The 288,358-nt window shown below is 40.4% G+C and overlaps 4 protein-coding genes across 9 annotated transcripts in view; 2 read left to right on the top strand and 2 right to left on the bottom strand.

The window, feature by feature from the left end:
• SENP2 (SUMO specific peptidase 2) overlaps positions 1–29,186 on the bottom strand; it is a 40,976-nt gene extending 11,790 nt beyond the window's left edge. Inside the window, exons 1-13 of one of the 5 annotated variants that reach the window (XM_047788323.1) lie at positions 28,875–29,186; positions 25,847–25,902; positions 20,604–20,737; positions 19,887–19,953; positions 17,288–17,378; positions 14,867–15,035; positions 12,600–12,703; positions 11,508–11,602; positions 10,910–10,961; positions 10,184–10,259; positions 7,480–7,656; positions 5,278–5,409; positions 1,854–2,057 (exon numbers count right to left, since the gene is read on the bottom strand). In XM_047788323.1, the coding sequence (XP_047644279.1) occupies positions 1,854–2,057; positions 5,278–5,409; positions 7,480–7,656; positions 10,184–10,259; positions 10,910–10,961; positions 11,508–11,602; positions 12,600–12,703; positions 14,867–15,035; positions 17,288–17,378; positions 19,887–19,953; positions 20,604–20,737; positions 25,847–25,902; positions 28,875–28,975 (1,458 nt within the window). In that variant the 5' untranslated portion in view covers positions 28,976–29,186. The remainder of the gene's footprint in view (positions 1–1,853; positions 2,058–5,277; positions 5,410–7,479; positions 7,657–10,183; positions 10,260–10,909; positions 10,962–11,507; positions 11,603–12,599; positions 12,704–14,866; positions 15,036–17,287; positions 17,379–19,886; positions 19,954–20,603; positions 20,738–25,846; positions 25,903–28,874) is intronic. The other 4 variants (XM_047788301.1, XM_047788306.1, XM_047788316.1 and 1 more) reach the window with 4 other exon arrangements.
• A 10,360-nt stretch (positions 29,187–39,546) lies between these two features.
• LIPH (lipase H) lies at positions 39,547–86,948 on the top strand. 2 transcript variants are annotated; one of them, XM_047788283.1, is made up of 10 exons: positions 39,547–39,706; positions 54,327–54,694; positions 56,639–56,747; positions 62,777–62,878; positions 64,166–64,255; positions 67,326–67,493; positions 69,550–69,645; positions 70,058–70,169; positions 84,202–84,375; positions 86,233–86,948. In XM_047788283.1, the coding sequence occupies exons 1-10, from the start codon at positions 39,658–39,660 to the stop codon at positions 86,318–86,320; spliced, it is 1,356 nt and encodes a 451-aa protein (XP_047644239.1). In that variant the 5' UTR covers positions 39,547–39,657; the 3' UTR covers positions 86,321–86,948. The 2 variants fall into 2 exon arrangements, with proteins under 2 accessions (XP_047644239.1, XP_047644246.1); XM_047788290.1 differs by lacking the exon at positions 86,233–86,948 and having other exon boundaries at positions 69,550–69,652; positions 84,202–84,288.
• Positions 86,949–94,644: 7,696 nt separating this feature from the next.
• On the top strand, positions 94,645–103,408 carry TMEM41A (transmembrane protein 41A). The gene is made up of 5 exons (XM_047788276.1): positions 94,645–94,857; positions 96,439–96,592; positions 98,667–98,828; positions 99,373–99,511; positions 101,587–103,408. The coding sequence occupies exons 1-5, from the start codon at positions 94,739–94,741 to the stop codon at positions 101,805–101,807; spliced, it is 795 nt and encodes a 264-aa protein (XP_047644232.1). The 5' UTR covers positions 94,645–94,738; the 3' UTR covers positions 101,808–103,408.
• Positions 103,409–107,108: 3,700 nt separating this feature from the next.
• Positions 107,109–279,736, bottom strand: MAP3K13 (mitogen-activated protein kinase kinase kinase 13). Its single transcript, XM_047788263.1, has 15 exons — positions 279,676–279,736; positions 276,959–277,085; positions 155,150–155,709; positions 143,321–143,504; positions 137,544–137,735; positions 135,872–136,030; positions 132,860–133,018; positions 131,956–132,064; positions 123,873–123,982; positions 122,785–122,901; positions 121,960–122,097; positions 116,688–117,477; positions 113,230–113,300; positions 110,382–110,679; positions 107,109–109,550 (listed from the first exon to the last, which is right to left on the bottom strand). The coding sequence occupies exons 3-15, from the start codon at positions 155,622–155,624 to the stop codon at positions 109,449–109,451; spliced, it is 2,904 nt and encodes a 967-aa protein (XP_047644219.1). The 5' UTR covers positions 155,625–155,709; positions 276,959–277,085; positions 279,676–279,736; the 3' UTR covers positions 107,109–109,448.
• Positions 279,737–288,358: the final 8,622 nt, after the last annotated feature.

Genomic DNA, 288,358 nt, shown 5'->3' with positions numbered 1-288,358 from the left:
ATATTTTTCTATTCCTGGAGAAAGCCCTAAAACCTTATTTCTCAAAACATTAGGGTCCTATCAGAGTGATTTTTTTTTTTTTTTTTTGCTTTTTAGGGCCGAACTTGCGGCATATGGAAATTCCCAGTCTGTGGGTCAAATCGGAGCTGTAGCCTCTGGCCTACGCCACAGCCACAGCAACTCAGGATCCGAGCCATGTCTGCAACCTACACCACAGCTCATGGCAACGCTAGATCCTTAACCCACTGAGTAAGGCCAGGGATCAAACCTACATCCTCATGGATTCTAGCCAGGTTCGTTAACCGCTGAGCCATGAAGGGACCTCCCTGCATTTTTTCTTTATACCTTTATTTTACTACAATGAACCTATTACCATCTTGTAAACAAAAGCAATAAAATAAATAATCTACATGTACTAAAGCTCTTTTCTATTAAAAATGAAAGGTCCAGAGTTCCTTGGTGGTTCAGTGGGTTATGGATCCAGCGTTCTTACTGCCATGGCTCTGGTTACTGGTGTGATGCGGGTTTGCTCCCTGGCCTGGGAACTTCCTCGTGCCACAGGGGAGGCCAAAAAATAAAAGGAAAGAAAGAAACTACACAGACTATCTTGTAGGTTTCTAACTTGTTCAAATCAAAAACTAAAAAGGGACTCTGCAGAGCATGCCTTTAACAGAATATTAGCAGACTCTCACTGGACAGACAGGGGTAGCCTTAATAGCCTTTATTACATACACTTGGTTTTACTGCACTTCAGATACTGTGTTTTTTACAAATTGAAGATTTGTGGCAACCCTGCATTGAGCAAGTCTAAAAATGGCACTGACCATTTTTATAATAACAGTACTTCCTCGTTTCCTGTCTCTGTGTCATATTTTAATTCTTTACAGTATTTCAAACTTTTTCATCACTACTATATTTGTTATGATGATCTGTGATGAGCAATCTTTGATGTACTATTGCTAAATGATTACAGCTCACTGAAGGCTCAGGTGATAGTTAGCTTAAAAAATATTTAACAACAGGAGTTCCCGTCGTGGCGCAGCGGAAATGAATCCGACTAGGAACCATGAGGCTGCAGGTTCGATCCCTGGCCCCGCTCAGTGGGTTAAGGATCCAGCATTGCCATGAGCTGTGGTGTAGGTCGCAGATGAGGCTCAGATCCCACGTTGCTGTGGCTCTGGCATAGGCTGGTGACTACAGCTCCGATTAGACCCCTAGCCTGGGAACCTCCATATGCCACAGGAGCAGCCCTAAAAAGACAAAAAAAAAAACCCAGCCACAAGTATTTAGCAACAGAGTTTTGTTTTGTTTTCTGGCTGTGGCATGCAGAGAGGCTTGATATGGGATCTCGGTTCCCAGACCAGGGGCTGAACCCAGGCCACAGGGGTGAAAGCACCAAGTCCTAACTACTAGACTACCAGGGAGCTCCCACAGCAACAAAGTACTTTTTTTTTTGTCTTTTTGGGGCCACGACAGGAACTCTCAACAAAGGTTTTTTTGGTTTTTTTGCTTTTTAGGGCTGCACCCGAGGCATATGGAGGTTCCTAGGCTAGGGGTCCAATCGGAGCTACAGCTGCCGGCCTTTGCCACAGCCACAGCGATGTAGGATCCAAGCCACATCAGCATTGCCAGGAGCTATGGTGTAGGTCACAGAGACGGCTCGGATCCAGCCTTGCTGTGGCTGTGGCATATGCCAACAGCTATTGCTACGATTCAACCCCTAGACTGGGAACTTCCATGTGCTGCGGGTGCGGCCCTAAAAAAAATAAAACAAAATTAAATAAAAAATAAATTAAAAAAAAAAAAGAAAATAGTCATTATCTAAACTCCAACAATTAACCCTCTCAACTTACCACCAGGCTCCAATGTACCTTTCGATGAATAGGCACCAGAATAAGTTCCTGTTCAAAGAGATTGACCCCTTTGGTCCATCTTTTCACTGCTTGGTAACCCCCAGACTTTAATTTCGGATAGAAGAAAGTACTGAATGCATAAAGTGCTGGATACCCTTGTTTTTTATTTCTTTCCATCAGAAGATTCATGTAAAAATTAATGACCTGTAATATCGAGAGAGCAGATGATGGAACATGGCAAGTGTATTATAAAAACTAGATTTCTACCTAATTGAATTAGGATGAATTAGAACTGGGGGAAGGGAAGGTACTAAAGAATGGGATAAAAGGGCTATTGATACAAGATAGAAAATAAAAAATGATCAATGCAGAATGGGAGGGATTAAAAAGCAATGAGATTGTACTTTTGAGGCATATATATGAGTAAGTGAGCCAAAAGAAAGAACTCATAGAGAACATCTGCAATAATGCAAACGTGTACGTAACTATAACACACACAAAATATGGAGAAATATTAACTGGAAGTGAATTTTACTATATATAAATTATACCTCATTTGAAAAATTAACTGAAAAGAAATACAGCAAAAAATTAATATTTTGTTTATTTTTAAGTTGTGGTACTTTGGAACAATAATATCATTCCTTCACTCTTATACATTCTGAATTTTCTATAATAGACCTCATTATATTTATAATGTGAAACGAAGCATTCTAGCTTTACAAGAATGTGTTTCTATGTCAGCAGTCATAGAGTAGGGAGGAAGGAAGGCAAAGGGGAGAAAATTCAGAGGCTGAGTAGTTGGATAAAGGACCAGCTGGAGGAGTTACCATTGCGGCTCAGTGGAAACAAACCTGATTAGTATCCATGAAGATGCGGGTTCGATCCCTGGCCCTGTTCAGTGGGTTAAGGATCCGGCATTGCCATGAGCTGCAGTGTAGATCGCAGACGCCGCTCAGATCTGGCACTGCTGATTTGACGCCTAGCCTGAGAAACGTCCATATGCCAAAGATGTGGCCCTAAAGAGCAAAAAAAAGACCAACTGGAAAACTGGCAAGAACCAAGAGCTAGCTTTATTATTATTATTTTTTAATTTGGCTTTTTAGGGCCACACCCACAGTATATGGAGGTTCCCAAGTGAGGGGTCAAATCAGAGCTATTGCTGCCAGCCACAGCAATGCAAGATCTGAGCCATGTCTGTCAGCAATGCCAGATCCTTAACCCACTGAGCGAGGCCAGGGATAGAACCCGAAACCTCGTGGTTCCTAGTCGGATTCGTTTCCACTGTGCCACGAGGCAGGAACTCCCCAAGAGCTTGCTTTAGCTAAACATGTAAGGATACAAGATGACAATCAGGCCAATTTTAGTTATCATTCAAATAAATAAAATAACAGCATTATAAAAAGAAAATAACAGTGTTCCTTTATTATTAAGAAAAGATGGCTCCAGGGGGGTGGGATTAAGATGGCAGAATAGAAGGACTGGAGCTCAACTTCTCTCCTAAAAACAACAAAATTCACAACTAAAGACTGAATATTCTTCACCCAAATGGACTGGAAACCTTAAAAAAGATACCCTACTCCAGAAGAAAAAGAGGAGGCCACATCAAGAGGCAGGAGGGGTGATTTTGTGATATAAACAACCCCATACCTCCTGGGTGGGAAGCTCCACAGACTGGAAAGTAACTGGTTCACAGAGACTTACCTACAGGAGTGAGAGTTCTGAGCTCCACATCAAACCCTCACGTGTGGGAATGTGGCACCGGGAGAAAGAGCCCCAAAGCATCTGGCATTGAAGGCCAGTGGGGCTTGTGCGCAGGAGCTCCACAGGACTGGGGGAAACGGAGACCCCATTCTTAAAAGGAGCACACAGAATTTCACGTGCACTGAGTCCCAGGGCAAAGCAAAGTCTCCAAGGGAATCTGGGTCAAACCTGACCGCAGTTCTTGGAGGACATCCTGGGAAAACAGGGGTGAACATGGCTTGTTGTGAGGAAAGGACATTGAAGGCAAAGCTCTCGGGAATATTCAGCAGCAGTGCCTTTCTCTGGAGGTGGCCATTTTGGGAAAATCTGGCCCCAGCTGTCTGTCAGCTGCTGAGAAGCCCCAGGGCAAACAACAACCCAGGTGGGATCACAGCCCCGCCCCTCAATAAACAGGCTACCTAAAGACCCCTCAGGCACACAGCTGCCTCTAATCCCACCCAGAGACTAAGCCCCACCCACCAGAGGGATTAGAATCGGCTCCTCCTACCAGGGGGCAGGCATCAGCCCCTCCCATCAGGAAGCCTACAGCAAGCCCCCCATACCGACTTCAGCCACAGGGGGGCAGACATCATAAGTAAGAGAGGTTAAAACTCTATTACCTGTAAGAAGGTCACCACACCAAAAACCTATAAAAATGAAAAGACAGTGGACTATAACTCAGATGAGGGAGAAAGGAAAAACCCCAGAAAAACAGCTAAGTGAGGAGGAGATTCTTAGCCTCCAGGAAAAAGATTTTAGACTGTTGATGCTGAAGATGATGCAAGACATTGGAAATAAACTGGAGGCAAAGATGGATAACTTAGAGGAAACACTGACCAAAGAGATACAAGATATAAAACTTAAACAAGAAGAGATGCAAAATACAATAACTGAAATAAAAAATTCACTAGAAGCAGCTAACAGCAGAATACAGGAGGCAGAAGAACGAATAAGCAAGGTGGAGGGCAGATTAGTGGAAATTACAGATGCAGAACAGAAAAGAGAAAAAAGATTGAAAACAATGAAGAGAGTCTCAGAGAACTCTGGGACAACGTTAAATGCACCAGCATCTGTATTATAGGGGTGCCAGGAGAAGAGAGAGAGAAGGAGACAAAAAAAATTCCAAGAGATAATACCTGAAAACTTCCCTAACATGGGGAAGGAATCATTCACTCAAATCCAGGAAGCACAATGAGTACCATATAAAATAAACCCAAGGAGGAACACCCCAAGACACACACTAATCAAACTAACCAAAATTAAAGACAGAGAAAATCTTGAAAGCAGCCAGGGAAAAGAAACAAATAACATACAAGGGAACCCCGATAAGGTTATCAGCAGATTTTTCAACAGAAACTCTGCAGGCCAGAAGAAAAGATGGCTCCAATAATAATTCATCTAAAATAAAGTATCACTTGCTTATTTCCTTCCATTTATCAGTTACACCCATAGTTTATAAAAACATCACTTAAGACTAGTAAGTGAAGTAGTGGATGAAACAAAGCACTGATGCAAAAGGCAGCAATCAGAATTAATCATCTTTTGAAGGGCTAAGACATCTTTGTTTTAGATAAACGAAAGCTGCTTTATCAACCCCTTATTGTATAGAAACCACTTTGGTTACAGACAGAAAACAGTTAAGCATAATTATAGTCAAAGGAGGGAAAAAAAGAAAACTTACTTCATCATTGAGCCAGTGATAGTTCTTCAAGGTCTGGATATCTCCTCGAGTGATTCGCAATTTGAAAGCACTACTTAGAATCTCATCCTGTGGGCCGTGACCTAGAGCATTACTGATTTCTTTTTCCATGTCCTGTATTAGAAAGTCCAGAGGTTGCTACTTTAATATAGAACAACTATCAGATACTAAAAGTCTGAGATTGAGAAAAGCTTTTCATCTTTGTAATACCTGACCTTTAAGTAAAATATACTATCAAAGACCTACTAAATTGAAGTATGAAAAGATCTCAATTTAAGACTACAAAGTAGTCTTACTAATGGTTACTAAAAATGCTAGTTCAGGATTTCCCGTCTTGGCTCAGTGGTAACAAACCCGACTAGTATCCATGAGGATGTGGGCTTGATCCCCGGCCTCGATCATGGGTTGAGGATCCGGCACTGCCATGAGCTGTGGTGTAGGCTGCAGCTGCAGCTCAGATCCCATGTTGCTGTGGCTGTGGCCAGCAGCTGCAGCTCCAATTCAACCCCTAGCCTGGGAACTTCCATATGCCACACCTGTGGCCCTAAAAAGCAATAATAATAATAAATAAAAATAAATAATTTAGCATCTAGTTCAATTATTAGCTTCTGGAAACAATAACTTAGTAATAACATTTACATTTAAGATATAATCTCAATTATCCCACTACCATTTATTAAGTACTAAGAGCCAAACATGGTACCAGATGCTTGAAGCACATCATTGATCCCTGCTTGTGGAGAAAGTATTATCACCCTTTTAATAGAAGAGGTAAATCTCAAAGAATTTTGGCTACATGCTCAAAGTCATCTAATGATTAAAAGGCAGAGCTAAGATTTGAACCCAGGCGAGTCTAACTCCCTAGCCTTTGCTCCTTTCATACTTTCCTTATCTACCCCTTGGACTTTTATTTTTAAGACATCAAAGTAATAAAATCAGGACATCAAAGAGATCATACTATCCATTTTGGACCTGAAGAGAATAAGCAGATAGCCAGAAACTAGAAAATTAGGCAGCAGTCTAGCAACTGAGTCCTTATTGAATACCTTCACTATTCTAAAGGATTATGCAGATAAATGCATATTTAAGCAACAAGCCTGAAACCATAAACTAAATAGGAATTATTTTTATCCAATGGAGTTCCCATCATGGCTCAGCAGATACAGGTCAGAGTAGTATCCACGAGGATGCAGGTTCGATCTCTGGCCTTGCTCAGAGGGTTAAGGATCTGGCATTACCATGAACTGTAGTGTAGACCACAGACACAGCTCAGATCTGGCATTGCTATGGCTGTGGCATAGACCATCGGCTACAGCTCCGATTTGACTCCTAGCCTGGGAACCTCCATATGCTGCAGGTGTGGCCCTAAAAAGACACACACACAAAAATTTCAATTCTGCTTCCCCCAACTAGGCACAATTTTGCAATTTTATGAATTTCTCTCTCCACCTGCATGCCCAATATACAGCAACAGATAGTCACTGAATGGGACTCACTACCACCCACCAAGACAACAAATGGAGAAGGAGCCAAGATGTGGCTCACTTTTAAAAATGAGAATTTTTAACTACCTTCACCTCCTTGTTTTCTCTAAGTTTTTACTTATAGAAATGTTTCAAATGCAATAATCAACAAAAGGAGCATTTTCATGAATCATAATCACTTAACAAAATACTGCAATGAATTCATTCCTAATGTCAAATCCATACTATGTAACCCAAGTATTTTAAGGTTAGAATCTACAAAGAACCCATTATATTCCAAGACATGTGACATATTACATCTACTCACATTTACTGAACATTAATCTAATTCCTTAGGCCACCTTCACAGTTCACTAATGATCACTGTAGCCAGGGACTGACTAGCCCCTAGGCCTGACTGCCTGCACATATACATCCCCTAGCCCAGAGAAACCCCTTAAAACATAACATTCTTAAAGTCTTGAATAACTGAAGTTATTTAAAAACATGCCTCTTATAGCACTGGGAACTATATCTAGTCACTTATGATGGAGCATGATGGAGGATAATGTGAGAAAAAGAATGTTATATATGTACGTGTGACTGGGTCACTTTGCTGTACAGTAGAAAATTGACAGAACACTGTAAACCAACTAAAATGGAAGAAATAAAATCATTAAAAAAAAATGCCTCTTATTCCAATCAACAGAAGAAATAATACCTCTGTAAGTTCAAGAAGATCTTCTGTCCTCTTATCCCTCTCTTTGCCTGAGCAATTTTTTTCTTTTGTCTCAAGTATTGACATTTTCCTCCTGAGTAAGCCATTGCTCCCACTGCCTAGGCGGAGTCGGGCTGATACTTCTTCAGACAGGTCAGGTTCCAGCTGGTGTCCCCTCCTCTGATCAAAAAAGTCCCCATATTCTACTGACATGTTTGGTACTTGCACATATAAACATACGTAACACATGAAATACAAAACAGTGCCATTATCTTGAAAAGAAAAGTAGTAAATCCTCAAATGAGGAGATTAAGCATAGCTACCTGTCCCTGTAAAAGGGAACAAAAAATGTTTAAGACCTAAGGCTCCCAACAGGACACCTCAATTATGAACCATGAAAGAGAACACTCACCAGCTTCCCTGTAGGTAGCAAGAAGAGTATTTTCAGTTCTCTTATCTCAATTAAAAATAATATAGGAGTTCCCACTGTGGCTCAGCATATTAAGAACCCAACACAGTGTCTGTGAGGATGCAGGTTCGATCCCTGGCCTTGCTCAATGGGTTAAGGATCCAGTATTGCTATACGCTGTGGCATAGGCTGGCAGCTGCAGCTCTGATTTGGCCCCTAGCCTGGGAACTTCCATATGCCACAGGTTTGGCCTTAAAAAAATAAAAATATAATAAAATGTTTTTAAAAAGAAAAATATAGTTAAAAGACATTTTGTAAAGTTTTTAAAAAGCAATAATCCCATCACTCCAAGTAAACCACTGCTGGAGTTCCCCTGTGGAGCAGCAGCTTAAGAATCCAGCACTGTCACTGCAGCAGCTCAGGTTGCTATTATGATGAGGGTTCAATCCCTGACTCGGGAAGCCGAAGGCACAGCCAAAAACAAAAGTAAACAATAAAATAAATAAATAAACTACTGCTATTCCATTCTTATACTAAGTAATCTTATCTATTTCATCCTTTTTAAAAAGTAATTATATACTACAGGAAAATACACAAAACATTAATGTACCACTTAATTTTTGTAAAATTAACACCTGTGTAACCACCACTCAGGTCAATAAAAAGAATTTTGCCAGCATCCCATAAACTCATTGATAAGAACCTTTCCTTATCCTGAACCTATGTAAATAACCCTTACTAGTAAGGACTTTAAGTCATCTGGTAGGCAAACATTTAAAATCAAGAAACTTATTTAGAAATAGAGCATTGGACTAGAATCACACTCTCAACACACATAGCCAGTACTCTTCACTCTAGCTAACTGCCAGGTACTGCTCCTAGGAAACCAGAAGCTGCTGGCCCTTTCCCATGGTCCCAGATAGCCATGCCTTTAGGTTCAGCAAACATGGAAGCAGGATGTAGGCTTTAGCCAGGTAACAAATACACCCTGAAGTCCTCTCTCAGGCTTAGCTCCACTCTTCTTTCAGTTTTTATTCCACAGATGATAAACAGTAATTATACACAAAAAGCTTCTCTCTGATCACTGGAAATGGGTAACATTAGAAAAGGGAACATGGAGTTCCCGTCGTGGCGCAGTGGTTAACGAATCCAACTAGGAACCATGAGGTTGCGGGTTCGATCCCTGGCCTTGCTCAGTGGGTTAAGGATCCGGCGTTGCCGTGAGCTGTGGTGTAGGTTGCAGACTTGGCTCGGATCCCGCGTTGCTATGGCTCTGGCATAGGCCGGTGGCTACAGCTCCAATTCGACCCCTAGCCTGGGAACCTCCATATGCCGCGGGAGCAGCCCAAGAAATAGCAACAACAACAACAACAAACAAAAGACAAAAAAAAAAAAAGGAAAGAAAAGGGAACATTCTAAGAGTTATGACTTAGACTTTAGACTAATTCTTGGGAAGAGATCAAATGGAAAAAGAGAAATCTGATCAAACTGATACTTAATACAAAGCAGTTCCCTAAACTTTGGTATTTCTATTATCTAAAGTGTGAAATAATCTAAAACTTCAAGTTTGCATTTAGTTTAGGAATAGCCTTCTTTTGAACATGGAGTGTTTAGTAAAACACTTTGCCATTATTATTAAAAATGTTGGTATTGCTATGGAGATCACTGGAACACTTCTCATACTAATACTTATATAGAAAATGTAAAATCCCAGTAAGAAGATAAGTAATATTTTCAAGTAAATACGAAGTCTTGACTCTGAAAAGAAAGTCCCGCACAAATATTTTCCCTAAAGACGTATGGTTTTAAAAAAATTCTCCAGGGAGTTTCCGTCTGTGACTCAGCAGAAACGAATCTGACTGGCATCCATGAGGACACAGTTTCGGTCCCTGGCTTCGCTCAGTGGGTTAAGGATCCGGCCTTGCTATGGCTGTGGCATAGGCTCTCATTCAACCCCTAGCCTGGGAACCTCCATATGCCTCGGGTGTGGTCCTAAAAAGACCAAAAAAAAAAAAAAAATCTCCAAAAGAAGCCAAGCAAAACAGATAAAGGTTGGGATAGAGGCAAGCTGGTCTCTCTTTCAAGGGTGGCTATCACGCAGAGTTAAAAATCCAGCAACTCAGAAAAAGCCAAAGGTATACACCTTCCATGCCTGTTGCTTTTTCAAAGGAAACAACGGAAATAGAAATCAAGAGTAACACATATTATCTTTCTTATTTTTCACAGGCACCAAAATGTTAACGTTAAGTCAGGTGAGAGAGTAAAAAGACATAAACTTTAACCAGGGTTTCTACTTACACTTTCATTGTCTAATCTGATTCCAACTGTCTTCTCTGTATCAGAAATTTTCCCCTTTGAACACCTGAGGAAAAAACTGTGAGATTACAGACTGAATGATTTTAATCTAGTACATGTTAAACTAATTTTTAGAAATAAGATTTAATAATTGTAAACAAATACTGCCTTGAGTTTGCATAATCTTCTAAACCAAAGTTTAGCAAAATTTTTCTAAAAAGGATCAGATAATAACTATCTTAGGTTTTGCAGGTCTTACAGTTTTTGTCACATCTTCTCAATTATCATTGTAGTTTAAAAAGAGCCCTAAGTATTATATAAATGAATGAGCTTGACTATGCCCAATAAAACTTTACTTTTTACAGGTAGGTGGGCCAGAGTTGACCCATTGACCACAGTTTACCAAACTCTGCAATTAATAAACCAGTATCCAAAATCCTACAGCATGTAGAAATCCCTTCACTGTCCATATGCTAGAGATGCCCACCACATCTACACTTAGTTAAGCAGCACCTGTGCCTCCCAACTCATAATGCCCAGGAGAGAAGGGCAGCACCCCAAGCTAGGGTAGGCGTCTGACACAACAGCTACCTACGTACCCACATAAGCTGACCAGCCACCAGAGATGAGGAGGGTTCACAATTCCTTAGACATGGTAAGTCATAAATGTAGTTTACAAAGTAAAAAAATAATGTCAAAAGAAAGCTTAGAATAAACTGAACCATGTACCTCTTTTCGCTTCTCACTGAACACAGAGGTCCTCTTGTTTCAACGACTCTATCTGTGAGGATGTTTTAAAAAAAAAAGTTTCCTTTATTAATCAATCATAAGCCAGAATTTCAATCTGCAGTTTCCAAAGTATCAAGATATTGATTTACACTGAAATGCTAAAACAGGTTCCAAAGACATTAGCCTTCTTATAAATTAATTGCTTAAAAAAGCATAAATCTCTTTCTCCTTCCAATAATATCTTTAATGTAAACTAATTCCGTTCATTTGAAAAGCTATCCTTTAGGATCATTTAGTGAACAAGTAGAGAAACACAAGGAAATTAATATAATACAATAGAAAATTAATTTTAGGCCCACAAAATATGTGCTACAATGTAACACCTAGGAATAATAATCAAGAGGTACTTTACAAATCGGCTTTATCTTAAAATAGCTTTTTTACTAAACTGCTGGTACTAGATAAGCCCCGGTCAATGCCCTGGGGTCTGATTTTTGTCTTTTAGTTTGGTACACCATCTTTTTGTGGTATTTTTCAATTCTATATGCACTTGAACTAAGGTCAATATATTAAGATAGGGCTAAATCTGGGAACTCACATTGTTTTGGAACAAATTGAGTTGTTCTGACTCCATGACTTTGCTCTTCCCCCCAGCTTTTGGTCTTTAATGTGTCCATCTGACTTCTTTGAGAACTTAGAAACACAAAAAGTGAAGATCAAATACAAAAGGAAAAACTACATAAGTATTCATTATCTCTGTCTGGCAAGCTTCTCCAAACAGGAGTAACTGATAACCCTGAAACATCAAATTACGAAAAAGGATATAACATAGCATCATCTGGGACTAGGATAAAGAGTCTAATCCTGATTCTAATATTCCAACCAAGTTAACTAATCTCCAGTTTCTCCATTATAAAATTGATCTCAATCCCCAGCGCCACCTTGAGTAAAACAAATTTCAGTGTGATAAAACCCAAGTTAAAAGATGAAAAAAAAAGGAGTTCCCGTCGTGGCGCAGTGGTTAACGAATCCAACTAAGAACCATGAGGTTGCAGGTTCGGTCCCTGCCCTTGCTCAGTGGATTAACGATCCGATGTTGCCGTGAGCTGTGTGTAGGTTGCAGACGCAGCTCGGATCCCGCATTGCTGTGGCTCTGGCGTAGGCCAGTGGCTACAGCTCCGATTCGACCCCTAGCCTGGGAACCTCCATATGCCGCGGGAGCGGCCCAAAGAAATAGCAAAAAGACAAAAAAAAAAAGATGAAAAAAAATTTTGTCTCTTTTTAGGGCTGTACCCATGGCACATCGAAGTCCTCAGGCTAGGGGTCAAATTGGAGCTGTAGCTGCTGGCCCAAGCCACAGCCACAGCAATTCCGGATCCGGGCAACGCTGGATCCTTAACCCACTGATCAAGGCCAGGGATCGAACCCACACCCTTGCCCTCATGGATATTAGTTGGTTCATTACCACTGAGCCACAAAGGGAACTTCTTAAAAAATTTTAAATGACATACTGGAATGGATCCCAAAACAACATATTGAAACCAAGAACATAAGAAGCAAAACAATTTGAGGAGCCTGCTGACATCATACAACAAATAGTTCATGAAGCATACTGCTGCTTCCAACAGTGGCTGGTCAAAATAAGGAAAAAGATGTCCGGCAAGGCATTTATCCTGTTAGCTCAACTTACCCATGATGAGTTGAAGTTACAGGAGGAACGGAGTTTCCATGACCACCTTCTTTAAGGCATTCCAATAACCTTCGGTATTTCTCTCTTTCCTCTTTTTGAACACCCTAAATAAAACAAAGCATTCAGATAACTACTAGCATATCAAATCTATACTTAAATCATAAACAAAGACTAAGAGATCAAAAGCAGCCCACAGATTTTTTTAAATGAACTAGTTTATTTACAACGTTATGCCAATTTCTGCTGTACAGCAAAGTGACTTGGTCATACGTGTATATGTATATATATACACATATATAGTTTTTTTTTTTCTTTTTATGGCCACACCCACAGCAGATGCATGTTTCAGGGCCAAGGGTCAAATAGAGCTGCAGCTGCAGGCCTATGCCACAGCCATGGTAACAATGGATTCAAGCAGCAGCTTGCAACACCGGATCCTTAACCCACTGAGCAAGGCCAGGATCAAACCTATATCCTCAAGGACACTAGGTCATGTTCTTTACCTACTGAGCCACAACAGGAACTTCCTACATTTTTTTCCAATCATCTACCCAGAGATTGGATATAATTCTCTATGCTATAGAGTACGACTTTATTGTTATAGATGTTTTATTCGCCAGCACAGTGCTTAGTTGTTTTGTTTTTTTAAAAAAATTTCAATGATCTTTTAATTTCTTCACACTGAAAAAAAAAAAAATCCAAAACACTCTAGCCTCACTGAAACACTCTTTCAACAATCTGGAGCTATGTTAGGCTATACCCTTTGGTCAGCTACTCACTCCAGCCCATTTTACTAATTTATATTACCTGCTAGATTTTGCCAGCAACTGAGTTTTTGACAGTAGACTGAGTTAACCACAAAAAAACTCTGCAGAATTAATCCACTTGCATATTCAGAACATTCAGCCTTCAAAATGGAACTGGTCTCAGAAAGTCACCAATGACCCTCTTTGGCCAAATCCAACAGACAATTTTGTCATCTGACATCTCTCTCCAGCATCTCACCCTGCTGATCTCGCCTTGCCTTCCTGGATAATACACTCTAATTTCTTATCTTCTCAGTCTCAGTGCGGATCATTTCTTCTGCCTGCTCTCGGATGTTAGATGGTTCTGCCCATTATCTCTTCTCACACTACATTCTCTCCCTGAGGAATCTTTTTAGCTCCCTTAATTTATCTACAACCAATATGCAGAAGATCCAGAAATGTGTCCCTAACTCTGCCTTCCTTTCAGAACTCCCACCACCTGTATCCAAGAGTCTATAGGACAGGTCTTCTTGAATGTTTCACAGGCACTTTATACAATGTCTAAAACTGAAGTCATCATCTTCCCCCTAAACATAGAGGGTGTCCTGTTCAGTGGCACATATATATCCAAAACTGAAACCGGGAACTCGGGCTCTTCCCTCTAACTTTATATCATATTTAACCAATAAATATGTCCTTAATAATATTACCTTCTAATATTTCTCGAATACAGCCTGTATCTCCCATATATATCTGCTCAGTCCCATCTCCAATTTCTCATCTAGGAGGTACTGAAGCCTACTTTAATATGTCTCCTTAAAATCCCCTGTAGGACTGTGGTCCATTCTTTCCTCTGGCTATGGTTTGCTGATTACAATGTATAAGCTCTTAGAGAACAGAGACCATATTTTATTCAATTTACAATTGCTGAAAACTGGCACAGCGTCTGGGACCCAAATAAATATTTCTTCGATGAACTAAACTAAATGGCTGGGGAAAGCCATATACCAAATTGCAATAGGTAATGGTCTGAGGAAATGTCAGAGACAGGAATAGTTCTAAATTCTCCTAGAATAAGTGAAGATTTCAAAAGGGAAATGAAGATTGTTGATGAAGACATCATGCTTAGAGCCCTGAAAAGGGAAGGAAAAAGCAGACATGTATACCATCTACTTCTCCTACTTAGTCACAGTTATTACAGCTTATAAAAGAAACAAGTTAGAGTAATTCAGGCACCCGAAAAGAATCTATAATCGTATCTTTTCCTAACATGATTCCTTTTTCTTCCTTATAGTGAAAATAATTCTATCTGAAAACTGATGAAATTACAAATCTATTCTAGAAAGATACATTACAAGCAACGCAGTCAAATAGGAGCCAGATAGAGAAGAGAGATTGGGAAATTTACAGTCCCTGTGCACCCTCTTATACCTTTTGAATTCTGTACCACAGTATACATATTTTCCCACCCCACAAATTCCTAAAATCACTTTTAAAAGAGATCAAGCTAAAAGCGCTTACCTCCTCCACAGTACAATGGGGACGCCTCAGACCCTTGCCACCCTCTTCAGAAATCATCTCTGTTACAACCTGTTCCTGAGGTTTCCAAGTTAAGGAACTCTCTGGATGGCCTTTGCTATGGCGACGGCCACCTGGTCTTCTGTTATAGCCTTCTGAGCTCAAAGTAAAACTGAGAGACAGGAAAAAAAAAAAGAAGTTATTCCCAAACTGCTTAAATTACCAGAATTTAAGCTCCAGACCATTCTGCAATTGAGCTGTCTCAGGTTAAGCTTGCTCCAGGCAAGTCATACAACCACCACTCACAAAAATTAGATCTCTAGAGCAGAGGGCACCCAGAATTCTGCTATGGGATGTCTACTTCCAGTCACAGGGCTGCCACATGAAAGCCTCTGCCTTCTTCCTCATGCCAAATGTTCCAACTGCAGCTCTGGATTTAGCTCCTTATTAGACCACATACCCTCTTCTCGTACTGCACTCTTCCTTTAGTCATTTGGTACCACTGGAATTATTGCTGTGACTGTTTAGTATCTGCACGCCACACTAAACTTTAAACTCCATGAGATTTCATCTTTTCACCACTATATCCTGCTACATGATCTAAGCCAAAAGGCACTCAATCAATATCTGCTAAATAACAAATTATGAATACTCAATTAATAAATGCTAAAGAATCAGAAGCCATGAAGCCTACCTAGTCATTGTTGCTGTGTGACAGAGCCTGGCCTTCCTGTCATTACCAATAAAGGAACAAACTGACATCATACCTCTCCTGGTGTGAAGTTTAAGAAAGGACACAATATCACGTATATAGTATATTTTTACCAAAAAATTTGCATAATCTAAGACAAATGAGTAAATGTCAGATGAAATTAAAGGACATCCTACAAAAGCAATGCTCTGTACTCTTTAAAAATGTCTGTTATTAAAGACAAGGAAGGGCTGAGGAGGTGTTCTGTATTAGAGATCAAAGAGACATGAAACTTAAATGTAACACAAGATCCTGCAACGACTTGTGAACCAGAAAAAAAATCTCTATAATAGAGAAATTTAAATAAGATTATGTAGTAGCACTGCACCAATATTAAATTTTCTGATTTTTGGTAATCTGTGTTTATATAAGTGAATGTCCTCATTCTTAAGAAACTCATACTCGGAGCTCCCACTGTGGCTCAGCAGTTAACAAACCTGACTAGTATCCATGAGAACTCAGGTTCAATCCCTGGCCTCACTCAGTGGGTTAAGGATCCCGTGTTGCTGTGAGCTACAGTGTAGGTGGAAGATGGGGCTCAAATCTGGCATTGCTGTGGCTGTGGTATAGGCCAGTGGCTACAGCTCCTATTTGATCTCTAGCCTGGGAACTTCCATATGCTGCAGGTGTGGCCCTAAAAAGACAAAAAAATAAACAAAATAAAATAATAGCTTTAGAGAGAAGAAAAGATATTGCATCCTTGTAATAAAAACTTGATGTTTGAAGAAAACATCATGGGAATAGGGAGTGAGAGGAGGATGCTTACAACTTAAAAACTATGAAGCCAAAAAAACAAACACATAAAAGACAACTATGTAAATATATGTACATTCATACAACTATATATATATACAGTGTATTACACACACACACACATACACACACACAGGCAGTAAAAGTTTTTTTTTTAAAAAAAGGCAAGGACAGGAGTTCCCATCGTGGCGCAGCAGAAATGAATCCGACTAGGAACCATGAGGTTGAGGGTTCAATCCCTGGCCTCGCTCAGTGGGTTAAGGATCTGGTGTTGCCATGAGCTGTGATGTAGGTCACAGACGCAGCTCGAATCCCGTGTTGCTATGGCTGTGGTATAGGCTGGCAGCTGTAGCTCCAATTTGACCCCTAGCCTGGGAACCTCCACATGCCACGGGTGCGGCCCTAAAAAGCAAAAAAATTAAAAATAAATAAAATAAAATAAAATTTAAAAAGGCAAGGACGACAATAAAAGAAGAGAATAATACAAGAAAATTAAATTAGCTCAATCCATAAGGTCCAATATCCAAGCAATAGAAATTCTAGAAAGTGAGGACACAGAGAGAAGAAAATTATTAATAAAATAGTAAGAATAGTTCACTGTATGAAAATTTGTCAGGTTATAAACAATTTCTTCATTGTTCTATATGCATATTATATTTCAAAAAAGTTTAGAAGTGAGCAATAATTCTTTTTTAAAAGGTTTTCAAAATCAGATGCTAAAGGCATATAATATGGTAGAAAAATAACACACACTAGAATATAAGTCTTTCACCAGCTGTATGATAATCGGCAATTTACTAACCTCAGAATACTTACTTAACAAGACTACATGATAGAATAAAAGTGAGAATACCTAGCAAAAGTGAGCATTTAAAAATTACTAAGTTTCCATTTACAGAAAGGCAGAATTTAACACTCACCCAAAAGAAGGCAGGACTCTACGTGGCTGATCTCGAGTTACTGTCACTCTGATCTTTGGATAGTCACTTATTCCATTAGGAGATTTATTACCTATTTTTAAAATGCATTTGTAATTGTAAAAGAAAACAAAAAACACAAAAAAAACTGTGAACAGTCTGCATTAGAAAAGAAAATCTGGGAGTTCCCATCGTGGCTCAGTGGTTAACGAATCCGATAGGAACCATGAGGTTGCGGGTTCGATCCCTGGCCTTGCTCAGTGGGTTCAGGATCCGGCATTGCCGTGAGCTGTGGTGTAGGTCGCAGACTTGGCTCGGATCTGGCGTTGCTGTGGCTCTGGTGTAGGCCAGCGGCTACAGCTCCAATTAGACCCCTAGCCTGGGAACCTCCATATGCTGCGAGTGTGGCCCTAAAAAGACAAAAAAAAAAAAAAAAAGAAAAGAAAAGAAAAGAAAAGAAAATCTGTAAGCAGTCTACACTAAACTAAATTCTTATTTTTTCAAATTATCTTACTATCCAGCACAAATTTTGTAAAAGTTAAAGGAAAAGCAATAGTTCTTAGTCTGTCTTTGCTCTCAGGTAGGTAGCAACAATTTATAGGAAAGCTTTACTAGTTTTGCTTGCTAGAGCCAACAAGAGGCATGAAGAATTCAATTATTATAAACTCTTTGTAATCAAATCAAACTGAGCAAATTTTTCAAATTGTTTCTTCTTTCCAAGAAAACAGAGGTATTTTTAAGTGAAAATCTGCCATATGTTTCACTGGAAGCTTCCAATACCTATGAGATGGTTACTATACTTCAAAAAAGGGTAACAAAATTTTCAACAGCCATGTTTTCTGCTGGAGCTGCTATGGGCTGGGCAGGTGGAGGTGGGACTCCAAAATGCAAAGAGGTCTAAAGCTGAAAGTTTTTTCTTAAGGCAATAGCAGCAAAACCTAAACTAACCTGAATTCATTTGTCTGTAAAACATTGTTATTATTATTATTATTATTATTATTGGTCTATTTTTTGTCTCTTTAGGGCAACACCCACAGCATATGGAGGTTCCCAGGCTAGGGGGTCAAGTCGGAGCTGTAGCCACTGGCCTACACCAGAGCCACAGCAACGCCAGATCCAAGCCAAGTCTGCGACCTACACCACAGCTCACGGCAATGCCAGATCCTTAACCCACTGAGCAAGGCCAGGGATCGAACCCGCAACCTCATGGTTCCTAGTCGGATTCGTTAACCACTGAGCCACAACGGGAACTCCATGTTTGTAAAATATGACTTGAACCAATCTTCAATCCTGTTGGGGTTTTTAAGATAATATTCAATAAACAATAAAAACATTGGAATTCCTGGAGTTCCCTTTGTAGCTCAGCAGAAACGAATCTGACTAGCATCCATGGACCCAGGTCCCATCCCTAGCCTCACTCAGTGGGTTAAGGATGTGGCTCTACTGTGAACTATGGCGTAGGTCACAGACATGGCTCAGATCCCACTTTGCTATGGCTGTGGTATAGGCCGGCAGCTGTAGCTCTGTCTGATTCAACCCCTAGCCTGGGAACTTCCATATGCCATGGGTGTGGCCTAAAAAAAAAAAAAAAAAAAAAGGAATTCCCAAACATATCTCCAAGAGTTTGAGATTAGAGATTATGGACTTCATATAAGAAATCTGCCCTAGGGATACCTAGGCTCCACTGACTAGGCTACACACCCACAGAAACACAGTGCTGATACTTTAGGCACAAAGATAAATTTATCATCCCCTCTAAATGTCAATCTTCTGAACCCATAACTTCTCTAAAGGCTCTTTTCCCCCCTTTCTCTCAAACTTTACAAGCCTACCTGTGTGACAGAGATCACAATCATGTTCAGGTCTCTGGATTCTTCCTATTTTTCCCCACCAGAACATTTTGTACAGTTTAAACAATAATTACAACTCAACTTTGGGGTCTAAGGATGATATGAAGGTTCCTAAACCACAAAACCATGAGAACTGGGATCCTAAGGTTGCTTCACAATCAGATGATGTCCTTCAAAAGCAGGGTTTTATTATATTTGTTATTTTACGTTGTTTTATTTTGTTTTGTTATTTTGTTATTAACAGTTTTATTATTCCACTATTGTTTTGATGTTATTAAAGCTTTAATACTTTGCTATTCCTGATAACTTAGCATAGCGTCTGGCACAGAGTAAGCTCACAGGTGTTTTGTTTTTGTTTTTGACCATGCCCAAGGAATATGAAATTCCTGGGCCAGGGACTGAACCTGTACCACAGCAGTGACCCAAGCCCCTGCAGTGACAATGCCAGATCCTTAACCCACTGCACCACAAGAGAACTCCTGGGTTTGTTTGTTTGTTTGTTTGTTTTCTTTTTAATGAATAAACCCTGATCTAAGTCACATTAAATAAAGACACAGATAAAACAAATAGGAAACATAACAGTAAATTCAAAAACAATTCTAAAGGAAAGCTATTTGCTTTTTAGAGTGGTAGAGAGGATATATCCGTTTTCTCATCCAGAGCCAAATCAGTGTTTTCCTTTCCTATTCCCAAACTCTGAGAAAAGAGGCAGAAGGAGGTAAAGGAAGCAGAAACATTTTTGACCACCTCACCCAGTTTCAGCATGTTGTTCCAGGATCCAGAAGCTGTCAGTTCACAAGATGAAGAGTTCGAAAATACCTTAAAATCAAAGAGAATCACCTCTGTAGTAACTCTTAGAATTTAAATGTTTTAATGAAAAAAAAAATCGCCCTACCAGTAATTATTTAGTTACCTCATAGAATAAATTTTATCAACAAGACCAAAGATTTAACTTGCGAAGACTCACAAAATGATGTAAAAAGCAACAATTCCAGATTCTTTACACATACTTAAATAAGAAAAGAAGTACAGTTGACTCTTGAATAACAGGGATCTGAACTACATGGATCCACTTAAATGTGGATTTTTTTCAGTAGTATATACTACAGTACTATGTGACTACTGGTTGGTTGAATCCACAGCTGCAGAACCTCAGATACAGCAGAACTGTGGATCCAGAAGGCCAACTATCTAAATTTTCAACTGTGTGGAGGGCTGGTGCCAGTAACTCAAGCACTGTTCAAGGTTCAACTGTATTAGCAACTGGGCACTTTATAAATATCTTTGAAATGTGTAATTGCCTAACCTTTAGTTTTTTGGTCTTTACATCAAGGCTAATAAAGACATGAACATTTCTGGAAAGAAGCTATTTTACACATTAATTCCTAAAAAGAGAATATTACTAAAATTTCACTTTAATGATTAAGTACAAAGACCAGTAGCCCCAGTGATGCCCTACCCCTACTGACCTCTCCTGAAGGGGCCACATTCCGTGTGCCATTACAAGCAGAGGTTACCATGGGTTTTGTGGTCAGCTGGAATGGGAATCCAAATAAGCTGGCAGCATTGTAGAGACTGGTTTTCACTTGGTGAATAAAGCAATCTAGGAAGTATAATATAGATTACATATATACGTAGAGTAATTAAACTTTTAGCAAAAAAAAAAAAAAAAGATTATATCTTAGGGCTTCTCTCAATTTCTTTTTTTCTTTTCTTTTTAGGGCTGAGGGTATGGAAGTTCCCAGGCCAGGAGTCGAAATGTAACTGCAGCTGCCAGCCAATGCCACAGCCATAGCCACAGCAATGCCAGATCGGAGTCACATCTGTGACCTACACCATAGCTTGCAGCAATGCTGGATCTTTAACCCACCGAGGGAGGCCAGGAATGGAACCCACATCCTCATGGATACTAGTTGGGTTCTTAACCAGCTGAGCCACAACAGGAACTCCCTCTCAATTTTTATTAGCAGTCCTACATTTAATCATTGAGAGAAAAAAAATCTGTAAAAATAATTTTTCCTCCTATTTGAATAACTGCAATTCCAGCATTGTAATTTTTGGTTTGTTTATTTTATTTTTTTCTTTTTTAGTAGTATATCTGCCAGGATGTAAAAGCATGAAACCATCAGTTTAGCAGATCACACACTGATTCACAAAAAGAGTCCTGAAATGACAGCTGCCAGAGAAATGAGTTCCCCAATTACGTAAAACAAATCTTTACTAGAGAGAAAAGGACATAACTTAGACAACCTGGTACAGCAGAATTCTACAGGAAGTACTACCATTTACTCACTGGTTGTCCTTGCTTCCCGGGCAGGTAACAGTATAACTGTCCCTGACTAAGTGCCTATTATATCTCAGCTACATCCAGGATGGAAATGAGTGAAGTGCAAAATACCAGTTCCTAAACATCTATACTGAAACAAGGCTACCCATCTACTAAAGAAGATATGTTAGAAGATCCTCAGACTCATTTGTCCCTGCCACCAAAAAATAAACATTATAAAATAAGAAAGTAAATAAATTAGGGAGAGCAGAGGTGAGTGCTTTCTCCACTTCCTCCTTTTATCACACCACCACTTTCTCACTTCCTACACTGCTGATTTGTTTTCTACAATTTCCTTTCTATTTCCTAATTAAAGGTATTCTAAAGCACTCTAGCTTGAGAAAAAGGAACCATCGTCTTAGCCATATTCTGCTTTAGAGAATAGTCTGAAAGTGAAATGCTGGCTTTTAAACATCAAGCACTCTAGCACATATATTTTCCAGAAAGACAGAGGAGTAACTTAAACAACAAGAAAGATTTGCTAGCTGGGTAAAGCAGAATCCAATTTTAAGTGTTTTGTCACTAGAGAATAGTTAAAAGTACCAAAATTTGCAAATGACTTGTTTCTCATTCTGAGAGAATTCTAGGTTGTCCCTCTAAGAACGATGAGGGAGAGTTTCTGTTGTGGTGCAGCGGAAAAGAATCCGACTAGTGGAGTTCCCGTCGTGGCTCAGAGGAAATGAATCCAACTAGGAACCATGAGGTTGCGGGTTTGAATCCCTGGCCTCGCTCAATGGGTTAAGGATACGGCACTGCAGTGAGCTTTGGTGTAGGTCGAAGACTCGGCTCAGATCTGGCGTTGCTGGCTCTGGCGTAGGCCGGTGGCTACAGCTCCGATTAGATGGCATGGGTGCAGCCAACAAAAGACGATAGATAGATAGATAGATAGATAGGTAGATAGATAGATAGATAGATAGAGGAATCTGACTAGTATCCATGAGGAGACAGGTTCAATACTCTTAACAACATAAACAGTGGGTATAAAAAGTATTGGAATATTGATTTTCCCACAAGTTTTGTCAAAATCTGAGTATGCTCCAAAGTTATGTGAAAAGATCTCACTGACTCAAAAAAAAAAGGAAGGCCCACCTCATCTATAAAATGAGGATAAGATCACCTTATTTTGCTGAGACTAAATCTCTTAAAATCCTTTTATCTGTAAGATCATGAGTCTGAAATTCTAAGCTCCTCCTTCTTCTTGCACTTCCTTTTTTTCCTCTCAAAAGCAACAAACATACTCAAATCCTCTGTTACAATACTCAGTAACCACTAGTAGTTACCAAATTTAAATGTACGTGAGATTAAATTCAGTTTCTCAGTTGCTCAGGTGCATGTATTTCAGGTGCTCAATACCCATGTCTAAGAGTTTCTATTGACCAGCACCGCTAGAAACTTTTACAAATTCTGCCAGTAAGTATTACCTCTGCCACCACTGCTTCCCCTTTATCTTAGGTTCCCTTTTACACCCTCCATTTAGAAAATCTTCAAACTATTGCATTTGGAGTGGATAAGCAATGAGATCCTGCTGTATAGCACAGGGAACTGTATCTAGTCACTTAATGATGGAACATGATGGAGAATAATGTGAGAAAAAGAATGAATGTGTATATATGTGTCTTTGTGACTGGGTCACTTCGCTACACAATTAAAATTGACAGAACACTGTATACCAACTGTAATGGAAAAAAATTAAAATCATTAAAAAAAAGAAAATCTTTTTTTTTTTCTGTCTTTTTGCCATTTCTAGGGCCGCTTCTGCGGCATATGGAGGTTTCCAGGCTAGGGGTCAAATCGGAGCCATAGCCGCCGGCCTATGCCAGAGCCACAGCAACATGGGATCCGAGTCGTATCTGCAACCTACACTACAGCTCACGGCAATGCCGGATCCTTAACCCACTGAACAAGGCCAGGGATCGAACCCGAAACCTCACTGTTCCTAGTTGGATTCGTTAACCACTGAGCCACAACAGGAACTCCAATAAAAGAAAATATTAACATATTTCATGGACATCATAGAGGGAGATATCTTTAACATGGAAGTCCGTAAAACAGATTACTACAGCATTATTTCAGGAACTTTCTCTAATACCACCATTTTTTAATTTTTTTAATCACATATTTATTTATATTTTTGTATAAAATTGACTCTTTTTTGCTAAACAAATGTATCTGAATGGTAAATGTATAGTGCTACTACTTTAACACAAGTCAGCATCACCTGCCTTATGAAGAAACAGACACACAAAAATATTAAGTTCCAGCTGAGCCTGTTAAAAAAGGCAAAACTGGCAAGTACTAGATAAGTATTTCTTTTTTTTTTTTTTGGTCTTTTTGTCTTTTTTAGGGCCACACCTGCAGTATATGGAGGTTCCCAGGCGAGGGGTTCAATCGGAGCTGTAGCCGCCGGCCTACGCCACAGCAACGCCAGATCCTTAACCCACTGAGCAAGGCCAGGGATCGAACCCACAACCTCACAGTTCCTAGTCGGTTTCATTAACCACTGAGCCACAACGGGAATTCCCAAATGTTTCTTAATGCTATGAATGTCGTATCTCCTAAAATCATTTCCTGAACTGGTATCTATCCTGTGCTTTGGAATATAATGTCCTAATAAATTTGGTATATATTTCTGACATTCAAAGTCTTCTGTATTTTGAACTCTCTCTTTTGTCAACTTTTCCCCTAAGTTTTATTCACTATTTCCTGAACTGCAAAACTTTTTACTGTCCCCTCTGCCTATTGTCCTTCCTATTGCTCTATCAATACCCTATCCATCCTTGGACTCACCTCACATATTAGCTCCTTCATCAAATATTTACTGAAACTCTTAGAGCTGAAAATTGGACAGTATTACGTTATTACTTTTCTTATTTCATTTATCATGTAATCATTGACATTAGCATAATTTATGTACTGTCTTAAACCCCCCACTAAATAATCATATACTCCTGCAGTTGCAATGTCCTTAAAAATAAAGAACCTGTTGTATTCATTTCTGTATTTCCTGTAGAACCTAACACATTGTTTAACAGTAAGATAGGCTCAATAAGCACTCCTGAATTTACATTAAATCTTAACACAGACATATCCACTCTTTACTACATCTGGAGATAGATTCAAATTCATATTCATTTTTGAGAAGAAGGAAAACATTATTATAGTATTTAATAGTGCCTTTTCCCTTTAATCTAGTTTTATTCTCTTCTACCAGTGATGTCTAGCCCTTCAGATACAGAGAAGTAAACAATTTGAGGTAACTCATTATACTGGATCACTTAGCTATCTGAACTAGATGACTCCAGTTTGAAATAGTTTTTACAATGTTTTCTCTTCAAATAAAAAGCACCTTTTGGGAGTTCTGATGGCCTAGTGGGTTAAGGCTCCTGTGTTTTCACTGCCGACGCTCTGGTCACTACTATGTGGCACAGGTTCGATCCCTGACCCAGGAACATCCACGTACTGCCGGTGTGGCAAAAATTTTTTTAAATGCTTAAAAAGAGAGAGAGAGAACCTGAAATAAATACTCCAACTCTCATTTTAAAAGTAAAAAATTAAGAAATAGGAGTTCCTGTCGTGGTGCAGCGGGAACAAATCCCCGGCTAGGAACCATGAAGTTTCGGGTTCGATCCCTGGCCTTGCTCAGTAGGTTAAGGATCCGGTGTTGCCATGAGCTGTGGTGTAGGTTGCAGACGTGGCTCGGATCCTGAGTTGCTGTGGCTCCGGCGTAAGCCGGCAGCAACAGCTCTGATTAGATTCCTAGCCGGGGAACCTTCATATGCCACAGGTGTGGCCCTAAAAAGACAAAAAGACAAAAATAATAATAATATTAATTTTAAAAATAAATAAAAAGCACCTTTTCTTTATAGGAAGATTAGGAATTTTGAAATGCAATTTCAACATACAGGCTTATTTATCTAGTAAGATATTTAAGTCTCTGGTAACACTGTTTACCTCTAAAAAAGAACAATGGAAAAGGGACAGGAAAAAGACTTACTTTTCACTGTATATACTTTTTATCTTTTGAATTTTGTCCATACATATATTTTTCCTATTGAAAAAGCTATTTTTTTAAATTAATATTTAATACCTAGGAGTTCCCGTCGTGGCGCAGTGGTTAACGAATCCGACTAGGAACCATGAGGTTGCGGGTTTGGTCCCTGGCCTTGCTCAGTGGGTTAATGATCCGGCGTTGCCGTGAGCTGTGGTGTAGGTTGCAGACGCGGCTCGGATCCCGCGTTGCTGTGGCTCTGGCGTAGGCCGGTGGCTACAGCTCCGATTCAACCCCTAGCCTGGGAACCTCCATATGCTGCGGGAGCGGCCCAAGAAATAGCAACAACAACAACAACAAAAAAAAAAGACAAAAAGACCAAAAAAAATATTTAATACCTAATCTTGGTCTTTTGGCTGGTACTTCATCAGTGTCCACTGTAGAAAAGAGACTGCTGAAAAAAGAGAAGAGAGACATTAATATATATGCATATATGTTCATATACATACATTTCTATTTCTATAAGTAAGCTTACTATTCAAACACACCCTCTTCCATTCACTCTGTCATAAAATGAGATCTAACTGATGTTTATGCTATAGTAGGTCTTCAGCTTTTGAGGATGTGGAGATCTAAAATTCCCTATTATATAATCATGTGTAGTCTGGCTAGACTACAAACATGAAACTGGCCAGAAATCTTTACTAGCAAACGAATATAGGTAAAAGCTTAGGACCAGTCATTCCCTTTCTCTCCAAAAATGATTTAAGAACAAATAATTTCCTTCTGAAAGACGACAGCTTCCCCAGAAGAAAATCATTTTTTACTTCAGATAGAAGTAGACAATTTAGGAGTTCCCGTCGTGGCGCAGTGGTTAACGAATCCGACCAGGAACCATGAGGTTGCGGGTTCGGTCCCTGCCCTTGCTCAGTGGGTTAACGATCCGGCGTTGCCGTGGGCTGTGGTGTAGGTTGCAGACGCGGCTCGGATCCCTCATTGCTGTGGCTCTGGCGTAGGCCAGTGGCTACAGCTCTGATTCAACCCCTAGCCTGGGAACCTCCATATGCCGCGGGAGTGGTCCAAGAAATAGCAAAAAGACAAAAAAAAAAAAAGAAGTAGACAATTTAAGAATTGTCTACTTAAAAGACAGTTCTGGTGTTCCCATCGTGGCTCAGTGATTAACGAATCCAACTGGGAACCATGAGGTTGTGGGTTCAATCCCTGGCCTTGCTCAGTGGGTTAAGGATCCAGCGTTGCTGTGAGCTGTGGTGTAGGCTGGCAGCTACAGCTCCTGATTAGACCCCTAGCCTGGGAACCTCCATATGCTGTGAGTGCAGCCCTAGAAAAGACAAAAGAAAAAGACAGTTCTTAGCCAGAAAAGGGTGTTATATTTAACTGCGTTTTTATCATGGAAACTATATTACAGTGATAAAGAATTTGGAAATTCAGAAAAGTTTTGGACCTATATCTCAAGAATTTGTAAATTCAGAAAAGTTTTTGGACCTATATCTCAAGGTTAAAGCTTCAAAGTTAACCATCTTTCTTTTCATTTCTTTTTTTTTTTTTTTTTTTTGCTTTTTAGGGCTGCACTTACGGCATACAGAACTTCCCAGACTAGGGGTCCAATTGGAGCTATAGCTGCCGGCCTACGCCACAGTTCATGGCAATGCCAGATCCTTAACCCACTGAGCGAGGCCAGGGATCGAACCTGCAACCTCATGGTTCCTAGTTGGATTCATTTCTGCTGAGCCATGACAGCAACTGCTATAATCATCTTTCTAAAGATGATTAGGAATGATCCTATTTACAAAAGAAAAAACAGAATAAATCTCAGGAGAATACCATTTGGTTCATAACTTTCAACATCCCACCAAGACTTTTTGGCTTCATTTGGACTGAAAAATGGCTTACAATGAAGAGTTTATATCAATTAAGGATGTATAATAAAGAACAGGATTTTGATCTACAAGCCAGTTTCCCTGACCATCAGAGATTTGCATTAAAAATAAAGGACGAGGGAGAGGGAATTAACATTCCCTTATTCAATAAATATATACCAAGTGCCTGTCATGCTCCAGCCTCTGCACAAGGCCCTTGGAGTAGAATAAACAAATACTACCCTTATATGCATTAAGCATCATTTTAGGCACAACTTGTATTCAAATGATCCTTCTATTAACTCCACAGAAAATTACAAAAAACACAATGAAATCTTGCCCTCTCTAGAACATAGGATGGAATTTAGCCCAAAGCCAATTTCATCAATGAGCAGCATTCTTAGATTCATGTATTAACTAATCATCTTTGTCTCAAGCTCCTAGAAACCAACCTTCAATGTTGAGGCTTAATAAAAAATTAAGCTGGAGTTCCCGCCGTGGCGCAGTGGTTAACGAATCCGACCAGGAACCATGAGGTTGCGGGTTCGGTCCCTGCCCTTGCTCAGTGGGTTAACGATCCGGCGTTGCCGTGAGCTGTGGTGTAGGTTGCAGACGCGGCTCGGATCCCGCGTTGCTGTGGCTCTGGCGTAGGCCGGTGGCTACAGCTCCGATTCAACCCCTAGCCTGGGAATCTCCATATGCCGCGGGAGCGGCCCAAGAAATAGCAATGACAACAACAACAACAAAAAAGACCAAAAAAAAAATTAAATTAATACCTGACCACTAAAAGTTGGGTGTGGGTATGTACAGACTTAGTATGGTATTTTATTCTCTCGATTAATTCTTAGGGAAGGGGGTGGACAAAATGAAATGGGACAAACCAACAGGTAAATGCAAAGAACATCTTTTAGTTTCTCCAAAATTTTAACAGAATTTTAGAGTACAGACTAGTGATCTTTTTAAAGTAATCAGATATCTATTTTTTTTCTCATACACTAATTCTAAAGCACAGAATCACTCTCTCCCCTCCCGACAACACACACACACACACAGTTTGACAGCTGTTTTAGAACAAGACAGCTGCTGTCTCTTGTTGCTAAGAGAACAGTACGTGTAGTCAAAAGGGCTTTGGGCAAGCTATGATTCTCACCTCCCTTAACTGCGCTTATTGCGCACAGATGACACCTGGGGGTGTGCTTTGCAAACAGTGAGCCACAACAAAGACAGTTTTCCTTCAATTTTCAGTATTCAACCTAAGAGCAGCAAAATATGACAAAGCTCTATTTGTTAACAACAACCAGCTTGGGCTCTGATGAGACAGATCCTAACCATCAACTACTGGCGCCTTCCATCATCAGGAGCCGCATCCACACAGCGGGGAGGAGCGACTACGTCACCAGGACGCCCGCGATCCGCACCTCGACCGCCTCCGCCCAGCTACCTGTGTCTGCCGAGCGGGGCCTGCCTGGTTGGGTCAGCGCTAGGCTAGCCGAACCCGGGGTGGGGGAGGGGGAGCGCCAGGCCGGCGTTCGGCCCCCTCTCCTCTCACCTGTTCGAGCGCCGCCTCTTCAGGAGAGCCCGGGAAGAGGGCACCGGCCGGTCACAAAAACGGAAAATGGTGCCGAGAATCCTAACCAGCCATTTGTACATACCAGGCCCAAGCAGCAGCGGCGGCCGACACACCCCGAGACGCAAACCCCAGAGCTGTCGCCGCCGCTGCCGCCTTCGCCGCCTCGGCCACCACCGCCAAGGCTCAGTCGCCGAGTTGTGACGCGGTCTAGGGCCCACAGATACAACGTCCCTAGAGCTACAGGAGGCCCCCGCTAGCCACCGCTCCTGACGTCACCTCCTCCCGCCGGACCGGAAAGCATCCTCATTCTCAGTTTGCGCACGCGCAACCTAGGTCCCCACCTCCTGAGCCTAGCAACCAGAATGCCTGCGGGACGGTTCCAGTCCAATCGCTGACGAGATCGCAAGGGATGTGGGCGGGGTTTTCTCTTCGGCGGAGCCAATCCTGAGACTGCCCGAGGGACAAGCCCACCGGCCGCACAAGAGCGCTCTCTACCCTGGAGTGAGCGCTCCGGGGGCTTGCAATACTGCAGGTGATCATTAAATGTTTGTTGAATGCACAAAATAAAGGTTAGTCAGGCTAGTTAACAAACGTTCACCCTGCTAGGATCCCTTTACTTTGCACATACTTTATGCCTGGTATTTTTACACGCAGTCAACTTCATTTCTCTCAGCAACCTCAGGAGATGCAGAACCTTGTGCCCACTTTTATTAATCAGTAAGGAAATCGAGGGATAGAGCGATTAAGTAATTGCCTACGGTCACAAAACTAGCTAGTAACACGGCTGGAATTTGAACCAGGGTCTGTGTACCAACACCAGTCTCTTGCCCTTGAGATCAGTCTACACCTCAAGACAATTGGTTGTAAGTAAACTGCACTTAAGTTAAATTTTTAAAAAGATGATTGGGAGTTCTCTTGTGGTACAGAGGGTTAAGAACCAGGTGTCATCATTGCAATTGCTAGAGTCCCTGCAGTGGCACAGGTTGGATCCCTTGCTAGAGAACTTCCGTAAGTCCTGGGCATGGCCAAAAACAAAAAAGGAAAAAAAAAAGGCTGTTGTGATAAAGGTGGGTACAGAGTGCAGTAGGAGCCAGAGAAAGGAAAACTGGCTGGGAAAAGGACGGGAAGGGCAGAACTCAAAAAAGTCTTCACAGACACTTAAGAATGGAAGGCTCCCTGTGGCCTACTAGTAGTACCTACTAGTACCCCCTGAGCTGCCAAGAAGTCCTGTTAACTACTCTCCCTCTCTTGTCTAGAGGTTCCCAGTAATGATCAACAATAGAAAAATAACCACCCTTCTTATTACTGGAAAATCCAGTCCCCTACCTAACACTCCTGGGAATATGCAAAGGTTTTCTTGCCCACGAATCCATCCCTGGAAATACTTGATCTTTAATCGGTGATTCAGTTAAGGTTGGACTTCCAGACTTGCTTGAACTTCAACAGAGACACTCCCTAGTACAGCCTCATCCTTGTTCAATAAATATTTTTCTGCAGCAAGCCACCTCCTAGAGCCACAGAACCACCAGCTACCCACCTGTGGCTACCCACCACTCTGGCCTGGGTTGGGGATAGGAGCAGTTCCTGGAGGGTAGAAGCAAATCCTAAATGTGGGCATGGGCTCCTCCCTCAATTCCCTGAAATATAGCTAATACCAGGCCATTACAGATAGTCTGGGAATAACAGAATTACAAAGCTGAGAAAGTTTAGAAGTGGCTATTACAAATACAGCATCTAGGGAGTTCCCATCATGGCTCATCAGAAACAAATGTGACTAGTATCCATGAGGACACAAGTTCAATCCCTGGCCCCGCTCAGTGGGTTAAGGATCCGGCGTTGCCATGAATTGTGGTGTAGGTCACAGACACAGTTCGGATCTGGTGTTGCTGTGGCTGTGACCTAGGCCGGCAGCTACAGCCCCGACTGGACCCCTTGCCTAAGAACCTCCACAAGCCGTGAGTACGGCCTTAAAGAGACAAAAAAAAAAAAAGAAGAAGATGATGAAGAAGGCTACCAGCAGGGCAGTTCAGCTGTGTCCCAAAAGTCCCATCTACTATAAAAGCTGGTCTTTGCTTTGGTCAAACCAAGAACATTCAAGTATCAGGAAGGAATTCTCCAAAACAAAGGAGTGGCCTTCATTCGAAACATAAACCAGAACACCCCCAGGTTGCTTTAGAATAGCAGCTTCTCCCAGGTCCTGGCCACTAAGATTTAAGAAACATTGGCATCATGTCACAGAGAAGTCTAGTACAACATCACAACGCATTTTTTTTTCTGCCTCATTGGAGCAAGTACCCAATACTGGAATGTCGGTCACCCGCCAAGACAAGTCGGAGTGCTTTGGAATTACAGACCTCAGTCCATATCTCTGGACCTCATCAACAAACAATAACTATGCCAGCCCTTCCATGAGCACAACCCCCCACCGCCACCACTTTGTGTCCTCTTAGTGTCTCTAGTCACCCTCTGAAGTGGAGAAAGAAAGGGGATTCAGCCTTACAGTCGCTTCCGCTTGGGTCTTGTCTGCCAGTTGGTGCCTTCGATGTCCTGTCGTCCACAGTAGAGGTAAGGACCACTGTCCATCCACTGACCAAGGAGTGGGATTATCCTTACCCCCAAATCCACCACTGCTGCAGCCATTCCCAGACCCAGGAACTCTTCACCCGAGGCCCAGAGGAGAACTCCAAAATCACATGGAGTTACAAGGATGTTGAGGTTTCTGCTCTTGGTTTGAATAACTTGCACCCGTGCTCCGGCAGAGGAGCACAACCTCATGGCTTAAGTTTTTGTAGGGTATTTCACCCGATTGCCCTAGTTTTCTAAAAAGATTCCCTTCCTCCTGTGGAGATCCTCTCCTTCAGGCCTTATCAGTGCCCCTCCCCCACCTTTCTCAAAACCTACCTCCTCTCCACAGAACAATGAAAACCCAGCCCTCCAATCCATTCTTTAGTCTTGCAGATTTTCCCTTTGCCTGCATTCTTGGAGTGCTGAAAGATTTCCTCTCAGCTTTGTTTTTGCTGACCCCTGTTGGAAGGGAGATCTGCGCCATTTGATGGGAGGGGGTAGGGGCCCATAGAGGAGATGTTGGCTTGGGCCTAATGTACCTAAAATCTAACATAGCTCACCACTTTGAAGATTAATTCCCTTCCAGGCACCAACTCCTCTGGTACTCAAGAAAAACATGTCCTTTTGGTCTTCTGGTCTTTTTTTTTTTTTTTTTTTTGGGTCTTTTGTCTTTTTATGGCCGCACCCTCAGCACATGGAGGTTCCCAGACTAGGGGTCGAATCAGAGCTACAGCTGCCAGCCTTCGCCCCAGCCACAGCAACGCAGGATCTGAACCAAGTCTTCAACCTACACCACAGCTCTTGGCAATGCCTGATCCTTAACCCACTGAGCAAGGCCAGGGATCGAACCTGCAACCTAATGGTTCCTAGTCGGATTCGTTTCTGCTGCACCACAAGGGGAACTCTTGGTCTTATTCAAACTGTCTGATAATAACTTTGGCTTTATTATGCCAAAAGCAGGTAGAGCTGTCTTGTCCTAGATTTCATTACATTTGCTCACATCAACTGCAAATGGCTTGGCCTGCCTAATGTGGAGAAATAACAGCACCAGGCCTTCCCTAAGTCTATTTCTGAGTCTGTAAAACAGAGTTCATCAAACCTGCCTCTCAGATCTGTGGGCACAATAAACAAGTTTATGTATGTGAAGGGATTACTTCAAGGCCCAGCATAGCTAAGTGTTCAGTGTTTCTCTTCCCTCCACTTCCTTCTTATATCTAAAAAGTCATTTAACTTGCCACTTCTGCATCCTACATTTACCACAAATCTGTCCCTTCCCCTTTCTAAGGCTGCTCACCTTGAGCTCTAACCCTCCCCCTTCACTGAGGGAACTAAGCTGCACAGGAAGGGTGATCCAAGTCTTAACAGAAAACTGCTAGAAAAGAAAAAAACGGAGAGCACCAAAACTAGTTAGAACCCACCAGGCCCCAAGATGGCAGAAAACCTGACCTCCAGGAGACCTTGAATCTCATTATATGCTCATTGTAATACATTTGCATGCTAAATAGCATACCCACCCAAGCCCTGACAGTTGTCAGTTGCCATGGCAACAGCTAGACGACCCCATACAAGGACTGAAAATGGGTGTTGTCCCAGTTCCCAGCATACCACACCCCCATTCTCAGATAAGTCCTGAATAATCTTCCCTCTTTTTACTCAATTCTCTCCTGTTACCTAGACCCTCCTATACACAAGGTGTCGCAGGCTGAGGCAGCTTGAGAAGTTAATGTGCAAACTAAATTCCTACTTCTCCATTCTCCGGCCATCAAATAATGCTTGTACCGTTTCAGTCTCAGCATCTGTTTTGTTTTTGGCTGTCAAATCCGAAAAGAAAAAGAACCCTCCCAGTTAAGGCAGGGGGCTTTGGCAGGGTTAGGGCCCAAGTGCGGGTCCTTATAACCAATTCAGTAACACAAACCCATCAAAATTACTGTTGTTCAGGAGCTCCCTGGTGGCTCAGTTTCCATTCCTAGAGCCAGAACTTCTACATGCTACCAGTATCAGAAAAAAAGGAAAAAAACATTACTGTGGCTCAGGGCTTGATCATTTCTCACACCATTGCAACAGCTGCCTCCTCTTCTACCCTGTCCCCCTTCTATTTTTAGGATCTCTCTTTCTGTCTTTTTTGGTTGTTCTGTTGTTGTTAAGGAAGATAAATTTATATTATTGTTCTTATTTATTAAGGAAAGTAAATGTAGAAGTTATTACATTTCTAGTTTTCTGTTACTGAGCCACTAAAAATGGTTGGGTTGACTTTCACCAAATTTGGAAGGTTTATTTACAGTAAGTCTGACTTAAAGTATATGTGGCAACCCTAAAATTCTCTTTGGATTGCCCTAGGGAGAACCTCAAAAAGAGATACAGGTACCTCTATGTGCAGTTGAGGTGCAGCCAGAAGAGAAGGAAGCTGCCTGGTAGGAAACACCTTCCTCATCTAGAGAGCATGAGCCCCTCAAATCGTTCACGATGATTCCAAATGGAGGCCCAAGTCAAAAGTTACACGGAGAGACTTTCCAAATTACAGGGGTAGATTTTTCCATAGAGTTTTGCTTCTCACAAAGACAACTCTGCATGCTCCAAGGAATAATTGTCTAAAGGTACAGAATTCCTATGACCAATGCTTGGGAAGCCATCTAAATAAAAATAAAAACAAACCTGACTCTAATAGTAGATTTTATTAATTAATTAATTAATTTATTTATTTATTTATGCTTTTTTAGGGCCGCACCAGCAGTATACGGAAGTCCCAGGCTAGGGGTCAAATAGGAGCTACAGCTGTTGGGCTAGGCCATAGCCACACAGCCACAGCAGCTTGCTCCGGATCTGAGCTGCCAGCCGAGTCTGCAACCTACACAACAGCTCACGGCAATTCCAGATCCTTAACCCACTGAGTGAGGCCAGGGATTAAACTACATCCTCATGGATACTAGTCAGATTTGTTTCCACTGTGCCACAATGGGAACTCCCTAATAGATTTTAAAACAACAGTTTAAGTTCCAAATAGATCTAAAAAGCATGGTACCAGGGAACTTTAAATATTGAACTTTTCTCTGACATTTTTTATTGATTCCTTCTTTTCTAATGACCTTTTAGTAAATGAAAAGCGTTTTGCCTGTGTTTTGCCAATATGTGTCCTTGCTAGAGCAGTCAGTCTCTCCCTGAAATGTTCTGAACAGCACTCCAAAAACAAGCAGTTACTGAAAGCACTGGACTTGATCTGATTTTGTTTGATACATTGTAAGGAAATCATGGTTCCTAAAACAAAGTAGCTCTATTCCATGAAAAATACTTCCTAGGACAGAAAAGTACTAGGTAGACATTTTCCTCCTTGTTTTGTAATGAACTACTAAAAAAATTATTCACATACTGTTTTTAAGTTGACATAAATATATTATTACATATTTGTTATTGCATTTATTATATATTATCATATCTATAACATATTATTTATTGCATATATGTATTATTATATAGTAGTAATATATTAACATATAAGTAATGAACAAGAAAAAAGCTAAGTTCCCACTTCCTTGAAGATGAAATCCAATATCTTAAGCATGACAAATTTTTCACAACCTGTCTTCAAATTATCATTCCCTGTTCATACACACCACAGTCTCAATCCGCACTTTTTTGTTTGTTTGTTTGTTTTGTCTTTTTGCCATTTCTTGGGTCGCCGCGCCATATGGAGGTTCCCAGGCTAGGGGTCGAATCAGAGCTGTAGCTGCCTGCCACAGCCACAGCCACAGCAACTCAGGATCCTTAACCCACTGAGAGAGGCCAGGGATCAAACACGTGTCCTCATGGATACTAGTTGGGTTTGCTAACCGCTGAGCCACGACAGGAACTCCCAAAAGACACTTCCTGAGTGGAACTTTTCCAATGGCTCCTTCTGGGATTTCTAGCATCTTACTGCTTTCTTCTCAGTTCTATGGACTGTGTGCCCATATCTCTATATTATATTGTATTGTAGTAGTAGGTATAGGTATAGTAGTAGTAGTAAGCATGGTAGGAGTAATAGCAATAGTAAAGTATCTGTCTCCTTGAGGGAAAGAGCCATCTCCTATTTTTTCATTATTATTATTACATTATTTTAAGCTCCGGAAATGTTCAATAAATGAAGTAATGAAGAAATGAAACATGGATTTGGGAAAAGTTACCTTGACCTCCTTATAGAATATGATTCAAGGAAGCAGACTTATCTTTCCAAGCTTGAACCTCAAGTGAGAGATGTCAGGGTCACTGATGTGGATGAAAGGACAAAAGTACACTACAGTGAGTCATATACCAGCATGGAGGCCTCAACCAGGGTGGGAGGGGACAGAGGTCAACTTTCCTGATTGCCGAAGCCAATGAGCGTTATAAAACCACCTCCCCTCTGTTCTATGACACTTCCATACCTGTTTTTCCTGTCCATGCATTTGTAAGCTTGCCTGCCTCTTTCTACTCTGTTCTCTGTAGCAAGTGATTTCCAGATTAAAAAAAAAAAAAGAGTCAATACGCAATACCAAAGTGGAAAGGAGGAAAATTGTGAGTTGCAAAAATAGTACAGGGATGTCCCTTATACACTGACTTGGTTTCCTACAATTGTAACATCTTATATAACGAGAACACACAATCAAACCCAGAAAATTGATTTTGATAAAATCATAGACCTTGCTTAGAATATATATACACTGTTATATGCTCTGGTGGGTGTGTGTGTGTGGTTTTAAGCAAACTTATCCCCCACATAGATTCGTACCATCACCACCACAATCAAGAGAAGGAAGTAATCCACCTCAAAGACTCCTTGTGCCACCTCTGTATTACTCATTCTCTGTTCCGCCCTTCCTCACTTATCTTTCCAAACTTGAACCTCAAGTGAGAGGTGTCAGGGTGATCATCCCCAGCCTTTGGAATGTTTTATATTTGTTTATATTTGATATTTTTCACTAATCCAAAAGAGTGGGGATAAGTTCTCCCACTGATTCTTGTGCTGTGTTGAATGCTGGAAGGAGGAAGGAGCACACAGAGCCAAGAAGTTAGGGGACTTTCTGTGCCCCCAGCAGCAAAATCATTCACAGTAATACAAAGAGGCCTCCCAACGGAAATGATTCTTACTCCTATAATTGGCTAGTTTCCAGGAAAATGTACATTGGCTCTGCCTAGATAAACACTTGGCATGGTACTAAAACTGACAGAAGTTCAACAATTTTTTATCAGACAAGTACACTGGTTCAACAAGGACAATGCATTCTTAACACATTCTAAGAGAATGTGAAACAATTCTCCTTTTGTTCCAGAGGGCAGTTGTTTTCAAATTAGTAAAGCTTATTGCAAATGGAAAAATAAAAAAGCTAGTAGGTCACCTGTTTGGTTTTCCTATTTATGTATCCTAATTATTTCTCCAAGCAGGAGACAAAAGGCAAAAACTGACTTCGGTGCTGGCTAAAATTATTTACCTGAAACATCACTGCTAAAAGGTGCTCTTCATTCCTGCACTCCCACATGCTTCTCCACCTGATCCTCTTCTCACTTCTGTGCAGCCTACCTTCTGAGGGGAGGGAAAGGCACAGGTTTTTTTTTTTTTTTTTTTGGTCTTTTTGCTATTTCTTGGGCCGCTCCCGCAGCATATGGAGGTTCCCAGGCTAGGGGTTGAATCGGAGCTGTAGCCACCGGCCTACGCCAGAGCCACAGCAACGAGGGATCTGAGCCGCGTCTGCAACCTACACCCCAGCTCACGGCAACGCCGGATCATTAACCCACTGAGCAAGGGCAGGGACCGAACCCGCAACCTCATGGTTCCCAGTCGGATTCGTTAACCAATGCGCCACGACGGGAACTCCAGGCACAGGTTTTGTGACCAGTTAGGTACTAATGATAGCCGCGAATGCACTTACCTTGGTAGTAAGTGCAGTGTCAAGAACATTATTTACAATACCTCATTTAAACCATATAACAACCTGGTGAGATGTGCAGTTTTATTATCTTCGATTGGTTGATTGAGGAGTTCCCATCACGGCTCAGCGGAAACGAATCCGACTAGCATCCATGAGGATGCAGGTTCAATCTCTGGCCCTGTTCAGTGGGTCGGGGATCCGGCATTGCGGTGAGCTGTGGTATAGGTTGCAGACACAGCTTGCTGTGGTGTGACGTAAGCGGGCAGCTGCAGCTCCGATTCGACCCCTAGCCTGGGAACTTCCAGATGCTGCAGGTGCGGCCCTAAAAAGAAAAAAAAAAAAAAAATAGATTGATTGTCTTTTTAGGGCCGCACCTGCAGCATTTGGAAATTCCCTGCCTAGGGGTCGAATCGGAGCTTCAACTGCCAGCCTACACCACAGCCACAGCAATTCAGGATCTGAGCCTGGTCTGTGACCTACACCATAGCTCTCAGCAATGCTGGATCCTTAAACTACTGAGCAAGGCCCACATTCTCATGGATACTAGTCGGGTTTGTTACTACTGAGCCATGATGGGAACTCCCTCTTATCTTCAATTTACAATTAAGAAAACTAAGAGTTAGGTGAGTTAAATGTTTTGCTTAAGTCCACAATACTAGTAGGTGGAAAACATGGGATTTGAACCCTGGTCAGTGGCCCACTGCTAGGGGAATCGTGGCATTCATTAGGTCTAAGGTGTGACGGTGCATATGGAAGTTTCTTGGCTAGGGATCCAACTGTTGGATTCTTAACCTGCTGAGCCACACAGGAACTCCTTTACATAATACTCTTAAAAGCTCCCCCTGCAATTCTTATGTACAGATTCCTTGAACAGAATTGCTAGAATATACTTCCTGAAAGGAATCCCCTGCAATTTAAATGGGGTGCAGGGACAGAGAACTGATAAACCTACATAAGAAATGCTGTCACTTCATAAACATGTAATTCAGATCAGCAATGCTAAATGACTGGTGGTTTTTGCCTCCTGAGGCTTTGGATGAAAATGGCTTTTTTGTTTGTTTGTTTGTTTGTTTAGCTTTTTAGGGCAGCACCTGCCACATATGAAAGTTCCCAGGCTAGGGGTCAAATTGGAGCTACAACTCACTGCCTCCTACACCACAGCTCACAGCAACGCCAGATACTTAACCCACTGAGCAAGGCCCAGGGATCAAACCCTCGTCCTCATGGATACAACTCTGGTTCATTACTGCTGAGCCACAACCAGAATTCCTGAAAATGTGTTCTTAAGTTTTTTCTGTTTTTATTTATCAGTCTATTTTTCAGCTCATCAGACCCCCACCACAAGCCTAAGTAAGTGTTGCAACACTTCCACCAGAGGGAGAATTAAATCACCTTATAGCTATGAAGCTATGAAATCTAGTTACTTCCAACTTTTAGGTAGGGCCAGGGATCAAACTTGCGCTAGATGCCGTAGTTGCAGCTTTAGACCATTAACCTGCTGCACCACAAGAGAACTTCCTGGTGTAGTCCTTTCTTTAAAACTTTTTCATCTACTTTTCCTTTAAAAAGGGGAAGAAGAAGGAAGAGGGGGAAGAAGAACTAAGAGAAAGATGAGAACTCTGGATGGGAAAAAATATACAGTAACATGTTTAAAGTTTCCTTTAATCTAAAGCATATTTTTTCAAATCTAGAAATATAGGTACATGGCTTGAGAAATTGTTCTTTTTTTTTTTTTTTTTTTTGGCCACACCAGCAGCATGTGGTTTGTACCACTATAGTAACCAGAGCCACAGCAGTGACAGCTCGGGAACTTTAACCTGCTGAGCCACAAGGGAACTCAAATAAAATGTTCTTAATAAAATCTAAAGACTTCCCTATGAAGAATGAGTGTGTGAATAAACATAACAAGTAGTTTTGTATACAGAGGCCAACAGAAGACCAACTGGATTTGTTTCATTCACAAGAACAAGAGAGGAAACTATCTCAGATCACACTTGATTTCAACACACCAAGCCAAACGACTAATAAACCGCCCACAAAGAATGAAACTATTTTGAACATGTCATTCTGCAAATACGTATTATGATATTAAGATATGCATAAAATTGTGTAAGCAGGAATGTACCTGACCTTTTATTGAAAAGAGGAGGAGTCACAGATCCTGAAAGGCTTGGGACTGGCCTGCAGTCCCTTGGGAACTTCCTGTTGTCACCACACCTCTGCATTAGTTATCTGAGCTCTCTGAGTGGAAAGTCTAAGGCTCTGGGAAGGAACTCATTCTCCTTGTGAATGTGACACACTCTGTCTCCAGTTCCCATATGCTGAAATTATTCTTCCTCATCAGTTTGACGTGCTTGGTGAGATCAGGTAGGTCACTTATTGAATGGTTTTCTTAATTATTTATTAATTAATTTTGTATTGCTGTCATTTTATCATCCCAGATCCTTCACTGGACTTTTTAAGTTTCACAAGGTCGTTTTTCAGGAAAGAAGATGAGGATTCAATGAACTTTCTAATTCTGAAAAAAAAATTATTTTCTTCAGTAGTAAAAGAAACGATTATTCCTTTGAATTAGCCTGTTTTTCAGATGTACAAAAATTAAATACACTGAAAAATCTAGAATAGTGTTATTTTCTTTCATAGTTAAAATCGTCTGTGCCTTTCCACTTCTATGAAATAAGATCATTTATTTTCTGGAATTTTAAATTTTATTTTACTATAATACCTAATACAGAAAGGGTAGGTTTTTATAGCTTTCATGCATCAAGGGTTTATTTAAATTATTCTTAATAAAAAAACATGCTTTTATATGTGTAAACTTTTTGAAATGGTGCCTGGCATATTGATAACTTAAAATTATTTATCATAATGAAGAAATAAAAATTAAAACAGTAATGTACATAGCAATGTAACAAAAATAAAGTGCTTTTTTTTAAAAAAAAGCTCAGCACTTCTCAGCTTTTTAGGAATCCAGGACTTTTCATATATTTTATGGTAATGAAGACAGAAGATTGGTACAATTTTTCTGAAGGAAAATATGTTATATATTAGGACCCATGAAAAATGTTCATGCCCTTTGAACTAGTAAAAACTATTACTGGGAATTTATTCTAAGGAAATATAAAAGAAAAAAGAAAGAACCTTGTATACAAAGATGATTCTAACTATGTTTATTTATAGTAACATATAAATTGAAACTAGATACAGCAGAACTGTTCTTACAGGCAGGAATGGATAAAGTACAGTGTATCAACTTTTAAAAATCGTAGCCTTTAAAATAATTCTGAAGCTACCTAGAAATGTTCAAACATTTATAAAATAATGCAAAGTCAAAAAAGTTGAAACTCAAATTTGTAGGTAAACTAAGACTACAACTATGCTAAAATCATGTATGTATGCCTGTAAATACAGTTTGGAAGAGAAAAGGAAAAATTAAAATAGTTGTATTAGGATTTCATGTTTATAAATAATTTTATCTTAATGTGTGCTTTTGAAATTGATTTAGTAATAAGTTAAAATTAAACTAGTGATAGTATTTTTAAGTCAATACTTTAAAGTTTATTATCACTTAAAATATTTTTATTTTTATTTTTTTTAATTATTTTTTTTTTTGTCTTTTGTTGTTGTTGTTGTTATTGTTGTTGTTGTTGCTATTTCTTGGGCCGCTCCCGCGGCACATGGAGGTTCCCAGGCTAGGGGTTGAATCGGAGCTGTAGCCGCCGGCCTACGCCAGAGCCACAGCAACGCGGGATCTGAGCCGCGTCTGCAACCTACACCACAGCTCACGGCAACGCCGGATCGTTAACCCACTGAGCGAGGGCAGGGACCGAACCCGCAACCTCATGGTTCCTAGTCGGATTAGTTAACCACTGTGCCACGACGGGAACTCCACTTAAAATATTTTTAAATGAAATAAATTTAGAGCTAGCTTAAGGGGTGTGATAAGCCTTAACACAAAAACCTGATGATAATTTGTGAGTACTGTCTTCCAGTCTCCCATTATACATACCTCGGTTTACAAAGCTGGAACTTAATTTTTTTTGTGACCTGCCTTTTTACTTAATGTTATCTCATCAGTAAAATCTTGTTTTAAATCAGACTCACTGCTGCATGATAGAATCTAAGCAGATAGGAATACACCACAAAATGTCCATAGCTAAAGGGAAAAAAAAAAAAGTAATTATAGCTGTAAGCTAGATTCAGACTTCTCAGTATCTGCAAAACCATGAACTTAGAACTTTCATGAGGGAGGGCACTGAATAATATGCAGACCTTATCAGCCACAAATACATTGATTTTTGTTTTCTCCTTCCTTGGCTTGCAGTCCAAAAATTAGCAAGTGATTGAGATACGATTCTGAAATCCCAAGAATACAAGGCATTCACTTTCGGCGATTTTTACTTTGTTGTTTTAAACTTTGGGAAATTATGATAGGAATGTTTGCCATACTCTTACCAGTGTGGAAGGGAATGGCTAGCAGACTCTAGTATATGCACTGGAATCATTTGAGGAATTTGTTAAAAATGCAAACTCTATCACCAGAGACCCAGACTCAGTGGGTCTGGGGTGAGGTCCTGGAATATGCATTTTAAACAAACTCTCAAGGTGTTTCAGTTTGCAAGTGGTTTCAAGGAACACAAGCTGATAAATATTGCTCTAAATTAAGGCTGCTTTGTCATAAGCCTTTTTAAAAGGTACTCTGCTATCCATATATATTTTTTTAAGTTCAACTTAAATTCACTTACTTATTTTTATCTTTCATCTTTTTAGGGCCACACCTGAGGCATATGGAGGTTCCCAGGCTAGGGGTCTAATCAGACCTACAGCGGTCAGCCCATGCCAGAGCTATAGCCACACCAGATCCGAGCCTGCAAACTACACCACAGCTCATGGCAACGCCGGATCCTTAACCACTGAGAGAGGCCAGGGTTCGAACCTGAGTCCTCATGGATCTTAGTCAGGTTCATTTACCACTGAGCCACGACGGCAACTTCATATTTTGACTTACGGCAACTTGTGTAAAATAGGTAGGTATTTTCCTGGAGAAAATAGCTTAGTGCCTAAACCAGAGGGTTATTTCCTCGAATATTGGCAATCTTCTTTGTATTGATGTATAAGTCTGTGTGTGTGAATGTGTGTGGGCGTGGGGGAGGGGGTGTGAGAAAGAGAGAGAGTGAGAGGGAAAGACTCATCCATCTTTTTCCAACAGAGAGGAGGCAAATGTGAATGGGGGGTGGTGGCATATGAATGTACATTATGAATTTATGCCCGTGATTAGGGATGAGTGAGGAAATCTGGCATCTCATTTATTTTGTCAGTTATATCCTAAAGAAATATAAGCTGGTGGCTAAAAACAGAGGGCATTTTGCCCATATGTTTCTTGCCTATCTCTGCCCCAAGTAAAAGAGAAACAAAGATATTCCAGCAGTTTTGGCCCTGGCCAACTGTGAACCTATCACCATCTGGCTCAGGATAGAATTTTTTTTTAGGGCTGCACCTGCAGCCTATGGAAGTTCCCAGCCTAGGGGTTGAATCAGAGCTGTAACTGCCGGCCTACACCACAGCAACTTGGGATCCAAGCCACATCTGTGACCTACACCACAGCTCATGGCAATTCGGGATCCTTAACCCACTGAGCAAGGCCAGGGATTGAACCTCCATCCTCGTGGATGCTAGACAGGTTCTTAACCCCCTGAGCCACAACAGGAACTCCAGGATGGATTTAAAAATGCCAAATGCAGTGTGGTCCTTGGCCTAAAAAATATATAAATTGAGTTACTTTTCAGATTTAAAAAAAAAATCAATAGAATGTTATTGTAGTAACGTGTCAGCTCCCCCTTCTACTTCTCTCTTCAAAGTAGTCTAACTCATTTTCTACTTTCTGTAAGTCAATGTATCTGGGCTAAAGAGATTTTTCTTTCTGAGGCTTTTGGAAGTTCCTTCAGAACAGTATTTTCAGGCAGACCTAAGAGTGTGCTCAAGTGTGGGTTACTGAAAAGCTCCTGGCTTTACCAATTGACATGTGGCGAGCTGTGTGTCCTGGATGCTGACTGGCATTCACTGCCCAGTAGGCAAAATACTCCACAACGTAACCTTAATCTAGGTCTGAGGCTCAGTAAATGTTTTCAAGCAGCATCGAGTCAATATACCTGTCTACGGCCCTCTGTTCTAAAGAAGTTATTCATACACATTTGTGTCATGTTTGGAGGTGGGGACAAGGACAGCTTGAACACGCCTTAGAACCCAAAATATGACATATAAGAAGTGCGAGTCAGAGTCTGCCTGCTTTACTTCCTGACTAGATACGCTGTGTCAAGGTTAAATTATGTGGAATTTCTCTGCCGTCACTGCCATCACTGGGGTTTGGAGATTAGTGGACTAAACCATGGGTCTAAGAGAAACTGATATTTTAATTTTGATAACCTGACTTGGCCATAGTGAGAGGTTTAATAGGAACCTACCTTTGCTACCTCAGAGGATCTCAGAACTTTCTCTCCTCTTGCCCACACTCACAATTCCCACCTCTGTGGGTTTTTTCTGTCTGCGATTCCATCTTCTCTCTTCACAGACCCCTCTTTGGATGTGAATGAGTCTCCTTGCTGCAGAAGTTTTCCCCCAATCAAAGAGGTGGGAGCTGAAATCAGTTCCTCCCAAAGCAGGCAGAAGCTGAATAGCCAGAACTGACTATGACCCCAAGACAGCTTCATTCAGCTGAGGGCAGTGTGTCTCTCAAATGCAGAGCCAAAGAATCCCATGCAAGTTTCACCAGAAAGAAAGCGGAGTTGTCAGTGATCTGTCTGAGGGAATCCAGCTGAGACTGCTGTAGGTGTCTCCCTGTTTTCTTGGTTGTAGCCTAAAGAAATAGGGCTGGTGGATAAAAAGCAAGAGATATTCCAACCCAGAAGGCATTTTGTCTAACCAACCCAATTTTCTCGGTAAAGATAAAACAAAATAACAGTTTTATTTAGTCCCTAAGCCTAGGAATAAGAGTAATTTATTCTGCACAGAGACAGCTATAATCCCCCATCACTGCCAACAGACTGACCTATGTGGGGGCTCTTTTTAGCCTGCAGTGCTAGAGAATGGAGGACTATAAACTTGTTTGCAAGAAGAAAGCAAGCAAATTGGAAAAGTGAGAGCCTGATTTGATTTTGACAAAGAAAGGGAAACATCTGCCCACTCACCTCCAAAAGCCTTTTCATTGTTTTTTTTCCACTCTTTCCATGAAAGTATGAAATTATAGAAGCCTTTTTTCTTTTTTGGCTGTATCCACAGTGTATGGAAGTTCCCGGGCTAGAGGCTGAATTGGAACTATGGCTGCCAGCCTACACCACAGCCACATCAATGCCACAGCTCATGGCAACACTGAATCCTTAACCCACTGAGAGAGGGCAGGGATCAAACCCATGTCCTCATGGATACTAGTCGGGTTCATAACTTGCTGAGCCACAATGGGAACCCCATCAGGAGGCATTTTTTAAGTAGAGTTTATTGAGATATAATTCACATACCATATAATTCACTCATTTAAATTGTACAATTCAATGTGTTTTTTTATTATATTCACAGATACATGCAACTGTCATCAATTTTAAAACACTTTCATAACCTCAAAAAGAAACTCAGTACCTTTAGCTATTGCACCCCATCTCTCCCATCCCTCAGCCCTAAGCAATGACTAATCTACTCTCTGTCTCTATTTCCCTACTCTGGACATTTCATATGAATAGAACCATATGCTATGTGGTCTTCTGTGATTGGCATCTTTCACTTATTGTAGTGTTTTCAAGATTCATCCTTATTGTAGCATGTGTTTTGTTTGTTTAGTTTGTTAGCTAAGAGGCATTTAGCCAAAAAATCACCTATCTGATCAACATTCTAATTACAAGAGTAAGTATGGTTATTTTCAGGTCTTTTAATAAAAATTAAAAGAAATTTAAATTTCTTGATATATTAATTTTTTTTTATTTTTGGGTTGTCTTTGGTTAGTAAGAAAGTCCTGGAAATTTGTTTTCTTAAGTAGATGCATTTTGTTTTTTCAAATAAGCTAGCCTGCAGATCTTAGAATTTCATTTCCAAAAGGAATGCTAGAGGCCACTAAATGGCTAAGGAATGAGGAACCATCCTCTCATTCTTTTTTTCAGCCACACCCATGGCATATGGAAATTCCTGGGCCAGGGATCAAACCGAGGTGCACCTTCGGCCTACCCCACAGCTGTGGCAATGCCAGATCCTTAAACACCTGCACTGGGCTGGGAATCCAACTGGTGCCTCCACAGAGAGGAGATGGATCATTAATCCACTGGGCCACATTGGGAACTCCTCATCCCCTCATTTTAATATAAGGAAACTGATGACCCATTACCTTGTTAATGACAAAGCCAGAAACAAACCCAGTAATCTGGTCAAGGAGAAGCACTGTCACCTGTATACTGGCTGATAAAGCTTCCCTTTTCCAAAATCCTTGGTTGGACTAAGGAAATTAAAATGATGGAAGGAAGGAATTTATTAAGCACTTGTTTTATATCAAATCCCATACCAAGGGATTTGCTTATTTTATTTAGTCTTCATAACAACCTCATGTGATCAATACTATTAACCTAACTTTTCATCAACATCATCAACAATTACTAATTTTTTCTTTTGTCTTTTTAGGGCCACACCCGCAGCATATGGAGGTTCCCAGGCTAGGGGCTGAATTGGAGCTGTAACTGCCGGCCTATGCCACAGCCACAGCAACACAGGATCTGAGTGTGTCTGCGATCTACACCACAGCTTATGGCAACGCCGGATCCTTAATCCACTGAGTGAGGCCGGGGATCAAACCCTCAGCCTCATGAATACTTGTTGGGTTTGTTACCATTGAACCATGATGGAAACTTCTGTAATATTTTCTTTTTAAAATGTTATTAATTCTGAGGGGAAAAGAGTTAATAACCTGAGGAAATTTTAAACAAAGAACACTGGAAATGGAATGCATGACCCATTGTTTTTTGTACATGGTTTTTCAGGCTTTGTCACCTGCAGATATATTTTTACATAGTTTCAGTCATAATGCTTGTGCCATTTCATATTTCATTCATTTTATAAACATTAAATCATATGCTTTTTTTTTTGCCATACTCATGGCATGCAGAAGTTCCTGGGCTAGGGATCAAGCCCATCACACAGTTGTGACCTGAGCCACAGCAGTGACAATGCCAGATACTTAATCCACTGCGCCACAAGGGAACTCCTACATCATACACTCTTTATAGTATTTATACAGATCATTCTGCATGGCTGAATAATATGTTAACAGGTTTATATTCATTTACTCAGGAAATATTTATTGAAGGAAATCCTGAGCCAGGCCTGGTTCTTGACATTGGGAATATAAGAATGGATAAACAAATAGATCAGTTACCTTGGAGCTTCTATGCTAGTGGGGGAAGTTATTTCAGAATAAGGAAAGAAAGCTTCAGGTTTGTGGTAGGAAGAAAGCAAGTAAGGGGAAAAGTTCTCTGGGGTGGAATTCAACACAAGAAGGAAGTAAAATACTACCTCTAAATTGTGGGGGAAAGCATACGGTTTAAAGCCAGAGCATCATTTAGGTCAAGGAATTCATTTACAGATATGAATGAACTTAGGAACTATATATTAGCCACTAACATTCCCACCCCCCTTTTAACTGAAAAATAGACTCGATTTTAATGGTAACTGACCAAATTGCATCCAAGAATGTCCCTGAACAATCAAACAAAGAAACATTGGAGTTCCGTAGTGGTGCAATGGGTTAAGGATCTGGTGTTGCCTTTGCTATGGCTCGGGTTGCTCTTGTGGTGTGGGTTTGATCCCTGGCCCAGGAACTTCCGCATGCCACAGGGCATGACCAAAAATAAAGCAAATAAAAAACAAAATAAAATGCCTTCTTGAGTTTAGAAATACCAGCCAGCACATGAGGACTATGTTTGAGGGGTTTTAAACAGTGAAATCACCAAGAAAAGGTACAAGAAGCAAAAAATATGGTGGTGAAATAGGCTGTGGAAAGGACATTTGTTATGAGAAGGAAGGCAGAGTGTTGCTGTGTCTGACCTCAGCTGAGAGTAGCTTTGGGGCAACTCAGATATTTTGTCAACTCTGCATGTGCCTATGAATGACTGCAAAGACCCCTCAAATATTGATATTGGTGGCTTACTAATACATTTAAGTTCTTCAGTAGAGTTTATTATTGTGCTTTATCTCTCACAAACATGCTGTCTTTTTCTTTTATATGCATTCAATGTTATGTATTTTTTTTAAATTTACTAAAAATAAGAAAGAAACAGTTTCTGCCCTCAAGGGCTCTCAGTCTGCTGCTGAGGTCTGAGTGGCAATCACACTCCTCTTCCCTCTGGGTTTCAACCAATTGAGAAGTTGACCCAAAGCTAAAAGAATCAGCTTTATGGTTGGCATAGTTGGATTTGAGAAAAGTAGAGGCCAAATTGTTTTCTCCTCCTGATGGAAACCAGAGGTCTCCTGCTGACCTCTCCCAAGTGGCACGATTTGCCTGCCACTGGGAGGAGATAGGAGAGAAACCAGTGAAGGGAAAGGCAGAGAGGGGGCCCTCATTCCTACAGAGTGGATGTCCCCTGGATGAGGCATCCCTAAACTACCAGGACACGAAACAGGAGATAACAGATGCTTGACGCTGGGGGTTACAAATAAATTGTAACAAGTAGGTGAATTCACAAATATGAAATCTACAAATAATGAGGGTTGACTGTATTTTGACAATGGGGACACAAAGCATGTGTGTGTTATAAAGAAGGGGTCAAGAAGGGTATGAGAGGTGACACAAGTGCTATAACTTTCTCATCTTTCTTGGTAGGGAATGAGGAGCCAGAACAGATAACAGTAAATAGAACAGAAAGTCTCTGTGATCAATGCACGAGTACATAGGGGCTTAAATATTTATTTTTAAATTAAAAAAGGAATCACTAGATGAACTAAAAAACATAAAAATCAGGAGGGTGGCGTTCCCTGGTGGCTCAGCAGGTTAAGGATCTAGCACTGTTGGGTGGGTTAGATCTCTGGGCAGGGCACTTCGCATGCCACAGGTATGGCTGAAAAAATTAGGAGGTAGACACTGGGTCAGAGGGGAGAGTGTGTGTTAAGGCCTTCATCGTTTATCAGAGTCAATAAGTGCTGTCTTGAGTTAGTAAAGCAAGGACTGGAGCAGAAAAAGGAAAGACAACCAGTCTGACAAAGGTCAGCAGCAGGACACATGGCAGAAGTAAAAATTATGCTCCATGACAGTCTGGAATACAGTTTTCAGATGCCCCAAACTCCTTTTGTCAGGAGTTCACATTGGAGGATATTTAAATCAGAAAAAATATACCTAAATCTGGAGCAATGTTTACATGTACTCTACTTCTAACCTACAGTTTACACATGGATAACCCATGAAATAGAGAATGAAATATTTCAAATAAAGTTTTAAAGGGCAACTTCAGAAAAAAGGAAGCAGGCTACAAACTTCCCAGGATAAGAAAGAATGTATAAATGGGGGGGAAAAGATAAAGGAAAGAAAAGAAGAGACAGGGTAATCCACATAGCAAAAGCAATGGCCTTTCCCAGAACACAATGCCATTATAAAAATTTTAAACAAAGATATTTAAAAATACTAGAAGTCACAGTGGTTCTATCAAATGAAAATAAAAATCTGTTTATTCTGTCCGTCTTGCTTTTCAGTAACTGTCAATTTGAAGGGCTTTTAGTAAGGACTGAGCAAGTCAAAAAGATTGCTTGAACTAGCCCATAGGCATTAAAATGGGCAGTTTCTGTGGAAAAACACCTCTGACCCCAAACTTCAGGAGTCCTTCCAAGGATTCAGATGTGTGGTTGATGGCACATTGACCTAATAGTGTTCATGTGGCTCATAATGAACAAATAGAGTTACTAAACCTTCTTCTTTGGAAAGGGGTCTCTATCCTCCCCAGGATGACCTCATTCATTATCAATCTCCACCACCCAACTCTGGGGGCAAGTAGGTGACAAGTGAAAGATGATATAATTTCCCAGGCTGCCTGGTGAGTCAGTCACACAACCAGGAACAAAACCCAGCTCTACTGATGGCTAAGACCCAGAGGCTCAGCCCTACCCCATGACTCCTCCTGTTTAATAAAATGACTAATCAAACACTCCACAAGCACCAGATAAGTTTTAGACTGTGTTTTCCTGGAGCAAGCAATCTATAGGAAGAGAAAAATGAAAGGGGTCAAAGGGGTCAACAGATAGAGAAAATGTTTACATGGATGAGTAAGTCCTGGGCATCTAAGGCACAGCATGGTGACTCTATCGTTAATGACACTGTGTTGTATATTTGAAATTTGCTAAGAGAGTAGATCTTAAATGTTCTCATCTCAGACACATAGACACAACACACAAAGTAACTGTGAGGTGATGAATATGTTAGCTAACCTTACTGTGGTAATCATTTCTTAACATATACTTTTGGGGGGGGGCTCTTCTTAGGGTTGCACCTGCGGCATAGGGAAGTTCGCAGGCTAGGGGTTGAATGGGAGCTACTACAGCAGCCGGCCTACACCACAGCCAGAGCAACGCCCAGGTCCAAGCCCCATGTGCAACCCACACCACAGCTCATGGCAATGCTGGATCCTTAACCCACTGAGTGGGGCCAGGGATTGAACCCGCATCCTCATGGATACTAGTTGGATACCAGTCAGATTCATACCCGTTGAGCCACAGATGGGAACTCCATATGAGTACTAGTTGGGTTTGTTATTGCTGAGCCACGACAGGAACTCCAATATATACATATATTAAGTCATTGCATTGTAGACCTTAAACTCACACAATGTTATTTGTCAATTATATCTCAGTAAAGCTAAGGAAAATAAGCAAAAATAGAAAGACAGGATTTACATTGTAAGCATTATGTAACAGAGTAAAAGAAGTAATGTTAAGTAATTAGGGCTCAATGTTTTTTTTTGTAGACAGTGTAGAGTAAAAGGAGGAATGTAAGTTTAGGGCTCAATTTTTTTTTCTTTTTTGCCCCACCCACACCCCCCACTTGCCCCAGCATATGGGGTTCCCAGGGCAGGGATCAGACTGAGCTGCAGTTGCAACTTACCCCACAGCTGTGGCAACACTGGCTCCTTTAACCCATTGTGCTGGCCAGGGATTGAACCTGTGTCCTGGTGCTGCTACTGCCAATCCCATCTCACCACAGTAGTAACTCGTAGGGCTCAATTTTTAACCATGTTGTTTCTAGGGTGAGGGATTTCAAAGCCTCCTTAATTTTTTTTTTCTTTTTTTGGTCTTTTTGCCATTTCTTGGGCCGCTCCTGGGGCATACGGAGGTTCCCAGGCTAGGGGTCTAATTGGAGCTGTAGCCGCTGGCCTACGTCACAGCCACAGCAACATGGGATCTGAGCCGCCTCTGCAACCTACACCACAGCTCTCGGCAATGCTGGATCCTTAACCCGCTGAGCGAGGCCAGGGATCGAGCCTGCAACCTCACGGTTCCTAGTCGGATTCGTTAACCACTGAGCCATGATGGGAACTCCAAAGTCTTCTTAATTTTTAACCTTCTATTTGAGCTTTTGCTCATTCTGTTTTGGAAGTTCACTCATTCCTGAGTGCTAGACACTTTGTAAGAAATTTCAAATGGAAACATACATGCATGGGCCCAGGTGATTAAGGAAAGTCAGAGACCCCAGGGGCTACTGTGAGGTTGAGAATAGGGGAGCTGCAATTCTTGGGTGTGCACTGCAGATTCATGAAGAATAGGGGCCCAGGGCAAACGGTTCCTAAATTCTTATCGCAAGAAGTTAGAACAGATGTTTCCTAAGGCACTCTTGTCTTCTTTTTGGCCAGCTGCAAGTCAACTGTCTTCCCTTCTGTTTCCTCTCTGGAAGAATGGTCATAGGGTCCTCCCCCCTCTGCTGAATATCCTAAAGGGCCATCTCCAGCTTGGAGCCCTGGGTTGTCTGTTGCTCCTGTTCACCTCCTTCTTGGCTGTTCTTTCTCAATCTTGTGGGATGTGGGAGAGTGGGTCACAACACAGTTTTAAACAATTACTATAATTTTTAAAACCAGTCTTCTCAATCACCATATTGTTGTGTCTGGATACCAGTGTTGACCAGAGGTTCTCTTATTTGATCATGGTTCTCAATCAAGGCCTTATACGGTGTTGCAAAAGTAACACTGTCTCAAGACCCAAGGACTCCAAAGCCCTCCTTCCTTCCCACTGCCTCTTTCATCTTGTAATTGAACCCCCGTTATTTCCAACTCCCTGATCCCTTTAGAGCATAGTCTCAAGCATGCCTATCTAGTTTTGTTTTCTGATGTCAGAACTCATGATCTCCCTCCTGCTTTGTAAATCACTGATATGGTCCTGTCTCCTTCCTTTTATGTAAGGTTTTTTATGTGGAAATATTTTTTAACTTGCAGAAAAGCTACAAGAATAAACACACACACACACACACACACACACACACACACCACCAATGACCCTTTATACAGATTTACTTACTGCTACACATTTTTTTTTTTTTTTTTTGGTCTTTTTAGGGCCACACCCATGGAATATGGAGGTTCCCAGGCTAGGGGTTGAATTGGAGCTGTAACTGCCGGCCTACGCCACAGCCACAGCAAATCGGGATCTGAGCCGCATCTGTGACCTACCCCACAGGTCATGACAATGCTGGATCCTTAACCCACTGAGCGAGGCCAGGGATTGAACCTGCGTCCTCATGGATACCAGTCAGATTTGTTTCCACTGAGCCACGAAGGGAACTCCAGCTACACATTTTGTACACGTGCTTTATCGTTTACTATCTATCCATCCCCCCCTTTTTTTCCTGAACATTTGAGAATAAATTGGCCATTTACTTATAAATACTTCAGTTGTAATTCCTAAGAATTAAGATTTTCACCCTTATATAACCACAATAGTTATCAACTTCAATTAATTTATCTAACTTAGTATCCATATCCCAATTTTGTCAACTGACCCAATAATTTATTTTATAGCATTTTTCTTCCATTATAGTATCCAGTCTAAGACCAGAGGTTGCATGTATTTACCCTGCCTCTTTAGTTTCCTCTAATTTAGAACATTTCCACAGTCTTTCTTTTCATTTATGACATTGACTTTTTTAAAGAATATAGGTCCTTTTTTGGAATTCCCTTGGGATGCATCAGATTAAGAATCCAGTGTTGTCACTGCAGCAGCTCAGGTTGCTGCTGTGGCATAGTTTTGATCTCTGGCCTGGGAACTTCCACAGGCTGCAGATGGGTGTGGCAAAAAAAAAAAAAAAAAAAAGAATATAGGTCCTTTTAAAATATATATATATACATATTCCTCCTTTTATGTTTGTCTGATTCTCCCTCATGGTTAGGGTCTGGCTATCCATCCCCTACTGGAATACTGCACAGGCAATGCTGTGCATTCTCAGTGCATTACAGCTGATACCCATCTGCTCCTCATTGATGATGTTAAGTCTGATAACATAGCCAAGGTGTAGTTCACCTTATGGTTGCTTTTTCTTCCCTAATCTCTAATAAGCAATCTGTACAAGACACTTTATTTATTCATTTTTATTTTTTGTAAGGGCCAACACCCATGGCATAAAGAGGTTCCTGGACTAGAGGTTGAACTAGAGCTACAGCTGCCGGCCTAGGCCACAGCCACAGCAACACTAGATCCAAGTCATGTCTGTGACCTACACTGCAACACGTGGCAACACCGGATCCTTTAACCTACTGAGAGAGGCCAGGGATCAAACCTGCATCCTCATAGATACTAGTCAGATTCTTAACCCACTGAGCCATAATGGGAACTCCTGTGCACGACATTTTAAATCCATACAAATATTATGCTCCTCCTCAAAATCCACATCCCACCTCAACCTTAGTGTAGCATCCACTGCTGATTCTTGCCTAACAGTCTTATTATGATCATTGTCAAATGATGACTTCAACTCCAGCGTACACTCCACATTTATCAGTGTGCATTCAGCATTACATTGTAAGAATTCTTCTTCCTTCTCCATTTATGTATTGTTTGTTTGTTTATGCATTTGTTATAGACTCATGGATTACTAATGTTTTTCAAAGGCCTATCATTCATTACTGTCCTTAATTATTTTGTCCTCAAATTATTCCAGATCTGGCCACTGGAAGTCCCTTCAAGCTGCTTCTTGTGTCCCTATGATGTGTTTTGAAACACTCTCTTATTTTCTGCCATAACTAGATACCCCAGGCTCATCTAATCTGTTCTCATATTCCTAGCCTTTCTTCAAAGGCCATTCGTAGAGCCTACTCAGCAGCACAAAGGCTTAAAGGTGGTGCTTGAGGAAAGAAGGAGAGGGTCCGAGAAAGGCCACCATGGTTACGAGTTTCAGATGCTTTTGAAAGGCATAAGGCAGGGCACATCATGTTCTCTATTGCCATCCTAGGGGGCACTGCCGATTCAGTTATTGAACCCTCTACCATGTGCTGGGCACTGTGAGGGATACACAAGATTTTAAGACACCATTGCAAGGAGATTGTGGTCTAGCGGGATAGACACACATGTACAGAAATACCCAGTGTGAAGGACTCAGTGTGAAGCTGATGCTCTACACAAGGAGAAATCCATCCCTGAAAACATTTTCATTATGCTGCCAATGAGGCACATTGAGGGGTTTGGGGAGTTCTGGCTTGAAGGACAGACGGCACTTATGGCTGGGAGAGTCAGAGGAGGCTTCGTTGAGGTGAATTTCATTAGACCTTAAAAGAGGGTAGGATTTGGAGAAATGGTTTTATTGGCAAAAAAAAAAGAAGTCACTGCTTATGAACTCTGAATCAGGGGTGACTTTGTCTCTTCATTCAACTAGATCTTGCCTCTTGCTAAGTGCTCTTGCACAAAGAAAGAACTCCAATGCATGTAGGAAGGCACAATTGCTTGATGCCCAACTAAGGACAGAACAGTCACTATGCCATTTAATTTTGATTTTCAGACACAGATGAAACATGTCCTTCATTCACCAAACTGAGTTTTCACAGTGCAGTGGTTGGTACAGGACTCAGTGTGAAGCTGATGCTCTACACAAGGAGAAACCCAACCTGTGCACAAGCCATCAATTCCACAGCTTTGGGGAACTTGAACATGACCCAGAAAACCACCTTCATTGTCCATGGATTCAGGCCAACAGGTTCTCCTCCAATTTGGATGGAGGACTTAGTGGCTGGTTTGCTCTCCGTAGAAGACATGAATGTGGTCGTTGTTGACTGGAATCGAGGAGCTACAACTGTAATGTACAACCATGCCTCCAGTAAGACCAGAAAAGTAGCAGTAGTCTTGAAGGAATTTATCGACCAAATGCTGGTAAGGGAGAAATTTTTTAGGTGATTCAGGGCTAAAGTGAAACTGGCTCATTATCTGGATTTTTTTTTTCTTTTTCTTTTTAGGCCTGCACCTGCAACATGTAGAAGTTCCCAGGCTAGGGGAGGAATTGGAGCTGCAGCTGCCGGCCCACGCCACAGCCACAGCAACACCAGATCTGAGCTGCATCTGCGACCTGCACCGCAGCTTGCAGCAATGCCGGATCCTTAACCCACTGAGTGAGGCCAGGGATCAAATCCACATCGTCAGGGACACAATGTTGGGTCTTAAACTGCTAACCCATAACAGGGACTCCGTTATCTGGATATTTAATGCCAAGAGATATCTACAGTGACAGGAGGACTATTTGGCAAAGTTTTGCAAATCAGAATAAGCCCCAGGGAAGGTGAAGGCAAGGCCCATAGGTATGGTTGTCCAGATTGTGCACTGCACAGGGCACCCATCTGAGAGAGCACTATTGTCATTGTACACACTGTAGATTCACATATCTATTATAACAATTCCCTAGTGAATGACAGCAAAGTGTTCTGAGGAAGGGATCTCTTTTTCTAATGCACATAAAAGTATCAAATCGGTAGGAGAGGTTCTGTCTTGGGGTTTCTTGGCTTCGATGCCTAAAGTTTTATCAACTTCTATAGCTCTTCCTTTTCTTAGAAATGCCAAAAGTTTAGTGACCAGATTATCTAAAACTAAAACTGAAAACATGGTCTGATGAATGATTTATTTGTATGATTTATGTTTTCAGAAGACTTATAAAGATTAAATAAATCTTAAATTTAGTGATCTATCTCACGAATTGTCCTTTTCATGAAAAAAAGAAGTGACTTGACATCAGGACTATTTCAGAGAGTCACACCTGGTAGCCACAGTGGCCAGGAGTGACATAAATTTTACATGAGTTCCCAGCCTAAGCCCTAGCTCTTGGAGAAGTAAATATTAAAATGACTCATGGGAGTTCCCATCATGGCTCAATGGAAACGGATCTGACTAGTACCCATGAGGATGTAGGTTCGATCCCTGGCCTCACTTAGTGGGTTGAGGATGTTGCTGTGAGCTGTGGTGCAGGTGGCAAATGGGGCTTGGATCTGGCATTGCTGTGACTGTGGCATAGGCTACAGCTCCAATTTGACCCCTGGCCTGGGAACCTCCATATGCCACAGGTGCGGCAGTACAAAAAAAAAAAAAGGCAAAATGACTCATGACTGGCTGTCCCAGCAGACCATGGTCAGTGTGCCCTGCCCCTTTCTTTCCTTCTTTCCTGCTCTCTCCATGGTGATTTCATTAACTGAGCCAACATGAAGATAAAGGAGTTCCTCAAAATATTTTGTTGCCCTTCTCAGTTGGGAAAGTTTTGAAGATATCTCAGCTCGGTTTCCAGGAGAAGCATGAATAGAAACACCATGGCATAAAGTTTAAGGCACAGGCTTGGAGCTGGACAGACTGGTTTGAATTCTGCCTGCCCCCTCCCCAACTGCCTGACCTTGGACAGATGACCTCAACCCTGGGCTAAGTTTCCTCATCTGTATAAACAAAAAAATAGCATTTAGGAGGTCCCATTATGGCAATGTGGGTTAAGAACCCAACTGCAGTGGCTCGTTTTGGTGTGGAGTCATGGGTTCCATCCACTGCCCTGTGCAGTAGGTTAAAGGATCCACCATTGCTACAGCTGCAGTGTAGGTCGCAGCTGTGGCTCAGATTCAGTCTTTGGCCTGGGAACTTCCATATGTCATGGGTGTGGACATTAAAAAAAAAAAAAAAAAAAAAAAAGAACAGCATTTAGTTTGTGGGGGTGTTGTGACATTTCAAAGAGATAATAGATATAAGGTGCTTAGAAATGTTCCCCCAAAGTTAACAGGAAATTTTTCCAGATGTTGTCAACTCCTTGGCCCCTCACAATTTATAACAATGGATCTCTTGAAATTCCAGGCAGGAGGAGCTTCTCTTGATGACATTTACATGATTGGAGTAAGTCTAGGGGCCCACATAGCTGGGTTTGTTGGAAAGATGTATGACGGCCAGCTGGGGAGAATTACAGGTAAGGCTTCCTGTGAATGGGTACCGGGTAACTGGCCTGGGCAGGGTGTTTCCTGTGGAAGCTTGATGCAGACAATCCAAGGCTTTGGGTTCAAAGCCAGCTCTTACAATTACCTCACCTCTCTGAGAAAATGTCCTCTTGCGCAAAAGCAAGACCACAGTAACACTGACCTTAGCAATATTAAATTTATTATTTACTAAAATACGCACAAAGCACTTTGTAAATTGTATATGTCACACAAAAGGCTGGTGGTGACTTGACGTCTTTTATGGCTGGAAACACAGCTATGTCCCTTGGGGATCTACCCTGTGTTCCCCAAGCAGAGAGCCTTCTTCCTTTCATTTAATCTGGTACAGTTTCAGCGATATATCTAACATGTCCCCAGGCATAGCTGGAGCCTCCTGATAGGAAAATGAAATGAGAATTTTGATGCCCAAGGCTTAGACTCTGAATATCAGCTTTCAGGCCAAAGCTGGTTGAAAACCCTCAGAAACCCTGCAGGTGAAACTCCAAACAAAGGTTCCCTTGCTGGGTCACTGGCCTAGGGCTCTGTAACTTTCCACTGATACAGATGAAGGGCTGAGGGAGGCTTCCTCTGTCAGAGACTCAAGGCTTCTGGCATCCATCCATATCTTTCCCAGAACTGACTCTTAACCCTGAGACACCCATTCCGAATCTAGGGAGTCTGGAAGTGCGCAGAGGGAGGAAAGAGGTAAACGATTCAAACCAACTACATTTGGGAGGTAAACTTGCAGGGCCACAAGTCTGAATGTGCTACTTAACTGGACAGGTAACCCTGGGCAAATCTCCCTCTTTCTTTCTCTCTGATACACCCCCCCCCACACATCCCCCACTGGCTGGTGTTTCTCCTGGTCCTAGTACTTGAGGTCACATTTTTTCCTGGCTGTTTTTCAATAACTTTCACACCAAAGGCCAAGACTGCCCTCATCTTATTTACCTGCTTTCCTAGGGAAGCAAAGCTCTTTTTCAATTTTCAAAATTATTGCCATAATGTTTTAGAAAGCAACATATCTTTACCTTTTTTTTTAATGGCCGCACCTGTGGCATATGGACATTCTCAGGCCAGGGTGAATCCAAGCCACAACTGTGGCAGCACCAGATCCTGTAACCCACTGCACTGGGCTGGGGATTAAACCCATATCTCCACAACCATTGCAGTTGGATTCCTCACCCACTGCACCACAGTGGGAATTCCGACATGTCTTTACTCTTTAAAAATTCATTTTCAGAGTTCCCTTGTGGCTCAGTATGTTAAGGATCCAGGGTTGTCACAGTTGTGGCTCAAGTCACTGCTGAGGTGCAGGTTTGATCCCTAGCCTGTGAACTGCCGCAAGCCACAGCCATGGCAAGAGAAAAAAAAATCATTTTCCCATATGGGTGCAAAGGACAGAAGGCTTGAATTTATTTGTTTTCCTTATCTATTGGGAGCTCCTCTTCTGGCAGCTGGGACTTTTCCAAAAGGTGTGTTTAGAAGCTGACCAGCTCTCCAAACAAACAAACAAACAAACAAACAAAAAGATTTATAGCATTTGCTGATTTCTGTGGTGTAAATATTCCCACTGTGGCTGATTTCAAGCTACTGACCTGACATCACTGACCACAAAGTTCCTGAAGAGATAATCAAAATCTGCTCTCCAGGGCAGTTGTTGGGGGGCTCCAGCCCACCACCTCCTTAGTCTATCTGCCTCTAGTGTTGCTTCTCAGCCTCCCACAGAACCTGTTTCTACAACTACTTTGAATGGGAATGCAATGTAACCTGGCCTCTGATCATGGAAATTCCCCAAGCCAGCCTCCCTTCTGCCCTGGGCCCACGTGGTCCTACCCTGTGGCCTGGATTCAGCCATGGTCCACAGCTCAATTTTCCATCTCCTCTGACTGCCCCTTGTTCTCCCAATTCCTCATCTTCTCTGAGCCCCAAGGCCAATCTCATCTGCTCCTGAGAGCTATTTCAGGGGTAAAGCCTCTCCCTCCCCCACTCACCGGCCAGTGCCTTGCCTGAGTGGGCTCACTGCTTTGTGGAGCAGGAATTTAGCCTGTTACCCAAGGACACAATCCACTCCCAATTCCCAGGAACTGGGTGGTTCTGCTTGTTAATTATCTAGGCCAGAATGGCTACCTCCTTCTCTTCCATTTCCCTTCCTGTCTTCTGCTCTTCCTTCTGCTTTTCCAACTCATGCCCATCTCCTAGTTTTACTTTTCTTTAACTTCTTTGACAGAAGATGGCAGGAGATGAATGGATTTTAAAACATTTCAAGTACCTATATCACTTGATAATACATTAAATTTGATTCTTATAAAAGTCACCTTGGGGTGCTGGGCACAATGCCAACTTGCTGAATTGGAAGTTGGGGCTTGGGGTCCAGGAGTCTGTACTTTTAACCAGAGATGCAGGTGGTCTGAACACCATACTTTAAGAAATGACCATAGACCTGTGTTGTCCAATATAGTAATCCCGAGCTACATGTGCCATTAAGCACCTGAGATGTGGCTAATGCAAATTCAAATGTGCTGTTAAGTGCCAAACACTTACTGGATTTTGAAAACTAGGTACAAAAAAAAAGATAATAAAAATTTTCAAAAATTTTACATTGAGGAGCTCCCGCTGTGGTGCAATGGGATTGGTGGCATCTTGGGAGTGCTGGGTTGCAGGTTCTATCCCTGGCTCTGCACAGTGGGTTAAGGATCTGCTGTGGCTGCAGCTGCAATTTAAGTTGCAACTGTGGCTTGGATATGATCCTGGGCCCAGGAACTCCATAGGCCAACAAACCAAAACAAAACAAACAAAATATATATAATGTGTTTAAATGATAATTTTTTTGATATATTGGGTTAAACAAACTGGGATAAATAAAATGTATTATTAAAATAAATTTTCCTTGCTTCTTTTTACTTTTCTTTTTTTTGTCTTTTTTTGCTATTTCTTTGGGCCGCTCCTGCGGCATATGGAGATTCCCAGGCTAGGGGTCTAATCGGAGCTGTAGCCACCGGCCTACGCCAGAGCCACAGCAACGCGGGATCCGAGCCGCGTCTGCAACCTACACCACAACTCACGGCAATGCCGGATCGTTAACCCACTGAGCAAGGGCAGGGACCGAACCCACAACCTCATGGTTTCCGGTCGGATTCGTTAACCACTGCGCCACGACGGGAACTCCTCTTTTTTTTTTTTTTTTTTTGTCTTTTTGCCATTTCTTGGGCCACTCCCGTGGCATATGGAGGTTCCCAAGCTAGGGGTCCATTTGGAGCTGTAGCCTCCGGCCTACGTCAGAGCCACAGCAACGTGGGATCCAAGCCAGGTCTACAACCTACACCACAGCTCACGGCAATGCAGGATCCTTAACCCACTGACTGAGGCCAGGGATGGAACCTTCAACCTCATGGCTCCTAGTCGGATTTGTTAACCACTGAGCCAAGACGAGAACTCCTCTTTTTACTTTTCTTAAGTGCCTGCTAGAAAATGTTTACATTAAGTTTTGACTGGCCATCACTGCCTTAGAAAGTTAGTTCATGGTGACCTTGGGGATGAGAATAAGAGGCCCCCGAAACTGCATGCAAAATGTGTGAGCTCTGTCCTGGAGAGAAGTCCAGAGCTTTCATCAAATTCTCAAACTGGTTAATCTTGTAATCAAAGCATGGGATCACAAGCTAGATACTTTTCTGGTGATCGCAGAGCAACAAGAAAGAGCTCCATTTCCTCATTTTTGTTTCTATTCTTTAATAATCTCAATATTCTGGATTCAGATCCAGGAGTCCTTTTGTAAGTCTTCTGAAGTAGCAATCAATTCTACCTCTATTTTGCAGATAAGGAAAGGGAGGTTCAGAGAAGTAAAGTAAACTGCCTAAGGTCACACAGCTGGTTAATGCTGGGTTTGGAGCTCCATGTCACATCCGTCTGACTCAAATGGTCATAAAACATGCAGCTTTTTAGGGCAGTTTGTGCTTGCTTTTTTGGTGACAGTAAGCTGATCATTTGCTAAGGCTTATCTCTAAGAAGATCCTATGGCCAAGCTGATTGTGACAGTCCTCATTTGTGATTTCTGGTCCTGGTATCATTATTAATAGCAGCCTCATCACTTTCAAAAGTGCCCCAGTTTGGATTTTATATGGGAAGCCGATTTGTCGCCATGGATCTGGAGGCTGCTATCAACTGGGGCTCTCACTGACCCTTCTCTCAGATTGGAAGTGGTACTGTTTTCTGTGGAGGGGGAGGCTTCCCCAAGCAAGATCTTTCTGAGGTTTTGAGTTTCTCATGCTCTGCTGGGACTAGCCTATGGACGTGGATGCCTGGGTGCCCATCTGCCTCCTCCCACATCAGTTTCAGCTGGGAGTGGACAGAGGAGGAGGAAAAGTAGGGCTGAGGCGGGAGGGAGGGAGATAAGAAAAGGAGGCAGGTAAAGTGATGCCTGTAGGAAGCAAGGCTGAGGAGAAAAGGCAATTGGGAGAGCAGAGGCGAGAAGAAAGGAGAGGAGGAGAAAAGAGGCTAGGACCAGGAATGCTGAGGCAAAGATACTACCTCTTGGATTTTATAGCACCGGGGGATGGGAGATGTCATTTAAAATGAACTTCACAGATAAAAACTTGGAGACATCCTTTGAAATCTTCTTTAATCCAGGGAAGTTTAGCAGGGCCTTTTGGATCCTCTGGCATTTTGTTTTTAGTTGGTGATTACATCACTGCAGGGGCTGCTCTCTTGTTTTGGCAGCTGTTTCACAATGATGTTGAGGAAGGTCCAGCTAACACTGACCAAGAGTAAGAAACCAGTTCAGGCATTGGGGGGATGGGTTAATTCTGCAGCAACTGACACCCACTTTATTTCCCTTTTGATCTCTGGCCTAATGCCTGGCCTGGCCAGGGAGTCTCACACACTCTCACTGTGATCGCCAAATCCAGTTCAATGAAATCAAAAGCTCAACAGAGAGAGAAGCTTGCCTTGTGGGACTGTGGCCTTGGTTAGTTAAGACACTTGACACTTTCCTGAACCTCAGTTCATTCATCTGTAAGGTGACAGATGACAATAACTGCCTTGCTTCCCTCAAAGAATTTGTGATGTGGACCAGGTGAGCTGGTAAATGTGAAGAAAAATGGAAACTGTACAGGAGTTTTATTAATAACAAGAAAGAAAAGTTGAGTGAGGTTTCTGGATTACTTGAAATGGGATAGGAGATCCCTTTGTGGCTCAGTGGTTAATGAACCTGACTGAGAACCATGAGATTGCAGGTTCGATCCCTGGTCTCACTCAGTGGGTTAAGGATCCAGCGTTGCCATGAGCTGTGCTGTAGGTTGGCAGCTGTAGCTCACAATTTGACCCCCAGCCTGGGAACTTCCATATGCTGTGGATGCAGCCCTAAAAGCACACAAAGAAAGAATAAAGAAATCTTAAGAGTTCCCATCATGGCACAGCAGAAACGAATCCAACTAGGAACCATGATGTTGCGGGTTTGATCTCTGGCCTCGCTCAGTGGGTTAAGGACCCGGTGTTGCCATGAGATGTGGTGTAGGTTGCAGACACGGCTCAGACCTGGCATTGCTGTGGCTCTGACGTAGGCTGGCAGCTGTAGCTTCGATTAGACCCCTGGCCTGGGAACTGCCTTATGCTGAGGGTGTGGCCCTAAGAGGACCAAAAAAAGGTGGGGGGGATAAAGATAAGTATAGTGTCTGCTTTTTATATGCACCCTTTGATGCTTTTTTCTTGAGGAACCAGTTTCTCCTCATGTCCCTGGTCCCCATATGCCTATGCATTCCCTGCTGTGGAGCCCTGAACAAGAAGTACCTCTAGACAAAATCTGGATGCTCTTCTCAGGGGGCACGGCCAGGGTCACCACCGCTACTCTGGGAAAAGGCTACAGGGCTGTGGAAAGAAGCCTGTCAAAGCAGGATGGGAATGTGCATGCTTGCCCACCCGAGGGTACAGTGCAGCCTGTGAACCATCTTCATGAGAAGGGATCAAAAGCCCTGCTGCAGGTGACTCATGGCGTGGGGCTGCCAAGCCAACTCTGTTTTCCTTCCAGGTCTGGACCCTGCGGGCCCTTTATTCAACGGGAGGCCTCCAGAGGACAGATTAGATCCTGGTGATGCCCAGTTCGTTGACGTCATCCATTCTGACATTGATGGTAACATTCCTATCCTCATGGGTCAGTGACACCCCCACCTCCACCACCAAGACTCCCGAAGAGTCTCCCCCTGGGGGATCATCACACAAGGGTGGATCAGGTTCTGCCACATTCCCTCTATTCCTATGGAGCAGAACTCCAAATTCACAGAAGTACTGAAGAGAAGCTGGTTTAATGCAGGCACCCAGAAACTCTTGCTGGAGTGAGGGTGCTTTTCCTATCATCTGCTATTATTTTTATTTTTTTGTCTTTCTATTTATTTATTTTTCTAGGGCTGCTCTGCGGCAAATGGAGGTTCCTAGGCTAGGAGTTGAATCGGAGCTATAGCTGCAGGTCTACACCACAGTCAGGGCAATGCGGGATCCAAGCCCAATCTGCAACCTACACCACATCTCTCAGCAATGCTAGGTCCTCAACCCACTGAGCAAGGCCAGGGATTGAATTCCGGACCTTGTGGATACCAGTTGGGTTCCTTCACCACTGAGCCATGACGGGAACTCCTCCTCTTATTTTTTAAAGTGGTCATCTTGGACTTCCCCTCATGGCTCAGTGGAAACAAATCCAACTAATCTCCATGAAGACACAGGTTTGATCCCTGGCCTCACTCAGTGGGTTAAGGATCTGGCATTGCCGTAAGTTGTGGTGTAGGTTGCAAATGCAGCTTGGATCTTGTGTTTTTTGTGATAGCCGCTATTGCTCTGATTTGACCCCTAGCCTGGGAACCTCCATATGCTATGTGTGTGGGTTACAAGGTTAAAGAGAACAAGCAATTATTAAATCTATCTATAATCTTCTAAGTTCCCATTTTCTAGGAGCATTTCCAATCTTTTTACTATTTTAGATCCCCAAATTTTAAAAGGTTTCTCCTACTAAGCAAAAGTTCATTTCTTCCTGTTCTTATTCATTAAAGACTAACATGAATATAATCAGAGGCCCAGGAAGCACTCAGCAAAAATAAGGTTCCAGCCAAATATAAAAAAGAAACATGTCATTGTATCAGCCTTGCAGTGAGTGAGTGACCGAACCCTTTTATGTCTTTAGAAATATTGTAAATAAATTCCATTACCATTTTCATAGTCTTCTAGATGGGAATCATTGCTTTCTAACTAACTAGCTGGGTAATTTTAGGCAAAATATTTTAAAAAGTATTAACAACAACATCAACAGCAACAACAATAATAATATGATCCCTGCCTATATCCTACAAGCAAATGAACTAAGAGATGGGAAAAGTTTAAAGTATAAAAAAAATAAAGTAGTATAAAATCATAGTATATTCTCTTTTAGCACTGGGCTACAAGGAACCATTAGGAAACATAGATTTCTATCCAAATGGAGGACTGGATCAACCTGGTTGCCCCAAAACAATATTTGGAGGTAAGTGTAGAGACTTTTATATTTTTAAAGGAGTGGGTTAAAAAAAGGTATATTTAAAAAATCTGATATCTTTCTACATGGATTTTTTTTCTTTCTTTTTTTTTTTTTTTGTATTTTTGGGGCTGCACTTGCAGCATGTGGAGGTTCCCAGGCTAGGGGTCGAATCGGAGCTGTAGCCGCTGGCCTACACCACAGCCACAGCAATACAGGATCTGAGCTGTATCTGTGACCTACACCACAGCTCACAGCAACGGCAGATCCTTAACCTTCGAGGCCAGGGATTGGACCCAAAACCTCATGGTTCCTGGTTGGATTGGTTTCTCCTGTGCCATGATGGGAACGCCCGTAGAATATTTTTAATAGGAAACAAATTCCCTGAAAAGGTGGTAGAAATATAAATTATAAATTAAACATTATTACTCAAACATACTATGTTTTAAAACCATAACCATATGATTAAAAGCTATTATGAATTATCTGTCTTGAAAAAGTGTGTCTTTGACCTAGAAATTTCACACCTGGAAATCTCTCTTAGAGAAATAATGGAAAATGTAGACACAAATCAGAGTGCAAAGATATTCAACATAGCATTATTTACAATAGCTAAAATTTTAGAAATAATCTAAATGTCCAACATAGGAAAATTATTAAATAATATGGTATACCCACACCAAGGAATATTCTTAAAAATCATATTTTCAGATTAATGAAAAAGCTTATGACATTAAGTGAAAAGGACATAAAATAATATGGCATAATTCCAATGTGTTTTAAAAATGTATACTTGTACATGTGTAAATATAGAAAAAAAGACTAAACATAAATGCTCCAAATAATTATTAGTGGTGATCTCTGGATACTGGACTTCTAGGTATTTTTTTTCCATCGTATTATTGTGTGTTTTCTAAATGAGCATGTATTTGTTTCATAATGAGAAAAAACTCATAGCCGTTCCCATGGCTCAGCGGGTTAAGAACCCGACTAGTATCCATGAGGATGCAGGTTTGATTCCTTGTCTCGCTCAGTGAGTTAACAATCTGGCATTGCCATGAGCTGCAGTGTAGTCATAGATGTGGCACAGATCTGGCATTGCTGTGGCTTTGGCATAGGCCAGCAGCTGCAGCTCCAATCTGATCCCTAGCCAGAGAACTTATGCCACAGGTGCAGCCCTGAAAAAAAAAAAAAAAAAAGAAAAAAGAAAAAAAATCATAAAACAAAATGGGTAGTTGGAGGGAAACAAAAGTAGGTTGGGGGGAACAGAATTTTTAATAAACCCATCCCTAAGTGCTCTGGATCTTGTATTTCACCAATGTTAGAGAAAGTTAAACAATCATGGCAATAATTCTAGAAAAAAGACAATCTTGTACAAAACGGTAGCTGTATATGGCCCCATGGAAATTATATAGTGTTTGAAAATGATCCAGATGAAATGGAATAAGCAGGGCCAACCGCGTTGTACCATAAATGGTGTTAAATCCTGTGCTGTGTTGATGATTGCTGTACACCTATAAATGTAATAAAATTCATGAAGTAATTAAAAAAAAAATCCTGTGCTGTGGGCTGTAGTGTAAGTGTATCCGTAACAGCCAAAGATAATGTGCTTGGCTTAAAAATGTCCTTCTCTGTAGTGTTACCAACTTCATTGTTTCTGCAAGTGGAAGTTCCAGGAACAATAAGTAAATGTTGACTTTTCAGATTATCCTCCAGTCCAGCTTAGTCCCATGCTACCCCCATGCGTCTCCTCTTTTGCCCAGTTTCTTTCTTTTCGTCCTTCCCTGATCTCTTCTCTAGGCATGTGTGGACTCTGGAGAAAGCAGAAACATTGGTCTGACTCCAGCATCCAGTGCCTCTCCAAACTACTAGCTCACAATCATAACTCCTCTTCTTAGGGGGTTCACTATTTACTATTCAGATCCTTAGCTCCATTGATTGCCCATCTTTGGGACTTAGTTTCTGTTTCTGAATGACTCCATCAACTGACCCACCAACCTTCTGACAATCTCTCTTCTACTTTGTGCTGCAGTGTTTCATCAGTTCCAATTCTTCTGATGCCCATCTCTGTGCCTCATCAGCCTCCTCTCTCACCCCCATACCACATGGTGCCCACCAAGAATTACCCTGGAGCTTGCCTCTCACTTCTTGGTCATTTATGGCTTCCAGCACTTCCTCCTCTAGTTCAGCCTTTCTCACTTCACCCTTCACCTTTGTAGCAGAAATGGAGCCCCTGCCACTCCATCTCAATGCTCTGTGGGCCCCCAGGCCCTGAGGTCTCTGCCATGTCGGCCCCCATTTTTGCTGGGAAAAGCCTTGGAGTCTCGTTAAGTACAAGGTTCAGGCACACCTGCTAACTTATCTATGGCCCTCAATAAGGCCAGAAAATCCTTGTATTTATTTCTTGCTGACTTTCTATGCTTTTATTCCAACTATCTCCCCACCGATAAACCCTCATCCTGGTGAGCCAGACTTCATTTTTGTACCTAGACCAAGGTCCTACCAGAGGGAGCCGTTTTATTTATCCTAATCTGGTATCATAAGGTTGGGCTTTACATTCATTTCCTCACCTGTCCCAGACTGGAGGCCTCCCTCATCCATTCTCACAGTTACCTCCCCTTCTTGCCTTCCTTGGGGATCTTCCTCTACCGATTCCTTTTTCCTCTGTTGTCTTGGCTCCTTTGAACCTACCTGCCTCTCTGAAAACCTCTGGAGGATCTCCGACCACCACTGCAGATTTCTCTTCCTTTCACTTTGAATCCTGATTCTATTACATAATAGTTGTGTAACCTTGGTTAAGTCATTTAACCTCTCTGAATTTCAAGGTCCTACAAGGTAAAATGGGGACAGTCATGCCTGTCTTCTTTTCTCCCGCCCCTTGCAGAAGAAAAGATTCCTACGTGATGCTGGATCTACTGTTTTTTGTGAGGATTAAATGGAATCATACACTGAAGCTATTAGCACAGTGCCTGATACATAGGACACAAGATAAATTATGTGGATAAACTATATGTAATGTACTGTTTCTTATTCAATGCTATAACTGCTCGTCTCTTTAACCATTCCTTTTACAACCAAGGAATGCAGTATTTCAAGTGTGACCATCAGAGGTCCGTGTACCTGTACCTTTCTTCCCTGAGAGAGAAATGCACCATCACTGCATATCCTTGTGACTCCTACCGGGATTATAGGAATGGCAAGTGTGTCCACTGTGGCACACCACAGATGGAGTCCTGCCCCCTCCTGGGTAAGTCCAGCAAGCAGTGTCCCACTCTGATTAACAAAGAGCTGCTTTTTTTTTTAGGGCTGCACCCACAATATATGGAGGTTCCCAGTCTAGGGGTTGAATCTGAGCTGTAGCTGCCGGCCACAGCCACAGCCACTGCCACAGCCATGCCAGCTCTGAGCCACGTCTGTAAACTACACCACAGCTCACAGCAATGCCAGATCCTTAACCCACTGAGCAAGGCCAGGGATCAAACCTGCGTCCTCATGGATGCTAGTCAGATTCGTTTCCACTTAGCCACACCAGGAACTCCTAAAGAGCTAATTTTTGGTAGAAAAATCTCAGCACCATTTTACCATCTAAAAATGGGCCTGGAAATCCTGTGCTTTTAAAAAATTTATTTAGTCAGCTTTTTCTAGCCCATTTGTTCTGTGAAGTACTCTGGAGTCTCCTAATAATAAAAAGTGTTAGAAAAGCACTCCTAGATGGAATTCTTGCATGGTTCAGTGGGTTAAGAACCTGGCTCTGTCACTGCTGTGGCTCTGATTATAGCTATGGCATGGGTTCCATCCCCGGCCCAGAAACTGTCACATGCTGCAGGCATGGCCAAAAGAGAAAAAAAAAAAGAAAGAAAAAGAAAGAAACAAGAGAAAAAGAGTAATCTATGTAAGATTTCATCCAGAGACAGTGCAATTTCCCTGGACGACTATTATAGCAAGAAAAAGAAGGTTTCAGAAGAGTTTCCAAGCTCACTTATGCACAGTCACAGTACGTGGCCTGCTCCTGTGGGGACAGAAACACCCTTTCTGTGCACACAACTTCTCTGCTGGGGGAGGGCCTCGCAGGGTGATCCCTTCCAACAAGTCGTGTCTGTAAGTGCCCTGGCACCACATTCCGATTCACGTACACGCACGGGGATGGGCTGTGCCAACAGACACCATGGAGGCTGCTTGGATATTTGCTAAGGGTCATCGGTACTATTCCAAGTACTGAAGACTTTGTAACTGGACAGTCATGAGAATTTCCTAATTGTTCCCAAAGGAAAAACTGAAATTAACATCAGGACATGCTATAGACAAGGGACTCTCAACCTCGATTGTGCATTAGACTCACCAAGGGAGTTTTTTTTTGTTTGTTTTATTGCTTTTGGGGGCCACACTTGCAGCACATGGAGGTTCCCAGGCTAGGGGTCCAATCAGAGCTATAGCCACCAGCCTATGCCACAGCCACAGCAACATGGGATCTGAGCTGCATCTGCGACCTCTACCACAGCTCAAGGCAACATGGCATTCTTAACCCACTGAGCGAGGCCAGGGATCGAACCTGCAACCTCATGGTTCCTAGTCAGATTTGTTTCCACTGTGCTACAATGGGAACTCCTTTTGTGTGTGTGTGTGTGTGTGTGTGTGTGTGTGTGTGTGTGTGTGTGTGTGGCTTGAGGGAGCTTTTAAAACACACAGATGCCTGGGTCTCACTCCAGATCAATTAAGTCAGAATGTGGAGGCCACTGTCTAGCAGTGGAACAGAGGAGAAAAAGAGGCCCCACGAATGGCACTGGGCCTCATTCCTACAGGCACAGGCTTGAAGGAGGACGTTCCCCTGCCTGTTGACATAGTCATGTGGCAAGTCCAAGTTCTGTGCAATTTAGGAGCCCAATTATAGTTCGCTTTGCAACAGTGATGCTGTTCTAGCTATAAACCTGAATTGGTTTTAGATAATCTAGAAAATGAATGTATTATTGGAAAATAGCAGTGCTATTTTTAGTCTGCCCACTGTGTGTCACTCCCTAGCCCCTGCTATTGAGAATGAGGGCTGGGTGACGTAGAAAGGGGGAAAAGCCATGGCAGGGTCCTTAGGCAAGCCCCAGATCTTAGGGCTAGGGTTGTGAGGAAGGTTACAGGGGGTGCTGGGGGGCACTGCCCTGGTGGCCCTGCAGGCCCTCACTGTGTGGGTGGGTAGGAGGGGGATTGTCTTGGAGGTGAGGGCAGTCAAACAAAACCGTTCTCACTATCTCTCCAAATGCTTGTACACTTATATAACACATGCTAATATTATACTTTTCTGACTTGCTTCATAGGTTATTATGCTGATAATTGGAAAGACTGTTTAAGGAAGAAGGATCCTCCTATGACTAAAGCGTTTTTTGACACAGCTGGGGAGAAACCGTTCTGCAGTGAGTGGTGAATGCAATTGCTTGCTTTTGCTCAACTCTTTTATTTTTGGAATGGCTGAGGCTCAGCTTCCTGGCTACTTCTTGGTAAATAAAGGCCATGCTGAAACATGGACTTTGGAGTTAGAAGGACTTAGATTGATTCCTGACTCTACCACCTAATAGCTGTGTGACTTTGGTCAAGACACTTAACCTCTCTGACTCTCAACATGCTGCTTGGTAAAAGGGGATAATCATGCCTATCTTCTGGGTTATAATGATTAAAATATCAACAAATCACAGTTGGATCTTTGCTGAAAATCTAGAAGAAGAGAAAGAGACTTAGTTATTAGGGAAGTTAGGGTTTTAGGAATTGAATTTCAAGAAAGAAGTTGGGAGTATTTCTCTCTTACCATATCCTCTAACTGCTTTGCAGTATATCATTACTTTGTGGACATTATAACTTGGAACAAGAACGTAAGAAGGGGATCCATTACAATCAAATTGAGAGACAAAGCTGGAAACACCACAGAATCCAAAATCAATCAGTAAGTCGGGCTGGGATCCTTTGTGCTATTTCCTTTTTTGCTCAGAGAAATTAAATCCAAAAACATACAGACCTTTTGCTCATAGGTCTGTATGCATCTTTGTTCTATAAAAGACCTAAGGGGATATATTGCTTAGTTGCTTCTTGTGGCTCTTGATCTTCCAGAATCTTTACAAATAGAATTGGTATAGGAGTTTTCATTCCTTTTCTTCCTTCTCTCTTTCTTTACCTCCTCTTTCCTTTCCTTCTTCCCTCCCTCCTTCCTTCCTTTTTTCCTTCCTCCTTCCTTTGCTTGGACATCTAAATACATTTAAATCCTTGCTCACTGTAAATGATTTAAACAGTAAAGAAGTATGTAACATAAGAGTGTAAATCCATTTCCCATCCCAACAGTTCCATGCCCAAAGGCACCAACTCACATATACATGTTTCTATTCTTTTGTGAGCTTACAATACACATATAAACATAAAAACATATATATTTCTGAAACTCAGAAAAAGTAATTTGTGGAGTTCCCATTGTGGCTCAGTGGAAACAAACCCAACCAGGATCCATGAGGATGCGGGTTTGATCCCTGGGCCTCGCTCAGTGAATTAATGATCCAGGGTTGCCGTGAGTGGTGTAGATTGAAAAATGCACCTGGGATTTGGCATTGCTGTGGCTGTGTCGTTGGCCAGTGGCTGTGTCGTTGGCCGGTGGCTGCTGCTCCGATTCGATCCCTAGCCTGGGAACTTCCATATGCTGCAGATGTGGCCTTAAAAAGCAAAAAGAAAAAAAAAAGAAAGTGTAATTTGCAATAGAAAGTTGGAAATACCCTAAAAATCCAACAATGGGGAAACAGCTAGTTAAATATTCCCATATTAGAAAATATTATTCAAACATTGAAGTTCTTTATGAAACATATAAATGAAATGCATATAATGTACTGAGTGAAAAAAATGCAGATTATAAAATCAGATAAACTATAAAATTAGCTTGACAATGTAAAAATGATGAAAAAGAAACATGCCAAAATACATTAGACTGCCCCTTAGGTGGTAGGAATATGAGTGCTTTTTAAAATTTTTCTTTACTTTTCAATTTTCTGTGATTTTGTGTGTGTGTGTGTATATATATGTATATATGTGTGTGTGTGTATATATATATATATATATAGTTTTAAAATGGCTAATTTTTTTTCATCTCTTACTTTTACAATCAGGAAAAAGGGGAAAAAAACCCCAAGCCCTTTACTTGAAGCAGAGGAATCTGACACACATTTTATTCATTTACTGAGGAGACCTTTCCTGGGTCCTCTTATCTACTGGACACCTGGGTTGTGTCTTGGCCTCACCCATAAAGGACCAAGCAGAACATCATCTGAAACTGCAATTGCCTATAGGTTCACTGTGTAGATTAATAGGGAAGGTATGGGTGGTTTGAAGAGACTTTTTTTTTTTTTTTTTTGGTATTTTTAGAGCCACACTGTGGCATATGACAGTTCCCAGACTAGGGGTTGAATTGGAGCTGTAGCTGTTGGCTTACACCCCAGCCACAGCAACACCAGATCCTTAACCCACTGAGTGAGGCAGGGATCGAACCTGCATCCTCATGGATGTTAGTCAGATTTGTTTCCAGTGAGCCACAGGAGAACTCCTGGAAGTGACTTTTTAAATTGCATCCTTGAATCATCATAATAATAGCTGTTCTTTATTGAAACAAGCGCATTACAGACATGAGCTAATGTCATTCCCACTAAAACCCTGCAAAAATGGTTTTACCATCCCTATTTTATATGAGGCAACTGAAGCTCAAAGAGGTCAAGTGATCAGGCCAATATATCAGTGCCAAGGTCTCCAAACCCACAGTGGGGCAGCCTTTTCAGGCAGGGAACTGCTAGGGTCTGCATCTCAAGGAACCAGCCCCAGGTAGTTTATAGGCTGTGATCTTCAGTGAGAAAAGTGGGCAGAGACCTCACCTGGAGATTCTAAGGAACAGCAGGGGAGATATGTGCAGTTATATGAGGAGCATTCATTCAGCAACACTTAGGTATTTGTGCCAATAACTGCTAATAATATTTTTTACGTAATCTTAGAGGTTTGAATTTTACAAAGTGAATTTCTCCCAAGGAGGAATTCCTAAATTTAGAGAAATTCCTAAATTTAGAGGCTTGTTTCTTGATTAAGGTAGAGACCTTAACATCTTTATTTTAGTCATGTTTAGTCATTTTGATTTTAGTCATGTTTGGGAAAAAGTCATCGCCTAGTCAGAGACTATATGGGAAAAAAGGAAATAATTGTTCTTTTTCATGGTAAGATTATGGCTGCTTTTCCCTTTTTAGTGTATGTACCCTGAGTTTATTCGGTCTTACCAGACTGTGGGTACAAATGAAGTCACACTCAAGGACATTATCTGCCTGTTGATTCTTCCTGTATATATGTTGAAGATATATTTCTTTTTTTAACCCTAAAAATATGGAGATATAATTCACATACTATAAAATTCACCCTTTTAAAGTTTACAGTAGGCAGTTTTAGTATATTTATAATATGTGTAACCATCAATAACATCTAATTTCAGAACATTTTCATCATCTCAGAAAGAAAACTTGTACTTACTAGTAGTAATTTCCTATTCTTCCCTCCTCCCTGGGTCCTGCCAACCACTAATTTGCTTTCTGTCTCCATAGACATACCTGTTCTGGGCATGTCATATGAATGGAATCACACGACATGTGATTTTTTGTGCCTGGCACTTTTACTTTGCATATTGTTTTCAAGATTCATCTATGTTGTAGCATGTATTAGTACTTCATCTTTTTATGGCTGAATAATATTCCACCACATGGATATTCTGCATTTTACTTTGATTCACTGACCTCTGGCCCAGCATGCTTCCATTGCACCACTCTGCTCACACACAGCACATTTTATTTAGCCATTCATGGACATTTGGTTTTTTTCCACTTTTTACTGCCATGAATAATGCTGCTATGAACATATGTGTACAAATTTTTGTGTGGACATACATTTTCATTTCTCTTGAGTATATACCTAGGAGTGAAATTTCTACGTCATATAATAACTTTGTGTTTAACTTTTTGAGGGACTGTCTGCCAAATTGTTTTCCAAAAAAGGCTGCACCATTTTACATTCCCACCAGCAATGAATGAGATTTCGAATTCCTCCACATCCTTGCCAACTCTGTCTTAAATTTTTTCCCTCTTGGAGTTCCCATCATGGCACAATGGAAACGAATCTGACTAGGAACCGTGAGGTTGCAGCTTCGATCCCTGGCCTTGCTCAATGGGTTAAGGATCCAGCGTTGCCTTGAGCTGTGGTGTAGGTCACAGATGAAGCTTGGGTCTGGCGTTGCTGTGGCTCTGGCATAGGCCGGTGGCAATAGCTCCAATTGGACCCTAGCCTGGGAACCTCCATATGCCACAGGTATGGCCCTAAAAAGACAAAAAAAATTTTTTTTCCTTCTTAATCATAATAAAACACACTTGATAAAAAAATAAAATTGACTTCTTAGTCATTTTCAAGTGTACAGTTCAGTAATTCATATATTCACATCATTGTGAAACAGTTCCCCAGAGCTTACTCATCTTACAAAACTGTAACTCTGTATCCATTAAATAACAATTCCCATTTCCTCCATCCCTTATCCCTTAGCAACCACCATTTTATTGTTTTTATGAATTTGACTACACCATGTAAGTAGAATCATACAGTATTTGTCTTTGTGATTGGCATATTTCACCTAGCATAATGTTCTCAAGTTTTGTCCATGTCATAGCATGTGACAAAATTTCCTTTCTTTTAGGACTGAAAAATATTACGTTGTATTTATATACCCCATTTTGTTTATCCATTCATCCATGTCAGTCTTTCATTACAACCATTCTTACAGGCATTACATGATATCTCGGTGTTTTTTTGTTGTTGTTTTTGTTTTTGTTGTTGTTGTTTGCCTTTTAGGGCCACACCTGCAGCATATGGAAATTCTCAGGTTAGGGATCAAATCTGCGCTATAGCTGCCTGCCTACACCAGAGCCACAGCAGCTGGGGATCTGAGCTGCATCTGTGACCTATACCACAGCTCATAGCAACGCTGGATCCTTAATCCCCTGGGCAAGGACAGGGATTGAACCTGCATCCTCATGGATACTAGTCAGAGCCACAATGGAAACTCCGTGTGGTTTTGATTTGCAATTTCCTTATGATTAATTATGTTGAGTATCATTCATATGTTTGTGGGCCACTTTCATAACTTTTTTGGAGAAATGTCTATTCAGATTCCTTACCCAATTTTTTCCTTCTAAACAGATTTTATTTATTTATTTATTTTTTGTCTTTTGTTGTTGTTGTTGCTATTTCTTGGGCCGCTCCCGCGGCATATGGAGGTTCCCAGGCTAGGGGTCGAATCGGAGCTGTAGCCACCGGCCTACGCCAGAGCCACAGCAACGCGGGATCCGAGCCGCGTCTGCAACCTACACCACAGCTCACGGCAACGCCGGATCGTTAACCCACTGAGCAAGGGCAGGGACCGAACCCGCAACCTCAAGGTTCCTAGTCGGATTCGTTAACCACTGCGCCAGGACGGGAACTCCAGAAATCTCCATAATTTCTAATCAGTTTTGCCATGAACCTAAAAGTGCTCTAAAAAATAAAATAAAATCTGGAGTTCCCGTCGTGGCGCAGTGGTTAACGAATCCGACTAGGAACCATGAGGTTGAGGGTTCGGTCCCTGCCCTTGCTCAGTGGGTTAACGATCCGGCGTTGCCGTGAGCTGTGGTGTAGGTTGCAGACACGGCTCGGATGCCTTGTTGCTGTGGCTCTGGCGTAGGCCGGTGGCTACAGCTCCGATTGGACCCCTAGCCTGGGAACCTCCATATGCCGCGGGAGCGGCCCTAGAAATAGCAAAAAAAGACAAAAAAAAAGAAATTATGGAGATTTCTCATATATCCCTTTCCCCCACATAGGCACAGCCTTCCCCCGTGTTAAAATCGGGTACCAGAGTAGTACATTTGCTACAACTAAAAAATCTACATTGACACCTCTTTATTATCCAAAGCCCATAGTTTACATTAGGGCTCTCTGTTAGTGTTGTGCTTCTGTGACTTTTGTCAAATATATAATGACCATAAATACAAGGGTTTATTTCTGGTCTATCAATATGTTCCATTGATCTATATAGCTATCCTGATGCAACTACCACATTGTCTTGTAGCTTTCTATAGCTTCATAACACATTTTGAAATCAGGAAGCATAAATTCCCCAACTTTGGCATTTTTCAAAATTGTTTGTCTATTCTGGGTCTCTTGAATTTCCACACAGATTTTAGGATCAGTTTTGTCAATTTTGGAAAAAAAAAAAAAAGCAGCTGGGATTGTGATAGTATGATTTTTTCGAATCTGTAAGTCAATTTGAGGAGTATTGTAGTATTAGCAATAGTAAGCCTCCCAACCCATGAACATGGATATGGTATCTTTCATTTATTTAGGTCTCATTTAACTTTTTTCAATGATGTTTTGTAGTTTTCAGCGTACAAGTCTTGTATTAATTTTGTTAAACTTAATCCAAAGTATTTTGCTCTTTTTTAAGTTATTGTAAATTGAATTATTTTCATAATTTCATTTTTTGGATTATTCATTGATGGTGTATAGCATTACAACTGATTTTTTTTTTTTGTCTTTTGCCTTAGGGCTGCACCCGTGGCATATGGGGGTTCCCAGGCTAGGGGTCTAATCGGAGCTGTTGCTGCTGGCTGATGCCAGAGTCACAGTAATGCCAGATCTGAGCCGTGCCTGCAACCTACACCAGTGCTCACAGCAACGCCGGATCCTTAACACACTGAACGAGGCCAGGGATCAAACCAGCAACCTCAGGGTTCCTAGTCGGATTCTTTTCTGCTGTGCCACAATGGGAACTCCACAACTGATTTTTGTATATTGATCTTGTATCCTGCAACCTTGCTAAACCCATTGGAGGCTTCCATGGGATTTTCTCTATACAAGATCAGCTATTCTCCAGAGATAGTTTTACTTCTTCCTTTCCAAACCTGATGTTTTTTCTTTCTTTTTCTTGCCTAATTGGCCCAGCTAGAATCTCTAAGCTGAAGAGAAGTGGCAAGAGTAGACATCCTTGATTTGTTTCTGATCTTTGGGTGAAAATATTTAGTCTTTCAATACTAAGTACCTGTCCACTTTTTTTTTTTTTGATAGAGGTCTTTTATTAGATTGGAGTACTTCTTCAGTTCCTAATTTGTTGAGTGTTTTTGTTTTTATTGTTATTTTGCTGTGCCCATGGCATGAAGAAATTCCCAGTTCAGGGATCAAACCCATGCCACAGCAGCGAATTCAGCCACAGGAGTGACAATGTTGGATCTCCAACCTACAGAGCCAATAGGAAACTCCTTGTTGAGTGTTTTCAATATTGTATTTGGTCAAATGTTTTTTCTGCATTTATTGAGATAACCATTTGGCTTTTGTCCTTAATTCTGTTGATACACTGTATTATAGTAATTGATTTTTTTCATGTTAAATCCACTTTGCATTCTGGGATAGATCTCACTTGGCTAATGTATATAACCATTTTTATGTTTTGCTGGATTTGGTTTGCTAGCATTTGAGTATTTTTGAATCCACATCATAAGAGATATATTTGATCTTTAGTTTTCTTTTTTGCTCAATGTCTTTGGTTTTAATACCAGGATAATACTGGTGTCATAGAATGAGTTGGGAAGTGTTTCCTCCTCTTCTGAAGACAGCTTGGCCTGGGCTTTTCTTTGTAGGTTTTGTTTTTTTTTTTCAAGTTGCTAATTCAATCTAATTTTTATAATATGTCTGTTCAGATTTATCTATTTCTTCTTCTTCTTTTTTTTTTTTTTTTTTTTTTTGCTTTTTACGGCCGCACTCATGGCACACAGAGGTTCCCAGGCTAGGGGCTGAATAGGAGCTGAAGCCGTGCAAGCCTACTTCAACCACAGCCACAGCAATGCGGGATCCAAGCCGCATCTGTGACCTACACCACAGCTCATGGCAATGGCAGATCCTTAGCCCACTGAGAGAGGCCATTGGTTGTTATTCAGACAGGTGAACACAAGCCTTCAGGTTGAGAGGTCCCCTCAGGCACCAGAAAATGTGTACATTTTTCCTCATCATCACAATTCTCAATTTGAAACAACAAATGACTCTTGGGCTGAGAATCAGACTGATATTCTGGCTCTTCTTGAGGACCAGAAGAGGGAAGTCAGGGTGCTCTGGCCACATTTTGCCCTTCCCTGGAAGAGGGGTATTCAGTGGTGGACTTCCTGTTACTGGGTCATTATTTTTGGGGTCTGTGCTTTGATGTTTTCCCAACACTCCTTAGTTTCAAATTCCACAGTGAAACATTTGGCTGAGAGTCATAGTTATGGGCAATTGCTTGCCAAGTTGTTTGAGTGTGATAGTTTACACATCACATTTTTTTACCTTTTTTTTTGCCTTTTAGGGCCACACCCACAGCATATGGAAGTCCCCAGGCTAGGGGTCAAATCAGAGCTGCAGCTGCTGGCCTACACCACAGCCACAGCAACACCAGATCTGAGCCATGTCTGCAACCTACACCACAGCTCATGGCAATGCTGAATCCTTAACCCACTGAGGGAGGCCAGGGATTGAACCCATGTCCTCATGGATGCTAGTCAGGGTCATTACCACTGAGCCACAATGGGAACTCCACACTTTTTACATTTAAGCACATATTTGTATGCTCTTTTATAATTCTGAGAAGTCTTTGGTAGGGTTTAATCATTCCAATCTTTTGCATTTCCTGTTTTTTTCTTTGCAGTTAGCAATCTGGGTTCCATCAGTGTCTGGGACTGGGGAGGTAGCTGCCTCCTCCCTGCCTGCAGAGCAGGAGGTTCCTCCGGGTTGCCCTGGGCACGTTACTCTGCTGGGAAAGTCGCTTTGGCAGTCTCAAGTCTCTGCACACTCAGTCCTGAGGCCTCCTCACCCACACCTGCCTCTCTTGGCAGCTGCCACACAGTCGCATCGCCAACCAGGATGCAGGGCATTATTAGCACATCCTCCTGCCTGCAGCTGGCAGCAATAAAGCCTGCCATTTGTACCTTTCTTTTTTTCCCATCCAATATATATATATACATTAAAAAAATTTTTTTTCCCCACTATGTGCAGGGATTCTTTGAGGATCTGAGTCAAAGTTGATTTCCCCAGAAAGGATTTGCATTTGCCTCTGTCAGTTTCTTGGAGATAACGTCAGTCTAGGACCACTTTAATTTTTATCTTTATTAATTTTTTTTTGTTTTCTGTCTTTTTAGGGCCACAATTGCGGTATATGGAGGTTCCCAGGCTAGGGGTCTAATTGGAGCTGTATCTGCCAGCCTACGCCACAGCCATAGCAATGTGGAATCCGAGCTGCGTCTGTGATCTACACCACAGCTCCTGGCAACGCCGGATCCTACCTACTGTGCGAGGCCATGGATCAAACCTGTGTCCTCATGGATGCTAGTTGGGTTCATTAATCACTGAGCCACAGTGGGAACTTCTATTTTTAATTTTTTATTTTGGCTGCACCCACAGCATGTATAAGTTCCCAGGCCAGGGACTGAACCTATGCCATAGCAGCAACCTGAGCTGCTGCAGTAACAATACCAGGTCCTTAACCCACTGTGTCACAAGGGAAATCCTAATTTTTAAATTTGAGGTTTCTAAGACCACAAGTATTCAAACTTGAGCTGCTTGCTGACCCACGTGAAGGGCAGTCTGCAGTCTCACAGAGCCAAGATCTGAGGCGGGAAATTTTCTGTCCCTTAAGATGGTAGAAGGGTTGTTAACGTCAAATCCACAGTTAGTTAGTTCCCTCTTCCCCCAGATGTCTCCTAGTCATTTCCCCACATTGAGGAGCCCATAGACTTTGTCTCTTGTCCCACTGTACCGCAAGGCCTTGAAAGCCGAAGCTCAAGGTTACCAAATTTCAAAAAGACCAGCAAAAGGTGATTTCAGGATTCCTCTTATTTGTCTGGATTTCTGCTTCCACATATTTTTGTGGTTTATAGGTATTTTTCCTTTCTTCTTAGTTCAATGCACTTTAAAAGTTTTTAGTTTTGCTTTCTGGTTGTTTGTAATTGTATCCACTATTATTAGTTGTCTTCAGAGTATCTAGTGTACTTATTGCCAAAAGCCACAGTTCACCAGCTCTCACTCTATATATTCTTGTATGAACCCAACCCTTGGTTAGTATCTCCCTATGTATTTCCAGACATCCCTGTCGGTGGAAGAGAGGGTCTTACCTGTACTCCTAGACAACCCTGGTCAGCTCAAGGAGCTCGACTTTTCCCTCTCCCACCTTCTCACTACCCCCTCTGGGGTCTACCATCTGCAGGTGGTATACCCTTCTCCTGGGGTCCTTGCCCTCTCCTGGTTCCACAGCTGCCCCTAGAGAAGTGAGAAGGGATCCCTCTTCCTCTTGCTACACTCTGGTCATGAGAGGACAAGAGTGGTACAGCTTATAATCCTTCTTGGTTAAACCACTCCTTTCAAATTAGCCTTTTTTCCTTTTTGTTTTTTCCATTCGTTTGTTTTTGTTTTTGATATTTTTACAGCTCCACCTGTGGCATATGGACGTTCCCAGGCCAGGAGTCTAATGGGAGCTGCAGCTGCTGGCCTTTGCCACAGCCACACCAAATCCGTGCTGCATCTGCAACTGACACCGCAACTTGCAGTAACGCCAGATCCTTAACCCACTGAGTGAGGCCAGGGATTGAACCCACATCCTCGTGAACACCATGTTGGGTTCTTAACCCTCTGAGCCACAACAGGAACACCCTCTTTTCTGAACCACCGTATAGTTCTTGCTGACATGCTGGCTCAGTTGCCTCATGCATAATTTAGTGTGTATTTTCTACACACAGGATGTTGTTCTCTTACATAACCACAATTGACCACCAAGATAAGAAAAATAACACTGACACATCACTACCATCTGATCCTGAGACCCCTTTCTAGTTTTACTAACTGTCCTAATAATGTCCTCTGTGGCAAAAAGATTCAATTCAGGATCACTGGCTGTATTTGGTTGTCCTGTCTCTTTAGCCTTTACATTGGAACAGTGCTTCTGCCTTTCCTTGGCTCTCTTGACTTTGACATTTTTGAAGATTATAGGGCGAAAATTTTTAGAATGTCTTCAGTTTGGGTTTGTCTGATTTTTCCTCATGATTAGATTCAGATCTTGTATCTCCGGCAAGGAAACCACAGAGGACATGTTATGTTCATGTTTGTCTCTGTGCATCCAACTAGGAGGCTCACAATTTTGATGTGTTTCATTGATGTGTATCAGTTGATTAAGGTGATTTCTGCCAAGTTTCTCCACTTTAAAGTTACTATTTTTCGGAGTTCCCATCGTGGCGCAGAGGAAACGAATCTGACTAGGAACCATGAAGTTGCAGGTTTGATGCCTGCCTTACTCAGTGGGTCACGGATCCAGTGTTGCCATGAGCTGTGATGTAGGTTGCAGACATGGCTTGGATCCTGCATTGCTGTGGCTGGCAGCTGTGGCTCTGATTAGACGCATAGCCTGAGAATCATGCTGTGGGTATGGCCCTAAAAAGCAATAAATAAATAAATAAATAAATAAATAAATAAATAAATAAAAAGTTACTATTTTCCCTTTGTAATGAATAATTATTTTGTGGGTAGGAACTTTGAGACCAGGTAAATGGTCCACTACTCCTCAAAATTTATCCACTAGTTTGAATGTTTTGTGATTGTAATCATTACTCTGATGGCTGCCAAATGGTGATTTTTCCTGCTCAACCTTTAGAAAAGGATTCTCTTCTTCTCCTTCATTTATTCATTTGCTTTTTCATATCAGTATGAACTCTTGGATTTTTATTTTATTGATGGGGACTTATAATCAGTTACTATCTTATTTATCCATTTTGATATTCAAATTGTCCCAAATCTGGCCAGTGCTCTTTTTTAAATGCATTTTTTTTTTTTTTGGCTGCACCCATGGCATGTGGAGGTTCCTGGACCAGGGATCAAATTCATGCCACAGTTGCAGTCTGCACCAAAGCTGCAGCCACACTGGATCCTTAACCCATTGCATTACGAGGGAATTTCCAAATGCATATATATATTTTTTTTTTGGCCGCCCTGAAGCATAAGGAGTTACCCGGCTAGGGATCAGATCTGAGTCACAGTTGTGACCAACACTGGAGCTGTGGCAACGCCCGATCATTTTAACCCACTGTGCCCGGCTGGGGATCGAACCTGCACCCTAATGCTACAAAGACACCACTGATCCCATTGCTCCGCAATGCATTTTTTATTGTGGTTAAAAAAAAATGCAAAATTTAGCGTTGTAATTCTTCTTCAGTATACAGTTCTGTGTGTTAAGTACAATAGTGTTTCACATTATTGCAAAACAGCTCCAGAACCTTCCTACCTTGCCAATCAAAATTCTATATCCATTAAATAATAACATCCATTTCTCCCTCCCCTCACTCCCTGGCAACCACCATTCTACTTTCAATTTTTATGAATTTGGATACTTTAGATATGTCATATAAGTGGTATCAAACAATATTTATCTCTTTGTGACTGGCTTATTTCATTCAGCATAATGTCCTCAAGTTTCATCCATGCTGTAGCATGTGACAGGATTTCTTTTGAAGGCTGAATAATATTCCATTGTACATACATATCATGTTTTGTTTATCCATTTATGTATCAATGGACCTTTGTGTTGCTTTCACCTCTTGCCTATTGGAACAATGCTGCTAGGAACATGTGTGTGTAAATATCTCTTTGAGACCTTGCTTTCAATTTTTTGGGTATATAACTAGAAGTAGAATTGCTGGATCATATGTTAGTTCTATTTAAAAATTTTTAAGGAGGCTTCGTATAGTTTGCCATGGTGGCTGTACCATTTTTACATTCCCACCAACAGTGCACAAGGGTTCCAATTCTTCCATATCTTCCTTGACACTTTTTTTTTTCATAGTAGCCACCCGAATGGGTGTGAAATGACTCTGTGTTCTTTTTGAACATCTCCATCATTCTTTGAAATGTTACCTTCCTTTTGGCACACAGGTTGTTCTAGAATCACTTTGTATCTTCCCTGTCCTAGCTCTGGAATCAACCATATCTCCAGGGAGTCTTAGTTCCTTTTTGTGGAGATGGTATTTAGAAACCAAAATCTGCGCAACCTTTTGGATTAGTTTTACTTGTGGCACTTCTGCCCTCCACAGGACTGACATGATTCCAGTGAGGCTGGAGTGGCAGGCACCTTCTCAACCCCATCCCCACCTCCAAACTACGGATTCATTTCTCCATTACCTACTCTCCCAGCTCCCCAGAGAGACATTACCCAGCTGAACCTTCCAGAAGATACACCCTAGGCTCAATTTGGGGGTCCAACTGTAGGGAACATCTCCACACACCTGGAAAAAGGATCAGAACCTGGGATGTAGCAATTTTAAGGTTTCTCTTGAGAGGCAGAACTGAGAAAATATGCACTTAAGCACAACTTCTAAACTAGTAACTAGTTTGGCTAAGAAACATATGTATGTGTCCAGCAATGTCATTTAATGGAAAGACCGTAACTCTGAACTCAACCAAAACTGTTGGTTTTCGTTTTTTTTTTTTTGGCTGCCCTGCACATATGGAAGTTCCCCGGGCCAGGGATCGGATCTGAGCTGCAGTTGCGACCTACGCTGCAGCTGTGACCTATGCTACAGCTGCAGCAACACCAGATTCTTTAGCCCACCATGCCAGGCTGGGGATCGAACCTGAATTTTGGCACTGTAGAGATACCACTAACCCCGTTGCACCATAGCAAGAACCCCCAGAACTGGGTTTTAATCCCTACGCTGCTACAGATAAGCCCTATGACCTGGATGAACTTTAGCTCTGTAAGCATCTGTCTCCTTGTCTATAAAATGAAGCTAATAAGACGTTGCAGGGGAGTTCCCATTGTGGCACAGTGGAAACGAATCCGACTAGGAACCATGAGGTTGTGGGTTCGATCCCTGGCCTCGCTCAGTGGGTTAAGGATCTGGCATTGCTGTGAGCTGTGGTGTAAGCCAGCAGCAACAGCTCTGATTAGACCCCTAGCCTGGGAACCTCCATATGCCAAGGGTGCAGTCTGGTAAAGACAAAAGACAAAAGACAAAAAAAAAAAAAAGTAAGACGTTGCAGAATTTTTCTGGGGATTTGGAGACGTATCGAGGGATGAGGCTGCTGTCTGGCTTATAGTAGGCAGTGCGTACCTCTCTAATGCCCCAGCATTTCATCAGTCTCAAGGTCAGCAGCTTCACTTAGGCAGTTCCTTGGAATCCAATGGACTTTACCAACGAAAGTTAGCCAGTGCAGGCTATGGGGCCAAATGGCTACCTGCTAATGAGTGATTTGTAGGCTTCAAAACTGTTTTCTTCAATCCGGTGTTGCTGTGAGCTGTGGTGTGGGTTGCAGACGCGGCTCGGATCTGGCGTTGCTGTGGCTCTGGCATAGGCTGGTGGCTACAGCTCCGATTTGACCCCTAGCCTGGGAATCTCCATATGCCGCGGGAACGGCCCAAGAAATAGCAAAAAAGGCAAAAAACAAAACAAAACAAACAAACAAAAAAAACAACTGTTTTCTTTCATTGATAATCTATATCCACTTTAATTTTCTTTCTTTCTGTTTATTTCCATGGCATATGGAAGTTACTGGGCCAGGGATCGAATCCGAACCACAGCTACAACACATGCCACAGCTTTGGATCAATGCTGTATCCTTAACTCACTGCACTGGTTTGGGGATCAAACCCTTGCTGCCTCAGAGAAAACACTGGATCCTTAATCTGCTGCGCTACAGCAGGAACTCCTTTCTTTCCTCCTTTTTTTTTTGGCTGTGCCTGTAGCATGTGGAAGTTCCCCAGGCCAGGGACTGAACTCACACCACAGCAGTGACTGGTGCCACAGAGGTGACAACGCCAGATCCTTAACCTGCTGCACCACCAGGAATCTCCTATATCCACTTTAAAATGCATTATTTCTTCCTTCCAGTGAACCTGCAACATTTCAGAAATACCACCAAGTGAGTCTGCTTGCAAGATTCAGTCAGGATCTGGATAAAGTGTCAGCCATTTCCTTGGTATTCTCTACAGGATCCGTAATAGGCCCAAAGTACAAGCTCAGGATTCTCCGAATGAAGTTAAGGTCACTTGCCCATCCAGAGAGGTGAGCTGTGGCAGGGTCAAAAGCCCCTGTCTTCCAAAGATGTTACTGGTTCCTGTCCAAGCTACTTGGTCTGATGTTTTAACAGGACTTCATCAATCAATTCAGGAAGTGAGGGGTTTTCTAAAACTAGATTTGATAAAAAAATAAGTTGCCCAGTATGCACTTAAAGATGAACAGCCCAGGGATGGAAATCCTGTGAAATCAGATTGTTATGATCATCATACAACTACAGATGTGATAAATTCATTTGAGTAATAAAAAAAGGGGGGGGGGAGATGAACAGCCCAGCAATCCAAAGAAATAATGTTTTTATGTGTTTAGGGCTATTCAATTCCTCCCTAACTATTCCACCCAAGCTGCCTGCAAGTTGATAATCTGCTATAGAAAAGAAAGCCTCGTATAATTTGGCAAATTGAAAAAACAGAGCCCAGTAGTTTTAAAAATGTACTGAAAAATCAGAATATTTTATTCCACTCATACAGGATAAAAGTACTATATCAATGTTAAAATGTGATAACTGCACTGAGAATGTCCTTGTTCTTAAGAAATACACACTGAAATATTAAGGGGTAAACAACCTATTTTCAACCGGTTCAGAAAAAATAAGCAACAGTGTGTGTGTGTGTGTGTGTGTGTGTGTGTGTGTGTGTGTGTGTTTAGAGAGAGAGAGAGACAAAGGGGGAGAAGTGCTGGTATATTTTGTGGCTAATGCCACTCTAACATAGTCTTGGAATCCAATCTATGGACAGAGAGAGACAGAAAAGAATGTTAGCAGTTGCTACTTTATGTTTATAAATTCACTTTTCCTGGAGGTTTAGGGCACCCTAAAACATTTAATAATGCAAGTTCCTTTTTTGTTTTTTTTTTCTTTCTATTTACAGCTGTACCTGTGGCATATGGAAGTTCCTGGGCTAGGGGTCAAATCAGAGCTACAGTTGCCAGCCTATTCTGCAGCCACAGCAATGCTGGATCTGAGCTGCATTTGTGACCTACAATGCAGCTAAGGCAATGCCAGATCCTTAACTCACTGAGCAAGGCCAGGGAATTTTATTTTATTATTTATTTATTTATTTATTTATTTATTTATTTATTTATCTATTTTTGCTTTTTAGGGCTGTACTTGTAGCATATGGAAATTCCTAGGCAAGGGGCTGAATTGGAGCTGCAGCCACTGGCCTACACCACAGCCACAGCAACATAGGCTCTGAGCCACATCTGTGGCCTACACCACAGCTCATGGCAATGCCAGATCCTTAACCCACTGAGTGAGACCAGGGATGGAACCTGCATCCTCATGGATACTAGCGGGTTCATTGCCACTGAGTCACAATGGGAACTCTGAGGCCAGGGATTAAACCCACATCCTCATGGACACTGTATCAAGTTCTTAGCCTGTTGAGCCACAATGGGAACACCACAAGTTTGTCTGTTTTCTAAGTAGGTAGTCATTACGTCTTAAAACTGAGACTTTTCAATACTTTTTTCCTTGATTATCAAAGGACTACATATTCATTTTATAAAATCTGGAAAGTGCAGAAAGTGTTCAGAAGCAGAAAAATATCACGGATAATGTTGTTATTCAGAGGCAACCACTGTTAAAATTTTTGGTTCTTTCTTTCTAATCCTTCTCTATTTGTTTTCAAACCTAGTTAAAGTTGTGTGGTAAATAAATGTTTCCACACTGATTTCTTGCCGTGGTTGATGGTGCTGTTCTTAAAAGCTACAAGCATTTTCCTAGAACATTACAAACAATTACTAAATAATTTTATATCCAAGGGAGATAATGTAACTTACACTACTAGAACGGGAATATTCTTCTTCTTGTATAGACAAGGCTATTTCATCTTATTTTCACAGGCCCCAGCTGTGTCGGTATGATCTTGTTCTGATGGAAAATGTTGAAACGGTCTTCCAGCCTATTCTTTGCCCAAAGTTGCACATGTAACTGTTGTGAGGACTCCTGGGTGCCAGTAACATCAAGAATGCTGCAACTACAGGCTTTTTAAAGCTTTACCTCGCCTTTTCCTCAAGGCACAAAAAGGATGGAATACCAGGGTTTTTTTTTTTTTTTTTTCCCCCAGTAATGTCTTATGGATGTCACATTGTAAAAATGTCAAACGACCTTGGATTATGAAACAGTCCTGGGAAGGGAGCCCCTAAGTAGGGCAAGTCAGAAATAGCCAGGCTCCCGACGGCCCAGCGCCTTGTTAGTCTGTGTCCTGGGGCCCCATTTGTTCCGACCTGTCGATTCTGCTGCCTGTCACTGAGGTAGTTCTGCCCATCGCAGCGGCCAGCCATGCATCTTAAAGGGAAGGACTGGCTGGCGACCTCACTTTGGACTTGACCCCACATTCCCTGTGCCAGATCCCTCCAGGCCCTGCATGGAGACAGGAATGGAAACTGACCTACCTTACAGGGCTCTTGTGTGGGGGGGTTTGGGAGGCAAGTCTGTGAAGGGTTCTTTGAAATCCCCTGGGTGCCACATCTGTGAGTGGCTTGATACATGTGAATATGCTTTTATTTATTTTGATACAGCTTTTCTAATATGCAATAAGAGTTTCTCCTTATCAACACCCTCCTCTCTCTCGGGCTATTTGCTCTGCGAAGGCAGGGAAGCCACATCCCTGGCTTCTTGCTTTGTTTAAAATGGAGTTGGTGCAGGAGGAGGTGGGAACAGACCAACAGCCAAGGAGGCAGCTGCTGGGACTAGACAGCAAATGTATGAGGGGGGAAGGGCAGATGAAGCAGTGAGGCAGCCCTGCTCAGGGACAAGGGACAGAGCGAGAGGCAGGAGAGAAAAGTTAAGCTTGTTTTTCACTTAAGGTAAAGAAGAATCTTTATAGCTAACCCTCCTTTTAAGCTAACCCTCTTTTTAAGCCATACTCAAGAAATCCCGCCCCCTTTACCAATGTAATCGGTGATTATTGAAGGCAGCTTAGAAAATGCAGCGATGCAAAGTGAAAACATGCTATCCATAATCCCACCTACTAGGGGTAAGTGATGTTAACCTTTTGGAGTGATGCTAAGTAACTTGTTTTCCTAAAATGTGAATTCAAAGCACTAACCAGTTTGTTCTTGGAGCATCTGCAGCTTCCAGTCTGAGGAATTTTCAGGCTTCTCTAGGAAGAGGTGTGATCCACAGATCTGGAATGACAATAGCAGGCAAGTCAAGAGGCCCCCCGAGAGCCAAGGTCAGAGAGGCCAGATGCACAGATCGGAGACAAAGCCAAAAGGGTGGGTACCACCCATCGCCCAGCTCTGGCCACTGCAGGAAGGTTCCTGGGATTCCTGAGAGTCACAGGTCCACTAAAACCCCCTCCCTGTCTAAGTGACTGCTCTTCTACTGCTTTCTGTAAGAACAGCCTTAAAGAAGTGGACTCTCTGGGAGTTCCCGTCAAGGCGCAGTGGTGAACGAATCCGACTAGGAACCATGAGGTTGCGGGGTCGGTCCCTGCCCTTGCTCAGTGGGTTAACGATCCGGCATTGCCATGAGCTGTGGTGTAGGTTGCAGACGCGGCTTGGATCCTGAGTTGCTGTGGCTCTGGTGTAGGCTGGTGGCTACAGCTCCGATTCGACCCCTAGCCTGGGAACCTCCATATGCCACGGGAGCAACCCAAGAAATAGCAAAAAGACAAAAAAAAAAGGACTGTTTCATAAATGATTGAACTCTGTGAATATATTCCTGTGTGGCACATCTTATCTTTGCTTCTACATGTGTAGCAAATCCAGCGTCTGTTTCACTTAAGTGAGAGATGCCCACAGTGAATGTATGAACTCTGAGAGGAGGCTCAGTGATGCTCCTGCCCACTTGGACATCTTATTATCCTTCCTCCTTCCCATGTTTCCTCAGCAGTGGTGGATACAGATATCTGGTGGCTGATAAGCCCTGATTTCTTTTTAGAGTTTTATTGGTCCTCCATCTTGATTAGCACAGTCATTTCTTTGACTTCTTTGCCTTGCCTAGTAAGCAGGGGATCAAGACAACAGCCAGAAAATGCCAGGAACAGCATTTTTATCCATTTATAAATTCCTTGGGCCAGTGGATCTCTCTGTGTTGCCTTTCCTGGCATCTCCTAGCATGGTAACCAGCTCACTGCAGAATGGGTGTGTACATGAACAAATGGAAGGATGAGTGGATAAATGAATGAGTAAAGGAAGGAAGTTTGTTCCCTGGAGTGGAGGTGAATTTTAAGGAGTTTCCTATAATAGTGATCAGGTGAAATGAAAGCAGTTACAGGTGTGGCCCCTCTCCTCTCAATCTTTCTCCTGAGGCCGCTGGACCTTTCAACTGTCTCTTGTTATCTTTGCCTCTCTTCCCTCTGTTTATCAGTGTATTTGTCTGAATCCCCAGCCCAGGATGCAATTAAACTGCAGCCTACCCTCTTCCTGCTTGTCTTCACCAGTATCTCCCGCTCAGCCTTTGGACCTTAGCTGGACGATCACTTCCTCAGAGGAATCTTCCTGGACCTTCCTTCTCCATAGAGCATGCTGGACTTCTCTTTCCATAGCACTGTTTGAGCTATATCTATTTTTTATATTATGTGTGTGAGAACCTGATTCCTGTCCATCTTCTCCACTAGACTGCTCTGCCAGCCAAGGGCCGTACCCAGCTGTGCCTGGTGAAGTACCTCCAATATGGTCTGCACTCAGGAGATAGTTATTAAATGAACACTCTCCATCATCTTGTTGGACCTAGGGAGCCACATTCCACTATGAGGAAAGATCCCCCCCTCCACCATCAGCCACAGCCCATTTCCAGGAAGGCACCCATCCCTCTCTGCCTTCGACCTCTCTCCCAAGCACCTGTGTTACTCTTGTCTCAACAGACAAGAGGCCCACTGCTCGCTTCCCAGGCTCTCTGGGAGAAAGAGAGGTTGGTTCTTTTTCATGTCTCATCACAACTTCTAGGTAGTCCCAATACCATTCTCCAGCAAGCCCACCTATCCCGAAGCCTAGGAGTTTCTGTCCTTACCCACTCCCCTGCTGTAGCACCTCAGCTCAAACCCTCTGGGAACCTCTGGCATGCCTGGGTGACTCCAAGCTGTGCTTGCTTTTCCTGGACTCCCTTCCACCACCCACTCTATGCTACCATTTCTGTTTTATGAAGCAGTATTGTAATTTGTTTCTGAGTCTGTACCTCCTCTCAGACTGGGAGCACCATAAGAGCAGCTGCTGCTTATTTGTCTTTGCTGCCCTGGTGCCCAGCACAGAGCCAGGTGCAAAGCAGTTACTGTATAAATGTCTGCTGAACAGCATAGACTTGTCCTTACGGAGCCACTTCCACTGGGATTTACAATACACTTAACTGTGTTATTTCCAAAACCTAAACTTAGAAACTGCCACCCTCAGACCACAGCCCCACATTCTCACTCCTGCAAAACCCTATCTTAGCCAAGGAGACTTGGGATGCCAGCAACAGAAATGCACTCATTTTACCCCAGATTTCATGAGAGAGAGGACTTGTGGAAACCCAGAGAGAGCTGAACCATCAGAAGTTAGGAAGGGCAGGGATGGGGGCCGTTTTGGAGCCTTCAGCAACAAGCATCCATGGGCTTTCGTTAACCCTCGTGCTCAGCTATGCGTCTCTCGGACTCAGCTCCACTCTCTCACAGGGCAGCTGTCAACCACTGTTTCCTTGGCCACTGACTCACTAGGTGGCCCAATTCAAAGTCTGAGGAGATCACCCTTGGATTCTCCTCTTGGAGCAGGTGTCCATCCTGCTGCCATTCGTGGTGGCTGGAGCAGGAATGGGGAAGCAAGGTCCTGTGGCCTGATCAGAGCTACTCCTTTCAGATACTCTAAGCAGATCTGATTAAGCCAGGAAAGGAGGTTAAGCGTGATGACAAAGAGCCATAGGGAGTGGCTGGCAAATCTGCTCTCACTGGAGCCTCTTGGCTTTTCTTCCCTTCCACTTCCCTGAACCACTAGTTCCCTCCTGTTCCCCAGTCCAATACATGCCCCTGGTGGGGGGTTGCCCCTGTCCTCTGTCAGGCTGCCTGGCATGTGCTGTAAGTGAGGGGCTTCAGTGGAGGCTGTGCAGCCTTCAGACGGTACCTTGGCTGCTTAGAGCTAGCTCTGTGTGTTGGGGGTCAGGAGGGCTGGGGAGACTGAGATCAGTGTGGAGCTGGGCGGGGAGCGGGGAGCACAGTCCAGGGCTTATTCCCCATCGCAGACGGGTTGAGTAGGAGGAATCAGAAAAGGAGGCTAGGGGGATAAGCCAGGGGCAGCAAGCAGGAGCTTGGGCAATGGGCATGTAGGAAATTAGGTTTGAATCTCCCAAAGGAGCGCTGTCAAAGGTTCCTTACCCCCTGATGTTGGCTGAGTTCCACAACCCCTCAGGTCTCCCTGTTGGATTTTTCCAAGGACTCTGACACTGCATGCCGGGTCCTTTTCTAACAGTCTTTCTTGGGCCCTCAGCACGCTCTGCCCCCGTTACCCTAGCTCTCATCCCACATCCCTGCATGAGCTACCTAGTTCTCTTTCACTGCTTCCACCGATTCCTCACCAGGCTTCTGATCTCAGTCTCCTTTCCAAAAAAGGCAGTGTCGGGTAGGTGATTCAGTTCTGCTATTTGTTGTGGTGTGACCTCTGTTGACTTAACTCTTCCTAAGTTTCTGAACCATAAAGTGGAGGCTGTTAAGAGTTCCTGCCTCATGGAGTTCCCGCCGTGGCTCAGTGGAGAGAATCCAACGAGGAACCATGAGGTTGCGGGTTAGATCCCTGGCCTCGCTCAGTGGGCTGAGCAGCAGAATATACACAACGAAGGGAGTTCCCTTCATGACTCAGTGGAAACAAATCTGATTAGTAGCCATGAAGATGTGAGTTCGATCCCTGGCCTTGCTCAGTGGGTTAAGGATCTGGTGTTGCCATGAGCTGTGGTGTAGGTCACAGACATCGCTCAGATCCTGCATAGCTGTGGCGGTGGTGGAGGCCGGCAGCTATAGCTCCAATTCAACTCCTAGCCTGGGAACCTCCATATGCTGCGGGTGCAGGCCTAAAAAGACAAAAAGACAAAAAAAAAAAAAGCGTTCTTACCTCATGAAGGTTGGTATATATAATGTGTGTAAAAGGCTTCCCTGGGGTCCGGAGTGGGCTTAGGCTCAATGAATGTCAGCTGCTGTTACTTTCCCTCTCATGGTCTCCCTAAGAGACTTTCCCACTCCTGCTTAACTCTCCTCTAGACAGATGACCTCCAAATGTGAATGTTCAATCCAAGCTCTGGATTTTCACTTGCTGGTTGAGAGGCAATGGGGGGCAGAGCAAAGAGCGGGGGCTCTGGAGGGGCCGACAAGGGTTCCGCCCTGCTCAGCACTCACAGTTGTGGGTGCATCAGATGCTCAAAGTGACTCCACCTGAACACCTACCCAGCCACTCATCCTGAAGTGAGATGGAGATACCTGCTTCATTGGGAGCTTGGCTGCACCTGTTTCCTCCTCAGTGCTCTCATGCTCTGTAATTATAACATGCTCTCCCCCAGCCAGAGGGAAAGTGAAGGAAAGTGAAGGAAAGTTCCTTGAGAGCAGGAACTTTCCTTCTTGTTCTCTGATAAACAAATATCCCATTCGTTCACTCTCTCTCCTCCCATATTCCTTTGACCTCTCAAAATCAAAATCAACATGTTCCAAACCAAACAAGCAATGGTTTCCTCACTAGACCTGGTCCATTTATTCAACAAACTACAAACTACCATCAAGTGCCAGTGATAAGCCAAGCACAGAGCTCAGGGATGGGACAAGCATAGGACAGTGACACCTTGTCTCATTTACAGATGTGTTCACTGTCCCCCGCATGGATAATGACAACGGAGCACAGTATTTGCAATCAGAGGAATACAGGTTCTCCACAGGCAGCCCCCATCACAGAGAAGAAACAACCTTTCTGCCAGTAGGAATGGAGAAGGCTTCTCAGAGGGAAGTGACAAATGCCTTGTATGTTGATGAAAGAGTAGGGAATTTTCAGGCAGAGAAGTTTGCTAGATGGAGGGAAGAGTGTTGTCAGGCACAAACCAACACAGTGCACGTCCAGCTGCAATGGGGGGTTTGAAAGAAAAAAACTAGAATGGCGGACTGAGGCTATTTCCCCACACGTTTTAAAGTGGCAAATTTTACACATATATGGAAATAGAGAAAATGGTATGAAATCTACCTCCATGTGCTCATCATCCAGCTTCAGTAATTATCAACTCAGCGGCCAACTGTATTTTTCAAAAATTATTTTTGCTTTTTAGGGCCACACCCATGGCATATGGAAGTTCCCAGGCTAGGGTTCAAATAGGAGCTGTAGCTGCCGGCCTACACCACAGCCATAGCAACGTGGGATCCGAGCTGCGTTTGCGATTGGCTCACGGCAATGCTAGATCCTTAACCCACCAATCGAAGCCAGGAATCAAACCCTCCTCCTCATGAATCCTAGTCGGGTCTGTCAACTGCTGAGCCACGAAGGGAACTCCAGCCATTCGTATTTTATTTACATCCTTACCCACTACAGTCCCATCTCATTATTTTGATGCAAATCTCATGCATTGAACCATTTAATTCATAAATACTTCAGTATTTTGAACATATAAAAATATCCTTTTTTTCTTCTTACGAATGAGTCATGATGTAGTCTTAACACTGAAAAGTGTTTGTTATCCAAGCCATCTACTGGGCAACAGAACTGTATCAGGACAGAGTTGCCTCTCTCTTTCACGAAGCTACTTAGTGTTCCATTTGTGAATAGACAATAATTAACTTCAATAGTCCCCCTAAATAATGGGTAAGTTGTTCCCAATATCTTAATATCAAAGCTGAGAGAACACCTTTGAACAAACATCTTTGTCTACCTATGGGCATACCTAGGGGTTAAATTCCTGGATGTAGAATTGATAGGACCTTGTGCACTTCAAATTCTGACAGGTGCTCCTTATTGGCCCAAGAAGGGTTTTGAATGATGTGACAAGGATGGTTTCTGCTATCCAGGCTTGTAACATTTTGGAGTTCTCTCTGTCATTCTCCATTTAATCAGGCATGTCCTACCAACTCAACTTCTCCCAGTCTGTCCATCTTCCTCCCTTCATCCCCACTGATGTGGTCCTGGCTCAGCCCAGCATCCTTTCTCACCAAGTCAGTTGCAGCTATCAACTCAGAATGGAGTCTAATCATTTGCCAGAGCAAACATCCAAAAATGGGAACTAAAGTATTCCATTGCTTAAACACTTCTTTTCCCTTTCTTTCTTTCTTGGGCCGCACATGCAGCATATGGTAGTTCCAAGGCTAGGGTCGAATCAGAGCTGTAGCCGCTGGTATAGGCCACAGCCACAGCAACTCGAGATCAGGATGTGTCTGCTACCTACACCACAGCTCATGGCAAGACCGGATTCTTAACCCATTGAGCGAGGCCAGGGATTGAACCCTCCTCCTCAGGGACACTAGTCTGATTCGTTTCTGCTGTGCCACAACGGCAACACCTGCTTAAACACTTCTGTTGGTGTCTCCTTAAAACACAATGTTAAAAAACCATTCTCCTTAGCTGCCTTTCAATACTTCTGAGTTTGTCCTCACCTTCTCATTCATTTCTCAGTTTAGGCTTCACAGATACTGAAGGCTGGCACCTTACTGGGGTCCCCAGCTCACCCTATTCCTCCTCTCTCTGTTGTGGAAATCTTGCTAATGCTTTACTGTAAACTCAAAGGTAAACTCAAAACCCCACCTTCTCCATGAATCCACGCAGTGTGGGACCGCTAGTTTTGGACTCAGGGTGACTTGGACTCTATATTGGCTTTCTTTTCGGAGATGTCACTTAATCTTTCCAGGACTCAGATTTTTGTTAAATAAAGACAAAAATACCAACCTTGCAGGATTCCTGGGAGCATAAGGGTAATGAGCACATAGGCGTTCAATAAAAGGAAATTCTCATTATTTCCGTGTCGACCATTCCGCCACACTCACAGGAGCCTTTGGTTCTAAGAGGGCTGCATTTGCTTTGTGTTACAACCGATGGTTGACAAGACTGGAGTGACCGCTAGACCGCAAGCTCGCTGTGGGCAGGGCTCGTGATTCTCCCAGCGCCTGGCAGAGAGCCCGCAAAGAAGTGAAGCAAGAGACAGAGATAAACAGAAAAAGACACCCAAACGGGAGGAGGACAGACGAACGTGCTGAACAGGGAGGCTGCAAGACCGGATCTGCAGGATTCCTGGCAAAGGGGCAAGCAGCCGGAGGCCGGTAGGGGGCGGGGTCTGTACCTGGGGGGCGGGGCCTGGAGCGGACCCCGCCCCGGTCCGTCCCCTAACGCGCTCCGCGGGCGCAGTACGCGAGCAGTTGGGTCCCCGGTGCTGCTTCCGCGCTCGTCTGCGGCCCCCGCGGGTCGGGGTGAGGGCGCCGAGATGCGTCCCCTGCTCGGTCTCCTCCTGGTCTTCGCCAGCTGCACCTTTGCCTTGTACTTGCTGTCGACCCGATTGCCCCGCGGGGAGACACTAGGCTCAGCCGAAGGGGCTGGAGACAGGTGCGTGGCGGAGGTGGCGGGGAACAAGTTTCAGGTCAAAGGAGGGGAGCCAGGTCGGAGGATGGGTCTGGGAATCCGAGGTTGGGGTTCCCAGATCGGAGGCGTCGGGAGCCGGGATTTGAGGTTCAGTTCTAGGACTGGGGATCGGATAGCGTCTACACGGTCGCGAGCAGGCCGGGTGGACTGGACCTGGGGCCCGGTCCTAGCTGGGACCTGCTTGCTGGTCGCTGCGCGGGAATGCTGTCTAGTGCCCTTTGGGGGTGAGATTTGCGGAGGGAAACGCGGCGTCTTACCCCGGAGCATTTCTGTTCGCACCATGGCATCACCTCTTGAGCTGTGTCCCTGTCGCCTTTCCTGACCCAGTCCTGACTCCCCTGTGCATCCGACCCTCGGCCCTGGTTGGACCCGCAGCCACTTCTTCACGACTGCTTCCAGCCTCCCTCCATCGTTCTCCCCACTTCACTTCAGTTTTGTTAGGTCTGTCCTTGGGACTTTAAGGCATTCGGTCTTCAGGAAAAGCATTGCCCAGACAACTTTAAATTATTCGCTAATTAATTATCGGGTCCACCCCTCTTCCTGGCTGTTTCAGCTTTTCCTTCTCAGGACCGACTAGCTGAGGCAGAAAGTGTTACAAAACCGGGCCAGTTTGTCGTGAGTGCAGCTACTGTTCATAAAGTTAATGGAAGGGTGTCAGGGATGTTATGATGTTTGATTGTTAAGAAGGTTGTTTGCAAAGATTGTATTCTTTTGCTCCATCTGGGAAGGCTCTGCTGTAGGTGTCATACATACTAAGAGAAACATTCTGATGAGAACCAGGAGAGTTTGCTTATTTGATGGATTTGATCATTGATGGATTCAGGAGTTGTTTAGATGCCAGAGGCAAGGTAGACTTTACACTGAAACTCTTGGACTGGGTTCATAGTGCATTGAGGACCATATAAAGAGCAGGGTGAAAAGCCGGCTCTTTGAAAGGGCTAGTTTCAAGCCTGACACATTATTGAAAAGATTTTGTTTATGGCATGGGACAAATATACTTTCCTGGAGAATCTTTAATTGGCTTTTTTTTGTGACTGATAAAACAATTGTTTTACTTAGTAACTTAGAAGTCGTGTCAAGTTTGAATTGTCCTTGGCCTAAAACTTAGGGGGAGGAGGTGCTCATGGAAAGGAAAATGTAGTTTAGGATGTTTTGCATTTGCCTAGATATTAAGCCATTTGCCTCTTAAGAATAGTTAATAAAACCTGAGAGCTAAGAGGGAACTTGGTGATTGTCCACCATCAACCCCTCCTTTTTCAGATGAGGAAACTGAGGCTCAGGGACTAGCCCAAGATCACGCAACTGGAGAGCAGCAGAGTTGAGATGCAACCACAGGTCCTTTGCTCCCAAACCAAGGCTCTCCTTGCCTCTGCTGTGTTGTATCATGTCATCCCTCATCCTGGCCTCCCATTATGTGTGTGTTGCCGGCAGACCAGATGAGGGGCACATTTATAAACCTCCTTTGGAAGAAAGACACAGCAAGTGACTTTCTTAGGTATCAGGGTCATCTGGACTTTTGTTTCCATCTGCTTTTTCAAATCTCAGGTCACTATGGTTCCCCTCAGATGTGGCTGAGCTGCGGGAACTCTCTGAGGTCCTTCGAGAGTACCGGAAGGAGCACCAGGCCTACGTATTCCTACTCTTCTGCAGTGCCTACCTCTACAAACAGGGCTTTGCCATCCCTGGCTCCAGCTTCCTGGTCAGTATCCTGCCCTCCTCCTGTGCCTGCCAGGAAGCCACCTTCTGTCCTTGTAGACGGGCCCTTGGGCTGCAGCTCTTACAGTCTAGAGGACAGACTACTGTGGCTACCATTTGTTGTCAGCTTCCCCTGTGTCAGGTGCTGTCCTAGTCACTTTACCTGAATGACCTTATTTAATTCTTGCAAGAGACAATAACACACACTATTCTCCACATTTTTAAGATAAGGCCATGAATGATGAGAAATCAGGTAACTATCCCAGATGACAAGGCGAGGAGGTGGTAGGCCTGGAGTTTGAACCCACATCTACCCAGCTCCCGAGCCTACCTTTCCTCTCAGTTATGCTGCTTTTAAGGATTTGATTTGATAGCTGTGGGGTGCTGTCCTTGAGACCCCGCCCTACCATCCCAGGCTGGGTCAACTCTTCCCCTTCAGAGCTTCTGTAATGTTTTTGATTTTTTAAAAATCTGTTTTCTTCTCTAGTCTGAGTTCTTTTGAGGACAGGACCTGTTCCTTATTTTCCTCCTTTGAATTTCTTTGCCTGGCATAGGGATGTGCCGTCCTAAATGTTTGATGAATAAGTGCAGGTTGTTCATGGTGATGTTGGGCTGTAGAGGCTGGGAAGTCTCCCGGTGTGGAGAGGACAGGTCCTCCTGGTTTTGTGGGGACCCCTGGCTCTCAGGAGCCGCAGTGTTAGACTCTAGCTTATGTTTGGGCTCTTGGATGCTTCTCATCAGTTGTAGTCTCAGGCTGTACAGAAGAATCTGTGCTGTCCTCGCAGTAGCACTGAAAGCTGGTTCGTGTAAATGTATATGTCTTATAGCTTTGGGTAGGTTGGAATCCCAGCTGTGTCACCATGAGCAAGTCACCTAACTTCTCCAACACCATATCCTCGTCCAATGGAGTAGGGATTCTCCTGCATAATCCCGAGGATTGTTACATCGGAGGATTAAATGATACAGCAGGTGCAGAGAGGCTGGCACGGTTGATGATGCACCTGGCACACAGCAGCCCTCAGCACTTGTTGAGTGATTAGGTGACTAAGCAGGAAGCCCTGAAAGCGTCCTTCTGTCCTGCTTCTCTCTCCTGCCTCAACGTCATCTTCCTGCCTCAGCATTCAGCTCAGGCTAGATCCACTTAAGCAGTTTCTTTGCTGGAAACTGGAAGAAAAGCACACATGTCCATGCTGGGGGAGATGGAGGTGCGTTTGATGCTGGAGATCAGGGGCTGACCCCTGGGGTCGCCTCTGTACCTCTTGCTCTCTTGAGCTGATGTCTCTTCATGGCAAAGAGCCAGCTGCTGCTTGGGGGTGAATCCTGTCTCCACCTAGTTTGACCTTGGGCACAGTACTATCTCACTGTAGAATGAGGTGAGGATGGCATATGACACAGGGTCAGAGTGGGGATGTAATCAGACAGGTATTAAGTTCATAACACATAGTAGGTGCTGAGCAGATCCCCAACTTCTCACTTCCTTTTACTTTCTCTCTTGGATCACACATTTGGCGGGATGATGTCTACCAGCCAGATGGCATTTAGTTCACTTTTCCATTTTTGTTCATCTAAAGTTTTATGAGTGTCAGCTAGAATTCTGGTCAACATGGAACCCCCAGTGTTAGCATACCACATAGATGGAATTCCAGCAGAAAACAAAGCAATGAGACATTTTATAAAGCTTGTGTGGTCTCACTGAGGAAAAATTTCATGGTTTGAGTTCATTTAAAAGAGCAAAAGTAACTTGTCAGTTTGGTTTCTGCCTTTTCAGAGCATCAGGGTTTGCAGGACCCACCAGAGCCCTTGTAGCAGGCTGGGCGCTACATACATGTATTTTCCCGTTTAATTCTTTCCTGCTCACTGAAGTTTGCATCGTCTTCCTGTCCTAAAGGCAAAGAGACCAAGGCTGGGGTTGTAGTTCCCAGTTCTCTCATCACTTTCATTCACCCCTTTTAGAATGGGAGTTGGGTTCTGTCCAGGAGTCACTGGAGGTGGAGGGAACCTCAGACCCTCAAGCTCCAGGACAAGGTGGCTGGCCGCTGCCAGATGCCTTTGTAGCAGAGTGTCTGTTTTCTTTGCAGAACGTGTTAGCTGGTGCTTTGTTTGGGCCCTGGCTGGGGCTTTTGCTGTGCTGTGTGCTGGCCTCGGTGGGTGCCACATGCTGCTACCTGCTCTCCAGTATTTTTGGCAAACAGCTGGTGGTCTCCTACTTTCCTGACAAGGTGGCCCTGCTGCAGAGGAAGGTGAGTGCCAGCACCGCCCCCCAAGTCACTTCGTGGCCCTGAGGGGAGGGAGGGCCAGGGATCTCCTACCGTCTGGGGTGGACCCAGGGCTTCTGTTGGTGTCTGCAGGAGGCACAGACCTGAGCTTAGATCTCAGCTGCATCACTCCCAGCTCCTTGTCTTCGGGCAAGTTCCTCACTTTTCTGAGCCTCAGGCATGTCCTTTTTCTTCCCCACTGCTGTGGTGTAAGGGTTAAGAGTTGAGCATTGTCTCTGCAGAGGCACGGGTTTGACCCCCAGTCCAGGGTAGTGGGTAAAGACCCAGCCTTCCCCGCAGCTGTGGTTGTAAATGCAGCTCAGATTCCATCCCTGGCCCGGTAACTTCCATATGCCGTGGGTGTGGCCAAAAAAGAGAAAAAAGAAATAATAAAAAATTAAAATGTGGAGAACAGTCTCTGCCCTGGAATTTACAGAATATATAAAGTATCTAGAATAGTGCCCAAACAGATCTTTAAAACCTGGAGGCTCTTTCTGCTTCTTAATGGCTTTATCTTCTTTGGCTGCAGGTGGAGGAGAACAGAAACAGCTTGTTTTTTTTCTTACTGTTTTTGAGGCTTTTTCCCATGACGCCAAACTGGTTCTTGAACCTCTCGGCCCCAATTCTGAACATCCCCATCGTGCAGTTCTTCTTTTCAGTTCTCATCGGTAAGATGTAGTGGACGAGTCTGGGACTCCTGGTTGTCGTGGGCACGTGCTCGCCTCTGCCAGCAGCGGTCGGGAAGAGCATGGTCAGGCCTCATCTCAAGAGGCCGTTCCTGATGGCAAATCTCCTCAGGCTTGAACATGAAAACCCACAGAAATACGTTGGGAAAAAAATAGGGATTGTTCATTCTACGACTGTATTTAGTGCCTGTTGTGTGCCCAGCACTGTGCTAGGCCCTGGGATTAGAAGAGTAGTCTGCGTAAAACACACGATTTGGCCCATCATAAGCACTCAGAAAATGCTCTCAGGAAAAGCAGAGTTGGAGTGAGGGTTTCTGGAGTGAGAGAAAGAAGTGGGGAGTGGGGGGAAGGGGCAGAGCAAGGGCTTCCATCTGATTTCAGCCCCTGTTTCGATTAAGATCTGCCTCTGGAAGAGTTGGTCTTAGTGAGGTTCCTACTGCCTTTTGACAACTGTATGACCTTCAGTAAGAGCCGAGCCCTCAATGGGCCACTTGGCCAAGTGAGGGGCTGGGACTAGTGCAGTGTTTCTCTAAGCATGAGCTTTCAACCGCTTTCATCTGAATGGTAAAATGCTAACATCCTGTAAAATCAATGACTATTATTTTCTCCACACTGGAAGTAAAGCACCCTCTTTAAGGCTAAAGCAAGGATTGACTCTCAAATTTCCTTTAGAACCTGGAGGAAAGACCACTCAGGGCTCTAGGTCAAACACGACAAAATCTGTGGTCAAGCAGCTGCTATTAATAGGGAATTCTTGAGAGAAGCTGAGATCTTAAATCGAAACAAAATCTTCCACAGCTAATTCTGGTCATTCTGGCTTTTAGGCAGAGTGCCTCATGCCTCAGGACCTCCCTTAACAGCCTGTAATTAGCCAGGCGGCATGAGGCTTGGAAGGGCTCTGGGGACCTGGATTCTAGTTCACCCTCTGACAAGCTGTGTGACAGTGATGGCTCTATGATGTTGAGGCATCATCTGCAAGAGAGGAATGGATCATCAGGGGGTCCTAAACCAATCAGAATGCAGGAGTAAGGTCTGGGAGAGGCTGTGAGAATCCAGGTTCCTGGGCTCTACCCCAGACCCAGGTAACCAGAATCTCTGGGGGAGGCTGAAGATGTGTTTTTAACAACTTCACCAGGGGATTGTTACACAGTCAGCCTCTCTAGCCAACCAGTCAGACTTGGGATCCAATGGATTTGGTGATTTCTTGGAGACAGTACAGAACATGAACAGTAGTACTGCTTTTAAGAAACTTGTTTTCATCTTAGGCATACTGGAAATTTCCTAATGCTGGCGCCTCTCTTTACTTTGGCTGTTGGGTGCTCGGAACCAAATCTGGGGGCACCTCTAGCAAATGAGTGAAATTTATGTATTTCTGTATAAGCATTAATTGTACTTTAGTTACTCATTTTGTTTTTTCCTGTTTAAATTTATTTTTTTATATATAGTGTTTTTTATTTTTTTCATTATGGCTGGTTTACAGTGTTTTGTCAATTTTATACTGTACAGCAAGGTGACCCAGTTACACATACATGTATACATTCTTTTTTCTCACATTATCATGCTCCATCATAAGTGACTAGATATAGTTCCCAGTGCTACACAGCAGGATCCTATTTAAATTTTTATCTTATTGTAGTGAATATATATTAAATTTTTTATTAAGTTGATTTACAATGTTCTGTCAATTTCTGTGGTACAGCAAAGTGACTCAGTTATAACACACATATACATTCTTTTTCTCACATTATTCTCCATCATGTTCCATCGCAAGTGATTGGATGTAGTTCCCTGTGCTGTGCAGCAGGAGGTAGTATATATGTTTCTGTAAACCATCTCGAGTCCTGTTGAATGAGGCAGATGTATGTGGGAAGTGAGGAAAGGAGGAGAAAGAGTGGAAAAGAAGAAGGGAAAGAGGTCATAAATTTAGGAGTCAGGCATTGGGTAAAATCAGTACAAAACTGGAGTCACTGTTGTCATTCCTGGTGACATTTCTGAAGGACTGTTGTTCTTCATTTTCCCACCCTCAGTAACAGGCTCTTTCCCTTTTCTTTCTTCAGGTTTGATTCCATATAATTTCATCTGTGTGCAGATGGGCTCCATCCTGTCAACCCTTACCTCTCTGGATGCTATTTTCTCCTGGGAAACTGCCTTTAAGCTACTGGCCATTGCCCTGGTGGCCTTAGTTCCTGGAACCCTCATTAAAAAGTTTAGCCAGAAAAACTTATATTTGAATGAAACAAGCAACATTCATTACGTAAATAGTAGAAAGCACACGTGATCTGGATCCTTTGGTTGCCAAGTCCCTGGATTCTTGCTTATTTGTATAATGGGTGTGGTCCTCCTGAAGCCCCTCATTTTTAAATTATTCTCAACAGATAATTTGGACTCTCTTCTTCTGTGTGCTCTGTCTTGTCATGGAGGACACTGTGCTCTAGAAGGTGAATTACACCAAGTTCTCAAACCAGCCCTGATTTAGCAGGACTCTCGTAAAACGGATGGCCTCCTAGCAAATCCTGTTGATATATTATTGAATAACAGGGATTCACGGTGGTCGTGTTCACCTCTTGCCAAGCCCTGAGCTGCCTCGGAAGAGGATGCTGATTGCCTTTGTCCAGGGTGCCTCTTTTGCACAGTGATGGCTGTCGTGACAGGTGTTTTCCTTAGAAGCCCTTCCTGGACATGATTAGTGCAGATAATGACACGTGAAACCACATCATGACACCACTCTGTCTTGTTAGTCTTCTGAAGAATTTTTTTTTTTTTTTTTGCTGATTGACCTACCTCTTCCATAAATCAAGGGAAACAAGCCGATGAACTGCACAGACCTTCCATGTGCAGCTCAAAAGCACAGTGATTGCTGGGATGCTATTTATGTTCAGATGCACCGATGTCACCACGTGTCAGATCCTCTTTTGGTTGCATATCTTGACAATCCGACTGCAGATGAACTATTAAATATGAATGGAGTGAACTCTATATGTTGTGGATATGTTCTGGACAAATTCTTAACCCATCTGGATGGCTGAACCAAATGATCGCCAGTACATTTTCTAGTCTGTCCTTTCTGTATAGAAATCCCTCCTCCCTCCTCCTGCTGGGAGAATGGATGCAGTACACGCGGATATCAGCCAGTATACCTTCGGAATGCCTCTTTTTTTTTTTTTTCATTTTTATCATTTCCTGAGCATCACTGAGGAATAACTATTTTATTTTTTAATTCAAAGGTGAAAGCTTGGTTTTGGTTAACTTTGTGGTGTTGTATTTTAATTATTTGTAGCTGTCATTGTTTCCTATTGCTATGTTATTGAATTGGCCCAGACCTGGGTTAATGCTTCCAAGGACAGAAGGGCCTTGGCACCTAAACTGACCACCTCTGGGACCCCGTACCCTGCAGGAGTAGCTCATCACTTCTTAGCAGAGCTGTTGCCCTTAGGCACCATCTGCTGGGTTTTTGATTTGACTTGGCCAAGAATCTTTCCGAGCCTTTAATGCAGACCAGTTGTTGTACATGAATTCTTGGTAATACTTGAGTATGAAGAATGAATTTTCCAAGCAGTGTTTTTTGGACATGGTATAATCCAAAAACAAAACAAAACAAAACAAAAAACAAAACAAACCAACAACCCAATAAGGACTTCATTTTTAAGGATGTGTTGCTTAAAAAGAAGCTTGATAATGAGGCCAGCTGGACTTGGAAATCCTGGCTCTTGTGTTCAGAAGTAGGAGGCCGGAAGGGGAGAAACAAGGAAGCTCTCTGCACTTTGCCCTCTTATTAAGATCCTTGGATTTGTCTCTCCATCTCCTCCCCCAGGATTTTGCAACAATGTGCCTTATCTGTTGTGAGTTTACAGTTTCCCAAATAAATGTATATAAATGTTCTGAGTGGTGTGTTGGTACTATTACTAACTTTCAATTCCTCTTGCCAATGGGAATCAGGATTGGCTGAAAATCAGACAATCCAAAGTGGTGTCTTAGCCCTCTCCTCCCAGGCGTCTTACCAATTGGATACCTTGGAAGCCAGATTTTCACTTTAGCCTTCTTCCTCTTATTGCTCACTGTTGAGTGGGATGCTAATAACAGAGAAGTAGCTGTAAGATGGGCAGCAGGAAAGCTGTAGGGAAGAAGCAGAATGCCTGTCTAGGATGGGACAGAATAATCATGAAGAGACTATCACAAAAGAAAGTGATGATCGTCTCTTCCTTCTGTGGGTGTGTCTGACGAAAGAGCCACAGGAACCAGCTCTCCCACCGCAAACAGTACCTAAGGAAAAGACAGGACAGAAACAGTGAAGTATGCTTTTTAATTCCATGCAGTGGTTTGCTTTGATAGTCGCTCTTGTTCCCATCGCTGTACAACTGTTCACTACAAAGAGGGAGCCGGCATCAGAACCCACACAGGGAGCAGGGGAACGGATGGTACTGGAGATCACAGAGGAGACAGATGAGGGAGTTCATCTTGAGACCTGACTTCAAAAAAAGAAGTTAATTTGCTCCAAATAGAAAGGAACTCAAATTACTGCAATCAAGAATCAAAGTGGGTCGTCCCACTTCCAGAGTCTGAGACATTGTCACTCTGGAGGTGGTGAGCTACCTGGACAGTACGGTCAGTGAGGTTAGCTTGCATGTTCTGGAGTGGAGGTCCCTCTGGCCTGCAGCCATTGGAGGACCCTGTCTGCCTGGTTACAGGCAGCAGCCTGGGGTAGAAGCCAGCGTTCTCCTGAGTGCTCTCTGTGGCTCTAGAGAGTAGGCCTGGGATTCAGCCAGAAGTTTCCTTAAACAGTGGCCTTGCCATCTGCTTGGGGGCTGGTTCTGTGTGAAATCCTGCCATCATGCTCTGCGCATGTGACAGTTAAAAGACTTAACCCAACTCCTTTGGGGTAACCTTGTTTCTCAGAACGGTGATCTCAGAGCTCCCCTCTTCTGCCACCTGTCCCTGAGAAGTGTTCCAGGTTCCACAAGGGTCCTCCACTTGGAAGCCTAGTTCTTTCCAGTTTGAATAGGTGCTTGCAGTATTGGCTGTAACATGCAAACAAGCAGACTAATATGATTTTATGTGCTAGCCTGTGAGGTTGGTAACCATGGCAGGGTGAGTATATGAGCACATTTTTTCACTGAAATCAGCAATGAAGAAAAATCTCGCTGCTAGAATGGCACAAAATTCATACTGACAGTACAAAGTCAAAGGATGAAAAAGAGTGTCACACTGTTTTGGTAGATCAGTCTCATAGAGTCTAAGGAAGAAGCAAGTGACTGGGACTTAGGTTAACTTTCGGTTTATAGAAGGTGGTGGAGGAACGTGCTCATTTAACACAATGAAATGATGTAAATGAAGAGACATTTTGGAATTCAGTGTCAGTGATTAGAGATTGTTAAGTCGGAATTGTAGTCCACAAGGGCAGTGGGTGGGAAGCATATGGCCTTTTTCCTGCCATTGGTGCTGCCCCTGATAGCCACAGGGCGGGATCGATCAGGAGTGCACGGGTGCAGTCCTGTTACTCTCCTGCCAGAGCTAACCTGAGATCTCAAACCACCTTAAGAAATTATGAGGATAGAGCTGGGATGGCAAACAGGCCTACCCTCGCACACCAATTCCAATCAAGTGGTAGTCATTGTGCCAACTGCTGTGTTGTGAGAGGTTCTGAGGCTGTGTCCAGGCTCAGTAGGAAAGAATATGGTGATCAATAAATAACACTGGTCTTGGGTATTTAGGGTGGTGATGGTCGATGGTGGGATGGGGTGGTATTTTGGTTTCGGGCTTGGTGGAAAAACAAAAAACATAGCACACTATACTGCAGAGCAGGTTGGAAATTCCTTAGATTCTGTTTGTAGAAATCAGTTCCAGGAAGTTCAATGAGGAACATTTTAAGAAAAGGGGAAAAAATTTGAGACACATGGCATGGAAAAAAGGGTAGATCAATAAGGCTACATTCCCACTGAAAAAACATCAATGCTCCACAGTAGGAGAGGGCATTTAAAACTGGGTTGGTACCAAAACTCCAAATCATCAAGTCTATTATTACTTAGGGTAAGAGGATAATTTAGTACAATGAGGCCCTGAAATGGATATCCAGTACTTATGAAATCCTACTGAAAATATCTTTAATTCTAGAAGGATGGATTTGTTGATACAAAAGTTTTTAAACATCTGAACTTCAAGTAGGTCATATCAAATCATCTTACCACAGAGCTAGCACCTTCACCTTTCTGGGTAGGTGCTCCCCTTGATCTTGCAAACAGGTCTAAATTTGAGTGGTGGTGAGGTCTATTCTGATTTCAAAGGGGATGCAGGCTTCCCAGTCCTTCTGCTAAGCAATTTTAAGAAAAATTGTTATTCAGAGGACATGATCTGGAAACAGATGGAAATTAGAACCGAATGCCCATCTGCAACACAAATTAAAACTCATTATCTTGCAGTCAGTCAAAAACAGATGCTAAATGAGTGTGGACATTCATCCCAAGGGGGGTTAAACTCAATCAACAATGAAGCTTGAAATGACAGCCCTGGGAGTCTCCTTAAAGCACTGTTGCCCAGTTGTCAGGACTGAAGAGTTCGCTCTTAAATTCCCTGAGCTCTTCATTCCACACTCTTCAGATGACTGTGGAGCTGTTCTCAAAGAAACACACTCAAGTTCAAAACTGTCCTGGTTACTTCAAAGGCAGAAAGTGAAGGGTGGCCTGGGATAGAGAAGGCATTTCTCTTTTAACCTCACCTAAAGACACCTCTTCTCTAAAGCCTCCTGTCACTTCTGCTAACAAGTTAAAATGCTCAGTGTGAAGCTTTATTCAAGCTCTTGACAAGACAGTGACTGACAGAAGATTCTACACTATCTGCTACCCTAATATGCTCACAATAGTCAATCTAGACAGGTATGTGGCATTATGACAGTCAAGAGAGGAGTTCAAAAAACTTATCACAATTATGAGGTATTGGGTGGGTTTTCCAGGAAGACCATCATGGAAAGGTATAAGCCCCTTTGACCTTCATCTTTCCCCTTGGCCACTAGAGGTGGGCAAGCTAGAAAAGCTGAATGATCAATGTTTTATATCAGACAGAAAGAGGACACAGAGTCATAGCCTCTCTGTTCCCAGAAGTAACAAACCAGAGAGATTCACAGTATGGTGTATTCTGAAGTCAGAGGATGAAAAATATGGCCTTTTCAGCTACTTTTCCAGCTCTGCGATTCTCTAAGTGACTAGGCCTCATCCTAGAATTTCTGTAGTCTTGCTATGTGATGATATCACAACTAAGACATTTTCTGTCATGCCATCTCTTTATTTCCTTTTTTAGTCTCCCAACTAGGAGAAAAAAAGGCTGGAGTTCCCTGGTGGCTCAGCAAGTTGAGGACCTGGCACTGTCACTGCTGTGGCTCTGGCTACTGGCGCCATCCCTGGCTTGGGAACTTCCTCATGCCACAGGTGTAGCCAAAAAAAAAAAAGAAGGGATTTTTACGGCATCTAGCAGGAAGGAGATTACAAACCATGCTGCCAGTTGTTGAAACCATCTATCCTTCAGGTCCCATGTAGAATCCCTCCAAGCCTGTTCCTCTCAGGGTATTAAATAATTCTCTTTGTGCGTCTACTGTAGTCTCATGATTTTATTTCTTAAGAAACGTGAGAAAGTATACAGCTTTTGAACTCTTTGTCTGCCACTCAGTCATCTGCCCACCTAGGAGCTTTTGTGATCAGGTCAAAATCACAATGTATCCATTGGGCTCCAGGGCAGAACCTCAGATGATTGTTGTACAGAGAAAATGAGGGAACACAGCTAAGACCAATACCAGGGAGCTCCCAAACGGCAGCTACATTTTCATTCCTTCATAAAAATCATAAAAATCCATAATAATTCATGGTTAGCAATAAACACAATCATTGTGCTATACCGTAAACCACACCTTCTGATCGACAGAAAATGAGAATGATAATAATTATTATAAAATAAAATAACAATGATAATAATGCCATAACTTAAGATTTTTCATGTAGGCCAGCTACAGAATTTATACAAAATGGAATAATTTAATGAAACAATACTGCTCTCTGTATAAGTTAAACATTTTCCTTCATCCTACCTAAGGGCTATAAATTACAGACACTAAATTTTAAATCAATGTCTCAACATAAAGTGTAAACAAATGGAGGGATCGAACAAGCAAAAGGAACTGCTCTCAATTCCCTCCTGCGTTTCCTTTTTGGCTGATGCAGTCAGTGACACCCAGAGAAGCGCAATGTTTTCGTCTGCATTGGAAATGGTTTAATACCTGTGTGCATAAGTCTTTCCTGATGTCCAATACGATGCAATGTTAAAGCCTCTCGCCATCCTCTCCAGGTCTTCGGCCTACAGAGGTTGTTGGCAGTAATTGATCTTGGGGGCAGAGATGGGAAGTAGGCCAACACCTGCTTTTATATAAAATTCTAGATAAAATTTTCCTTAAAGCTGAGGCACCAATGAAGTACCCTGGGATGCTTCTCAGAGCCCATGACCCTGGAGACAGGCAGGACAGTGTAAACTCTTTCTGATCGCTGCTCAGCACCAGTTGTTCTTTCTACGAATTTCCAAATCCAATTATTCAAGACTGCATTGACCCAAATATGTTCTACAAACAGCACTTAACAAAAATGCTCTCGTGGTGGGGGAGGGGGTGCCTTTTGCAAGTTGCTTATTTTGCCTTTATTCTGATGGTGGCGGCCAGTCACTAAAGCTTCCGGGATAGAATGAATTAATATAATCAAAACATGGATGATGGTTTGGGATTGGACATTGGGCAGACTCACACACATCCTAGCTGCCTTCAAAGACTAGTCTGTTTAAATCAACAAAACTGGTAGACAAGCACCCTGGTTCCAGGGAGCGGTGATCCCATCTTCTCCACAGAGCTGAACCGAAATAGTCTGAGAATGTACTTTTACAAATTCCCATGTGCTTTCCCAACACTGCTGGACATTCTCGTTTTGTCTTAGCCTTCTCTCCTCCTCAGGCTCTCCCTTCCCCGCCCCCATTTTCCCTAAAAGAAGTGGTCAACAGATGGAAAGGAAATAGGCTACAGGAAGATGGCACTTGAGTCTGAAAAATCAACACGTTGGTCAAGGTAATGCGTTTGCCAAGGTAATGGCATGGACAGCATTAAAAAGCGGAACACTTGTCAAGGACAAAGTTGGACGCTATCTGTAAGTCTCACTACCAAATGCTGCTTAAATTGTTTAAAAAATGAGATCAGCTTCCACATATACAGTTTTCTTTTTCCTCCCAGAGGAAGCACATGCCCTCAAAGACCTTGGGTGTAAGTATTTGGTCTCCAAACTTTTCTAGGTCATTTCCATCACCCATCTGGACAAGCTAGTTGAACTTAATGCCATCTGTTCTCAAGTTACCTGGAATTGCTTTTCTTTTGCTGTCCTTTTTTCTAAAATGCCCAGTATGTCTTGCTCTGGCTCTTCTTCTGTCACTTAGGGCCAAAAGAACTGGTCCCCTGTTCAAGTAGCAATAATACCTCCTGGCCCCACAAATTCCCAAGGATGTTAATTCCACTTCTTGTCTTTCCTCTTTTCTCTCTCTCTTTTTTTTTTGCAAGAAATTATTGTCTTTCTCTCTATCATATATAGTTCACTCTTTACAGTACAAAGTGTTAAAATGTCAAACAAAAATAAATATCAATGTTACAGTAGCTAGAATTTCAATAAAATAGATCCCTGCCATTCTTGATTGAAATGTTCAGTGAGACTTAATTTCATTTGGATTTCTTTTTTCCAGAGATTTGCGAAGTCTCATGTTCCTGTTATTGCAGCTCATTTCTAGGGGTAAGAAAGATAGGGCAGCTCTCTTCCCAGATTAAAAAGCAGGGAGAGAGTGGGAAGAGTCTGGGGATGGGATGGATGTGAAACGCCAGTATAGCCATGAGATCTTCAGGATGTGTATTCTTTCATTACCAAGTAGCAGAGCTGTAGTGTTGATTGGTCCTAACTGTGGCATCAGAACACTCCCCATCTGAAGAGTCACAGTCCGATTCTTCAAACTGCATAGGATTCTGCAAAGTCAAGACAACGTAAGACCTTAATTCTTTTCTGCACTCACTCAGTAAACATATACTGAATACTTGCATGTGACAGATACTGCGCTAGGTTGCTGGTGAAGATAAATGAGACTAGGTCCTGTTCTTGTGGGCTTAATGAAGAAAACATAAAGATGATGATGACAATGATGATGAAGGTGATGACAGTGATAATAGTGCCCCCATAGCCCACATATATTGTTACTGCATTCTAGGCACTGCTGCAAGTGCTTTAACATCTATTAACACACTTAATCCTCACAACAACCCTAAAAGATAGAGGCTGTTATCATACCCATTTTAAAGATAAGGGAACTGACCTATGGAGAGGTTAAGTGGCCCAATGCAGCACAGTGAGTTCATGGAAAGGCTGAGATTTGCATCTAGGCAGTCCAATTCCAGGGTCTACACTTCCAACCACTAAGCTATCCTGCCTCTCAGAAGGCAGTAGTGTGCATGAACTAAAGTGTTACACGGGCCATGATGGTATCCCCCGGGGCTGGTGGGGATGTAGAGGAGGGAGGCTCACCTCCTTAACCAAGTTGGAAGATGGGGCCAGAAGGAAGTGATGCTTGAGTTACATCTTGGGATGAAGGGTTCCTGAGCAGTTCCACGTATGTGCTTCTTGTGGGATAGCTGCGCCCATTTGGGGGGCGCTTTGTCATCTCTACTTCAACTTACTTCATGGAGGCAGTGTTTTATCTTACACTCCAGATGATAATTGTAAAGACCCTAGGGGACTTGGTATGTTCTAACTCAAAGAGCTCAAGGAAGGGAACAGTGATGAGAGAACAGAGGAGCCCCCACCTCATAGCCACGTTCTTCTGAGCACAGCTTGCCCAGAGACATCTGCGTCTTCACGCGGCGCACAGCACACTCCTTGTCGGAGAGCCCATCTGAATGCGAGGATATCTCAATGGGGATCTCCGGCGTCTGGGACAGCAGGTCATCTAGCTTCTCCGCCAGACAGTCTTCAAGTTTATCTGCCAACTCATCAGGACTGTTTGAGTGGTCACTGGTATTTCCCTCCTCTCCGTCAGACACAGAGAAATTCTCAGAGCTAAAGGTTGAATATGACTGGCAGCTGCTGATGCAGCGATGGGGCCTGGAACCACAAAGCACCAGAGGAACTTAGTCACCAGAACGGCTGCTTTCCTTTCCTTGTCACTCACAGCCTTGGTGGTGACGAGGTGTCCAGTGTTTCTCCTGCCCCTGAGGGTAAGTCAAATCCAGCAAGGCAGAAGCTGTTTAAAGCAACTGAGAGGAAATTTGAATGTCCCCTTTCATTTGGTTTATACATCTGTGCGGCCCCACACAACACACCAAAGCTGATGGCTACCGCTGGTCTTTGAGAAAATCAGCTCATGGGTATGAAGCTGTTCACACTGAAATTATGCTTCTTATTCATAGAGAAACAACCACCTAGATTCTCACAGGTGAAAGAGATTTGGGGGATTCTCTGGTCTGACTCATTTCCCAGAGCAGAAAACTGGAGGCAGAGAAGGGAAGTGACTTGCTCAAGGCCAGACGGCAGAGCCGGCCACAGGCCAGGTCTACTCATGCTCCTCCAGTGTCCTCTCCCTGCCCTCCACTGGGCCTGGCAGCTCTGGAAGGCCAAGTGCCTTCAGCACCCCTGCTGACCGACCCTTAACAGAAATGAGCCTGGAAGGGACATCCACTCTGCAGCTGTGGGCACTGCCCAGCTAGTTGGTGGCTCATTCCTGGTACCATCTGGGTTTAGCCCTGGTGAGGCAAATCTTCTGGGAGGAAGGAGAGGATTTACAAAAGTTCCTCATTTCTTTCCCATTGCTGACAGGTAGCCTAGTAAATACGAATGCTGTTAGCTTACACTGATTAAAAAAACAAAAGTAAAAATAAAAATAGATGGTGCTTTCCCTCTGTCATTGGCTGATCTTTCTGTATTTCTTAGGACACATCTGAGGTTGGCTGATGACGAGGCCAGGTGATGGGCTGGGGGTGGGGGTGTCAAGGACACACGAAGAGAGGCCAGAGGTGGGGAAGTCCATGTGGGAAAGGGAAGTTAAGGTAGGGCTCACACAACCTCTCAAGGCTGGGAATCCAGAGGGAGGCAGGAAGAAGGATATTATAAAAAGCAAAACCGTGAAGTAACAAGATTTGCATCATGGCAAGAAGGTGGGAATTCATCAGGTGGGCTAAGTTAATGACGTGACATAGGAACGAAAGCTGGAAGTAAACATAATTGTGATGCCCAGAGAGTGAGGTCAGAGGATGAAAAGGCATTTTATCTGGGTTCATTCTCTGCATAGGAGAAAACACAGCATCCAAGGAGACAAGTTAGCAATGGCAATGTGGTAGGAATAGCCCAGGGGATGAGAACAGATTTCATTTTTTTTTTTTTTTTTAGGACGACACCCACGGCATATGGAGGTTCCCAGTCTAGGAGACGAGTCAGAGCTACAGCTGCCAGTCCATACCATAGTCATAGCAACACCAGATCTGAGCTGTGTCTGCAGCCTACACGACAGCTCATGGCAATGCCGGATCCTTAACCCACTGAGCAAGGCCAGGGATCGAACCTGAGTCCTCATGGATACTAGTCAGATTCTTTTCCACTGAGCATGACAGGAACTCTGAACAGATGTCAATTTTGTGCGCAGCATAGGGACCCAGAATACAATTTACCAAAGTACGAGAAGTCCCTTGATTTCAGGAAATTTCTGGTTCTGGGCAACTACACAAATCTTCCTGGGGGTATTCCTAGAACCTTACTCTTCAAGAACAGAAAGCCTATTAGCAGAACAGGCCTCCTGGGAGAAAACTACCATCCATACTTCTACATAAGGACAGCTCTTAATTCTAGAAGTAGAGGGAGGTGGTCCTTCTTTAGTCCTATAAGCAAAATTATTATTGCTAGCTAGGCAGGAAGCTATTACCATGGATGGGCTAAAGGAGGACTCAGTTCATCTAGTCATACTTGAGGTCTAAAATCTAAGGCAGGGAGAATGGCTGTGGACTAAATTGTGTCCTCCCCAGATTCCTATGTTGAAGCCTTACCTGCAATATAACATGACTGAATCTGGAAAGAGGGTCTTTAGGAGGTAATTAAGGTCAAGTGAGGTCAAAAGGGTGGGGCCCCAATCCGATAGGACTGTGGCCTTATGAGAAGATGAAGACCTCTCTTTTTCTTTCTCCCCCACCAAGTGAGGACACAGCAAGAAGGCTGCTGCCTGCAAGCCAGGAACAGAATTCTCACAAGGGACCCTGGACTCCAGAACTAGGAGAAATAAATTTCTACTGGTTAAGATACTTAGTCAGTGGCACTTTGTTAATGACAGTCTGAGTAGACTAATATGGGGAGGTACACTAGAAACCAGTAAAATTACCCATAAAGCAGTATGGACATCTCATAAACTGCCCACTATATTCTGTTATAACCTCGAATCCATGTTTTCCTCATCTTGGAGTTCCTATTGAGTGATAAACTAGATAAACTAGAATCTGCTGTGCACAGCCAGCTGTTAAAGTAGGTAATGGGAAACCATGAACACAGTAGGTTCAAAGTTCCCTATTCAGAGGCCGTTAGAAAGTGGCCTGTGATGGAACTGGAGGTGTGGCAAACTCGGGATTCTCCCTGATTACACTGAGAGCAATTATACGTGTTTATCGGTTTTACCTCTGTCTTCGTGGAAATTCAACTTCACTATCTACTTCCCCTTCTTCCTCTTCAGAGGAGTCGTCTCCACTCTGAGGAGAACAAGGAAAAAAGAGTCTTATTTCTCTTTCTCTCTCTCTTTCACACACACACACACACACACACACACACAGTCCCCGTAAAAGATTTAATTATTATCAAGGGCACTAAAAAATAGCTTGTTCAGTGTCATTTTTAAACATACATCTATATATCTACCTATATATCACATATGTTTAAAATATAGATGTCTTCATTCATTCATTAGCAACTTTCCCTGGGTGTCCCTAACGACAGGCCCTGCACTAGATGCTGGAGGACATACAGAACCAGGTAAGACTGGGTTATCTTTGCCCTCAGGGAGATGAAGACTCCATGACAGTGCCCAGAGGTGAGTGATGAAGAGCGCAAACTGGGAAACTGGACAAGACGTCTTGGATGTTGAGGTAGTCTCTGGTAACTATTGTCACTAGTGGCTCTAGGCTCTGGAGACTCCAAGAAGAAGTGATCTTTCAGTTCTTCAAAGCCCAACAACTACTTTCTCCCCTTTTACGTAACAGTCACCTTTTCACTAATTTTATTGTTATTACGCTTACATCATCTCTACTACTAAGACAAGCATTATTTAAGGTCAGACCACATCTTGGTCTACTGTACTCCTCCTCCACCATTATTACAACACTGCATACAAAATAGTTGCTTAGCACATGACTGAGGTGGATGGGGGCATGGATAAGAGCTCCGGTCGGGACTTCTGAGGCCTCGTCATTGTTCTGTGGTTGATTTGGGAGGTTGGGTAGTGTCCCATCTGAGAGCATGATCTGCCCTGTGAGGGAAGATTCCACCTCCCTTCAAGGGCAGAGGAAGAGCCACACTGAAGATCAATTATCCTTAATCACACTGTCACGAGGCACTGGATCACTACAATCCTTTGTGAGGTGGGTAACTGGGCCCAAAGAGCTGTATCCAAAAATTGAGGATGACTCTTTCTTAGTGTCAGTTCTAATAATCTATCACTCTTACCCATCTGTATTCTGATCTGTTTTTTTGAGGAAGAAAGACAGGGATGGCGTTATCCTGACTGTGGAGACAAGCATGTGCCCCTCGGTAGCCATGGGGGTGTATCTCAATGGAGGGAAGTGGAGCTGCACTGTGGGGGTGCAGGTCTAGTGAAGTCAAATGTAGAAGGGGTGTGTTCCATGGCCTGCAGACCCGCAGATGCATCAAAATGGCATCTGGATGGTTCAAAGATACACGTTACTTGGGAGGGGACCAAGGAACTGGGTGATCACTAATGGGTGCAAGGTTTCTTTTTTGGGGTGATGAAAATACTCTAAAATTAGTTGTGATGATGAACAACCCTGAATAAAAAGAACTGAGTTGTACACTTTAAGTGGGAGAACTTTTTGGTATGGGGATTAGATCTCAATAAGATTGTTACCAAAAAGAAAAAAATATACATATGTTACTGGCCACAGGAATTAGAGGAGCAGAGAATGGATTAGCCCAAATCCACTGCACTACTCGAAACACAATTTATCTCTGGGAATGCTTGGTCAGTGGTAGCACTGTATGTAGAGAAGGGAATACAGTTCTGAGGCAGTGGCCCCAAGCTTCAGCTTCTTTTCTAGTAACTGTCTAGTTGACCAAAACATGCCCTTTCACATCTTAGACATTTTCATTCCTTCAACTGAACTGATGAATGAGATGCTATGAAACAACAGTTAGAACTGAGTGGGTGTTTTCTGAGTGCTAAATACTTTTCACACACAGCCTTACGCAAGATGAGTGCTAAATAGTTTTTACACATTTTAAGCAAGATAAGCTCACATTTTTGGAAGGTTGCCACATGCCAGGCCTGATTCTAAATGCTTTATCAACTCGTTTAATCTTCACACCAACCAATGAGGCAGGATCTACTATTAGCCTCACTTTGTAGATAGGAAACCGATGATTTTTTAAAAAGGTACTAAATATTTATGATTTTTATAAAGGTACTAAGTGGAAGAGTCTAGCTTTGAACTGGGGTCTGTCTGACTCCCAAGACTGCATCTAACCACAAGGGAGGAGAAGTAGATGGCCTCTCAGCTAATAAACCACAGGCAGCCAGTGGGCAAGGAGGAGAGGAACAGGCTTCAGGGACTGAGAACTGGCTAGGTCATGATGGTTATTAATTAAGTGATGTTTTTATAAAATACACTGTGAAGAAAGCTGGTTCCATGGGGGATTAATAGATGTTATTTTCATTTTTTAATTTTTTTGTCTTTTTAGGGCCGCACCGGCAGCATATGGAAATTCCCTGGCTAGGGGTCATATCAGACCTACCGCTGCCAGGCTAGGCCACAGCCACAGCAACACAGGCTCTGAGCTGCATCTGTGACCTACACCACAGCTCACGACAATGCTGGATCCTTAACCCACTGAGCGGATCAAACTCTCATCCTCATGGATACCAGTCAGGTTTGTTACTGCTGAGCCACAATGGGAACTCCAACAGATGTTATTTAAAAAAAATTTTCTTTCTTTCTTTCTTTTTTTCTTTTCTTTCCTTTTTTATTTTTTTTGCTTTTTAGGACCACACCCGTGGCATATGGAAATTCTTAGGCTAGGGGTTGAAATGGAGCTGACCTACACTGCAGCTATCAAGCCATGTCTGCCACCTACATACACCACAGCTCACAGCAACACCAGACCCCAACCCACCGAGCTGGGCCAGGGACTGAACCCACATCCTCAAGGATACTAGTCGAATTAATTTCCACTGTGCCACAATAGGTACTCCCAACAGATGTTATCTTAGGTGTTATTTTTAAAAGGCAGTATGTCAAGTAGGTGAGGAAATGTTGGATTAAACAAGGTTACTGCATGACTTCTCAAAGCCTAGGATTTTTTTTTTTTTTTTTCAGAAGTTCCCAGACCAGGGATCAAACCCACATCACAGCAGTGACCTAAGCCACAGCAGTGACAAGGCTGGACCCTTAACTGCTAGGCCACCAGGGAACTCCCAATCCTAGGATTTGTTATTGTGTACTAGGAATCTCTAAGAAGGGCCAGAGGATACTGTTTCCCAAACTTGTTTTGTAATGGGATCCTTCCTTCTTGCAACATCCCTTAGGACTAGGCTAGGGTAGTGGGTTCTAAACTCTTTTGAATACATATCCCTAATATATGGCTATTTTTCTATTTGTAAATTATATACATTTGAATCAGTTCCCTGATTCAGTAGTTTCTGATGTGTATTCCTTAGTCCATCACTTAAGCAGTGTGGAAAGTGCTAAAAGTAAAAAAAACATACGAACCCAAACCCTGCTATTTATGCTTTTATCATCTCATCCTTTCACAAAATGTATACTTTTTAATGTATGTTTTATAATGCATATGACAGGCTCTGACATTCCATGAAGGCAGTGAGCCACACTGCTGCTGTCGTTACACCTTACCTTCTGAAGGGGCCTGGTTTTTCGAGGTAGCACTGGGGGGGTGATGTGATGAGAGGTGCCAAGGGGTGATGCGGACCTACAGCTGCTGAATTCATTCTCTTCCATCTTCTCAGAAGCTTGGGCACTTTCCGACAGGGGATTGTGTGCTGGTGACTTGAAAAGGTTGGGGCTCCTCCCCCCTGGCTCAGCAGCGGGCAGGTCTAAGGACCCGCGCTGCTGCTCTGGCCTGCACTGGAGGCAGGGGTCATAGGGGTCAGCCTGACAACAGCCCCACGGGCCAGCCTGGCCCTTGTCTGGCTCAGAACTTCTCCAGCAATCTGCTGCCATGGCCGTGGAGATGAGGTCAGGGCTAGAGCCAGGCATCTGTCTTTGAGCGTGGTTGCTGAGTGGGCTCCGCAGGGCGGCCGCTGGGCCAAAATACCTCAGGTTGTTGGCGCAGGTTGCGATGTCCTGTCCGTGCATATTGAGTCTGGGATGGTGACTCTGAGACATGGCAGGAGGGGGTTGCTGGTATTGCTGCTGCAGAGGATTAGGGTGATGCGGAGAAGGATATTGGGACTGAGCTTGGTGTAGGTAAGTGGGATGGGGGGAATTTTCTCGCGCTGGCTGGTTTTTCAGGATCACCGCAAAGTCACTATGGCTGCCTCGGCTATTCCCACGGCGGTGGCGTGGTTTGCTCCGATATCGGCCCTTGCTGCTGGAGGTGGACATTTTGGGACTTCCAGACAAAGGGGATGCAGTGGGAGCCACTTCCACACTGGGGATACCTTCGGATCTCAACAGATCTGGCCTGGGAGAAAAGAACAGGTTTGGTTTTAAACACATGAAAACACATTCAAGTTTGGGGAAACATATCCCAGGCCTTAAAATAGACATACATTTTGAATCATGTTACACACACATGGATTTAACCAAGGGACATAATACATGTACAGAAAGATGTTGGAACGTGTTAGGTGACAGCTTTGTTTATAATAGCAGAAAGCTAGAAATAACCTAAATGTCCACATATAGAGGATTCCCTTTATTCCTTCTGGATTTCCTTCTGTACCTCATTAGCTGACTCCCTGATACCCTTTAAATTCTGCTTTACAGGCTTCTTGACTTCTTTCTCCAGTATCAGCCCTCAGCTTGGTGCCAATATGCCAAGGCATAGGCATGGGTTTTTGCCCTTGATCAGAAATCTGTCTGATGATGGATCCACAAGGGATCACTAAGGACGGAGGTCTGGATCCATGGAAGGAAACCTCAGCTAATTAGGCAAGAGGCTAAGTTCAGGGAGTTTGGTCTAGACACAGTCCCCTTGAGGGCTGGGACTAAGTCGTATCCACCCCTGCCTGTGGAGGACACTAGCAAGGAGTCTTGCTCATAGTACATACATAATAAACTTTTCAGGAAGGGGCAGAAGACAGTAGGAACAGAGGAGGAGGGAATTAGTAGAGAGTCCCGGAGGTTGCTCAGAGCCAGCACAAGACGGGCTCGTGTGGATCGACCCTGGTGTTTTACAGCGTTCCTAAAGGAGGAAGGGTCTCTCTTAGCCCACATGACTGAGTCAGGTGCAGGAGGAAGCCGGAGCCTGCAAGTAAGCCTTGTGCACACCAATAAATGGTTTCTGAACTGATGAACTGATTCATCACAGAGATCATGGGATGCCAGGTTCTTCCCACCAGAAAGCAGCCCCACTGTACTTTGAGACCAGACAGACACAAATCAGCTGGAGATTTCAGAGCTTTAGAGCCCACCTTTTTTTTTGAAACAAAAGAATCCTTTACTCAAATGAATTATTATGAGAAACCCAATATATAAAACAGATATAGTAAGAGAACAGAATGGTGGCTGCCAGAGGTGAGGGTTGGGAGCACAGGGTAGGTGAAATGGGTAAAGGGGGTCAAAAGGCACAAACTTCCAGATATGAAATAAATAATTCATAGGTAATGTACAGCATGGTAACTACAGTTACATAATACTGTATTGTATATTTTTAAATTGCTAAGAGAGTAAATCTGAAAAGTTCTCATCAAAGAAAAAAAATTTGTAACTATGTCTGGTGATAAATGTTAACCAGGCTTATTGTGGTGAGCATTTTGTAATATACACACAGGTTGAATCATTAAGTTGTACACTTGAAATTAATATATTGTTACATGTCCATTATCTATTTAAAAAACAAACGTGGATATAGCTGAAGAAGGGTGGAAGAGCAGAAGCCCTCCCCCACAGGGCTCCCCTGTTCTCTCTTCCCTGGGCAGAGAGACATCTGTACAAGCTCTAGGGGGTCCCAGACATTGCAGGGAAACCACAGATGCAGTCCTGCCTTCATCCTATGTGATGAGGCACCCAAACCCCAGCCAAAGTGGCTCCTAGTCACACAGATCATTACTGGTAGAATCCAGACAAGAAGTCTCTCCCAATTTCTAGTCTGCCTTGTTGGATGGTTAGAGAACAAGCTTGAAGGTATGTGAAAATCACTGGGGAGCTTGTTAAAATCATTGCATAGGTCTGGGATGGGGCCTAAGTGCCTGCATTTCTAACATGCTCTCAGATGATGCTGAACTAAGGACCACATTTTGAAGAGCCAGGCCTCACAGGAAATTAGTTGGCATCAGGCAGTAGGAGATGGGTTTTTCCTCTCTTTCAGGAAAAGCTGTTAGAGTCTTAGCACAGAAGTTCCAGATGTAATGGTTTATGATAAGGTGGGTAGGGTACTGTGTTCTCAGCATCTTTCTGTCTCAGAATCACAGCTCTGTAGTTGGTATCTGGATTGAGGAGATCCTGTGGCTTTTTACTGAAGAAAGAGAGCCTTCCAAGGCCCAGTTAGGGCATCTACTTACACAGTACCTGGCTAGGGCAGAACCTAAAAGAGAGTTGAGGTGAAAGGGTCATAAGTCAGGTGAAAGCTGTGTTTACTGGCAGTGCAAAAATGAAACTGATACAGCACTTCACAATTTACAAAGCACTTTACAATATATCAAACACTAATTTTCTACTGTTAACAATATCAATGGTACAGATAAGGCACTGAGGGATCAGACAGGTTAGTTGGCCTGTGTCTGTCACAAAGCTAGTAAATGGCAGTAGAATTCACAACTTGAACCCAAGTCTTTGGACACCAAGGAATAGTTCTTTCCTCATGCCAAGCATCTCTATATTATGAAGTATTCAGACTATCTTATTGGATTATACTTAACTGTTATGGACTTAGTGGGTCCATCATTGAACTCTCTCTTCAGTCTCTAACTAAATACAAACTGAAGGAGTTTCTACTGTGGAGCAGCAGGTTAAGGATCTGGCATTGTCTATGTGGTGCAGATTTGACCCCTGGCCCAGCACAGTGGGTCAAGGATCGAGGGTTGCTGCAGCTGTGGCATAGGTCAAAGCTGCAGCTCAGATTTGATCCTGGCTGGGAACTTCCATATGATAAGAGTGTAGCCAAAAACCAAACCAAACCAAACCAAACCAAACCAAAACAACAACACCCCCCCCCCCAAAAAAAAACCCTACAAACTGAAATATAGGCTAAAGGTTAGTGGATGGTTTCTCCTCTCTGGATCACCTTAGGGGTCACTGGCCTTCTGACTTGATGATCACTGGACTGCCAAATAATCTGAAACGTAAACCCTTCAAGGGGCAATCAACTAAAAGCACAACTATTTGCAGCTCTAATACCCACTCCAAGCTGCCTTCCCAGACAAGTTCAGCTTGTCAACTAAGCATCTATTGGTGCTGTCAAGCTCTTTCAAACACACTTCTTACAGCCAAAATAAAAGTAAACTCAAGCTTATATTGTGAAAAATTAAACAGTACTATTTTCTGCCCCAGTGAGAGAAATTTTCTTAGTTTTTGAATTTTTTTGTTCTTTTATGGCTACAGCTGAGGCATATGGAAGTCTGGGGTCAAATCACAGGTTAGGGGTGGAATCAGAGCTGCAGCTTCCAGCTTATGCCGCAGTCATAGCAACACCAGATCTGAGCCCCATCTGCGACCTATACTGCATCTTGCAGCAATGCTGGATCTTTAACCCACTCAGCAAGGACAGGGATCGAACTTGCATCCTTATGGACACTATGTTGGGTTCTTAAGCCACTGAGCCACAACGGGAACTCTGTTTTCCTATTTTCTTACTTTTAACTGTTGGCAGACTGCAGGAAGGAGCCAGCAGGTAAACTTGGTGCCTCATTAGTAAGCCAAAAGAAAAGAGGAGTTGGGATTCCAGGAGTGTTTTATGGTGGTATCTGAAAACAATTTGTCAGAGCTTGACCAGAAGATGGTCAGGCACAGTAAATAAAAGAAAAACTAGAATTAATCCATGTAGTTCCCCCTCAGAAGCTTAGGTTTTGTATTAGTCATGCTATGGTAGAATAGTCACCATTCTGAAAGCCTTAAAATACATGCTTGGTTTGCATTTCTCCATTACCTTTATTCTTACTGCATTTAGCTCAAGTCTCACTGGTGGGTCTATACCCCAGGTTAAGGGACATTTCTTTCTTTTGCATCAATTTCAGATAGGGTCACCTCTCCATTTCTTGAGAGGAATGAAGCTGTAGCAGAGCTTGGTAAAACTGGAAGAGCATTATAAAACTAAACTAATAAGAAGGAAAATGTGTTATAATTAGGGGAGAGGGCACCTTTAAAAAATTTAAAAACCCATTTTTTTAAAGCAACTGTGATTTACTAGGTGATCTCACATGTTGTTTTATTTAAACTTCACAAAAATCTCACACAGGAGTGGGGATGAGGGGAACTATATGGTTAGATATAGGCAATGATCAAAGTGTCTGCTTTTGCTTTTGGTGGTGGCTTTCTAGGCACATATCATCTTATGAAAAAGTACTAACTAAATAAAAGTGGGACATGCATGGACCAATGTTGTGCAAATCAAGAATTAGGGTGAATTCAATTCTGTGTACTAGAAGGCAAGAAAAGAAAAGAAAATCTCCTGTGCTACCCACAGGGTTGAGAGAGGCCAAGTGACACGGTCCAAAACATACGGCTTCTAATAGGCAGAGCCAGGATTTGGATCCAGTTCTCTCTGGCCCCCAGTTCATTTTCTCTTTTTGCTATTCCATGCTAAGATAATAAATATCATTGCTTCAGACAGTAAAAACTAGGTTTGTGGAGTCCATGACACACTTTCGCCCACCTTCTACTCTCTATCTAGAGGCAGGTGTGCTGACGATGCAGGAACCGTGTGGCCACACCCACCATCATCTGATAATGTATTTTGGGGGCATATCTCCCAGTTCTCTGCATATCAGGTCATGTAGGCGCTCACCGCTTGGCCTGCATCCCAGGTCTGTGAGGCACGCCTTTCCTCTTCATGAGCTTCTCCATGGCATTGGGGTGGATTATTGGACGGACAGGGTGTCGTTTGTAGGTCCCAGGATACTTCTTTTCCACTGCTTGCTCACGCCTGGAGAATGAAAAAAAAAGCCACCTCTCAGTCATGGCAGACAAAAAAGATGGGCAGAGTGTTTTCACAGGTTGACTCCAGCTCTAGATTCTGGCCACACCTAATAGATAAAGGCTATCTGAGTAACAAGGCAGCTATTTAGTTTAAATAGGAAAGAAAAAATACTAAATTCAAACTAACCTGACTTTATTTTTCTCTTCAGCTCGCAGATGGGCTCAGAGGCTGACCTTCCCTTCCCCACCAGGCCTTGTGTGAGACACAAAGCCATGGTGCAAGTCCCACTTATTTTCAGTAAAATGCTGTTTTAGTCAGGGCCCCAGGACTTCTTGCCCTTCTCAGGAACACCTGGAATCACTTGCAGCAGCCACCTTGCTTCCCCTGGGGGCAGTAAGCCCCCACTCATCCACTCCAAGCTTTTCTTGAAACAAGGATCCCTTTCTGAGACGTTCAGCAGGCTGAAGCTATAAATGCCTGTCAAGCACATGGTCCCCTAGAACCAGCTCTGTGACAACTCCACTCAACTGTAAGCCTCCCCGGAGCAGGGACCTGAGCACATCCCCTAAGGAATGCTTGGTGAATAAATAAAACAGCTGCCAGTTCTGAGGAACAGCAACCTGGAAGAGTAGGACATTTCAGTTGACTGATAGACCCAAATCAATCAGGACAGACAGTGGTCTGGATACGTACTTGATGAGCTCCTTCTCCCGCATTTCTAGCTGCAGCATGATGGCACTCAGTTCCATGTATAAATTATTAGCCCGCTCAAGTTTTCTCTCATAGTGTTCACGAATATCCAAAGCATGCCTATGAAACAAAACCCAGGAGCAGTGAAGCAGATTCATGTAGGGGAGAACTAGGGTCAGCTCTAATGAAGTAAGAACAGGATGATTTACCCCAAAAGCATTTGCTCAAGGGCCCTCCACATCTGAGGTTCCCTCGTCCAATGCAAGGACTCAGACAAGATGGAGTGGGAGATGGGAAGTCCAAGTTTTCCACTTAGTGGGTTAAGGATCCAGCATTGCCATGAGCTGTGGTATAGGTCACAGATGTGGCTTGTATCTCACATTGCTGTGGCTGTGGCATAGGACAGTGGCTACAGCTCCAATTCGACCCCTGGGTTTAGGTACCTCCATATGCTATGGGTGTGGCCCTAAAAAGACAAAATGAACAAACAAACAACCCCCCCACACACAAGTTTTCCACTTAGTTCGTTATTAAGGGCCATACAGAATAGCCAGGAGGGCCACAGATAAAATCTAAATGCAATTTGTGTATAATTTATAACCTTTATGCAGTGTTGGCAACATCTTAATAAAAATATGGTATAATATATTTTTAAGGGAAATATGCAGTTAAGGCTGACACCATGATCACTCACTCGTACTTATCCACAGTGCAGATCCTATCTAATCCAGTGGTTATCTATGAACTTACATTCTATCCCTTAATAGATTATGAGCTTCTTGAGCCCAGGAACTATATCTTATAAATTTCTGACCTTTCATATTGTCTAGGGCAGCAACTGAATAAACAAAGAGCACTGCTCCAGGAATCTCTGTTGCAGAGATATAAGAAAGGGAGATAAGAGAAGCAGGGGGAGACAATACGAAAGTGGTATAAAGGAGGGACTGACTTTCAGGGCAACTTTAAAAGAGAATAACAATAACCAGCAGAGGTAAGTGTGTGTAGAAAATGAAATGGTTCACAAAGAGGGTTCCTGCTAACATCTGAGGACCTGGGAATAGGAAGAGGTGAAGAAGAAGGGATCAGCCGACCTGAGCTCTTCTCTACGCCTTCGAATCAGTTCTTCATCTAATCGGTGAATACAAGTTCCTTCACTTTTGATCTTCTCAAAATGTTTCTTCACTTCTTCTCTCCATTCAGCCTGGGTGAGAGCAAAGTAGATTTTATTAATATTCCAGGAGTTTTAATCCCTGATATAACCATAGAATCATGAACAAGATTTTCCTCACTGTATGTTTCTACTAAAAAGCCTTAGAGATGTTCAATAAATATTACTTGATAGCAAAATATCTCATGTTAGTTATCTGCACACCCCATCCTACTCCTCACCCCATATTCTGTATTTAGTGTGCTGCAATTTTCTTGCAGCACTGATCACAAGAAACATCATAGCTGGAGTATTAGCCATCATCTCTGGAATAAAAGAGCTCAGTTTAAAGTCAGGATGGTGGCTGAGATAGCCTGGCTAGAAAGAACAATTCTGATAACCATATGGTAGAAGCACATGTCAGTGAGAATATGATCATCTTTGTATTGGACCAGAATTCCTAGCAGGCTTTGTTTATGAAAATATCTTGAGAAAATATTTGGATTAGAAGATTCAAAGGGCATGAAAAGAAGGAGATGGGAATAAAATATGAGGAATTATGCAGGGATTTGTGGATGAGAGAAAGAACAGAAAAGAGAGAAGGAGGAGTAGAAAGAGCATAGCCAAACACATTAGTAGTCTGAGAAAAATTTTAGGAGATGTATGGATATCTAGGATATGATTTAAGTTTTTCAAGATGTAAGCCTCTTCCAATTTCCTAAACCTTTAGTAAAGTCTCTGACATTTACCTTGACTTTGGATATATGTTTTTGTTTTGTTTTAAATCAAGGAAAGGTGCTGAACTTCATGTTTGGGTCAATGACAGGACAAGGATAAAGGAACAACCACAAGATGGCAGGGATGGGGAGCCAAGAATTTTAGGAAAGCAGAGCCAGAGTGTCCATGAAATTATAAATCTCCCAGGAATTCACAGACATGTTAAAAAGGAAATTGGGTGTTCCATAGGGCATAGACTTTCAGACTAACTTTATCTAAATTTTAGGAGGACAATCTCTATAAGAATGTAGTCTATAGGCCATTGCTAGAAAAACAGCTAAAGGAGATGCATCTTCAAATTTTGTATATGCTACCAACACAAGAAGCTGACAAGATTATTTACTGCTGTGGTGCAGGTTCGATGCCTGGCTTGGGAACTTCTGCATACTGTGGGAGCAGCCAATAAACAAACAAACAAACAAACAAACTGTATCATCTTCTAGAGCTAGTCTATTCCTTTTATATTCATGTTAAAATGATCTCTTTAGATCATGGAAGAAGTTATGCTTAAGTAATTGTCAAGTTACAGAATTTTTCTCCCCAAATTTGTTATTTCTCATTTATTTTTATAGAGGAAATCAAATTTCAATTATGTAGAAAACAATCATCTTGCTTATCTGTTCAAAATATATTAGATCTCCATATATATACATGTTGCCTGACCACTGGGGAGAAATTTCTGTCAGTCAGTTGACTTTCAGGCACCAAATCTGCCAAACAATGTCATCAGAAAGCCAAGATCCAGAATGTGCTGCCCAGTGTTTGGTAGCAGTCTTTGACTGTATCTAACCTGTAAATGCAGGTTTGGTTGAGCCCCAGGTAACACTGCTCTCTCAGCTATCAGATCAAAGTCATGAAGTAGGAAGAGTATTTGAGCTTTCAGAGCCCAAAGGTTGACAATCAAGAGTTATATTATTTAAAAAGGATAAGGGAGAGTGCCAAATGTGGGCCTTAAAGCATCCTCTTTTGTGAAAACCATGTCAGTGGATTCCTAGTCCAATACTTAAGGAAGGGACCAGGAAAAGGAATATCTCCCTCTGGTGGTGAGAAATCAGATATCACAGATTAGATTTTTTTAAAATTCTGGAGGAAATAAACCTCCTGACATCTAGCTTATGAGAATATGAAATTTAAAGAGAACTTTCTCAAGACGGACACTTATTAAGAAAGCACATTTCCCAAAAGAAGTTCCCTCCTATGAAGAGGGAACAGGATGTGTGGGAAAATACCAGGTACTGAGTGATAAAGTGTTTTCCCCAAAGGTATCGCATACAGGTTGATGTGAATTTTGGAGTTCTATCACATGTACTTAGAATCTTTATGTGACAGGAGTTCCAATTTGCACTTAATCTTTAATTTAGACATGTCTGGGCATATCCAAGAATTGGACATGGGCAAGCAAGCCACTTTGCACAGAGATTAAGGAGTCTCTGAGAGAAAACCTGAGGGAAGGAGGAGTCCTTGGGATCTTGACCTATAACAAAGCCATCAACATAGGAGTGGGGAGGCATTTCCCATTGTTTCACTAAAATGCCTTTACAAAACCTTGGGCCATAACCAGCACTATTCTGTGACCTTTAATATAATGTAACTCGGACTTCCTGTCGTGGCTCAGTGGTTAACGAATCCGACTAGGAACCATGAGGTTGTGGGTTGGATCCCTGGCTTCACTCAATGGAGTAAGGATCCAGCATTGCCATGAGCTATGGTGTAGGTCACAGATGCAGCTCGGATCCTGCATTGTTGTGGCTGTGGCATAGGCCGGCTGCTACAGCTCCGATTAGACCCCTAGCCTGGGAACCTCCATATGCCGTGGGTACAGCCCTAGAAAGACAAAAAAAAAAGTATCTCAATATGGAAAGGAACAGTTCATTGCACAAACAGGACAATGTGCAAACTTCAGAATCTTGAAAAGTCCAGAGCTTCAGTTATAGTAAAAAATAGCAGCTCCTGGCAGGTGATGGTAGTGCCTTACGGATACAACAGAATCCAATGGATGTCATCTGGGGACTACAGTCTTTTAGCAGAAAACAGCGCTAATCAATAAAGCAATACTCAGAAGGTGCTGGGTGGAAGACTGCTGTTCCAGCTAGAGTCAGTGGAAAGAACTGCAAACATTAATATGAGGCTAGGCAAAGCCTCCTTGCCTGCCCACTTGCATCTTTCTCTCTCTCTCTTTTTTTTTTTTTTTTTGCTTTTTAGGGCCGCACCCATGGTATATGAAAGTTCCCAGGCTGGGGTGGAATTGGAGCTACAGCTGCCAGCCTATGCCACAGCCACAGCAACGTGGGATCCAAGCTGTGTCTGGAACCTACACCACAGCTCACAGCAATGCTGGATCCTTAACTGACTTTGCGAGGCCAGGGATTGAACCCGCATCCTCATGGATCCTAGTTGGGTTCGTTTACCACTGAGTCACAAAGTGAACTCTCTTGCTTGCATCTCTCATATGCATCCTATTTTAATAAATCTATTTCTTGCCTAAAAAATAATAACATGAGGCTATTTGAAAAAGGATTGAATGAAATCCTGTTCATATTCCAGATAAGGCCTGCACACTCTTGGGCATATATCCAGACAAAACTTTCCTTGAAAAAGATACATGCATCTGCATGTTCATTGAAGCACTGTTCACAATAGCCAAGACATAGGAACAACCTAAATGTCCATCAACAGAGGAATGGATTAGGAAGATGTGGTATATATACACCATGGAATACTACTCAGCCATAAAAAAGAACAAAATAATGCCATTTGCAGCAACATGGATGGAACTGGAGACTCTCATCCTGAGTGAAGCAAGTCAGAAAGAGAAAGACAAATACCATATGATATCACTAATATCTGGAAACTAATATATGGCACAAATGAACCTTTCCATAGAAAAGAAACTCATGGACTTGGAGAACAGACTTGTGGTTGCCAAGGGGGAGAGGGAGGGAGTGGGATGGACTGGGAGCTTGGGGATAACAGATGCAAACTATTGCCTTTGGAATGGATAAGCAATGAGATCCTGCTGTGTAGCACAGGGAACTATATCTAATCCCTGTGATGGAACATGATGGAGGATAATGTGAGAAAAAGAATATATATATATATATACGTGTGTGTGTGTGACCGGGTCACTTTGCTGTGCAGCAGAAAATTGACAGAACACTGTAAACCAACTATAATGGAAAAAATAAAAATCATTAAATCAAAAAAAGGTTAAAATGGCATATTATATACATACTTAATTTATATACAGTAAATTCTTATATAAAAAAAGAATTTGATTCTTCTAGCCCTATAGTGGGAAATCATAGATTCTGAGTCAGAAAGGCTTTAGAAGTCATGCAGTCCAACCTCGGATTGGCACACAAATCTCTACTGCCTCCCCAGGTAAGTGCCCAGCCTGTGGCTAAGCACTGACTTGCTCTTGACACAATTGCTCTTAAGGTAGTAGAACAGTGTGTCCCTATGATAAGCCATCTCTGCAACTTCCAGCCCCTGAATTTCTGGTGGTCCTGGTGGCACTCGAAAGGAAACTAGAATGGTGCAAAGGCAGAGGACTGGGGAAGAGCGCAGAAGCAAGTCACCTGACTCAGCTCAGCTCGGGTCTGGAACCAGGCTAAAATGTTTTCTAAAGTCTCAGATCGAATGTACTCGAATACCAGGAGCAATAATTGCCTACTTGGAAAAATGGGTTATTGTCAAGGAATGAAGCAATAGCTTTGGCAGAATCTAACACTGTGCTGAAATTGGTTCCTTTGTTCATCTGTTCTATATATGCTGCTTCTTTATACATGTGCTGTTGATGAGAAACAGATGAAGCATCTTCTCTCAGGAAGGAGTCAGCAGGGCTCTTGGCAGCCCTCTTGACTGACAGTTCTGGGGGAGGGTGGGCCCAGTAGCTAACAGCCATTGATTGATAAGTGACGTGGGGAAGATTCTGTCAGCAAGCAAGAGGCAAGGCTTCAGGGCTTCAGGTACAAGGATGCTATCAAAAAGCAAAACTATGTGCTAAACAATCAATTCTTGTCCGCTGGAGGAGGATAAAGTCAAAATACAATGAATAGGAACTCCCTAGCTGCCATTTTATCTATCTCAGGAGTTCATGAGAAAAAGTACCTGGAATGTTCATACCTCAAAGGAGGCTTAATTTTTCTAGTTTTGTGGCAGGGGGAATAATCACATCTTACAATCAAACAGTTCTTTACATTTTATAATGCATTTACATTTTTATTATCTTATTTGATCCTCACCGAAATTCTACAAGGAAGGGAAGAGATGATTATCTTCATTGTTCAGATGAGTAAGCTGAAGTTTAGGGAACTATAGTAACATATTTAAGGTCACAGAATGGGGTTTAGGCTCCAAATCTGTTACTTTTCCCAGCACCTCTCTGGTTAGTCCATAAATACTTTATTATAATTAGCCAGAGATACTCTGAATTTCAGACCCAGAGACAAATCAGCTTGTAAATACCTGAAAACTTCCAGGAACTATTTAAGGAGAGGTGAAATTTTATGATGGAATAAAAATGTGGAACAATTTATGAATCATTAAAAGATGTCCAATGCACTGTTTCCCTTCCCTTCCTTATCCTTCCCTTCCTCTCCTTTTCATATTCTTGCTCTAAAAGAACCTTTTCTGAGTTCGATTTTAATGTTGCGTATACGTATTAGTAGAAGTGAATTGGTACAAGTGAGGACACCGCCTGTGGGTACTTGGTTGTACTGCACAGGGCTATGCTTATGCTGGATACTCAGAAAATGTGGCACTAGCTTTAAAAGTGATATTTTGGGAGCATGCAAGTAAAGTCTGTTTAGAACTTGATGTTTTCCAACTATGTATGGTCATCCTTGTAATGACCTGTGACTTATTACCTTTTTTTTTTTACTCAGTGAATTTTATTACATTTATAGTTGTACAATTGATCATCACAACCCAATTTTATAGCATTTCCATCCCAAAGGTGACTTACTACTCTCACCAAACACTGCTTTTCAAAATTGTGGTATATGTATAGTTTTACTGTAAAGGAAGCAAAGCTGTGATTGTAATCATATCCTAAAGTCTGGGATTCCTAGAGTACTTAATATAATTCTCTTCCATTTCAGAAAAGGGCCTGAGTCTTCCTCTGAATACTAACAGAAGAAAATATTTGAAAGATTTCTTATCTAGTAGCCAATACCTACATGTATTTGTATAGAAGGGCAATAGTTCTAAGAGACCTAAGGGAATTTACCTGAATGCATATCAAAGAACATAGGAAATGTCAAAAGTTATCCTCTTATTTTCACTAAAATAAAAACATTTTACTTATTTAATAATTCCTCAGAATCACTAAAAAACTAGAGGGGCAAGCCAGACTAAAGATACAGCGTGGGGAGAGCTGGGTTTGTGGGTCATAGACAGTGTGTTAGAACAGGGCAGCAGGGTAAAAGTCCCTGATTCCTTAGAAACTGCAAGAAACCTCGTGCCTTAATTGAGATAATCCCCAATATCTGGTGGGTGGAGTATCTCTCTGTTTATCAGACACTAGAGAAGCATGAACTCCAAGCCTCTGGTTGGGCCAGGTTATTACCTGGCGTACGTAACTCCCACGGATGATCCCCTCCCAGTCCAGTTTGCTTTCAATGCATATTTTCCTGGTAGGTAAACTCATCACCCATTGGAGATGGGGGGCTATTAGCAATAGACTGAGACACTAATTATTAATAAAATGTCTTCTCTGAGAATGAATTTTTGAAATGATAATGGAAGTCAATGCAGAGATGGAATTCATGTTGCAAAAATTCCTTTCAGAAAGTGAGACAAAGCTGTATAAGAAATTGGGTAATACTATATTAAATTCTACAAGCATAAGCTATAATTTAAGATCATCACTTTATTTTAAAAGCCAAAGTTTCATATAATTTTATTCCTTTTGCTATTGTCTGGGTCTGGTAGGGGTAAGGATCTCATACATACCCATCCCCCACAACTCCCTATCCATATCGATCATGGTAGGACTACTGATTCTTATGCCATTTACAGCATCTTATTGATTAATTAATTAATTTTTTTTTTTTTTTGGTCTTCTTAGGGCCACACCCAAGGAATAAGGAAGTTTCCAGGGTAGGGGTCAAATCGGAGCTATAGCTGCTGGTCTATATCACAGCCACAGCACTGTGGGATCCAAGCCACATCTGTGACCTACACCACAGCTCAACGCTGGATCCTTAACCCACTGAGTGAGGCCGGGGATCGAAACCAAGTCCTCATAGATACTAGTCAGGTTTGTTACTGCTGAGCCACAATGGGAACTCCCTATAGCATCTTATTTAATAGCCATAAATTTATCACCAATGCACCCATTGTCTTACAATGTGCAATGGCAGATTCTCTTGTCAAGAGGTGAAGCCTATTTCCCAATCTGGGTTAGCTTGTGACTTGTATTAGCCAATAAGACATTAGCAGCCACGATGCACACACAGGCCAGAGAATCACCTGTGCACTGGGGCTTGCTCTCTTGCTGCATTTGCTACTCTGAAGACCACAGAAAAAGCTCAAGTTGATGAAGGCAGGAAGCTGCATGGAGGAGAACTGAGGTGCTCTAGCTAATAGCCAGCCAATCACCCGACTTGTGGATGAGGTCATCTCCCAGCCCCTCCTGGCAACTGACTGCAGACTTATGAGTGAGCCCTGTCAAAGTCAGCTAAAGAGCTACCCAGCACAAATCGCAACCCACAGAACAGCTTATTATTTTTAGCCATAAGGTTTGGGACGGTAATACAGTAAAGACTAACAGATACATTAAATTATATTTTATTTGGTGCCACTAGGTGACACACTTAAAGTTAGAGAAAAGGTTCTCTCGGGGCCTAATTCTACCATGGGCTCTCTCTGGTATTTAACTTTCCCCTTCCATCTTTTAGCTTTTCTAACTTTAAGGACAGCAACACTTTCATGAAGGTCAGCAGTAATTCTAATTCAAATGTATGTACACCACCATTTTCATATCCTCTTTTCTCTTAAAAATTTCACTAGAACCCACTATGAAGAGGACATTTTAATACACGCTATTTTCAAATAAGAGACTAATATGTTAAGTGCTTAAAAAACTGCAAATGTCATACATGTGAGGTATCATTATTGTTTCACAATGAATTGAGTTATATAATTATTATAAGAATCAGAATACTCTTTTCCGAGAAGTTGTTCTTTCTCACCGAGAGCTCCTGATAAGTCTCTTCAGTACAACCTGGAAGAATTTCCAGACTTACCTGAGACTTGAAGTAAGTTTCTTGTGGGGTGGCAAGTACATCTGCAGATGCGATGTCTAAATGCATGAGAGTCTGCCGAAAAGACGGTCGGTTGCGAGGTTTACTCTGCCTAAAAGTTTAAAAAAAAAAACCAAAAAACAACTTGTGCATTTCAGCGGTTTCAAGGAGGATAAAGATTTTATTCTACTTTATAAAAAACATTTTTGATTCCATGTGTGGCGATATCTCAGGTAGTTTTGAAGAGCAAAAGGAAGATGCAGTTACAAGAAACCTCTAAATGAACTGGAAATCTCTAGGATCTGTTTGATAATAATGATTCTTTAGCACTGGTAAAGTAATGACAGCTATCGTATACTAAGGCCTATGATTTCAAGATGTCATATCAAATTCTTTACCATTTTTATTAATCATAACACAACAACTCTATGAGTAGGTGTTATCCCCACATTACAGATGAGAAAACAGAGTTGGAAGGTATGTCCCAGATTACACAGATAGAAAATGGCAGAGCTCGTATTTGAATCCAAGGTTCTCAAATTCCAAGGCTCCTAGACTTTAAGTTTCTTCACTCCAAATACACATCAGAGACTTGCAGTTTCATTTCTTTCTTTTTTCTTTTTTTCTTTTTCAGCCACCCCTGTAGCATATGGAAGTTTCTCCGCCAGGGGTCAAATCTGAGCCAGAGGTGCAACCTACACCACACCTGCAGCAACGCCAGATGCTTAACCCACTGTGCTGGGCTGGGGTTTGAACCAGTGCCTCCACAGAGACAAGCCAGATCATTAACCCACTGAGCCACAGCAGGAGCTCCTTCCCTGCAGTTTTAATATAGTTTTGAGGAGTTCTGAATATGATTTTGAGGAAGCAAGGGAAAAGAGAATACTGGGAGAAACACATTTCTTACCATGTCTGCTTCATAAGGATTTTGAATCCATCAGGGCAAGTGGAAGGAACTGGGAGGTGTAGACTATTGCTTCCAACCCCCCAAATAATGGCTGATGAGTCTACATCTTTGTACGGGATCTCTCCTGTCAGAAGCTCCCAAAGCACCACTCCAAAAGACCTACAGTAGCACCAAGAATAAGTACAGAAGACATTGCAGAAAGACGTTCTTGTGTCTCAGTTCTTTATTAATTTTTAATCAAATATATATCCAGTTTTAAAAGTCTAAGACTGCTATTAGAAAAACAGAAACATCCAGGAAAATTCTGAAAAAGAAAACTAATGAGGAATAACAAAACCATTGGATTTTAGACTTAACGCAAAGCTTCAATAATTAACACTGGTAATGAATAGAGAGCAAGACTAATGAAATGAAACAGAAATCCAGAAATAGATCAGATACATGTAGGAATTGAATATATGATAGAAGTGACAAATCAGTGGGGAAAATATTATTACTCAATAAATGCTGTTGGGACAACTGGGGAAAAAATTAAACCCATACTTTATCTTATATAAATTCCAAATTCATCAAAGATTTATTTATTTATTTATTTATTTATTTATTTATTGTCATTATTTTTTTGTCTTTTTTTTTTTGTCTTTTCTAGGGCCGCACCCGTGGCATATGGAGGTTCCCCGGCTAGGAGTCGAATTGGAACTGTAGCCGCCGGCCTACACCACAGCCACAGCAACATGGGATCCGAGATGCGTCTGCGACCTATACCACAGCTCACGGCAACACCGGATCCTTAACCCACTGAGCGAGGCCAGGGATTGAACCTGAAACCTCATGGTTACTGGTCGGATTCCTTAACCACTGAGCTATGATGGGAACTCCCTCAACAAAGATTTAAATGTGAAAAATGAAACCGTAAAAATCCTCAAAGAACACATGGGAGTTAAAATAATCTTAGAGTGGTGAAGACTTGTCTAATTAAGAAATCCAGTTAACGATCCGGCGTTGCTGTGAGCTGTGGTGTAGTTTGCAGACGCGGCTCGGATCCCGCATTGCTGTGGCTCTGGTGTAGGCCGGTGGCTACAGCTCCGATTAGACCCGTAGCCTGGGAACTTCCATATGCCGCAGGAGCGGCCCAAGAAATGACAAAAAGACCAAAAAAAAAAAAAAAAAAATCCAGAAGCTATCAAAGGAAAGATTGACAAATTAAACTGCTTTTGTTTTGTTTTGTTTTTGGCTGAGCCCACAACATGTGGAAGTTCCTGGGGCCAGGGATCAAACCTGTGCCATAGCAATGACCCAAGCCACAGCAGTGACAATACCAGGTCCTTAACCCACTGAGCTACAGAAGAACTCCCTAAACTGCTTTAAAAAAAAAAATCTTGACATGCAAAAAAAACTTCACTCTAAGCAAAACAACAAAATGCGAAAATTTTCTGTGATTCATATACATAAAACGCTAATCTCCTTAATGTATAAAATAGTTTATAATTTAATAATAAGCAATCAGAAAGCTTAGTAAAGGATAAGAGTAGTTCATAAATAATAACAAATATTTTGTAAACATAAAAAATGTACAAATTTATGAGAAGAGGAATGCAAGTTCAAATTGCACTTAAGATATCTTTTTTTTTTTAACCTATATGGTTGGCAAAAATCCCAAAGTTTAACACATTTTATTGCCAAGACTGAAAAAACACTTTTACACATTTCTATTGGGAACATAAATTGGTATAATATCTAATGAGGACGCCTTGATTTTAAATTTTTTTAATTTTCATTTTTTTTTTTTCTTTTTAAGGCTGCCTCTGTGGCATATGGAACTTCTCAGGCTAGAGACTGAATTGGGGCTACAGCCACTGGCCTATGCCATAGCCACAGCAATGTCAGATCCAAGTCACATGTATGACATCTTGCGGCAAAGCTGGATCCTTAATACACTGAGTGGGGCCAGAGATTGAACCTGCATCCTCATGGACACTATGCTGGGTTCTTAAGCTGTCAAGCCACAATGGAAACTCCCTAATCAGGACACTTTGTTAATAATTACCCCAAATACAAATGACCCTATATTTCTACTTTGTCTTATTTACTCTGGTGCTATATGCAATTTTAATATATGTTATTATCTTGGTTGAAGTCTAAAATTTAATAGTTGCCAATTTTAAGAATGGAAGGAAAAAACAATTATAAATGAACTGTTAATAAGTTGTTAATAGCAGAGATTTATAACCTCAGAGGAAAAGTTGATAAAGATGGTTTTTTTTGCTTTTTAGGGCCACACCCATGCCATGTAGAAGTTCCCAGGTGGGTGGGACCAGAGCTGCACCTAATGGCCTACACCACAGCCACAGCAATGCAGGATCCGACCCATGTCTGCGACTTACATTACAGTTCATGGCAACAGCAGATCCTTAACCTATTGAGCTAGGCCAGGCATCCAACTTGTATCCTCATGGATACTAGTTGGTTTCATAAATCTTGAGCCACACTGGGAACTCCCAAGATTTTTTTAAAAAGGAAAAAAAAATCATAGCCTATCGGGGCTGTTTAATAAGAGGGCAAATAGATCTATACACCTCAAGTAGGTTTAAAGCATATATCTGTATCACAACAAAGTATATCATTGATATATGTGAGTCACTGAGAAACATAAACTTTGTTTAATGTATTTTATTCAAGAAGGTGAGAAGTATGTACTATATTTCAGAAAGAGTTTTATACTAAATGGCTGTTTAAAGTAAACTTTTAGTTTTTGAGAAAGTTCAGCATATTCTTTGAAGTCCCCCAAACTGATGATTTACTGAATGGATAGTCACCCTAATTCCTCCACTCCCAATCCTTCTTACCATGTTTCATTGTGCTAGGTAGTCCTGAGAATATAGGCGACTGAAATCAACCGAAAGCGAGACACACTAAAGAATATTTTGGGAAAGGAGAAGTGTTGAAAGAGGAAAGTGCTAATAGGGTGAAAATGGGAACAGCTTTCTAGTTGCCACAGATGGCACCACTCACCATATATCGACTTTCTCAGAGACAGGTTCATTCCGTATCACCTCTGGCGCCATCCATGCGACTGTGCCAGCAAAGGACATCTTGGTGCTTTTATCACTGAGTTCCTTAGATGTACCAAAATCTGAAATTTTTACTGCATCTGTATGAGTCACTAAAACACTTGAAAAAGAAATAAAGAAAACAACCAGATCATTAGTATTAATGAAAATCATGACTAATTGTCAAGTGAAGAATTCGTCTGCTGCCTCCTACCTTGCAGAATTCAGCTTGAGAGTTCTAGTCCCACTAGGGCATTAGCTGCACACCAGACACAGTGTCACTCACACTCGTGAGGCAGCAGAACACACTGGGCTTTCTACACCTGGTTTTATCCTGTCTCCACCACTTGCTAACTGTGTGACCTTTGCCAAGTTAAACTTAATTCTTCTAAGCCAGTTTTCTCCTTTGTAAGATGGGGATAATTCAGGTCACGGTATCTTATCCACAATTCAGAAATCTCTGAAAATGGTTTATAAATATTTTTCCATATATATAAAGCAAACTCAATTTATTTATCCCCTTTGGTGTGACTGTCAAAGGTTGTGCTACAGATTTATGATTGTGGCAGACTACACACACACACACACACACACACATATGCACACAGTGTTGCCCCAGACTTTACTGGGGATATAAGGTCATGCTCTTTGTTACATTTATGAAATCATCTGACTCCAAGAGCTTTGGATAAGGAATTATGGGTCTGTAATAATGGTCTCATAGATTTTTATTTGAATTAAATGAAGTTAAGACATGTAAAGCACTTACCTCAATAAATACTGGTTTTCACCTTTGCCAGTCTCAGACAACCCAACAGAAAAGACACTGTATTTATTTATTTATTTGTGGCCATGTCCACATGTGGAAGTTCCTGGGCCAGGGATCGAACCCAAGCCACAGTACTAACTTGAGCCACAGCAGTGATAATGCTGGATCCTTAACCTACCAGGCCACCAGGGAACTCCCAAAAGACACTTCTTTTAAAACATTGTTTAAATGGTGGCAAACTAAAATCTTGCATGGGAGCATGACACAAGGGATTCATTACCACTTAAGGCAGAGAAGGGAGTTCCCATCGTGGCTCAGCGGTAACAAACCTGACTAGTATCCATAAGGACGTGGGTTTGATCCCTGGCCTTGCTCAGTGGGTAAGGATCTGGCATTGCCATGAGCTGTGGTGTATGTCACAGACATGGCTCAGATCCCACATGGCTGTGGCTGTGGCATAGGCCAGAAGCTGCAGCTCCGAATGGATTCCTGGCCTGGAAACTTCCATATGCCATGGGTATGGCCCTAAAAAGCAAAAATTAAAAAAATAAAAAAATAAATAAAAAAAATAAAAGGCTGATAAGTATGCTGGGATTCCATTAATTTGATAAAGAAAAGTAGGAATAAATTTAAGCTTAAGTAGATTCCACACAGGTCATGTTTTACTTGCTACAGTAGTGATCTGAGATATGACCCGGGGAAACCATTTTTGCTAGCATTAAAGTGAATACAGTCTGGTACCAGTCAAGTGCTAATTTAAATTGAACTGAAAATATGATTTCTGAAAGCTTCAACTATGGTCGATAAAATTCCATATTTCAAAACAACAGAAGAAAATGGCTGAAAAATTAGCTCCAGAACTCACTTAGGTGATTTGAGATCACGATGAATAATTTTATGGAGGTGCAAATAATTCATTCCACTTGCAATTCCCGTGGACCAGTCTACTAGCAATCGAGGTGTGATCTTCCTGCCAGCTCGCAAAACCTCATAGAGTTGTCCATGGGCACAGTATTCCATGATGATACAGTAACATGGGGCCTGAGTACAAACACCCCTTTCAAGAAAACACAAACACATACATGAGTCCACACATAATATAAACAAACATGTACACATATTTATATTTTAAGAATATTTAATAAATTTATTAAGACCAGTTCTCTACCCAAATTACTTTTTTTGTGTGTCTTTTTAGGGCTGCACTCAGGGCACATGGAAGTTCCCAGGCTACAGGTCAAATCGGAGCTATAGCTGCTGGTCTACACCACAGTCACAGAGACACGGGATCTGAGCTGCGTCTGTGAGCTACACCACAGCTCACGGCAACGCTGGATCCTTTATGCACTGAGGGAGGCCAGGGATCAAACCTGCATCCTCATGGATACTAGTCAGATTCCCTTCCTCTGAGCCAAGACAGAAACTCCCAAATTACTTTTAAAATGCATGTAATCTTTCCAGATTCTTAAATTACCATGCAAATCCCTCTAGTCTACCTGTTTCTCTACTATGCACAGAGACATTTTAGTTTGTTTTGTTCACTTCAAATATCCATATGCTATGTTAGATTGGTGCTTTTTCTGTGGAACTGCTCCATTCTAGGACAAAGAAACACCTTTTCCTGAGACTTGTGTAGGCTGGATATTGTATTCTTTTTGATTAAGAATAATTGCAATGTCTTTCTTTAAACATTAAATGGAAGGTTTTTTATATAGTGTACAGAAAGAAGAATTCAAATATTGTTATTTTTACTATTATTTGTTTCATTTTAAATTACTCAAATTTAATATACTAGACTGGGGACCAAAAAAAAAAAAAAAAGAGAGAGAGAGAGAGACAATTTTCTATATTATACAGTCTTTGAAAAACATTCCTGCTGAGAATAAGAATAATGTTACACGATGTATTATACACCTGTGCAGCTTCTATTTCCATCAATTCCTACATCTTCTATGAAGCCTTTCCTGATTATGCCAGTAGAAAAAAAAACCTTTCTCTTCTCTAATTTCCTATGCTACATATTCATTTTTTTTTGTCTTTTTGTCTTTTTAGGGCTGCACTGCAGCATATGGAGGTTCCTAGGCTAGGGGTCTAATTGGGGCTGTAGCTGCCGGTCTACGACGCCACAGCCATAGCAACGCCAGATCTGAGCCACACCTGCGACCTACACCACAGCTCACGGCAATGCTAGATCCTTGACCCACTGAGTGAGGCCAGCGATCGAACCCAAAACCTCATGATTCCTAGTCAGATTCATTTCCTCTGCTGCCACGATGGGAATTCCTACATATTCATTTTTATATGCAATTTTTCTCTCCCTGTACAGATTATTGGCTCCTTGAAGGAAAAGGTCTTCAAGTTCTTTTTTTCTACCACGTAGCTTAGAAGTTCACAGCAAGACTTTGACAAATATTTCTTAACCTCACCTTAATGTTTTTTGCTGATAAAGCCTTTGCACAGACATGTGCTGAGGCAAGGGATAGAAGGAAGGGTACTACCATGAAAGAACATTTTTTGAGGAGGGGTGAAGAAGAAAAGAATGGTTTTATTGCTTTGCCAGGCAAAGGGGGACACAGTAGGATCATGCCTTCAAAAACTGTGTGTCCCCAAAGAACATCTTTTTGTTAGGCATGTTTACATGTTAGTTCAGTGTCTTATTTAATCTGCCCCAAACCATTGTATGACATTATATTACCTTTTTCTACAGGTAAGGCTCAGAAGAGGAAAACTGACTTCATGAGAGAGCTGGAATTCGAATCCTGTGTAACTTCAAAGCTCATGTTCTTTCCACTCATTACACTACACTACCTCCCTTCTAGCTTTTTAAAGTTTATTTTTTATTTTTATTTTTTTGTCTTTGTGTCTTTTTAGGGCCACACCCGTGGCATATGGAGGTTCCCAGGCTAGGGGTCTAATTGGAGCTGTAGCCACCGGCCTACACCACAGCCACAGCAATGCTGGATCTGAGCCGCGTCTGCAACCTACACCACAGCTCACTGCAAAGCTGGATCCTCAACCCACTGAGCGAGGCCAGGGATTGAACCCGCCACCTCATGGTTCCCAGTCGGATTCATTAACCACTGAGCCACGACGGGAACTCCGCTTTTTAAAGTTTATATAGACAAGTATCTTAGAGATTCTTATATTAATATTGTTATCTTATAAAAGTGGGAAAATCATATTAATGTTACTTGTTCTGAGAATGAGAAATAAGAAAAATGACCATGAGCAATTCTGTCTCCCATTTCTTAATGACATGTATGTTTTCCTCTAAAACTTTCCAGACAAGGTATGAGAATATTCTACCTACAAGACTCCCAGCTAAAGTCCTTAGCCAGCTACCAATTCATGTCCTGTCTCTTAGGCTCCCTTCAGTGGTGAAAGCATTTTGATGCCATGGCTTTTGCGATCATGAGAAAGTCTTATAACAATAGCAGCTTATGAAGAAGTAAAATTAGTTTTCATTTCCCCTGTCTTGATATGCCTGTCAAATGCCACAGAGCTATTTCTACTACTCTTCTATCATTCTCTAAGTTACCCCGAATTCTCATTTGATTTTCATTATTTATTTATTTTGCCTTATTTATTTATTTATTTATTTATTTATTTATTTATTTATTTTTAGGGCTGCACTCGTGGCATATAGAAGTTCCCAGGCTAGTGGCTGAATCAGAGCTGTAGCTGCCACCCTACACCACAGCCACACCAACATGGGATCTGAGCTGCATATGCGACCTATACCACAGCTCACAGCAACCCCAGATCCTTAACCCATTGGGCTAGGCCAGGGATCGAACCTGCATTCTAATGGAAACTAGTTGGGTTTGCTACTACTGAGCCACGATAAAAACTCCCTCATCTTGATTTTTAAAGAATTTTTTTTCAAGTTTCTGTTAATTGACTTTTAGGAAACCTCAGTAGAACACAAATGTACAGCAACTACAAACTGAACATTTAATTTTTACTACAGAGAAATACTGAATAAGGGCAGAAATAATGTAATAGGCTTAAGAGCATCAAAACAAATATTTGTTTGAAACAACTCAGCATCTTACTCAACTATGTTATAACTTGTCACATAAGCATTGACAGAAAGGGTCTAACAGTGATATGTTATGCACTTTTCATCTTTCTTGACTGACAAACGAGAAGCAATCATTCCATCAGCTCTGTACTATGACAAAGCTTCTTAGTTGCTATAAATAACAGCTCTATAATCACTCTTAATTGCTATCTTTTCTTCCCTTTGGCACTCAATTCCATTAGGAACATGCAGGTTGGGTTTTCTAAAAAGATTGCTTAAAAAATTGGAAGAAAAAGAGAATATAGTATTATTTTCTTGCACTTCCCTTCTGTGCACTAACTTCAAAAGAAGTTAAAAGCAAAGAAATCAGTAACCAGAGTGACATAACTAAAATCTAATCATGCATCCATATCTTCCAGACGGTCCTGAATGATTCATTGGCCAAGCAACACATGGCACAGATGGCTACAAACATAACACTGCACAATGCCTCAAGAGCATGGTGTAATGGGCCAGCGACACAGTCTCACTATTGTTTTCCATGTAGAGGTAAACTGTTCAAGCATCTTCAGCCTAAAGAGTTGGACACCAGCAGAGCAATACTTGTCCACAATGCTGAAAAGTGTATACGCAGGTAGGAGGATTAGAGGGTAAAGTAGGAAAAAGACTGGGAGGAAAAAGGAAAAAGCAAAAGAATAGAACGAAAAAAACTCAAGCTTCTTGAACCCATCCTCTTAGGACACATTTCTACCTTCAGTTACCAAGGACATCCTGCTAGAAAGCTCTCTTACGTGAGACTCAGAGCTTAGCTCACTTCAGGAGGCCAAAAAGCCATGCTAATCCATAGAATATTCAGGGTCTCAAATCCAGCATACCAGTGATCTAGGTTTAAAGTTTAGTTAAATAAATAAAAGGCTCTTCCTTCCATTTAGGATGGTGTACCATAGTGCAATGATGATCCTCTCAGAGAAGTAAAGTGAAGGAAAGAAGTGCATTTCTGATAGACTGTTTAAAAATAATCTTCCCATTGTCTTTTGAAATGTATCACCTTGGGGAAGATTATAATTGGTCTCTATAGCACTTTGTTTTAGTCTCATATCCTCCCAGCCCTCCTAAGGCAATCAAAAATAGAATCACTACGGCAACAGAAGTTCTCTCCCATGTCCTCAGCAGGGATGTTCCTTCTACAAGGCAATGAATCCAAGGACTTCATTTAGAATCCCAGTTGAAGGCTTCTCTTTTTTTCGCACTTCTTTCCCTTTCCATAGGGGTTCTTGTTTAGGAATTAAAACTTAACCACAATACACATTTAAGCCCATTCTACAAAATCTGTACCCAAGATCTCTGTTCCTTACTTGGGGATATGATTCCAATTAAAATTACTGCATGACATGTTTCGCTTTATAATGAGAGTTTTATGAAAGAAAGGATCCCTCTTGGGGGCTGGAAGAAGTCCCCCCTAGGATAGAGAAGGGGAATTTGTAAGTTATTCGACTTTTAGCTATAGCCTCATTGATCATACTAGTTTCCAGCATTGAAATACATATAAATTCTATATGTGTTATATAAAAATACACCAAAAAATTCAAATTCAAATCTAATCCTTCCTTTTCATCCCTTTCCTGTTCTTCACCGTTCTTCCTCTCAAGCCATTCACCATTCATTTGTTGAAGCCTAGGGCAACATTTTAAGGCTGGTAAGAGAATGAACTCAAGGAAAAGGTACAGGCAGAAGAGATTATACATATTCAGACCTCACCACTGCCAAGTTTAATGACTTCCACAAATTTACCTTTGAATCGCTCTGTTTTGCTAGGGATCCCTGTCAATATCATGAACATAATGGTCTAAACTAGAAAGCTACGTTCACACATTCCTGAAAACCACGTTGTGAAATAAATATAGCATTTAACTCGCTATCATCACTGATGCTACCATCATTAGATTTAGAAAGCTGAGTGTTTGGTATTCCTTGAAAAGGGATCTCACGAAACCAGAGGCAGGAAGAAATACTCTGAAGGTACCTGATATTACAAGTTAATACTGAAGAAGGAACACTAATAGAAACTAATAAGAAAATACATCTATATTTACAAGGAACTTATTGTTCTCTGATCACTTCAGATGTTAGCTTTGCTTTCTTAACTGAATTTTAGGATGTTTAGGTTATACTGAAGTGGCCTCTGTCATCCTATTGATAAATAACACTGATTCAGCAGATCTGACTCCACCTTCTCCCTCTCTGTCCTGCATACATCCCTTCTAAGCAGCATGTGGTCTGGCAAAGAGAATTATTAGACTATAAAATCCTTAAAGCCATGAATAATTTAATAGTCATGATACCCTCCAAAGCATCTAGTACAGTTCTGTGTCTGGGGAGTGTTCTCTTTTTTCCGCCACACTCGAGGCATGTGGAAGTTCCCAGGCCAGGGATTGAACCCGCGACACAGCAGTGATTCAAGCCACTATAGTGATAATGCTAGATTCTCAACCCACTGTGCCACAGGAGAACTCCTGTAGAGTGTTCTTAACATGTCTTTCAAGGCAGGAGCTTACATGTATATATCGGGGGAAAGAAAAATCTATTTCTTTAAAAAAAAAAAAAAAGCCTTGACCTACTTGAAAGCGATGATGTTAGGGTGCTTCAACTTCCTCAAATGCTTGATATCCGTCTCATTCTGTTCTCTCACTTTCTTGATGGCCACCTCCTCCGCTCGGAACTTGCCCAAGAAGACAGCTCCCTGGGCTCCACTACCCAGCCACTGCAGCTCTGAGATCTCCTCAAATGGCACTTCCCAAGTATCTAGGCACATAAGTGAGAAACAAGCTTAAAGAGATCTTGGAATTTTCCCAGGGGCCATTCTACAAGGCCACTCTGAAGGTACCAACTTTACCATCACCCAAAATGACCTCTACCCTTGTCTTCTATCTGGTTACTTGTTAAAAGATATAACTTTTCTATGGGTCTTGATACCACAGATCAGTTCTTCACATGTATTAATTTGTATCAATTTTTAGCCAGTGGAATCCAGCAGATCAGAGATCTCCAATAGAATGGTCTCCGAACAAAACATATCCTGACACTCCTATGGCCCCACCTCCTCACTTCAAGCTTGCCTGTTTGGTCAATTCACCTATCTGTCTCTATATCACCATCCCTTCCCCATCACCCAATATAAGTGTTGTCTTCTCCCCCTTTGAATTTCTAGTGCACATGCTCAATTAATCTTCACTGAATGAATTTGCAGTGAAACTCTCCTAAGGATCTAATTATGTATAATAATTACATTACTATTTACCTTTATTCAGTACTTACTATATGCCAGACATTAGCATGGTGCTTTATTTATTTATTTAGAAAAAAAATTTTTTTTGGTCTTTTCTAGGGCCACACCCATGGCATGTGGAGGTTCCCAGGCCAGAGGTCCAATCGGAGCTGTAGTTGCTGGCCAGTGCCAGAGCTGCAGCAATGCCAGATCTGAGCTGTGTCTTCAACCTGCACCACAGCTCACAGCAATGCCGGAACCCACTGAGCGAGGCCAGGGATCAAACCTGCAACCTCATGGTTCCTAGTCAGATTCATTTACCACTGAGTCATGACAGGAGCGCCTTAGCATGGTGCTTTAGAAATGTCATATGTTTAGTTCTTAAAACAATTCTACAAGTCTGGCCTTACTATGGATATTTAAAAATGAGAAAACTAAGGCATAGGTTAGCTATGCCTTAAGTGACTTAATCAAGGTCATATAATTGGTAAGTGGCAGAACTGAGCCCAGGACCCCAGAACTGGCTGAGTCCAGGGGCAATGCTTTTTTCTACTATACCACATTATCTCTCATGAAGTAATTCAGAGTCATTAGTCATATTTCTCATACAGATGCAGTATTTTCAAGTTTCTCTTTTTCTTAAAGCTTAATTTTTTTTTGCACCAAAAATGTAACACAGGTCATTTCTAAGTAGTGGCACTATTGATGATTCATGTTATGTCCTTGTCTTATCAAAAAATTTCGCATTAAAATTTTAACCATAATCTTATATTACTTTTATTTTTTAAATTTTTATTGAAGTACAGTTGATTTATAATATTGGGTTAGTTTCAGCATATATTATTTCTATAATAAATAAAATGCTATTTCAAATAGATAAAAAATTCAATCCACATGTGCTTTAATTGAAAAGAAGACTATAATCCACTGATTATTCTTCTTGCCAGTGCATTCTTGCTGCACTGGTCAGAAATGAACATCACAGAGTTAGGACCCCCATGGAGTAAGGAGAGGATGATGACAATGCTAAAGGTTATGAGAAATTCTCATCAGGCTACCGATCACTTAAAGGCCACTGTTTGCAGAACATTAAAAAGGTAGTGTTGAATTAGCTTTGAAGATATTCTGGTCTTGAAAGCAAAGCAACTCACTACTACATCGATGTAGCAAGAGCAGAAAGAGTAGAAGGCAACTATATTTCTCTCTTCTCTAGTTTTCTCTACTTCAAGAGAAAAGAAATTCTATAGATTCTCAATAAAATGTGGTTTCTCATTTCAATGGTTAAAAATGACCTTCAAAATATAACTACACAGAGCAGAAAAAATTATTGTGAGAGTGATTAATAGCTTGGGCATTTGTCCCATTCTTCTGGTATGAGCAGTATTAAAGGTTTCTGCTCTATTGAAATTGAATAGATGCTATAAAAAAACCAAACCTCTTTAAAATATAAACAGCTCACAGATATGAAATTACTGAAGGAACAAATAATACCAAATGAGATTTAGGTGGAAACAGTAAGTTACAGACTTGCCTGTTTTTGGTATCTTTATGGCCTCTAATGACACTCATCACCACAGGCTGGTGTGGCACACACAGGACACACACTTGGCACACTGTGAGAGTTATACTCACTTGGGGTCCAGTGAAGAACTAAACACAGTGTCATTCTGACATTCTGTGGGCTGAATAAAGTACTAAAACTGGATTCTAAGAACATCACTGAGCAATAATTCCCCAAATTATTTTATAAAAGACTAAGTTACCCTAATTTTTAATACATAATTACTAAAATTAGACAATTTTTGGGTGTCTTTTTTCCTATTTCTTCAATATTTATTTACTATTAAAAAACATATTTTATCTAAAACCCCCATATTCAGTTTTCATCTTCTAGCCTTTGCTTATATATATATATAGCTGTGTAAGATTTGTATGTGATATATAATTTTTCTACTTTTTTCATGTATTATATATTTCTCATGTATTTATAGTTTTTATTATAAACTTTTTTTCCCCCACTTTTTAGGGCTGCACTCATGGCATATGGAGGTCCCAGGCTAGGGGTCGAATTGGAGCTATAGACACCAGCCTAGCAACACAGCACAGCCATAGCAACAACAGATCCGAGCCAAGTCTGTGATCTACACCACAGCTCACAGCAATGCCAGATCCTTAACCCACTGAGCGAGGCCAGAGATGGAACCTATAACCTCATGGTTCCTAGTTGGATTCGTTTCCACTCAGCCACTACAGGAACTCCTCTATTATAAACTTAATAGTTGTTTCCTGTACCCTCTTACCTTTTTTTTTGGTACTTAAGTGTTTCCATTTTTTTGTTTGCCAATTTAAATTTGATACTTTTTCTTTCTTTATATTATTTCCTCAAGGTCAATCCTTTGATTGAAGAGTACAGTTTCCTGGCTCTTGGTATATTTCCAAATTGCTATCCCAAGGAATTTTGAGGAGCTCCTGCTGTGGCTCAGCGATAATGAACCTGACTAGTAGCCACGAGGATCTGGGTTTGATCCCTGGCCTCGCTCAGTGGGGGAAGGATCTGGCGTTGCTGTGAGCTGTTGTGTAGGTTGCAGATGCGGGCTGGATCCCGTGTTGCTGTGCCTCTGACGCAGGCCAGCAGCTACAGCTCCGATTTGACCCCTTAGCCTGGGAACTTCCATATGCCACAGGTGCTGCCCTAAAAAGACAAAAAAAATTTTTTTTGATAGCTTTTTCTGATAATAGCAAAGTATGAGTATGTTTCTTTCATTACAACTTTACTAGAAATGAATATTGCCAATTATTCTTTGTTGCCAATTTAATTATGTATAAAATAGTGTTTTATAAGTTTGTACTACTTTAGTTGACAGTGATATAGAATATTTTCTTCACATTTGTTTAATAAATCTTCTTTGTATGAATTATCGAAGTCCACTTACTTACTGGGGTCTTACAAGTTCTTGTAAACTCAAAGGAGCTTTCTATTTCCTTGATACATATGAAGAGACTTTTTACAAAAGAATTTTCTTTTAATTTCACTATGTTTTGAACAAAATATTTTATAGTTGCTTATCACGTTTTATAGTTGCCTACCTACACCACAGCTACAGCAAAGTCAGATCCAGGCCACATCTGTGACCAACACCACAGATCATGTCAATGCTGGATCCTTAAATCACTGAGTGGGGCCAGGGATGGAATCTATATCTTCATGGATACTGGTTGGGTTCATTAATGCTGAGCTACAACAGCTACTCCTAGAACAACTTTAAGTGGAGTATAATCTATAAAAATATTGAATTACTTTGTTGTACACCTGAAACAAATATAATATTGTAAATCAACTACTTCAATGAAAAAATAAAACAAATGATAAATACATATGACACCGAGGTACCAAAGATTGATATTATAATAAATAATAAAAATTTCCTTGACCAACAGTAGCTCATGCCTCTGTTAATTCAGTTATGTCCAGCCAAATCTTAATTATCCATGAAAAAATAAAGGGGATAGCATTGGTAATTCAAAAACACAGAGTGTGTGGTAAAGTAATATTTCAACTACCCTTCCATTAGTCTTTTATTAGAACTGATTACCAAAAGTAAAACTGATCGATGTGATTTAGTCCTCTCTGTCTAGTTCCAATGGACTAATCTTTAATCCCAGAGCCATATCTAGTAGGGAGCCAAGGAACATGGATGGCAGCAAAAAGATGTTAGCAACAAGGATGTGCAAAAATGGGGGCCTAGATCATTGAGGAGCAAGATAACTAACTCCATAATGATGGAAACTGGCTGCGTTCCCTCCACGGTTAGTTCCAGACTTTCTGTTGCTTTCATATCTGTCCCACTGGTACTCTCCCCAGCTTTTATCTTCTCTCTGATTCATTACTATAACTACTATCTTAATTCCAATATCCACCATGATTGCTAGGACTCAGAAAAAGCCACATGCCCACTCAATTTTAACAGAGAAGTTATCCTTTGTTTATTTGGACATGTCTATGACAGTATGGGCTTGGAGACTGGGAACTATTTGGCAACAAAACATTTCAGTTACACATACTACCTTACTTGGACTTCACTACCAACATACTAAGTGGGAGATGAAGACATCGTTAAAAATTTTTTTAATCAAGCAAAATTTCCTCATAATACCAAATGCAGGGGCACATCTGTTATATCTGATATCCTTTGGTTGACTGTAATCCAGGATTAAAGATTAGCTCCCTGATCCCAGAGCTGACAAGAAAAAACTACACTTAGTTTCAGGCTAGCCAATCACTTCTACAGCCCACAGCAACGCCTGCTCACAGTAGGATATCTTGTCATTGGCTGAAGGGTTGGGCAGCTGCTATACCTGTATAAGCTTAAGCTGACCAAGCATGTTTCTTATTTATTCCTGAAATAAGCCTTTCTGAAGGTTACATAATCAATTGGAAGACAAACTAAATACAAGTTTATAGAACAATAAAAAAAATTAAAGGCTTCTTTTAACAGACATAGGATGTGCCTGTTAGGTCTCTTTATGAGTCTGAACCTTGACACTGCATTTGGACTCCAAGTCTTCCAAACTGCCACCAAAATAATTTTTAGACTGGGGAAGTTAAGACCCTAAAAATGAAATGAGTTTATCACATAAGCATATATTTGTAGATATTTTTGCATATTTGCATATATTTTCTCTGTGTCTAAGCAGAGAAGAAGGAACTTATAAAATAATTAATTAGGGGTGGTTATCTCTGGGTTGTCAGATGAGAAGTGATTTTTACTTTCCTCTTTGGGTTTATCTTTATTCCCAATTTTAAAAATAAAAGTACTGTTTAACACAGGAGTTCCCAATCTTTGTGTGAAAAAGAACAACTTTTAAATTTCCTTGCAACCTTAAGATCACAGAGGGTGGAATGTGCAGAGTATGGGAGTATGTATTAAGGAGAAAAACAGTCAGATAAAACCTAGGGACTGACAAAGAATGCTGTGGTTGATAAATCCTGAAAAGTACACCTGCAATTGACAGACTTACAGGTATATCCCAATATACTTATGGAAAAGGGGTATAGATGGAGAGGTTGGTCTTGGTTTAGGAGAAAGTATTTTACATCAACAGACGAATGGATAAATAAGATGTAGTACTATATACACAATGGAATACTACTTAGCCATAAAAAAGAATGAAATTTTGCCATTAGTAGCAACATGGATGGACTTGGAAGATATCAAGGTAAGTGAAATAAGTCAGACAGAGAAAGACAAACACTGTATGATATCACATATGGGGAATCTAAAAACCGTAAAAAATTAGTGAATATAACAAAAAAAGAGACTCACAGATATGGAGAAAAAACTGGTGGTTACCAGTGGTGAGAGGGGAAATATAGGTGGGGGGTAAAAACTATTGGGTGTAAGATAGGCTATAAGGATGTATTGTACAACATGGGGAATATAGCCAAAATTTTGTAACAACTGTAAATGGAGTGTAATCTTTAAAACTTTTACAATTAAAAAAAAAAAACCTTAAAATAAAATAAAATATCAAAAAAGAAAAAGCACTTCAGAAAAAATTGGAGTCGTTGCTGTGGTTCAGTGGGTTAAGAATCTGACTGCAGCGGCTCAGGTTTAAGCTCCAACCTGGCTCAGTGAGTTAAAGGATCCAGCGTTGCCACAGTTGTTGGCTCACATTCAATCCCTGCCCCAGGAACTTCCATATGCCACAGGTACGGTGATTAAAAAAAAAAAAAAAGGAAATAGTGAATGCATGGAAATAGTGTCTAATGATGACTATGTCAACTGGTAGATGTAGAAAAGCTATGAATAGTCTTGACTAAAAGAGATGAGTGTATATATACACATATACATATATACACACACACATATATATATTTTTAGGGCTACACCCATGGCATATGGAAGTTCCCAGGGTAGGGGTCAAATAAGAGCTGTAGCTGCTGGCCTACACCATAGCCACAGCAACGTGGGATCCAAGCCACACACGTGACCCACACCACAGCTCACAGCACCAGAGCCTTAACCCATTGAGCAAGGTCAGGGATCAAACCCTCATCCTCAAGGATCCTAGTCGAGTTCATTATTACTGATCCACAATGGGAACTCCTGAGATGAGTATATTTTTAAGAGATCCAATGTTTAGGTATAAAATAAATGAAACAGAATCTCATTTCTGGTCCATATTTTTATTTTTTCTCCTTTTTACAGCCACATCTGTGGCATATGCAAGTTCCTGGGCTAGGGGTCGAATTGGAGCTGCATCTGTGACCTATCCTGCAGCTTGTGGCAATGCCGTATCTTTAACCCAGTGAGTGAGCCAGGGATTAAACCCACATCCTCATGGAGACAGGGTCAGGTTCTTAACCCACTGAGCCATAATGGGAACTCCTTTATTTTTTCCTTTCCAAAATGTATTGATGAGAGAATTCATAACAGCTGATTTTTTACATAAGGCTGCAAAGATATTTATCAAAAGTCTTAAAAGCAACAAATCCTTTGAACCTGGCGTTTCTCCTCTAGGAAGTTATCCTAGGTGTAAGCAAGATATATGCAAAAATTAAGTAATGGGGAGTTCCCGTCATGGCGCAGTGGTGAACGAATCCGACTAGGAACCATGAGGTGGCGGGTTCGGTCCCTGCCCTTGCTCAGTGGGTTAACGATCCGGTGTTGCCGTGAGCTGTGGTGTAGGCTGCAGACGCGGCTCGGATCCCGAGTTGCCGTGGCTCTGGCGTAGGCCGGTGGCTACAGCTCCGATTCAACCCCTAGCCTGGGAACCTCCATATGCCGTGGGAGCGGCCCAAGAAATAGCAACAACAACAACAACAAAAGACAAAAGACCAAAAAAAAAAAAAAATTAAGTAATGGACCCAGTTCACTGCAGTGTGGCTTAAAATCACTGAAAATAGTAAACAAATTGTCAAGCAATAGGAGATCGCAATATAACTTATCAATGAATTCAGTAAAGTTGCAGGATACAAAATGAATACCTGGAAATCTCTTGCATTTCTTTTCTTTTCTTTTTTTTTTTTTAATGATTTTTATTTTTTTCCGTTCTGGCTGGTTTACAGTGTGATATCAATTTTCTACTGTAACTTGCATTTCTATGGTCTAACAACAAACTAACAGAAAGGTAAATTAAGAAAACAATCCCATTTACTATCACATCAAAAAGAATAAAATAACTAGAAATAAATCTAAGGAGGTAAAAGACCTATACTCTGAAAACTATAAGACACTGATGAAAAAAACTGAAGACAACACAAACAGATGTAAAGATATACCATGCTCATGGATTAGAACAAATATTTTAAAAATAACCATACTATCAAAGGCAATCTACAGATTCAAAGCAACCCCTATCAAGATACCCATGGTATTTTTCATATAACTAGAACAAATAACTCTAAAATTTGTATGAAAATACAAAATATTCCAAATAACCAAAACTACCTTGAGAAAGAAGAACAAAGCTGGAGGTATCATGCTCCATGATTCCAAACTAAAGCTATAGTAATCAAAACAGTATGGTACTGGACTATAGAGCAACAGAATAGAAGAGAGAGCTCAGGGATGAACCCACACTTATATGAGCAATTAATCCATGACAAAGGAGGCAAGAATAGACAATGGGAAAAAAAACTCTTCAATAAATGGTGCTGGGATGATTGGACAGCTACATGCAAAAGAATCAAACTGGATACTTTCTCACACCATACACAAAAAAATTCAAAATCGATTAAAGACTTAAATGTAAGATCTTAAGCCATAAAACTTCTAGAACAGGGAGTTCCCGTCGTGGCGCAGGGGTTAACGAATCCGACTAGGAACCATGAGGTCGAGGGTTCGATCCCTGCCCTTGCTCAGTGGGTTAATGATCCGGCGTTGCCGTGAGCTGTGGTGTAGGTCGCAGACGCGGCTCGGATCCTGCGTTGCTGTAGCTCTGGCGTAGGCTGGCGGCTACAGCTCTGATTAGACCCCTAGCCTGGGAACCTCCATATGCCACAGGAGCGGCCCAAGAAATGGCAAAAAAGACCAAAAAAATAAAAAATTAAAATTTCTAGAACAAAACACAGGCAGTACTACGTTCTCTGATATCAGTCTTAGCAATATTTTTTTGGATATGTATCTTCAGGCAAGGACAACAAAAGCAAAAATAAACAAATGGGACTATATCATATTAAAAGGCTTTGCATAATGAAGGAAACTATCAATGAAATGAAAAGGCGAACTACTGCATAGGAGATATTTGTAAATGCTATTTTTGATAAGGGGTTAATAACCAAAACATACAAAGAATTCATACAAATCAAACAACATCAAAAAAACCCAATTAAAAAATTGGCAAAGGATCTGAATAGACATTTTTCCAATGAGGACATACAAATGGCCAACAGGCACATGAAAAGATGACCCACAGTACTAATTACCAGGGAAATGCAAATTAAAACTACAATGAGATATCACCTCACACCTGCTAGAATGGCTATTAGCAAAAAACCCACAAATAACAAGTATTGGCCAGGCTGTAGAGAAAGGGAACTCTTGTGTATTGCTGGTGGGAATGCAAATTGGTGCAGCCACTATGGAAAACATTATGGAGAATCCTCAACAAATTAAAAACAGAACTACCATATGACTCAGCAACTCCACTCCTGGGTATTTATCTGAAGGAAAAAAAAACACTCTTTAGAGACCTAAATGTAAGACCAGATATTATGAAATTCCTAGAAGAAACCACATGAAGAATACTGTGATATAAATTACAGCAATATTTTTTTGGATCCATCTCCTAAAGTAAAGAGAATAAAAGCAAAAATAAACAAGTAGAACCTAGTTAAACTTAAACGCTTTTGCAAAGCAAAGGAAACCATTGACAAGATGAGAAGACAACCTACTGAAAGAGAGAAAATATTTGCAAACTATATGACTGAGAAGGGATTAATATCCAACATATATAAAAAGAGCTCACACAACTCAACATCAAAAAAAAAAAAAAAAAGATTAAAAATGAGCAAAAGGGAGTTCTTGTCGTGGCACAGTGGAAATGAATCCGACTAGGAACCATGAGGGTATGGGTTTGATCCCCAGCCTTGCTCAGTGGGTTAAGGATCCGGCATTGCCGTGAGCTGTGGTGTAGGTCTTAGGCCCCTAGCCTGGGAACCTCCATATGGTATGGGTGTGGCCCTAAAAAGACCAAAGACAAAAAAAAAATTGGCAAAAGAACTAAATAGACTCTTTTCCAAAATGAAAATGCAAATGACCAACGGGCATATGAGAAGATGCTCAACATCATTAGTCATCAAGGAAATGCAAATTAACACAACATTGTAAATCAACTATACTTCAGTAAAAAATTTTTTTTTTAAAGACTCACAGACATAGAGAACAGACTTGTGGTTGCCAAGGGGGATTTGGAGGTGAGGGAAGGATGGATGGTGAGTTCGGGATTAACAGATGAAAACTATTATACATAGGATGGATAAACTACAAGATGTTGTTGTATACAGCACAGGAAACTATATTCAATATCCTGTGATAAACCATAATGGAAATGAATATGAAAAAGAATGTATAGATAACTGAATCTCTGCTGTACAGCAGAAATTAACAAAACATTGTAAATCAACTATATTTCAACAAAATTTTTAAAATGATGCTGAAAAAGTATATTTCATGATATGAGAAATGTTCACAATATGAAGTGAAAAAGTGTTATAAAACTGTGTGACTCTTTTTTTAAGGACATATTCACACATATATAGGCTAACATAATATATACCAAAAACATTAATGGTGGTTATTTTCAAGAGACTGGGGATCACAGATTATTTTAACCTTTAGGGGAGAATTTACTTGTATGTTTCAAATTTTCTATATATATTACTTTTGTTCTCAGGAAAAATTTGTTTCAAGAATATAAATGAAGTTATAAAGAACACTAGTGCCATGTGTTCTCTTTACTTCTAAAGCCTAAGGCTTAAATTGGAATATATGAATATACATGTTACACAATGATGGGAGTTAAAATTTTACTTTTTAAAAAGCTGTGGGGTCTAGAAATAATACTGCTTGAGATTGGTTAGCTATTTTTTTATTTCCTCAAAATGTGGTCTTTCAGTGCCTGACTGGAAGATTAAAAAATTCCTTTTCATTACCTAAGGCAGGCCTGCAATCTTCAGGGGCAGTAACATGTGGCTTCCGTCTGGTTTAAAATTAGTCCAGTGACCATCACACTTTTTTTACTGTAAAAACTGTCAATACAAAAATGTTGACTATGTGCTCACTATGTGATTTATTTATAAATCATACACCTGTACAACTTAATTAAAATGCCAAATGTATATGAAAGCATGCATGAAGCTAGAAATTTAAAATGATAAGATAAAAGGAACAGGGGCTCTAACATTTTCTTCCTCATAATGTCATGGACTGTTTTATATGTACAATACTCTGGACACCACTGGACTGGACAACCACAAAAGATGGGCTCTGACCAAAAAAGACCTGCCAAATGTCAACCTGATCCACTGAGATGGTCTATAGGAAACTGATATAGGGTATTCAACTGGGCACTAGTTTTTGTTTTGTTTTTGCTTTTTTTTAAGGGCTGCTCCTGCGGCACATGGAGGTTCCCAGGCTAGGGGTCTAATCGGAGCTGTAGCTGCCAGCCTATGCCAGAGCCACAGCAACGTGAGATCTGAGCCACATCTTCCACCTACACCACAGCCCACGGCAACGCCGGATCCTTAACCCACTGAGCAAGGCCAGGGATCGAACCCTTGACCTCAGGGTTCCTCGTCGGATTCGTTAACCACTGAGCCACAATGGGAACTCCTGTTTTTGCTTTTTAGGGCCGCACCTGCAGCACATGGAAGTTCCCAGGCTAGCAGCTGAATTGGAGCTGCAGCTGCCAGCCTATACCACAGCCACAACAACACTAGATCTGAGTTGGGTCTGTGACCTATGCCGCAGCTTGCAGTAATCCAGATCCTTAACCCACTGGGCAGGGTCAGGGATAGAACCCACATCCTCATGGATACTGGTCAGGTTTGTGAGCACTGAACCATAACGGGAACCCCTGGGACTAGTTTTTTTAATTGATCTAAAAGTCAAAGTTATCTGATTAACGGCGGTGGTGTGTTTACACAGGTAATATCTTCCGAGTCCATATTCTAGCTTACCTTGCTGCTGCAATTTGTAATCAGTGGAATATGCCTTTCCAATGATATTCCATACAGGCCTTAAGCATCCAAACAGTCCTTCAAGAAACCCACCACTGCCACTGCCCGACCTGCTGAACTGAATCTTGATGTCTTCAGTTCCACTTGTGCCCTCTCCGTCCATGGTGTTGCTGTTCCTGTGAGACACAGCCATCTCCGATTCATCTTGTTCCCTTAGTTGAAGAACACTGTTCTCAAACTGGTCCCTGGACTCCTCACTTATGCTTGTCAACACTGTTGTGGTGATGGGGCTGTTCATGCCCTCAGGTAGCTCTGTTTGTACCACCCCCTTCTCCTGCTGGTTCTTAAGGAGCTTGGGTGAAGGTTGGCTCCCCATAGGTGTGATGTCATCTTGTAGTCCATTGAAGGTTTTATTTTCACTCAAAGGTAAGTGTGGGGAAGAGGAGCCGCTCAGGTGCTCCTGAGGGTTGGCCATCGTGCCATGAGTGTGCCCAAAGTCCTGAGATGACACTCAGAGGATCCTTAGAACAGAGTTCTGATGTGAGAGAAGGCTTCAGAACCTGGGAAAAACAGGAGGAGGATATGAGTTCATCCTTTCTTTAGTCATCCACACCACTACACTTCTGCTCATAATAATAAAAACACTGAAACAAGGGGGACTAGTTGAACAGGGGTATTGATCCACATGAATACTGTGCTATACATGGGATACTGTGTAGCAGTTAAAATCATGTTGAAGAAGAATATTTACTAACATGAGAAAGTACTCAGGATACATTAATATAAAAAAATAGGCGTTCCCGTTGTGGCTCAGCAGAAACAAATCTGACTAGCATCCATGAGGATGTAGGTTCGACCCCTGGCCTTGCTCAGTGGGTTAAGGATCTGGCATTGCCATGAGCTGTGGTGTAGGTTGCGATGTGGCTCAGATCCTGCATTGCTGTGGCTGTGGTGTAGGCCAGCAGCTGTAGTTCTGGTTCAACCCCTAGACTGGGAACCTCCATATGCTGTGGGTGTGGCCCTAAAAAGACAATTATTAATTAATTAATTTTAAAAAGGTTAGAACTATATATACAGACAAGCCATTTAAAATTTTTATTATTTAAGGAGTTCTAGTTGTGGCACAGCAGAAACAAATCTGACTGGTATCCATGAGGACATGGGTTCAATCCCAGCCTTCGCTTAGTGGTTAAGGATCTGGCGTTGCCATGAGCTGAGTGCAGGTAGTAGATGCAGCTCAGATCCCATGATGCTGTGGCTGGTGAAGGCTGGCAACTACAGCTCATATTTGACCCCTAGCCTGGGAACTTCCATGTACCATGGGTGTGTCCCTAAAAAGAAAAAAAAATTATTTAAAAGGTTACACAAACATATATACAAATAAAAGGACTGGAAGGATGCATTAAATTTGGAAGGGATATATTGTTGTATTTTTTAATATATTCTAAGCATTCTGCATTAATACGTTTCCAGACTGAATGTCTATGTCCCTCAAAATTTGTATGTTGAAACTCAGTCCCAACTGTGATGTTATTTGGAGGAAGGGCCTTTGGGAGGTGATTAGGTCATGAGGGCGGAGCCCTCACAAATGCAATCTGTGCCCTTATATAAAAAGACCCCAGAGGGGTTCTCTTGTGGCACAGCAGGTTAAGGATCCAGTGCTATCACTGTAGCACCTTGGGTCACTGCTGTGGCATGGATTTGATTCCTGGCCCAGGAACTTCCACATGCTGTGAGTGCAGCCAAAAAAAAAAAAAAAAAAAAAAGAGAGAGAGAGAGACCCCAGAGAGCTCCCTTGCCTTTTCTGCTTTTCTTCCCTGTGAGGTCACAGTGAGAAGATGGCTGTCTATGAACAGCCAGGAGGCAGGCTCTCACCACATATCCCATCTGTAAGTGCCATGACCTTGGATATCTCAGCCTCCAAAAAACTGTCAGAATTTTGTTTGTTTGAGCCATCTAGTTTCCAGAAACTGTCAAATGTTTGTTGTCTGAGCCATCTAGTCTATGGTATTTCTGTTATAGCAGCCTAAACAGGCTAAGACATGTGCATTACATTTATAACCAGAAAAAATTCTTTCTCTTCCCAAAGGTAGAAATATATTTTTATTAGAAACTATATTCTGTGTTATTATAAGTCACTGCCCATGTTTCCTGTTTGCTTTAGTGTCTTATCCACTGCACTCTTCTTTACTTTGTAAGGCATTCATTAAATCATGTAGATAAATGTCTTGTGTATGTAATACAACAAATTCCTGAGATGTAAATTTTGTTTTTATTGTACTGCACAAAATCTGGGGCAATGTGACTAAGCCCCAGCTCTTCAAACTTAATCTCTGCCTCTGATCTATCCCTTAGCACTAATTTCTCAGAGCTACCTAACCTCTGAAAATGAAAACATAGAATTGTTCGAGAGTCACCAGATTATGCAAAATCAATCTTAAATGTATTCAATGTATGTCTCATCAGAAATTTACTTTCTTTACAAATCCCTATATTATAGATCGTCCTTCTCTCACTCTGTATTAAGCATCAAGAATGTGCTAGAGGCCAGGAGATAAAGATGAAATCACAGAAGGGCAAAAGACAGACCAACAAAGACTGACAGTACAGTGCTTAACCAAATGCTCTGGGAGCACGGAAGAGAGGGGGAGAGTTTCAGGGATGGCTGCCCAAAGCTGATAACTACTGATCAGTTTGAAGGAAGTGTGGCAATCCATCGGACAGTCAGGAAAGGAGTGAGTGAAAGAAGAGGGAGAGGGTACTATGGGAGTGAACAAAGTATGAACAAAGGAATGGAGGGACGAAAGACTGGAACAGATGAGAAATCTTAGTGGCTGGTGTAGGTTATGTGTATGTGTACAGAGAAAGAACTGGAGAGAGTCAGGGGGGCTGGACTGTAAGGATGCTAGGCTAAGAGGTTTGGATTTTATCCTGAAGGTGATGGGGAGCCAGAGTATCCTATATTGGGGGTTATAAATAAAAATAGACCATTCCTACTTTATTAGTTTTCATTTTCATTACTGAGATCCAAATTTTAAGCCCTTTTTTTTCATTGACATACCCTATGAATAGCTTCTGTGAGTGAACCAATGAAAATACCTTATCCTTCAAACTCTCATTCATTCACCTAAATATTAACTGAGCTCCTTTTACATGCTACACAATGTGTTAGGCATTAATGAATGGCATATAGGTTCCTACTCTTTAGGAACTTACAATATAGAGGGAAAGGCCAATAGATAATCACTTCCATATGGTTAGATATGGTACAGAAGTATGTGCAATATTCTATTAGACCTCAGAAAAATAGATATCAAATATGTCTAGAGATGTCAAACTTTGACTTGGGGTGTGAACCAGGGACTGCTAAAAAGGCACTTGAGGGAGTAATGGGGAGCAGCAGGAGATAACTCTTGTGGGTCGGCAAAGGTCAGAATATGGTGGACCTATACGGCAAACTAAAGCTTTTAGATTTTATTCTCAAGACAACATAGAGCTATTAAGGAATATTAAGCAAGGGAGTGATTTGGTCAGATTTGTGATTTAAAAATCACATCCATAGCAGTGGAGGTTGGATTGAAGGGGAATGACTGAAGGTCAACATAGCAGTTAGAGGAGTTCATGTTGTGTCTCACAGTAATGAATCTGACTAGTATCCATGAGGATATGAGTTTGATCCCTGGCCTTACTCAATGGGTTAAAGATCCAGCATTGCTGTGAGCTATGGTGTGGATCAAAGATGGGGCTTGGATCCCGTGTTGCTGTGGCTGTGCTATAGGCTGGAAGCTATAGCTCCTATTTGACCCCTTGCCTGGGAACATCCTTATGCCTCAGGTGTGACCCTAAAAAGGCCAACAAACAAACAAACAAACAAAAACGATAGCAGTTAGAAGGCAGAATTCCTTTTTTCTTTCTTTCTTTCTTTTTTTTTTGTCTTTTTGCTATTTCTTTGGGCCGCTCCTGCGGCATATGGAGGTTCCCAGGCTAGGGGTTGCATCGGAGCTGCAGCTGCCAGCCTATGCCAGAGCCAGAGCAATGCAGGATCCGAGCCGCGTCTGCAACCTACACCACAGCTCACGGCAACGCCGGATCGTTTACCCACTGAGCAAGGGCAGGGACCGAACCCGCAACCTCATGGTTCCTAGTCGGATTCGTTCACCACTGCGCCATGATGGGAACTCCCCAAAAGGCAGAATTCAAGTAAGAAATGATGAGGACCAGAACCAAGGCAGTAGCAATGGCAATGAAGATGAGGGAACAGATTTAAGAGGTAGAATTGGTAGGACCTAGTGATCAATTAGACAGAGTGGGTGAGGAAAAGGAGCGGAAAGAAAGATCTTTAGATAACTTACTTGGGATAATTGATAGATGGGAATATCACTAACTAACATAGAAAATATCAGAAGAGATGAATGTTTGTAAAGAAGATAATTAGCTCATAAGCTCAGATGGTTCAAGGTCTACTGGGTGTGTCATGCACTAAACCAGGGTTTTATTTACATTTACCTAATTTTAAAAAGGCACTTTATAGAGAAGAATTTAAAGAGAGGTAAAGATGGGGGTTCCTTTAGCTCAGGGGCAGAGATATTAAAATAATACAAAGATGAACGCAAGTTAAATTAAAAATATATTTATTGGAGTTCCTGTTGTGGCTTAGCAGGTTAAGAACCTGACTTGTACCCATGAGGATGCAGGTTTGATCCCTGGCCTCGCTCAGTAGGTTAAGGATCCGGTGTTGCAGGATGAAGCATAGGTCACAGATGTGGCATGGATCTGGCATTACTGTGGCTGTGTGCTGTTGTTGAAGGCTGGCAGCTGCAGCTCCAATTCAACCCCTAGCCTGGGAACTACCATATGCCACAAATGTGGCCCTAAAAAGCAATAAGTAAGGAAATAAATAAATAAATGTGTGTATATATGTGTGTGTGTGTGTGTATATATATATATATACACACGCTGGGAGCAGTGCCATGCACTTGGCTAGGTTCTGTGGGTATAAAACATTACTAGCACCATTACCACTTTTTTTTTTTAATTTTTAAAATTAAATTTTTTGAGAGTTCCCATTGTGGCCCAGTGGTAATTGACCTGACTAGTATCCATGAGGATTTGTGTTTTGTTCCCTGGCCTCACTCAGTAGGTCAAGGATACCATGTTGCTGTGGGCTGCAGTGTAGGTTGCAGACAACACTCCTTGGATCTAGTGTCGATGTGGCTGTGGTGTAAGCTGGCAGCTGCAGCTCCAATTTGACCACTAGCCTGGGAACCTCCATATGCCATGGGTGAGGCCCTAAAAAAAAAAAAAAAGACAAAAAAATATATATTTTTTTGCCACATCCACAGTGTGCAGAAGTTGCCGGGCCAGGGATCAAATCAAGCCACAGCAGTGACAATGCCAGATCCTTAACCACTAGGCCTCCAGAGAACTCCCACCACTTTTAATGATAAGTAAGACAAGAGGCTTTACAATTTAGAGTCCTGATATCATAATCTGCAATGTGTTTACTCTCCAGAATAAAAATACCAATAATCCAATTTGTAGTGTTTGCCAATTTCCCCAGAATAAATACTACCACCAAGGCAGATTTCAAGCTAATAACAATTTAAAAATCTGCTTGCAAAGTCACTAAACTTTTGACAATTGGCTCTTGCAAACTGCTGTATAAGCCAGTGCCAGCACCATAATCTTTGTAATAGTGTCATTTTAATTTTAGAGAACTAAGAAACTACTTCTTCTTTTTGCTTTTTAGGGCTGAACTTGGGGCATATGAAAGTGTCCAGGCTAGGGGGGTCAAATCAATATGCCTCATCAATGTGGGATCTGAGCTGCCTCTGTGACCTACACCACAGCTCTCAGCAACACTGGATCCTTAACCCACTGATGGAGGCCAGAGATCGAACCCACATCCTAATGGATACTAGTTAGGTTTGTTTCTACTGAGCCACAACAGGAACTCCCTAGAGAACCAAGAAACTTCTAAGGCCATATGTTGAGTAAGTGGTAGAGCATGAATTAAAATCGACCTCAAAATTCAGATCCCAAATTCCCTTGCCTTTTTTATAACATGATGGCATCACTTATGATAACCCTTCACTTACTTACAGTGCTTAACAGGTTAAAAAAGTGCTGTTTTCTGTGACCCTGATGTAAATATCTGATTGCTTGTGTAAGGAAGCCAGAGCATGAAGTCATTATCCCTGTCTTCCACAGAAGGACACTTAGGCTTTGAGAGAGGTATATGTTAAAGGTCACAGAGCGTGGACTAAATACCAGGTTATTTTTTCCAATCCCAACTCTCTCTGTGGTCTCTGGAAGACAGTTTTCTTCCTTTAAAAGCTAAGACATTACTTAGGGAGTTAATAATTACATCAAAGGGAGTTCCCGTTGTGGCTCAGTGGTTAATGAATCTGACTAGGACCATGAGGTTGCAGGTTCAATCCCTGGCCTTGCTCAGTGGGTTGAGGATCCGGCGTTGCAGTGAGCTGTGGTGTAGGCTGCAGACGCGGCTTGGATCCTGTGTTGCTGTGGCTGTGATGTAGGCCAGCAGCTACAGCTCCGATTAGACCCCTAGCCTGGGAACCTCCATGTGCCACGGGTGAAGCCCTAAAAGGACAAAAGACAAAATAATAATAATAATAATAATAATCACATCAAGGGAATTAGCCCCTGCCCACTCCCCACCCCCATGACCTACGTGCCATATTCTGTTCCCCACAGCTGTGGGAGAAGAGGAACAATAATGGGGGCAGGAGTAGGTAGGCTGGGCTGAATGGACTTGAGATGAAAATCTGAAAGGAAGATGTGTTTGAAACTGACAGAAGAAATGACATCAGGGGAGAACGCATTAGCAGAGGCAGGGAAAAATGGCCAGGGTAGTGTGGGTGGGGATGTCACCCAGAAATATCGAAATAGCCAGCAAATACTGGGGAGTAGTGTGCAACGGAGGTAACTCCTCATATGGGCTCTGAAAGCTCATAATGCAGATGCTTTTTCCCTTTAAACAAATCAGAGTGAAAACTTAAACTGGATGAGGTTAGGTTAAGAGGTACTTAAATTCTAGGGCATGGAGAAATTTAAGGGGTGGGAAGTTACCTGGGAATATAAGCTTGGGGAAAAAGAAAGAAAAGGAAGAAAGGAAGGAAGGGAGGGAAAAAGGAAGAGAGGGAAGGAGAAAAAGAAAATCTGGAGCCCTTTGTTACAGGGACAGATGTTTGCTGAATTGACCCCCGTTCCCCTCCCTCATTCTCCCCACTTTTCTCCTTTTGTGCTTCTCTAAGCTTTGGGTTACTGAACCTCTAATTTTGCTTTCTTGCTGATCTCTGCCACAACCTTGAGCTGTTCCTTGCCTTCTTCCTCTTTGACCTTGCTCTGCCTGATCTTTTTTAAGACAGCTGACTTTATTCTATCTGACCTGGCCACGGCCTCAGCAGTTGCTTCTAGTCTGTCTTTGCTGTTGGGACTCATGATTATCATTTACAGCACAGGGCATACACTATGCTGTTGGTTTGCATCAGACTTGAGGATAATGCAAATACCCAAATGTGTAAGTGAATTTCAGCCAAACACCTATTTGTGCAATTTGTCCTTTGAATCAAACTATAGGATTTTATACTATAAATTTCCACTTTGCCCATTTTTATCCTGAGATTCTCCCTGATGACACCATACTGGAATGAGCTCATATACAAAACGTTAGAAAAACCTGTGTTTGCTTTGTAATCTCCTCCCATTTCTAAGAGGTTATTGGTGCACATGAAGGGGACATGTTCCCATAGGTGCTGGGGATGTGTCTAAAGAAAACAATTTCAGCATGGTTACCACATTCAGTTTGATATTTAAGAAATCAAGGCATAACAGGACCTAAAAGGAACAGAGTCTAAGCCACCTGCTTTACATACTAGAATCAAATCCCAGAGAGAATGCTGACTTGCTCAATACAACAAATTAGTGGCAGAGCTGGAATGGGTCCTCTTTCCTCATCCTATGCTTGTCCCCTAGTCTGGTTGTTTTTTCCAACAAATAGAAACAAATAGCCATGACAGCATAATCACTGATGACAAAAATGATAATAACCCACAGTGTTACTCTAGATGCACCAATGCTTCATCCAAGGAAGCACAAGCACCCATTTAGAGGGGTGACTCTGCACCTGCAGGGCACCCAGCTACTGGTGATTCGGTTGTTCTGGGAGTGGGCAATGGTGATGGAAACCTCAAGGTGTGTTTAAACATGTGTAGTCAGAGAGGCTTTCCTCTGCTCACCAAGAGTATCAAGTCCATTTGCAACCAACAAAGGCAGGGAAATGGAAAAGCACAGAACAAAGGGAAAGAAATCATCACCATGACTATATTCAAATATGAACAGAGCTGACTCCACATGTAAAAAGAGTGTAGGAGGATAAAAATATCTAAATTTTACCTGTGTTTGTATGTACACCCACACACTGCCACTGCACAGTGAAGGAGCTGGTGAGCGGAAGCTAAGGGAGTACAATCAGCCTCACTGTCTCTGCCTCTTCCTTTGTCCCTTCAGCTCTTCTTTTCTGTTCAGATCTGGCTCATGTACTCTTTTTTTGTTTGTTTTTTCTTTTTTGTTTGTTTTTCTTTTTAGGGTCGCACCTGCAGCCTATGAAGTTGCCCAGATTAGGGGTAAAATTGGGGCTGCAGCTGCCTGCCCATGCCACAGCCACAGCAATGTGGGATCTGAGCCACATCTGCAACCTACACCACAGCTCACAGCAATGCCAGATCCTTAATCCACTGAGCAAGGCCAGCAATAGAACCTACATCCTCATGGAGACTTAGGTTCATTACCACTAAGCCACAGTGGGAACTCTTGGCTCATGTACTTTCTTGGGAACTGATTATTTGGATATTTTTTCTTTTTTGGCTCTGCCTGCTGCATGCAGAAGTTCCTGGGGCCAGGGATCAAACCTGCGCCATAGCAGTGACAACTTGCAATCAACCACTAGGCCATTGAGGAACTCACTGGATCTTTTTTTTTGGGGGGTGGGGTTGCTAAGCCCACAGCATGTGAAAGTTCCAGTGTCAGGGACTGAACCCTCACCACAGCAGGGGCCTGAGCCACTGTAGTGACAACTCCAGATCCTTAACCCTCTGAGCCACAAGAGAACTTCCTCCCTGGATCTTTTAATTCATGAGAAGTCAAAGCAAGAATTTATTAGAAGGGGTTAGGCAGGAAATAGATCAAGTATTTTAAACATTGAGAGTCAAGTGGAAAAATATAAGGGAAGGCAGAGGGCTAAAAGGGCAAGGTTGGCACGTTACCCTTATCAGGAGGAAGCTCTCTGGGCAGGGCTGCAGCTGAGGTGATGCTGCTACCACCCTGACAAGGGCTCCTGAATCTGCCAGGAGCACAAGGTAATACTTCCATCTCTGTCCTCAGGCACACTTCCCTTGCCTTGTGAATTTCTCAGCCTCAAAAGGAGGAAGTGGTTTCCATAAAATTAGCAGGCAAGGGTTGGAGACAACAGTACTGTGCATTTGCCAGGGCACTGCCAATTTCTGGAAATTACCTTGGCTTCATGCCAAGATGGATTTGGCACAGAGAAAAAGAGGAATGGAAGAGGCAATGTGGCCAAATGGCCCTTGAATTTTTGTGTTTTTCTTACATAATTCAACTTTCCCATGTTGATAATAGAAGAGCATTTTCTAATAAATCAGATTTTGAGTTTTATATCATAAATATGAGTAAATCAAAGATTTCAGAAAATTTCGCTTCACAGATAAAGTTTGCAGGATGATTAAAATTGAACAACATTTTACAGGAAGCATTATTGCTGACATTTCTTGATTGATGCTGAGCTCTTCCCAAGCTGTCTTCTCTTTACTTGGCAATTCCTTGCCTTAAAATGAACGCAATACTGTCATCCTAGCCTTCTGGTTATTTCTCTAAAATTCACACAGCAGTATTTAGAGCATAAGTGAGATTTCTGCTATCAGAGCACCATTCCCATTTTAAAATTGGGATTAAGTTACTTGTTCATAGTAATAGCACAAAATGATCTTCCCAGGATACAGGTCTATCACTGAGATCTTGATTTGAACTTAAAAAAAGTAGATAGCAGAGTTCTTGTCGTGGCTCGCCAGTTAATGAACCTGACTGGTATCCATGAGGATGGGGGTTCGATCCCTGGCCTCACTCAGTGGGCTAAGGATCTGGCGTTACCGTGAGCTGCAGTGTAGACTGCAGACAAGGCTTGGATCTGGCGTTGCTGTGATTGTGGCGTAGGCTGGCGGCTACAGCTCCGATTGGACTCCTAGCCTGGGAACCTCCATATGCCATGAGTGTGGCCCTAAAAAAAAAAGGAGAGCAAGACAAAAAAAAAAAAGTAGATAGCCTTTTCTACTGCAACTGCAAAGTTATAACTACATGATTATTTAAAATCAGATCAGAGGAGTGGCCTACAATCGCATCTTTACCTCAACTAGCTCTCTTAACTGAACTGTCTACTAAAATACCTATTTGAAAGGACAATAATAACTTCACATCAACCAAATCCACCTTATCTTGTCTTCTTTATAGCTTTTTATCCAAAAATCATGCATTCAAAAATACTGATTCAGTGTCTACTATACACCTATATTTTTGTCTAAGATTATGAATGTTTAATAATATCGTATGCTGGAGCCAGCAAAAAATAAACATTACAAAAAGGCAACATCCATGTTGATAGATGACTTTATAAATATTAGTACCTATAATTATAACCATAATTGAAGTTAAAATAAGTTTATAATGCAAGTTTTGTCTTTGCTTTTTTTTTTGTCTTATTAGGGCCACACCCACAGCATATGGAGGTTCCCAGGCTAGGGGTCCAATCCGAACTGTAGCTGCCAGCCTATACCACAGCCACAGCAACACCAGATCTGAGCCCCGTCTGTGACCCACACCATAGCTCACAGCAATGCTGGATCCGTAACCCTCTAAGCGAGGCCAGGGATCAAACCTGTGTCCTCGTAGATGCTAGTTGGGTTTGTTAACCTCTGAGCCATGACAGGACCTCCAATAATGCAGGTTTTAAAATGAATAAAGATGCTTCATTTTCAGAGTTGTAGACTATAATCTTATCAAAAAATAGAAAACTGTGAAGTTTCAAATGTATGTTAAGTCAAAAGCTAAACAAATTTCTTGACCAAAGGAATGATTTTTCTATAACCTCCATAAATCTATGATAAATAATATATACTATTATAATTGTTAGTATTTCAGAATAGAATCAACATTTTCTGACTTGCCATATGAAAAAGAAAATTAATCACTAAATAAATCCACTTAAAATGTCCTAAAAATAAGACCCAGACATATATATACCCTAATATATTTAATACTAATGAGTAGAAAATAATCATATAGGAGTTCCTATATGACTAGGAACCATGAGATTGTGGGTTTGATCCCTGGCCTCGCTCAGTGGGTTAAGGGTCCGGCATTGCCATGAGCTGTAGTGTAGGTCGCAGACGTGGCTCAGATCTGGAGTTGCTGTGGCTGTGATGCAGGCCGGCAGCTGTAGCTCCAATGTGACCTCTAGCCTGGGAACCTCCATATGCTGCAGGTACGGCCCTAAAAAGCAAACAAACAAACAAAAAAATCTTATAGGCATTTCAAGAAGACAGGAAAATAGGTTCAATAGGTCAAGAGTGGTTATCACTGTTGTTTTAAATTTTTTTCTCTATTTTCCTAAGTTTCTAGTCTTAGCATGCATCACTTGTTTAATCAAAAGTTTTCAATCCAAATCTTTGTTGCTTTAAACACAAATGAGCCATCTTTACTGCATTTGCATATATAAAATGATATGAACTGTTAAGGACTTAGTCAAGAAAACTAATTGTTAGCGTGTGTTGAGACTCACAAATAGGCATAAGAATAATTAATAGACTCAAAAAAAGAAAAATGAATAAAAAACAGACCATAATGAGGAAACAAAAGTTGATGACTCCTATTTTCTTTCTACCTTTTCTGCTAGTAAGAATCATTCAGGAGTTCCCGTCGTGGCGCAGTGGTTAAAGAATCCGACTAGGAACCATGAAGTTGCAGGTTCAGTCTCTGCCGTTGCTCAGTGGGTTAACGATCCGGCGTTGCCGTGAGCTGTAGTGTAGGTTGCAGACGCGGCTCGGATCCCGAGTTGCTGTGGCCCTGGCGTAGGCTGGTGGCTACAGCTCCGATTCAACCCCTAGCCTGGGAACCTCCATATGCCGCGGGAGTGGCCCAAGAAATAGCAAAAAAAGACAAAAAAAAAAAAGAATCATTCAAGCTGGTAAAGGTAGAATAATCTTGATAAGAGAACTGAAAGAGACAAAGGCATATCCTGATTATTTCCAAGTTCTGAGGTCCAGATGAATTACACATTAATGCACTAAAAGTTTTGTGTTTAGGATCACACAAACAGCCTTTTGTAAAGAATTATCTTCAGGAAATGTGAGCAAAATATTTATTTATGGAAAAGTAGAAGATAAATAACCTAACTTTTTTTTAAAAAGGAGTACTATAGACTATATAGATAGAACTGTGAACTTGAGTTGGTTCTTGATAAAAAACATCAAGTATATAGTAAGCACTCAATAAAATATAGTCCCTTTTTTCTTTTTCTTTCTTGTTATGTTGTACTTTCCCCATCTCTTTTGTGGAAATCCAAGACTCTAAGATAAATGATTCATGAGAATAACTGAAATGACCATTGAAATTTTTTTATGACTGCACCCATGGCACACTGAAACTATTTAAATGATTTTCTAAAATTTGGGCTATAACACACACTTTCATGTTGTTTCCCAACCAAGCAATTTAGTACCTTCTATGCACTTCAGAGAGCAATACTGTAAGGGGCTAAGAGGGGACGAACTGGAGGAACAGACCTGATTTCAAATACTAATCATTAACTTGACTTCTCTCTCTCTCACCCTCAATTTTGTTACCTATACTTGGTGAAACAGAATCCACCTCTAGAATAGGTTAGATGATTATATGAGATAATGCATATATAACACACTTTCCAGTACACAATAAATCAAGACTTGTTAGCTATCCAAATCTTTAACTAGAAAAACTAGAACAAAAAGATATATGTCAATGTGTTCCATATATATGTGGGTTTAGGGGGCATGAAAGGAAGGAAAAAGGGAAGACAAGAAAGTTTTTTTTTTTTCCGGTCACACTCATGGCATGTGGAAGTTTCCACATTAGGGATCCCACCCGCACCACAGCAGTGACCTGAGCCACTGCAATGACAACATTGGATCCTTAATCAGCTGCACCACAGGGGACTTCCAAGAAGCTTTTCTTAAGAAAAGTGAAAGAATGAGAAAAGGGGGATAAGAGAGGAATAGATAAATATATAAGGAAATTGAGTCACGTTGAGCTTGTAACATTCATTTGAAATTATAAATGAAAGCACAGAGAATCAATAAACGAGTGATGCCAGGTCAAAAGGGCAAAAGTAAGATGCAAAAGAAGGAAAAATCCCAAATGTATGCAACTTCTTTTTCATATTTAATCCCCTTTGTCTTTGATTTAATCACAGCAGTTACTTTTACATTACAGGTTTTAATTGGAAAAAAAAAAGGAAGGTCCTATGTAGCTATAACATTTGGGAGAATATTAATACTATGTGCTTCTACTATTTGGGATAAAAAAGTATGTAATTCTCATGGTTTTAACATCGCTATATTAAATTAGGAGATTTTATTGATTCTAGAAAATATCTCGAGGAGCTCCCATTTGGCTCAGTGGGTTAAAAACACAACATAGTGTCTGTGAGGATGCAGGTTTGATCCCTGGCCTCACTCAGTGGGTTAAGGATCTGATGTTGCTGCAAGCTGTGGTGTAGGCTGGCAGCTGCAGCTCCGATTCATTCCCTAGTCCGGGAACTTCCATATGCTGCAGGTGTGGCTGTAAAAATAAAAAAAAAAAAGTCTCTAGAGTAAGATTGCTTATGTTTATTTTATCTTTTTTTTAAATTTTATTCATTGTTTTTAAACATGTGGCCATTCCCACAGCATGTGGAAGTTCCCAGGCCAGGGACTGAATCAGAGCTGTTGCAGAGACAATGGCTAAGTAGTTATGTTGTGAGCCACAGGGGAAGCCCAATTGCTTATGTTTTTAAAAAAGAGCGATTACAACATAATAGAACCATTGCAGAACTGTGTTCCCAAAGGAGATTATGGAACTTTCTTCCCTAAAGATGCCCATGTTTCTACATCACGTTATGTACACACGATGACGTTCTGCTTCTTAAGGGCTGCCTAATTCTACTCTAGTCTCACCCATCTTCCTGGCAACATACTGTCTTCAGGCAGCTTGGCTTCATTGTCTCCATGAAGACACCATCCCACAGGCAGTCTAAAATGTTTGTTGTGGCTCTAGGCCTAGAGAACTTGGCACAACTGCAACTTTTCACAAACTTAGAAAAATCATAAAAAATAATCCATGATTAGGAGATAGTTCGGGGGGTGGGGGGATGTGCTGGGGTTGTGGGATGGAAATCCTATAAAATTGGATTGTGATGATCAATGTACAACTATAAATGTAATAAATTCATTGAGTAATAAAAAAATGAAATTGATAACACTAAGAGGAAAAAAAAGTCTGTAATTGGTCAATTTAACACTGTAGTAAAACGCATGCTCTGGATTTAAACTGTCTGGTTTGAATATTGATTCTGTCCCTGTGGAAGTTCCTTATCTGTGTGCATCTCAGTTTCTGCAGAGTATTTACCTCAAAATAAGAGTATTTACCTCATAGGGTTGTAATGAGGGCTTCGTGAGATAATACTTAAAGGGTGCTTAACCTATAACCTGGCACAGAGTAAGCACTTAATAAAGTTTTTCTGTTATATTTTAAATTAATAAACATTTTAAAATAAGAGATAATATTCTTTATTAATAATAATATTCATATGGTTAAAGGAGTGAGATAAAATGAGTACATGTATTTTACAACAAATGTATCCTTGGCCACTCTAGGGATATAACCATGGAAAAAGGCAACCTAAAAGTTGTTCCAAAGGATGGTTATTTCCACTTTATAAAGAAAAGACCATTTATTTCCAAGGGGTTAAGTAAAGAGGCTTTGTGCAGAAATAAGCAATGGTCTACACTGCAGGATTGGACACAACTATTCATAGGCCCCAGGCCCTAAGACCACTCTCAGAATCTCTATGATTTGTTTAGTTTACAAAAGAAAAAAATATTTTTTGTATGTAACTTAAAGAATCATAGATGTTGAGAAATGAATAATCCTCTAACTAGGAGAGAGTACAAATTTGCTCAAGTAATTTGACATCGAGAATAAAAACATATATTCAATAATTCCAATAAATATCAGAACATTAACATATAACTACATTTGTTTACTATGTTATATGTACCTTCCCTGGACTGGTATGTTTCTAAAGAAAAAAATAAGCAGAATCAAATTAGAGATTCATTCATATTCCAAATGTACTAGGGAGCTGAACTGAAGGAAGCTTCATAGACTATAATAATCATTTTTTCTGAATTAAGATTTTCTTAAGTCTGTGTGAACATTGCCTATACAATGAGCAAGCAGCAGAAGCAGGCACTAACATTCAAGTAGGTTCAGGACCCTGTATTAATTAGTCCAGGCTCTGGCAAGAAATAGATGGCACACTCAAACAGGGCAAATGAGAAGTTAATGAGACTACTTACAAAAGTGGGGGCAGGAAAAGCAACAGGGATAGTGCCATTCCTCAAAGCTAGTAACAGAAGGCTATTAACTAGGCAGGAAAAATGATTATCAGAACCTGGAGAGCATAACTACAGAAGAAAGTCACCCAACAAGAGCTGTGGCTTTTGGTAGAGGGATAAAACCAAAGTTCAATGAACTGATAGGGTGGGAGCCAGGGGAATTAATATTGAACCCAACCTCACTCTCCTCTTGCTCTCTGAGATGCTGCAGGTGCTTCCCATTGGTTGAACCCAATAGAAAGCAAGAAGGCAAGGAAGTCCATTGATGCAACCTCCACGGGCACAGAACAGAGTGCTTTGAGAAGGACTGAAAATGAATCTGACCCTAAGCATCACGCCAATAGAGATCCTCCTGCTAAAGGCCAAGACATAATGGCCAAAGATGGAAATGCAACAAGCGGAGCTGAGTCCCTGCCAGTAATAGGTCTCCCCCTGACTTCTAGAGCTTTTGGTTTGGTGAAAAAACTTGAAAAAACTTGTCAGTTATGGGCCGTATAGCAGATGGGTATCTGTTGGACAATCTGTTCCTTCTGCCTGGGCTGAAGTATGGGGAATATTTTTCCCTCTACATATACAAAGTACTATTTATTATATTCAGGTCACCTATGAGTCTTAATCCCATGTAATATGTTCCAAAAAAGCATCTCATCAATGAAGAGTAAATGTATCCACATCATGATTAAATACTTATAATGGAGGCAGCTTGCTACATATGGGTTCTGAAAAATGGGCTCCCTCATGTGACTTATGTGAGTATTAAGTGAGATAAAGGACATAAAGTACTTTTCAAGTTATGAAGTAGTATCCTGTTGTTAACTGTTGCTATTAAAATATATACCAGCCTAGGGAAATGATGATAGCATACTGCTTAGTAAGAACTGGTTGGTCCTGTTGTCAGGAACTATGTTCATGATTCTAAGCAGATAAGAGAGGAGGGGAAATCTTTTTAAATGAAATTATATTATGGAAGTTCTCTTTTCCCATTAAACTTATGGTTAGTGTTTGGAGTGTTTAGTTGCACAGTAAAATATAACTGAAGTAGAGATACAATAAAACACATTATAAACTTGTTTTATACTATGTAACATGAAAATGAAACAATTCATTGTCAGCTTACTAAGAGTTGCACTACTAGAGTACTGGTAACAGATTTCCAGAGCTGCTCATCCTACAGAATGTTCCTGGGCAAATCCTGCATGTATCCTGCAGGCAAGAAGTTGTCAAAGGTCCTTCAGCCATCTCTGCATTGCTTTTTCAGGTCTTACTTAGGAATGATAGAATCAAAGATTGTTAGAATTAGAGGGAGCAGCAAGGAAGTGATGACATTTTTCAAGAGAAAGAGCTCATCCTAATAGTCTGTAAATTTGATAGGGATAGAACCCAAGTATTATTTATCTCTGTACTTTGTCCCTCTTTCTTCTCAACCTTATCTAGCCTCAGAACATAGTACAGGACATATGATGATGCAGTTTACTTTCTGAATGAGAGAACTTCACACACACGCACACACGCACGCGCACAGAGCAGTTCAATAAATAATATTTTAACAGCAATAGCTAATATTTACCAAGATTATTGCAAAACACTGCTCAAAACAATTTTTTCCTATATTAAGTTCTCTAATCCTCACATCAACCCTTTGAGAAAGGTACTATTATTACTCCTATAGTTGCTAAAGCAATTGGAGCACAGAGTGTTTGAATAATTCACCATCAGCTACTAAAGTGGTAAAGACCCAGTTGAAGCCAGTTTGACTCCAGTTCCAGAGCCTAAGCTTGAGCCTAAGTCCAAGCCAATGCTGCTAGTTACAACACTTGACTGTTTATAATGGGCTTCCATTTAATTAAGAAAGATCTAAGTCAGAAAAACATAGATGAGACTCACATCTTACCTTGGGCCTAAGTTCTATATTTAGGCTAAAAGGTAAAAATTTCTAGAAACAAATAAAAACAAATGATGTATTCTAAAATTTTCTACAGGGTTTACTCCATTCTGTTTTAACATTAAACGTCTATACTTGCACCGTGCTATATGGTAGCTTCTAGTCATATTTAAGTTAAGCTATTTAACTTAATATTACTTAAAATTAAATTAAATTAAAAATTTAGTTCCTCAGGTACACTAGTGCATTTCAAATGCTCAGTAGCCACATGTGACTAATGGCAACCACACTGGATAGCACAAAATAGAACATTTCCATCATTACAGAATGTGTAGTTGGACCGAAGTCCTCCATATGATTCAGTCATATTAATAGATTTGTTTGTTGCAAGAATAAAGATTACATCTTCCTGTTGTACAGGGAATTGGCTAAATGCATAGAACTCCATTACCTCCTTTAAAATAACAGATCTCCTACCAAATTTAAGCAATGCCTGTGAATGCAATGACTTTAATACAACTCATTCTAATGATGGTCCATCAGGATCAAATTAAAGCAGAAATTTTTTAAAAAGGATATTCCAAGGGACCACAGCCAAATGTCTAAAACTATCAGAAGAGCCAAAAGAATCATTTTCAAATATCCAAGTAGTATCTGTGGTCATTTGCAGAGAATTTTAAAACTGAAATTGGACTGCTATTATTCTCATAATTATCATTTCTGAAAGTCTCCAATCACAGGACTAGTGTAGGTGAAAGGCAGAAAACTAGGGAAGGACTAATAGAGGGAAGGCTGAACAGGATACAAATCACAACAGCTCTTGTCTTTTCTCAGAGAAGACTGTACTGATAACCAGGATGAAGACTCCAAGGGGAGCAAGGAACTTTAGACTCTGGATCCAATGTCCTATTTTAATAGAGGAGTAATTGAAACTATATTAGGAAAGATCCTATTGCTTTAGATTTTTACATTTCTGCTTTTTTTTTTTTTTTTTCTTTTTAGGACCACATCCACGGCATATGGAAGTTCCCATGCCACGGGTCAAATTGGAGCTACGGCTGCCAGCCTATACCACTACCATAGCAACGTGGGATCTGAGCTGTGTCTGCAACCAAAACACCACAGCTCACGGCAACACCAGATCTCTGACCAACTGAGTGAGGCCAGGTATTGAACCTCCATCCTCATGGATACTAGCAGACATGGCTTGGATCCCACAATGCTTTATCCTGGAACTCCAAGTTTTAACTTTTTAAAGTAATGATTCAATCAAGATGATACTTTAGAAAATGTATGATAGGACATTTTGAGCTTTACCAAAAATAGAAATTTGATACTGGCAAAGGTCAATCATTTTTCACCTATCTCAGGTCACTGTTTTGGAATCTGACTTTGTGCTAGAGAGTAATCCAAACCCATCATTTAATTATTCATTGGTACAGTTTCCATTTCTACTCTCAACATATAGCTAAAATTTGCAAACTACTAAAGGATCCTTGTTTATGTCCCATCTGTCCAAGATGAGGATGACAAGGAAGAACATCAATAATATTAAATATTTATTCTAAGTGTTAAAAAATAATAAATGTACAAGACAGTTCTAGTGGAAAGAAAAATGCAGAATGATAAGCTGTTTGTGATAATAAAGTCAGAATGCAGTGCCTCAATACAAAGATTGCTATTACAAAGAATGGAATTTAAAGATATATTTAGTTGCCTCCCTTCAGAAATTATAATTTGAACTCATTACGAGTACATGTTTTCAGTCATATGTTCCTAAAAAAGTTGTGTATGAGTTCATTTATATGAAATGCATTTATAGAAAAGATATAACCATAAAGAAAACAGACCCATGGTTAACAGGGAAAGGATGAGGGGGGAAGAGACCTGCTTGAGCTTTTCATCCCTCTACTTTCAATATTGAGATCTGCAAAAGGCATTCTGAAGGCAAAGTCCCCAAGCTGTTCTGAGCAATGGCAGAATGGCCAGAACACATCAATAGCCTTCCTTGGAAACAGTGTTTTAAGGACACTGGACACTGGTGCTTTTCCTAGAACTTTTACTAGGCTGCCTTAGACAAAGACAAAGTCCACTTAGTTGTGTAACTTGAGGTAAGCTTTTATTCTTTTCAAGGCCGCACCCGCAAGCATATGGAAATTCTCAAGCTAGGGGCCGGATCGTTAACCCACTGAGCAAGGGCAGGGACCGAACCCGCCACCTCATGGTTCCTAGTCGGATTCGTTAACCACTGCGCCACGACGGGAACTCCCTCAATATTAATTTTTAAAGTTTATTTTACTGGATGAAAAATTTGTGGGAATATATCCCACATCTCCTCCAGGATGTTCCCCATCCCACTCTATAATTTCTGATTTTGCCACAGAGTCTATTAAAAAAAAAAAAAAACCACGCAGTTTCATTAGGAAGAATGATTTTTGCAATAGGATATTATTCAACCTCACTAGACTGAAATGAATTGAGCACTAAAATATAAAATATGAAAATAAATAAATAATTATAGAGTCCTTATACCTGGTCTACCAAATGGCCTTCATCTTATAATCACTGAAAATGAAACAGGGCGAGGAAGGCCCACCAATTTTACCAGTACTTTGGAAATTAACCCACTTACAATGCCTTGGACAGTCCAGGTTTGGGTATCAGTGGTGTATTTAGCCTACACATGTCTTTAGCCACAGGACAAAACTAAAGACATGACTGGCTGTGGTCACAGAAAAACTCAAAGAAGAGTCTGATTATTATTATTATTATTTGTCTTTTTGCTATTTCTTGGGCTGCTCCCGCGGCATATGGAGGTTCCCAGGCTGGGGGTCAAATCAGAGCTGTAGCCACTGGCCTACGCCAGAGCCACAGCAACGCGGGATCCGAGCCGAGTCTGCAACCCACACCACAGCTCACGGCAACGCCGGATCGTCAACCCACTGAGCAAGGGCAGGGACCGAATCTGCAACCTCATGGTTCCTAGTCAGATTCGTTAACCACTGCGCCTCGACGGGAATTCCCTGATTATTTTTTAACCCCAGTAGATTCAGGTTCTGATTCTGATTTATTCTCTTATTCTCTCCCTCTTTACTTACAACCTAGGCAGAACCAAGAGAAAAAGACTCAAATTTCACAACAGCTAGATGTAGTTTTGGAGTCAAAGTGATAGAATAAAAATGTATTTGAGGGGTGGGAAGGATAAATTAGGAGTATGGGACTTAGATATACAGACAACTATATATAAAATAGATAAACAACAAGGATTTGCTGTATAACACAGGGAACTCCACTCAATATCTTAAATAATGTATAATGGAAGAGAATCTGAAAAAAATGAATCACTCTGCTCTATACCTGAAACCAACACAATGTTGTAAGTCAAGTATACCTAAATACAAAATATTCGATATATATATTGCATATATCCTGAAAGTCACTCTATATCGGCTCATAGAGATTTTCTTTATTCTTCTGTACACGTTTCAATTAAATTAAATATGATCGCTGTTTTATTTGGGCTTAAAAAATGTATTCAGCATACTCCTAAATAGGCCTGCCATATTACTGGCTTTATTTCAAGTCTTTTCTCCACATGGCAGTATAATTTAATTAAGGGAAGGCGCTACAAAAAGAAAAGTTGAGAATTAAATTGCAGCCTAGGGATGGCTAAATTGAGAGTCAAGTGGTACCCTAGGCTTCCTGTTTTTCTGACTTCAAGCCGTTTTAGGTAATTTTTCCTGACTACGCTGGGGCCCTCCAATCTTTTTAAACTTTTCCACTACTGGACTCTAACTACTCTTTCACCCAGGGTCACTACATTATACATACTAAGGAACTTCATTCCCAATGACAGTTCTATTTTTATTATTTCTCTCTCCCCACAAATGATTCTCAAAGTTTAATAACTATTTCTAATAAGATCAACTGATTTTTTTACCTTTAGGGAATTACAAACAGGTGCTTTAAATACAGTAGATAATACTGTAAAGGAGCTAGAGTTATCTTTCTAATTGACTCACTGCTATGGTTTGAAAATGTCTTTTGTTTTGTCCTGTGGCTAAAGACATGTGTAAGCTAAATACACCACTAATACCCAAATTCATATGCCAAAATCCTAAAACCCAAACGTGATGGAATTAGTAGGTGGTGGGAGGTGCTCAGGTCATGAAGGTAGAATCCTCATGAATGAGGTTAGTGCCCTTACAAAAGAGGCTCCACAGAGCTCCCTAGCCCTGTCTACCATGTGAGAATAAAATGAGAAGTCTGTGACCCAGAAGAGGGCCCTCATCCAATCATGCTGGCACCTAATCTCAGACGTCCGGCCTTCAGAATTGTGAGAAATAAATTTCTGTTGTTTATAAGCTACCTGGTCTGTAATAGTTTATTATAGCAGCCAGTACAGATTAAGACACTCAGTAAACATATACTGAGCATATGTCAGACATTGTATTATCATATCATGGATGATGGAATAGAGACAGGTTAGAAGGCCCTGCCCTGGAGGAGTATACAACCTAGTGTGTCAGATAAAAAAGTAAACGAGTAACCAGAAAGCAAAGCAAAATTAAGAAAGGCTTCAAGAGCTGTATGAGCCATGACAGAGCATCAGGTGCAATGACTAAATCTGATTGGGAATACCAGAGAAAACTTCATGCTAGAAAGTAGGACCTTGAAGGAAGAGTAAGAGCCATGCCAAGGGGAAGGAGGGAGGTGTGTATGGGAGAGGCAGACATGCTACTTAGAAGAAAGCATACATTCCTATCCAAGAGAATTTCATAAAGAAAAGAATGGAGGGCAAGAAAATAAATGGCATTTTTCAGGAAGAGCAGGCAGCTGGGAGAGCAAAAGGTGCATGGAGGGCAGTGATCAGCACGGCTATAACGATAGGGTAGTGTCATATCATGAAAAGTTCTGAATGTGGGGCTACCAAGTCTCTTTTCTCCGATTAGAAGAATTTGGCTTCTTAAAAACCATTACTCATTACTTCTGCAATGATCAGAAAACTTTTGTCCAAGACCACAGGAATTAAAATGAGAACAATATGTAGCTTTTACAATCATGCTATCACATTAAATAACCTGTATATACCTTATTAGCGAAAGAGCATTTATTGTTGGTGGGCATAAAATTGAGGCAGAGTTTTCCTTCAGTCATTCACTGGCACAAACATTTTCAGAGCCACTTCTAGAAATCCAAAAGTAGACAGGAAGGAATAAACATGCTGGCTGGCCTTTGAAGGAAAGGGGGCATGCCACAGAAATCAACGTACTGAGATACACTGAGAACATCTAAGGGCTTATGACAATTTCATACGTTACTAGAGAACTGGCTACAAAATTTTCAGAGCTGGTGCAAAATGAAAACGTAAGACCCTTTGTTCAAGAACAGTAAGAATTTCAAGACAGAGACAGCAGAGCATTAAACCAAGAGCAGGGCTCTGTGTAAGTTCCCTGTTACACACCCATGAAGCTGGCCTGACTGCTGACTCTAACTTTTTAATGATACTCCATTTCTTTACATCTTCTTTAATTTCCTTGATTAATGTTTTATAGTTCTTGGCTTATAGGTCCTTTGCCTCCTTGGTCAGGTGTATTCCCAGGTATTTGATTTTTGGGGGGTGCAATTTTAAAAGGTTCTGTGTTTTTGTATTCCTTTTCTAAAGTTTCATTGTTAGTATACAGAAATGCTACTGATTTCCAAATGTTAATCTTATATCCTGCTACTTTGCTGAATTTGTTGATCAGTTCAAGTAGTTTTCGGGTTGAGTCCTCAGGGTTTTCTATCATGTCGTCTGCATACAGTGACAGTTTGATCTCTTCTCTTCCTGTTTGGATGCTTTTTATTTTTGTTTGTCTGATTGCTGTGGCTAGGACTTCCAATACTATGTTGAATAGCAGTGGTGAGAGTGGGCATCCCTGTCTTGTTCCAGATTGGAGTGAGAAGGCTTTCAATTTTTCCCCATTGAGTATTATATTTGCTGTGGGTTTCTCATAAATGGCTTTGATTATGCTCAGGAATGTTCCCTCTATACCCACTTTGGCGAGAGTTTTTATCATGAATGGATGTTGGACTTTGTCAAATGCTTTTTCTGCATCTACTGAGATGATCATATGGTTTTTGACTTTTCTTTTGTTAATGTGGTGTATGACGATGATTGATTTGCATATGTTGAACCATCCCTGTGAACCTGGGATGAAGCCCACCTGGTCATGGTGTATGATCTTTTGGATATGTTGTTGGATTCAGTTGGCTAAAATTTTGTTGAGAATTTTTACGTCTATATTCATCAAAGATATTGGCAGAGAGTTTTCTTTTTTGGTGGTATCTTTGTCTGGTTTTGGAATGAGGGTGATGTAGCTTCATAGAATGTCTTTGGGAGTGTTCCTTCTTCTTCAACCTTGTGAAAAAGTTTGAGGATGGGCACCAGTTCCTCTTTGTATATTTGCTAGAATTCACCTGTGAAGCCATCCAATTAGTTTCCACAGCCTGATTATGAGTATAACAGCTCTCATATTCAAGTGTGAACTTTTGGCATCAATCTACCCCCCAGAAATTATCCCTTCCCCATCAGGGTGCTTTCCTCTCCACCTTCTCTAGCAATGGCCACTAACAAGAGAGCCCTTTTTAGAGACACACTAACTCCTTCACCTGTTCTTATAATGCTTTTCTGCTCACTGAAAACTCAGGCTTTCCCTCCTTCATCTTTTGTGTTGAAAATTTCCCTTCTTCATAAAGTCTTTACCAACAGGAGGTAAGGTAGTAAGTTCTCAAACACATCCAGTATTTAATTGTAATTGATGCACTGCTTAGGCTGCTATTTATTCAGGGTGTAAGCACAGCTGCCACTATTGCTGCTAATATTGACAATGTGACTGAGTGCCGAGGTACAGTGCTGGGCACTTCACAGTTCTGAAAACTGATCAGTGGATGATCCTGTTGCAATCTGATTTTCTTCTTTATATTTTAGTCCTATTCCTCAGCATATTAACACTTTCCCCAAAGGAAAAGCAGAAGAAAGAAGGGGAAAAAAAAATACTTTGGTCAACTTTGCTATTAATAGGGTTGGTAAGAAAAAACTGTTACATGACTTTTAAAAAAGATTTAAAACAATCACTTGATTACAGCTCCTATATTATCTCTGCATTGCATTTATTATCCCTGACATTCAATGGATAAACTGACCATTAGGTTTCTCTATAATCAATAAGTTGGCTATCTTAGGCAATAAAATGCCATGTCTTTCCAAATTGCATTAGTACAATACACATAGCCTTAGCTGTCAATAGAAAAAACTGAAACAGATCATTTAACTGTAGCAGTGAATTCTACTCAACCAGCTGATGTATATACTATAGTGAGTTTTGTGCTTGGTGCTGTATTTATTTATTTATTTATTTTTGTCTTTTTGCCTTTTCTTGGGCCGTTCCCACGGCACCTGGAGGTTCCCAGGCTAGGGGTCGAATCGGAGCTGTACCTGCCAGCCTACACCAGAGCCACAGCAACGCGGGATCCGAGCCGCATCTGCGACCTACACCACAGCTCATGGCAACGCTGGATCCTTAACCCACTGAGCAAGGCCAGGGATCGAACCTGCAACCTCATGGTTCCTAGTCGGATTCGTTAACCACTGTGCCACGACAGCAACTCCTTGGTGCTGTATTTAAAAGGTACATTTTTTAATATTATTAGTATACTATTATCATTGAAGAACTTCAGACAAGACCCTCCTATGGCCTGGAACCTGAATTTGGTTCAGAGTGCTATCTGAGTGGAGTTAATTTGTTTAGACTTCAATTTTATTTTTTACTGAAGTATAGTTGATTTACAATGTGGTATTAATTTCTGCTGTACAGTAAAGTGATTCAGATATATATATATATATCTTTTTAAAAATATTTTTTCCATTATGGTTTATCATAGGACATCGAATGGAATAGTTCTCCGTGCTATATAGGAGGACCTTGTTGTTTATCCCCTAGACTTCACCAATTTTAGAACAGTAACAGATCTAAAGTCAGATACTCTCAACTGGTTTGAATTAAACCCTTTGGATTAGATTACTCCTATTTGCTTTAGCTAGCTAGGAATGATTGCAGTCTACTAACAATTTCCAAAGTCCTGGTTCTATAATAAGTTTGGCACACAGTTTATCTTTCTCTCCATTTGCCTTTTAATCTTTGGTTTGAGAAGACTGTACACCCACCCCCATTGTGGATATGAGAAAGAGGGAGATTTTTCTTTTTATATGCAGAAGGATCTATCTAGTACCTCAGGACATCTTGCCTCCTGAGCCATGGCTTAACAGCATTAGCAAAAGCAGTTCAGCCAGGGGGGAATTGAACAGCAGCTGAGTCAGTCTAATAATTTACACTGGGGAAAGCCCTTGGAATTCAGAGGCACATTGCCCAGCTGGAGAGACAAATCTAATCTCTGCTAATGATGTTCTTCCCTCTCTTTCCTATCAGGGCTGGTCTTTTTACACATGCGCACATAATTATATATGCACACTCAGAGTCTGGTGAAGCCAAACAACACAGCACCCAGGATTAAATTACACAGTAAGACTTCTAGGCGTCATCTGGCCTCTACATCCTGTTTTAATAAATGCTGTCCATGGCTGACATTGTGGAGCTGTTAAGAGTTTAAAAACACATATAGCTACATCCTAAAATTCAAAATTAATAGTACTATGGTGATATTATATTATAAAAAGTGATTGCATGATATTATTACTATGTTAATATAGTGATTTTTATTTTTTTCATTATAGCTGGTTTGCAGTGCTCTGTCAATTTTCTACTGTACAGCATGGTGACCCGATTACACATACATATATAGATTTTTTTTCTCATATTATCATGCTCCATCACAAGTGACTAGACATAGTTCCCAGTGCTATACAGCAGGATCTCATTGCTTATCCATTCCAAAGGCAATAGTCTGCATCTATTAACCCCAAGTTCCCAATCCATCCCATTCCCTCCCCCTCCCCCTTGGCAACCACAAGTCTCTTCTCATGATTTTCTTTTCTGTGGAAAGTTTCATCTATATATTACAATATTATCTGAGCCTCAATATAGTAAGATTGACTTCCTAAACTGACTTAAAGAAACATGACTTGGGAAAGAGACACATGGGCTTTGTTTTAAAAGGACTGGAGGCTATTGATAAAAATACACACAGTACAGTAGATAAATAAGTGAAGGGAAAATGAGAATAAAATGTCAAAAAACCCCACCAAGGTAAAAACCAGTAGATAAAAACAATCTGTATAGTAACAACTGTTAAAGATGTTTACAAATTTGGACCAGAGCTTTCTGTGGATCAAAGTAAGGATAAAGACATAATTATTCAAGTAAGACAAAAATATACCAATAGCCCAGGAGAGGCAGTTCTTATACTACTAAGACCTAAGAGGCTTTCTTCCACTGACCCACACAAAACGATAAAAGAGCCTCAACAATACCCTCAAAGAAAATACAGCAGCATTTCTTAGACAATTTTTAGAGTACCTATCCATACAAGGTAAGGTTCCCGAGTATTCTGGAAAAGCAATTCTTACAGTAAAAGATTCCAAAGAAAACAGCTGAAATCCTGATTTAATCCAGAAGAGCACGGACTACATTTCCTTCAGGAAATCTTCCCTGACCATTATTTATCAACACTCAAGCTTTCAAAAAAAATGAGTAGTGAAAAATTATAGGTTCTATTCTCAAGCAAGGACCTGGAGTGGAAACATTTTGGGTTTTCACGTAAGGGGTAGACCCATAAGCCTTAAGAATCAACCATGAAGGAGAAAAAGCCGACACCTTCCTATGAACATTCAGGAGTCTGACCAGAATTTGTGCTCAAAACCTCATTTCTACACGGAGGCGGGCCAAGAAAAATAAATCTGACCATGTGGTTGTTTATTTTTTATTATAAGGCATAATGTTCTTCCCATTCGGATGACACTTTATTTCTTTTTCAATATTTTTATCACTATATTTATACAGAGTCCTTTGCAAATAGCATCAATTATTTTAAAAAGAGGGAAGCAATTTAATGGTTAATACCTTTTCCGCTTTACTGAAGTAAGTGGGAAGTGGTGGGGTAGTGAGTCACCATCTGGGGCTATAAATTATAATCCTGCTACATGGTAATGGACGGAGGGCTGGTCCATGAAGCTCCCCTAGGAGAAGCCATCTATCTATCGGGGCAGCCATCCAGAGAAGGGACTGAGGGACAGGGCAGCTCCAAGCCCAGACAAGGGACTCTGCTACAGCAGAAGAATACAGGGCAGTCAGATTTTCAAAAGCAACTCTCAGACACCCCTCCCTCCAACCACCACACCAAATTTCTGAAATAAGAAAATTATAGGCAAAATCCTCACACTTTCAATATTAGCCATTAGAGGGGAATTTAGGATTCTAGAAGCTCTGGGCAAAAAAGTGCTCAACTGAGAGAGAACAAACAATAGGTTCAGAGCCATTTCATGGATTTTTCTTTTCCTTTCAAATGTCTTGAAAAGAAAAGAGTGATATTATTTACCACAGAGTGAAAACTGAGACATTAACCCAGCAAAGAGGCGATGGGATTTTGCACGCATGTGCTTGTATAAACTTGTACAGCCCTCAAACCTGGTGCCCTGGTGGCTGATTATTCTCTCTGCCTCTTACTGCAAAGCTAAGACTTTAGCTGCTTTGGATTATTTCCTCCAAATACAATAATTTCAAAGATGGCATAAGCAGCTAAAAAGAAGACAGAAGACAGAGATAATCCTAATAAGAAGGAAAACAGTACAGAAAATCAAGTTATAAAAATAATCAGAAAATTACAAGTTGAAAGAAAAATTTACCGTTGGGATACTTTCTGAAGCCTTATTTAAGTCTTAAAGGGCACCTGAGATCATTCTTAGAAAGAAAATAGAAGTTAGAAGTGCTAAAGCAATTGGGTTCTTTGGTATGCTGCTTAAACACCTAAAGCTTAGACCTGTCACACCTTCTAAGATAGTCAAGGGCTTTTATAGACATTCTCACATCAGATCTCACCAAAGGCATTTTAGAAAGGCACGCATTAGATCTGCCACTGAAATCACAAAACTACACCTAAACACCCCCATTTCTGTGAGGAAGGTGGTCACTTACTATTTTCTATCCAGCTCATTCACTGAATCAACAACTGCTTTGTATCCAGGGTGCTGGTTCTGTGTTAAGCAGTAAGAATAATGTGAAGGTGAACAAGACAGTGGATCCCTACTCTAGAGGAACTTACAGTCTAACAAAGGAGAAACATGAATAAATGATTAATATGCGGTATGAAGAGCTTTCTGAAGGAGATGGATACAAATCCCTGCAGTACAAAGAAGGGAAAATTGCTATCCAGGATGAACAGGGAAGGGGTATATGAGTCAGTGGAACAGGCAGGCACAAAGGCATGGAGGTGTGAAAGAAATCACGCTTTTACTTGGGGGAGAGGAAAAAATGTCAACAGGGCTGGTGGGAAGTGATGAGAGAGATAGAAGATAGGGCCGAAAAAAATAGATTAGAGAATTGTCTTTTCTCCTGTGGGCAAAGAAGTATGGAGAAGTGAAAGAAAGTAACATGATTAGCTTTGAAAGATGATTCTGTTTAAGGATAGAAGATGGATGGATGGAGGATGGAACAAAAGCTACCGTAGAGAGAACAGAAAGAATCTGAGAGATATTTAGAAGACAGAATTGATAGGAGATAGTGACTGCTGGCTGTGATGGTGAAGGAGGGCTTTCCAGTGGGGCAGACTGGCTGCTATTACTGATCAGGTAGAAAATTCAGAATCAGTGTCAGCCAGGGAACTGCAGTGAGATGGTGACAAGCTAGGGTTTATATTTCACAGACTCTACCAGGCAAGGTGGCTGGAAACGGAAGAAGGAAGTAGCCAAACTGCAACTGGGACAAAGGGCTACAAATACTGTTGGAGAGACAAATACAAGGAAAAAGTTTCATATAATTGTTATAGTCAGGTCAGGAGAGTTATACATTTTCTAGACTCACTTTATTCGTAGCTTGTTGCTGAGCCCTTTTCAAAGGTTAGCTTATCATTGTCCTTTGTCTTTTTCACATTCCTCCTGAATCTGCCCCCTAGCTCCTGACCCTCCCTCCACACCACACACCCATACACACATGAATAATCTCCTCCCATCCTCTCCTCAACCCAAGCATATTCCTTTCTTCAAACCCTCCATCTTCCATGAGCCACTTTGGAGACCACCCCCCAAAATCAGTGATGGCTAAAAGACGTAAGAGTGAACACAGATAACAAACTAATTCTATCATTTAAGGCCAAATCCATATTCCCATTAGCTATTTATACCTTTATGGTTTCATTCTTTTTTTTTTTTTCCTTTTTTGGCTGCACCTGCAGCATACGAAAGTTCCTGGGCTAGGTATCAAATCCAACCTGTAGCTGTGACCTACGCCACAGCTGTGGCAATTCCGGATCCTCAACCCACTGTGCCAAGTGGGGGGAGCCCATGCCCCAGCAGGGACCCAAGCCACTGCAGAGACAACACCAGATCCTTAACCTGCTGTGCCACAGTGGGAACTCCTTGTTTCATTCTTTTACTTAAACTTTTTTTTTTGTTTTTTTAAGGCAGCACCTGCAGCATATGGAAGTTCCTAGGCTAGGGGTCGAATCAGAGCTGTGGCTGCTGGCCTACACCACAGCCACACCAACGCCAGATTCAGACCACTTCTGTGACCTAAGGAGCAGCTCATGACAATGCCGGATCCTTAACCAGGGGCCAGAGACTGAACCTGCGTCCTCATGGATACTAGTTGGGTTTGTTACCGCTGAGCCACAACAGGAACTCCTACTTAAACTTTAAGTCATCTGAACAGAACACTACTTCTGAATTCTGTTATAAAAAATTTGGACCATCTAATGTGGGCACCACTGTTCTAAGGCCTTTCAGAGCAGCTACTATTTCCATGAATATCAGAGTATATTTTGCATTGGCCCTGAGAATTTAGGACCCTAGAGAAAATGATTCTGATTCTGCATAACCTGTAAGAGAGAGAAAGGATGACTGCACAAGTGTAAGAAGGAAGTGAATATTGCAATTCTACAAATCTTTCCTGAGTGCCTGGTGCATGCTAGGGATATACTGTGCTTCTTAGAATCCATAAAAGGATATAAAGGTGTTAAAAGGGCATCCTCTTTATCTTTTGGCATGTCTTACACATTTCATAGTTTTAAAAACATAGTCCCTATTCTTCAGAACTCAAGTCAAGTAGGGGAGACAGCCACCAACACAAATGAAAGCAGGCCATGACACATCCTTCTAAGAAGGGTACAAAGTACCATGAGATAATAGATAATAGATTAATCTGCTTTTGAGGAACAAGAGACTGGTCATCTATCTTTATAAGGGTATGTGGCCAAAAGTTTGATATTTAAGAAGACATCTTTCTCGCTAATACATCTGGTAAGCCTTAAATGAATATTTTTGAATCTACAATTGAAAAGACATTAAGGTGAACCCAGGGGATTACAGGCTCAAAGCTGCTATCAGGTCCTCTTGGTTATTTTTCAGAACAGATAGCACTGCTTGTCCACGCTTTACATCACACTCTTTTTATTTATTTATTTATTTATTTATTTATTGCTTTTTACTCTTTAGGGCTGCACTGGCAGCATATGGAAGTTCTCAGGTTAGGGGTCAAACTGTAGCTGCTGGCCTACACTGCAGCCGCAGCAGTGCAGGATTTGAGCCGTGTCTGCAACCTACATCACAGCTCATGACAATGCTGGATCTCTGACCCACTGAGCGAGGCTAGGGATTGAACCTGCATCTTCATGGATACTAGTTGGATTCGTTTCCACTGCACCACAATGGGAAGTCCATACATTACACTTTTTCTAGTGCTCCTTCCGCTCCAGTCTGTCCACGTTGTACCTCAAGACCCTCTCAGAGTCTATCAGCCTCTCCCATCATAGCCAATCTGTGTTCAATTCCCCCCTTCACTACCCTCCCATCTCTGACACACACACACAGGGCATGTGGTGATGCTAATCTTCCAGTGTATAAGTTCACAGGACAAAAGGGTTGCAGATTCCCTTTGAGTGCAATCTTTCCGGAAGGTAGGGACAAGCCAAGAAACCTTTCAAAGTCCCCCTGGCATATGGGCAGGCTCTACTCCCATCTCGTCCACATTGCCACTGACAGGCCTGGGACCAAAGCCTGAAAGGAAAACAAAAAAAAGCCCCTGGCTCCAGTCCATTCCACAACCCTCATGTCAGGCAGAAAAATGTGTTTTTGTGTCTTCTTGCTCATATGACTTCTTAGATATAAAAACCAGACTGATGACTTCTTTTTCCCTTCTCTAAAAAGGAAAGCCCCTCCTCAAAAACAAAAAACAAACAACAACAACAAAAACAACAAAAAAACCACCCTGCTTAAAGCAGGGAGTTTCTCATGAAATTTTCTCTAAGGAAATATTTGTACATAATTAAAAGGAAAGATTTATATTTTCTCAATCAAAATCAAAATGTTTATCTATAGTACAACACAAACATTTTCTATGCTAAAATATGCTGTATCTAGAGTATTTATACACTGTGTAATAGCATTTAATACCACTCAGCATTTATGACTTCAGTAATTTTGCAGTTTAATGATTTGGAAAGAAGCTACCAGGAGTCAGGAGTCCCAGCTGTGTCTTAAATCAGTTGTTTGGTCTTGGGCAAGTCACCTAACCTCTCTAGGCTTCAATTTCTTATCTGCAAACTGAAGGAATTGGACTAGAACTGTCTCTACGGTCCCTTTTAGCAACTGAAAAAGGGTTCTGTGAATATAAGCAATCAGAGCAATCAATTTGCAATCAGGGTATGTCAAAACTGACTCGCTCTCCCCATCACTGGAAATGCTCAATCTCTTAGAGAAATTACAGTATTTCTGCTTTGGTACAAAGGATTGGACCAAATGACCTCTGCTATGTCTTTCAATTGGAAGAGTCTATCATCTTATGAATTAGTTCTAGAGACCATAAAACAGCCTGAAAATGAAATTAATTTAACAGGAAAGTCTGGGAGTGAAATGCCATCTTCCAGGTACAGTAAATGTTTGCTGTTACATTAACAGAGCAATGATAGGTACAGCAAGTCATTGTGTAGCAAAAAGAGACTGTTTGCCTTGGGCCAGGTTGCTGGGTGGTGTAAATAACTCTGCAAACACAACACCTAGCGATGAAAAGGTCTAAATGCCTTCAGTCACTCCAAAGTGAGCATATAGGGTTTCGTCATGTAAAGCCTTCTGACTGCCAGTCAGAAAAACTAAGGGAAGGCGGGAGGAGGATCACAACAGGCTCTCATTTGTTTGGGGACAGACACTGTGTGTCTACACTGGTATGCGCCACTGGCCCAAATTTAGGGACATATAACAAGAGAGTGCAAATAATAACAATAATCACTGTGTTATCTTACATTTTACATGTTGAATTGAATTTCCAAAGTAATTTCATCTATTTTAATCTTCTCTGGGCCTCATAATGGCCATGTGAGGTGGGCAGAGCAAATATTATCGACCCCTCTGAAGAAAATTGAAGTTTACAAAGGTCAGTAACATTCCTTTTCCTCAAAAATGAGAAACTGATCAAATCTTTATTATATCGTTTTTCAATTCCCTTAAATGCTTTTGTCATAGAGGTCTGCCAGAATATATCAGTCCATTTATGATTTCAGTATATTTGATTATATTCAGGAACTGGTAGAGGGATATAACATTTTTATGGAATTTTAGGAAATACCTTTCAAAAAGGAACCCAATGGCAACAATCCTGAATTGCAATGTAATGGTATTTTAAAAAGCTGAATTAGAAAGAGACGTTGAATTAGAAATGTCTGTTGCATTCAAGAAATAATAAAAGGGACCAAAAAAACCCCCCAAAAACCTATAAAAAACCGAACGTAATTTAAGTTGTAATCTAGCAATGTGATTCTCGAAGCAGTAGTGGTAACTGGAAACATTAAATTAAAAGATAAAGAAATACCTTTTCAACCTTCCTAATAATTGGTAGGCTGAAAATTCTATGAGCTGTTATAATTTAATTCACTCATCCTCTTGACATGAGCTTTAGAGTGAGAAGAATTGGGTCTGAGTCCTAGAATCCTTACTTAAGCATCTACGTGTACTGAGGTTAAACCCTTGAGCTCTTTAGGCCATAATCCAATACATTAATCTTTCATTCCATATATTTATGAAGAATAATTGCTGGCTATTATGTTAGGCACCCCAGATATAGAAAGATACACAAGACATGGTTCTCCATCCTCAGAGTTAATTTTCATTAAATCAATTTAGTTAAATCAAAATCACCTTCCACATTTTTTTGTGGCCTCACTTGAGACATACAGAAGTTCCTGGGCTAGGGATCAAACCCGCGCTACAACAGTGACCCGAGCCACAGCAGTGACAATGCTGGATCCTTAACCCACCAAGCCACCAGGGAACTCCTTTTATATTTTTAATCTTCATTATTCTTTCAGGCTTCTATTCCAAGCAAGCAGGTACATGGGCACAAGTGCCTAGAGGGACATGGGATAAATGAAGAATTCTAATACTGACATTGTAGATCACAGGACTACTGGGAATAATTCTTCAACTCGCGTGGTCGGCTAATCCCATCTGGCATCACATTCTCGCTCTCCTTTGTTACTGCCTAAAATGTAGCTACTACCTCTGGTTTATAGTCTCAATCTTATATTTTTCTTTGCATCTTCTTCCCTGACCCCACCTCCCATCATCTTCTCCTTCTAAAACTTTCCTACTGCAACCTCCTATTCCATCTTCAACATCTTAACTGAATGTTCCCTCAATCTCTGAATGAATGGTTACAGTTGCCTATTCACCATCACTACATTCAACTAATCACCAAAATCCTGTGGATATCTGCTTGTCAAGGAAGATTGTCAAAGACTTTGAAATGGGCAAAAAGACTCTGGGTATCCTTGCCTAGGGTAACATCCCCAGTTTATGTGAGACTTTCCTTGTTTTGGAGATATTTACAAAACTGTGAAAACTGTAGCACACTTCTAGTGATGCAATTAATTCTTGTTCATGGAAGTGCAGTGAATCGTATCTGGTAGAATGCAATTGATTGTTAATGCCCTGTGGACATGACCAGCTTTGCCCTTAATTGCACAGATAGTTCAACATTTCTTGCTGGCTACATATAAATGTGGTCTTTGAATTTTCTCTATAATGTCTTATTGGTTCCCTCATTAACTGAGTTAAATAACATCTTTCACAAATATTCATTTTAGGAGTTCCCATCGTGGCGCAGCAGAAATAAATCCAACTAGGAACCATGAGGTTGCAGGTTAGATCCCTGGCCTTGTTCAGTGGGTTAAGGATCTGGCATTGCCGTGGGCTGTGGTGTAGGTTGCAGACGCAGCTCAGATCCTGCGTTGCTGTGGCTCTGGCGTTGGCTGGCGTCTACAGCTGGAATTCGACCCCTAGCCTGGGAACCTCCATATACTGTGGGTGCGGCTCTAAATTTAAAATAAGACCAAAAAAAATTCATTTTATATTTTTATGAATTATTTTACCCTTTTAAAAAGTGTCCTTTAACATTCTGAATGCCTCTTGAATTTGTGAACTTCCCTCCATCGCAATGACTCTTTCTAGCACAGGTCATCATAATTTTTGCCTTGGTTATTTTAACAAATCTCCCTTTACCCTTGTCTCTAGCTTCTCCATCCTATTCCATTCTCTCCACGGCCAGAGGGCTTCTTCTAGCATGTAATCTGAATATACTACTCAACTTTGTAAAACTCCAGTTCCTGAGATAAGGTTCAAACCTCTTGGCATGATTTGATTTTCCAGGCTCATGTCTGAGACAGCCCTGCAATTCACCAGCGAGACTCAATTCAGTTCTCTGAATTCACTGCCTTCTCTCTCACCTCTGGAATTTAACACACATGGTCTGTTTTGCATGCAACACATTCTGTACACCTGTCTCCACACGACTCTTGCTTACTCTTTAGGGATCCTGTCTGTTACCATTTCCTTCCCGCATACCTCAAGTCTGAGTTGATGCTCCACTTATGTCCTTCACTAGCAGCCTGTATCTTCACCTCTCTACCCCTCCCCTAACAGCACATACCACTGTATGAGAATTCTCTTTAAATATCTCCTCTCCTAGTCTGTAAATTCTTTGAGGGCAGGTGCCATGACTATGCTGTTCACCACTGTGTTCCTAGCGCACAGCACAGCGATCAGCATATAGTAGTCATTCAAGAAAGTATTCGGAAAGCTGAGTTTTTTGTAAGGTCCCAGGATAATAACAAACTATTTTTTTCCCTTTCTTAGCAGCACTCAAGGCAAATGGAAGCTCCTGGGCCAGGGATCAAATCTGAGCCACAGCTATAACCTATGCCACAGCTATGGTAATGCCGGGTCCTTAACCTGCTGCACCACAGTGGGAACTCCAATACCAAACTTTCTTATAAAAGCTTTCTCAAGGACCATGACCACCACCACCCTCCAACAACCTATGAAAAAAGAACAGGTTATGCTCAGATAGAATCTACTTCAATTTATTTAGGCTTTTATTTTATAGAGTCAGAGAAAAATATTTAACTCATCTTTTAAAATTGTAAACAGTTCCATAAATTAGCCATTCCTAGAGGACATGAAAGAGGGTTTTGTCTTACTTCCTCTTTGACAGAAAAAAGGGAATGAGAGCAGGAAAAAAAAGACCAACCAGAATCATGAGAAAAGGCTATAGCTTACATGATGGGGCCTAGCTATTGCCCAACCATTCTTCCTTCCTGCCTTTCTTTTTTCTCTTTCTTTCTTCCTGCCTTTCTTTTTTTTTCTCTCTCTCCCTTTTTCTTCCTTCCTTTCTTTCTTTCTTCCTTCCTTCCTTTCTTTTTCTTTCTTTCCCTCTCTCTCTCTCTCTCCCCCCTACTAAATCATTACCCAAGCAATATTATGAGTTCTAGGATAAATGTTGAAAACACTAGCTTTGTAATAAGGTATAAGAAGCAGTACAATATAGGTTGATGTTATTTTCCTTAAATCATATTTTACATTATTTTTCTTCTTTGTTAACTGATATTTCTTTATGTCCTTTGTTTAATTTATTCTTAAACAAAACTCTGAATTTATTATTCCACCTTAAAAAGGAATTTTAACATACATTGCAACACGGATGAGCTTTGGAGACATTATTCTAAGTGAAATAAGCCAGTCACAAGAGGACATATACTGTATGGTTTCACTTATATGAGTTAACTACAGTAGTCAAACTCATAGACAGAAAGTTGAATGGTGTTTCCCAGGGACTAGGGGGAGAGGGGAATATGGAATTGTTCTTTAATGGGTATAGCAGTTCAGTTTGGGAACATGAAAAAGTTCTGGAGATGGATGGTGATGACGGTTGCACAACAATATAAACATACTTAATGCCACTGAGCTGTACATTTTAAAATGGTTTAACTGTAAATTTATCACAATAAAAAAATTAAGAATGGGGGAAAAAATCCTGTCTTTAGCCTTGAAATTGCAGTACCTGACAGCAACTCATAGGAACCCTGGAAGACTAGGATGTGTAGGAGAACACTGTTGATGCAGTTGTGAGAAAGGGAAAAAAGTCTAAGTGTAGGAGTTCCCAATGGGCCAAGAAACTGACTGCAGAAGCTCACATGGCTGTGAAGGCACAGGTTCAATCCCTGGCCCAGCACAGTGAATTAAAGGATCTGGCTTTGCTGCTGCTGGGGCATAGGTCACAGTTGTGGCTTGGATTCAATCCCTCGCCTGGGACCTCCTACATGCCATGGGTATGGCCATTAAAAAAAAATAAAAACAAACAAACAACTACGTGTAAAGTGATTTAGAAGAAACTTATTAGTTAAAGCTGAAGGCTAAAAACTTCCATGAGAATAAAATCCTGCTCTGTATTTAGAAACAATGAAGTGTTCTCTTAGGATTGTTTATAAAACCCTCCTTCTTACATATCCTTTCAGAAAAATGTCATCTTCTCTATTACATCTTACTCAGTTCCCAAGAAGGGAAGCAGGACAGTGGCAGAGAAAAGAGTCTGTACCCTGGAGCCAGACTATCTGAAACTGAATGCTAGCTCCACTTTGAGGAATTTATCATCTTTGTGCTTTGGTTTCATCTGGAAATTGGGGACAAGAATAATAGCATCTACCTCAGAGAGCTGTTGTGAGGCTTCCCCATGCATCTGACACATAATGAGCACAATACTGATATTCGCTATTGTTCTGGATCCATTTTCACACTCACACCCTACACAATGGCACTCACAGTGCACCCTGGGACCTCCCGGGGATCCCTGAGACCATAGGGGGTCTGAGGTAAGAACTGTTTTCACAATAATAAGACAATATTGTCCTTCTTCACTCACACTCATAATTCCACAAATTCTTACAGTGGAATTTCCCAGTGGCTACCACGTGCCATTTGATATTATAATAGATTGAAAGCAGAAGCTGAGATAAGAATCCAGCTTTTGAAGTTCCTGTCATGGCTGAGTGGAAACAAATCTGACTATGCATCCACGAGGACACAGGTTTGATCCCTGGCCTCGCTCAGTGGGTTAAGGATCCCGTATTGCAGTGAGCCGTGGTGTAGGTTGTAGATGCAGTTCGGATCTGACCTTGCTGTGGCTGTGGCATAGGCCAAGGGCTATAGCTCTGCTTTGACCTCTAGCCTGGGAACCTCCACATGCTGCAAGTGCAGCCCGAAAAAGGCAAAATAAATAAATAAATAAATAAAGGAAACCAGCTTTTTAATCTACTAAGTCAGACATGAAAAGATTTGTAAAAAAATCTCTTCTTATAATGCCACTTTCCTCACAAAAAAATTTTGAAGGTGTGGAAATTATGGTTACTTTTCATAAAAACCTATGTTTTTATGAAACATAAAAGTTATTTATGTGAATGTGTAATAGTTTTTAAAAAAATAAATTGGTTAATAATAAAATTTTTTCTCAGTTTTAATTTTTACTATGGTAAATACTGCATAAACAAAAGCGCTTTGCATCTGTCCAGAGAAAACCATGACTCAAAAAGACACATGTACTCCAATGTTCAGTGCAGCACTATATACACTAGCCAAGACATGGAAACAACCTAAATGCCCATTGACAGAGGAGTGGATAAAGAAGATGTGGTACATATACACAATGGAATATTACTCAGCCATTAAAAGGAAAGAAATAATGGCATTTGCAGCAACATGGATGGAACTAGAAATTATCATGCTAAGTGGAGTCAGTAGACAATGAGACACCAAAATCAATTGCTATCACTTACATGTGGAATCTAAAAAAAGGACACAATGAACTTCTTTGCAGAACAGACACTGACTCACAGAGTTTGAAAAACTTATGTTTTCCAAATGAGACAGGCTGGGGGCTGGGGGGATACACTGAGGGTTTGGGATGGAAATGCTATAAAATTTGGTTGTGATGATCGTTGTACAACTATAAATGTAATAAAATTCATTGAGTAATAAAAAAACAAAACAAAACAAAACTTACTAGGCAGTTTTGTCAAACAATCCTTATTATATTACCTATATTAATAAAAGCTGTAATTAAAATCTTTTATATTTCATACTAACCCCCCACCCAAAAAAAAAACCCTCAAAAGCCCTTTAGAAATCTCAATAAAGTTTTTTGGTCCCAAGACAAAAATGTTTGAGAACCACTGTTCTACTACAATATATTACAGTTTATGTGTTAATTTTTCAAGTAGACTGTGTATATTTGTGGAAAGGAATACTATTTTTCTTTTTTCTTTTTCTCTCCTTCCCTTTCCCTTTACCACCCCTCCCTTCCTTCCTTCTTAAATTTCTCCAGGTATTGACTGAGAGCATTTTTTACATGCCAGACAATCAGTGGAGGGAATGAAGCTCATATATAATAGCGACTACCATTTATTCAGGGCTCCGTGTATCTTATGCACTGTACTCAGCCTTTCATTTAACAGTCACAAGTTCTAGAATTATCCCTATTATATACATGGGGGAAACTCAGAGACATTTAATAACTTGGATAGCTAATAAACAGAACCCCCAGGTCTCAACTCCCTAATTTTATTTTATTTTTATTATTTATTTATTTATTTTTTTGCCATGACATTGGAAGTTCCCAAGCTAGGGATCAAACTCATGCACACAGCAGCAACCCAAACCACTGCAGTGACAACGCTGGATCCTTAACCCACTGCACCACGAGGGAGCTCCTATTTTTATTTTTCAACTCTCTAATTTTAGAAGCCAAGCTCTTAACCATGATAAAAGAATAGAAAATATAGAGAAATCAGAAAAGCTATGATTAGGCAAGACAAATGATTTACAAAGCATGGTTCCAGTAGTATCTATCAAGTAGCTAATTTACCTTTGCCAGTGTTTTATAATTCTGGATTTCTCTTGGATATTCACATTGTGACTTGGAACAATTTTTATCTGGTTTAACATACTGTCTCATACTAATGTTAATAAGATCTTTCCTCAGAGGGTCAATTCCTCAACTGGAATGTATTGCCCCTGCCTCTCAAGGAGGAGAATAGGCGGTGCCTCTCAGTACCTTATGTCTCTGAAAGAACTAGTAGGATACAAATTTCAAAGTGTACCACTATAAACGTAATGTAATAATATTATAAAAATTTGAGAAACAAAGAAAAAATTACTCATTTGCCGGAACTCACAAAATTTTGGTGTACTTCTTTCAATTTTTCACTTGAAAAATTTTACATGTTAACTCTAATTGTGCTGTACTTGAAACTTTGTCTCCCGCTTCTTTTCTCTGACAACTACATCATATTTATTTTTCATGTTGATTTCATTACCGTCAGTTTTAAAAGGCAGCAAATACTCTATCAATTGGCTGTTAACTACAGTTATTCTTGTTATTTGTGATAGTTATGGTCTATATAAAGTCATCACAAACAATGAATTAGTGAATACTGAACCACTGCTTCTAGGGGAAATAGAGCGTTAGGTTTCTGTGAGCCCCTGGACATAACATTTTCACTAACTGATCAATACACAACCTTGTTTTATGTGTGTCTTTGTTTAATGACACTTTAATATACATTGTTGATCCATTAACACTGAACTCACAGCTAACAGCACAATAATTAGCCAACATTTATGCCTAAATGAAGCTGTTTTTCTCAGCCAATCACAACCTTCATAGGAAGTCCAGGTAGCACTTCCACACTACGCTTGGGGGCTCTTCTAAACAGGGAGATCACCAACAAAAAGCATGCAAATATGAAAAACAGGGCACTAAATCACTTTGAGAAAGACACTTGTTACAGTATGAGCCCGGAAACAAGAAGGTAGAGAACATCACTGCTCTCTGTCACTTGGGAGTGTATACTTCAGACAACTCAAAATTTTTACTGCTCTGCTCATGCCTGCAAATGACCTTTTGTAAGAGTGCTGGCAAGAATTGATTTGGGGGTTAAATATAAGTTTAGTGAGCAGGTGCATTCAAATACAGAATCTGAGAATAATGGGTATCAACTGTATCTATATTATTATTGAGTAGTTAGGCTCTTTTTCTTTCAATTAAAATAATGTTGTGATTAATATGTCTATGCATAAGACTTCTTATTATTCCACTTATTCTACTTCTGAGTATGTCCCCAGAAATACAGAGATAGTTATAATTTTGATAGAGCCTCCTTATTGCAGAGGTCTTGGAGTAGCTTGTGCCAATTCCTCAGATCCTTGCTCCTTACAAAGTGTTGTCCTAGAACCAGCAGCAGCAGCAGCAGCAGCATCTGGGAACTAATTAGAAATGCTGACAAAGTTACCCCAGATTAAGTGAAGCAGAGATCTGGTATTTAACAAAATCCTCATGTGATTCCTATGAATATTAAAAGTATGAGAATTGTGATGGAACATGATGGAGGATAATGTGGGAAAAAGAATATATATGTATTCTTACATATATATAAGCTGGGTCACTTTGCTGTATAGTAGAAATTGACAGAACATTGCAAATCAACTCTAATAAAAAATTAAAAATAAATTTTTAAAAAGTATGAGAAGCTCAGCTATAAATCAAGAATTCTCAAACTTTATTATCGCCTAGCCAGCTTGTTAAAAGAGATGCACTTCAGGAGTTCCCGTCGTGGCGCAGTGGTTAACGAATCCAACTAGGAACCATGAGGTTGCGGGTTCGATCCCTGCCCTTGCTCAGTGGGTTAACAATCTGGCGTTGCTGTGAGCTGTGGTGTAGGTTGCAGACGCGGCTCGGATCCCGCGTTGCTGTGGCTCTGGCGTAGGCCGGTGGCTACAGCTCTGATTCGACCCCTAGCCTGGGAACCTCCGTATGCCGCGGGAGCGGCCCAAGAAATAGCAACAACAACAACAACAACAACAACAACAACAAAAAAGACAAAAGAAAAAAAAAAAAGAGATGCACTTCAGATTCAGAACATCTGGGTGGGGCCTGAGAATGTGCATTTCTTTCTTTCTTTTTTTTTTAGAGATTGTTTTTTATTTGTTTATTTATTTATTTATTTATTTTTGTCCTTTTTTTTTTTTTGGCATTTCTTGGGCCGCTCCCGCGGCATATGGAGGTTCCCAGGCTAGGGGTCGAATCGGAGCTGTAGCCACCGGCCTACGCCAGAACCACAGCAACGCGGGATCCGAGCCGCGTCTGCAACCTACACCACAGCTCACAGCAACGCCAGATTGTTAACCCACTGAGCAAGGGCAGGGATCGAACCCGCAACCTCATGGTTCCTAGTCGGATTCGTTACCCACTGCGCCACGACGGGAACTCCAGAATGTGCATTTCTGACATGTTCCCAAGTGATGCTGGTGCTCCTGGTCTCAGGACACTTTGAGTACTGCATTAAGTGGTTCATGAGTAGGTCTCGAGAGGATTAATGTTTTTAAATTGCTAATGCATCTTATTTTTGCAGAAAGGAGAGAAATATAATCAATTTAGAGCTCACCAAAAAAAAAAAAAAAAATCCTTCTCACTGTATAAGGCCAGGTTTTGAGGCAGGTAAGCTAATCAGGTTGGTTAAACCTAGTCAAGGCTGGTGGAGAGGAGGCTAATGTGGATGGGTCAACTGAAAAACAGAAAAGTTTTTTGTTTCTGTTTTTTGTTTTTGTTTTTGTTTTTTGTATTTTGGCACCCCCTATAAAAGAATCTACAATTTAAGTATCTAGAAAAAAATTCTTATTGAGTAGTTCATAAACTATTGAGTAGTTCATAAACTATTTTATTCATTATATTCCAAAATAAGAGAATCTGCTTGGTAAAAGTGTCAAAGAAACACATTGTTTTTTACCTTTTAGTTTTTTGTGGTGAAAAATAATATTTGTACAATAGAAGGATAGGTCCCAAGACAAAGCCCTAAAGATTTTAGTCTTAGGCAAATCCTAGGCTATGATGACTCAGGAATAAACTGGAGATTTCTCTTAGAAAAAACTTGAAACCACAGTTTCCTCATCCTGAATCTTCAAGTTCAGCCCAGTCAATTCAAACACATAACTCTTCTCCAGCATAAAGACATTTTTGGGTACAAGCCATATGCATTTCGGATAAATCACAATGACCATTTCATATCGCTCATGAGCTTGGCAAAGCTTCAGGGCAGTACAGTCTCCTGAACAGGTACTTCCTTGACGTGCCTTCTTTCTCCTTAAACTTCGGGCCCCTTTGTTCTGCCTTAAGAGTCAAGTTCTCTTGGTTATTATTCCTCTTTACTTTCCAGATCTGGTTCAAGGCTATTAGAATCTGGGTGGCTAACCATTCTTTGTTTTTTAAAACCATTCCAAGGTCTTTTACAGAGTAAGCAGGAAAAAGGCAATCCGTGGCAAGAGCAGTTTAGCACAAACAAAAGCCAGTAGCAAAGGTAAAAAGATTCAGTTAAAAGAAATCCTTATCAATGTAGATAACCTTTTTTGATCAAAGGAGAGCAGGTGATGGGGAGTGAGTACTGTTTCGGTGTGTTATGGCAGAAGGCCTGATTGGAGAAAAGATCATGCAAAGGATTAAGAAAATATAAAGGATTATGTGATTGATTTTCTTTCTCCAAGAAATCTGCTCTGGTTTCCAGGGCTCTGAGAAAATTTAAGGATTAGATTAGGGCCCAGCTTTGATCATTAACACAAGCAGTATAAAGCAAATGTTCAGTTATTTTTGATTTGACAAACAGATGGAAGGGGTTCTGTTCAAAAATGGCCAGAAATAGGAGGAGAGGATGAGGAGGGAGAACCTGGCTAAGTAGTAACATTTATGTTCAGATTGGCTCCTGAACCCCAGAAGCTGCAATATCAGGTGGGTATTTCCCAGGAGTTTTTATGCTTAGCAAAGAGTTAAAATGAGTATGTAATTCAGGTCTAGTAGTGACTGGAAAACCCAAAGGTATGTTGCATCCGTTTCTCCTTAGTATGCATGTGTATTTGAATTTGTTATGTGAGAGGAGATAATTGGTGAGTAATTGGTAAAATGCTTAATCTCACTTTAATCAAAGGATTATTTTCTCTGGAAAAAGCAATCATGGCTTTGTGTTTTGGTGGGCTTGATCTCACTAATCTCAATTATCCACGGCTATCCAAGCCTGCAGATAGCCTAATGTGTCCCATTAAAGGCAGAAGGGACAGCTACTAGAAATGCAGGCACAGTGCCTCAGGGGTAATAAGAAGCCTCAGAGGGCTTATTTCTCAAATTGAGCCCTCCTTAGTAATAGCAACTGTGACAGCCCTCTTTAGGACTCTAAGAGTCTGTTTCAGTCTGGGTCTCAGATCCATTCTCTTTGGTTTAAGGTACGAACTGCTGTCCTGGCTGCCACCTGCCCAGGCAGGTGAGCCATCAGCTCTGCCACAGTCTCCTTGGGCTCTGCCTCCCTTCTTCTCCACTCCCTTTCTTCCCTCCCTTGTCTTTGGCCACTTCCTAAGTGGTTCACTACTAATCAACTCATTCTTTCACTTCTCTGGCCTTTCTGAAATCTAAATTTTTTCATGAAAATATCCTCCTGGTTCTGCTCATTTCAGCTCCTACCCACAGCCCAGGAATTCACAGTACAAAGTAGCACATTGAAGACAATTACCATCTGTCAGTGGGAAAGTCCGACATTGTTTTTCCTTAAATTTTTTAAATAATTAAAACTATAATTACTACACATTCTCTTAGGGTTTCCCTGTAATATAGGACTGCTTTTTGCAAGATGTTTTTAACCTACTACACATAAAAGTATTGTTACTAAATGGAACCACTAGATGAAATTACTACAGCTGTTAGGACTAGACATTAGACCTCTCTGCTTGACTATATACAAATGAAAAAGGATATAAGAAAAATTTTAGACTGGAGGAAATGAGCACACAAACAAAAATGGGATTTTCTGTTTTATAATTATAAAAATCAAAAGTGAAAATTTATCTTTTTTCTTTGACAAAATCTATAAACTCAAAACAACAATCTAGGAGTTCCCACTGTGGCTCGGTGGGTTAAGAACCTGACATAGTCTCTGTAAGGATGTGGGTTTAATCCCTGGCTCAGTGGGTTAAGGATCCAGTGTTGCTGCAAGCTGTGGTATAGATCACAGATGTGGTTCGGGTCTGATGTTGCTATGGCTGCGGCGTAGGCCTCAGCTGCAGCTTCGATTTGACCCCTAGCCTGGGAGCTTCCTTCCACATGACGCAGCTGTGGCCATAAAAACAACAACAACAACAAACACCAATCTATCAACCAACTTGTTATTTGGAGAATTGTAAAAAGAATACTTTTCAAAGGCTAGCAACTCTCATACAAAATAACCAAATCTTATTTTTTTGAAGCCTGCTTAAACCATTTATGAATGTAGTGGGTCTTCATTTTCTTGTTCACTGCAGACTTTCATCCTTCCCCAGGCTTCAGTTTGAAATAGAGATTCATATGAGGTAGTGAGAGACAAAGAGCTAATATGAGGAATTTTGCTTCTTAAGAGCACTAATAAAAGTCAGATTAAGGAAGAGGCTACAAAACACAACCAAACTGAGGTTATCAGACTATCTGTTGCCACAAGCCCTATTAGTCCAGACCACCAAATAACTACTCTAATGGAAGCTCTCTCTTGACTACAAAGAACAATGGCCCAGACAACATTTATAATGAGCATCTCTAAAGGTGGGACAGTCAAATCTCAAAAGGACTCTATTTCCTCTGTATGAGGAAGTCCCCAGGTAAATCTGAAAGTGATTTAACCTTTCCATGTCACTCAGATATCTCCATCTGAAACATACCTGACACTTTCTCCTCCTCTGCTGTAGCAGCATCCCATGGAGGCTAAATGTCTATAAAATACCACAAAAAGTTGGAATAAAGGTAGATTTTAACCAGATGGTCCTACAAATTGTCACTTGCCTATCTGACGTATGTAATAACCAGATTTCAAGAATCCTAACAACGTTAGAGTTAGAAAGGGCATTTGAGACCACTAAGAACAATTCCTTCATCTCATACATTAAAACCTAAGCTGAGGAAAATTTTTACTTATTTATATATATATTTATTTATTTATTTATTTTGCGTTTTCTAGGGCTGCTCCCTCGGCATATGGAGGTTCCCAGGCTAGGGGTCAAATCAGAGCCATAGCCGCCAGCCTACACCAGAGCCACAGCAACATGGGATCTGAGCTGCGTCTGCGACCTACACCACAGCTCACGGCAACGCCGGATCCTTAACCCACTGAGCAAGGCCAGGGATCGAACCCGCAACCTCACGGTTCCTAGTCGGATTCGTTAACCACTGCACCACAATGGGAACTCCGGAAAATTTTTAAAAAGCTGAGAGAATTGGAATCTTGCCAAGGATGACCTGAGACTGTCACATAGGCCCTTACAGTTTTTGTCCAATTCTTCCATTGCCTCATTGTGCCTCACAGTAGGGAAATGGAAAACATGCTGATTTTATCCATTTTAAAATAAATAACTTTTTGGGTAAAGAAAGAAACTAGGTAAATGGTTGCATAATAGAACCTCATTGTTAAAAACTTTAGTATACACCAAGGATTCAATTCGCCCTCTGTTTAAGATAGTGCATGTGAATCTCCTGCTGAAGTGTAAAAAGAGAAAGAAATTTAAGACTCTCCAGTATTCCTTACACTGACAGTTCTCTGTCCAATTCATCTGAACACTAGCACACATCCTCCTTGTTAACCATCCCTCCCTATGCAATGATTCTCGGTTGTGACATTTTGGAAGGACACACCCCTCACACATATCCACATGTGTACTTACAAGGATCCATCCTAATAGGGCAGCAAGCAAAGTTTGAAAAACTTTCCCAAGCACTATTCCTACCCTGGCCTCCAACCAGTGGAAAAATCACCAATCCAAAAAAAAAAAAAAAGATACTCGTCCAATAAACAAGTGTTTATGAAGTGTCTACTCTGTGCCAGGCATGGAGGATAAAGTGCTGAACGAAAAGTTAATACTAAATACTCAATCTGAGCTTTAGTACCTAGAAGACACTCTCTTTATATACCCAAAGTGCCTGGCATGTCAGCTACCCACTCCTCAGTTTGAAAGTTCCCGAATCCCCTTGAGGAATCTATATCTGCACATAAGCCAAAGGATGAAAAGGTCCCTGTCCCTTTTTTTGATTTTACCCCACCCTTCAGCATTCTCTATTCCCCTCCCACCTTTATTTCTCTCCTTAACACTTATCACTGTCTAAATATAATTTATTTATTCATTGCTTGTCTTCCCCAATGAAATAAGCTCCCAAGAGAGCAAGAATTTGTCTTTTTTTTTTTTTTTTTTAAACTGCTGGGTCCCCAGTACCCAGAACACACAGTAAATACTCAATAATACTTGTTGTTAAATGGATGCCAAAACTTTTACAACTGCCAATTCTACAACTGCCAATCTTCATTTTCACCCTGGTCTCCCAACCATTCCCTTCAGCTGTTCTCCCACGCCCAGTATATTGCTCTCTATGTCTTAGGATTTTTCCTGTCAGCTACATCTAGGCCAAGTACAGCCAGCGTGGGCTCCATGATCAACTACACATGATAATTTTTATTTACCCCACCCTCTTATCTTCCACTGCACCAGCTGTGCCAACACTTAACCCTATATCTTACTCTTTGTTGACTCCAGAGCATTGCTACAGACCTTAGATTCATGCTGGACTGGACCAATCACAATTCATGGTAGGACTCAATGCTCAAAACTCATGGGATACAGAAGAAAGACACTGGGATTAAAAATTAGAGCTGGGTTTTAAAAAATTGGTGTACAACCTACTGACTCTGGCTGAGTTAGAAACCTTATTGAGTCTGTTTTCTCATCTGTAAAATGGGAGTAGTACTTACCTCACATCATGAGGATTATATTTGAAAGGAAACAATGTACATGAAAGCTCCTAGCAGATTAACAGGCACATAGAAGTTGCTCAGTGTTAGCTCCTTCTCTTCCTTTAATTTAACATATTTTATTAACCTCCGATGATGCCCTCACTCTTTGAAAATGACTAACACCCACTTAAGCAAGAAAAAACCACGCTTTCTGGTATGAATCAATTTTCCTATCTTCCCTACTTTCCATATCGGAATTCTATGTCTTCACTCATCCTTTTCCTGATTCAGAAATAGTGTCCTTCTTTTGTAAGTTTAACCCTCTACCCATACTAATAATTTTCAACCCTACATTAAATCAGCTGGGGAACTTTTCAAAAAGGCAGATATCTGGCTCCCACCACAGACCAATTAAATATGAATCTCTGGAGGTAGAAACATGGCATCAGTATTTTTTTAAGTTCCCTGGCAGGGTACCAAGACAATTCGGTGGGGAAAGAACAGTCTTTTCAACAAATGTTACTGGAACTAAATATCCTCATTCAAAAGAATGAAGTTGAAACCTTCCTTATACGAGTCACAAAAATTAACTCAAAGTGGATCACAGACCTAAATGGAATAGCTAAAATTTTAAAACTTTTAGAAGAAAACATAAGGGTAAATCTTCATATCCTTGGGTTAGGCAAAGCCTTCTTAGATATGACACCAACAGCATAAACAACGACAAAGACAGATAAACCGAACTTCATTGAAATTTTTAAATTTGGTGCTGCAAACAATATCATCAAGAGAGTGAAAAGACAACCCATGGAATGCAAGTTATCACAAAACATATACTTGATAAAGAACTTGTATTCAGAATATATAAAGAACTCACACTCAATAATAAAGAGATAAATAACCTAATTTTTTAAATAAGCAAAGGATCTGAATAGATATTTTTCCAAAAAAGAAATACAGATAACCAATAAACACAGGGAAAGATGCTCAACATCATTAGCCGTTATAGAAATATAAACCAAAACCACAATGAGATACCACTCCAAACTCACTAAGATTGTTCTCATCAGAAAAACATAATAATAATTATTGGTGAAGATGTGGAGAAACTGAAACCCTCATATGCTACTGGTGGGAATGCAAAATGGTACAGCTGCTTTGGAAAATAGTTTTTGGACAATCTCGAGAATGTTAAACATATAGTTATCATATGACCTAGCAATTCTAATACTAGATATATACCCCAAAGAAATGAAAACATGTACACACAAAAGCCTGTACACAAATGTACATAGCAGTATTATTCACATAGCAGCCACAGCAACTAAAAAGTGGAAAGAACCCAAATGTCCATCAACCAATGAACGGAGAAGTAAAATGTGGTATATTTATTCAATGGAATATTAGTCAGTGATAAAAAGGAATGAAGCACTGATACATGATACGACATGAATAAACTTTGAAAACCTTATATTAAGTGAACAAAGTTACAGTTGACCCTTGAACAACATGGATTTGAATTGTGCAGGTCCATTTACACTCAGATTTTTTTCAATAGTAAATACCACAGTTTTATATAGTCCATGATTGGTTGAATACAAGGATGCTGAAGGATTGTGGATACAGAGGGATGAGTACAAGTTATACTCAGATTAACTCTCTCACATTGTTCAGGGATCAGCTGGACTCACAAAAGATCATATACTGTATAATTTTATTTATAAGAAATGATCAAAACAAGCAGGTCTATGTGTAGAGAAAGTAGATTAGTGGTTGCCTAGGGGGGAGGTGAGGGAAAGTAGGAATGAATGCCAATGGGTAAATGTTTCTTTCTGCAAAGATGAAAACGTTCTAAAACTGACTGTGGTCATGGTTGAACAACTCTATGAACACACTAAAAACCACTGGATAGGAAAGAGACAGAAAGTGCCCCAGGTAATTCTAATCTTAATGTCTATTTACAGAAACCAATTTCTGAACCACAACACTATAAGTATATGGTATCTGACCTTCTAGATTCCTTAGAGGTAAAGATGGTATCTTCTAATTCTTTCTCTCTCCCATATCCTTAAGGAATAATAACTTACACAGAGCAGGAGTGTAATATCCTTTAAATGACTTTTCCTTGCTTTTTTCAGGGCTGTACCTGTAGCATATGGAAGTTCCCAGGCTAGGGTTCTAATTCGAGCTGCAGCCGCCATCCTATGCCACAACAATAGCGACGAAGGACCTGAGCTGCACTGGCAACCTACACCACAGCTCACAGCAACACTGGATCCTTAACCCACTGAGTGAGGCCAGGGATCAAACCCGCATCCTCACTGACACTAGTTGGGTTCATAATCCACTGAGCCACAACAGGGACTCCTTAAATGACTTTTTTAAAAAAGTAATAGAGTATTCTTAGTGAGCATTTCTACTTTAATCAAACTTATAGGGAGTTGCCATTGTGGCTCAACAGGTTACGAACCCTACTAGTATCTATGAGGATGCGGGTTCGATCCCTGGCCTTGCTCAGTGGGATCCGGTCTTGCCATGAGCTGTGGTGTGGGTTGCGGATGCAGCTCATATCCCAAGTTGCTGTGGTTGTGGCCATGGTGTAAGCCAGCAGCTGCAGCTCCCATTAGACTCCCTAGCCTGGGAACTTCAATATACCACAAGTGCAGCCCTAAAAAAAGCAAAAAAAAAAGCAAAAAAAACCCCAACAAAACAAAACTTAAGAGTCAGTCTGCCACCTGGTAGAATAAGCCATCTTGGCCACCTTGATTCATTTGAGCTCCCCAAGCAATAAGTTCAGCTATAGCACATAGAGAGAGGATAGGTAGACAGTGCAAACCAAACTGACCGGTTCTGCCATTCAAGTAAGGTTGTTCCGTCATATACCAGTGGATGTGGCCTCTGGCCCTTAGGAACCATTCTTTTGATGGCTCCCCTAGGACATGGCTCTGGTTTGACTGACTTTGTTTACTAAATAAATTAATTCCTACTTCTGCAGTAGCTTCAATTTTTAAACAGAAAGCCATCTATTGACAGTCACTGATACACAGGATTTTATTGTTTGATATTAAACAATTAAGAGTTATTGTTTTTTTCCCTACAAGTACACTATACATGAAAATAAATATAATCTAGAATACAGACTCGAGGAGTGGAGAAAGAGGGAGTTTCTATATCCAGTCTGTACCTTAAAGGGATAGCTTTACTTTAAGTAAATCCAAAGGGCAGACTGTATTTCTTTCATGGAAATAAAAGCTCCCTTAGGCAAAAAGGAGTCTGACAAACATTTCCTAAGATGAGTTTCATTACGTAAACACATTAAAAAAAAAAAAATCCTAAGGATTCAGTCTTTTGATCTAGCAGTGATGTAAGACTTTAATAATTTAAGATAACTTTGAAATTGCTATTTCAACATTCTCTGGAGGTCCATACCTGAATAAGTCTAGGTATTTACAAATATAGGGAGTTGTGTTATTTATTCAACCCAGCAGGCAAAAAAATAGCAAAATATGACACCAGAGTTGCCTGCAAATGGACAAAAATATGGTAGAATCAAGCAGAAGTTTTCCCTTGTATAACTCTAGTGTGTTCAAATGTACTCAGACAAAGCAATGTCAAGATGAGAAATAAAATTCTAAATCCTTAGGTTATTTTTGCAATTAAATGAGTTTACAATTGGAAGATTCATTAATAAGAATAATTCAAAAGATATCATTAGAGCCGTAATTTAGAAGCCTTGTTTAACGAGAAGATTATAATGTGAAAATCTCAAAACTTAAGCATTGATTATACAAGGAAAACACGCCAAGGCTGAATGATAAAAAAAAAAAAATGACAATTTGTGTTCCCTCTCACTGGAAGGAACAACCAGGTACATGGTGCTGACTAGAGTATAAACTGCTCTGAGTGAAGCAGTTAGAAAATGCTATTAGATTATGTGGGTTGAGGAGCTGCCCCAGGGGAGAACATGTCACAATGTCACTTCCCTCTTCTCCTTTACTACCACAACTTTCACCAGAATCAAAGAGAGCCTTGGAAAAAAAATTCAGTCACAAATGCTAACTTTTTGTTAAAACTCCAAGCAAACTATCAAACAAACTTAATACCTGGAACGTTATCAGAAGTTTCTCGTGTTTCCCAGGCACAGTGGAAGAAACGATTTTCAGTTGGAAGTTCATCTTAGAAAAATGCTCATGTGAATTTCTACGCACATAATTATAGGATATATTAAGAAACCACCTCTTAGTTTTCATTAGGGGATATTAAACAAATCAGAATTTAAGGATGATTTACCTTTTGCCTCTGGTGCAGGTTTTAGGTTTTTTGAAAATGTAAATAAAACGTACAGAGTGATATAAAGAGCTACAAATATATATAAATACACCCCTAGAGCTCCCATAATAAAAGCTTCTGAAAAAAATGGTTGGACTAGTTTTCATCTTCTCCAAACTGCAATCCCAAGACATTGATTGTTATACAATTATGAAACAAAGGCAAGGTGAAGGGTGAGAAAGAAGAGAAAGGACGGCAGAAAGGAAGACAAGTGCTCAGCAGGCTGGAACCTGCTGTGTCTGGCTGGCCCGGCTTTCCCCAGCACATTTGTGGTACCAGTTCTGGGCTTTTTCCTCTAGTACAATTCACATCATCTCTCAGAGACATGAATTTCCCTTTAAGCAAAGCCAAGCCAGCATCCAGAGGTAACGTGCAGAACCGTAAATGAAAAATGTCCACGTCTAGCAGGCAGACAAGCAAAGGAAAACCAGCTGTCAGTTTCTGAGGCTCCTAGCTGCAACTGGGTTTCAGGTTTCTCTTTGCCTCCGTCTCTGTCTGTCGGTCTCTCTCATCGTGTCTCCCTCAATAATATCAGTTTTCTAATCACCTCAAATCACAAATACATTCTCCATCTGTCCTTGTGAAATAAATGCTGATGAAACAGAAAAATAGAGTGTGATACTCACAACAGTGAAGAATTCCTACACATGCTGTTCCATTTTCTTGCTTTAAAAGATGGAAGGTTAATTTAAAAAGCCTTGCAGAATTAGAAAAATAAAGGGGAGGGGGATTCCACCCACACAATCCTCCAGCCCACCGCAAAGGAGCCCGAAGGCTTGCTGACGTCACAGATTCATGAATGGATGTAAATTGGGCTGGTTTAGGATTCCGCACAGACTTCACCGTGGTGTGTGCCTTGAAAAAGAAAGGGAGGGTCCAGAGCATCCTCCGCCAATAAGCTTCAGGCAGTTATGGCCTGCCTTCTTTTAGAAGGAATCTGGTCACAGAATAAACAGAGCCCACCAATCAGGCATCTGCCACTGCCTTAGGACAGGCTGGCAGCCTGAGAAGGGAGGGAGGGAGGGTGTGTGTGTGCGTGTGTGTTTCAAGCTGTGATAGTCATGAAAACATTATTATTGCTATTGAATGAGGGAATCAAAATAGAATTTCAGTGGAGTCAGTGCTCCCCAAAATGCATATAGAACATACCACAATCTTTTATTTATTAGAGCTATTTTCTTTAACCCTTTTTTTGCTGTTCAACAATGTGCCTGATTTTGCGTGATAAACATAAAGCAAAGTCAGAGAAATAGTTTCTAAAACAGATGCCCAGGAGACATGTATGCCCTGCACACAAAGACTTATACAAGCAAAACAGTAGAGAAATAATAACCCACTGATTAAGGAAATACATAAGAAAACAATACACAAACATAATCGTTTTACAGAACAATATCACCTTGCTGACATTTGTGAGACTCAAAAGTGGGTGTGAAACATTTTGTAGGACATTTCCTCATTGGTTTATTAAACTTCTGACATCCAATTAAAACAGATCTAAAAGAGCTCTTAATGTTTCTGAGCACATTTTGGTTTTAATAAGATACTTTATTACTAATAACAAAAACAGCTGTATTACATTCATCTAAAGAGCTCATGACATTTAAAATATTTTTATTTAAAAATTTTAACAGCTTTATTGTGGTATAATTGATGAAACATTTTATACACTTTATATATAATATATATATCATATATATATATACAATATATGATATATATATATATCATATATATATTGTTTTTTTAAGGCTTCACCTGCGGCATATGGAGGGTCCCAGCTATGAATTGGAGCTATAGCCACTGGCCTACACCACAGCCACAGCAACGCCAGATCTGAGCCACATCTGTGACCTACACCACAGCTCACGGCAATGCTGGATCCTTAACCCACTGGATCCTTAACTCATCAAACCCGAATCCTCATGATGCTAGTCAGATTCGTTTCCCCTGCGCCAGACGGGAACTCCAAGAACTACATATATTTAACATGTACAATTTGATGAGCCTAGGGCAAACACCTATGATACCATAATCACAGGCAAGACAGTAGACATATCCAATATTTCCGAGAGTTCCTTCTGGTCCTTTAAGGTTATTGTTGTTGTTGTTAGTTTTTGTGGTAAGAACACTTAACAAAGACCTCTCAGTAAATTATGAAGTGCCCAATAAAATACCACATTGTTAACTATAGGTACTATCTTGTACAGCAGGTCTCTAGAATTTATTCACCTAGTATAACTGAAACTTTATAGCCACTGAATAACAACTCTCCATTCCCCTCTCCCCCTAGGCCCTGGCAACCACTATTATATCCTCTGTTTCCCTAAGTTAGACTATTTTTGATAATTCATAGAAGTGGAATCATGAAGTATTTGTCTTTTTGTGTCTGGCTTACTTCACTTAGCATAATGTCCTCGAGGTTTGTCCATGTTTTTTGGTTTTTTTTTTTAGGGCTGTACCTGTGGCATATGGAGGTTCCCAGGCTAGTGGTCTAGAACTACAGCTGCTGGCCTACACCACAGCCACAGCAATGCAGGATCTGAGCCTCATCTGCAATCTACACCATAGCTCATGGCAACGTCAGATCCTTAACCCACTGATAGAGGATAGGGATCGAACCCACATCCTCATGGATACTGGTCAGATTCGTTTCCACTGAGCCACGATGGGAACTCCATAATATCTCTTTTTTTTTAACGCTGAATACATTACATTGTATGTATACACATTTCCTTTTTCCAATTATCTGTTGATGGACACTTGGATTATTTGCATATGTTGGCTACTATGAATAGTGCTGCAATATATAAACATGGAAATACAGATATCTCTTTGAGATCCTGATTTCAATTCTTCTGGACATATACTCAGAAGTGAGATCGCTGGGTCATGTGGTGGTTCCACCTTTAATTTTATGAGAAATCTCCATACTGTTTTTCATAGCTGCTATGATGTTTTACATTCCCGTTAAGAGTGTGCAAGAGTTCCAATTTCTCCACAACCTTCCCAATACTTATCTTTTTAAAAACTAATAGCCATCTTAAGACAGGGGAGGTGATATCTCATTGTGGTTTTGATTTGTGTTTCCCTGATAATTAATGATGGTGAGCACCTTTTCATATACTTTTGGCTACTTGCATATCTTCTCAGGAGAACTGTCTGTTCAAGTCCCTTGCCCATTCTTGACACTGGTCTTGGCAATAATTTCTTGAAATGACACCAAAAGCACAGACGACAAAAGCAAAAACAGTTAGTGGGACAACATCAGACTAAAAGCTTCAATCAATATGATGACAAAGCTATCTATAGAATAGGAGGAAGTATTTGTAGACCAGATATATTACCTGATAAAGAGTTAATTTTCAAAATATATAAGGAACTCATGTAACTTAGTAGCTGAAAAATAACTAACTTATGACACTTTTATCCTTTATTTTAAATTTTTTCAAAGTTACACAGAAGTGGAGTTTAATATAATTTATTGCCCTTGCATCCCATCATTTCACTTCATAATTACCAATACTTAACTAATACAATCACAACTTTTTTGAATTTGGAAAATGACCTCAAATCCTCAAAACTGGAAAAATAGTGGTTAATGTAAGGCCTTGGTTATAAGGTGTCCAGTGACCAAGGATATTCTGAACAGATATCTGCTCTCTCAATCAGATTATTTGTATAACTGAGAGAAGGAAAGTGGTTGCCTATATCTATGTAGTTATAAAGGGTTCAAACCGGACACTAGTTAAGCACTGCTTACAACTTACCTCATTTGGGGAAAAAAAATAAACAACTTCATGGGACTGATTTACACACAGCAAAAGATATTCCGTATGCTGTTCTATATATTGTTCAAACAATAGAATATCATTGGCAAACAACATATTCAACAAATTTCTCTACTGGAGCTTATTGTGGAATACCACCATAGAAAAGACAGACCAAAGAAATTCACCATGTGAGATGGGTGTGTTCAAGACCAATGCAGTACTGGTGCATTCCTAGTAGGCCTAAGTGTACTACACTGACCCATATCAATCAATACATACACGTACAAAGATTATTTTAGAACCCACAAATGGAACAAAGATGAGGGAATTCCCATCGTGGCTTAGTGGAAACAAATCTGACTAGAATCCATGGCCATGGTTCGATCCCTGGCCTTGCTCAGTGGGTTAAGGATCTGGCACTGCTGTGAGCTGTGGTGTAGGTCGCAGACTCAGCTTGGATCTGATGTTGTGGCTGCGGCTCAGGCCAGCAGCTACAGCTCTGATTCAACCCCTAGCCTGGGAACTTCCATATGATGTGGGTGTGGCCCTGAAAAGACAAAACAAACAAAAAAGACAAAAATAAACACACACACACACACACACACACACACACACACAAAGAAAGAAGATGAAGAATATACATCTGTGTTTCAAGAGCAATCAAAGCCAACCAGGATACACTGAAACAACTGGATTATAAACAAACAAACAAAAAACAAAAATAAAAACCCACTTCTGTTGTGGCTCAGCTGGCTAAGGACCTGATGTTTTCTCTGTAACAATGCACGTTTGATTCCTGGCCTCGCTCAGTGGGTTAAGGACCCAGTGTTGCTGTGGCTGTGGCATACGCCCTAGCTGCATCTCTGATTTGACCCCCTGGCCCGGGAACTTTCATATGCCACAGGTGTGGCCATAGAAAGAAAAGAAAAATTTAAAAACACACACTTTCAAATACTACAGACTAACTAATAGAAAGAGGCAACCTTTTTGTGGAACGCGTCAATGAACTGGCCAAATCCGTCATAGAAGCCAACACATTGGCTGCAAAAGGTTTGACAGCAACATCACTATTCAATCAGGGATCAGGGTAGGTCTCTGAAGGAATTCAACGAAAGAGATGGTCTAAATAGTTCTAATAACAGCTACCTAAGATACTGGTTTAATATGCAATATCTGGCAAATAAAAATTAGCTGGCTCTCCGAACTTGCCATTTCAAAAAGATGAATTTGGTCTGCGTTAACATGCCTCCCTATAGCACAGAAATATCAGCTGTACCAAAATTTCTCTTTGTCATATGTTGTGGGAAACCATCAGGCAGATAAGTTGTATTCCCAGTACAGAAACCAAAGAGGTTATTCTTGGAGGAGGCCAATTTTGGCCAAAAGACAGAATATGGAAAGTAGGGAGAAGAGGCCATGAAAAATGTATACCCTAGAGCAACCCTTCCAGAGAATTTCCTGTGATGATGGAAATCTATAATTTGCAGGGTCTCATACAGTAGCCACATGTGGCAACTTGGTACTTGAAATGTGGGTAGTATAATTAAGAACTGAATTTTAAATTTTATTTAATTCTATTTAAACTGAGAAATAGTCACATGTGGCTGGTGGCTACTAAAGGGGGCATTGCAACTCTAGAGATATTAAGCCAAGTCCCATCATCTCAAGTTTTTTTTATTTCAGCATGTGGGCATACCAAGCATGGAAGACTACAGAGCCATTATGAAGGTGAATAAGCTCTTTTAAGAAACCAATGAACTGCTTCAAATTTCAATAATGACTGGAAGATGACCCTGGACTCGTTTCCCAAGAAGATATTCAAACCTCATTAGGAAAAAGTTTAAGAAGAAAAGTTAAGAGAGTTCCCATCATGGCTCAGCAGTAGCAAACTCGACTATTATCCATGAGGACATGAGTTCAATCTCTGGTCTTGGTCAGTGGGTTAAGGATCCCAGGTTGCCATGAGCTGTAGTGTAGGTTACAGATGTGGCTCAGATCTGGCGTTGCTGTGGCTGTGGCAAAGGCTGGTGGCTATAGCTCTGATTCAACTCCTAGCCTGGTAACTTCCATATGCTGTGGGCAAGGCTCTAAAAAGACAAAAAAAAAAAAAGGAAGTTAAGGTACAATTATTCTGTTATAAAAATATGAGCTATTCTAGAGTTGGCTCTTTCCTTGAGGGAAAAAAAAAATGTGTTTTTTAAAGAAAATGACTCATTTAAGCCAGAATCTAAAAGAAGTCCAAAGTATTATGACCCACTGGCAATTTTTCTCATAAATACCGGGAAAAAGAAAGAGTTTAATGACCTTGATGCTAATGCATGAAGATTCAAATTTAATCACAGGCACCAGTGGTTAAGAGATCTAGATTCAAATCCTGACTCTGTCATTTACTAGATATGTAAGTTTAGGTAAGCCTGAGTGTCAGTTTCTCATTATTAAGGTGAAGATGAAATGTACAGTGTGGGGAATGTAGTCATTAATAATGACTTTGTATGGTGACGAAGGTGGTCAAAAGGTAACTGCCAGTTATTTGATAAATGGGTGCTAAGGTTGTAATTAAGGTACAACATGATTAATATAACTAACACTACTGTGTGTTATATATGAAAGTTGTTAAGAGAGTAAATCTAAATCCTATGATGTCTCATCACAAGGAAAACTTTTTTTTTCTTTTGTATCTATATAAGATGATAGAATATATGTTCACTAAACTTACTGTAGGAATCATTTCATGATGCATGTAAGTCAAATCATTACGCTGTACACCTTAATCCTCATACAGTGCTGTACGTCAATTTTATCTCACTAAATCTGAAAAAGGAAAAATAAAGTGGGGATAATAACAGGCTATGCCTACCATGTGAAGTTTAAAATGGGGTTGCGATGATCATTGTACAACTATAAATGTAATAAAATTCACTGAGTAATTTAAAAAAATAAAGACTTCAGTACAGTATCTGCATATAGAAGATACTCTGTAAGCAATACTTGCAGCTGTTTTTGTTTTATTGCTGTTGTTACTCATATACCCTGAGCCCTTCTACTCTCTTAACGAAGGAAATTTCAACAACTATGCACATCTAGGAATAAAAGGCACCAAAAAGAATAAACAAAACCAAGATTCTTTATTTTTGTTTATAATAAAACTTGAACAGGTCTTTGCAGGGAATGTTAAAAATATGTATTAGTGACACGTGTTCCACAGAAAAGCTCATCCAAATAATTTTCCTTTGGGAGGTTGAGGAATACTCTCTGAGGTACTGAAGGTGAGTGGGGGAAACCCTCAAGAAGTTAAGTGAGGTGACCAAAAATTCTCCTTAAATATAAATTTTTCTACATAAAGATGTAGTTTGTATGAACTAATATAAAAAAAACTTGTCTAATAAATGACAACACTAGTCAGAATTCTCTACTTCCATATGAGAACATTAACCTTAACCTTCCTTGTTTTCAAAGTATATGGCTTCTCAAACAACAATTTCAATATTCAAAGACCTCAGCAGACCATTACTTCAATTTTGTTGTTGTTGTTGTCCAGGTCCCCTTAAATGTTTGTCTGATAAAGTGATTTTTAAGAAACATTTAAGGAAAAAGATTCTTTTTTAAAAAAAATTGAAGTATAGTTGATTTACAATGTTGTGTTATTTTCATGTGTTCAGTAAAGTGATTAGTTATATACTTTTTTTCAGATTCTTTTCCCTTATAGATTATTATAAAATACTGAGTATAGTTCTTTTGAGCTATACAGTAGGTCCTTGTTGGTTATTTTATATACAGTAATTTTTTTGGAGGTCTTTTTCTGCTTATTAAAGGCCACACCCGCGGCATATGGAGGTTCCCAGGCTAGGGGTCTAATCGGAGCTGCAGCTGCCAACCTACAACACAGCCACAGCAACACAGGATCCCAGCCACATCTGTGAGCTATACCACAGCTCACGGCAACGTCAGATCCTTAACCCACTGAGTGGGGCCAAGGATCGAACCTGCAACCTCATAGTTCCTAGTCAGATTCGTTTCCCCTGTGCCAGGACAGGAACTCCTATAGTAATGTTTTATATGTTAGTCCCAAACTCCTAATTTACCCCTTCGTCCCCCAATTATTCGTATCACTAAAATTTATCCTTACATCAAGGGAGATAAAGAGATCATCAGAAAGCTAGCTGCCACCTAAATACCATTAGCTTAGTACTCCTTAGAGTTACACTGCTGTGTTATGGTTTTGCTTTTATCAACAACTATCATAAGGAAGAACCATACTGCTTTTTACATTGTCCATTATCTTGCATGATGTCTCACACATAATAAATTTGCACAAGGAATTAGTTTTAGAATTCAATAAAAGTTTTCTGTTCTTGAATTATTAGGGATCCACCTTTCAGATGACAACAAGGTAATCCACTGAATTGCCATCTTCTTATCCCTGCTGGGAAGCTCAGAGCCAATTTTATGCTCAAATTTATGTTTTGATATCTATATATAATTTATTTAAGCTTTTTGTGGTTATCATTTTTGCTTTATCTTCCTTGTTTTGGAATTGATTTCTATTCTGTTAACCTTGTTGTATATATACTTTATGATAAGCACTTCAAATCTTTTTAGAAAAAGTAGACTATAAATAAAAATTTTATACTAAATATGTATCTTTTAACTTTTAAAAAGATGAAAGTCTCATGTTGGTAAATTCCACAATCATCTTTATGATAAAAGAAAACCCTAAAGGTACCAACAATTATGGCAAACTTTGAAGAATATTGTGGGTTAAGTGGATTTGAAGTCTAATATTTTTTATCAAAAGATTATAAAACATCTACTCAACTAGAGAAAAGCAATAGATTAGAGATTTAACATGCTGTTTAGAATAAATCTTAACAGCTTAGTGAAGTTTTAATGTGTTATCTCTGTCGAAAGGATAATTACAAACAAGGGATATAAGAATTCTCTGATCAATAATGAAAAAGTATTAAAATAAATCAAAAGTGAATAGATTTCTCAATTAATAAAATATTTAACATCCCTGAAATAACAATATACTACTCCATAACATACAAATTCTGGCAAGTCACCACAAACCAAATCATTGTGGGACTAAAAATAATACCTTGCATTTATAAAGGCACTTCACATATTGAAAAAATTAAAGTTATACATTATTTTACTTGTCCATATAGAATTTTTACTACTTTCTGAGAGGTCATGTAAAAACACTCAATGATTTAACTTCTACTCCTCTGATCCCATTTTCACTTCCCCCTTTCTTCAGTGAGATACAAATTGTCATTTCTACCTTAGCCTCACAATGCAAGTAACGAAACTGAAGATCAAAACATAGTAATAGTGGACAACCGCCATTTTTTTTTTTTTTAAGTCTGCCCCTGCAACTTCTTCATTTGAGGAAATTGTCTTTCCTCCACTCTTAGTCCGAGTGGTTCAGAGGAAGCCAACCCCACCTGAAGCTAGGGCTTCAAGAGTGAACACACAGTACAAAGCTGGCCAACTCACCTGCTTGGTCATGACAATTAGTGAAAACATAAGTGCATGACCCAAGCTAGCCTATGAGAATCACCCATGTCATTCCCAGGATGTTTGCTACAACAACTGGGGGAGGCACTTTTGTTTAATTGGGATGTGAGTTATAAGTATAATGTGAACAGAGAGCTGCCATCTTTGTCCATATACAGGGCAGAGGTAAAGGACCTGAGAGGTAAAGGAAAGAAGACAGATTCCTTACAATAGTAACTGAGCACCTAACTTCAGTCATGTCTGAAGCTAGTTACTCTGCTGGATCTCCCAATCGCATAAACCAATCAGTCCCTTCCCTCCACCCACCCTCTTTTTAGGGGCTTAAACCAATCTGACGTAAGCTTCTATGTCATTAACTGTTCTCTTCTGTCATATTCAAGACACTCCAATTAATGTCAGATTCCTGGGAATTCCCTGATGGCCTAGTAGTTAAAGATCCAGTGTTATCACTGCTGTGGCTTGGGTCACTGCTGTGGTGCAGGTTCAATCTGTGGACTAGGAAATGTTGTATGCCATGGGCGTGGCCAAAAAAATCTATATCAGATTCCTTGCACTATGAGAGTTCCTTTTCTGACATTAATAATGTCAATACTTTGGTATATTAACTTTTAAATTCTCTTTTTCCTTTCCTTCTTCCTTTCCTTCCTTCCTCCTTTCCTCCCTTCCTCCCTTCCTTTCTTTATTTTCTTCACCCACAGCATGTACAAGTTCCAGGGCCAGGGATCGAACTTGAGCCACAGCAATGACAACACTGGATCCTTAACCCACCATGCCACCAAGGACTTCCCAAAATCTGTTTTCTCACTTTTTTCAGATAGTTATTTGTATTTAATTATTGTCTTTGCTATCCTTAAAGTCCAACATTTCTTTTCAATAGCAAGCTTATCTTTGATATTTTAAAGTCAGTGACTTTTTTCATTTGTATATGTCGAGCACTATGCTGAGGGCTCCATATAAATATCTCATTTAATTAATAATAATTTGAGTAGGTATTTTAATCCCCATTTTAAGATGAAGAATGTGAGACACAGAAAGCCTAAATAATTTGAAGTCACAAAGCCAGTTTAAAAAAAAAAACAAAAAACGGACAGCATTCTCCAGAACCTATGCTCTCATGGCACTGTTTGTAAGAGAAAAATAACTTAACTGGGAGGCTTACACAAAAAAGCACTCCCAAATTTGGATATGTTTCCAGAGAAATATGTATAATTATCTGTTTTTTAAAAAAGTTATGCTATAGTAATTACTGAAGAAGTCCATTTTAAGGGTCTGATCCAGAGGCCTATGAATAATCCATTTGCCTGGCAGCCTGATCTATGATAGTGGTAAGGGCAGTAATAAGCAAATGAAAAGCAAGCTGTTGAACTTATTTCATGAAATGAAATGTTAAGGACACTATGCACAGAGCTCTAGGGAAAAAAAAGAGACACCTGAAATTTATTTCTGATGGAGTCAAATAGCTGATATATTTGTTTTAAAGAATGAAAGTTATCATTGGGAAAATAAGAATTATATATATATATATATATATATATATATATATATATATATTACAGTTAGTATTGTTTTAATGATTTTGACTTAAAATTTGGGCAAGAGGCCATTACATTAAGTGTTTGTGGCCATAAAGATTTAAGACATAATAATCCCATAAATGTACAGGACAAAGGTGATTGTCTCTAAGCAGGAGATGTTTCTGATGCACCATGAGAAAGAGCATGCTAAAAACTAGAGGTAGGGCACCAGAAAGACAACCACCTTGGTGAATCTTTTCAATAGAACTGTTGTTCTATCTTCTCCTTCAACAGAAGCTGTTAAAACATGGCCAGAGTTTCTTAAAATGTTAAACAGAAAAAAAAAAGAAAGAAAGAAAGAAAGAAAAAAAAAAAAGAAAAGGCGTTCCCGTTGTGGTGCAGCGGAAGTGAATCTGACAAGGAACCATGAGGTTGCGGGTTCGATCCCTGGCCTCCATCAGTGGGTTAAGGATCCGGCATTGCCGTGAGCTGTGGTGTAGGTCATAGATGTGGCTCGGATCCTGCGTTGCTGTGGCTATGGTGTAGGCCAGCAGCTGTAGCTCCAATTCGATCCCTAGCCTGGGAACCTCCATATGCCGTAGGTGTGGGCCTAAAAAGACCAAAAAAAAATGTTAAACAGGAGTTCCCATTGTAGTAACAAACCCGACTAGTATCCATGAGGATTCGGGTTCGATCCCTGGCCTTGCTCAGTGGGTTAAGGATTCAGAGCTACTGTGGGCTGTAGTGTAGGTTACAGATGTGGCAAGACTCCTGCATTGCTGTGGCTGTGGTGTAGACTGGCAGCTGCAGCTCCAATTCAACCCCTAGCCTGGGAATCTCCATAAGCCCCAGGTGCAGCCCTTAAAAAGCCAAAAAAAAAAATTAAACACAGCTACCATATAATACTGTTATTCCATTCCTACGTATTTTACCCTCAAGTGAATGAAAGTTTATATGAATATTTTTACACAAATGTTCTTAGTAGCATGATCTGTAATAGCACCCAAATGAAAACAACGCAAATATCTGTCAACAAGTGAATGAATAAACAGTGGTAAATCCATAACAATGGAAATACGCCTCAGCAATAAAAAGGGATATACTACCTATGAATCATGCCACAACACAGATGAATCTCAGAGTTGTATGGAATAAACCAGATAAAAGAGTATGTATTTTATGAATGCATACATATAAAATAGTAGAAAATTCAAACTAATGTATTGTGACAGAAAAAATTACGTCAGGTAAAGGGGAAGGTGGCAAAGAGGGAAGACGAAGGGACTTGAGGAAACTGTTCATTATCTTGACTGTGGTGATGGGCTCATGGGCATATACTTATATCAAAATGTATCAAATAGTACATTTGTGCAACTCACTGAATGTCAATTTTACCTCAGTAAAGCTGTTAAGAAAATTGTTTAAAGAACATACAAAAACATACACAGCCAAAAAAGATTTGATTTATTTTTAAATGATTGCATGCTATCCGATATTTTTAAGGTAGCAAGTAAGCACTACAGATAATAACTTTAAGTGTGAGAAATAATAAAACAAATGTGTTCACATCTCTACATATTTAGCATTTTTGTAATATGCTTTTTTCCATATTAAGGTGAACAAACACTTGATAGATTCAAAAAGACAACAAGAAACACATTCCTTAAGAAACTCACATAACATATAAAGGAGTTTTGAACTTTCCTTGAAAAAGATACGTGCACCCGCATGTTCATTGCAGCACTATTCACTACAGGAGTTCCTGTCGTGGCTCAGTGGTTAACGAATCCGACTAGGAACCATGAGATTATAGGTTCAATCTCTGGCCTCACTCAGTGGGTTAAAGATCACGCTGTGAGCTGTGGTGTAGGTCACAGGCTCAGATGCCGAGTTGCTGTGGCTCTGGCATAGGCTGGCGGCTACGGCTCTGATTAGACCCCTAGCCTGGGAACCTCCATATGCTGTGCGTGCGGCCCTAGAAAAAGACAAAAAAAAAAAAGATGTGGTGTATATATATGCAATGGAATACTACTCAGCCATAAAAAAGAACAAAATAATGCCATTTGCAGCAACATGGATGGAACTAGAGACTCTCATACTAAGTGAAGCAAGTCAGAAAGAGAAAGACAAATACCATATGATATCACTTATATCTGGAATCTAATATACAGTACAAATGAACCTTTCCACAGAAAAGAAACTCACAGACTTGGAGAACAGACTTGTGGTTGCCAAAGGGGAGGGGGAGGGAATGGGATGGACTGGGAGCTTGGGGATAATAGATGCAAACTATTGCCTTTGGAATGGATAAGCAATGAGATCCTGATGTATAGCACTGGGAACTATGTCTAGTCACTTATGATGGAGCATGATAATATGAGAAAAAAGAATGTATACATGTATGTATAACTGGGTCACTTTGCTGTGCAGCAGAAGATTAACAGAACACTGTAAACCAGCTATAAGGGAAAAAATAAAAATCACTATAAAAATAAAAAATAAAAGTTTCAAAAAAACATATAAAGGAGTTTTGAAAAAATATTTTTCAAATTGGAGATGCAACCCATTAATAGACCATAAAATTATTTTAATGGGCCATGACTATCATTTTAAAAATTAGATAAAATAGTACAGAATAGAAAATAGTATATCCCATGAGGTGGAGTTAAGTATATTTCAGGAAACTTGTTATGTGCCTGTGTATAATGGCACACTATGAAAGCTGTATTTTTTACTGTGAGTTGTGGTACAAAAAGTTTAAAAATCATTATTCAATGATATATACCTATAGCACATATATTTCTTGTTATTCTCTATGTCCCATGTTATACACATGTCTTTTATGCTAAAATATCTTCTTTATATAGTTGTGCTTTTTTAGAAAGGTGAATGTCTACTTTGAAGAAATAATAATTGAGAACAAATCTGGTACAAGGCATTCTTTGTAAACAATCTTTTTTTTTTTTTGTCTTTTCTAGGGCCATATCCACGGCATATGAAGGTTCCCAGGCTAGGGGTCTAATCGGAGCCACAGCTGCAGCCTATGCCAGAGCCACAGCAATGTGGCATCTGAGCCATGTCTGTGACCTACACCACAGCTCATGGCAATGCCGGATCCTTAACCCACTGAGCAAGGCCAGGGATCGAACCCACAACCTCATGGTTCCTAGTGGATTTGTTAACCACCAAGCCACGATGGGAACTCCAACAATCTTGTACTTTACAGTTTACAGAATATTTTAAAATAGAGTAGATGTTAGTCTCATTTTATATGTAAGAAAATTAAAGTTCAAGAAAATTGGCTCACCTAATCTAGCTCTATCTAAACTCTGTTACATACTGACATATACTTTTAAATTCTATCCATTACCTCTTGCCCCCCCCCCATTAAAGACCTGACTATGATCATCTGACTAAAATTTAAAGCGAATTTTAGTCCTACTGTATAACATATGGAACTATATCCAATCACCTGGGATAGGCCATGATAGAAAAGAATATAAAAAAGAATGTATATGTGTATATAACTGAGGCACTTTGCCATACAGCAGAAATTGGTACAACATTGTAAATCAACTGTGCTTTAATAAAAATAATAAAATTTTTAAAAAATAAAGTGAATTTTTTTTTTTTTTTGGTCTTCTTAGGACCATACCCACAGCATATGGAGGTTGCCAGGCTATCGATCAAACTGGAGCTACAGCTGCTGGCCTATATCACAGCCATAGCAATGCCAGATCTGAGCCACATATGTGATCTACACCACAGCTCATGGCAATGCTGGATCCTTAGCCCACCGAGTGAGGCCAGGGATCGAACCCACATTCTCATGGATCCCAGTCAGGTTCATTAACTGCTGAGCCATGAGGGGAACTAAAGTGAATTTTAAAAGTGACAAGCAAAAGCCAGTCCATAGTATCAAGCAGCTTTGGTAAGATGAATAGTGAAAATAGTGAAAGTGCTAAATTAGGCAGGAATGCTTTACCTGAGGTTGGAGAACAATACCAGACCAAAGTTAACTGACATTTGGGGGTGGGAATACTCTTCCATGCAAGGGACTTTTCTGCATAATGCAAAATGTTTAGCACTCTCCCCCCCTCCCTAGACTCACACCACCATCCACCATGCCTATAACACCCCCAGTCTTTTGTCATAGCTAAAAAAATCGCCCATGTATTTGTCTCTGTAGGCACTAGGGGATTGGGCCTCAGTTTGAGACATACTTGCTAAGCTATAGAGGGTGGTGCTCTCTGCTGCCCTCTGTTGACATAGAAAGAAAAGATCAAGCCCCTAGCTCAGGGGGGGGGAGGTGTCCTGTCCTTTGGAGAAAAATGTCCCAAGAACAAAGATGCCCAGCTTTGAGGCTCAGTGAGAGCTCTGGGAATGTGGTGTGAGCCTAAAGAACCTAAATTAAGGCTGGAAGCCACTCTTCCTGGTCCAGACTACAGCCAGTACTTCCCAGGGCTTTGCTTGACTTTGACAAGTTGGCATGTTTATAAAGGGAATAAAAGCTTGTCTTATATAAACACACCCTGTCCTTACGCTGCAGTTTGCCCTGGGCTTGAACCAAGCCTTCTTTGCTTTTTGATAAAGTGATCATTTGGGGTTGGGTGGTTATAGTTAACAGGAGGTAAACCTGAGGGGAAGGATTTGGGAAAACTGTATATGAGAAAATCAGACAGTTCTTCCACGGTACTTCTTATCAAATGTAAAACTGTAAGGCATGTACCAATAATTTCCATTTCCATATTGGATAATAGTTTACAAGTGCAGCAGAGAGATAACTGGAAGTGAGAAGGGAGAAGATGTTAATATTGTCAGCAACACCAGATCTGAGCTGGGTCTTCGACCTACACCACAGCTCATGGCAACACTGTTGTTTAACCCCCTGAGTGAGGCCAGGGATCAAACCCATATCCTCATGGATACTGGTTGGGTTCTTAACCCACTGAGCCACAACAGGAACTCCCTCTGTCACCTTTTTTTATATATGAACAAACAGAGGTTCAGATATTTGTCCATAGTCTTGGAATTTGTGGCAGAACCAGGAATCGATCCCAGATCTCCTGAATATTCTTTGTATATTTTTGTGGGATAACAATGAATCACAGTACTGCCTCTTTTTCTGGGGCAGTCAATTAAGATTCACTGAGTACTCCTGGGACATAGAATACTATCCTTGGTTCTAAAGAAAAGCTAACGAGAATTTTAAAAATCACATGTTTTGTCTCAAAGGTATATACAATTTAACATAAGAGAAAATACCAGCTTAACCATACGGTACTACTAAAACAAAGACAAACAAGCAAGACCCAAGAAGATATGAATAGAAATGGTCATAAAAGTATTACAGAAGCAGTTTGTTTCCTGATAATAAATGCTTTGGAAATACAGAAAATATGACTCAGGAATATCTGAATCAATTCTTTTTTTATTTTTAATTTATATTTTGATTGATTGATTGATTGATTGATTGATTTTGCTTTTTAGGGCATATGGAGGTTCCCAGGCTAGGGATCCAATTGGAGCTACAGCTACCAGCCTACGCCAGAGCCATAGCAGTGCGGGATCAGAGCCGCATCTGCAAACTACACCACAGCTAACGGCAAAGCCAGATCTTTAACCCACTGAGCGAGGCCAGGGATCAAACCCGCAACCTCATGGTTCCTAGTCGGATTCATTTCTGCTGTGCCACGTCAGAAATTCCTGAATCAATTCTTAAGTACTCTGTTAGAATGTAATTAAACTTGCAAGAAGCTGGGAATGTATTTTCGATTCTCATGAAATTCTTCTTTTTCCTTAGGCCACAAAATTGTATTGCTTTAATCTTTTAAAAACCTCTAAAACCTAGGGATCTCTTTTGTGTTGGTTAGCCAACAACAGCCGTTCTTCACTAGAAACCTTCTCTTCTAAGTTGTACTCTGAGGAGGGAAGAGTGGCAAGTATTCCTTTCTCCCCCTCAAACCTCAGAACCACTAGGCCTAATATATAGCCACCCTCCTGGCCTATGGGGCAAATATACACCTGTCACTGCACTTTGAAAACAAAAGCAGGCGTGTCCTCAGATCTCCTGCTTGCCCCTCTTATAAATGAACTACAGACAATGCTTAAACAATTTCAGGGGCAATGTTATGATCTAAAGACAATTATTACAAATACTCCTGAGACACATATTGGCCCTGAATTTCAAAATTAGCAAAATGAAGCTCCACTGAAGATCACTCAAGATGGAAGCTGTTGGAGTTCTGGTGGTGGCTCAGCAGGTTAAGAACCTGATATCATGTCCATGAGGACATGGGTTCAATCCCTGGCCTTGCTCAGTGGGTTAAGGATTCAGCCTTGCTGCAAGCTGAAGCGTAGGTGGTAGATGGGGCTTGGATATGGTGTTGCTGTGGCTGTGGCATAGTCCTGCAGCTGCCGCTCCACCTCAACCCTTAACCCGGGAACTTCCATATGCCACAAGTGGGGCCATAAAAAGGGGGAAAAAAATGGAAGCTTTGTCCTAGCAAGTATTTTCAGTCTATTAAAATTACTCAAGGCTTTATATTAAACGGTCATCATTCAAAAGGCCACTCCTCTAGAAAAGAGGCTGGGTGCCTTGGTGGCTTTTGCAATAAATATAAAAAGAGGTGATGGGGGAATAAGATTCCCCAAAATAGTAAAACATGCTATAATAATACCGCAACACTGAAAAATAAATGTATTTTACCAAAGAAAGTATTTGTTGGAGCTAACTTCCTAACTATGCTATGAAATATTTACAAATTTCACACTGAATTTACATTTCTGGAGTAGCCTCTATCACAAAGCTCTTCACATTTAGGACAAATTCTTTTATACTGCCCCCTATAAATGCCTGATTACATTTTTAACCAAATGAAAGAATGCTTCCTACTGCTGCCATCTACTGCAAACTTGAAAAATGTTTGAAATTTTTAAAAAAGAAATTTCAATACAATAATAATACTGAAGAATAATTCATAAGTCAGACAGGGAGACTGAGATCAATGTTATTATGCTTTACTTTTAATTAAATGACTAATTATTCCAGAACTCTGAATGATGATCAATAAGGTAATGCTGCATAAAGAAACAGAATCAATAAGCTACACAGAACAGTATTAAGTGGCTTTGTTAAGCTATGTTGGGCAGATACACACACACGTATATTATATATATATGTATGCCATATATATGTATGTCATTTTTTTCTCTAGTCTATCTTATATGCAAAAGGAGTCTGTCCTTTGTGTTGAGGAAAACCTAGTTTAGAGCTACCAGAAAATACAAAGTACACATTAATAATTTGAACAACTGTGAGTTAAAAAATTATCAAGGCAGAGAAACATAAAAATAAGACAAGGGGAAGAGGAAAAAGTTCATAAACAGGCAATTTACAAAAGAAAAATGGGATGTGCAATGGACAGTAAGAAAAATGTGTGATTTAGTATCAAAGAAATTCAAATTAAATCAAACTGAGATACACGTTTCTTCTTGCAAAGTGGCTAAAATTGCTTTTTTTAATACATTGTTTTGGAAAGGGTGTGGGAAAACACTCTTGTATAAGAGTCTGCTCTTATATACACTGCTTCTTTTTTTTTTTTCCTTGTCTTTAAGGGCCACACTGGCAGCATATAGAGGTTCCCAGGCTAGGAGTCGAATCAGAGCTGTAGCCACCAGCCTAAGCCACAGCCAGAGCAATGCAGGATCTGAGCTGTGTCTGCGACCTACACCGCAGCTCACAGCAATGCCAGATTCTTAACCCACTGAGCGAGGCCAGGGATCAAACCCTAGTCCGCATGGTTGCTAGTAGGGCTCATTAACCACTGAGCCATGATGGGAATCCCTTATACACTGCGGATGGTTAAATGCTTGTTACAACTTTTTTGAAGTACAATTATTTGGCAGCAGGTATCAGTAGGCTTAAAATGCAAATATTCTTTGATTCAAAATTCAACTTCAAGGAATTTATTCTAAATGAATAATCAGGAAATTGCAAAAAGAGTCTAGCTATACAGATTTCATCACATAGTTATTTAAAACACAAATCATTGGGAAAATAGAATAGTCCTCAAGGGAAGTTTTATTAAATAAATTATGGTACAATTATACATTAGAATATTTAAAACCTTTGCAAATTGTATGTTAAAATATATAAGAAAAGATAAAAATAGTCACAACAAAGTGTAAAAAAGGAAAATAACATGATAATAGGTACCATGTAAACTAACATATATAGATGACTAGAAGAATAAATTTAGTATTAACTATGCTTATTTCCAGATGTAGGAATAGTGATGATTTTATTTTCTTCTCTTTTTTTTTCTTTTATTTTTTTCCTGCTGTACAGCATGGGGATCAAGTTATTCTTACATGTATACATTTTCCCCCCACCCTTTGTTCTGTTGCAATATGAGTATCTAGACATAGTTCTCTATTTTCTTCTCTTTTAATCTAAATTTCTAAATTATCGATGAAGTACAAATGTACCATTTTGGACAAAATTAAGTTTTAAAATTTGCTAATTTAATAATACTCACTATTATAAATAATATTATTTTAACTTATTTCAAGAATTTTAACTTTAGGAGTTCCAGTCATGGCTCAGCGGAAACGAATCTGAACCATGAGGTTGCGGGTTCAATCCCTGGCCTCGCTCAGTGGGTTAAGGATCTGGCATTGCCATGAGCTGTGGTGTAGGTCGCAGATGTGGCGTAGATCCGGTGTTGCTGTGGCTGTGGCGTAGGCTGGCAGCAACAGCTCTGATTGGACCCCTAGCCTGGGAACCTCCATATGCCACAGGTGTGGCCCTAATAAGAAAAAAATTAAAAACTTGTTACAGTTTTTTTCCTCCTCTAATTTTAAGAGAGATGTCAAATGTGGAGGCACAGATGGCCTGGAAATGATTCTGTAATATACTCTGCTATAGCGGGTAATGTATCTTTTCACTCCAGTGAGGGATGCTCATGGCTGGGATAAGCTTTGAGGAGGGGGAGGGTCTAGGACCAAAAACCTTTCCCAGAAGGTAGGGCCATGTGTGTCTATTTCCTTACTTTGTTTGACAAGAAAATAGAAAAGTGAGGATGGCAATAAAAGATTATGAGATGAGCAGGAAGTTGAGAGGCCCCCACTGTAGGAGGCAAGGTCACCTGAGAAGGACCACAGAGATGAGATAAGGAGGAACAGAAGAGGTTTGGATAGCTACTGTGGCAAATGCAAATAGAGAGGAATTAAAGGCCACCAATCTGCAGTGAGGACCCAACTGAGGAGGCAAAACAATCAACACAGCAGCAGAAAACAAGATTTGGGAGATACTCTGGGTTGGCGCAAAGGGCCAAAAGTTGACAAGGGGTGGAGAAAGTAAGTCTGGGAAGAAGTGACTATTAAAACGGCTAATGACGTTTCCAAGATGGAGAGGGCAGAAAGGCAAAGGGTTCAGGGGTATATTTAGTTTGGTTACTATGGCATCTATTGGCATGTATGACACACAGTAGAGGAGTGTAATATAGATCTAAGGGGAAAAAGGAAAGGAGAGACTGCGTAAGGAGAGGGGTAAGGCAACTGATATAACTGAGCACCTACGCTGTAACAGAGTCTTTTGGCACAGGTGAATGTATCACCTCCAATCTCTTATTGTCTGGGTTTCTCCTTTGCCTATAAGCATGTCCACGTCCCTCCTTGTCATTATTTCCCCCTGAACTATCTACTCATTTTCCTCTTCTTTACCACCAAACTCCTTGGAAGAACACTACACCAGAGCTGGCAGAAACGAAGCATATGTTTCTCTACTCCCCCTCCCACGCCCACAGCAGGTATAGCCAGTAGATGGTAGCACTGGTACCTACTGATCCCCAAGAGAACATGTAAAATTGAAGAGCCTCTACAAAGAGCCTGTATAGAAGTGGTAGGCATTCAATAGCAACTCACTAAATGAATAAGTGAATGCCTGTCACACATCAAGGTAGATGTGGGATCACATTTACTGTCGCCCTTCTTACTCTAAGGTTGTGCTAAAGTGTGAATACAATCTATGCAGGTATGATGAAAAGGAACAAATAATAGAACTCTTTACACTATGCCCGGGACCTTGTGAAATGGGCACCTTTAGCTCCTCATATGCAGGAAGCCTTTGCTTAGGGCCAGTCTAGCTATCTGCAAGCCAAGCTGCTCCCAGATACAGCATTTTCCAGCCTGAAAGCATGTTTTGGAATTAGGTATATCTTTTATCTTCCCTGCCTTTCATGATCCCATTTCTATTCACTTATCCTCTATTCTTCTTTTTTTTTTTTTTTTTTTTGTCTATTTGTTATTTCTTGGGCCGCTTCCGCAGCATATGGAGGTTCCCAGGCTAGGGGTCTAATTGGAGCTGTAGCCACCGGCCTACACCAGAGCCACAGCAACGCGGGATCCGAGCTGCGTCTGCAACCTACACCACAGCCCACGGCAACGCCGGATCCTTAACCCACTGAGCAAGGGCAGGGACCGAACCCGCAACCTCATGGTTCCTAGTCGGATTCGTTAACCACTGCGCCACGACGGGAACTCCCTATTCTTCTATTTAATACTCTTCTTTGTGCCATCCATTTGCAGCATGAAGGAGGAAAAAAATGCACCACATTCCTTTTTTAGGTACATCTTTGGTAAGGTATGAATTCCACCTTGCCAGAAATATTTGCATGGCCTCCAGGTCTGTTGTGGCAGATGTACTGTTAAGGTGGCTCCTGTGATTCCCACCTGCTAATGTTCACACACCTTTGTGTGATCCCTCTCCTTGAGTGCGAGTAAGTCTTGCTTCTAATCAATAGAACACAGTAAAGGTACTAGGATGTACATGATTACATGCACATAATGATGGGATGATGTTATATAAAAACCATATGCCTCTCTTGGCTAACTGAGGGGAAGCAAATGGTCATGCTGGGGAACCTCACATGGCAAAGAAGCGTGGACATAGTCTCTGTAGGCTGAGGGAAGCCTCTAGTCAAGAGGCAATAATAATCAAAAAAACCTAAAACCTGGAGTTCCCTGGTGGCCTAGTAGTAAAGGATCCAGTGTTGTCACTGCTGTGACTTGGGTTTTATCCTTGGCCTGGGAAATTCTGCAGGCTGCAGGTGTGGCCAAAAGCAAAAAACAAAACCCCCAAAACAAGAAAACTGAAGTTCTTAGTCTTACAAGTGTAAGAAACTGAATGTTGTCAACAACCACATGAGTTCCCCAGTCAAGCTTCCAGACGAGAATCCAATCCTGGTCAACATCTTGACTGAAGCCTTGTGAGGCCCTAAGCAGAAAGCCCAACTAGGCCATGCTAAGAGTCCTGACCCACAGAAACTGAGACACTTATTGTGTGTGTTGTTTTAAGCCACTAAGATAATACTGTTATGCATCAATGGAAGACTATACAACCAGAGAACTCAGTACCACCTTGACTAGGGATAACTTGGTTAATATTTATAGAAAGCAACTAAAACTCGAGGTATACCCAACAAAGATTATAATGGCATATCCTAATACTCCTTTTTAGATAAATAATAGCAATGTAATAGAGCAAACGTTCTGCCTAATAACTCGAATGTGCATGGTTTACAAACCTAACACTTTGTTAGTGAGAGTCATACTCAGTAGCAATGATCATACATAGTGCTATATTGGTTAGTAAGGAGAATTATGAAAAATATAAGAAATTTAGCCCTTGTCTTCCAATATCCTTTGTTTCTGAAGAGTCTTATCTGTGTCATCTCAGGGTGGCTTTATATAAAGATCTTATTTCTCAGTATGTCCTGAAATAGCAAGAGCCAGAGGCCTAGATAAGGCACATAGAGCAGCTTGTAGGCAGCATAGAAAACTACACAAGCGAAGGATGAGTGAATTGGTTATGTACTGCAGCATGACAAATTGCCCAAAACTTGGCAGCTTAAAACAACAAATACTTATTATCTCACAAAGTTTCTGAAGGTCAGGAATCTAGGAGCAGTTTATGTGGGTGGTTCCAGCTCAGGGTCTCTCAGGAAGTTTCAGTTAAGCTGTTGACCAGGGATGCAGTCATCTGAAGGCTTGCCTGGGGCTTGAGAAACTAAATAAAGTTGACCCTTGAATAGCACAGCTTTGACCTTTGTGGGTCCAGTTTAAAAATGGCCTTTTAAAAATAGCAAATACTATAGTAATACATGATATGCAGTTGGTTGAATCCTTAGATGTGGAACCGCAGATATGGAGGATCCGCAATTACAGAAGGTCAACTGTAAGCTACATGTGGATTTTTGACTGGACAGAGGGTGGGTTCCCAACTCCCCACCCCTACCCCCACCACACTGTTCAAGAGTCAATGTTGTATTTCCCACACCGTTCCCTCACATAGCTGCTTGCAGGAGGCGTCAGGTCTTTAACAAAAGGAATTTTCTGACAAGGCAGCTGGCTTCCCCCAGAGTAGGTTAGCAAGAGTAGGTAAAAAGCTGCATTGCTTTTTATGACCTAGTTCAGGGATTAGAAAACTTTCTTAAAGGGATGAACAGTAAATATTTTAGATTTGCATGCCATTGTAACTACCTGCCTCAGTTGTTTTAGTGCAAAGACAGCTACATACAATACGTAAACAAATGGGCATATGTTCCAAAGCAACTTTATTTACAAAAAATAGGTGGCTAGCCCACACACTACAGTTTGCTAACTCTTGGACCTGGTCTTCAGAGTCGCAATGCCTTCATTTCCCCTTTACTCATTCATTAGGAGTCATTAGGGTCTGTCCACACTCAAGCGGAGAGGAATTAGGCTCTACCTCTTGAAGGGAAGGATAAAGGAACTTCTGGACATATCTTAAAATCATCTGAATGGGCTTATTAAAACACACAGGAAGCAGGATATGAGTTAAATATTACATCTGTTTCTTAAGTCTGCTGTAACAAATTATACAAACTAGGTGGCTTAAAACTACAGAAATGTATCTCCTCACAGTTCTTGAGACTGAAAGTCCAAAATCAAGGAAACAGCAGGGCCATGCTCCCTGTGAAGGCTCAAGGGAGGGATCTTTCTTTGCCTTCTCCTAACTGCCGGTGGCTCCCTGTAATCCTTGGTGTTCTTCGGTTTGCAGTTGCTTCACTCCAGTCTCTGCCTCTGTCTTCATATGGCCTCCTCTCTGTGTGTATCTTTGTGTGTCCTCTCCTCTTTTTAGAAGACTCCCACTCATTGGATTTAGGGCCCACCCTATCCAGAATGACCTCATATTAACTTAAATAATTATGACTACAAAAACTATATCCAAGTTAAGTAACATTCTGACATTCCAGGTGAATATGAACGCTAGGGGAACACTACTCAACCCACCACAACACACTCTGTCCATTTTTCCCCCACAATATTAACATTTTGGAAAACTATAGTATGACATCTCAAACAGGATAGTGATATTGACATGATCTACTGATTTTATTCAGATTTCCCCCATTTTATTTGTACTTATTTGTGTGTGTATGTGTGTGTGAGTGCGTATTATGTTTTATACAGTTTTATCATTTGTGTAGGTTCATTTGTCCACCACCACAGTAAAAATACTGAACAATTTCAACACTGCTAGTATCCCTTGTGTTACCCTAACACAGTGTAATTCTATTATATCCCATCTTTTGTGTTTCCATTGTCATGTTTTATAGCCACAGTTTTCACATTTTATAAGAAATATATAATGTGAATATGCAGAATGTGATCATTTAAGGGTACATAGTAAAAATTCTAGAGCAATTACTAAAATGTAGTAAAAAGATAAAGGTAAACAGTCACAGGATGAATTGAAATAAAATGCTACAAAACATTTAATTAAGCTAAAAGCAATCAATCAATCAAAGGAAGAAATGAAGAACAAAAACCCTAGATGGGATAAACAGAAAACAAAACAAAAAAAGTACACCTAAGTGCAACCATATCAATAACTACATTAAATGTAGATGAACTAGACGGTAGAGACTGAGACTGGACTTAAAAAAAAAAAAAAAAAACCAAGATTCAAATATATGCTATTTCTAAGAAATATACCTCAAATATAAAAAGACAGACAATTTGAAAGTAAAAGGAGGGAATGATACACCATGCAAATACTAAGCATAAAAAAGCTAGTGTGACTATATTATTAGACAAACTAGACATCAGGACAAAGAGTATTAGTAGAGATAAAGAGAGAGACTTAATAAAAGAACCACTTTATCAAGAAGACATACCAATCCTAAATGTGGATATACTCAACCACAGAGCTTTGAAGTATGAGATGACAGAACCGAAGAAACAGATAAATCCATAATGAGAGATTTTAACACTCCTTTCTCAGTAATAGACAGAAGTAGACAAAAGAAATCCCTAAGCAGATAAACAGTGCTATCAACCATCTTGATCTAAATGACATTCATGGAACACTGTACTTAGCAACTGAATGATACATAATAAGTACAAAGATAGTTACACGAACACAGACCTTATTCTGGGCCTTAAAATGATTCTCAATAAATTTCAAGACTGAAATCTTAAGAGTATGTTCACTGATCATATACAAATTAAATTAGACATGAATAAGATATGAATTTTTTATATATCAATAAGATACTTTAAAAATAAATCCCTGTTCCCCTCACACTTGTCAGATGGCTATCATCAAAAACACCACAGATAATAAACTTTGGTGAGGCTACACAGAAAAGGGAACCCTTGTACATTGCTGGTGGGATTGTAAATTTATGGTATAGCTGCCGAGGAAAACAGTATGAACGTTTCTCAAAAAAACTAAAAATATAACTAGCACATGACCCAGCAATTCCACTCCTGGGTATGTATCTGAAAAAACAAAAACAAAAACTCTAATTTGAAAAGACACATGTGGGAGTTTCCATTGTGGCTCAAGGGAAATGAATCTGACTGGCATCCATGAGGACTCAGGTTCGATCCCTGACCTTGCTCAGTGGGTTAAGGATCCAGCATTGCTGTGAACTGTGGTGTAGGTCACAGACGTGGACTAGATCACCCCTTGCTGTGGCTGTGGTGTAGGCTGGCAGCTACAGCTGCAATTCGACCCCTAGCCTGGGAACTTCCATATGCCCTAAAAAAAAGGAGAGAGAGACACACACACACACACACACATATGCACCCCTATGTTAACAGCAGAATTATTTACAAATGCCAAGGTATGGAAGCAAAGTATATTGTTCTCATCAACAGATAAATAAAGAAGATATGACATATGATATACAATAGAATACTACTCACCCATAAAGAAGAATGAAATTTGCCATATGCAGCAACACAGTTAGACCTAGAGGGCATTATGCTAAGTGAAATAAGTCAGAGAAAGACAAACACTCTGTAATATCACTTATATGTGGAATCTAAAAAATGCAACAAACTAGTGAATACAACAAAAAAGACAGAGACTCACAAACATAGAGAACAAACTAGTGGTTACCAGTGGGGAGGGAAGGGAAATGGGGCAATATAGGGATAGGGGATTAAGAGTTATAAGCTATTAGGTATAGGGAGTTCCCGTCGTGGCTCAGTGGGAATGAATCTGACTAGCATCCATGAGGATGCAGGTTCGATCCCTGGCCTCACTCAGTGGGTTAAGGATCTGTCATTGACATGAGCTGTGGTGTAGGTTGCAGACATGGCTCAGATCTGGCGTTGCTGCGGCTGTGGTGTAGGCCAGTGGCTACAGCTCCAATTTGACCTCTAGCCTGGGAACCTCCATATGCCACAAGTGGGCCATAAAAAGAGAAAAAAACCAAAACCAAAACTATTAAGTATAAAATAAGCTACAAGATATATTGTACAACATGGAGAATAGAGCCAATATTTTATAATAACTATCAATGGAGTATAACCTTTGAAAATTGTGTCTTACTATACTGTACACCAGTTATATATAATATTGTGCAGCAACTATATTTCAATAAAGAATTTAAAATTCTATTAATTAAAAAACAATTATTTGCCAGTATAAGGTCCTGGGTTTGTTCCCTGGCACTTCCACCAAAATAAATAAATAAATAAATACATAAATATCAATTTTTTTTTTGTCTTTTGTCTTTTTTGTTGTTGTTGTTGTTGTTGTTGTTGCTATTTCTTGGGCCGCTCCCGCGGCATATGGAGGTTCCCAGGCCAGGGGTTGAATCGGAGCTGTAGCCACCAGCCTACACCAGAGCCACAGCAACGCGGGATCCGAGCCGCATCTGCAACCTACACCACAGCTCACAGCAACGCCGGATCGTTAACCCACTGAGCAAGGGCAGGGACCGAACCCGCAACCTCATGGTTCCTAGTCGGATTCGTTAACCACTGCGCCACGACGGGAACTCCCAATATCAATATTAGTAATGAAAGAAGATAGCACATTAGATAATAAAGATACTAAGAATAATATAGAAATATTGTAAATGCTATGCCAATACATGCAACAATTTAGATAAAATGGGTAAATCTTGAAACACACAAATTATTTAAGCTGACTTAAAAACATTAGAAAAATCTAAATATCACCATATCTATTAAAGAATTCATAATATGGATCAAATTCATAATGAAAATCTTCTCTCACTGAAAACTCCAAGCTCACATGACTTCACCAGGGATAAGATCAAATATTTACCACCATCTACACAACCACATACCACTACTACCACCATCACCACTACTATAAGTACTCCTCCTCCTCCTACTAAAAATACTGGTACTCGGAGTTCCCATTGTGGCTCAGCAGTTAATGAATCTGACTAGGAACCATGAGCTGGCAGGTTCCATCCCTGGCCTCGCTCAATGGGTTAAGGATCCGGCGTTGTCATGAGCTGTGGTGTAGGTCAAAGACGTGGCTTGGATCCCGTGTTGCTGTGGCTGTGGTATAAGCTGGTGGCTACAGCTCCGATTAGAACCCTAGCCTGGGAACCTCCATATACCAGGGGTGTGGCCCTAGAAAACACACACACACACACACAAAGACAAAAAAATTAAAGGTGAAATAAAGACTTTTAAAAAAATACTGGTACTAGATTGCTATTAAAAATAATGACTCTACACAAACTCAGGAACGAGAGGAGCTGGAAACACTTTGACTCATTCTAGAATATAGCAGAAGCCTGGTACCAAACATGACATTACAAAAAAAGAATGTTACAGACCAATATCCCTTTTATAGATACCAAAATTCTTCCTTACATCCCATATAAATTCAAAAGTGCTTCACCAAGCACTAGCAAATTGAATCCAGTAAAAATTTTAAAATACATAATGCAACAACCAAAGTAGCATTTATGCCAAGAATGCAAGGTTGGTTTAATGTTAGAACAATCAAACAATGTAATACATGACATTAAGAGAGTAAAAGAAAAACCACATAATCATCTCTATAAATGCAGCAAAAAGCACTGACAAAATTCAATAGCCTTCAGGATAAAAATTCTCGTAAAACTAAAAATAGAAGAGAATCTCCTTAGATTGATAAAATATATCTACAAAATTGAGCCGCTGTAGCTCAATTGGACCCCTAGCCTGGGAACCTCCATATGCTGTGGGTGCAGCCCTAAAAAGCAAAAAAAAAAAAAAAAAAATTATATTTGAAAATGTTGAAATGTATCAACATCATTGACACATATTTTCTTTCTGAATAACTTAATGCAACCTAGTCTTAATCTTTAACAGTGCTTTGGAGGCTTTTTATATGATAATAAATTTAATCTTCAGTTTATAGAATTTCTCAACATTATACTATTTATGACAAACATTTTCCTATATTTTATATGAAAAATCAATTTATTTTAATGATATTGCTATAAGATTTCAGGTTTATATATTTTCTTATATATACTAATAAATAATATTTGGTGCTAAAGACTTTTTGGGGAAAATTGATATAGAAAGAAAGAAATAATTTTAGCTCTTTACATGTAATATGCGTATGTGCATTAATATGTACATGGCTGCCCTAAAGCAGAAGTCAGCAACTAGTGCACAGGGGCCAAATCCAGCTCACTGCCTTTTTAAAAATAAATTATACTTTATTAGAGTACAGCCCTGCTCATTCATTTATGTATTGTCTTGCTTTTGAGCTACAATGACAGTTGTGGCCCACAAAGCCTAAAAATATTTATCATCTGGCCCTTTACAGAAAAAGTTTTCCAACCCTTGCCCAAAGTGATGGTCCTTCAATGTTAGCAAATATCAGAATCACAGAAAGATTGCTGAACCATACCCCCAGAGTTTCTGACTCAGCTAGGTCTCGGAGCCAGAGAATTTTATGTCTAACAAGCTTCCAGGTGATGCTGCTGCTGCTATTGGACTACATACACTCTAAAAACCACTGTTTAGAAGACTATATTATATAACTTTAACTTACTACAGTCTCACTCATACTATTTTATACTACTTCAATCCCAACTTTTGTGCTCTTGTCATATATTTTCTTTATATGCTCTTAACTCTATTATACATTGCTATTATTTTTTATTTAAACAGGCCATAATTTTTTCTGTAAATTAACACACAGTGAAATTGATTTCCTGTCATGCACATTTCTACAAGTTTTAACTTATGTAGAGATTCTTGTAATTGCTGTCACAATAACTCCCTCTGTTAAAGGATCTAGTAGAAAAGAGGAGCAGGAATAAATGAGGAATTTTACCACAGAGACAGGAAATGTGAAAAAAAGAGTCAAAAGTAAATTGTAGAAATAAAAAATAAACATAAAAATTGAAGATTTCATTTGATGGGCATAAGGATCTGGCTACTGAGTAAAGGTAACTTCTCTATCAGGTTATAAGGTTTCTATGTTTTCTGTTTTTTCTTTATTCAGTGAACCAGCACTATTAACACCCACTTAAATGTTGGTCATTTCTAATTTGTACTTATTGCTGCTAACGTCTATCCTGTGTGATTTCTTAAGTGTATTGTTTGAAAACTTCAATGTTAAAACTCTCAACTGGAAAAAGTTCTGACAAAATTATTTTTTCTTTCAGTTTCTCAAAGCAGCCATATAAACCACTCTGTTTTTCATATTTGTTCCTATGGACCTTATTATTGTCTTATCATTTTCCAGATAAGAGATTATAAGGCAGCCTTTTTCAGTTTTTCAATTAATAACTTTTTATGGTCTTTCTTTGATGGGCTTGTTTCCTGGTTTATGATCCCCTACATATTTTAGGGGACTTTAGTGAGGAAAGCATGTAATTTCCTAGACACGGCATCTATTGTGCCCCTTACCTCCATTATCTAAATTATGAACACTATGAGGACAATGCAAAGACAGACTAGAGGTGGTTCAGTAGCTTTTAAAATTTCTATTCTGACTATAATAAAGGATCAGGCCGCTAGAAAAAGATCAAGTTTCTTTCAGCGCCCAGGCCCAGGTTAATAAGCAGTAGAGTCATACAAGGATCTTTCCATTTGACCCCCCAGGATCCCTGGATGCCCTCTGAGGTGTGTCTCACCATGTCATTTATACTATTATACTACGAATTAAAAATTGGTTTTCAAGTTCTAATGTAAAATTCTTTTATCATCTATGCTGTTATCTAATTCTACTCATGTGCCTAAATGTATCTCTCTTGTTTATTTTTCTTTGATAAGGTGTATCTTGAAATCCTGCAAATAGTGTTTTTACTTTGTGTTGCATTTATTAAGAAGCAGGAAAAAAAGGTTGCTCTATACTTCCCGGGTCTTCCATAATTTCTGCGATGTCTATGGAGCAACCTGGGTAAATTGTTTCTGCTATGTTTGTGTGGCAAATGTATTTTGAAATGAATTTTACCTTAACACCATTTTGCTATGGAAACACTGGTATACATCTCACAACATGGCGTTTAAGATATATTCTTTACGCTCAAGGTAGTATCTTTTACTATCTGGTTATGATTACATTTTTTGTTCTGTAAGGAAGGCAGAAGAGTGAGATATTATCACTTCACTTTCCAGATGAGGAAGCTGAGACATGGACAGTGATGATTAAAGGAGATAGTACACAAGAAAAGTATTTGTAACAGAGCCTGGTGTGTATATTTGTGTGTACATATATATATATTCTTTTTTGTAAATTAAAGGGCAATGATTTCTTTTTTTAAATTTTTTTATTGTTATTTCCCCAATACAATTTTTTTTCCTACTGAAAAGCTTGGTGACCCAGTTACACATACATGATAATTTTTTTCTTTATAAGAATAAAAGCAAGTTATTAGCAGATATAAAATTAAAGCTTCTTAACTTCTAGTCATATATAGTCCTTCTAGCAAGCTCTATTCAGATATCACAGATAACATTTCCATATTTGGTTATTAGATTTCCACGTTCAGGACAAACTAATATCTATTTCAAAAGTCAATTTTTTTTTTTTTTGCTTTTTTAGGGCTGCACCTGCAGCATATGGAAGTTTCCAGGCTAGGGGTCGAATCAGAGCTACAGCTGCCAGCCTAAATCACAGCTCACAGCAACGCTGGATCCTTAACACACTGAGTGAGGCCAGGGATCAAACCCACAACTTCATGGATCTTAGTTGGGTTTGTTAAATGATGAGCCATGAAGGGATCTCCCCAGGAGTCAATTTTTAAAATGCAGTCCAAAGACATCATAGGGACATGTCCTTAAACTTTCTTTCCTTTATGTATTTCTACTGGCATTAGAGACCATTCTGACTCTTTGCTTAGATCTCTTTTCCTGAATAGGGCCTTCAGACAAATTCTGGTTTAGGTAAAGTTTGGCTTTGATTTCCTATTTTCTCTTCTGGTTCTTCTCCTACTTCTTATGTGACAATCATATTCCATAAAAATCAGAAACAGCAGGTAGAGGAATTTGTTTAGGACGGTGAACTATGAGTCAGAGACTAGGAATTCCACTGGGGGGGAAAAAAAACAGGCCTTCAAGCTATTAGGAACTGGGATTATTATAGGAGTTGAGCAATTTGAGAGATGTCAAGGGTTAATGTCTTGGAATTTCCCAGGCAGTTAGTGAGCAGGACAGAGACAGCCAAACAAATATATACAACCAGCAGCAGGCAGAATGCAAAATGCTTTGTACCTTCAGTCACTTTTTATTCCTCTTATATGGTGAGTTTCAGTCTAATGCGACACTGGCCCAGAATCCTACTAGTGGTAATAACAACAACAGTTGGCTGTCTGATCAGTCAGTATAGGTTGAGGAGTGATTACAGCTCTTTTGGAAGAAGGGTTTTCTTTACTCTGTTGAAATGGATGCAATTATAGTCATTCACACCAAGGAGGAAGAAAATGACCATTAATTTATTACAACTCTCAAAAATAGTATGCCTTGAGGAGACAACCAATGCAAGATTTCCCCATATATATTCTATGCCATACTCACTCCTGTATTTTAGTTTAATGCTCCAGATGAAAAAAGGCTTCTGTGCTGTTTGCAGCATGACCCTCTTACTAGAAACATTAACATGATCAAAGCCCTGAGAAGTCTTGCAATAAATACCTAAGCTCATTTAATTTATTTTACTTTTAAATTAAAAGTTAATCAGTGCTTTTAGCATCCTCCTCAAGAAATCTTTACATACCCCAAGATTGCAAAAATATTTTTCTTCTTTTTCCCTAATTTTCAGGTTCTGAGTTTTAAATTTAGATCTATGATCTATACCTATTTAATATTTGTGTATGGAACAAGAAAGATGTAGAGGTTCATTTTTTTCCTCATAAGAAAATCCACTAGATCTAGCAACATGTTTAAAAAGACTTTTTTTCCCATTGAATTTACTTGCCACCTTGATCAAAAATCAATTGACCTTATATATGTGACCTATTTCTGGATGCACTACTTTGTCCCACTGATATTATTAATCTATCCTTAGGGCAATACTTGATTAATTGTAACTTTAAAGGTCTTGAAATAACATAAATCTCCCACCAGTCAAATTCACAGAAACAGAAAGTAGGATGGTGGTTGCCAAGAACTTGGGGAAGAGGAAAATGGAGAGTTGTTATTTAATGGGTATTGAGTTTCAGTTTTGCAAAAAAAAAAAAAAAAAACACCTATGCTGAAACCATTTTTAAGCTATCAGACTGGCAAAAATCCAAAAGTCTGATAGCACTCTCTTATATGTTCATTGCTGGGGGAATACAATTTTGTACAGTCCCTATGGAATGCAATTAGGCAATATCTATGACACCTTTTGATCTAGCAATTTCACTCTGGTGAATTAAATCATAGAGATGTATTATATGAGTGTATGATATGATACATACAAGACTGTGCATGTCAGCACTGTTTACAACAGGAAGATACTGAAAACAACCAAAACGCCCATTACTGGATGACTAGTTAAATAAATTATAGTACATCTCTACAATGGAATACTATGCAGCTATTTAAAAATGAGAATGCTCACCATTACTTATATGGAAAGAGATTCAACATATAAGTGAAAAAAATGAACAGTATATATAAGAGTATGTGTAAAAAGGAGGAAAGTAAGAATCTGTTTATACTTTATAATTCCTTGATATATAGGGAAACTTTGGATACATGAAAAAGATTCACAAAGAAATAATTGTGATATCAGTGCCCTGAATGGGAACTAAATGGATAGGGGACTAGGGTGGGAAGACTTTTTAAAATATACTTTTTTATGTTATGGTCTTGGAACTATGTGAACATATCACTATTCAAAAAATTCGATTAAAATTCCTATGCTTAGAAATAAACTTTAATGGTACCAATTGACATTAAATTATTCATAAAACAAATGTTTACAAGGTATCTACTATGTGTCAAGTAGGCACTATTTTGGGCACTGGCAATATAGCGCTGAACAAGATGGAGTTCTCAACTCATAAAACTTATATTCTAGTGGAAAAGACTATATACATTTTTTTGAATAAAATAAATAATACCAGGAAGCTATTTCAGAAAAGTAAATTAGGGTAAAGGAGAAAGGAGCTATGTAGTGGAAGTGAGATGGTGGTGCCTCGGAGGAGGAGGCATTTAAGCAGAGATCTGAATGGAGGGAAAGAAGAAACAATGTAGGGGAAAGCTTTCCAGGCAACAAAAGCCCTGAGGCAGAAACAAGCTTGATGTGTCCCAGGAACAGCAAAAACACTGACTTAGCTGGAGCAAACTGTGAGGAAAACAATGGTAGGCAATGATGTTAAACAGATGGTGAGAAGGCACATCATATGGGTTTTGTGGGGCATGTGGAAGGGTTTGGATGTTAGAGACAGCTATTGGAGGTTTTAAAAAAATCCGAAAGGGTCTTGGTTAAGATTCAGTCAGTGCACACCTGTATGGCCTTCCCTTGTTAAAAGACTGAAATATTTCAAATATGGTTAGGAAAAAACCTGCCTCCCTGGTAATAGTGTCACCTGCCATGTTGGCTCCTCTCCCAGGATACCCAACCCCCTCTCCTGCCATAAACTGATAATTAAATAAGTAACCTGGCCCAGCAGTGACTACTGAGTTGGGGGAGTTAATTAGCTCAAGAACCCAGAATCATTGTAGTTCAGTAATCTAAAGAATGGCCAAGGCTTCACTTTATTACAGTCCTAGAGCCTGCTTAGGACAGGTTATCTTGGGCTTCCATCCCACCAAGGGTCAGCTGGGGCCCAGTACCATCATCTGGGTTCCCACTCAGTCCAGACGATTAAGGGGCAGGCTAAAGAAACAGACTGAAGGTCTCTGAGGTCTGAGAGGAAGCTGGAAGAAAGGGGAAACCCAGTGTACTTCCACATAAACGATCTGTCTCCTCAGCGCTCCCTGAGCGATTGTAAAGGCTACTGGCCCACAGCCAGCCTTTACAACTTTTATATATTAACCACATCAAACTTAATTTCTATGTTCAAAGTCATACAACTGTTAAGTACCAGGATTAAAACAAACAAACAAACAAACAACAACAACATTATGGTACAAGAGAAATGGAAAATGTCAGCCTCTCTAACACCAAATGCAATCTTAACACTCTCATAGCTGCACTCAATAAAGTCAATGTTTGCTTAACAATGTGTAGTTCCTGGAATCCAAATATCAACATAAAACTACAGCAGCTGAAATACAGCAATTCTAATTTCATATATGAAATTTATTTTGCACACTATAGTACTGAGAATTTAGTCTGGAAAATTAGTACACAAGTCAAAATCTTAAAAACAGATTTCTCTGAAGTTGCATGAAATTTCCAAGGTTGCTTGCCTTTTCCATCCATTTCACAAAGTTCCTCCTCTTTGAAAATACATTCTGTGGCTCTTGAATCTAAGATCCCAACATCTGATTATATCATATTAGATCTACTTGGTTCTCATTCATTTGATTCCTTTGAACATCAAAATCTCCAGTTTAATTACTAGAGAGATTGCTAAATATTTGCTAACATAAACTTGTAACGTGAACCTAAACTAAAGGAAAAGCAACTGGAAAGAATATCACAGAGACATCTACGCACCACTTAGAAATAATCAACCTCTGGGAACTAGATATATATTCAATCACTTTCACTTTCTGACCATGAGCACCCTAACTAAACCAAGAAGACATTAAGTCATCACATGTAAGCCAGAGGACCTATGTTAGTAGAACCCTTGCTGAAAAACATTATGACTTTCCTTTTCATTTTAAAAAATAAAACTACTTGTGAAATGCTGAAACTTCCTGAAAAGTAGGTCTAGCACACAAGATTTAGGACCAGGTAGGACCTTAATTTAATCTTAGATGGAAATTTTTCCTATCATGTTTTCATATCCAAGTATCAAAATATTAAAAAACAAACAAACCAACCTACTTACACCACAGCAACCTGAAGTCTGCAGAGACAGCATGAAACTACGAGCAGCCGCCTATTTCCTCACAGACTAAACTTTGTTCCCTTCCTGGCTGGTTCTGGATCTGGTTTACACTGATACACATTTACCAAGGCCTTGGAAGCTACCACCCAACAAGGTGGGAGGGTTTGTTAATTTAACTCCTGCTAGATAACCACAGCAGCAACTTCTTAAAGGTTGAACATGTTTAAAGAGACAAATGTAAGGAAGATTATAGAGAAAACCTGACAAATCTCCTAATCTCTGGTGGCTGGGTTTTGATTTCAGAGGGGATTTCCTCCCCATATGTTCCTGGGAAAAAAACAAAGGAACCAATACAGTAGTCCTCTGAGCTTCAAAAATCTTGCGTTCTTACTTGGATAAAAGTTTTCTCTCCTCAGAACACAGATACTGTGCAATCACAGCAGAAAGAGGCCAAAAAGTTGCTTCTCTACTACGGTCCCCATCGCCTCCATTCTCCTCAACCCTTTCACTAGTTAGGGAAATATAATACAGAATTCTTACAAAACTTAGTGCTTTCTGACACTGAAACCACTTGCTGATCCAATGTAAAGTGAGAATCTGGATCCCATATTCTGTTCTTCACAAAATAAAATGTTATGCTGCTTCATCCCCTCCCATATCCTTAAGCTTCTTTCCCTCTGAGCTACTATATTTCTGCAATTTGCAGCATTAGCCTTTGAAGCAGAAACCATTTATTACGTACTTACTGCACTAAGCACTTTATAAACATTATCTCATTCTTTCATAAGCAATATATTTGGGGATCATCTTCAATTCTTCTTAGTCTGATTCTTTATAACCAGTTTAGCCCCTTCTCTATCCTAATGACCCTATGCAATAAGCACTGTGGTAGAGAGAATGATGCCCTCCTCCAAAGATGGCCATGTCCTAATCATCAGAATCTGTGAAAAATGTTACTTTACATGGCAAAGGGACTTTGTAGGTGCAACTGAGGTTAAGAACTTTGAGATGGGGAAATGATCCAGATGCGTCCAATCTTTCCCAGCTGTGGTTAAGAGGGAGGTAGGGTAAGGACTTGCTCTTGCTGGCTCTGAGGATGGAAGAAGGGGGTTGAGAGAAGTTGGAAAGGCAAGGAAACACATTCTCCTCTAGAGCCTCCAGAAAGGCCTGATAGCACCTTGGTGCTAGTGGGATCCATATTGGATTTCTGACCTAGAGAACTATAAGATAATAGGTTTGTGATAATTTTTTACGGCAGCAATAGTAAAATGATACAGGTACTTTAATTTCAAAATGCCCCTTTGAAAGCATAATACCCAGAGTATTACAGAGTACCCAAATGAGGTCTGATGAAGAAAAAAAATAATTGTTGAACTATTAAGATCTGGATGCTATAACTTTATAGACATAATTCAAGATTGTTTTAGATTTTTAATGCATTATACTCTTAAAGTAGTGGACTTGAGTTTTTGTCACATGAACTATATCAAATCAAGTGTTTCATTCACTTTTTACACTAATTTTGGAGATTAAACCCAGAGCTTTATATTCTTTTAAATTGCACCTTATTAGTTTTAGTCCATCCTTCTAATATTAAGATAATTTTGAATCATGACTCTGTACTCTGTCATTGGAAATACCTTTTAGGCCTAACTGCATTGACTTAATTCCCATGGATTCACTAGGTTATTAGTAAATAAACGCTGAGCAGCCAAGATCAAGAACAGAGTTCTGGGGGAGTTCCCATCGTGGCACTACGGAAATAAATCCAACTAGGAACCATGAGGTTTTGCGTTTGATCCCTAGCCTTGTTCAGTGGGTTAAGGATCCGGCGTTGCCATGAGCTGTGGTGTAGGCCAGCAGCTACAGCTCTGATTCGACTCCTAGCCTGGGAACCTCCATATGCCACAGGTGCAGCCCCCAAAAGACAAAAAAAAAAAAAAAAAAAAAAAGAACAGAGTTCTGAAAGGGAGAACAGAGTCCTATTACCAGAGACCTTCAGTTTGACACTGGTCCAATACTCTCTGGGTACACAAGTTTGATCAGCTACAAAGATACCTACTCTCAGGTAGCTTATACTTTTTTTTTTTTAACTTCTCAAAGAACCAGGAAAATAAAATGCCTTTATAAATAAAGACATGTCTACAGCATACCAATCCACTAGAACTCTACTGGAAATGGAGATGTGGTTAGTTTGATGTGAACAGTATTTTTGTTTTGTTTTGTTTGGAATTCAGTGCTGTTTCTTAGTGATGAGCATTTTCTTTTTTAAGAGTTTACAAACTTTCAGTTAATTATTCTTTTTAGAAGTCTACTTGATGGAAAGGAAGAAGTAAAACTATCCCTATTTGCAGATGACATGATACTATACCTAGAGAATCCTAAAGACTCTACCAGAAAACTGTTAGATCTCATCCACGAATTTGGCAAAGTCGCAGGATACAAAATCAATACACAGAAATCGACAGCATTTCTATACACTAACAATGAAAGAGCAGAAAAGGAAATTAAGGAAGCAATCCCGTTTACCATCACATCCAAAAGAATAAAATACCTAGGAGTGGGGTTCCCGTCGTGGCGCAGTGGTTAATGAATCTGACTAGGAACCATGAGCTGGCAGGTTCCATCCCTAGCTTTGCTCAGTGGGTTAACGATCTGGCGTTGCCATGAGCTGTGGTGTAGGTTGCAGATGCGGCTCGGATCCCGCGTTGCTGTGGCTCTGGCGTAGGCTGGCAGCTACAGCTCCAATTAGACCCCTAGCCTGGGAACCTCCATATGCCACGGGAGCGGCCCAAGAAATGGCAAAAAGACAAAAAACAAAACAAAACAAAAACAAAAACCTAGGAGTAAACCTACCTAAAGAGACAAAAGACCTATACTCTGAAAACTATATGCCACTGATGAAAGAAATCAAAGATGACACAAATAGATGGAAAGATATACCATGCTCGTGGATTGGAAGAGTTAATATTATCAAAATGGCTATACTACCTAAGGCAATCTACAGATTCAATGCAATCCCTATCAAATTACCAAGGACACTTTCCACAGAACTCGAACAAAATATTTTAAAGTTTGTTTGGAAGCACAAAAGACCCAGAATAGCCAAAGACATCCTGAAAAAGAAAAATGGAGCTGGAGAAATCAGGCTCCCTGGCTTCAGACTATACTACAAAGCAACAGTCGTCAAAACCACATGGTACTGGCACAGACAGAAATAGAGATCTGTGGAACAGGATAGAAAGCCCAGAATTCAACCCACGCACCTATAGCCAACTCATCTATGACAAAGGAGACGATATACAATGGAGAAAGGACAGCTTGTTCAATAAGTGGTGCTGGGAAAACTGGACAGCCACATGGAAAAGAATGAAATTAGAACACTCCTTAACACCATACACAAAAATAAACTCCAAATAGATTAAAGACCTAGATATAAGACCAGACACTATAAAACTCCTAGAGGAAAACATAGGCCAAACACTCTCTGACATAAACGACAGCAACATCTTCTCAGATCCACCTATCAGAGTATTGACAACAAAAACAAAAATAAACAAATGGGACCTACTCAAACTTCAAAGTTTCTGCACAGCAAAGGAAACCCTAAACAACACAAAAAGACAACCCACAGAATGGCAGAAAATCTTTGCAAGTGAATCGACTGACAAGGGATTCATCTCCAAAATTTATAAACAACTTCTGCAGCTCCATAACAAAAAAACAAACAACCCCATCAAAAAAATGGGCAGTCGGAGTTCCCGTCGTGGCGCAGTGGTTAACGAATCCGACTAGGAACCATGAGGTTGCGGGTTCGGTCCCTGCCCTTGCTCAGTGGGTTAACGATCCGGCGTTGCCGTGAGCTGTGGTGTAGGTTGCAGACACGGCTCAGATCCCGCATTGCTGTGGCTCTGGCGTAGGCCGGTGGCTACAGCTCCGATTCAACCCCTAGCCTGGGAACCTCCATATGCCGCGGGAGCGGCCCAAGAAATAGCAACAACAACAACAACAAAAAAAAAAGAGACAAAAAAAAAATGGGCAGAAGATCTAAACAGACAGTTCTCCAAAGAAGACATACAGATGGCTGAGAAACACATGAAAAGATGTTCAACATTACTCATTATTAGAGAGATGCAAATCAAAACCACTCTGAGGTACCACCTTACACCAGCCAGAATGGCCATCATCAAAAAGTCCTCAAACAATAAGTGCTTGAGAGGGTGTGGAGAAAAAAAAACCCTGTACACTGTTGGTGGGATTGTAAATTGGTGCAACCACTGTGGAAAGCAGTATGGAGATGCCTCAGAAAGCTAAACATAGAACTACCATTTGATCCTGCAATCCCACTCCTGGACATCTATCCAGAGAAAACCACGACTCACAAAGACACATGTACTCCAGTGTTCACTGCAACACTATTTACAATAGCCAACACATGGAAACAGCCTAAATGTCCATCGACAGAGGAGTGGATCAAGAAGATGTGGTACATATACACAATGGAATATTACTCAGCCATTAAAAAGAACGAAATACCAGCATTTTTTGCAACATGGATGGACCTAGAAACTATCATGCTGAGTGAAGTCAGCCATACAATGAGACACCAACATCCAATGCTTTCACTGACATGTGGAATCTGAAAAAAGGACAGACTGAACTTCTTTGCAGAACAGATGCTGACTCACAGACATCAAAAAACTTATGGTCTCCGGAGGAGACAGTTTGGGGGGTGGGGGGATGTGCTTGGGCTGTGGGATGGAAATCCTGTGAAATCAGATTGTTGTGAAACCATAACATAATACAACTACAGATGTGATAAATTCATTTGAGTAATAAAAAATAAATAAATAAATAAAACAGAAACACACTCACAGATTTCAAAACCAGCCTTATGGCCACCAAAAGGGAAATTATGGAGGGGAGAGATAAACTGAGGTAACAGGACTGGCATATACATGCTATTACATATAGAATACATAATGGGCAAGCAACTGCTATATAGCACAGGGACACCTACTCAATATGCTACAACAACCTATCTGGGAAAAAAGAACATATAAATATGATTGATTCACTTTACTCCTGAAACTAATACAACATTGTACATCAACTATACTCCAATAAAGAAAAAATTTTTTAAGTTAAAAAAAAAAAAAAGTCTACTTGAAATTAAAAGGAAGCTTCCCCAATTGTAGGAAGTGATTGGCAAACTGTCTCACAAGAGGAGATATAGTGGAGGGAGGAAACGGGGAAACACTATGAAAGAAGGCATGGTAGGAGTGAGCACCGTGTGCCCTTTGGAGCAGCAGCGGTCATTGGAAAGGAGTATAAAACAAGTGGTGAAACATATGATGCAAAGTCTTGAAAAGGAAATAGGATTTCAACTTAATACATCAGAAAATAGGTAAAATTGCAAGATTTTAAAGAAAACAAAATAATGAGTACATTAATAACAATTGAAAAATGTGCAAAAGTTATGAACAGTTCATAGAATAGAAATGGTTCTTAAATACATGAAAAAAACTGTCTGCCTCACTAATTGTAAGAGAAACACAAATTCTAAAAGTACAATGACATCATTTTAACCTGAATTTTAACCATTCAAATTGGCAAATTTCAAAAAATCACATAAGATATGATGTCAGTGAGGTTATGGGAAAATAACGCAATAAATTGGTAGAATCTCTGAAGAGCAAATTGGCAATCAAATATGAGTACATATACCCTTATACCCAGCAATAACTAAAAACCTACTATATTAAATGATATATGCACATGAATATTCATTGCAGCATTGCTTGCAAAAGTTAAAGATGTCAATCAACAGGGAACTGGTAAATTAAATTATAGTGCAGATATCCAATGGGATACTGGAATAAGAAAATAAGGCAAATTTGGTCACTGATAAAGAATGATCAAGCTATATTAAGTTTAAAAAGGTAAAGTAGAGATTCCCTGATGGCCTAGCCGTTAAGGATCCAGTGTTGTGTCTCACTACTGTGGTTCAGGCATTGCTGCAGCACAGATTCAATCCCTGGTCTGGGAAGTTCTGCGGAGACTCGGGCATAGCCAACAACAAAAAGGTAAAGTACAGAGCACTATATTTAGAATGCAACTACTTGTGTGTGTATGTTTGAAAGAGAGATAAAGAGAGCAAAGGAGGGAGGGAAGAAGGGAGGGAGGAAGAGAAAAAGTACACACAGAAAATCTCCCTGGAAGAATATCTAAGAATCCAGAAACAGTCGGTTGTCTCTAGGGAAGGGACTGGATAGCTATGGTCCAGAGGTAGGAAGGAGACTTATGTACACTTTTGTCCTTTCTGAATTTTTACCCAGGCTGGTGTTACTTATTTAAAAATAAATAGATATGCTAAATAGCAATATGGCATCCAGGAAGAGAGAAAGGGCAGTAGTGAAAAATCTGGCAAAAACCAAATTAAGGCTAGATTTTATTTTTATTTTTTAATTTAATTTAATTTTTTTTGTCTTTTTGCTATTTCTTTGGGCCACTCCCACGGCACATGGAGGTTCCCAGGCTAGGGGTCGAATCGGAGCCGTAGCCACCAGCCTACACCAGAGCCACAGCAACGCGGGATCCGAGCCACGTCTGCGGCCTACACCATAGCTCACAGCAACGCCGGATTGTCAACCCACTGAGCAAGGGCAGGGATCGAACCTACAACCTCATGGTTCCTAGTCGGATTCGTTACCCACTGCGCCACAATGGGAACTCCTAAGGCTAGATTTTAGTTAATAGTCATGATTATTAATTTTTAATTATTAATTTCTTGAACAATGAGGTAAGATGTTAACATTGGGAGAAACTGGGTGAAGTTACTATATTTGCAACTTTTTTGTAAATCTAAAATTATTGCCAAAGTAAAATGTTTATTAAAACAAGAAACAAACATTTAAAAAGTTATTAGGGCAGCTAAGGAGGAAATGGCTAAGATGGATTAGAACCAACAAGGCCAGATGAGAAACTGTGGCAGTAACCCTGGCATGAGGTGATGAAGACCTGCTTTAGGGTAAAAGTCATGAAAATACAATGAAAAGAACTCAGACATAAGATACATTTCAAAAGAAAAAAATCAAGAGTGCCCGCTGTGGTACAGTGGGTTAAGGATCCAGCATGGCCTCTGCAGTGGCTCAGCTCACTTCTGAGGCATGAGTTCTATTCTCAGCCTGGCACAGTGGGTTAAGAATCCAGTGCTGCCGCAGCTGTGGTGTAAGTCACAGCTGTGGTTCAGATTTGATCCCTGGCCCAGGAACTTTCATATGCTGCAGATGCAGCCAAAAAAAGAAAAAAATTCAATAAAATATTTCCAATAGTGAGAGAGATAAGAATAGTGAAACCAATGACAAAAGATGAAAATTAGAAAAGGAAGCTGGTTTGAAGGGGAATGAGATTCATTTAATTCATTTATTCAACAATATCTGTTGGTACCTACTATGCCAGGCACTATGTGAGGCACTGAGGATGTGAGAGTGACCCTAAAATATCCTGGTTCAACTGTCCAATGGCCTCCAGATGTTAGAGGATGAGAGTTTGGGTGAGAGGTCAGGACTGTGATAGAAAAAAGGTGATAGAGAGTGAGGAAGCAGAAGCCAAAACTAAGTCGAGGAACAGAAGACACAATTAGGAGGGAGAGAGTAGTAGCAAAGAAGACAGAAGGAATGGGCAGAGGATTTTGAAAAGAAGCAGAATAGGGTAGTTTCCTGGAAACCAAGCTAAAGGATCAAAGACGAAGTGTTCCATCAAATGTACTGTCCAAGAAATGAGGCTGCACAAAAGACCACAAGACAGCTAGCTGGTTAAAAAGGGAGAGAGATAATTGATGGTGAAGGAGGTCATTCAAGAGATCTTTTTCACTTTCAGTGAAGCTTAAATGGAACCCAGATCACAGAAATCAAAATTTTCTTACAAGCACTTCTGAGTCAAAAGCCTTTGGGAAATGGGATTTCATTTATAATCATGCTTCTCAAGTGGTGGTATTCAAAGCCACAACACAGATTTTTATGTAGCCTCAACTTTATTTAGAGGAAAATATACTGAAAGAGAAGAATGGAATATTTGCATGAATTTCTAAGGCAAATCCTATGATTTTAAGCATAGAAGGCCACCATCTTACTTACAAGGTGACAAATAGTTGACTCTCCACTTCCATAAATGGGGTACTTGGGTAGAAATTTGAGAAGCACTGATATAATGGCCAACTAAGCTGATATGTGGGCTTGCTATTAAAACTCAAGATAATGATAGTTAATGAAAATAACTTGATGAACTATGGTCTTAATGGCAAACTACAATAAATATTTCACATTCAAATAAGAAAAATAATAAACAAAATATTGAATTTATCAAATATGCCACTATTTGCTATTTTTTTATTTATGTAACCATATATTATTTATCCTTTATGTCTATAGCCAGAGCTTGGCTACACACTTAGAGGGAAGTCACAGTGTCAACTAAATTCAGATGCCCTATCAGTGCTATTTAAGAATGATGAAAACATACCAAGTACCAACAATACTATACACATACACATATAATTTATATATACACATGGCATAAATATGTATGTCTGCGTGGTGTGCATGCATATACATATGCATAAGTGATAGATGCACACACATACATACATGTACTATAAACACAGGTGTTAATGCAAGAATTGGTGACTATGCTTTAAATTCTAACTTATTAAAAAAAAAAAAAAAAGAGTTCCTGTCGTGGCTCAGTGGTTAACGAACCCAACTAGTATCCACGGGGATGGAGGTTCAATCCCTGGCCTCATTCAGTGGGTTAAGGATCCGGCGTTGCCGTGAGCTGTGGTGTAGGTCGCAGAGGCGGCTTGCATCTGATATTGCTGTGGCTGTGCTGTAGGCCAGCAGCTACAGTTCTGATTTGACTCTCAGCCTGGGAACTTCCACGTACCATGGATGTGGCCCTAAAAAGCAAAATAATAATAATAATAATAATTAAAAATTCTAATTTATATAAAAACAACTGAAACCCTGGCTATGTGTAGTGTACAGGAGACTCGTAAAATGGAAGTGTAGTTTTCATATGCAATTCTCTGCTAAGTAAATTAAAATACTACTTTGGCATAAGGTCTTCACAGCCCAGACTAAGTATATATTTGAAAGCTTTCCTTCGATATTTTCTGCATAAACAGCCTTGGTCTATAAGCTACAAGGCAATACTCCCACCAAGTAAAACTTCCTTTTAAATCTTTTGTATGAGAAAGTCTTTAGAGCAATAACAGTGTAGGTAATATACAGCAGTTTTTTTTTTAAATGTCATGGGAAAACATGTAGGGTTAATAATTTTTAAAAAATCAACTATCTAGTCTAATGTCATCTGGAGAAATTACTATCAGCATCATTTATTACTCTAACGTAATTCTGATACTTAGAGATTTTTTACTGTTTGAAAGAAAACCAATTTTAAAGATAGTTAAACTAGCTTTTTTCCTAAATGTGTGGGTTTCTAAACTAAAGTTACTTCCATAGCAAATGGCTTTCATTACTCCATCTTGTATACCTTGTCTGAAAGTATCTTTTGAGGCTAAGAAACAAAAAGCTAATGCAACACTAAACCTGAAAGACAAAATTACAGCTTTCACAGGTATTTCATTCAGTGTAGGCCGATACCTTTCACAGTCAATAATAACTACGGGAGAATGTTGTCATTTCTTGACATTATCTACTGCCTGTAACTCTCTGCTGTCACATTTAAAGGGATGTTGACATTATCATGTTTGGAGAAAGCAAATCTGAATTGATATCCTAGGGAATAATACATTATTTTCCTACATGACCTTCACAATCATGAGAATGGTAGAATTCTCCATGATTCGCTTTCTGTCTTAAATATATATTTAGGGAATGAGAACTGATACAAGCACTTGAAATGTCAGTTAAATAAAATTATTAGCCACCATGCAATTTGGTATTACCTGGAAAAGATGAAGAAGCATGTTTGTAGAACCAGAAATTTAACTCCCAGGCACATACCCTAGCACAGATTTCTAAGAGCCCTGCCATGGTAACCTAGTGTGCAACAAATGTGTGAGGGGTGTGCCCAAATATGGTTCTCCTCAACCCTCCAGCCAAACAAGAGCCCCCTGGCCAGAGACATAGCTTCATTCCTTTGATGGAAAGTTTTGTACAAATATGATCTATCATTTCCTATGTGTGCTGTAGCATGAAAAAGGCTGGGAAACATTGATAGAGAAGTCCTTGCATATGTGTGGCAGATAAATACACAGGAATATGTGTGTGTGTCTGTGTGTGTGTATATATATATATAGGAGCAATGTTTGTAATAACTAAAAACTGGAATATCTCAAATGTTTATCAATTCATCTGCTAATAAATTCTAGAATACTCACACAATGTACTATTATACGCAGTGAAAACTAATGAACAATAGATATATGCATTGACATGGATAAGTCTAAGACTATATATGCTGAGTAAAAAATGGTAAGTCCCAGAAAAATGCATACAATATTGTTAATTCTTTTATAAAACTCAAAAACAGGTAAAACTAACCAACATACTGTTTAAGCATATACAGATATGTGATAAAACCATTGAAGGAGGATGAAAAGTTTGGGATCGGAAAGGAGCACACAGGAGATATTAGAGATAATGGTAATATCTCTTTCTTAAAGCTGGGCTGCAGGTACACATGTGTTCTCTATACAGTTATTCCATAAGCCTTATAAATAGTTTATAAATATTTGCCATCTACTCAGTGTTTAATGCCTACCTTTTATCAAAGCCCTACTTTATCCAAAGGCAGATAGCCAGTGCATCTATGATCTCTGCAACAGAATGAGGTACATGGAACAGGAGGGACAGAAAGCACCCGACTACACAGAACACTACAGCTCAGATACGGAACCTTTCACAAGAGCCCTCCAAACTCATACACAACTGCAACAAGAAAAGACTCATAAGCTACACAGTAATTAAGATTAAATTAAATACGCTACCATTTTACGAGGTACCACGTATGAAAATATTAGCATTAAATAAAACACAGATTTAAAGAATCAGGACTGAATAAACTGCCAGCCTATGGATGAATAACTCTTGTTGCTATTTTCAAAACAATCAACATTTCATTGTGTATTTAGACCACACAAAAGACATTTACAGACTGACAATACTTTAATTCATCATGTATATCCAGCCATGTTTGCTTAGTCAAATGCCTATCTGTTTGTCAATGTCATTTAAGGGCAGGTTTATAAAGCTTCAAGAGCAAGAACTAGATCTGTTTCATCTGATATAACTACCAAGGAAAAACACAACGAAAATGGTTTCAGAATCCTTGCCTCTACTCTTTGTTTTAAGGGCTAGACAAAGGGAAGCCGTTTTTCTAAGCATTAGATATTTTGTAAACGCAGAAGAGCCATAATAGACCACAAAGATATAAACTTAACTTCTAAATTAATTTATTATTTTTGATTTGGAATATAAAAGAAGCCCAGCTTGAGCTTTCCCTTTAACATTAAAAAAGAGAGAGAGAGAGCCACTTAAAACAGATAAGTTAATGTTTATACCAAAGCAAATTTTTTCCCTTTCTTCTTTTTTTTTTTTTCTTTAAAGTTTGAATAGGTGAGTGACCTTACTGGAATTCCCCTGTTAGCTCTGGAGTATCTATTTGGAAGTTTCAAACAGAAACTACTTTCACATGATACATTAGAATGTTAAGCCAAGTGGTATCTATCTCTGCACCTTGAACTCAGATGTTATAACATGGATGAATAAATAAACTTTACACAAAATGAAAAGCATTTTTTCCCTTAGGCCATTTAAGAAAATATCAAATTTAATTATATTTATAGGGTCATTATATACAGAAAAACTTCACATACTTACCCAAACTCAAGAAATTCAACCTTGATACAGCTTCAAGCTATCAAAAATAGGCCAGTTTTTAAGAATGTCAAACAATGAATATATCATGCTGAAGTGAGCATCTGAGTCCATATTTAATTCGTTACATTAGTACAATTGCCTCAAAATCCACACAATAATAAAGCATATGCTTCTCCTTTATTTCATATTTTCTAAAATACCTATTTCCACCAAAAGGAAGTTAGTTTCAGATTTACTGAGAAATGGCTTATAGCAACCCTGTCCTTTCCAGTGTGGGGCAGTCCCGAAACTAACCCTAAACCACTGAAAATCAATACAGAGTCATAAGCAACAGTAGGGATAATTTAGAATTGAAACAAAATATTTCCCCAAGCCAGGCCACACCCCTGAGTTTCACCCTTGGCACTTCTCTCCCTCCTTTTCAGAAGGTGAAAGCACAAAAAGCACACCCTGGAATTTTAGTCCAGTCATTTTTTTTGCTCTCAAAAGCTGTTTACAGGACAGAAAAAAAAAAAAAGAAACACAGCTAACCATTTCATAATCTGAGTTACAACAGGATATGTTAGTTTCAGAAGTTGAGATGAATTGGTACACAAGAGTGAAGGGGGAATAAGTTTCAGGGAAAGTTCAGCAGAGGGAGCACGACTCTTTAATATTGTCCTATAATATCTCTGCACTATTTTATAATAGTGGCTGGAATCTTTCCAATAATATATAAAGAATATAAAATATTCTTTAAAGAAAATTTTTAAACCATTAACATGACATCACAATAATTACAGCTCACAATGTTTCCTGTCCCTACACCCTCCAGTTGACAAAGGCAGAGTAAATGGGATAATAATTCCATGTACAATTGCAAGCCTGATTCTTCACCTAAAACTGGAATTAAAATGTAATGGCTAGAGACAGAGGGGAAGAAAAAATTAGATAATCAAATTGCTTTCTCCCAAGGACTTTTCTATCTAGACCTCCCAACCTCCACCTAGTTAGCAAAAAGAAAAAACAAAACTTTTGACGATATTATTTGGAAATATTAGGATATTTAGCATTACCAATTTACAATTATGTCCTGACCTTTACTTTCCAAAATGCTTTCTTTAAAACCTATGTGATACAGAGAGATATCGTAAAGGATACTGGCATCTTGGGGGAAGGAGAAGAGTTCAAGAACTTCTTTTCTTTCTTTTTATATATTTTGGCTCAAATATATTTATAATCCCCAAAGCCCCTATAAAATTATTTTCTTTCTTTCTTTTTTGTCTTTTTAGGGCTGCACCTGCAGCATATGGAGGTTCACAGGCTAGGGGTCAAATTGGAGATGTAGCTGCTGGCCTATACCACAGACACAGAAACTTGAGATCTGAGCCTCGTCTGCAACCTACTCAGCTCAAGGCAAAGCCGGATCCTTAACACACTGAGTGAGGCCAGGGGATTGAACCTGCGTCCTCATGGTTACCAGTCAGATTGATTTCCACTGAGCCACGATGGGAACTTCTTTCTTTTCTTTTCTTATTTTGGTCTCTTTGTCTTTTTAAGGCCACACCCACGGCATACGGAGGTTCCCAGGCTAGGGGTCCAATAGGAGCTATAGCCACCAGCCTACGCCACAGCAACAGCAACGCTGGATCCGAGCCATGTCTGCAAACTACACCACAGCTCACAGCAATGCCAGATCCTCAACCCACTGAGGCAAGGCCAGGGATCAAACCCACAATCTCACGGATGCTAGTCGGGTTCACTAACTGCTGAGCCACGATGGGAACTCTGGAACTCCTTCCTTCCTTCCTCTCTCTCTCTCTTTATTTTTTTGTCTTTTTAGGGCCGCACTTATGGCATATGGAAGTTCCCAGGCTAGGGATAGAATAGGAGCTGCAGCTGCTGGCCTATACCACAGCCACAGCAACACCAGATCCAAGCCAGGTTTGTGACGTACACACAGCTTGCAGTAACCCTGAATCCCTAACCCATTGAGAAGGGCCAGGGATCGAACCCACATCCTAGGGTTTGTTACTGCTGAGCCACAATGGGAACTCCTAAAGTTATTTTCATTTTGGAAAATAAAAGCCATTCAACACAAAGATTTTCATGTGGTGTCATCACACAGTAAACTCTTAAATGCAAAAACAAGAGGTATTTTGGCTAAGATACAATTTCATTTTTACAAGTAAGGGAAAAACACATCATGTGCTTTTTTTGTTCATAGTTTTCTCGTATTGACTTATTTCCTACTGACTCCCACATTGGTATCTTCTGCTCAGACCTCTCTCTTTCTCTTTCTACTCTATGGTTTTGAAATTTCTTAACCAAAAGTATAAGAATAGATAATATATATTAAGCCAGATATTGTTCTAAACAATTAATTTAATCCTCACAACTGTGAGACATTTCCAGTTTAAAAATATACTGTTATCCCTACTTTAAAGAGTAGGATCAAAAAGCAGAGGTGTTAATATTCCATTTGCAATGAAGCACAGAAGCAAAAATTTTGTGTTATAATTAAATCATTTGCTTTGTTGTCGTGTTTGGATTTCTTTAGGAGGCATTTCCAAAGGACTGATATTTGGAAGAAAGGGATATGTGATTTTGTGATTTTCATTGTGTATCTCCACATTCTATATATATACATTTTTTTTTGCTTTTTTTTAGGGCTGCACCCCAGCATATGAAGGCTCCCAGGCTAGTGCTGGTCAAATTGGAGCTACAGCTGCCAGCCTACACCACAGCTGCTCACAGGATCCAAGCCGTATCTGTGACCTACATCACAGCTCACAGCAACACCAGATCCTTAATCCACTGAGTGAGGCCAGGGATCAAACCTGCAACCTCATGGTTCCTAGTTGGATATGTTTCTGCTGTGCCAAGACAGGAACTCCTATCTCCTTATTCTTTTCCCAGAATTTTTCTAAAGCAATTATTCTCAACTTAAGGTCTCTGGACCAGCAGCTTTAGCATCACCTGGAAACTTGTTAGAAATGTAAATTCTCAGACCCCAGCCAGACCTACTGAATTAGAAACTAGATAATGGCCTAGCAATCTGTGTTTTCTGTTCACGTACACACACAAACACATACAATATCTGCGTTTTGTTAAATTACTCCTTGAAGGTGATTCTGATGATTCATGTTAAAATTTGAAAACCATCCTTATAACACATAATATATCCATCAGTTATGAAAAAGAGCCCATTTGGTCACATATTTCATATATTGAGGTATAACTTCATTTTTACTAATTGTATTATATCTCTTAGAAGAAGGCACTCATTTGCATTCAATCCAAACATTTACTAGGCATCTACTATGTGCTTAAGAATGAGTGCTTGAAGAACTAACAGTCTAGTAGGACAGGCAGAAATTTAATAATAATTACAATGCCATAAAAATTTTACAATGATTCACTTATTATTGTATAGATTAGGCTACCTTGACGCAATCATACTGATTACACTAGGCTACCATAAAGCAATCATACGACTGCTTCTTCATTATCAATACATGAATTGTTATACTGTATAAATATTAATTTCTTTTCATTTTTTGATGTCCAGTGTTAGTAATACAGATAACATCTATCATGTTTTGTATCACGTAAGACAATATTGATGTAGGTACTGATAGATGATTCATCTTGTAAACAGAGGATGTAAACTTACAGTATGGATAAATACAGTGCAGTATATGACAGTGTTTTTCTTCCTTATGATTTTCTTAATAACAAACATTTTCTTGTCTCAAGCTTACTTTAAGAATACAGCATATAATATATATAATATACAAAATCTGTGTTAACTGACTGTTTATGTTACAGGTAAGGCTTCCTGTCAACAGTGGGAAATAGCCTAAAGTTCTATGAAAAGGTAAATGGGTGAGTGAACTTTGCTAGACTATTCATTCATTGTAATAAAATTCATCAGTGCATTGCAGAGCTGCTTGAATCACTTGGATCAATCTCATAAAACAATGTTGAATAAAGTAAGTTTCAAAGGCATCTGATACATTTTCATAAAAATGAAAAATACTACAGTTACCCCTGAACAACACAGGGGCTATGGATGCCGATCCCCATGCAGTCAAAAATCCACATATAACTTTTGACTCTCACCAAACTTAATAGCCCGCTGTTGACAGGAAGCCAGCAGCCAAATCCAACACTAAACACAAGGTAGCACCAGTTACTGGTGGAGAGTTTCCTGCACCTCCTCAAGGCACACAGCTTTTGCTTCTACCCCAGCCACTGAAGCAGTGAATATTTACCTCTGAAAATGGAAAGGTTGCCTGCCTCTCCCCTCAGTGACTTAAGATTTTTGCTTCATATGAGAGAACAGTTGGTAAGTGGGTGGTATTTTATAACTCTGTGTCCTAAGGATAGCTTTCACCAGTCTATTATCTTTCCCCCCGTCTTTTACAAGCACCAGTACAGGCTGTTGTGGGTGCAGCTGAATCCCTCCAAAAGATAAGTTGAGGTCCTAACCCTTTTTATCTGTGAATGAGACTTTATGTGGAAATGCACTCTTTTTTTTGGGGGGGGGGGGACATGCCCACAGAATGTGGAAGTTCCTGGGCCAGGGATTGAACCCGTGTCATAGCAGCGACCCAAGCCACTGCAGTAACAATGCTGGCTCCTTAACCCACTGCGCCACAAGAGAACTCCAATTTGAAAAGAGACTCTTTGCAGATGTAATCAAGTTAAGATGAAGTCATACTGGAATAGATTGGGCCCTAATCCAATATGACTGGAGTCCTCATAAGAAGAGAAAATATGGTGCTATAGGAAGACCTAGACCTCATTCCTCCAAAGAGGATCAGCAAGATGGCAGAATAGGAGGCCCCAGATCTAGTTCCCCTCCAGAGACACAGACTTAACAACTATATATGGTATAAAAAGCCTTATATAGGCAATCTCCAGAACCAATTAAGAAGTCATAGTACCCCAGGCAAGATCCAAAGCCACATTGAAATGGGTAAGAAAGCCATTTCATTTCACCTGTGATAGCCCTTCAACCAAGCTGGCACAGTTCGGTGTGATCAGGACTAAATGCCCAACTCACAGCATTTCTATCAGGTGAGAAAGAGAAGAACAGAATGTATGTTCAATGTCCCAGTTTTGAGGGGATGCCTGAGGGATTAGTTTCTGTCTCACCTGACTTGGAGTGCTGAGGAAACTGGCAGACTTTGGATGCCTCGGGGCCACAGAGAACAAGGGGAAAGCACCTAGACTAGTTGCCGCAATATAAAACATGCAATACCACAGACCAACACCAGAGGGAGAAAAGATTACAAACTACCGAAAAAAAACAAACTGGTGAATCTGTCCAGCAGGAAAGGTATATATACAGAACAGCTATATCTTCATACAAGGTTTGAGAAGCTCCCAGAATCTTTAGTAGAGCTGATTGGTGAAGGTCCTCCCCTTATGCAGCCAGTCCACAGAACTGGAAGAGGTATCAGTTTTTTTCAAATGTGCAAATCCCAGCAAACAAAGCGTATGAAGAAACAGGGAAACATGGCCCAATCAAAGAAAGAAAATAAAACTCCAGAAATTGATCCTAAAGAAATGGAGGTTTGGTATGGCATAAAGACATATAGACCAATGGAACAAAACGGAAAACCCAGAAATAAATGCTCACTTATCAAATCATTTCCAACAAGGGAGCCAAGGCTATACAATGAGTAAAGGATAGTCTCTTCAACAAATAGTATGGGGGAAATGGCTATCCACATGCAAAAGAATAAGGGTGGCCCTTCAATCATATACAAATATTAAATCAAAATGGATTAAAGACCTAAACATAAGATCTAAAACTATAAAACTTATGGGAGAAAACATGGGGGAAAAGTCATAACATTTGATTTGGCACTGATTTTATGGATAGGACACCAAAAGCACAGACAACAGAAGCAATCATAGACAAAATAGGACTAGATCAAACTTTAAAACTTCTGCAAAGGAAACAACCAGCAGAGTAAAAACGCAACCTAAAGAATGGTAGAAAATATTTGTAAACCACCTATCTAATAAGGAGTTAATAATACAGAATTCTATGTAAAGAATTCCTACAACAACAAAATAATCTGATTTTAAAAGTGGGGAAAGGATTTGAATAGACGTTTCTCCAAAGAGGATATACAAATGGCCAAGGAGCACATGAAAGATACTCAAATTTACTAATTATCAGTGAAATACAAATCATAACCATGAGGTTGTACCTCACATCCAATCAGATGTACCCTATCCTCCTCCAAAAAAGCCCCTAAAAAACAAAACCAAAAAACCCCCAAAACAAAAAATAACATGTATTAGGGAGTATGTGGAGAAATTGGAACTCTGGTGCACTATTGGTGGGAGGGATATAAAATAGTGCAGCCACTCTGGAAAATAGTATGCTTCCATACTGAAGCACCTCCAAAAATTAAATATAAAACTATCACATGATCCAGCAATCCCACTTCTGGGTATACAGCCAAAAGAATTTAAAAAGCAGTTCCCTGGTGGCTCAGCAGGCTAAGGATCTCAAATTGTCACTGCTGTGGCTGAGATCGCTGCTGTGTGTGGGTTTGATCCCTGGTCCGAATGCCACAGGTGTGGCCAAGAAAAGTCCCCAGAATCTAAGAGACATTTGCATTTCCATGTTCATTGTAACATTATTCACATTAGAGGAGAAAGCAAGCTAAATGTCCATGATGAGTAAATGAGTGGATTAAAAAATATAGTTCATACATACAATGGAATGTTATCCAGCCTTAAAAAGAAGGAAATCCTGTCATATGCTACAACTTGGATAAATCTGGAGGGCATTATACTAGCGAAATAAGCCAGTCGCCAAAAGAACATACAGCACGATTTCACTTATTTAGAATTGTGAAACTCTTAGAAAACATAAAGCAGGATGGTGGTTGCCAGGCTCAGGGGGAAGAAGAAAAGAGGAGTTGTTCAACGGGCAGTGTCTTTTTGAAAATGAAGATGTTCTGGAGCTGTGCCTCACAATGTGCACACAGGTAAGTAGCACTACTGTACACTTAACTGGTGAAGATGTTGGGGGATGCTGCGGAACAGACACAGATACACACACCTAAGGAAGACAGCCACGTGAAGACAGAGGCAGAGACTAGAGCTATCCTGCCATAAAGCAAGCAACACCAAGGGTTGCAAGCAAATACCAGAAGTTACGGGAAAGGCATGGAGCAGATTCCTCCCGAGGTCCTTCAGAGAGAGAGCATAGCCCTGCCACTCCTTGATTTTGGACTTCTAGATCTGGAACTGTTAAACTATCAAACTATCTCTAAACAACATGATTTCACAAATTTTCTTTATCTTGGTATTTGTTTCCATTTTTGTCTTCATTCTAAATATGAATGTGCAGGAGTTCACGTTGTGGCACAGTGGTTAATGAATCCGACTAGGAACCATGAGGTTGTGCGTTCGATCCCTGGCCTTGCTCAGTGGGTTAAGGATCCAGCGTTGCTGTGAGCTGTGGTGTAGGTTGCAGACGTGGCTCAGATCCCGCGTTGCTGTGGCTCTGGTGTAGGCCGGTGGCTACAGCTCCGATTCTACCCCTAGCCTGGGAACCTCCATATGCTGTGGGAAGTGGCCCTAGAAAAAAGGCAAAAAGACAAAAAAAAAAAAAAAGAATGTGCAATACAAATACCAGTAGTGCTTTTTCCTATGAATTGGATCCATGCCAATTTCTGAGTCATGGGTTAAGTATTTGTTTTTCAAAATAATCCTCTTAATACTGATGTATCTAATTTTGGTTTTCAGTCTTGCTGCTTATATTTTGATCTGTTTATACCAATACCACATGGTTATAAGGGAAGTTGCATTATAGCAGATAAACATTTAGAAGTCAATCACTTATTCTCTTGTGCTTTCCTTAATGATTTTTCTATTTATATGTGTTCTCTTATTTTCCCCAATGAAATTACCTACCATTTCACATACATCTATTTTTACATGTTATGATAAGTTCAGGAAAAGATGCTACCACTATATTGACTATATTCACCTTACCCATTCGAGAGCAATTTACTTAATTTTAACCTATTGAAAGCATTGTTTTTCATTGCACATTGACAGAATACCTGAAAATATCCAGAGTTCATTAAATAGTAATTGACTAAATGTGTATAGATACACATTGATATTTTGAGAAATTCTCAGCTTAACCTGGATTTTTCCCCATTATATTGAAACTACCTTGACTTTTGTATAAATGAAAACTTTAATTATTATATATTCAGCCACATTAAGACAACTAAACTACATTACATTTGGCTAATTAAGGCAGTTAAGCAATTCCATACATGATTCATTCATTCATTCAACGAATACTTAGTATCGTCTATGAGCCAAGTTCTGTTCTAGTTACTAGGATTGCAGCAGAGAACAAACAAAAAAGACAAAACAAATCACTCTGCTCTCATGCAGCTTACATTCTAGAGCTGGAAGAAAAAAAATAGACCAGATAAATAAGAAAAATACATGAAATGTTATACAGTGAGAAGGAGGAAAAGAAAGCAAGAAAAGGGATTAAGAAGTTTGTGTGTGCTTGCGGGGGAAAGGAGGGCTGGGAGTTAGGTAATGCAGCTAATGAAGACCTCACTGAGGAAGTGACCTCTGAGTCAAATCCTGAAGGAGGTGAGGGAAAGTACCATATAGTACCTAGAAGAACATTCCAAGCACAGGGAAAGCATCAGCAAAAACCCTAAAACAGAGAGAAGGCTGAAACAAGTGAATCTGGTGAAGACTGGTAGCAGATCAGGTCAAAGAGGTAAAGGATTTTTATTAGTAAAAGAGAAAGCTACTGGACTTTTGAGCAGAGAGACCTGATGTTACCTCTATCTCAACAGGATCACTTCGGCAGCTGTGTTAATAGTTTGAAAAGGGCAAGGAAGAAAAAAGGGCATAAGAAGAAAAAAGATAAGTTAGGAGGTAACAGTAGAGGTGACTGGACTCTGCTTATATGTTCAGGTAGAGTCAACAGGACTTTCTAAAGGATCAGATTGTAGGTATGAGAGAAAGAGGAGTCAAGGGTAACTCCAAGGTTGTGCAACAGAAACGATGGAACTGTCTATTACTGAGATAAAAACTAAAAAAGAAGTTTGATGGGAGAGAAGATAGGTGTTCAGTTTTGAACATGTTAACTTTGAGATAAATATTAAGACATAAAAATGGAAATGCTAAGTTGGCAGATGTATATATAAGTCCGTAGTTCAGAGAGGTCCATGCTGGAGATAAACATTTTCTAGTAAATATGGTATTAAGGCCTTGACAGTAGATAAAATTGTCAGAGAAATGAGTCTAGGTGGAAAGGAGATAAGGTCCTAGGATTGAGCTCTAGGGCACTCTAGTATTTAGAGATCAAGAAAATAAGGAGAAACCAACAGAGGAGACTAGAAGAGAAAGAATAGTCAGAGAAGTAGGAGGAAAGCCTAAAGGATGTGATATAATGGAGGCTCAGTAAAGAAAATGTGTCCGAGCAAGTGGTGCTGGAAGACTGGACAGCTGCATGTAAATCAATGAAACTGGAACACACCCTCACACCAGGCACAGTAATAAACTCAAAATGGCTTAAAGACTTAAACGTAAGAAAGACACCATCAAACTCCTAGAAGAGAAATTAGGCAAAACATTCTCTGACATTCAACCTTACAAATGTTTTCTTAGGTAAAAGTCTCCCAAGGCAACAGAAATTAAAGCAAAAATAAACCAACGGGACCTAATCAAACTGACAAGCTTTTGCAGAGCAAAGGAAACCATTAAAAAAAAAAAAAAAAAAAAAGAAGACGACAACCTACAGAATGAGAGAAAATAGTTTCAAACAATGCAACTGACAAGGACTTAATATCTAAAATATGCAAACAACTGATACAACTCAATAGCCAAAAAACCAACAACCCAATTGAAAAATGGGAAAAAGACCTGGATAGACATTTCTCCAAAGAAGATATACAGATGGTCAACAGGCATAAGAAAAAATGCTCAACATCACTGATTACTAGAGAAATGCAAATCAAAACTACTTGAAGTACCACCTCACACCTGTCAGAATGACCATCATTAACAAGTCAACAAATAACAAATGCCGGAGGGGGTATGGAGAAAAGGGAACCCTCCTGCACTGTTGGTGGGAATATAAATTGGTAAACCACTATGGAAAACAGTACGGAGGTACCTCAGAAAACTAAATATAGAACTACCATATGACCCAGCAATCCCATTCTTGGGCATATATCCAGACAAAACTTTCAGTGAAGAAGATACATGCACCCCTATGTTCATTGCAGCACTATTCACAATACCCAAGACATGGAAACAACCTAAATGTCCATCCACAGACGAATAGATTAAGAAGATATCCTATATACATACAATGGAATACTACTGAGCCATAGAAAGAACAAAATAATGCCATTTGCAGCAACATGGATGGAACTAGAGACTCTCGTACTAAGTGAAATAAGTCAAAAGAGAAAGACAAATACCATATCACATATCTGGAATTTAATATACAGCAAAAAATGAAACTTTCCACAGAAAAGAAACTCATGGACATAGCGAACAGACTTGTGGTTTCCAAGTGGCGGGGAGAGCAGGAAGGACTGGGAGTCTGGGATTAATAGATGCAAACTATTGCCTTTGTAGTGGATGAGCAATGAGACTCTACTGTATAGCACAGAGAACTATATCTAGTCAACATGATGGAGGATAATGTGAGAAAAAGAATGTATATATGTGTGTGACTGGGTCACTTTGCTGTAGAGCAGAAATTGACAGAACACTGTAAACCAACTATAATGGAAAAAACAAAAATCATAAAAAAAAGAAAGTGTGTCCAGGAAAAGATAAGTGATTATCTACATCATGCTGTACAAATTACTTAGTGACCACACATTCAATTTAATACATAAGTATAAATTTTGGAATAATTTTAATATTTTAACATCTATACTCATTAAGGATGCTGGATGAAAATTTTATTAACAATTAGGATTTATTGGAGTTCCCATCGTGGCACAGAGGAAACGAATCCAAATAGGAACCATGAGGTTGTGGGTTGAATCTCTGGCCTTGCTCAGTGGGTTAAGGATCCGGCGTTGCTGTGGCTGTGGCGTAGGCTGGTAGCAACAGCTCCGATTAGACCCCTAGCCTGGGAACCTCCACATGCCACGGATGTGGCCCCAAAAGGACAAAAGACAAAAAAAAAAAGGATTTATTTACTTGAGTATATCCAATGTTGTAGAAAATATTAGTATACATGTATAAATGTACATATTTTTAAAATTTATTTTTCAATCAAAAACAGTATTTCCTGAAACTCTATTCCAAAGGTTACTAAGATTTTATGAGCCAAAAAGGGTTCTGGGCACTCTTCAGTCTGAAAAATGCTAATTTGCATTATAAATTTCCAAAATAGAGTACAACATTTTCCAAACTTCTGTCATTATAGAACCTCTTTGCTTTATAGATTCTCTTTTATCCCCTGTATATAGGCATTCTGAGTAACACAGTTGGAGAAATATCAAGTTAAAAGCCTGGACTTTCTTTTCTTTTCTTTTTTGTCCTCTCTAGCAAAATTTGTGTCAGCAAATAAGTTGGGGTATATTTTCTTTCTGCCGCTTCAACACTTTTACTGAAAACAAGATCTCTCCGCTTCTACATCACTTATGCTAGAAGATATGATGACCTCTGCATTATTTTTACACTGATAGCTCTGTCTGTTCTCAGGTTTTCTACTGTTACTCATCAAATGCCAAAATGAAGATGCTTAATTTCTTTAAAAAGGAACATAAAGTTCCATCAAATAAACCAAATACGTAAAGCACATTTAATTAAAGCATTTTAACTTAGAATAATGTACATGTATACTTACAGATTAAATATAACCCAATATGAACATTTAATCAACAATATGTTACATATAAAGTTTCTGGTAAAATTACTTTCCCTTTATGCAAACATTCCACCTTAATGGCTCTATGGTGTTCTTATTATGTCTCCTTATATTCTTTCTTTGAAATAAGTGGAACATAAATGATTTTTAAAAAATCATATTTTCATTACTTCCCTAAAAGTCTAATGTTCATTTAGTTCCCTTCTTTCAACCTGAAAAATGGAGCAGGACAGAAGATTTGACTTCCAAAAGTACTCTTTACCTCCAGGGTCTAAGATAGAAGGGAGAAAGATAAAAAGGAAGAAAAAAGTCAAATAAAAGCACATTTTGCCAGTGGAACACCACTTAGCTAAATATTCTCTACTTTTGCCTCAAAATGCCAGCTTTGTTTAAGTACTGCGAAGTTTACAGGAAGGTCTGCAGTCCACTCCCACTCGCATCCCCTGCTTTATCGCTGGCCTACAGGCATCTCCATAATTCTTAGTTTTGTTTTCATTCATTTCATTTATTTGTTTTAAATGACAAAAAAAAAAAATAGAATTCAGAAAGTATACATCTCATAAACAAAAAGATATGGACCACTGTATAATGTCCCATTTAACTTCACATGTACACAAGGCAGCTCTGATTTTGGTTACTAAAAATCACTTTGGTGATTTTCGTAATTTCTTGAATTAGACTTTCGTGAAGTCTAATTCACCTGCTTAACTCCCAACCCTCCACCCCAGTTCAGTTGTTCATTGTATAAAAACTTATTTTCCCCTACTTTTATGGATTATATAACCTTACATTAGTTTAAGGTATACAATACAATAATTTGATATATGCATATATTGCAAAATGAAAAACCTATTTCTAAGCCTCCAATTCTGTATTAAAAGGAAGCCACAATCACTGGAATCTCATACTACTCCACAAGTAGGAGAAATTAGAGTAACTGATGTCCTTGTTGGTATCTTTGACAGCGGACTTCTAAAAATATCCAATTACTACATTTGAATTAACCTTGGAAATGTCCTAAATGCAGCAGAAGCAGAGGCTGATAGCAATGACTGTCATGTCTGAGACATAGCAGAAGCTTCATTATGGATGGATTTTTATATGTTTTATACCAAGAGGGCATTTCCTAATAACAAAACCAAGTTTTTTCTATAAGAGTAATTTTACAAGTTGTTACAGTTAAGACAAACAGGTTTTCTGGGTTTCTATGACTCAAATGTCAGTGACCCGTGCCACAGAACAGTTAATGATTCAAGTCCAATTATCATTTCTGAGCAAGCTAACTCTTTAACGAGTCAAATTTATAATCTGCCTTTGGATTGGAGGAACTTCTATATATTAAATTTATCTATTTTAATGTTACAATGACATTTTCTTTGTTTTGTTCTCTTTATATGTTTTCATCCCATTGTACTATATGCATTTTTAGAAGCCACTTCAAATATTTAGAACAAAGCAAGCTTTAAATATATTTAACTCATTTTAAATATACTTAACTCATATTAACTTACAAATATTAAGTCCCCATAATTTGGTTTATAGGACTCATTGTCCCAAATGTGCACCTCTGAGAATACAAGTTAAATTCATTCACTTAATAAATATGTTCTAAGCACCTACCACGTGTCAGGCACTGTTCCAGTGGTGGGAAGAACACTGGTGAATAGAATGTCAGTCAAGAGCTAAGTACCATGAGGAGTTCCTATCCTGGCTCAGTGATTAACAAATCCTATTAGGAACCATGAGGTTGTGGGTTCAATCTCTGGCCTTGCTCAGTGGGTTAAGGATCCAGTGTTGCTGTGGCTGTGGTGTAGGCCGGCAGCTACGGCTTCGATTAGACCCCTAGCCTGGGAACCTCCATATGCCGTGGGTTTGGCCCTAAAAAGACAAAAAAAAAAAAAAGAGAGAGAGAGAGAGATAAGTACTATGGAGAAAAATAAAGCGGGGGCAGGGAATAGGAGTGCCATGGGATGGTGGTGGTGGTGGCATCATTTTAAATAAGATGTCCAAGAGAGCCTTACTCACTGAAGGATCTGAAGTCGAGGGATTAAACCACATAGATATCTAAGGCAAGAGCATTCCAGGCACAGAGAATACCAAGTACAAAGTTGCTGAAGTAGAAGAAAGCTTAGCATTCTGAGGATCAGCTAGGAGACCAGAGTGGCTGGAGCTGACTATTGGGAGATGACAGAGAAATAACTAAAACAATATTTGCTCTTACCATGTGGAATGCATTGTGAAAACTTTCTGTTCTATGTACTTTCATTTCAAAAGCAACGCTGGTCACAATTTAGTAAAACACTAAAGAATTAGTTCCTCACCAATAAATTACAATGCACAACCAATGTAAGAAGAAGCCATTACCCACTGCTCAAGAATACTATAAAAGTCACCTATTCCTAACTAATGCTATCACCAAAATGGTGGATATCTGTTTTTAGGAAAATAATTGTTTAAGTTAATGTCAGTAGCTTATCTTAAATCATTAAAGATAAATTTAGGTACTCAGAGAAAAAAATTGGCATTTTTCTCTTCTAGAGACCATCAAACTTCCAGTCACGCTAACTATATTCTCTACAGCCTATCTCTACTCAGTCCTCAGACAATGCTAAACCAAGTAGGAGTTGTTTTTCATTAGGCCAGAAAGATAAAAGTTTAAAAAAAATTAAAGGAAAAATATATTTAACAAAACCTTTTTACCAGTACCTCGTCAAACCAACCTTAAATGCTATAATATAATAAATATCCTGGGTATGAGAGTAGACGATATCAGAATTTTAAATAAAATACCCATAGGGCCCATAGGTTTTCTCTGTGTTATGTGTTAAATATCTGATTAATTAGACCAAAAGTCAAACTGATATTAACTGTTAATTCCTTTGTCACAAGTAGTGGTATAAAGTGAAAAGAAACACCAAATCTCCTAAGAATCCAAATGCACAGAAAGCAAGTGGTACTAAAATGATACTGCTAGATCAGCAACTGCTACTCACAGGGAAAAATGTTTTTTATTTAATGACCAAATACACTAATATAAACACACACATTCACAGATACTTATAAGTAAAACAATATTTACTCTTACCACATGGGGTGCATTGTGAAATTTTCTATTTATTTTCATTTAAAAGAAAATGCTGGTCACAGCTTAGCAAACAAATCTTGCACACCATGTATATGTCACAACACAGTAACTGCTCTAGAGCATTATCAATACTAACACAATTTTAGGGAAATATATAGTCCTCCTCCTCAGAATTAGCCCACTACTGTATTCTATGTACTCAAGGGAAAAAAAATTAGCATTATGTTATTACCACGTAGCCAACCTAGACAGGCACATACTTTATAAGGTGCACTTAAATCATCCACCCTCCCAGGCCCAAGAGCTGAGCCCGTGGTTTGCAACTGTGTGACAGGATCCTACACATTTTATATAAAAGTCTTTTTTAATATACATTATTTCATTTGAAACTCACAACAGTCTGCTAGGGAAAGTATTATCAGATTTACTTTACAGATGATTAAGTTAAGGCTCAGAGAGGTTACCCGACTGTCTCAGTTATCAAATATCTAGTAAGAGGCTAGAGAATAAGAACTATTAACTTTTAGATTGAAGGCTCTATTCTCTAAATCATGTACCCTCTGAGAGCATAATCTGACCTCAAATATTTTTACCACTTCGTCCTCATTTTCTTAGTGTGAACTCATGTTTTTACAAGATACAACAAAAGACCTGATTCAAAACTTATCAAGCCAAGTTTATGCTTCTCTAACGATGAAAACTTACAGCCGTAGGACATGTATCCTTTTGGAAAGCACTGATTCTTCGGCTGTAGTCTAAAGGAATGCAAGCAATACGAAAGACCCTAAAGGCCAAGGAAACTGAAGAGAGATCAGAGGAAAGGACATAAAATGGAATGTAGTCATGGATTTTAGTCCCTTTAAGCCTTTATTTTTGTGAGAGGGTTCAATGGAGTGCTTTAATATGGATGAGACTTGAGGCTTTTGACAAGGATCTAACTCTTGATGAAGTTATTCAAACTCAAATCATGTATGCATAATGATGGTAGGCCCCAGGGTCTTCAAAACTTGTACTTAATGCTTTAAACATAAAACAAAAAAAAAATTTACTAGCAAGTCTAAAAAACTTGTGAAGAGTTTTGAAAAGCTATAACTCTTTGACCAGTAAATAACCAGATCGATAGATATTATGCTGAAGAACACAGCAAGAATTCCCATCGTGGCTCAGTGGAAACAAATCTGACCAGCATCCATGAGGACACAGGTTCAATCCTTGGCCTCGCTCAGTGGGTTAAGGATCCAGCGCTGTGAGCTGTGGTGTAGGTCGAAGACGTGGCTTGGATCCCGCATTGCTGTGATTGTGGTGTAGGCAAGCAGCTACAGCTCCAATTTGACCCCTAGCCTGGGAACCTCCATATGCCGTGGGTGTGGCCCTAAAAAAAAGACAAAAAAAAAAACCCAAAAACCCAAAAGAACACAACAGGAAAACTAAAAGAAAAAAAGGAAAGAAAAAGATTTTTAAAAGATATAGATAGCATACACACTGGCTAAATATGTTCACTGCTTTATTTTTTAATATTCTTCACTTCAAGTTGCAACTGATTTTAAAAGTTCTTATGAAACCAGCTGGGACTGTAGTCAGATATACGGATTTAATGATAATTTCCTGAATCTCTTTCATTGTTATTCAGGATATCTGATTGTCTAAAAGGGCTTTTGATCTTTGAAAGCATTGCCAAAATATTTGTTGGATGAGATAGCATAAAATCAAGTCGATTTTGTGGGGTAGAGAAAGAAGCCGAACTAGGAGCAAACCACAGGTTTGAAAATATTTAAACAAGGATAAAAATTAACAAAGCCTTAGAATGGAAAAATTCAGACCACTTTGCATGTTCAAATGAAAAACATATAAACAGTAAATCTTAATGACTACTTTTGTGCTCATTCCAACTTGTTTCTTTTATCTGCTCCAGTAAATAAATCTGTTTTTTGTTTTCTAAGAAAATATTAAGCTTTTAAAAATTAACAATAATGGAGTTCCCGCTGTGGCTCAGCAGAAACGAATCTGACTAGTATCCATAAGGACTCAGGTTGGATCCCTGGCCTCGTTCAGTGGATTCAGGCGGCGTTGCCGTGAGCTGTGGTGTAGGTCACAGATGTGGCTCAGATCTGGTATTGTTATGGCTGTGGCGTAGGCCAGCAGCTACAGCTCTGATTAGATGCCTAGCCTAGGAACCTCCATATGTCATGAGTGAGGCCCTAAAAAGACAAAAAAATAAAATAAAATAAAAATTAACAATAATAATAGCAACTTATATTTATTGAGTCTATACTTTGTGCCAAGCACTGCTATAAGCACTTCAAGTAGATTAATTCATTCACTCCTCATAACAACTCCATAAATTAGATATTACTCTTATCCCCTATTTACACATGAAAAAACTAAGGCACAGAGAAGTTAAGAAATTCAGGTAGTTTACCTAGCTAGCAAATAGTGGAGTCAGGATTCAAACTCAGGTCCTCCAGTTCCAAACCCACTACTCCACAAAACTGGCTTCAACATAACAAAATTTACCAGGGCTAGGGCTGCCTTTAAATCAGCATTGTGCCATATCACAATCTTTCTTTATATTCTGATTAGGAAGTATAGTGACTAATTTATATTTCCTAACAGGAGTCATACAGAGTCAGGTTCAGAAGTCATTACACACAAGTGACATCCTATAGAAGTGTCAAAGCAGTTTAAAAACAAAGCATGCCACTAAAATATTAACCATGGTAGAGGATTACAGGTGACTTTATTCCTTTTTTGAGGATATACATTTTTTTCCCTATATCCTAATTTTTATGAAGTGGACATGGATTACTTATATTTTTTAAAAAGGTTTTTAAAAGATGCCATTACCATTATTAGCATTAACATATACTAACTCACAATAAAATTATTAACGTTTGTTCTTGCTCTACTTGAAGAGAAAAAAATTCAAGACAGAGTAGGCTCTATGGTAATAATGAAATAATAATAGCTATTATTTACTTAATACCTAATATAGGCAAATCTTTTACATACATTTACTCTTCAGTAAATTCCTGTTCTATAGATGAAGACTGATCTTTAGAATGAATAATAAAATCAATTAATAGAACAGCTAGTAGATATTGGAGCCCAGATTCAAATCTGTCTTTACCACTCTTAAGAGTCCTTGCTCTTTCCACTGTACAAGGCATTTAGTCAAAAGAGCCCAGATCGCTACAATTGTAAAATAAGTCGGTCCACTTTCTGACATTCTTTTTTTTTTTTTATTTTTATTAGAGTATAGTTGATTTACACTGTGTCAATTTCTGCTGTATAGGTAGTTGGTTGTATGGGTAGTGACCCAGCCACATATACACACACACACACACATATATACATATTCTTCTTCTCATACAATCTTCCTCCATGGTCTAGCCCAAGAGATGGGATACAGTTCCTTACAGTAGGACCTCTTCTTGTCCACCCTTGTCTATGTGCCTGCCTCTAATTGGAGTACTTGAACCACTCAGAATTTGTTGCTTCTAAATACACTGTGGAGTTAGATAACAGTTAATTAACCTGTTAGAACTGTATCTAAATGTAAATACACTGAGTGAGAACCCAAGAAAAGCACATAGATTTTGTGTCTTATTATTTGGGAGCTCAGGCAGTTTTATTTCCTATTCATAAGTTGAAGTTGGTAGATAAATGACCAGTGGATAAGTTAGCTCTCAGTATTTAAATACAGGGATAACAGAATGTATACATTACATCATAATAAATCACCTTATTGCACGATAAAGTTTTTTTGGGATTTGAAAGGTAGATATCTGGTAGAATCTTCCATACAACAAGCAATCCCCTCTACAACATTCCCAGTGTTCAAACTCGGCTTAACTAACCCTCGTGACTTAAGTTCACTGCCTCTTGACACAACCTGCCCCACTGTTGGTTAGTTTTATCTGTACCTTCTCTTCCTTATAACTAAATTTGGCCTCAAATAACAGAGTACAAGTGTACTTCCAAGGAGTTTCTCCAACTCTTCCAAAGTAGAAGAAAATAGTCCTAATCCCCTTAACCTAGATCATCACAACTGTCCCTCCATGTAACCACAAACTGATTAAAAACAATTTTCTTATTCTTCAAGGTATATCCAATAATTAATATACAAAAACTGATTCTCTGTAGGTAACAGGACTAGTTAATCCGTCTTGCTCATACACAATAGGAATGCTAGGAAAGGCTTATGGATCTAACTCAATGTAAATTGAACAGCAATACACTCTTCAGTTTTTCCTTCTTTTTTCCCCCCACCCAAAACAATGCCGCAGAAGAGAATCATAAGATACCATTAACCATAATCTTGCATATAACTAGATTTTAACTTTCTCATTCTCAGAGCTTTGTCTACCTTTGCATCACTTGGATCCTGTGAATGAGCTTAAAACTTCCAAAATTCTTCAAACTGTCCTTACAGTTAAGACATTAGCCTAGAACAGGCCAAGTTTTGAGACCTTAAAATTCTGACTTTTTTTTTCTTGGAAGATTGGATATCTTCCTATGTAAAATTTGTGATTTTCACATAAAATACATGTGAAGAAATATATATATATTTGAGATAATAGATATACACATTTTAATATATAATGTATCTATATATTATATACACACACACACACATACCTCCCCAGTTCTATGTTCTCTATATAACATTTACATTCATATTTATCTCCTTTCTTTTAATAGTCACTTTTACCATATTTATCTTGACTCAGGAAAACACACTCTACCTTTGGATTCAATTCATTGCTATCCATTCTCTTTGCAAGAATAAGGAGTCCCACCCTAGGCAGCCTGCCTAATGATTTCCCCCCTGTGGCCAACAGTGATTAATCCCAAGGATCTCAAGAAGCAAAGCATCATCTAACAGAAATGATCATTTGCAAAACAAAGTGTAGTATAAAACACCTGACATACCATGACCTGTTCTAGTCCATTAATCGTGACTCAGCCGCTAGATTAGTGGCCTCCATTTTGATTTTAACAAGACAGACAAACATTTATTTTATATAATAGTTGTATCAGTTAGGTATGTATCTTATACAGCCTATTCTCAAGCAAGTTTCAAATAAAATCCCTCTACTAATAAAATGAAGATTATAATATCTTTAAATTTCTTGTATAACTCATTTTACTGACCCACTGCTATTATTCCAAAGTTGCCCCAATGAAAGTGTGGAGGGAAAGATGGCTAGAGAAGTAAAAGTCACCAGAAATTTTTGCTAAGTTCCAAGGCAGATAATCAGCCAATTTAAAGCAATAGTCTCAATATGGAATGCGATTATCCAAATATATCTAAATGATCTTTCAGGTTTCCTGGTTTATAACAGAGAGAACATTCTTTGGAATGCCTTAAGGCCAAACATCGAGAACAAAGTGAAATAATAACGGTAAAATTTATTTAAACAGTAGAGTCCTTAAATGGTAATTCAAATCAAATAAACTCCATCACATTCCGCATTAACGGAGAGGCTCAGAAGAACCATGCTGGTACAACAGGAACCTACGTTGTAAACAAAGGTCACAATATCTGTAACACCTGGGGAGGTCAGACACATGCTATAAATTGCATAGGAGCATTGATTTCAGCAGCACTAAGCACCTAATTTATCCACAAATCCTTATTAAAAACCTATCAAAATATCACCAAACTCTCCATGCAGCTTTATGATAAACTTAATTCATTGTGTAACCGCATTCCTCCTGAAGAGTGCAAGTAATCATAAGGACAAAAGTCATAAGGAACAGCAGCGGGCTCCTACAACTTACTGAATTAGGCTGCAGCTGTGCTGTTTGTTTCTTAGTATCATAAAACTAAAAACATGCTAATGGTAAAAAAAAAAAAAAAAAAAAGAAAAGAAAATAAAAGAAAAAGAAAGAGAGAGATTACAGAAAGAGATTACAGAAAAAAATGTCTTCTTCCTACTCTAGACTTACAGTCTCATTCCCTAAGGGTACCTCTGTCAATAGCTGCTTACATAGATTTGAAAAAGTTTTAGCAGTATATACAGAAATACATGCTTTTAAAAACACAAATGAAAACACACTATACATACAGTTCTATATGGTTTTTCTGACTTAATGTATCTTAGAGATTTTTCTTTATCTCCACCTATGGATCTACTTCATTCTAAGAGCAGGGAAGTACTACATTGTATGAAGCCATTTATTTAACCAGACCTCTGTTGAAGGATGTTTAGGTTACTTCTAGTTGTTCGGGTTTTTTTAATTTCAAATAATATAGTGATGAATATTTTTATATACAAATTTTTATGTGCAAGTGCAAGTATGTCTGAAAGATGAATTCCTAGAAGTACAGCCTATTTTTAGAACTGAATAAATTCTAAACAAGAGGTCATTTTTATCTACAGAGAAGACCAAGAAAAACTACAAGTTTAATAAGTAATGACTAAAAGGTGCCTAATATTATCACAAAGTTAGAAGTTTAGGTTTTGGAAATTGGAAACTCCCAGGCCTGGAAAGGTAAAATAGAAAAGAAAAAAAAAAAAAAGAGAGAGAGAGAGAGGAAGAGAGAGAGAAACTTTACCTCTGGGACAGAAAGATAAAAAGCCCTGGAGAATGAATCATCTAAGATACTTTTTTTTTTTTTTTTAAAGAACAAACAAGAAAAAAGAAAAAAAGAAAGTAACATAAATAAATCAGGGTTTAAAAAAAAAAAAGACTTTTTTGATCTCTTTTCTTGCTTCAACCTAAGGCATAAAATAAAACTGGCTAGAAGATTTGGGACATATACTATTACAGAGCCAATCTTGGATGTGAGATGATATAAATGACTGTTTGAGGCCCCATATCTACAGGACCAATACATTCTACCAGGCTCTAAAGTGTTAAAAGGAGAGCTCCCAGAAAAAATGAAAGTAAAGCAATAATCTTCCAGGAATAATATATCTTGTCAATCTCTTTAATTTCTGATCAGTTTTACAGAGAAATAGTAACAACTGCCTCATATATACTGATATCAAAACTCTTTTTGGAAGGTCCAGATTAAAATATAATTTAAAGAAATTCAGCCTGTATTTTTCAAACACAGTCCTACAGTTTTCTACGCCACTTCAGGGCTATTCTACTTCTCACCTAACATAAAATAGTTAACAACTTACCTTTCCCAAAGTGCTAGGATTTGAATGCCTTAATAAAATTTGATTCATGTTTTTGTCCATTAATGGTCCTTGGATTTCTTTAAATGAAGTCCATATTAGAGTCCACAGATAGCAGCGTTCTGAAAAACTGAAAACCTCAAGAATGTCAATGCATATACCTAAGTTAACACTTTGATACCAATTTACTATGAATAACACTATGAATCATTATTATGAATATAGGCATTTAGATACCCAAACTTAGTGGACATGACATTAAAAAGCAGACCGATAGCAAAATTAGACTTTAAGTAAGACATTAATATTAACATAAATCTAAAGGATCTCAAAATATTACTTTGCACCAAGTTCATATGTATCCTAAAAGGGCACCATAGTAAGAGCACTCAAAGTGGGGATGATTTGGATACTAACAATTTCCAGAAAGTGGGAAAAGAAGCTTTAAAGGCAGGCAACTTTTAAAAATTAGATGACTTCAATAATGTATTCACATTTCTACTTTCAGGTTTTTTCCAATCTATTTCTAATAACATCTTAAATTTCTTTAAATCTAAAAATGTTTACTAGCTTATTATTTATTAAAAAAAAAAAACAAAGCCATTAAGTCAGGTTTTCCTACTCCATTATGAGATTCTAGGACCACTTAGGAACTACTATCTCATTAGACAGAATGAAACCCATACATACAATCACCTCCCTAGATCTAAATCAATCACTGCATCTAGACAGTGATTCATGCCCAGATCTCTCTACACAGCCTGATGTGTCACTTGCACTTTTCTCCATCTGAGGGCTGAAAACAATCTGGTTATACTACTTGTTCTTTAGATCCAGTCCACTCTTCATCACATTCAAGACATCTAAACAAATACTTTACAAAGGAAACAATTTAACCTTTAGGGATTCATTCTTTTGGAAGCCTCCTATCACTCTTTGGAAGGAGTCAGTGTTGCCAAATTTGGCCTCTGTCTGCTGGTGCCAACTGAAACACAGAGTTTGGGGTAAAGGAGAAAAAACAGCTTTATTGCTTTGCCAGGCAAAGGAGGGTCACAGCAGGCTAATACCCTAAAAACTGTACTCCCCCGCCCCCCTCAGTGGAAAGAATTGCAAGGAGTTTTATAGTAAAAAGGAGAAAAACAGGTTTTCAGATAGGAATCGGGATTGGGACAAACATGCATTCTTCTTTCTATGGGGGAATCTTAGTCATCCAAAGCTGGAGTCAGAAGATCTCGGTATGATCATGATGGTGATCTTCTGGTTTACTGCCTAGAATAATAGTATTTACGAAAAGGGCATATTGATCAGAGATTAGAACAAACTAGGAAAGTTCTTGAGAAACATCATGTGCTAATAATCTTTAACCCACAGGCAATTATGGTCAGGGTGCCTATCTTTAGCTTACAGATTATTGTGTTCAGTGTGCATTTAAGCCAGGGAGAAGGACAAGGAAGGACCCTAAGCTGTTCAGTTTTAAAGTATTCATTTCTAAAAAAAGCATAAGGAATATAACTTTTCTCTGAGGTGTATAAAATGCCTATTTTATTATGTATATCTCTTAAGAGGGAAGACTGTCCTATTGTTGCTTGACTATTCTTCCCTTGTCTTTGCAACCCCTTCCTTCCCTGATCAGCAACTGTCTGCACCTGTCCCTTGGAACTCAAGGAAGGTTATGGAAGCTGAATGAGGCCTATTTCCTAAGAACAAGCAATGGGGAAAGGCATTTGTGCCCAGGAGCCCCACAGGGCCCCTCTGGGTTTCATTTATTAGCCTTATGTGTACACACCAGGAGAAAACTCTGACTGGATTTTTTTTCATCTTTGTTATGAAGCAATTCTCATTGACATATCAAATGTCAAAAGTACCCTAAGAAAACATTAAGAAAAAGGAAACTGAGTTCACACTGCAGAAAAGAAAGCACTTAGAATAGTAATCAGAAGCACAGCGCTACAACTGCAGCTTATCATTTGATGGCCAACTCCTGCCCAGTATCATTCACCTGAAGTTACTCGCAGAAAAGCAGAGGAAGCTGAAAGAAACCAAACTGATTGCCTTACCCTCTTTACCCACCCCAGAGAAAAATATTAAGACACTAACTTCCAATAACCACAAAACAAAAACAACAACGTCTGGAATCTCTACAGCACTGACATCCTCAAAACCCAAACTAAGCTAACATCACTTCTACATTCAGAGGTAAGGATGCTTAAGTTCCAGGGACATTCCCCCTGCTGAACCAGAACTGGGTTTCTGCCTTCATTAATTCATCCATTAGACAGCATCTAAAGAATGCCTAATAGTGGTGACAAGACACTGTCCTGGATTAAGAGATGAAAAGACAATGTCGCTATCCCTACTAGCAGAACAGGATAGGGGTCAGAGTAGGTGGGAAATGAACTCTAGGTGAGTTCATATCATTGCCCAGGTTCCATCTGTTCATCCCCAAGCGCAAATATTCATGAGCCTGTGATCCCAGTATTCTAGACTCCTACAATACTCAACCTGCGTTTCCTCAACGACCTCGGCCCTCACGACCCTGTTCCCAAAGTTCCCCGTATCCCTCTCTCTCTAGAGAGTCCCACACCAAGAAGCCTTTCCTCAGCCACCACCTCATGTGAGATCCAGGTTTCCCCACCCGAGCTTGAGGCTTCGACCCAGCTGAGAGCCCCCCAACCCCAACTTCCCCCCTTGCCCCTGTCCAGGTTCGGCCCGCAGGTTACCTGCCTGGGATCCAGGGTTCCAGGATGCCCACGGAAGCCCCGCCCCGCCCACCGCGACGCCCTCCACTACCAAGTACCGCCTCCGGGGCGTAACTTCCGGGCGTCAAGTCGGGCCAGAATGCCTCCGGGTCCCGCAGTCTGCCGAACGTCCAACACCGCTAGTGACGTCACTTCCGACCGGTTCCTCGGTTCCTTCGGGCTCCAAGCGCTTTACAGGTCTTGTTTACCCAGCGTTTCTCCATCTGCTTTCCTAAACTCCGGCTGCCTATGTTATTGCATTCTGGAGAGGTGTATTTTTTTTTTTCACACTTTGCCTGTTTTTGGAGCCTTCTCTCCTATGGTCACTTCCCCCTGCTCCTTCTGTACCTTCAACTCAGCTGTTCTCTGGCCGCGTCAGGCCCCTTGGAGAATCACAAGGATTTCTCAGTCTTGCTCGAATGAGGCTGCCTCTCGCTTGTAACGGTATTACCTAGGCAAGTTACTTACCGCTCTGCTCCCATTTCCTCAAGCGTGAAACAGATAATACTAGTACCTAGAAAGTAAGGTTGGTGTGTGTATTACTTGAGATAATACATGGAAAGCGCTGGCACAATGAAAGCGTCAATGAGTGTTAACTTACAAGCGGTCTCCGGTTCCCCGTTGGAACATACAGCTGGTAAAGGAGGCTGGAACCAATTTTTTCTTTTTATCCTCAGTTTTTAATTAAGTGGTTAACGATGTTTGGTACTTACTTTTCTGAACTGTGAGCGTCTCCAGACAAAGATGGAATTTTATGTAGGAAGCAATTTTCAATGCTACTTGAAAAAACCTGTTTGGTTATTGCGTTAGGTATTGGAAAGATGGATAAAACTAAGGCCCAGCCCTCAAAAATTTGGAGATGCTTAATAAGTTGCTATGGAAGGAATAAAGTCATCTCAGAGGAAAAAAGATGGGACCAGCTGAGCTGAGGATTTATCCTTAGAACAAAAAATTAACAGAATGTTGAATTTTGAAAAGAACTTTAGAGATAATTACTTCCTCAACCTCTTGATGTTACAAGTAAGGAAAATTGGATCCAGAGAAGCAACTGACTAAAAGTCGCATGATTAGTGTCAGGGCTAGACCAGAAGTGGAATCTAAAAATGCTCACTACCAAAAAAAAAATTTTTTTTTTTAATTTAAAAAATGGAGTTCCCGTCGTGGCGCAGTGGTTGACGAATCCGACTAGGAACCATGAGGTTGCGGGTTCGATCCCTGCCCTTGCTCAGTGGGTTAGCTATCTGGCGTTGCTGTGAGCTGTGGTGTAGGTCGCAGACGTGGCTCGGATCCCGCGTTGCTGTGGCTCTGGTGTAGGCCGGCAGCTACAGCTCCGATTGGACCCCTAGCCTGGGAACCTCCATATGCCGTGGGAGCGGCCCAAGAAATGGCAAAAAGACAAAAATAAATAAATAAAAATGCTCACTACCTCCTTTCATTCCCCAAATCTTCCTCAAGGTGTTGATAAGATAAAAGCAGATTCACTTGCAAGACCACATTTAAGTGAAAAAGACTAGGAAATGCTCAGTCCAGATGGAACCTAGCAGATGCCACATGAGTCTGGTGATCATTTGAATGTTCCGGTCTGGACACTGCTCAGTTCATTTGAAACACAGTAGCCCCCCCTCCCCTGGCAAACTTTTTATGTTTACCCAGAAATGAGGGGTTAAGTATCAGCTCCTGTGAGCTCTACCTTCAGTTTTAACTGGCTGGAAAGGAATAAGTAACTGATGCTAGCCATTCATAAAGGTTAACGTAAAGACTCTGAACACACTGTCAATGACATGACACAACTTTATTTGGACTTCTGTTTTGGAAGGAATTTCTCTTAAATATTTAGACTCTGTTTTAGAACTATGACAAAGCTAGCATAGGTATTATTGAAATGTTGGTTATGAGTCTGTTCCAAAATAATAGGTAATCCCATAGACCCATTGAATAACATCATTGGATAGAGGAAATTTAAAGCTTCCATTAAAAAAAAAAAAGGAGTTCCCGTCGTGGCGCAGTGGTTAACGAATCCGACTAGGAACCATGAGGTTGCGGGTTCGGTCCCTGCCCTTGCTCAGTGGGTTAATGATCCGGCGTTGCCATGAGCTGTGGTGTAGGTTGCAGATGTGGCTCGGATCCTGCATTGCTGTGGCTCTGGCGTAGGCCAGAGGCTACAGCTCTGATTCAACCCCTAGCCTGGGAACCTCCATATGCCGCGGGAGCGGCCCAAGAAATAGCAGCAACAACAACAACAACAACAACAACAAAACCAAAAAAAAAAAAAAGCCGTCACTTAAAAAGTTCAATGATATTTTTAATGAATCTATGGACTATAGGAACTAAATTTGCTGAAAGTCACAAAATTAGACAGTGGCAGTAAGTTGTGAAGACTAAGCCTCCTAGTTCTATTCATTTGTTTATTCATTCAAGAAAGACACCAGGGAGTTCCCATTGTGACTCAGATCTTTAAGAACCCAACATAGGAATTCCCCTCCTGGCTCAGTGGTTAACGAACCCAACTAGCATCCACGAGGACAAGGGTTCTATCCCTGACCTCACTCAGTGGGTTAAGGATCCGGCGTTGCCCTGAGCTGTGGTGTAGGTTGCAGACAAGGCTCGGATCCTGTGTTGCTGTGGCTGTGGCGTACGCCGGCAGCTACAGCTCTGATTGGACCCCTAGCCTGGTAACTTCCATATGCCATGGGTACAGCCCTAAAGAGACAAAAAGACAAAAAACAAAAAAGACGAAAAACAAAAAAAAAACCCAACATAGTATCTGTGAGGATGCAGGATCAATCTCTGGCCTCACTCAGTGGATTAAGGATCCCACATTGCCTCAAGCTTCGGCGTATGTCGTGAATGTGGCTCGGATCCGGCATTGCTGTAGCTGTGGTGTAGACTGTTAGCTGCAGCTCTGATTCTACCCCTATCCTGGGAATTTTCATGTGCTGCAGGTGTGTCTGTAAAAAGAAAAAGAAAAAAAGAAAGAAAAATAGATACACTTTGAAAACACCAAGCCTATAGACCTGAAGGGGAAATTTTGAGTGTATATTGCAATAATAAAATGAAGTTTTAAGATAACAGCATCCTTCAGTTACAGCCACAGCACAAAAGAGATAGGAAATTGAGCAGAGAAGTATTTCTACAGTTGTGCCCTGATCCCAGACTCTCCAGTGGATATGCTTAGTTTGGCCCTAGGCTGGTCTGGATGAGCACTATGGGTGGCTCCTGAGATGCCCATTAGCAGTCAATGAAGTTCTTCATAGTCCCTGGATACTAGGATTATGTCAATTGGCTAAAATTACTGCACACTATTAAGCTTTTGTCTTCTTCCCCCCCCCCTTTTTTTTTTTTAATTTCTCTTCTCCTTTCAATCTCTGGCCCAAGTCAAAGTTTCCAGGAGCGGCAGCTGTCCTTGATACAGTAGCTGCCATAATGCTCTGCTCTTGGACCTCCCAGAGGCTATATCTCTATGTGACTGTGAAAAAGAAAAAGAGAGGGACACCAGACCAGGCATGAGGGATACAAAGATGAATAAAATAATTCCCTGCCTTTGAGGACCTTCCTGTCTGGTAAGGGAGGCAAATCTTTTAAAGAAAAAATAATTGCATGTTGTTATCATAGGTTCACTTAGTGCCTTTATTCAACCAATGTGCTTTTTCCCCTTTGCTACCAACATACTATAACTTGATAAAAATAAGTACAAATGTGTTTTAATCAAATTTTAAATCATTTGAACCTCATTTTTTTTTGTCTTTTGTCTTTTTTGTTGTTGTTGTTGTTGTTGTTGCTATTTCTTGGGCCGCTCCCGCGGCATATGGAGGTTCCCAGGCTAGGGGTTGAATCAGAGCTGTAGCCACTGGCCTACGCCAGAGCCACAGCAACTTGGGATCCGAGCCGAGTCTGCAACCTAACCACAGCTCATGGCAACGCCGGATCGTCAACCCACTGAGCAAGGGCAGGGACCGAACCCGCAACCTCATGGTTCCTAGTCGGATTCGTTAACCACTGCGCCACGACGGGAACTCCCTTGAACCTCATTTTTAAGAGTCAGACAATCACAGTTTACACCGGTCTTAGAGTCAGTTTGTTTGGATTCTATGCCTAGCCCTGCTAGTAACTAGCTCTGTGACCTTAAACAAATCACTTCACCTCTTAGCCTCGATTTCCTTGTGAATGTCCTACCTGGAGTTACCCTTGTCTTAGTCTGTCTAGTGGAAGAAACTCATGCTATCTCCCACTGTGATCACTAGATGGCTTCTTTGCTTTACTTTGCTTTGCTTCTCTCCCTCTCCCCTCTCTCACTCTCCCTTCCTTTCTCTCTTTCTTTCTTGTTTATCTGACCAAAGACATTATTATACCACCTAGCTGAACAACCATGTATACTGGTAAACTGAGTATCCTAAGACTTTGGGAGATGACAGGTCTAAAATGTTTGTTGAACTAATGAAAGAAAGAATGGAGCCTGGGATTACTTCTGCACCCTTCTATCCCTCACTACTACTGCCCTTTTCTCCTATTAAAATACTTCCACTTTTTAAAATGTGGCAATGGGAAGAGGAAGGAAAGATGATACAATAGGATAGGAGTTGGATTGGGAGGAGAATGGAGAAAAAGACATTGCTTTGCATCTCAAAACAAACATCAGAGCACTGTGGTATTTATGGAGGAAATAATGTCAGACTTATTTTTAAATAATATTTGAGGTCAGATGATAAAGATTGATCATAATTGATATTGTTGAAGTTGAGTATATTGGGTTTCATTATATTCTATTTGTGTGTGTGCACACATGCTCGAAAAGTTCCACATTGCAAAGTTAAAAGTAATGTAGACCGTGAGAGCATTTCCCTTCCTGTAGACAAGACCAAGTTCAAACTACCCCGCTGAATTTCAGTTAGGTTGCTTCTGCCTGATGTTACAGAAAAATTGTCACAGGCTGGGTTTTCCAGAGGTAGGCGCTGATATGGAGATAGGGAGAAAGATTTTCACTGGGAATGGACAAAAGCAGGATTGGTCAGAGAAAGATATTGAACTACTAATCAGGTCCAAGGAATTTTAGCCCACCTGGGTATCGCCCATCAGAGCATCTTGTGTCAGTACGAAATGGCCATCCTTTCCTAACGAATGTAGACTGCCCCAGGAAGGGTGTAATCTCAAGTGAGGTGGCTCTCTGCAGCTGAGGCAGACCCTGCAGAAGCTGACAGCTGGGGGCTGCATGCTGACCACACTCCAGGACCTCCACAGCAAGTCCTTTTTTGAAGCAGAATCTGGGCAGCACATCTTTGTGTCTTCCACAAAATGCAACAGAAACTTGCTTAAGCAGTAGGAAATGTATTTGACTTCTCTAAGTGGACTGTTATGACAGCATCAGGGCTGGCTGCTCCAGCAACTCAATGATATCACCCAGGACCCATGTTTCTTTCCCTCTTTGCTCTGCCTTCTGTAGTATCTCCTTCAGCTTAGGGCCACCTTCCCTCAAGGTGGCAAAATGGCCTTAGTATTTGTGTTCACATCTACACACTGTGCATGCACACTCTCTGAGGGGATGGACACATGTTTAGTAATTCCAGGGTATTTCTTAGGCTAGAAAAAGAGGAAAATATATGTTAGTTCCTGGACTGGGCAGTCTACTCTCTACAATTTTTATCTTTTTAACGTTAGTATAGATCTTTACATTAGTCATGATTAAATGTCATGCTGTCACAAACTCACCCTAGAATTCTGCATCAGTTAGGATAAACAGGATAATACTGCAGTAAATAAACCCCAAGCCTAAATGTCTGCAAACACCTTGATTAATTTCTTCCTCATGCTGCAAGATTACTGTGGGCTTGCAAAAAAAAGGCTCCGTTTATTATAGTCACTCAGGAATTGATTGAGCAACCACTATTTTGAACATTTCCAGTAGTCAAGCTGAAGGGAAAAAGAATCTGGTAAAGCAGGTGTTGACTTAATGCTTCCGTCACTTCTGCTCACATTTCATTGGCCACAGCCATATCACTCGACCTCACTTCACTGCATGGGGGAGTGCAATCCTACCATGGGTAAGAAGGGGAGAAAACTAGAATATTTATGAACAGCACCAACTCTATATTTTAGGTCTCAGTGACACAAACTCATCTAGAATTCAGTTGTAGCAATCTGTGAATAAAGTGAAAAGAGGCAAGAAAATTCCTTGACAGTTTCACTCATTTAATTCTATTATAATGTGTGAGCAATTACATACTATATATACATGAAATTGTTCTGATATTATTAGTTGCTCATCTTGAAAAAGAATATAGGGAGTTCCCGTCGTGGCTCAGTGGTTAACGAATCTGACTAGGAACCATGAGGTTGTGGGTTTGATCCCTGCCCTTGCTCAGTGGGTTAAGGATCCGGCATTGCCATGAGCTGTGGTGTAGGTTGCAGATGCGGCTCGGATCCCGAGTTGCTGTGGCTATGACGTAGGCCAGCGGCTACAGCTCCGATTTGACCCCTAGCCTGGGAACCCCCATATGCTGCAGGAAGCAGCCCAAGAAATGGCAAAAGACAAAAAAAAGAAAGAAAGAAAGAAAGAAAGAAAAGAAAGAAAGAAAGAAAGAAAGAAAGAAAGAAGAAAGAAAGAAAGAAAGAAAGAAAGAAAGAAAGAAAGAAAGAAAGAAAGAGAATATAATTCAAGGCAGAATCAAGTCAAGAACACCACAGTGGAGTTGCCAGTGGCAGGTTAAGGATCCCGTTATCACTGCTGTGGCTTGAGTTTGATCCCTGGCCCAAGAACCTTCATATGCTGTGGGTGCAGCAAAAACAAACAAAAAACACAACACTTTGGTGAACAGTGGGAAGCCCCAAAGCTTTCCTCATGAGTTTCTTAACCAAGGATGTGCATTAAAATTATCTGGAAAACTATTTTAAATTGCCGAGTCTACCCAGAATCAGAATCTCCCAGAGGGAGTGCCAGATGTGTCCATTTTCAAAATGCTTGCTTCTTTTTGTACCTCAGTTAAGATCATATCGTCCCATAATACTGCGAAGCAAGCAATATGAGGACAGGTACCATGTCTATTTTTGCTCACTTTATATTAACAGTACCTAGTACACATATCTGTGCAATAAAAATATGATTGGCTAAATGATTACTCATAAAACATAGGTATCAAATAACCCACATCATATTCACAAGGATTCCATTATCTAACCATGTTAAATCTCTCTAGCAATCTCAATACAATTCTCTGACCTCCCAATGTATTAATTCTCTCAAAAGCTGAGATGAAATTAATTTGGCATATCTTGTTCTTGGTGAACACAATGTATCTTTTTTTTTCCTTTGGCTGCCCCTGTGGCATTTGGAAGTTCCCAGGCCAGGGATCAAATCTGAGCCAGAGCTTCGACCTATGCCACAGCTGTAGGAACACCAGATCCTTAACCCACAGCACACCAGGGATCAAACCACCGCCTGCACAGAGACAAGCTGGATCATTAACCCACTGCACCACAGTGGGAACTTCAGCACAATGTATCTTTGATGATCACAATTTCCTTTTCATGAACCATCTCCTTAATTATCCTAAAAATTCATAAGGTATTGATTTAAAACTCACCAGTCAACATCTCTTACCATCTTTTTGCCTATTCAAAAATAAAAATGTTTCCCCATCCTTAGTCTTCTGGGCTCTTTCTTTTCCTTGGGATTTCTCAATGCTATAATCACATTAGCACAATCTCCAGGCTTAAAATCAAGGCATCTTGATGGGAAAATTTGGAAATAAATAATAGTTGCAAAATCCTTCAATGATTATATTAATGGAGGTATGAATTGTGCAAACCTGTTTTACTTTGACCTTAATGGTGCATAGTATATTACTTTGAATCCTGTTTGCTATTCAAAGCAGGAGGAAACATGATTCTAGAGGAAAAACACAATTCAACTTGACTCATTTCAAAGGAACATAATACTAATTATGTCTAATAATATGACTATTGTTACTGAGTAATATGACTATTGTTACTAGAATAAGCCAGGCAGGTTCTAAAAGTGTATTCACTAGAAAAGGGAGAAGACCCCGCTTGGTTACAAAGAAAGATACAAAAAACTAATATTTAAGAACAACTGGCCTAATAATAATAAAAAAAAATGGACAAGTACTGGCAAAGATTTGGAGAAATTGGAAACCTCACTGATGTTTGTAGCATATGCTAATGGTGCCAAACATTGGCAGTTTCTCAAAAACTTAAACATAGAATTACCAAATGACTGAACAATTCTACTTCCAGGTATATACCCCAGAGAATTAAAAGCATAATTTACATAAAATATGTACATGAAATGTTCATAGCAGCATTATTCATAATAGCCAAAAAGTGGAAACAACCCAAACATCCACCAGCTGATGAATGGAGAAACAAAATTGGATATTCAGCTATAAAAAGGAATGAAATACTGATATATGCCACAACATGGATGAATCTTAAAAACATTACGCTAGCTGAAAGAATCCAGACACAAAAGGCCACACATATTGTGAGTCCATTTATATGAAATGTCCAAAATCTGTAAACCCAAAGAGACAGATTAATGTCTTTGTTAAAGAAGATCTATGTTTGCTAGGGGATAAGGAGAAAGGGGAATGTTAAGTGACTGCTTAATGGGTACAGGGTTTCTTTTGTGGATGTTAAAATGTTCTGGAATTAG

This window comes from Phacochoerus africanus, chromosome 1, assembly GCF_016906955.1.
Source record: "Phacochoerus africanus isolate WHEZ1 chromosome 1, ROS_Pafr_v1, whole genome shotgun sequence".
Taxonomy (NCBI): Eukaryota; Metazoa; Chordata; class Mammalia; order Artiodactyla; family Suidae; genus Phacochoerus; species Phacochoerus africanus.
This window is presented reverse-complemented; position numbering and strand designations above follow the sequence as displayed.

Coding starts and splice junctions, on each gene's coding strand:
- LIPH (XM_047788283.1), top strand. CDS start 39,658: ATGCTGAAATTATTCTTCCTCATCAGTTTGACGTGCTTGGTGAGATCA. Junction 64,256..67,325: donor CCCCAAAACAATATTTGGAG/GTAAGTGTAGAG, acceptor TTTACAACCAAG/GAATGCAGTATTTCAAGTGT. Junction 84,376..86,232: donor TCACTTGCCCATCCAGAGAG/GTGAGCTGTGGC, acceptor TTATTTTCACAG/GCCCCAGCTGTGTCGGTATG.
- TMEM41A (XM_047788276.1), top strand. CDS start 94,739: ATGCGTCCCCTGCTCGGTCTCCTCCTGGTCTTCGCCAGCTGCACCTTT. Junction 96,593..98,666: donor TCCCTGGCTCCAGCTTCCTG/GTCAGTATCCTG, acceptor TTTTCTTTGCAG/AACGTGTTAGCTGGTGCTTT. Junction 98,829..99,372: donor TGGCCCTGCTGCAGAGGAAG/GTGAGTGCCAGC, acceptor CTTTGGCTGCAG/GTGGAGGAGAACAGAAACAG.
- MAP3K13 (XM_047788263.1), bottom strand. CDS start 155,624: ATGGCCAACCCTCAGGAGCACCTGAGCGGCTCCTCTTCCCCACACTTA. Junction 132,065..132,859: donor ATCCTTATGAAGCAGACATG/GTAAGAAATGTG, acceptor TTAAACTTTTAG/GCAGAGTAAACCTCGCAACC. Junction 113,301..116,687: donor AAACCAGGCCCCTTCAGAAG/GTAAGGTGTAAC, acceptor TGTTCTCCTCAG/AGTGGAGACGACTCCTCTGA.